The sequence below is a fragment of the Trachinotus anak genome, unplaced genomic scaffold (assembly GCF_046630095.1).
Source record: "Trachinotus anak isolate AG129_WGS33_773 ecotype Australia unplaced genomic scaffold, CSIRO_AGI_Tana_v1 ptg000018l, whole genome shotgun sequence".
Lineage (NCBI taxonomy): Eukaryota > Metazoa > Chordata > Actinopteri > Carangiformes > Carangidae > Trachinotus > Trachinotus anak.
The window spans coordinates 9,077,653-9,321,445 of NW_027273869.1; the positions used below are offsets into that span (position 1 = coordinate 9,077,653).

A 243,793-nucleotide genomic window follows, 5' to 3' on the forward strand; every position below is an offset into this window, starting at 1 on the left:
ATTGACCCATCTTCACCTCTTACCTTAGCTAATAAAGCTAAGAGACCATATGTTGCTTCCCTGGTGTACATCATTTAGACTTAATATTTTATTTCACTTCACAGAATCTCTGCAGCACATCAAACACCAATATGATGTGTGTTTGATCTGGTCATATTATTATCAGCACTGTGCTGGGGATTGTAAGAGCCCCACCCTGCAAAAACAACCTTCTTCATGAATCATTTTAAATCCTGGCACTGGAAAAAGGGAAACTATTTCATTCCTTTGGCAAATTTTCACTGTTTTATCTTGCTTTAAACATTTTTTTTTAGTCTCTGAGCTCCATATAGCTACCATACAGGCTGATGATAATCCTTCCCCTTCCCCCCCTCTGCCTCTCAGGTTAGGGAATCAGTAGGCAGCCTCACCGGGAGACACAGAGCTCCCCAGGCATAAATCACACACCCACACTACTTTCCATCCTGACTCCCCCTTCTTTATCCTTTTTTCTCCATTCCCCCTGCTTTCCCCTCACTGTCCACCCCCCTCCCCCCATCTGCTTTGCTCCTCTGGCTTTGCTTCTCTATTCCCGTTTTCATCATGTTGCCACAACAGCCTCGCTATTGCTCACTGTGCCTCTTTCTCCTACTTAACATTTTGCTATTTTTCTCTGTTTCCTTCTCCTACTTTGTTTCCACTGTTGTCTCCCCTCCTCCTCCCTTTGTCTCTCTCTCGGTCTCCCGCCTCCTCCTCCAAATTTACATCACACCGTCCTTTGTCTCAAACTGCGAGCGGAAGAGTTGCCACCTGCCGAGTGCAGCATGAGTGTTAAAATTATACTCAAATTATTATTCATTGTTAATAAGACTTAGAGGCAAAGAGGTCAAAAGGGGACACAGAGTGGAGAGAAAGGAGTGGGAAATGGATGAATAACTAGAACATGCTTTTTATTGCTGCTTTTCATCATGCTGTGTGTGTTTGTATGCCGTGTGTGCGTGCAAGTGTGTGTGGGAATACTTTCTTGTGCACGCGGAGGGCCTTAATTCCAGCCTCAACATCTAATTACTTAAATTGTGCTTACAGGTCTTATTGTACTATACACTTTCCCTTGGAGAGCTATACACTGTCTTCCTGCTTGCCTGCTGCATTAGCAGTAGAAATAAGCACATTAGGCAATTTTGTGCTCCATAATAACTACTGCACCTGAGGGATGTTTTTGAGTAAAAATGTCTGGACAGAAAGAAAAACAGCTTTCTAGCCCAACCGCACTCTGTCCTTCTTTTCCCCTCTCTATTTGTTCCCCTCTCTTCTTCTGCTCTTCTGTCCCTGATCGCTGCAACCAGGAGAGACAGAAAAGCCCTTCTTTTTGTGCCGACCACCCCTCATCCCTGATTGCCGTGTGATTTTACAATTAGTGGATACGATAGTTCACCACTCCAGGAAATCGTTGCTCTCAGCTTTTTTTTGCCAATCAACGGGTCAGACTGCTTCATGTCACCTAAAACAACAGCACTTAAAGGAATACTATGCAATTTCGGAGGCCCATCTCTATTTTATACTCACCAGACATGTAGTTGTGTAAAGATAGGCTTCATTTTGACAGTCATACAGTTTTTTCTTCAGTGGGCCCGCAAATTAGAGGTTGAACAATAGTAGATTTTTAAGGGCCAATATAATAATGATTATTTGGAGCAGGAAAAAGCTGACAGCTGATTATTCAACATCACCGCGCAAGGAACAAGAAAAATTATAGGTTAATTCAATATGAATATTGGTTGTAAATATATTAAATAGATAAAAGAGCTATAGGAATTTGCTGTGTTTTGAATTTTAACTTTTATGTATTCAATATCTATTAAAATATACATGAATGGTTGAAGTTGCACTTTAATATGGGGGGAAATGACTACAGTTCTTTTCTTAAGATTGCTGTTGGAATATAAGCAGATAAAGTGAAGTTTCCTGAAGTTAGAAACAAATGTTATCACAGAAGCTTTCTGGGTAATTAGTCCCATATTTGGGGGAAAATGCAAAAACACCATATTCTTCAGCAGACAACTCAAGTAGCACAAACAAGCTACCAAAGTCTTATTTCAAAAGTGAATTACACCTTTATCACAGAGACATCAGTTGCAGTTTGTTTTATCATACATGACCTGCTTTACTTCTGTAGTAGCCTAGCTGGATATTTTTGCAAACAGTGTTTATAATAAACAATTTTTTGAATTTAATCATTAGTAAAAGAGTATCCAGAAGTGTGATTTTATAGATTACATTGATGGAATATGTTGTATTTACACTGGCCTATGCAACGGCCAGGATTATTTCTGTTGCCTGTCCCATCATGTTGTTCATTTCTACTCTGGCTTAAGAGTTAAGATTCGTGCATATTCCTGGGGTAAGCAATATCCTACAGTGTGCAATTTCATTTCATCAATGGATAAATAAGTGGCTTGATTATTTGGAAGAGAGAACGCCAAACTGGTAAGAAACAATAAGTAACTGTTGAATAGTTTCTTTCCCTCCATCTCCTCCTATATTGTGTCGTTCACAAAGAGGTGATAGTGTTGGGTCATATAATCGAGAGATAGCTTTAGTCTGGAGAAATAAATTGAGCTGATTAAACTGGTTGGATGTGATATGAATAACACTTGTCTGCCTTGCTGTGAAATCAGCGGTTCCAATGCTTACAGTGTAAGCAGTACAGTACAGTAAAGGTTTAACCCACCTTTTCTAATCGTATCACCAGAATAATGTGTTGAAGGTTTTTTCATGGAGTGGAGGATTGCTTCTGAAATCTCTGATGTAGTCGACATAACAATTATATCACATAATCAAACATAATTAAAGTCTGTTGTGCATTTATGGCAGTGCACTTACAGCATAATTAGTACTTTCATTAGCAATATTTAAATATAGACTCAGGCTTCATTTTAAACCGCTGAAAGTGATAGTTAGTGCTGCCTAAAAATTAGGTGGCTTAAAATGTAGCTTTTTGTGTCTATTAGAAAACAGCTAGGAGAGACTGAGATTTGTCAAGAGATTTGTTAGTACTGGAGCGTAGCAAATGTGACAATGGGAAACCAGATCCAAAAAGGCTCCAGCTATTGAAACCCAAACCTTGATAGGACTGACTTTAAAAAGAAAATCTGATCTCCTCTTCCAACTGAGTACTCACAGAAGAACACCCGCAAAAACAATGCAAACAGACGCCGACACATTATTAGCTAGGATTTCTAAGGCCCCTTTGTTCTGCAAAATCAGTGCCAAAAAGCTAAGTTGAAAATGCAGAAAGAAAGGAACTAATGAAAACAGCTGATGAAAGCATCACACAGGGACTGTAGATGTATCGCTGTCAGGCAGTATCAAGTCATTTAGAAGAGAAATTCCGTCAGTGATTACCTATAAATTAGCAGTGGTTGGCACAATTCCTTATTTATTTATTTACATAAAGCAGAGTTGGTCTTAAATTGCACTGTCGTTAAGTAAGACGGATTATCCTGGTAGCCTCGGCTAAGTAAGAGCATTATGATGTGAAATAACTCATTCACACCTCCTGTAATTACTAGAAGCACAGCAAGCCATTCAAAAGACACAGAAACACCCACACTCAGAGCTGGAGATACATGTGATATGTAGAAACATGTTCAAGGACCACACATGAGCAAGGGACGTCCACTTGATTAACTTTAGTAAGGGCCCCTGTTTGGGGGCGGGGCTGTAGAAGGATGATGTGCTCCCATACGTGTGCACATCTAATGAGGCAAGACGGCAGGATAGTGAAAGTGAAAGTGTGAAGAGTGTGTGTGTGTGTGTGTGTGTGTGTTTGCAACATAATAACCCGGGGTAATGACAAGAACAAAAAAGCTTGTCTGATGGAGAGAGAGCAGCAGTGTGTGTGTGTGTGTGATTTGTGTGTTTAGAGTGCTCCATGTGTCCTTACTCATATTTGTCGCAACATAAGTGTGATATAGCTTCAGTGAATGTCTGGAACAGGCAGAAAGGGGATGTACGTGTGATATCATCAAGTGTTCAATCTTCAAAGCTACTTCAGGGGAAATTTAAGGGGAACAAGTGGTTAAATCAACCTTCAGTTTTCATTTTTTAAGTTCCGGTCTTTTAGAATAAATACATCCTCCCGAATATGAAGATGTGCGCAACAGCTAAGGACTGAAATATAGGACAAAGATGCCTCTTTCATAAAAACTGCAGTTTGTCTGTGTGTGTCTGTGTGTGAGTAGAGTAGAAAATTTGGCGTCGCCTGAATAAAATATTTCCCAGGGGCCTCTCCACTTGGCGCTTTGCTGGGGGAAAGCCTGGAGCATCTTTTCAATATCACCCCGAGAGAGAAGAAGAGCATTCATGGTGCGATTAAATGAATTGTCACCCTTCTTCGTCTTCGCCACCGATAAGGGGCTCACGAGGGGCTCTCTGAGTGCAATGCACTGTAAAGGCCGAGGTGAAAGTTTGGATGGGATGATGTGATCAGATGTGGGTGACTTGTGTGGTAATGGGTAATGGTGGTTTAGATTAATCTGGATTCCTGCCACCATGCAAGATTTCATCAAGCAAACAGTACAACTGGTACAGTAAACTGCACTATCGTGCTTGGTGCTTCCCATCTAAAATCACACAGAATAACATTTTATAATTTGTGCATAAATAATTTTCCTCCACTTCATCCTCAAATCATCATTTCCCAGCTGTGCGCATTAGATCAAAGGTGATAGATGATAGAAGAATGTCAAAAATCAAAGGGAGAAATCCAACATTTCCTAAGGGCATGTTAATTTTTTTCCCCCTGATCTTCTAACTTCTTCTTTGCTAAAACACCATAAAATCAATTTGTAGCAAAAAAAAAAGCAGTGTTGAAGAGATGCTGCACATCACTTGACCATCTCAGTCTATAGCATGCATGACATGGACCTCTACTAATAAATCAATGTTGGATTTCTTGCAGATGCCCACTCAAGATGTTTCACCCAAAAGCTCAAATGTCAATCTCATGCTGGTGCTAAAAGAAAAGTCAGGGGACCATCACAGCCATTAAGATTCATCCTATAAGAATTTGAAATGACTGTTCTCATGGTAATGCATCTAATCACTGATATTTCAGTGTCAACCCTGGTGGTCAACACTGAATAGTGGTAGATTTACAGAGAATTGTGTTAGGAAGTGTCAGTACAAACTGAAGCACATTTGAAGCTGTTACAACAAAGTTGGAAATAACATCATGTTTCAAATTACATGTAGTGTCTCCTAAATTAAATAAAGGGACCAGATGGTTTTGTCTTCAAGCTGGAAGCCTGCTCTTCCAAATCAGAGTTGAAAGTTGGATGCTGAGCCACTCCCTGTTGCGTGGTTAATTACACCATGATACAAAAGACAGAGGCCTGCTGATGACATGAGGAGGAGGAGGAGGAGGAGGAGGAGGAAGGGAGGCAGCAATAACGTTGGCTGTAAAGCTATCAAAGCTGCAGTAAATGTTGACTGAGTGTCCTTGAGATCACGGTGGAAGACAGGGGAGTGTGCGTGTGTGTGTTCATAACAGTCTCTGTGTGAGCTCATGTGCACATATATAAGCCAGCATGTGCCTACATGCACTTGAGTGCACGTGAGGATCATAATATGGACGGATGTGTGAATGCTGGTGAGAGCGTGCATGAATCCAAGTGTGAAAATGACAGGTTGAAGAGGGATAAGTCGCCAAAGATGGAAGAGGACAAGTGTGATTTAGATAATGAGGCCATACAGCTTTGCAGATGACGCACTTCTGTCTTCTGCGAATGCATACTGTCATAAGCTAAAGGATCATGCCCATATGAATGGACCGGTTATTTGTGTCCACCTCTCTTGCATTATCTTTTAATCCCTCATTGATTTAATTAATCCAAAATCAGCATGTACATTGAAAAATGTCAAAATAAAAGTGTATTTTATATATATATATATATATATATATATATATATATATATATATATAGTCAATTCGATTTACTCTGTGAATGATAACTCAAAAACTGTACCTCATTGTACAGGAAACAATAAAGTTCAAATGTGAAGAAAAACAGCAAATAATAAAATTCTTCTCTCTCTCTCTCTCTCTCTCTCTCTCTCTCTCTCTCTCTCTCTCTCTCTCTCTCTCTCTCTCTCTCTCTCTCTCTCTCTCTCTCTCACACACACACACACACACACACACACACACACACACTGCAAGCCACAAGCCTGCGGGTTGTGAATACTGTAAGCAACTAACTAATCAGGCAGTCAGCACATGTGCAAATGCAGATAAATGAGCATCAGTGTATGTGCACAACTTTCACGGCTCTCTCAGCTGATCACCACCTTGTATCTGTCCTATAGTACCCGGCAGCAGCGCCCACAGTGTGTGCGTGTGTATATGGTGACAGGAGCCTGCCACTGTTTATCCTATAATCCGCCCTCTAAGGGCGAGTGTGCTAAACACAGATTGCACTCCCCATGTAATCTACAAGGGCATTGTCGCCAGCATGCAAGCAGACACATGTGCAAGTACACAACATACATGAGCTCACACGCATCGACGCTGGGTGGCCTTCAACAGCATCTGACAGTGATAAATCTACTGTATGTTCATTTACACAAACACACATACATTTTGGGTTGAAGAGACAAAAATTAGCAAACTAAAAATAACAAAAATAAACAGAAACACCTGTCTCCTTGTAAACATGCAAATACACACACACACACACAGATACCGGGTGGCCTTCAGTACCATCTGATAATTTCATTCATCCAATCAATGCTCATCAGCCCACTGGCTGCGGGTATGTACTAGAGGCTCTTAGAGAACATGTGCTTCTGACGCTCTCTGTCTAACACACACACACACACACACACACACACACACACACACACACACACACACACACACACACAAACCAATCTCATGCACTCACTGATTACATTGCTTAGTTGCACACACTCTCACACACACACACACACACACACACACACACACACACACACACACACACACACACACACACACACCTCAAAGAACAGGGATAATGAGGGATTTATATGCAACTTCCTCTCTATGCAAAATTCTGCTTAGAGTAATACAGAGAAAAACAAAACACAAGGACACTCATGGAACCTGACTATAAGCCTTCTTTTGCCTCATTTTCAGCTCAATTTCAGCTGCTAAGAATTTACTTTTTCATTGTTCTTACTCATGTTTCTTTCAGCATTGAGAAATCTGTCACGTTTGGTTTTACATCATAATGCTCCGACTTCAAATGACTATTCTTCTGGGCACAGCAGGCTACAATGGTAGTGGATCAGTGTAAATGGAGAGGAACACAGCCATCACACTACAAAGTATGTTCTCACTGAAGTAAAACTGCAACACATGAGTGCTGCTATACGCATATGTGCCACATAGGATATCCTGTGAGATTAATGAAAGAACTTAACTCTCCCACTGCTTGTGTTATGAGCTTTCTCACACACACACACACACACACACACACACACACACACACACACACACACACACTTGTACTTCTATCTTTGTGAGGACACTCATTGACATAATGCATTCCCTAGCCCCTTACCCTAACCTTAACCATCACAACTGAGTGCTTAACCCTAACCCTGACCCTAATCTTAACCTAAAGCTAATTCTAACCTTAACTCCAAGTCTTAACCCTCAAAATGTGATTTTAAGTAAAATACTTTTTTTGGTCCTTACTATGTAGCAAGTACAAGTACGTACACACACACACACACACACACACACACACACTAAGCATTTTTGCTCATTAGAGCATCTCTATCCTCAGGTTGTGCAGCCACAGGACAAATGAGCTGAGGGTGAAGGGAAGTGTCTTTCCATCTCTCTTCATCTTTTTGGCTTCATCTTTGCTCTTTCAGAGCCTTAAAAGCTTAGTTTGTTTGTCCCACACTTCCTTTTCCCATCCATGTCTGTCTTTCACCTTTGTTTGTTTTTCTTTCTCCCTCACTGAACTTCCTTCACCATCCCTCCTTCAGTCTTGATACATTGACCCTCTGTTGTACAATGCATGTACCACTAGAACAGCCTCTTTCTTTCCTACATCCAAAGCCTTTCATCTTCATCGTTCACCTGTGGGCCTCTGTGAATGACCCAATGACACAATGACACTGGTCCTCATTAGGCGAAAGAGAATATTGAGAAAACACAAGGGGAATGCTTTTCATCTTTACTAGCTGACGACAATTAGGTCGAATTTTTTTATTTTTTACTGCACTGTGACGCTCAAAGGTTAGCAGCAGCTACCAGCAACTTTTAAGGTGGAAGGTTTTCTTACTAGTCAATACACCTTAAATGTCAATATCACAACTTTGACCATTAAATGTGTTTTTATTGGCTCTTTTTCATTGTCTTGCACTTTAGTAATGATTGGATCATCATATACTTAAAAATAGATATGAATTTCAACTGGATTACGTGAACCGTGAATTTCCTCACTAGGAGAAGCTGTTCTGGGATTTGTCCTGGTATACCTGATGGCCAGTCTGACTACGAAAGGTTTTATTGTATGTGGTTGGTGCATGCGTCAAGTAGTACACTGGCATTGAGTGAATATCAATAGGTAATAAAAATCTATCTAACTTAATGATAGCTAGTTAAATCTACCCCTCTCTTTTTATCTTTTTTCTGTCTCTCCCTCTCACCTCAGCCAGGTGTCATCCATGTTTCTCTACCATATCAGTTGTTGCAAATGAAAAGCCCTCTGCAGAGTCTTTTACCTGGGGGCTCCGCTCCTTCCCAAAAAGCCCTTCTCAGCAGGGCAGGGCTGCAGCACCACGCATCCTCCCATTTTGCAGAGGACCACAGAGCTGCGGAGCACTTGAGATGCCAAGAGGCTAATGTTGTCTATCATATCACGTTTTTGAGTTAGTATTATGTAAGTCAGTGCTTCATATTCAGACCTTGAAAGGCAGAGCTCTTACAATGCTTGTTTGTTAATGAGAGCAGCCAAACATCAGTCCTGTCCTCTTCACATATTAACTAGGGGATCCTTCATACTCAAAAGCCATTAGTGGAGATGTAGCTGCTTTTGCTGTGCTAGCATATTGCACTGCAAATTGTTGTCGTTTATTTTGACAGTTTGGGAAATTTGCAAATTTTGCCTGGCCAAGAGAGACTGAACTTAACCCCCCTCTTTGTTTTTACACCACAGTTTTATTTTTAAACAGAAGGTGTTTATTAGTGGGCTTTAGAAGTGCTAGTTGGGCTACCTGTTCCTAGCTTGCTAAGCTATGCTAATCATCTCCTGGCTGTAGCAACAGCAGTTATCTGCGTGGTACCGATCTCATCTCACTCTCAGCAGTAAACAAGCAATTTTTAAGCATCTGTTAGCAATTTTGTTTTTTAATACATCTGTGAACAATTTTAGCTTTAGTGTTAATCATTGAAAAAGAATATTGGACAAAAATATCTCCAAACGCTGTTGTTCCAAGAACTCTTCACTACAACAATACCAATAGCAACTGCTGTACACATCTTTTCTATGTGTCACAGGATATATGTTGTATTTTCCAGTGATTCTGTTATCAATCTCTTGCTCTCATGAGGGGCAAAGAATGCCTCACACATTCCTTCAGAGGACAAGGCTCCTTCTCACTCCTCAAAAGCTCTCCCAAGAATAAGGATATTTTATATGAGGTAGTGAAATGGTTCGATGAATCAACCCCAGCCCAGGCCTGTTATATCATGTTCCACAGAACATAAAACTCAATGTGTCCCTGTAATGTTCATAAAACCTGAGGCCTTCAGCAATGTATCGTGCTTGATGAGGTTCAAAAAGGTATGTAAATTACCACACTTTGTCCATCTTTTGTCTGTCTGCAAAAGTAGATGCTTTTCTGGGATGTGACAGGTCGTCCCTCCCACCTACTTGGATGGAAGATCTACAGTCAGAGCTACAGTGTGCTGATAGTCCTTCACTAAAATAAAGAGGTTTGTCATCAATTACTATGGCTTTCCCCTTACAAGCACCTGCTTTTGAACGTTACTGATAATGAGTCAAGCTTAGTGTGAGGCATGCATACAAAGTCACCGATTTGGCACGTGTAATTACCTTCTGACATCAAGCACTGCTTCACTATTCAAATTAGGCTGACACACCTGCATGGCTGCAATTGCACCTGCTTCTTTTCAAAATATATGTGTTAACCACTTATGCAACTGTATTAGGTACACTATTGAAATAAATACTTTGATAAAAACCACTCAAATAAAATGGACATGGACATTTAACACCCAATTTGAATATCTGTGCCAAAAAAATAACAAAACTAACTAACTATCAGCGCTTTGCAGTGCATCAGTCTGACTGTACAGTAGCTGCATGTCAATGTGTGTATGCATGTGTATGATTTATTTAAAGCAAATTATGTAGCATCAACCAGTGCCAAAGCCAGAATCTAAATGCAGGAAAGGGAAAGTGAACTCAGTTACAGCCCAACGTGGGAGGTTATACAAGAACCTTATCGCACTTCCATTTCTATTATCCGGTAGAGAATGCAAGGCAAGCTGGCAGCAGCTCCCACTCTTGTTTATTTGCCTTTATAGATTTTTTTTCTCTCTCTCTCTCTCTTTTTTTCCCTAATGGAACCCTGCACTGTGCCACCTGCCAAATTGTGGTGGTGGAGAGAGAGAAGAGCAAAATAAATACAGTCTGTGAGTGTGTGTGTGTGTTCAGGTGTGTTGGGGTTTGTGGGAAACCGAAAGACAGTGTGTGTGTGTATGTGTGAATGAGGGAGAATGTTGTGGACTTTCACAGCCTGTTATTTGTTTGCTGCTGTCAAATGAGCTCACTGTACAAAAAAAAAAAAAAAAAAAAAAAAAAGGGGAGCAATCAGCAGGCTGTGGCATCGGAGGCCGTCTGGCAAATCAAAACAGAAAACAGAGTCTTATTGAATTGTCTTGTCGTGTTGTGTTGCCCGGGCCCAGTGTTTTAAAAAGCGACCCGGTGTGGCTGAAACAAGGCCAAATGGGCCATCACAATCAATTAAGTGTTTCTGGGTCTGTCTGCTTGTTTGCTAAGCCAAATGGGGACTACAATCCTCCATGGTCAATACAGGGGAAAAAGGATGATATTTGCAGAGGGAAGGAAAGGGAATAGAAATGAAGAGAGATGTGCAGATCACTGTTTTAGAAAGCTGAGAAGCTCAATGTCCGACATGCAGAAAATCACAAGCCTTCAAAACAAATCTCTTCAGTTTGCCACTCCATATAGCTCTCATGGTCTACAATTATAATGAGTGCTTCTATGGCCATCACCTTTCAAAAGTGACTCACATCCTGATGACCACTGCAAACTGAAATGCCACTTCACCGAAGTAGGGTAAATAGAGGCTAGAAGTTTTTTTTATTTATTCTTTCTAACATCAGCAGCTTCTGAATAAAAACCATCATTGTGATGGCGAGTCTGACTTTCTTTTTAAATGCATCATTTATTCATCAGTTTACAAAATAGTGTGACAAGCAGCTCTGTTTCCGTGCCATATTTTTATTGCAAAGGCTTTGAAAGGGATTTGTATATTGATGATATATTCACTTACCCACATGAGCATTGTTAAGCCATAAATTATCTTAGTGATGGTGAGTTTTCTTTCAAGCCTGTGACAAAATCTTCTTTCATTGGATGAATTTTTAGTGTTTTTAAACTATAATGAATTGCACAATCAAATTACATTGTGGTTCCTCATTTTACTTATTGTCACTTTATATGGGCATGCGAAGTGAGCAGTCTATTCAGAAGCACTTACATGAGAAAATGGTGATTGTGTCGACTGCTGAATACTCGTTGAATTTATCCTCATTCAGTGCAAAGTGGCGAAATAATACAGGCTGCACCTGAGAGGAAAGAGTCGTGAATACATTGTCATTTGCCATGTCTGTGTGTGTTTGTGAGTGAAAGAGAAAGTAAATGACATGCTTGGGATGGTGAATTGCAGCGTGCTCCGTTTGTTCTATACATTTCTCTGCAAATACATTGTAAATTGAAATACAACACTACAATTTACACTATTAGTCAGGTTCCTGCACATGAACTGTCTATCTATATGGAAACAGGAAACAGAAGGACTACCTACTCATCAGTAACTGATAAACTACAATCCTGTTGTCATTTTTCATCTTGGGTGACTTGGTGTGTATATTTCATGTCTTGTGGATTGTTGTGCGATTATGTTTTGTTGCTTTTCTGAACTTCACTTTTGCACACTTTAACTGTTTAACTTAAATAAATACTTTACTGTTTTTATGTTTCTTTCTTAATATTGCAGAAATAAATGCTTTTGTGTTTGGACTGACTGACGTGTTTGGCAACAGAAATGCTATTTAGACAATGAGATTTGGCTGGACCAGCACAAAGGGGAAATAAAACACAGTAAACATGCTGTCACTACAGACCCGTGCACTCAGCTTCAAACTGGAGACACTTCTGGTTGTTATGGATGACTGGACATTTGCTGTTATGAGCAGGTGTTCAATAACAAACAACGGTATTTTTTTACAGATTAAATAAGATTTAACATATTAATTAATGATGGTGGTAGGTGCATTTTTTTTTTTTTTTACTTAAGACAGTACAAGGAACTGTGACAGACAAGTGACTAATATTCGTGTTCTCATCAATGTTGTCATCAAGAAAGACAATCAGCAATTGGCTACTTAAGTTTTGAATTATTACTCAAAGCATGATCGCATTTGCTTTGCATCCCAAATGAGACATTTAGATTAAAAAAAACAAACAAAAAACTAAAATTCCCTTAAACTTCCACAGTTGTTGATAGATGAAGAATAAAAAAAGAAGAGTGAAGGGGAGATGCATCTCCTTTACCAGCCAGACAGATCATATCAGATTGTTTGCTTGCTTTGGGCCCTCAGGTGCCATCAGATAGCATTTGATAAGAGTGTGACAAGCTAAGGCAGCAGAGGTCAGGACATGAGGGCAACAACAGCCTCAGTCATTGTGCTGGGGAGGTTGTTGGGGGTCAGGTCAAAGATGAAGTGATCAACTCAAGGCAAAAGATGTAGCCGCTTTAGGAGATTTAATGCCTCTGAAGCAAATGTTTTTCTTTTTGGCAAGTCTCTCAACCCATTCAGTTGTACAGATGTGCAGGAAATGGAAAATTCAGCATGCATTTGAAAGACAGGTTTTGTAATGCAACATGACAGTGTTTAGCATTTGAGAATCGTGGACACCATTTACATACTCACACAGGATTTATGTAGGATTGTGCCCCTACAGCGACATTGGAGGTCAAGTCCTTATAACTCAAGGCTGCTTTTGATTTGGCTTCAATTGCCCCTTTCACATAATCTTGATGTCACACATTGCAAGGTCAAGGGAGTTGCACTTTCAAGCCAATCCGAACAGAGCCTGTGTCTCTGCCAAGCCGATTCTAGCAAACCCCATTACGCACACATTGTCATGCGTCGCTGCTCAGCTCGAATGAGTTACAAAGGAAACAGGGAGAGGAAACATTAGCGGCAGTTGGATGGACTGGATGCATAAAAATATTAGAGAGTGATTTATGGCCTGTGTTGATAGCCAGTTCCAAGCAAACAGCGCTGTGTAAGCAAACGCCCTTCTGGTATCTCTATCCACCATTCTGCTACAATGGGTGACAGAAAAGACTGAAGTCATAATCTTTCATCCTCAATCATACAGAAAGTGTACCTGTGAGACACTGCCACTCATACACCTACTTCCATTGCAAACTTCAATCCCACTCCTAGTCATGCCCATATCATTATCCCCAAAGTGGCCAAACAACTAAACAAACCTAGATTAGATTAGACCTAAGGACACCCACAAGAGTAAGATAAGAAAGACAAATAATATTGGACTCTCTAAATGATGCAGTGTCTTGGGGCTGTAAAAACCCCATTTAAGTGGGGTTTATTGTAATGTTTTCTGCTAACTGTTACAAGGATAGAAAATTACTGACAGTCAATGGAGTACAAGCAGGTGTTTAAAGGACAATTTCATGTATGTTCAATGTTTCTATCCATATTAATTAGTTTAATTGCGTGTTTGCGTCACTGAGGACTAATTTGCATCAAAGACAAAAGGTTTCCAACTTGCAGCTGACTACTAAACAATTAGATAGGTAACTGTTTTGCATTTCTATGGTTGCAGAGGTCCAACCACAAATGGCCAACCTGAGATTTGAGTGCTGCACATGAATCTGCACTCAGTGCATAAATTAAATATTTTGAGAAGCGACATTAACTGGACTACTGCAGCACTTTGGTGGCAACAGGTGCCATTTTTCAAGTCAGCATATTCATGACCTGATGCCCCAAACTGAAGACAGCACAACAAAGTCAAAATTCTAACTATCATGCTTTAAAAGATGTGGGCCTTTAGGAGAAAGAGAAGATCTAATGAAAGATGCTATAGAGTTGCATTATGAGACTATTTATATATAATATTTATAGAATACTTATCAATTCATTTTTAATTAATTTCTTGGGAGTCCCCTGACTTAACACTATAACCCCTTTAGTGAGTTGCACAAAATTAGTAAAATTAGCAAATTAGCAAAAAAGAATGATTGTTTTCATTATATCAATCTCCATGTCCATGCAATGAAAAATCAACTGTTACAGAGGTATACCAGGCTAGTTTACACAGTGAGTACAGGTGCCCTACTTCAGCACCATCCTACAGTAGGTAGCTGTTGGCCATTGACACAAAAGGTTTTGCACAGTCTGATGCTGGCACACCAAAGTGCCTAAAGCGCTTCATGTTGCACCTTAGGGGTAAAAGCCAGAGGCTGGAGGTGCTCTGTTGATGACATCAGCTCACTGTAGAGGGGATGGATGGTTTTGTGTAGGACAGATTTCAGTTTAGTCTGCGCCCTATGCCCTGCTACTGCCTTCAGGCTGTAGCAGCCAGCCTTTTTTTTCAAACTAGTTTGTTTATTCTGTTTGCCTCCTGAATCTCAGTACTGCCTCACTTGCAGTACTGTGAAGAACAACACACTCGCCGCCACTGATTCAGTAGTGGCATAGGAGGTTTTTTTTTAGACCAGTCAAGGTCTTTGCAGGCATGTTTGAATGGGTACTTGTGAGACTGCACCATGTACAGCACTTCACCTCAATGCTTAGAGGTGTCTGTAGCTTCTTCTTTCTGAAGTCAGCCACTAGTTTCTTCACCTTGCTGACACCAAGATACAGACAGAAGCAACAAAAGAGACAATGCACCAAGTGCTATGAGAAAGCGAAAAGACAAAGTCCACCACCATACCACCAAACCCAACACTGTCTGGTCCTCCTTACTGCAGTAGTAACTTCACTGGAATAACACTTTGTATAGTTTAAACATTTGTCAGATGCATTCATGACACACTGCACATTAACTGCAAAGTTATGTTACCATCTATCTACAGGGACCATAAACTGTATGTTGCTTATCACACCTTGTCATCACCTCTGCGTTACTAAGGCAACATTCTGTAGTAATCCCTTACATGCAGTGCTGTATGCTTTGACCCTATCTCCTGGCAGATCCAGCAATGTAATTGTCCATCCCCAAAAGCCCAGGATGAATCTTGGAGAGGATTTGCTGCAGGATCACCAGCCACTCAAAACAACTGTCATTCATTTTACTCTGCAGCCTTGGGCCCCGGATATCTTTGTACAAGCTCACACACACGCCTACATCATGCGCCTGAACCTATGGTACATACAAACATGCTTGCATACACACACGTGGTTACTCATTGGCGGATATCTAGTCAAGAATAGAACTTGGATGTTCCAGGGAAGCAACGAGTTTAGAGGAGACATTTCAAGCTCAGTCTCACCACAAGGTCACAGCCTGCAGGCAGCAGCAGTAGCAGCAATAACGGCTCTCCATCTCCCAGCCCCATTTAACTGACTGATGCTTTTTGACATGTCGGAGCAATCGAGCCAGTTAGCCTCTGGGAGGCTTCAATTAGGACCAGGACTTAATGCAGCAGAGAACTTTGCAAAGCCCTGATACGAGGTTACAGCCAGACTCAAATCAATAAGGAGAACATGGTTAAAGGCAGCTGTACTGCGCCCCACACTCACTGAACCGCACAAGAACTCTGAGATGGGTGAAAGCAGATTGGGTGAGGGATGATGGAGCAGTTTTCTGTTGGTACCAGATGTGTATCTTAGTGAGGCTGAACAGTCCCCAGGTTGTCGTCTGAGAAAGAAGTTAAACCCTCCAAGGCAATTAGATAATTCTGAGAGAAGTGGTGGTGGGAGAAACAGGTGAGTGCTGCTTGTGTCAAACACGTGTTTGAATCTTAAAAACACACAAATTGGAAATTGTTTCAGCTGCACCTGTTGCCTGTATGGTGCACTACACAAACACACACATTTTGTTCCAGTATGATAATGAAATAAAGGAGTAGAGCTGTGAGTGACGCAGCCACCGCACTATTTCACAGCCCTTCCGACAGGTCCATTTCCTTGCAGCAGGCATGTGATTCAGCTGAGGCTTCGATATAACTGCCACTGCCACCTCGCATCAGCCTACGAACCTGATTTATGGATAAGATGTGTTCAGTTATTGGCTCCCTCAGGGAGCAAGCCTATTTGGTTTTGTCAGGGGCAATTAAACAGTCCACGATGGGCAGTGATGGAAAGTAAGTAAGCACATTTACTCAAGTACTATACTTCAGTGAAGTACAAGTACATCAAAAGTGTACTTGAATATTTGCATTTTATGCAACTTTATACTTCAACCCCACTTCAGAGGCAAATATTATCCTTTCTTCTCCAGCTTTAGTTACTACATACTTTTAAGATAAAGATTTACACAACTGATAATACTACAAGCTTTTAAATTCCACACAAGGTTTCCAACCTTTTTGGCTTCTGACATTTTACAAAAAGCAGTTTGTAGTTAGGGTCACATTTCCGAGGTCTTTGAGATAACAGCCGATGAAATATCTCGACAAAAATCAACGCTTAAAGAAAAAGTGCAAAAACTGAAAACAGATTTGTGGATCCAAACTTTGTTTTCCTCTCTAATTAATCATCTCAAGACCCCTCAGATTTATCTGGTCTCACTGTACACAACACTGTATATAACATAGTTCAAACTAGCTCCACCTAAGCAGCCACTACAGTAACATGCTACCGACACACTGATGCCTCAGTATTAATCAGTATATATAATAATATATCAGTCAGCACGACCAAACCAGTACTTTTAGTCTTTATATTTTGCTGATAATACTTATGTACTTTTACTTAAGTAGGACATTTACTTTACATTGCTGTATTGATACTTTATACACCACTGATGATGAGTCTAGTTTAACAAAAATTATTTATAGAAATTAATCAATAATTTTTGTATTTTGTGTATTGCACTTATTCCATGTACCGCATCAGCTTTGAGTTAATAGCAAATATCAAACGGTAAGTTTTGTTAGACTTCTTCTCAAATCCTGAGTACAAGTTACATCGCTAAAAACTCTTTTTTCCTGTTTTCATCAAAGAGGTTGAGTGGTACTCTGTGCCAGCAAGAGTCAGTTTGATGGAGCAGTAGAAAAACAACTTTGAGGCAGGCAGACCTTGAGGTTGGCTGTATATCATTTTCCCCCCACAGTGCGAGTGCATCATTGTCTGGGCTGTAGCAGTCAGAAATGACAACAGAGGGTGACACTGAAAGGTCCCAGAGTTCAGCTGCCTGAAAATGTCACTGGGCTGGCTCTGACAGAATGCCACACACAGAGAGGGGAGGAGATATGACAAAACAACAACCTTAAAGTGCTGCAGATCTCTCACACACATTTACACGCTTATGGAAACGTGTATTTTCTCTTCTTACTATATCTATCACACGCACAGTCTCCCTTTTGGTGTCCATTAAACAAAGGCATGCAGACAGGAGGATGCTAAAACATTTCACGGATACTTGAAAACAAAACAAAAAAAAAAAAAAAAAAGGAGCAATTTTAAGTCGTTACCTTGGGTTTTGGAAAATTCTGATGAGAATTTTCAAAATATTCTGTAATTATTATATTACAGAAAAATTGTCAAGAAATTAACTGACAAATCATTAGTTGCAGGGCTAGCACCATTTACTGTTTACTGATGTCGTGTTATGTTGCCAAATTTCTAGTGAAGTTATACATTCAGTACATTTACATTCCCAGTGGAAGGACAGAAAGCATGTTATGTAATCAATAACAGCCTTAATGATTACTGTTTACTCTTCTCCCTGAGGTGAATAAAGTTACTGCTAATGAGAACATCTCCTAGTATTGTGGCTCCACATTAAAATAATTCAACCATTCATTGTGAAGCACCCACAGGAAATACATGTGTAGCATGAAACACCAAATATTTTTGGTGATTCGATTCATGCATTAAAACATCAGTTTGTTTGGCTGCACTACAAACAGGTACACCAATTGCTCTTCTGTTGTATTTCTGACAAAGTGGCTGGTCAACGGGTGTTTGATGTATTAAACCACACTTGCTATTACCATGGTAACCATGCGCCTCACTAACTCAACCAGGATTGAAAAGTAAAGGATTATAACATTAATTTAACTGACATAACAGTCAACTATCGAAGCATCCAACACGCTGTAGACACTGAGGGAATTTTTGGAACTAAAGTCAGGATGCCAAATATGTACTGACGTAGTGAGGATGTGACAGTCCCTCTCTTAGGAGACAGCATGTTTCTCTGAGTGTGTGAGCTAAAGTGCACACACAGTACTGTGTGTACTGGAAGTGTGTAAGGTGTGGATTCATCACGGCTTTCAATCCTCTGATATGTGACTGAGGGGAGGAGAGGGTAAAGCAGAAATGTCTCTCCTCATTAGACCCAACTCCCCCTCTCCTCTGCCACTGACAGAGAGACTCAGATCCTACCTCCACCAGTCGGCTCTCTTGGTATGGCATCAGCCCATCCGCATGAGTAACTGCAGCTCTTCCCTCCAGTCAAAATCAGTGCATCCTCTTGAGCCGATTGGCTACGCACGTCAGCATCACCTTGTGTGAACAGGGAAGATAAAGAAGAATGGTTCACCATCTGAAATCTGGCCAAGTCCTACAGCTTTGCTGTCACTACACTCATGTAAAGTAGATTTCCTGTGAGTGTCAACTTATTGTTTCAGCTACAAATCTTTCGATGCTGTCAAACTTGTACAGGTGTATCTTATCCTTCATGCTTTTTTCACAGTCATATTGGTACATTGAAGTATGGAAACCTGCACAAAATCTTCCAATGAGGTACTGGACATTTCAGACCTTGCAAGCCCTTAAAGGAAAATCACACTTTTTTACAACTTTGGACTTATTTTCATAAGTTTGACCATTATTACTTGAGTTTCTGGCCTATCATACTTCTTTTTTAGCAATGTCACATGATCTCAGCAATTACCTTACAATGTTATTATGGTCAATAGAAATTATGGAACCTAGACCCATATAATAAGAAATCATAATTGTATATTTTCCTAATATATTCAACAACATAACAACATATTCTGAAACTAAGATTTAGCTGTAATTTGTGCAATTTATTATATTAGGCATTTTTCAACAAGGGGGTTTAGAGACAATAAGGACCATCAGAGAGAATACATTTTTCTTTCAATAGAGTGAGATTTCTGGTTACATAATAAGGCAGAAGAGTACAAGGGAGCTCAATATGTGAATTAAACAACCACTAGTTTCGAGCACTGTTTCAACAGCCTGTCTGCAAAAGATGACTCAAACTTGTCGGAAGGACAGGAAGCATGTCAAGGAAATAACTAAAACTAATGCACATTGCACATTGGGGGGAAAAAACATTTAAACAAGCCAGGATGCAGAATGCAAGGACCTTGAAACTGAAGTAGGAATTCAACTATTATTAACTTACCCCCTGTAATCTGTCAGAAGGTTGTCTGTGAAAAAAGACTGTTATTTTGCCATTTGTATTTACACAGACATCAGGTCCGCTTTATGTTTTCCATCTACTAGACCCCCAATCCCTCCCAACCCTGTCTCACACTGTTGGTGGGTAGAAGGTATATGTCACAAAATGTCCAAATATGTCACATAAGAAAAAATTTAAAAAACTCAGCAGATGCTGCCAGCTGTATGTGTGTAATTACACAAGTGCAAATACACAAACACATTCAAACACACACACACACACACACACACACACACACACACACACAAAGACACAGACCTAAGGTTTCCCTGGAAACAAAAGGCCAGGAAAGGACTTGTATTGAGCAACCATTTGACCATTTGACAATGTACTGAATTGTGCTGCTCTTGGAGGAACTGATCCTTTTATCCAAAACAATGTCATTTAACTGAAAGACATCTGTGAAAGGATAACAACGGACAATTCCAAAAAAATCCTCTAAGATACTTAAAATACTGAGTTCACTCCTAACAGCTTGGGAGGTTTCTTTTATGGATTACTGAGTGTATGATAAGGACGCTTCCACAGATGTTATCATGGCACTGCATTTCTAAGCAGATGACTTTTACAGCATGTGCAGGGTTTTCAGGTATTCATTTCCATAAAGGCACATTATGGTGAAAGTGTTGAAAAATCATTTGCACCTAAAAGCACTGCAGTGTTAATTGGGAGAGCTGTTGCCATCCTGCACTCATAACTCTGCAGTTAGAAGAAATATGTGCCAATACAATTACCTTTCAGAAACTGTACCTGATCATGTGATAGCTGCTAAATTATTTGCTACAAGGCAGAGCATGTGTCAAAGTGAGTGAGTGTGTGATTGTGAGTGAGTGTGAGGTTACAAGGAATGAAAATTTGCATAGCTTGGATCTAGCAGGTAATTTAAGACTATCAATTGGCTAATTGGTTTTAAATGAAGCCCCCTCTCTCTCTCTCTCTAGCATGCATGTCCAATTAGTGGAGCGTTACCTTCAGGATGGCATCTCTTCCTGTCAGCATTTTCTAAATGTGACAGCCAAGCAGAAGTCATGAGCTGTCAATTCGATCAGAAACTCTCCGTCAGTCTGTCTTACTCTTGCAGTTAGGCAAGAGATATGGCCTCTCAGGGGATCCTATACCTTATGGTGGTTGGTAGCTTTAGTGAGGTGGAGAGGAAGAAGAGAAAGTAGTACAGAAGTTGTAAGTTCAGACCTAGTCAGTATGAGCATGTAAAGATGGCTTTACCCCAGAGATCTGCATCCTTTTCAAAGGAGAAAAATACATGAGAAACAAATAGCCATATAAATCAGAATCAGAAAATGTTATGGACGTCATTGCGATCTCGTGTAAACACTGCTCAGGCATAATGCATTCAAGATTGCCAGAGTGCCTTCTTGAAGCTCATAAGTGATGCTCTTTTACGAGACTACCCTCCACAAAAAAAATGGGACATTCTCCCACCTCTTAAACAGCAGGTATTCACAGCATCAAACACACCAGCTGCATGTGAGCTTTAACCTGTTTAACCTGCTTTCATCAAAGGGCAGACATAAACAATGAGCAAAGGGAAAATTTGATTTTTTTCTCCTCCATAAAAATGTGAATGCGTTATTTCTTTTGAAGATATTTTAATGTTGATGTCAGTAAAATTAAAAACAAAAATGCCAGTATATCCTGTGAGAGAATTATGGCTTTTTCACAACCTTTTGACTGGTGAGCATGAAAATCAAAGCATACAGCCTTGATAAAGCTTATCACACCTGTAGACATGAGGCACGCTAAGAGGTTGGACTGATAGTGTCAACATATAAGGATGTTGGAAAAGTAAGCTTACATACTGTATCTAAAGATTGTGAAGGGGGGGGAACATGTATTTTTTCAGTGGAAAAACCAGCAAGGAGGGGCTTTTGACAGCGTACAAATGTAGTGCGGGGAGCTGCAGTCGCTCCAATAAGTGTGCCTCTCTGTGGGATGAATGTCTTGATCAGTGAGAGGGGAGGAACAGGAGGCTGGGACAACAGCTTGTACAGCCGGTATAATCAGGCCCAGCTTTGGCAGAGAGTGGCAGTGCTTTATTACTTGTCTAAGTAAATGTATAATTGAGCCAGTCGCTTCATCCACTGGTGCGCTAGACTGTACGCTGAACACTGGTGAGACACAGACAAATTTATTTGGACTACATTCTCAACAACTGCCAGTGAGCTGAGTGACGTGCTTCAGGAAGGCTCAGGATACCGGCATTCTGACAACCTTAAGACATGCTGGAGTTTTTGTGGCAAGTGTAAAGCAGTTCCAGTCAGATTTAAATCATATATCCAAAAATCCTGGAAATGGTGAATAATATTGTGCTTGGCTTGCCCAGGGATGCTATTAAATAAAAACACTGAGATCAAATGTTCTCTGCACTTTTAATCAGATGTCATTCCACTTGAGTCCACTTGATCTCTCATGTAAAAAGCCATGTGTTGCAATTATTTCTGATTCAGTTTGTTTTGTTAAAACATAGCCTGGAGGTTGTGAGCAATGTCAGCACCTTGATGCTCATCCAAATAATCTATGTGGAAGTAAAATATCAAAATCATTAAACTAAACCTTTGAGCTGCAAGTTGACATAAAACAAGATAACTAAAACTCATTACTATAAAACAGTATGGTGGCTGCGGCTTATACAAAACTGACAGTGTCAACGCTTTCCAACCAATACATGAAAAAAAAAACGTACAACAAAAGACCTTACTCTCAACGGAGCCACAGTCTTCATCATAAACACAGAGCACCTCAACATTATGGAAAGAGGAACAGAAGGGGTTTAATTTCCACAGCGCTTTCTGCATCATTAACAGTGGCTTTGATTAATGGTTTACAGCCACCCAAAGCCCCACCTGTGAGAATCGCAATAAAGATCTTTTGTCGGGCCGCATCCCCCTTTGATTCTCACACACAAAGAAAAAGCAAGGAAGTGAAGGCGCAGGGGGTTCATTTTCACTTGCACCTGTACTAAAGTCACCACTGGTGTAAATATTGTGACTTTATAATCAGCAATTTTGGCGCCAGTGCAGAAGGGGCACACAGTAGGCAGGTTCAGTAGGGAAAATAGCCTCGCATCAGTTCTCCTGCTTCTGCCGACCCCTTCACTGTTTGCAACGCACCCATGTAATCCATCAAGGAGACATTAATTATGTACTAGGCTCTTCCAGGACAAAGACTCTAATGAAGGGCCTGTCAACACAGGCCTTTCCCGAAAACAGTGCAGTCATGGAGGTGGGAGGGATGCTTGTGCCGAGCCCCCCACTTGGATCTTATCTTGAAGAGTAAAGTGAAAACAGTTCACCTGCATTTTCAGCACCTGCTTTGTGATAATGCTTGCTCAGTGCAAACCTGGAAATGCAAACTCTAATAGGTACACATGGGCCACTGGGGGTTTAGCTACCTTGGTAGCAATGCTACCTGACTTGATTCATGGTCTTAAGGTGGCTGAGGAGGCCATTTTTTAGTTTTTGTGAAAGATTTATCATAATTTGTTACAATTAGAATTTCTTTTTCAATATTTGACATAACATAGTTATTCTGTCAGCATTTCAATTGACATGAAAGCTGTAATTGCAGTTGCTAGGAGCAGTTAAAGGTTTTCACATTGTTGATTTAAGAGTTATTTATGTAAAGTGACTTACAAGTACTTGTAAAGCTGCTGCAAACTCATTCAAGCTATCTGCCATTCTTTGTGATTGTAGCTAGGGAGCTAGCAAACTATATAGGAAGACGACAGGCTTAACAAGCTGTTCTCATCAACAGTTTTTTCAACTGGATTCAGAAGCAAAATTAGAAAAGCAACATCACACTGAGAGGTGGTTAAACATGGCTTGTCAAATGGTGCAATTTTGTTACATCAACAGTTTGTGTGGCACTGAGGAGTACCAGCTTTGCACTTTAACAGCACTTAAATGACATCTTCAACTACCGAATTCACCTCAAGACTAGACAGTTGTTGTTTACTTTAATACCCCTCCTTTAAATGACACTGCATTCACTTTACTCTGTGCTGCCTGCAGAAAAAGTACAAAAATTCCCCCAAGTGCACATGGATTCATCTCAAACATATCACAAACAAATTCTCCATATCCTAGCATGCAACCATTACACAAATAATGTTAAATTTCATGAAAAATGTATTTGGTAGGCCTAAGCATTTTTTTTTAGACATATGCATTATTGAGAAGACTTATACAACTTTCATGTCTGTACAGTAAATATGAAGCTAGAGCCTGCGGGCAATTAACTTAGCAGGAAGACTGGAAGCAAAAGGGAAACCAGCTAGCTAGCCTGGCTCTCAAAGTTCAAAAATATGCCATCTCTAAGCATCTCTAACTCTCTCTCATGATAATGTTATGTCTCCTCCTTTAATCTGTGCACAAACAGGAATGTTAAAATGAGTGGTTTTATGGGGTGACAGGCTGTGTGCCATAACTATAACTTCGACTAATCTAAGTTTCATGGTTCCAGCTCGTTTCCTAATGTGCAAACATGAGAGTAGCATCCATCTTCTCTTCTAACTCTCACCAAGACGGTGGAGTTAACTTGTTAAATTGTTGCATACATTACCCCTAACACAACATGCTCTGTTATTTTGCTGTAATTTGAGGTAGAGCGTTGTTTCACCAGTGAAGCTGCTTCCATGTCTATAGTAGTATCCATAGTCATGTGCCCCAGACTGACATGACAAGTCAGCCAGACAAAACACCTCCCTGCCAACCAGCCAGACTGAGACAGAAGTGTGTAGGCGGCGTGATGGATTTGAAAACGACTGTTTCAGCTGGACATCTCGCAGCAGTCCCAGCCTTCGCTGAGCTCTGAGCCTCAGAGGCACAGAGAGATGGCTCCAAGGTGTGAAACTCAAGCCATAACAGAGCCGAGTGGGCTTTTGTTTCATGGCTAATTACCGCTGACTCCTGGCTCTCATCCCCCCCCCACCACTTTGTCTTCCCTCCATCACCCCTCTGCCTGCACTGTCTTGCTGTTCACCAGTGAAAAAAGGTATTACAAATGACAGAAGAAGGTTACCCAATTTATCTTCGAGCAAAACCTTTTAGAGCTACCTCACCTTGTGTCCCTGCAGAGTGCAGATTGGCAAAGTAAAAAATAAAACACACACACACTCAGTTTGAAGAGGGCACTTTGAAGCTTTGGTGGTTTTGACCTTCTTATGCAGTTTGATTTGAGGAAGTCCTTTTGGCATTGTGACTAATCGGCAGTTGGATGACAAAAAAATCTTGGTGCTTCCTCTGGATGTACTGTTCAAATATCCTTGAGCATGTAACTTAACCCAAGCTAATCCATTAATGGCTTTCAGAAATTACTGGCTATAAAGTCACAGATGTGACTGTATACATGTTAAATTTTCAAGAGTGAGGACAACGCATGTTTTTCACACCAATGATGAGGCGACTATAGATAAAAGACTTTATTCCTCCTTGGTTTCACTGCCAGACACAAAAAACATGCAAATAGAACAGCAGCAAATCAGTTGCACACATGTTTAAGATTTGAGACAAATGAGATGAGGATCATTAAAATAAAGGCTGCAAGTCACTAAAAGGCAGATGTCCTGAAAATAACAGTTTGACATTTAAGTAAATATGCTTATTTACTGTGAGTCAGGTGAGTCTGTACATTTAATAGAAGTAAAAAATGAGAAGGCAATTAGCTTAGCTTAGCATAAAGACTGAAGGCAGGGGGAAACAGCTAGCTTGGTTCTTTCCAAAGTTTAGAATACACCTAACACCTCTAAACACCACTGAAAAGCCCACTGTAGCTAATTAGTTTATTCTGTATACAATCAGCAATGTAAATAGAAAAAAAATTACAAGTTCAAGTTTTACTTAATACTTAATATTTAATACGTCACAGTCTGTTAATTAGCAAGCTTTAGAAGTACTAGTAAGCTTATACTGTTTTTAACTTCAGGCAGAGCCAAACTATCTCTCCTTGCAATAATTATAATAAATTAATCTAATCTACTCTTTTCTCTAGCTCTGTGGTTAATGCACAGGCATGAGAGTGGTGTCAATCTTCTCATCTTACTCTCGGCAAGAAGCGAATAATGGTATTTCCCAAAAATGTAGAACTATTTAATTAATACTTTGCACATGTATGAGTATAAGGCAGGGTGCTGCTATAAAATCAGCTTTTACATTCAGTTTTTTCCAGTATGAAATAAGTGATAATAGATAGCTTGGAGTTAGGGGGGAAAAAGAGGCAACGGAAAAAAGAGAAAAGAAGATGAGGGTGAAATGCAAGGAGAGTGTGACTGACGTGCCTTGGCTAAATAAATGAGAAGCAGGATGTCCACAGCTGTTAACGACTAAACCCTGATTAAACAGTTATTAATCAGCTGAGGCCAAAAGAGTCACTCCAAAATTCATCAGGTTTTATCTGCGCTGCAAAGGCCAAAGACATACAACCACTAACACAGTTAAATTAGAAAAAGGAAGGCCAAGAGGTAATGGCGTTACATTATTTTAACATGTATGTCCAAGATCTTGACGGTGTAGTTTCACCTGTTCGTATTATAAAAAGAAACATTTTACTACACAAGGATGTTACATAAAGGAGGGATATCAGATGCGGCATTTTAAGGCTGATTCTCTGCTGTCATCACCTCCTCCATCATCCATGCACCTGTCCTGCTTCATGTCTGCCACCTCAAAGTCCTGATTATAGAAATGCCAAACTATTCAGTAACGCAATTTATCATGACACTCTCCGTGTTGTCTGTGGCGACAGTGCCTCCTTTGTCACTGCACCGGGGTAAGCTGTCAGTTTGAAACCCACCTCCTGCTTTGACCTTTGTGATATTCATCCCATTAATTCTTCCCCACTATTCCCTTTGAAGGTGCACAAACAGCTGTCAATAACCTCTGTGGTGCGCACAATGACATAAACGCAGTGAAAGATTTACAGCAACAACTCCACTTCAGCTGAAAATGCTGATTGACTGATATGGCGAATAACAGAGCCTGGAAACTGCTGTAAAAAGCATGAAAAACTGTGACATGTGGTAATAAACAGTTTCCACTCAGTGTTGGTGGTTTTACAATGGTTTCAGTCATGTGTGAAAGATCTTTGAAATATGACCGGACCAATATGGATCTGTCCATAAAAAACATATTGAGTGCAATTAATTAATGTAGATGATGGGTGAATGTAGGGTTTAGGGTCCCTTGAGACATGGCATTTCATTAATTTTTTTTCCTGCTCTCCGACATAATTGTCAACTCTAAATCTATGATCGGCTTGTGCAAGTGCAAAACCCATAGTGGCGCTTGACATTTATGGAGGTACACCTCCTGTGGTATGGTAAAGAAGGGGATGAGGAGGGGGGGGGGAATCTAATTTTGACCTGCTGAAGAAAGCTGGCAAAGATTAGCCTGAGTGCATGAAATGTACAGAAAATTACAGGTTGGAGTGTATGAGCATATGAAACTGAAGGAGCATTTAATTAGAGGCTTTGCTATTGATTAAGCTGGGCAGAGGTGGGTTTTTCATGAGCTGCTTGGGCTTTTGTGGAGCTATTTATTTTCTAGCCATCAGCAGGCAGAGAGGATCCATCCTGCAGAAAAATTAAGCTGTTGGATGAAGAAATTTAAGGTAAGACAGGAAACGGCGAGGACGGGGAAGTGATATGGAATGGAGACAGACAGATATAGATTTTTTTTTTAAATTGATGGAGCAGGGAAGTCAGCTGTAATTTAAATTGACAGCCTGGTGAAGAGTTAAAGACTTGCAGTCTGAAGCTGGAGAATTAACTTCATATACAAACACAGAGACAGTATGAAGCCGGGGGAGGAAGGAGCAGAACAACAACCTGAAAACAAAGGAGGGTGCAAGAGATCAGCCAAGCAGACTGTAAGACTGCGTGGAGTGTGTTTGTGGTGAGTGGGGGATATGATCATCTTGGCAGAGCAGTCTCAACAGCTGTAGTGTCTGTGAGCAGAGGCAGCAGCATCAGCAGCGGCTGCAACATCTGTCTCTGCTGCTGTGCCCTTTAGTCAGCTGCAGATTTGAAAACCCTCCACCATAAGAGTCCCTCTGATAAGCAGAAATCTGATCTGTATTCAAAAACAAACACTGCCATTTAAATTACAATAATGTAGTGGGATGGACTGGGGCTCCAGTGCTGTTTAGATCATGAAAATATCCTTTAAATGAATTCTGATGTACTGTATTTTACTCAGTTTTTCAGAAAATGTATGATATGTGAATGAAGGTTTAAATTGATCATTGGAACTGTGTTGCATTAAGATGCTAAATGGACATGAATCAAGAGGGTATGCAATCAAGTAATCAAACTAAGCATGTAGCTACAATTTCATTGTTGTTGGTTTGTCTGCTAAAATCATTAGCAAGCAAAAAAGGCAAAATAAGGGGACTAGAGGATAAACAGAAGACTAAAGGATTAAATTTAGAATCATGGAATTCAGTCATCATTGCCATGACTCATGTGTGACATATTTATGCAGCCAAAGTTTGCATTAGTACAGAAAAAACGCAAGTAGTATAAACCTGCACACAGATGGCTCCCACACAAAGAGGAACTCAGTGTGAGGAAGATAACTACTTTCAAAATGAAAAACAGGAGTTTGCAGGCATAAGCTGAAGACGAAAGAAAAGTTTAGTGTTTAGCATGCTATAGATTCTGTGTGGGCTTGCGATTACGCACAGACTCTAGTTTTGGCAGCAAAATTACGGCATATTCCTAAAGTGGAAATAACATAACACAACATTAGTACACACATGCTGCCAGACTGATATATAACACTACAAATTACTGTCACATTATGAATGCTGCTCTTGACAAGGTTGCAGATGCTTGTCAGCCTCCTGGGCTACTAAATAAGCACCACATTCAACTAAACACAACTTCAGAGGAAAACAATTGTTCTCACATATTATTCTAATAATATGAATATTGTGTTATTTTAAGTGGTAACAGTTATTTTAGCAAAAATAATACATATAGAGAAGTCATTCTGTTAGATGCTTGCTCACTGCTACTACTTGGCCCTCACCTGTTTTGCATAGATATGAGGAGTTTAAAATGCCAGTGTGAAATGAAGCCACCTGATGAACTCATTCCAGGTTAGCAACGAGTCCATTAAGTTTATTAGGCAGTGAGCATCGGCCACTGCTCGAGGTTAGGCATGTGATGCACATCAGCTCGTATCTGGCAGAGAGCCAATCACATAAGGTTCACATAGATATTTGGATATGCATGTGTAGCATATACACAGACCTGTGGACACAGACAAATGAGTGTGTAAGCTTGTTTGCAGACACAAATAATCACACTTGTGCATAAGTTTTCTATAAATATACAAATTTTAAATACCCTCAATCCATCATATTAAACCTGCGAACTAGCACATCTGGCAAAATGGTACTTTCACATTCATGGATGATCACTGCTAAAAACTGTTTCCTTGAGATAAAGAACATGATACATACTAATAAATGAACATTATTTATTATTTAAGGCATCTGGAACTTGTACAGCATCATTAAACGGATTAACTTTCTTTGATTATCATACAGTTCAGTCATGCCCCATGTGTTAGTTCCTGTTTAAATCACACAAACGTGGACAGTGCATATAAACCACCCACTGGCAAAATATCGCAATTTAGTTCTTCCTGCTGTCCCTCCGTGGCTCAATTTATTTAAGTCCCTGTCTTTATCGTCTCCATGAGCAGGGGTGGAAATGGGTCAGGACTCACCCCCAAAAGAGTTCCAGCAGTTACATTTGAGCAGGAACAGAGCCCAGTTAAGGTACTAGCTCAGTAAAGGGATTTGAGCCTCTGGGGCAGCGCTAACTCACAGGTTAGGATTACTGCCATTGTTGGGGCTTTTGGTTCTGCCAATCTTAATGGGAGGATGGGAGCAAGTGCTGCCTGGGAGGCTCAGCCCATGTCAGCAAGTCTCCTTTTATGGAGTTTCATCTTTCCTTAATACCTTTGGTAGCAAAGCTGGATTACCCTGCTTGGCAGCTAAAGGAAATGCAAGTTGATGATTGTACCAACTAAAAATTTGTTGGTGCTCCCTTTGCCTCCCTTGAAATCTAACATCATAGCTAGTCCAGAAGCTAATGACAACTGCCAATGTTAGCTAAATTATTTCTAATGCCAAAACTTCACACTCACAAATGTGTTGGTTATCCCAAAATATGCATGTGTGTTGTTTTCTTTTTTCATTTTTGGAAGGAGAACCATTCAACAAGCACATTTGCTACAGAACAGTAGGGTGCAACTACGGAGTCAAATATCAACAGGCCAAAAATGTGCATGCATTTCTTTGTAATCGCAGGGGTTCCTCAGCTTTCACATTCACAGATCTCTGCTTAGAGTTGTGGCATATGAAATCAACCAAGTCTAAGAGGTCTGTGAGGCTGTACTCAGGCACAGTGGTGCTTTGAGCTAAATGCAATGTTGCCAGACTAGGCAGACATAAGGATCAGTGCCAAGACCCACAAAAATGTCAGAAAAGTAGTCTAATAAGTTCATTTAGAAAAGAGGTTTCTTCTAGGTAATGTTACCTTAAGCTTTTACAAGACTCCTATAAAACAGCTATGATTCCAGTTATAATATCCTGTTGAGAGCAGGGTGGATTTTTTGGAATAGAGCCAAACTTTTTGTTAGAAATTGTTTTGGGCAGGTTGTGATAATGTGGGTTACATTTTGTACCATTGGGGTGGTAACCAAACCTACCAGAACCTCTATCTCCCCAGTCAAAAAACAAATAGCTCAACTGGGCAAAAAGCCAGACAACCTGACAACAGCTGGATTCTAACATCAGCATACACACTCACACAGAGACAATAAATACATGTTGATGGTAATACAAGGAGGTTTCAGCAGGTTTACCACCAGTTTTTCACCATCCAAGTTTAGCATATTAACACAAACTACTGAAAATTTTGATGGACTGACAGAGCAAAACTAAAATCGCTACAGCTGCTAACTTGGCCAACAACAATGCAGTTTTGTAGCACTCAGGTGTGTAGAGAGTTTTCATTTTGATTTAGAGGTGATCAAGCAGTAGCCCAAAGTATAAACCAGAAATCCTACACCTATAATAAACCTGCTCCAAAGACATACGGTATATACAAAAATAATATGATCTGTATACAGTTTAATCACTTGCAGAGTACTACAAGCATATTTTGCAAGGACACATAAACTTAAGAGTTTTGCCCCATCTGTGAAAACTGTGACTGGACTGAGAAAGACAGACATTCATGACATAATTGCTCTTATAACAGAATCCAGCTAGAATTTCCTTCTGTGCTGGCACAGTGTGGAGACTGTGCCCTGCCAAAACATCCTCTTTTATCTTCAAATATGTCCAATTATACAGTAAAAGCAAGACACCTTCAAAAGTGCCATTACCTTGTGACTTCAACCACCTCCATAAATTGCCTGAGTAACTCCAGCTGGAGCTGGGTCCACCATGTGATTTGGATCACAACATCAGTGTTGCAGGGCATCATGCAGGTGACTAAAAGCAACTTCAACTTTGTTTCTGGAGACTCATTTACAGTCTCACAGTCCTGAGCTCAATACCATAACAGACAGCTGTGCTACAGACAGAACCAAATCAAAAGTGTGGTGATGACATGGATGAAGGGTCGTATTTCTTGGAGAGTGAGTGTAACATTTTTCAAAACTTGCTCCATGGTTTCACACAGAAGACTTCCAGTCAGACACTGACACACACACACACAGACACACAATCACTGGATTGATGTGCATGATGGAGTGCTGGAGGTAGTGAGTAAACATCACTGCCATGAAGCCTCAAAAGACATCAAGACAGAATTTGATACAGTCTGGACATTGAAGGCGATACTCTGAGACAGTGAAAGCTTCTGTGACAAAGTGAGAGTACAGTGTGTGGCTGGTGGTGTAGCATCCACTAGCAAGATGCAGTGGAAAGAAAAACGACAAGACAAGCAGAGACAAACTGAGGTTGGAAAGTAAGAAATGCTTGGCTGGTTTACGACTGTTCGCCACTCCGAGGGATGGCCGTGGCGTTTGATCTCACAAGGAACTTCACAAGGCAAAGATAACTCCACAACATATCTCAGTAGGGCTCTTCACTCTCCTACAACTACCATGCATCTGTCTCTCCTTGATACAAACAGGGGAGAGGGAGATGAAGGTGGGGAGAGGATGAACAAACGGTAAAGTATGATTTATGAACACTTCTGCTGCCCATGTTTTCTCTCTCCTTGCTTCCCTGTTGGGGGGTAAACAATGCTGATTCCTCAGAGGGATGTGTGTATAGTCCCTCTTTCACTCTGTCTATCTCTGTGATGTACACAAACACAGAGAGAGAGTAGATCCCTCCTCTGTCTATACCTTACCCCTCCCCTTCTCTCTTGTCTTTAAGCCCACAGATCTAATTGTGCTGACTTCTTAAAAGGCCTTCAGGGTGTCACTTGGACAGAGTGGATGGGCCTAATTGCATTTAGCAAAGTGGAGGCAGATCTGTACAAGCGTAAATGGATTGAATGTTTTTTTCTCACTTTATTCAATCGTTCCTGTAATGCACCTCTGTCACTTTGCAAAGCTCTGTCACTTTGTGTGCTTTCAACATTTTCCTCTATTTAGTCTGGTTTAACATGTATCATATTGACTAGTAAATGCTGACACTTAAACAATCCTTGCAGGCCATTATGGGAGCACAGCAAAGTCTCTGAACTCTGCAAATTAGCAGTTAGCAATAGCATTTTCACATTTTCAATCTAATGAGTTGGACCTTCATTCATTTCACAGCAAGAGGTAAATCATTATGTCTCCCTAATGCCTTTACTTCCACAACCACCGTGTGGGATAGTATGCAGAGCAGCAGATTCCCACTCACACGAATCTTGTTTAGTGCTTTTCATCACAGAAATCAATACATTTAATGGTCATAAACTGTATTTGATGATCATGTAATTTCATCTCTATAGCTACTCAAACCTAATCAACTCTCAAACTGAAGCTCTTTGTTCTAATAGTTCAATATCAAATGTATGGCTTGTGGCAGTGGTCCCGGGTGGGCCAGTCCATCAGCTATTTACAATGTATTGAGGGGTTATGTGTTCAATATGCACTTTGCATTTCCATACTACACTCTCCCTGACATGGCAAAAGCTGCTCCATCTGCCTCTCGTGTCTATTCCCTCCAGTTGATCTGATTAGGCTGTAGTGGAAGGGTGTATCACAAAGCTACTATCTGTATCTGTTACAAAAATATATATGTGTATTAGTATCTAATCGGATTTATACCAGAAGTAGTTACCGTAGATATAGAGAACCAAAGTGAAACCGGAGCCTCCGGGCTCTGTACCATAAGTAGCAAAACCTCATTTGTTCCTGTTGTAATGACTACAAACCCAGCCTTGGAACAGAGCCTCTGTCAACTGTGTGTCATGTGGCTCGCTTTGTAGCTTTAGTGAAGGATGGCAGTTTTTTAGAAAATAATTTAATTCTGTGTAATTTGGTATTTCTGTTTTAGTGGCCTTTGCTGTACACAATCTCCCATAAGCCCTAGACCACTGCACATTAAACATCAGTGCAGCACAAAAAGAGGTGAGTACATGAGAGAGTTAGGTTTCTGTGGGTAGCTCACATATGTCTGTAATAAGAGCAGGACAGAAGATTAAAGGCTGTAGAAGGTTTTTAGAAAGATTAAAATTGAAACATGTTTCCTTTTGAAGGATACATTCAGAGATTGTATTGATTTACAGAAGTTAGCATCTGTTCATATCCAAATAATGTATTTGTATCGCATCCATAGAACATACTCACCTCTCCTGTCATTCCTCTCCTGCCCACCCACAGCTCCACAGTGAGAGCATTTCACTTGCATTTGTGATTAGAAATAGATGTGTGTGAACTGTAAAATATATTTGGGAGCACAGTGTGTGAAGAAAAAGTATTAGAAAATTCAGCAGCCTCTGAGGTTGATAAAATAACAATAGTAATGATGAGGGGGACCTTCAGTCTTTGCTTGGTATGGTATCAACAACATGATGGCTGTCATAATTATATCATTATTAATTAAATACCGAGTGTACTTCATGTGTTCAAATAAATGAAATCATTTTAGTTAATAATATCTCCTCCTATCCCTTTACTGAGGAAGAACAGATTATTTGATACATTTTCATTGTGCCCCTATAGTTCTTTATACACTCCTACATTTTTCATCTTAGGAGCACAAGTGCTCTTTATGAAAAAAGTGAGGATAGAGCCCTGCCACTTATAGTCACTATTGAGTTTTCCACCTCAGCTCATCACCTACACACCCATCTGCTTCTCATGAGCAATTACCCTCTGTATATATACAGGACAGATGTTTCGATGACCATCTGCCACCCTTCGCTCTCTGGATTCATTTCCTGGTCTGGCTGCTTTGTCATTTACAACTACAATCATTCATTTTTGACCTACAAAGAGCTCAACTGTTTTGCCTCTTGAGACTGCTTTTGGGTACCAGCTCTGTGATTCAGTGTCCTCGTCCTGTCTACCTCCCTCTATCTTCCCTCCTGCGTGACCTTTCAATAGTGAGCCTTGGCAGTCTCCATCTTGGGGGGTGCCATGCCTCCTTGTGAGGGTGATAATGACTGTTATCATGAATGTGAGGAGGCAGCAGCAGACGGTGGGCATATATTATGGAGCAAAGCGAATAAGGGGAGGGACAGGAGATGAGAGGAACAGCATGCCTTAACAGCACAAATGCAGGTACACAGAGAAGGAATGCTGGCTAAATATAACTGTCAGCATGGGGTGTTTTAAAAGCTTCCTAGTGCCTAGTCCTGCTTTACCAGTTATTGACAGACAGCGCTTCATACAATGACTCACAGGATTTGACAGTATCTGTTCCAATATCTACGATTTAATGGAACAGTGGATGGAACAAGGGGACTCTGTGCTTTTAAAGTGTGTTGAGTGCATCAAAAAAGAATTTTCACTCAAGTATTAGTGGTGGTAGTAGTAGTGTGTCAGTAGGAACAAGATGAAATCCAGAAGAAAATCCTTTCATGCAATATGTGATGATGGTCTGAACAAAGCTTTAAATGAAGCTGTAAGACTGGTACAGAAACTCTCAGCAAACAGTCTGTTATTCTGCTCAATGCATTCCCTGTGAACTGTCTGAATCTCTCCTGTCTTGAATATCAAACCCATTCGTTGCTCTTAGATCATTAGAGTTCACCTGCGAGCTCATGTGACTGACAGCCTCGTCAGTATAATTATAACAAAGAATTACTGCTCACTCAACCTTGAATCAATACCCTTCCCTCTTGAAACACATTCATCTCTGTAAAAAGCAATTAAACACTGACAAATCAAAGACTACATTCTATGATACACCCTGCCCGCGAAGCCTACAGTGAGAGGTCAAACATTGAGCGACATGAAAGATTAAATGTATCAATAATACATTCAGGCAGAATGATTCAGTGGGGGCACCTAAATGAGGCGTCACTGCCTTGTCACATTTGGGAACAGGTGTGCCACCGCAGAAGCTCCTGTTCTGCTGCATAAGGCGTGTATATTTGGCATGTCAAATGAGCAGGTGTTGTGTATAATTCATCTTTGTTCCATATTTCATGTACAGGAGCAGGAGAGTGGGTTTTGGAGTCTGCTGGGGGGGCTTTCTGAAAAAAGGCTGCCAGCCTTCTGGCTCAGTGTGGTAAACCTCTTCAGGAGGTCTCTCAGTGGGATCCAGTCTCTAGACGTTGTGTGTGTGTGTTTCTATGTATGAGCTATGTGAATACAGTATGTACATGTACAGGCTTTTGGGTATTTCTGTGTAATGTCAACTAACAATGGCCCAACGGTCAGGTGTTAACTAGGACATTTTCTCTCCAACTGGAGTCTGCTCCTGAATAAAAGACACACTTCTCTATTAATTAACTCTCAAATGCATTTTTCATCCGATCTCCGAGGAGCTGCAAAAGCCAAAAAAGATGAACATGAAGAAGAATACTGGATTATTCCACAGAGGCAAGGTAACGTACGTGAACCCACTGCAAAACCCAGTTTTCAATTCATTTTACCGTCAAGTCATGATAAACCTGTACTGTCAAAAAAGTAGTTGTGTAATGACAACAATACTGTTTTAAATTTTGCACAAGTGAGACAAGAGCCTCACTTTATTTGAATTATAGTGGATTCTGTTACAACTTAGTCAGTAAAAAGTGATTCAACTGCACCACTTGAGGGAAAACGTACCGAATCCCCTCTTCACAAGATGGGCAATATCTCCTTTAACAGTGATACAAAAGATCTGTTGATCTGTAACTCAGATGCCTTAAAGGAATTCTGGACCATAATTGTCTCAACTCAGACTGTAATTCATGTACTGTACAGCTCATGTCAGGTTTTCTCCCAGCTGTCAATGGCTTTTGAAGAGAGGGGTCTGGCTTTGCGACAGACAGAATTCAGCGATGAAACACTGGTTCAAATGCATTTTTCATTGGTGTCAGCAGACTGCTGAAGCAGGATTTTGATGTTAACTATAGTGTGGTGGTATGGAAAAGGACGTTAGAAGACATTAAAATTGATTTGTTAAAATTAAGTTATTTTTTTCAAAATTCTTTGAAGATTTGTTGAGCATTGCTTCCCTCTTTTTAGCAAAAACTTGGTTCACACAACCTCTGTAGATAGAATCTGAATTGGAAAAAGGCATTTAAGTCAGGTAACCTTGGTCACACATGACGACAGTGACCCATGATCTCTCAGCACGAGATTTTTGCAATGAGATTATATTGAGAGACAATTAGTTGGGAGTGGAAAGGCTCAGGGTTAATACATAATGGGTCAGTAGCTGTAGTAATTGGTCAAAATACTTAAAATTCACATGTCTGGCATATGCGTGAATTTCCTGGTGTTGCAGAAGTTGATAATGGTGGCACAATGGAGCAAATTCATTATTAATTGAAAACCTGACAGGGGTAATTGGCATAGAAATGGAATTGCACTGGTTGAGTTCTGATTGCCATTATTACCCCAATTACATTGTCCAAAAACTGTACTTGTATTGTTAACAGATGGAGGAAGTTGCACAAGGGCACCTCAGTGGTGGTTTTCAAGAGAAGGAAGAACAAATTTTGGTCTATAAAACTTTCTGCCGGCCCAAATTTACAGAGTTTAGAATGATTATGACTTATTTGCTTTGTCAACTCTGTTCTTACAGAAACCTTCAAATCTGTTTTGAGAGGATATACTGTAGAATCCCTTACTATGCCACTTGTATGCCTTTATATTGTGCAGATCCCCCAGTGTGATTTAAATCGGATCCGACAGTTACACAAACAACAATTAAAAGCTTGGTTAAGTTTGTTCTTCCTGATTACCAGTGAAGTTGTATCCTGCATACACAGCAGCGCCTCCATAAGAAATGTCTGTTGATATGCATTTGTGATGATCAAGGCTTCATTCAAAAACCGCCTCTGTCCCTCCCACAAAACAATACACTCTCATCCAAGGCCCATATGAATAAGGCCAGTCACTTTGCAAAGACAGATGGTGATATTCTAGTCAGTCAGGGACTGGGAGAGCCGTGTGTTTGTAACTCTCTGTTGCTCACTCATAACAATATATAGTCAAATGAGGTGATACATTTTGATTGGTAGACATAAAGAACATCAAAGGCCTGCCAGGAATGTAGCACATCATCTGTACAGGAAGACAAACGTGAGCCCTCCACCAGTCACAGTCATCCTTCATGTTTCTGGGCGAGATAGGCACTGTGATTGCTTTGCAAGATGGTGGCAATGAAGACAAATGGAAAACCACAACATGCTATGGTTAGCACAGAGCAGCACACTGACTGGATCAGGCATAAGTCAGTATAAATGTCAAAGAAGATGGACGGCTTCTGAGCAAGATATTTTCATATGGCTGCTGATAAAAATATACACACAAGTTGCAATTAGTTGCAAGTTGTTTGGGGTCATGAAATCTGACTGTTAAATAAAATGATGATCCAAATGAACTTCAAACAACACACAAATACACCAATACTTTATGCCAGACTACAAAGGTTTTTTTCAGGTTCTTTTTTTTTAAAGAAATCTAGTTTAGCTTAATTGCCATCATTACAAAAGTTATAAGAGAAGATCAATGCCACTCTCTTGAATTGTGCGTTAAGTACATAGTTAGAGTCATCCAGCCAGGAGGCAATTAGCTTAGCTTAGCATCAATTACTTGAAGGAGGGGCAAACAGCTATCCTGGCCCTCTCCATAGGTAGTTCCACAGGATACTACTTGTCATCTAGGGAGCTTTGGGGGTACTGGTAGCAGACCTTTTTTAACTTTACAGAGAGCCAAGCTACCTGTTTCCCCCAGTTCCAGTCATTATGCTAAACTAGGCTAGTGAGTAAGAATACCAAAACTCTTTCTTTAACTTCAAATACAACAATTATTTGAGCAAGATCTATATAAAATATTAACAAAACAATTTAAGCTAAATGTCATCAGCTGGTCATGATGCATGTCTGAAAGTCATGTGACATGGTACTTGCACTTTAATTGGTTGCTGTCTTAACATAGTTTCCACAACCTCCCCATTCAGATGAGGTCACATGTCTGGTTTTCACAAGAAATCCTGTAGTCTGTGTGTGTTCACTTGTCTTGGAACAAGACGCTGAACTCCTACTTGCTTACTCATTATAAGCAAGGCGAGATAAAAATGTCAGCTTAATGTCTAAAATGTAAATATGTGGTGGGAGGGAAAATGGTGCAATAATCCAATAAAGGCGGTATCAATGGTTGTCATAACAACCTACATGCTACCTTTAATGTTGATGCCAAAATGCACAGCATTTATAAGATCCAATTTTAGCTAATATTTAGTATGCAGTGTTTTGTTATTTGAGTGCGTGATATTTTGCACTGATTTGTTTTAAACAAGATGAAGTCTACTCTGTGGTTGATGATGTTGCCTGTAAACTGTTCATTAGCTCAGCCAGTGACCCTGGGCCTTGTTTGTCTATGACTCATCCATTTTAAATCATGAACAGTACACAAGCCTTTTCCTATGCCTCGTCACAGTAAGAAGGTTTAAAAAAAGAAGACTTGCGAATCCTAATAAATGATTCTTTGCCAAGCCTTACAGTCTTCCTCAAATATTGCCCTGAATGTGCATCGTTCTCCTGTTATGTGGAAATATTGCTGACATATCATTGGAAGGCTTGGAATGCCATATCAAACAAACAATGCCATCCAATTTCTCGAAATGGTACACTGATCACTTTGTGCGTGGTCAGAATCGAATTTTTCTGAAATGTGATATTTGAACTGATTACATCTCAGTGAAGGCAGAGTGAAGGAAAGAGAGCCATTCATAAATCATTCCTTGACATTGCTGCTTCATTACCCCGAACTCACTTTCTCCCAGCCTCTCTGTCTCTCATCAAAACTCCATAATCCCTGTCAAAGATGTTTGGATTGTAGGTTAAAAGTGATTCACAAACAGGGCGAGAGAGAATGAGAGAGGATGGAGGGAAAGAGGGAGGGATGGAGAGGTCTATAATCTCCTATGCATGGAGCCCTGTTCCACACACTCTTATGATAATTACCTCTTGCTAGCTGGCTCCATACCTTTTTAAAAAAGGTGCAGGGAGGGTGCAAATGGAACCAGCTTGTAATTATAAAGCTCCAAGTACAGAGAATTGTGCCCTCTGTGAGCACATAGGAGAGATGATCATTGGATTTTTGAGGCTGCCACCGAGCCCCTGATTTCACCTGAAATGTCAGCTTGATGGATTTAAGTCAAGGTCAAATTTGAAAGCTCTGATTAAAAACAGAGTGGTGTTATGGATCAAATGTTGGGAGAGCAAAAGCAAACCAGAGAGTGCAGCAGAGGAGAGCATAGCACTGTTTCCAAGCAGTGCAGCCTCAGACCATGTAAAATAGCTTTTGGTCAGCAGTAAACTCAGTCAAGCACAGGGGTTTGGCTCAAGTGGGTGGAGGGCAGGAACATATATCACCCGAAGCTGATCAACCCTCAGTGCACCACGAAAACAAAATGAAGCTAAGTAGAAAAGTACTAGTTATTATAGACATTTTAAAATGGAGAAACAGCCACATATATCTGATGCAAACACTCTCAGAAGTAGGTATCCACAATCTGCTGGCTACCTTATTCCCTGCCACTTTGACTGCAAAAGTAGTTGGAATGTAAAAAGTAGACATCTCTGTAGGACTGCAGATGTTTGATTACCACTGACTCACCTATCTTATCATTCAGGGATGGATAAACCCACTAGGGGGCCCCAGGATAAAAATAAGCTGTGGGCACCAGTTGTATTCTACCACACACACATTCGCCCAAAGAAACTGGAGCCTGGAAACCATGCTGTATCTTTATATGCTGAAATCCCCCCCTGATCTTGATACATGTACAAGAGTCATCTTAGGATCCTTACCAGTTCTGTGTTTCGCTGAGTGATTGTCACACAGAAAATCCCAGGACAGTTGCCCACTAGGCAATCCAGGTAATTATTGAAAACTGTGTAAACTAGTCATATTAAATTGTCATATACCACTTACAATTATCTGAAAACTGTCATTTAGACAGCTGTATAACTGTAATAGGATAATTATGCACCTGTTGCATGTAGGAGTAGAAATCAGTCATTTACTAATAATTTACACAATACTGAGTTGATGTAATGCAATGTAACTTATTCATAGTTGAACAAAGCTGATCCTGTAATCCTGTAAAATCACTACATTGGAAGATCTGCAGTGTCCCAAATCACCAGTCCATTGTAGGGGTTTTGCCAGAAGTAATGAAAAATCTCACAACAGTGGAATGACTTTTTAAGGCCATGGTAAGCCCCAGGGCCAAACATGTATCACCACTCGTGCTCTTAAAAGTTACACTTTCACACTGTATAGGGTTAGTTTGTAATACTTAATTAAGATTGTAGTGCTCCTATTGCAATGACAGGTAATATGTGGTTAGCTTAAAAGTTAGACGTAGGCAGAAGGAAATAAGATGTTGGAGCAGGGAGCTGTATTTCATAAAACCAGTGCCATCAGATCTGGGAAGGTACATACATGGTACAAGAGGCAGTTTAACTGAGAAGCTGAGGGAAGTTTGAGAAAAATAATTAAAAGGAAAAGGAAGGAACCAAACCCAGAATGTGGGTTTTGTGAAAGCAATCCTATTATAGTGACATTTCAAACCAGTGTGCTTATCCAGCACTGGCTTTGCCAGCTATAAGTGATTCATCTCCTGGAGATAACAGCAAACAAATGCTGCCTGGAGAAATGTCTGATGGTAGCTGTCCGTGGTGCTGAATTTACCCTTGGCTGCTTTCTCTCTCTCTTCCTCACCTCCCTCTGTTGCTCTGTCTGTCTGTCTGTGTCCATCTGCCCTGGGTTTGTGTGTAAGTATACGTTGCCACTGTCACTCAAGACTGTCAAAGCAAGGCTGCCGCAACAACCTCTGCCTCACAGTGACTATAATGTCTCAGTCAGGTGAAATATAGGCAATCTGTGTGTGCACAGTGTCAGTTGTTGCAGTCAATATGTCCCTTTTACTGTTTCAATATAAGCCCTAAAAGTCGCCTAGCAGAAGACATACAACAACATAGCCATGACCCATTCAGATAGGTGTCAACTCCATTCACACAAACATCAGCCCCTCCAATCACACACATACATCAAATCGACTATCTTCATAGGAATGCACCGTGGCGGCCGATGTGATTGGGAGTGTGGGAAGCTGGAGACTTTGCTGTTGTGGTGGTAAAGCCACCAACTGATTGACAGCCCAACAGTGTAGCAATCTGGGAGATATATTGTTTCCAGAAAGACTTCCACCCCCTCCAACAGTGAATATTTCCTCTTGCTCCACCCAAACCACATCTAAGAAATGAACACCACTAGCAGCATCAAAACAGAAGAACATATTTACAATCATATTTCAATAAAATGTATGGGCACACATACAGCTGTATGGACACAATCAATATTTGAACATTTGAAAGAATATAAAAAATGTTTCTTCTAGTCATGGCACTGTAAAATGAAATGTCAAAGCTCCCACAACATCTGAAAGTTGAATTGATGGAATCCTGGCCTTTAAAAATCTCCACCACACACTATAATGTGTTTTTTCTCCATGATTGCATATTGTGAATTTTTTTTTTTTTTTTTTTTTGAATAATTGAATTTTACTTACTCTGCAAGTACACATGCGCTGTTGATTTTATCCACACTAATTCATTAAAGGCTTTACCCTTTTATCTTCCATGGTTCTTAGGCAAAAGAGGTCCTTTGTTATTTCCCAGGAAATAATCCTTTGTATTCATGGCATGGATGAACAATCATAGCTAATGAAGTATTACTTCATAAGAAAAAAAAAAGAGAGGGATGATTTTAATTTAGAATGTGTCAACAGTTTTGGGGAGACATGTCAAATGCTGCAGCAGCTCTGAAATTAACAGTGAGCTTGCTTCTTTTGGAGAGCTTTTCTGTAATAGAAAAACTTGTCACTTTACTATGTAAGACTTCTGCTCTATGTTCTGGTGCATTTCACACCTCATGGAAAACATGGATCTCTCTTTGAATGTGGTGTCTATTTTAATCTATTACTGTTTCTATTAGTAATTCAATTTCATATTGCTCTAATAAGGACATTTTATGCCTTTATATAATATTCATTTCACACATTTAAGAGAGGCCCAAGGCTCACGACTATTTCACTGATTCTTGCAGTGGGTTTCACAGTTTAAAATTCTAATTCTCGTTTTCAGTGGGATAATTTAATCCTAAATGCCCCTCTGGTATATCGACATCAATTAAAGATGGCTGAAAGGGCAGTGCTCTGTGTGTTGGGTTATATTTAAGTTATGCAGATTTGACCCTAAAACTGGCACAGAGGATTGTTTAGTCAAATGCATGGTTCCAGTAATACTGTTTAAGGGGATCACACATTACATTAGACACATAACATTTTGTTTATAATTTCACTGATTCTATAACATGGATGAAACATTGGGCGAGAAAGTACTTCTCTTTCATCAGTGTTTAAGTGTGCCATTGACAAATGTTAGATGTATTTCACTTAAAGCCAACTTTAAAACCAGAATGTTTTATGATAAACACACATGAAGTCATAACTACATTATTTTACTTGAATTACTTTTTTATCATTCTAATAATCATATTCAAAAGTGGCATTTCATTTAGTGACAGCTATGTAGTTTTCCTCTTAAGGTAATAATGACCGACATTTGGTAAATCACATCTGATAATCACAGATCTAAATTGATCCTGTCAACTTTAGCTGCTGAGCTAATGCCACCTTGTCTAATGTTATAGTTTCACAGACTGACAGGACAAGCCACTGCTCAGTTCTGAGTGTCTGAGATCCTGATGAGGATAATTAAAATGTTAATGCAATGTACTTGAGGCATATGGGATTCAAACCATTGTTTAGGCAACTATCTGCTAGCTCTAACCACTGATCAGTACTCAACTGCCATTGGGTCAAAATGACCAGCCCAGGCAGCTAACACCAGATGGATTATGGACTGAAAGACTCAACACTCAAAAAACTCTGGTTAAGCTAACCTCCAAAATAAATGCTGATACAGCCTGAAAAAGTTAAAAACAAGAAGCCTGCTAACATCTTTGATTCTGCTCTTGATTTTATGAGGGGCAATTTGGCACAGGAAAGTTGGGATGTGACAACATTTTTTAAAGGGGTCATTATTTCAGTTGGTGTGCTCTGATTCAAAACCTGCACCCGGCAGGATTACAGTTTTATCTACCCATTCTCTTCACAGTATTCAGTAATATTACTTCTGTTTAACATTCTCTTAAGGTTACCCTCTCAGAATAATAATTCAACATACTTAAATTGAGCCTTTAGTATTGTGTTGAAACAGTCTCATTCTAGAGATCTCTCACAAACAATAAGCTGCCACTCTTTCGCTGCCAGTCTCCCTCTCCCCTCTCAGTCTTGCATATGCCTCTCATATTCTCTTTCATGAATATCCTTTGCAATAAATTGAAAAAGGCCATTTACTGAGAATGCTTTTCCTCCCCAAGTCCCTTTAGGTAACATGAGAAATCAGCAAGAAGAATGAGCTCAATTCAATTATCTTCCTCTGTACTCAGGGGTGCCAAAGAGCCTTTAACAAATTGAAGATGGCTGAAGTTGATTCAGGTAAATGGACTGAATCTCACTCAAGTATTTAGAGGGGGAAAATAAAAGAAGGAAGACCATATCTCGCCGTTGAGAAACTGATGATATAATTTACCACTGTGAAAGGGATAACGCTTCAGAAGCCACAACAGCTTTGTGCCAACAAACGTCGTCATCAGGGAAGCAGGAGCGAGCCCAGCACAGAATTTGTTCCACTCACAAGGCTTTACCTTCTTTATTCACAATGAAAGATGACAGCTTTGACGTTGGGCCTCATCTTCTTCCTGTACACTACCTCTGACTTTAATGTAGAACCAATGCCTCTGTCACGGTGAATCACAAACATTTTGTAAAGGTCGGCTTTCCTGCTCAAAACTGTTGCATCTAAATCTGAAACAAAGGAACCAGTAGTTTTTCATACAGGACCCAGAAGAGATATCTCCCCCCACTAGATGAGCAGTCTCATTTAGTATGTGCCTGGCACTCTGTTTACTCTAGTCGGCGTAATGACCTCATTAAAACGTGTTGGGCTGTGAGCTGCAATAGATTTTGTAGGTGACAATATATCTTTTTGTGTTATATGCCAAATGTAAATCTTTTTTTTGGCTCAAAAGATGCATTAATGTATAGATCAATGTGTGTACTCTACTATATATGTATATATTAAAGGAACAAAGGAATGGCTAGATAAATACATCAAATTAATGTTTGATGTGTGCAGAGATAACTAAAAAGAACAGAGAGGCAGTAGAGCAGCTAACACACTCTCATGTCAGATCCAGTTTGTTGCTGGTGCCCTGTTCCTGTGGGGAGCAATTTGCTTGTTTTCCTCCAGGCTCCAGCAGCAGTGGCAATGCCGACACCTCCTCCAGCCCCCAAAATGAAGAGGCTTCTACTGGGGAAATCACCTCTCAGTTTGGCCTCTCCACTCCTAGATCCCTCATCTCCTGCGCTGTAACCTCTGAAAGCACCCACCGTGCGGCCATTACCCAGGCGCTGGGGCTTTAAGCAGGGGAAGATGGATCTAGAGGCTGTCCCCAGCCAAAGCTCCACACATCCCTTCTCTGTATTCCACACCATTAGTTGTCTAGCTGCCTGCCTAGCATTCCTAGTAACTGCCTAGTGTTCCTGCCTCTTCTTTCTCCCTCACTCCTTTTTTTTCCTCCTCTTTTGTTTTGTTAGCTACTACAGTACATGGCTGTAAAAAGATATAAATATCTGGAGGCGTGAGCCACATCCAATAAAGCAAACTGATGTGAAGGGCAGTGACAGGCGATCACACCATTTGAGGAGTGTGACGGCAATTTATTCGCTCAGTTAAGGTTGGTAAGGCCTTAAAGCAGTCCACTGGAACCAGAAGACAAATGGACATAGATCTTGAACCATTGTTCAGGGAGTAAATGCTACAATGGTTCCTTATTAACTGTGGTATTTAAACACTTGGCCCCATCGACCAGTTCAGTTTCATATTTTGATACAACAATCAGAGGAATGTATGTCCAAGACTGAATTAGAAAAGTCATTCAGGATGTCATTTTTGTTTACTTACACACTGATAGTCAGTGCTAAATGAATTCCCAGCTGTCTCATACAAGATGACTTCTGTCACTCGCTCAAGTCACTTAGCTGCTAACGCTGTCATATCTATTCCTTGCGCATAAATAAACTGTTAATTGTATGAAGCCTCCAAAACAAAGTGTTGATGCTTTGCTTTGATCTGCCATGTGGGGCTTAGTTTGGAGGACCCAGCAGGTGGCCTGAAACAAAGCTGAAAGGGAATCGCTGCCCTTCGTCACTATCACACATTCAAACCTCTCTGTCTCTTATCTCCTGGCCCCCACAAAACAGCTGCTCTGTGTGTGCTCAAGGTGCGACACATCAAAACACACATTTGAAAGGTGCACCTCTGTTGTTTTCTGGCATCTATAAAAACTTAAATGACTTCACATTTCATGCTGTTATTGTGCTTTTCACATATTTCTAAAACAGTAGAAACCAAAAAGCTGCAAGTTGGGGATAGCAAGAGTTGTGCTCGTTGAATGTCAAGATACCAATTATTATGTCTTTACAGCAGATTGATTTATTCATTTGTTTGGAGATGGATCAGTTTTGTCATTGTGGAATACTTCATACCGAGCCAATAGGTGACTGAGTGACAAGTGCTTCATAGGCACATATCTCAATGCATATTGGCCTCTTTCCCATCTCACATGTCATTGCTGGACATTGTTGAATCATGAATGAGTGGAGCACCGCGAATGTTCATAATTGCCATAGTCCAGGATTATTCAACAACCCACACAGAGAGTCGATCAATAAAACTATAGACTATAAATTAACAGGCAAAGAGATCTGCTGTTGATTGTACAGATTTCTATTGATTTTACACAGTGATAGAATATCTATGTAATATACACATTTTCTCATAAGCTGCTGTTTATCAGTTATCATAAATGTGCAGCTATTGATCTGTCCCTGATGGTTAAGGTGTTGGTAAAAAAGCAGAATATATAAATGTAAATGTGCTGTCCAGACCCACAGCAATGTGTAAATTGAAGTGCACAAGCCTAAAACAAAGAGCTGGAACTGACTAAATTGCCAAGTGTTCCACACAAAACTCAAAAAAGGAGGAATTGATAAAATTATTGTATTTCCTCCAAACAAAAATTGCATCTAAAAAAGTATCTTGCTTTCATTCAGCACAAGATATTTGATATATGAGAGGGGAAAACAAGCAAATGAAAACAAAGAAACATTAATCAAAACTAGCTATAAAGCTGAAGTAGAGAATGTCAAAAGTTTGTCTTTGGAGAAATCTAAATGCAAAACACCACAAGAGAAAATCTGACAGCAGCTTATAAAAGAGTCTGACCGCCATCTTGTAGGAAAATTAAATAACAAGACAAAGAGGCTGCAGTACAGTGCTTTAAACTATATACTAACAGCAGGATGCTAACATACTCACAGTGACAGTGCAGTTTAGTATGTCAGCATTCCAACATTTGATGATGGGAATGTCCCTGCTTTAAATGAAAGTAAAAAACCAAAGGTTAGCCTTCATAAGGATTCAACCTCTGGGTCAATGTAATGGCAATAAATCCAGGGGTTCCAGAGAGATTTCTATTAAAAACCAAAGTTGGTAGAATTCATCCTCTGGGGACCATGACTGTACAAAATTTGATCTTAATCAATCTGGGATTTGTTTAAATTTGTTCAGTTGGAAATGAAATGGTGGATTCCCAACCAACTGACAGCCTGATTAAGCCACTAGCATGGCTAAAAACCAATAGCATGAGAGCTGTGACCTCTTGTAGGTCAGGTTCTTGGCAAACCTAAACTACTTTCACAAGCTGATGTATTACTGAACATGCAGACACATCGAGGAGGCTCAAAGCTGCAGACAAAAACACTAATGAAGGAAGTCAAGTGGAAAATGTAAGCACAATAGTACTAATTGACCTGACAGACACCTCCAGTGTGTCTCACTGGAGAAAACTGGTGGCATGGCCCTCTGCCTAGCTGTAGTGTTTGTGGCACTCCTCTTTTCCATTTGGCTGCGAGTGCCTCAAGTCCCCCGCCTTTTTCTCTCTTTTCATTCCCTCTCTTTGTTTTGTGCCCTCACTCCACATATTTCTTCTCCCTGTGTGTCCTTTTCTTGTCTATTCATCTGTCATTCAGTGCAGCCCCACTTTCTTTTTTAAACACTTCTCAGCTATGCACACAGACACACACACACACACACACACACACATATATGCTCATACATCGTTCCATTTCAGAGGTTACCACTCAGATGCAATCCCAGTAGTGCTGTCCCCAAAAAGCCTCCTCCATCAGCGTAACATAGTGCATCTAAGTGCTGGAGCGGATATCACAGCGTGTTGGTTGACCCTCTAAAGTGACAAAAAGCACAGCAGCAGCAGCAGCACATAAAAACAACATCAGCACTATGGGCCACATTGGAGCAACTCCTTCCGCACTCCGCAGCAAATCCCAGAGCAAAAAGCACTGAAAAACCGTAACAGAGGAGCTCTGGAAGATATCATAATTGAATGGGATTTATGTGGTAAGTTTACCACATCATACCTTCATCTGCCCCCTCCATTTTTACATTGCATATTGTAAGATTCCTCCTCACAACACCATACAAGTAGCACTGTGGGATTGTGTACTTCTGCATTTGCATCAGACACCTCTCGGGGCACAGGGGCAATGAGTTAGCAGTAATTGAGTTTGATTTAATGCAGTAATGTATCCAACACAGCTGTCGTGCTAAACAAGCTTGTGCATAAAAGTACCATCTATTTACCTCTGGCGTGAATGCGTTATCGCAAATGCACTACCTCATGCTCTCAATTAAAAGCTCAAGAGTGCAGGAGTCATTTGTTTCATTTAATTCTATATCATTAGCTTCTAGTATATTCATTAAAGACATATAACCTGGTGTAGCTATTTAATAAATGCGGGAGAAAACATGCTGTGTGATTCTGTAGAACATACTGTACCGGAACAAAAATCAGAATCAGAATCAGAATCAGAATCAGAATCAGAATCAGTTTTATTGCCAAGTATGTTTTCACATACAAGGAATTTTTTCTGGTGATTGGTGCAATTGATCAGCAACAGTGGGGCTCTCTAGCCTTGTTGATGAGGCTAATAGCAGATGGGAAGAAGCTATTTTTGTGGCGAGAGGTTTTGGTCCTGAAGGACCGCAGCCTCCTGCCAGAGGGGAGTGTCTCAAAGAGTTTGTGTCCAGGGTGGGAGGAGTCAGCTACAATCTTCCCTGCACGCCTCAGAGTCCTTGAGGCGTACAGGTCCTGGAGGGACGGAAGATTGCAGCCAATCACCTTCTCAGCAGAGTGGATGATACGCTGCAGTCTGTTATTGTCCCTCTCCGTGGCAGCAGCGTACCAGATGGTGATGGAGGAGGTGAGGATGGACTCAATGATGGAGGTGTAGAAGTTCACCATCATAGTCCTTGGCAGGTTGAACTTCTTCAATTGCCTCAGGAAATACATCCTCTGCTGAGCTTTTTTGATGAGGGAGCTGATGTTTAGCTCCCATTTGAGATCCTGTGTGATGGTGGTTCCCAAGAAGCGAAAATGCTCCACGGTAGCCACGGGGGAGTCACACAGGGAGATGGGGGTGGGTGGGGCTGGGCTCTTCCTGAAGTCCACTATCATTTCCACTGTCTTCAGAGCGTTTAGCTCTAGGTTGTTCTGCCTGCACCAGGTCACCAGACGCTCAGTCTCCCACCTGTAGGCAGACTCATCGCCATCAGAGATGAGTCCAATGAGAGTGGTGTCGTCTGCAAACTTCAGGAGCTTGACAGACTGATGGCTGGAGGTGCAGGTGTTGGTGCACAGGGAGAAGAGCAGAGGAGAAAGAACGCAGCCTTGCGGGGATCCAGTGCTGATGGTCTGGGAGTCAGACACGTGCTTTCCTAGCTTCACGTGCTGCCTCCTGTCAGACAGGAAGTCGGTGATCCACCTGCAGGTGGAGTCAGGCACGCTCAGCTGGGAGAGCTTGTCCTGCAGCAGAGCCGGGATGATGGTGTTGAAGGCAGAGCTGAAGTCCACAAACAGGATCCTGGCATAGGTCCCTGAGGAGTCCAGGTGCTGGAGGATGAAGTGGAGAGCCATGTTGACGGCGTCGTCTACAGACCTGTTGGCTCTGTAGGCGAACTGCAGGGGGTCCAGGAGTGGGTCAGTGATGGATTTGAGATGGGACAGGACAAGGCGCTCAAATGATTTCATGACCACAGAGGTCAGGGCAATGGGTCTGTAGTCATTTAGTCCTGTGGGCCTTGGTTTTTTGGGGACAGGGATGATGGTGGAGGATTTTAAGCAGGCTGGCACGTGGCAGGTCTCCAGTGAGGTGTTGAAGATGTCCGTGAACACTGGAGACAGCTGATCAGCACAGTGCTTCAGGGATGATGGAGAGACAGAGTCAGGACCGGCTGCTTTGCGGGGGTTCTGCTTCTTAAAATTCATGTGAATGTGGATTTGCTATACAATAGCTTGAAGTGTGCTTGATGATAACAATAACAACAAAACACTAAGAGTCTTAATACCACACAGATCACCAGGGAAGACAGTAAATAAAACACTTCTAATATTTTATTAAGATTCTCAAAATGTACTCATCTTCTGTTTTGTTCAAGTCTGTTGTAAGTTTCACAAGGAAACACAAACTCTTCTGGGAATGACACCAACTTCTCTTTTTCCTAAATGTAGGCCACCCCTAAATTAATTGATTAATTCATCACTGACAAGAAAATTCAAATTTTTATGAAAGGAGCATGCTGTAGGTATTTGATTACAGCAGATATGGGGCAACTTGTCAACTAGAATAACATCATCCTTGGCCGTCCAAGAAGTCAAAACCCATCTGCGTCTCTCCCCTGCGAGCTGCCATGTTAAAGAAAACATGTCTCCAACAGAGCACGCTGTCATGTCAAGACAGATGCTAGCATCAGACGGAGAAATGGAGCAGTGTGAGTACACACCCACACAAGTTTGTGGAAGCAAACACTTTACTGCTTTACAGAGCACAGGCACATAAAAAAAGCATGTTATGCCATGACTTGATGTATAGAAGGTCTGCTTGGTAACACATCATACTATATCGACCTGACCTTAACATGACAGGACGCTGCACTGGTATGATTGTATGCAACACTCAGCACACAAATGGTAAAAGCCGCCAGCATGCATATTACCACGCACACACATAAATGCACAAAAAGGCACAAAACACTATGTATTTATCCATCTACTCCCTGTTGGGCAGCTAAATACCTGCTCAACCTTGTAAATCAATTCATGAACAGAATTTCATTTTCATATTTCACATTTCGATCTTTCAGGTGCCCCAAACCACAAACAGCTCCCATCTAACTCACAAAACAGGTGCATAAATCACAGCATGACCTTTTTGTGGTGGAACAAGCAGAGGACATGCAGTAGCATTTAGTTGTCCCACGGCGTAACTTCTCACTGTGTGTGCGTATGTGCACAGCTCGTGTGTGTTTACTGGACCACACACTAGAGGGGATTTCAACTCTCTGCATTAAGTTTCATGGAAGCAATGAAGCATGACTGCATACAGTCAAACTGCATACATTTTTATGTTGACGCTGCAAGTCTTTGTTTTCCACTCCACGGTTCACTAGCTTTCCAAAGAATCCAGACCTGCTCATAGTCAGGTGGATGGAGGTAAAGTTTTTGCTGGGATGATAGTACACAAGTAGTGTGCAATAGTTTGGCTACAATTTGGCCTTTAAATCAAGACTACGCACATTTAAAAGAAGAAATAACACACTTTTCCTCTTCCAAATGGAATGTTGAATTCATTAGGAATAAAACATAATAAAAATTGAGGTTGCAATAAACCCTAAAAGCTAATTTTGACAACACACTGAAATTCTGCTTGTTAGCAGTGATTGTTTCACTTTAACCAAGGTCTGCAGGGCAATTAATGTCATCCAGCCCTGACAATTACTAACCCCACTTTCATCACTAAATTCAAACAAGTGTTAAGGTCCATGAGGGAACACAGGACCACCTTGTAGTTTGTGACTCTCCACAACTTTGGCTCCATATTTTTTTGTTCATACACAAGCCCTGCAAAAATATCAAATGAAATCTTACATTTGAAACATTTTCAAAATTTGTTATTGATAACCTTGAGACAACAATGAAGGCCCTATGAATGTATTTACCTAATAAGCCTCTAACTATGAGTGATGAGGACCTACATGATCACACAATCTGCAGAAGTTAGAGAAAGTTAGAGTATGATTATTTCAAATTAGATTTTTGTGCGTGTGTGTTTTGGTCTCTTGGCAGGTGGGACTTAGTTGGAGCAAGGTGATGCCATGATGATGTATTTCCATGCACCAATCAGAATTTAGAGTAGTGCAAAGCTATTTTCAAGTAAATCTGATCAAAGAGTGTTTAACTTTAAATATGTCTCTTGGCACACTAACTTTGATTGTTGCTTCATGCTACAGATAAATACTTAAGATTGTGATAAACCAAACTTTCACACACTTTGCTTGTATGATTTTCTGCCTGTTTTGATCAAATTTTACTGAATCTTTTTATGCGAGTTGACTGCCTACAATGAGAACACTTAACATGTCTAATGGCATTAGTGCAAGTATGCACATTTGCTTGTGTTCTAACACAATAACTTCCCCTCTGTCATCTTGACCATATATGTCATGTGGACAGTTATTTATAATGGTTTCAGTACAGTCATTTATAATGAGTCATTTTCATTTTGATTCACAGCTATCTTCATTATCTGTCCAATCACTTGATCAAAGCTTTTGAGAACTCAAGATTTTATGACGATGAAACATAATCGGGCTGACATAAGAGGAGACTGCTGCTCATCCACAACAAAGCAATGGAAATAACTAATTCTCCCCTGCTGATTATGTAAATACCACTAGATCCAAATCTCAAAACATCATTAATCATGTCCGTATGGTTTGACTCTTATTTCAATTTCCCTGTGAAGGGCTCATTTGAGAAGCAAAGCTAATCAATTGCGTCTCATTATCATGGCATAGATCTATGTCTGTGACACTGGACACTCACAGATATTGACATAAGACTGATTCTTGAACAATTCAGTGCAAATTTGAGTTCACCCATCAATGGCATTGGTAATTAAGGTTTTAATAAGCAACAGCTAATTATTGATGTAAAACTAACCTCATCAGTTCGTGCCAAATACTAACACACTCATAGTGACAATGCTTATAGGCTGGAGTTTAGCAGGTATCATTTACCATGTTCAATGTCAAAGTTTGCTGAGGTTGACAGGAATGGTATTGGTTTTGAAGGTGTTTTTATGAACAAAAGAATGAGTTCAAGTGAAGTCCTGGAGCTTCAAAAAGCTAGACTGCCACATTAGCGCGCACACACACACACACACACACACACACACACACACACACTTGTACTTCCATCTTTGTGAGGACACTCATTGACATAATGCATTACCTAGCCCCTTACCCTAACCTTAACCATCAAAACTGAGTGCCCAACCCTAACCCTAACCCTAACCTTAACCTAAACCTAATTCTAGCCATAACTCTAAAACCAAGTCTTAACCCTCAAAATGTGATTTGAAGGTGTCTCAAAAAGTGTGGACCGGCCAAAATGTCCTCACTTTCCCAAAATGTCCTCACTCTGTTAGTAAAATACTTATTTTGGTCCTTACGATGTAGCAAGTACAATTGTACACACACACACACACACACACACACATTGATGTTACCCACTATTATTCGTAATTAAAGAAACCCATTTTTCCTGGTATTGTCACCATCTCTGAGCAGTCAGCCTATAATACATACAGTATGCGCAGTACATAAATCATCACAGTAACAGCTAAAACTGGCTGTTTAAATTAGTCAAGGAAATAAACAGCACGTTTCACCAATGCTAATGAGACTTTCACCTCTCGCTTGTGCTGGTATTTTAATTATAAATTGTTGTGCAGCATGCTTTTAATGACTTGGTTTTAATAGAAAGCACAAATTAATTGTGTACATCTTGCTGCCATGCCACATTGAAATAGTCCTGGGAACTGGAATAATGAAGAATCAATGGAGCAACATATTGGATGTAGATGTTCATCAATATGGTTGTAACCAAAGAGCGGGCTTGCTGCTTGTGGATTCTTGTCTTGGCCACGGAGTTGGGGACCAGGATTTTCTTCATTTAATGTGTGTACAGTATGTGTGTACACAACCTCTTGGAAGTGTGCGCATGTGAGCCCTTCTGAAATTAATCACATCTTTAAGCAGAAGTTTCTCACTCTCTCTGATGCATAATAAATGACACAATTTTTATGAAGTTGGTGACCCATGGACCCATGATAGAAAAAAAGCTGTTCAAACAACTACCCTGCAACATATTGTTATTGAAAAGTGTACTGTAGCTTCAAAGTCATGAAGAGAGCCAGCGTCTAGACACTGGCTAAGTGAGATGGAAATTATTTGCATTTTCTGTCACTCGTCCCGGCAGGAGACACATTTGGGGCTTGTCTGCCAGACATGTCTACTCTGCTCCTGGACTCCAATTGCTTTCTGTCCACTATCTCTTGTGAGGGACAGTGATCCCATATTTGAATTAACATGCACTTTGGATTGCCTTCTATGAAAATAACATGAGAGGCGAAGATGGGGAGACAGACTAATTTAAAAGCAGGCTGGAAAAAAGCAATTGGTGACACTGATGGAGGAAGCAGGAGTTGGAGTGGAGGGTGGGGAAAAGAAGAAAGGAGAAGGGGGTCCTTTGAAAAACATGCGGCTGGTGGGAGGAGATACATCTTTGTAGTGTGTATCCATATTTGAATCATGCAAAAACAGGAAAGGCTCCTGTGCTTATCAAGGTGAGCCACCCCCCTGCTCTATATTTTCCTCCCTTCCAACAGACTGTGACAGATCATGTTAGGAGGCGTCTGCTGAGTCTCATTCCACACCGCAACCTGTGCAGCGATTGGATTTTGTGCCATTTAGAGTCAGGAAGTGGTCAGACAGCAAGACGGTAGGGAAGCCTAACAGTGTAGTTGTTGCTATTTAGATACGTGATGTGACAGGCATAAAGGAAAGAAGTGTTTTTACGTGTGAATCAAGGTGGTATTGCTCAGGCCTTTGCACTTAACTCATGGGCACATTATCATGCTCTTGCTGGTGACAAGGTGTGTGTTGCCCCTAGCTACAGCTGCAGGGGCATGTTGCATGATGGGAGCTGGCTGACAAGCAGTGGGTAACCAAGCATCAGGAGTAATACTGCAGCAGCCAGTCATATCAACTCGCCGGCAAAAGCCAAGGTCCAATCGGATTCCTCTGAGCAGGAGGGGGGCAGATTTACTTGTACAGCATCCTTCCCTACTGAAACCTGTCGGTGAAGTTCTTAGTAGAGCACAGATCTAAACGGTCGTGCTGAATGTGGGAAAACTGTCAGTTATGCTGAGGAGCAAATTTCACTCCTATGACGAGCTTTCTTTGAATTGCTTTGGACATGCTGCTCTGGTGATAAGATGCTAGATGACATCCTCTTGACAAAATGACGTGCTTTTTTGGTGCCACCACGAAATAGGTGACATCACACAAATCACACAGTGTGAAAATGCCTCACTTGAGGTATGAGTGTGACGCACTATCCGTTCATTATTAACAGACTAAAAGTGAACACTGATTTTAGCTGTTGTTATGTGTTTCTACATTAGAGTAAGCGCTGTATCAAGCGAAGTAAATCAAAGGCAAAAGGTTAAAGTCAGCAACTGTATTATTTTGACAAGTAGTTGTCCCAAAATAAAGGTTGTGTTTTGCATGTTTGCTGATGTGCTCGTAATCCTGTTTCATGCTCTCATGGAGAAGAGTTGCACCATCATCCCCAGGCATGACAATCCCACCTACAGTAGTATCTCAGCAACCTCCGCAACACCAGTATGACTGATGTGTTTACGCATTCTCTTATCATATTTACCCCTCAGTATCCTCAGTGCAGACTACTCAACATTTACAAGGAATGATTCACAAACCATCAAGAACAATGGTGCATTATTTGAAACTGTGGGGGTAGCTCTACTGCTGCTGCAACATTTTTCTTCATATAGCAGCATATTGACTATAAACTTCTATCCAGAAAGTGAAGAAATAACAATAATCTAGTTTGAGGAATGTGTGGCACAGTTTCAGATAGTCTCCCACTGTGGGGCTAAATGCTCAAGAGGAGGGAGATGGGGAGAATTCAATCACACCTACATACTCTCATCACGGTAAAATCGAGAAATAAATGGCAGCCTGGTAGTCATCCCTTACCTCATGATAAGTGTGACTTTCAGTGCCACTTGATAGCCCAAAAATGTACAGCAGAGAGGTCAGCCTTCAGAAAGAGACAGAATGATTTAGGAGATATCAGTGACAGTCGAGGTGACGTGCTCTCCATCCTGCTCTGCTACTGTATGCTGCTGCTCAGAAAGAAAGAGAGGACGACAAAAAGAAGAGGAGATGGAGGTAGGATGAGATAAAGAATTGGGGTGGGGGAAAAAAGCTGTCTATTGATACTGCTGCAAATTTTCCTCTGGCCAGCTCTGACAGAAATGGATGATTTTTATTAAGAGCCTTGGCTTTGTATCTTCCATCTCATATATCTCTCCTAACAGAGGAAGGCCATCTTTGTACCATCATAGAAAAGGGAGTGTCGCACTGCTCTTTGAGCAGGGGTTGTCTGTGGTTTTGAATGGGGGGGCTTCTTTTGAAGCCTTTTTGTTCAGTTTTAAAGAAAAGAAAAACTGTTGCAATTAAGCTTTCTTAGGTGTTTTGGGTCGAGCTAGTGGAATAATTTCTCAAGTGAAACTTGAATTATTCATTCTGTTTTAATGAAATAAAAACTATAATGGTACTCCAGCTATTGTGCATATTTTTAAATTTTTCCAAAAGAGGTTAAAAATGGCATGAAAGCTTCAAGCTGTGGCATGGGCAACGTCTGACTGACATTTGAGGGCTAGCATCGCTGTCAGCTTGGTGCCCTGACTGCAGTATTTCAAACTGTATAACCCTCTGAAATATATTAGATGTACATGTACATCCTCATTTTATCAACAAGCCAATATAGCATTCATTGTCAACTGTAACCCTTTAAGATATCTGTCCCTACCTCACAATGCAATCATTCAGAGTGGGATGTCAAGGCAAAGAGTCCAATCGCCACTTCGTTTCCATTGGGCAACAGCATTGAAAGGTGCTTGACCCCCTTTCCTTACCCGTTTGTCCAATTATCCAATTATAATTATTTTCCTGTAATTGTTATGCTGATGATATTCAGTTCTGTCATTCCTCCCACAACCCTTCTGTCATGTTGGGGATATCAAATAAATGAATGTACGTTGTACAACATTCAGGAGGACCCATCTTTTTTTTCTTTTTTTTTTTAACTCCACTCAGAGCTAGGCTAATTAGCATGCTAAAGTGTAGCTTAGCACATTTTTTAGCCAAGGAATATGATATATATTCCTTTTTTCTTGAATATGTTTTGATTTCAGCTCTTTTTTCTCATTAATAAATTCCATGAAAAATACCAAAAACAGTAATGTGTTAATCAGTGGTAATCGGCCCAAAACCCATCAGTTTCTCGTAAGATCTTTAAAAAGGTCAGAAGTATGTGTTATACTTCTCAAAAAAGGCACAGTAATTTCCAATACCAGTTGGTCACCTTAGATTTTAGCAAAAGTTACTGAAGGAGTAGTAAACACAGCAATTGTAGCAGACTGTCAACTGTTGAATGTGCTAGTGAGTATTTTTGTGCAACGTTCTGGCTTATTTCTGTGTTTTCTTTTACAAACTTTGGAAAATAATGAACATTTATGGCAATCAAATGCCTTTGTTTCACCTTCTTTTCATCCTCCAATCAAAGCATTAGGATGCGGAAGTACTGTATTGCCAACCCCCCCCACCCACCACCCCCCACCCCACCAACCCACCCAAGCAGCACAACTTGCACGCACTCCACCATTCTCTTTCTTCCACCCAGGAATCTTGGCCTTAAATTGTTGTACTCACAGCCTGCAACCTCTGACCCCACCCCCACATCTCCTCCCTCCCTGGGGAGTCTCTTGGCACAGCTTCTCTTTGTGCTACATGCTCCTTCGCATCCCAATGACAGGCCCCATAAACCACTGTTGAACAAGATAGCCCACCACTCTGCTCACTGGAAGGCCTGTGGGATTGCCATCATAGAACGAACAAGGGGACAAGACGGGTCTTGTGTTGATCAATAATGTACTCTCGCCGCCATCACTCTGTCACCTTCATTTCTGAGAAAACAACAAAATAAATAACAGAGCCTGGATTTGTTGCTTCCAATGATGGATAATGGGTGATAACGTTGCCTTGGCAACTATTCTGCAGTGTACACACACACCATATGGGTCTCCAGCACTAGCTATTCTTACTCTAAGCCTGAATGTCTATTCCTTTATTGGCAGACTGTCACTTTAAACATCCTCCTATAGCTCAAACTGACAACAGAGTAAATAAAATGCTTTATTTCTCCCCCACAACCTTTTTAGGTTTGTGCACATTGACAAAGGACATTCCTTGTGGTGCCACTGTCAACATAAGAGATCATTTGCAAACAGAAAAAAACATTTAATATCTAAGGCTTTGACTGAATAAATGTAAGTACTTTTCCTACATTCAGGCTGATTTGTGCAGCTGTTCTCTGCATGAATCAGTCTGTTGCTCTGTCCACCATCTGCTAAACAGGTGACACCTGCACACACACAGATAAACATTTCATGTGCTTTTAGAGGACAGACACATCATCTATATTTTAAAAGTCTAAATGCAGGGGATTTTTTCTTAGGTTACAGCATTATCCATGTTCACAATAGAGACACAATATACTTCACTGTAGTGAAAAATACCCTGAGAAAGGTCATCTAAAAAGCACACATCTAAAAATAATTTCCGAGTTATAGCCCAGTCACCTATGCTGTCCTGGCTTTATCTGCCTCTTAGAAGTGTAAACAACTGCTACCAACAACGTGAATACAAAGACAGCACATCCAAAAGACATAATGTCAAACAGCCGTACATCGAGAGCAAATCAAAACGGACGAGCCAAAGCAGAACATTTAGCCTCCTGTGGCTCAGCCTGCCTCAGAGAAATCAGTCACAGCCAACTACAGTAATGCTTGAGGGACTGCCTGCTGTCAGCCTGAGATGAGCACTCAGAGAGTTTCTTCCACAGGTTCCATGTGTTCTGACTCGCTGTACCCAAAATGAGCTTTTAGCTGCCTGCCTGTCAGACAGAAAAGAGTAGACCAGAACAACCTGTTTAGAGCTGACAAAGAATGGGTCCACTGAGCAGGAGAGAGTGCTGGAATAGAAATCTAGACAGTAATGACCTTGATGCAGACGAATCCTTTAAAAGGTAATGCAAAAAAATATTGTGGGATTTTTAGCTATTACTTTGCATGAAAAAAAACTCCTTTAAAATCTTTTGGGTTATTTAACATGAGATATATAATAATTTCCTGTGCAAAGTGGTGTATTTTAAGTACCTTTGAAAAGGCTCTGTGGGACCATTACAGCAATTATTCATGAGCATTTTCTGATTTGCCACTTCTATGGTTAAGATTCGATTAAGCTTAGGCAACTAAAACAACTTGGTTAGGGTTGGAAAAAATTGTGGAAGTCTTGTTAAACAAGACTAAGAGCCATGCTAGCTTGAAGCCAAATGCTAATGACTCACAAACAAGTACAAAATAATAATACTGATGTTTAGCATGTATAATGTTAACTATCATAGTGTGTTAAAATGCTAACATTTGCTTATTACCACTAAACTCTCAGTCAGTTTGGAGGGTATTTGGTCATTAAGCAAAGTACTGGACAAATTAAAATTTTGCCAGATGGTGGTGCTAGATGGAAAGTGAAGGTTGTTTCATGTTTTGTGACAGTAATTGAGACATTTCTTTGAAAACAGCAAATGTCAATCTCATGGTGGCGCTAGAGGAAAAGCCATGTCACTTGTCAGGAAAACAGCGCCTTCATTTTTTTAATATATATAGTTGCAAATAACAAATCTGAAGAATGTGAAGTCTTTTATTATTACACCAAGAGACATCTGTGTTCTGAAGATGCATTTGTTGTTTCTCCACAACATCTGGCCTGTCAGAGTAGGTGCAATGCAACGTTATCATGGTGAAGATAAGCTTGTATAGCGCTGTCCCAACTTCCATACCAACAAGAAGAGAAAACCCATGAAAACACAGTTGTAGGTATTATTGATAGTACAACATATTTTCAGTCCCTTAAGCCACAAACTTAGTTTATTTTGACTGCAAATATTGCTATTAATATTTGCACCTGACATATACAACATTGTAATAGCCACTTGTGAAACACCATTGTACTGACAACCATAGGCCTGATACAATTGTATAGTTTAGCACTGCACACAAATACAAATGTGGACCTGGGTTTTATGTGATTGCTGACATCCTGATATTTGCTTGTGACCAGCAGAGATGAATATGATTTCATATTCTTTAGGTGGTGTGTAGTATCCATCATCATACTCTGGATTTGTGCGTCAAAATGGTACTATTTAGAGTGCGCGCGCGCGCGCGTGCGTGCGTGCGTGCGTGCGTGTGTGCGTGCATGTGTGTGTGTGTGTGTGTGTGTGTGTGTGTGGAAAAGAAATATATCTCCCAAGAATTGTTATTTCAGTTAAAGTATTTACAAATGAAATTAGTCAACACCATTAGGTAAAACCATTAAGATGTTGTACATTCCCAAAGTCAAACCTAAGCCACTCCAACAGGACTTCTGCAGTAAACAGAAAAGCTCCTCAGAATAACTAAGAAAGATTCAACTGTGTTGAACACCATTCCACAAAGCATGCACATGCTGTGGAACAAGTTATTCTCAGAGTGACTCAAAAGTATTTAATTATTGAATAGCCCTCTTATATACCGTTCAAACAGCTGCACTGAATTCATATAAGCTTAAGACAATGTCTTCTCCAACAGTTCTATTATTTTAATCAGGACCTCTTCAAATTAATTAGCAAAGATTAAAAACAATGAATGCAGAAGCAGGGACTGGACCCCTGTTGTTTTTAATAAAAGCAAAGTTGTACAGAATTCATTCTAATGAAGGGAAAGGGACAAACGTCTGTTCCCTTTGTGATATGCATGAAAATAGCTTGCATACTTCTAACAAATGTCTGGCATATAATTAAAGACAAAAAATGTACACCCCTTTTTTGCCCCCTTTTATGACAGTTGAAACAGTTTACAGAAGTGTTGGTAATGAGCTCTAAGTGGCCAATGGGGCCATTTGGAGTTGAAGGAAAAAAAGAAAAAAGAAAAAAAAAAAAAAGGCACAAACTTGGACAGTCATCGCTGCCAGGTAAAAGCCTCTAGGACCAATTACTGAGCCGGTCACCTCACAGCAAGATACATGCACACAAAGGAAGGAGGAGTATGAGCACACCCTGCTAGTAGCTTAAGGGGCCTTTAGTTTCTTTGCGCTGCTGTGTGGCCAAAGCACCAGAAACAGTTTCTGCAGGCAATAATGTGCTGCACTTAGATCTGGTTTGAACAGGCTTTATGAAGCAAAATGGCCACCCAAAATATCTTCAAAACCCTCAACAACAGTAGGTTAGATGATAAGAAGGCTTTGGGTTTCAGTGCAGAGAGAATATGTATGCTCCCTGATTGGGCTGTGGCTGTAGAGTTCACATTTTTCGGATTGCCTTTAATTTCTCCCTGCCATACACTTCATAGAGTGTTTTGCTAACAACTCCCTCTTAATGGCGCATTCCTTCTGAGGCTTGTATGACACCCCCAACACCCCCCACCCCCCTTCCTTCTGCTCAAGGACAGTGGGGAATAAGATAAAGCGGGGCACAAAAAAGGACTGAAACAATAGTGATAGTGTGAAAACCAAATGGTAGACACAGGCTCAGAGGAAGAAATGAAAAATGTAGAGAGTTAATAGAGGTTGAGAGGAGGGATTAGGAAAGAACAGAGGAGAACAAATGAATTCCACACTGTCCATTATACCAGCTGCTATGTGGTGTAGTGCCACAAGCCAAATGCCCTATTTATTCCAGGCATAATTACACAGCAATGAGGCCCTGCTGATGCCCAATGCAAGGTTAAGTCGATAGGTGACCTAGATTTAAAGCAGCCGTGTCCTGTAATGGCATCTACAGTCAAAGAGCCTTGCCTGGATTCCAATAACCCATCTCATCTGTCATAATAAAAATTTAGCTTGCAATTTGTGCTGCCCACTCTGTCCCTCACTCCCTGCACCCCCATCTCTCTCTCTCACTTTATCCCCTATGCACCTGTATGGACGGACACACACACACACAGAGAGAGTGGTTCGGTGGTAATACTTTATGTCACTGGGCTCTTATCGATTCCGGAACAGTATCTCCCGATTTAATTACCCATGCTGAATATAAAATACCACACCAACCAATCATTATGCCCTAAGCAACATGAGCCAGTGAGGCTTGAGGTATCCTGCCTAACAATCCTGTTAAAGCATAAAGCTTTTAGTGCTTTTGACCACACTCCAGAACGACTGAATCCTTGACCCCTCTGTCTTTTTTCTAACCATTCCTCCTTTTTCCGTGTCCACCCTCCTCTTCCAATACCCATCTCTCTCTCTCTCTGGCCAAGTTTTTTTCCCCCCTCTGTTCAAATGTGACTGTGAGGCTCAACAACACTTTTGATATAAAAATCGCTTTTGGACATCCTACAGGGGCACTCCACCGATTCTACCCATAAACATGAGTTGACTCATCATGAGGAGTACAACCTCAACCTTGAGTTATTCAAGGGCCTAAACCTCAGGATTTCTCTGTATCTGTTGCATCAGTTTTGAACATTCCTTTTTCATTGTCCCCCAGCCTAATCAAAGTGCAATGCAAGATCACCAGAATGGCCCTTTAAACTTGCTATTGAAGACCAGTGAGGACTTCAAGTGACACACCTTCACAGGTCTACACAATATAAACTTGAAAGGAGGCTGTTCCAGTAGTGACAAGGGTTGCCAATGTAAAAACAATCATAGTAACTTTATCCAGTTTATCCGCTGTTGTGCAGCTGTACGTTTGTTCGCATGTTTTGATTCTAGAATATTACATTAAGTTATGAAGTCGAAAGGCTGCCAAAGTGAACATGTTGATCTCATGCATTCTTCCCTGCCTTTGCTTTCTGTTGTGACTGGATGGATCAAAAACAAAAAAAAAAACTTTAAAGACCAGAAACATGTCTGGTGGTGATTATGTAAGAAATGGAGCTCCAAGTCTTATGCAACTGTCTACTCTCTGACCTACAGTAATTGGTGCAGAAAAGTTGAGGAAATCATTTTGCAAGCAAATATCAAACATTACCTGAATTGCAAGAAATAGCCAATTGCCTTCTTGCCTTCTTGTATATTTTCCTTACACTGCGACTTCATCCCTGAGGTGATGGCTGTGCAATCTGTAAGCATGTTTGAGATGAAATATAAAGGAAATTGACATTTGTGCTGGTGATGTTCATTTGTGTAGTGAGTTGACCTGTCTGTCTCAATTTGAATATATTGTGAAGGCTGTCTCTCTGTTGGGCCAGAGAAAGGGGATATAAACAATGTGCATTGAAATTACTTTGTCATTCTGCATCAGTTTGAAACTGTCACACTGTAATATGAAATTATCTGCCATCTGGGTCTTTGGGTTGTGACATTGTAATTGAAAGGCAGAATTGATCCCCCCCCCCCCCCCCAAAACTAGTGTTTGTGTCACCATCACTCACTGATCATTGAAATACACACATTAGATCTCTACAGGGGTTCAGAGTCATTTTGGAGATTTTCCAGCTGACTTACTTCATATAAAACAATTATATTCCCTGAGATGTTACATACATTGTGTTATTGAAATGCTCAAACAACTGTAACAAATGGCGTTAAGAACAATCACTCACTTTTACTTTAAATCCTGTTTTTGTTCAGGCTGCTATGATATTTGTCAGATGCCAGTGATCCAGGAAACATACTGTATCCCACTTTGTAATAACACTCTATATTTTAATTTGACTTATCTTTTTGGGACTTCATGGCCATTGTGCAGGCAACAAAGAGATGTGTGACAAGGTTAAAGCTGTTGTAATCAATATTTTTATTTCAACAGTGGATCGTATTATTATTGTAATGTGAAAGAGATGAATTCATAGTGATAAACAAACAGATTTTGTAATTCCCTCCAGTTCAACACTCATTGTTTTCATTATCTGGCCCACTGTTGTGGTTCAGTCTAACTGCTCTCATTAGCACTGTTTCCAGGAGTAGGCAGGTATTTTCAGGAAAAAAAGAAAGTTCTAATAAACCCACTGTACACTACTTGCCCAGCACCAAATGGCACACAGACAAAGTAAGCCACTAGCTGCTGCATGCTCCATTGTGCTCGCCTTAAGAGGAGTTAGTGGAGACCAGACCACAGCTAAAAGGAGAGGACACAACTCCAAACGAATGCTAATACTGGATGGGCAAATTGGCAACTGTTTGCTAGCAAGTTCCCCATATCAACGTAAAACGTGATCTCATTGTTATATTTAGACTACAACTTGTTTCCACTGCTCCTATGTCAACAGGAAAACGCTCAAGAGTTATTGTTTGACCTTTAACCATTTGCAGCATGGTTAGCATCCCTGTGGTCTTGTAATGTGTGTAGTGACTGTTTTAAGTGCTGAGCACAGAACCCATGTGTTTCATTGGGCTTGCTGGTATTGTAGTATTCCAACAGGTACCTGTTCTGCTCTCATTCAGGAGCACTTAGCCCCAGTAGCCCATTTATTGTTATTTGACATCTGACAGCCATGTTCATCTCAGTCAGGCTTAGATGCAAAGTCATCACTGGCTAATGGTGCAAACACTGCAAATGGCAAGAAAGCCCATTATGGTCCTCTGTGAAATGTGGACAGTCTTCACAGACTAAGCTGAGCTGTGTTTACGAAACCAATCACATCCATCTCTCCTAAAACTCTGTAACGATTGCACCGGTGAGAGAGAAAATGAGAAGTGCAGCCATTAAAACAAAAGATGTCTGAGATTTTGTCCAATTAACATTTAACCTGGATACGATCAACTGGAGGTGGAGAATGAGGGAGGAGGAATGCGAAGTGGATTCCCCTCATTCTGGATTCCTGCCTTCAGAGGCTGGTATTAATCAAGCATGTCAACTTGATTGTGATTCAACTGAGAAATTGTTGATGCCCAACACAGCTTGTATCATTGAGTACATGTGTAAGTCCCGACTTTTTCCCACAACAGCAGGTATGTTTTGCCTGTAGTTTAAGCAGATGTGGAAGTTACAGCTGCACTGACTGCTAGATATAACCGAGACTTAAGAATTGATGTCAACAACACAAAGACACAACAACCTGACAATCAAAAGTGAAGAGTAATTTCTCTCTCTCTCTCTCTCTCTCTCTCTCTCTCTCTCTCTCTCTCTCTCTCTCTCTCTCTCTCTCTCTCTCTCTCTCTCTCTCTCTCTCTCTCTCTCTCTCTCTCTCTCTCTCTCTCTCTCTCTCTCTCTCTCTCTCTCTCTCTCTCTCTCTCTCTCTCTCTCTCTCTCTCTCTCTCTCTCTCTCTCTCTCTCTCTCTCTCTCTCTCTCTCTCTCTCTCTCTCTGCAGTAAGCCAGCTCTCACAGTACTCATGCGGTGCAGGAGAAATCTTTGTTTGTGCCCATTATAAAAGTTCAGGCCCTTACTAAAGGAGTCAGGGAAACAAGGCTTCTCAGGCTTGACAGCAAATCTTTACTAAAAGCATAGAATAGGAAACTTTGTCCTGCACAAATGCCAACATTATGCCACATGCATGAGTAATGGAGGTAGGTTGCAGGGCCTATGTCACTCTACGGTTTAATCAAATAAATATTAAAATTGGTTGCCAAAGTAACAGAATGCCTAATTGCAACATGCTGAATGATGAATAGGGCAGTGTGTTCTCTAAAAATGCAGGTTAATTGGTCGGTCAGACCACAGTGTTGACTTGCTCATAGGTTTCTGCTGGTTAATGACAGCCTAAATTGAAATCTTAAAATCCTTGAACTATAATGATTTACAGACTATATTTATACAATTGTCATTATCGTATGATTCTTTTTTTCCAAATCTAAAACAAATACTCCTGCAGTCAGTTCTTGACAAAGGAAGCCACTTCACCCTGCTCATCCTTCTCTGCCTATTCAGCAAGTGAGGAGGGGGGATGACAATAAATCAAATTCCCCTTCCTGCTGTAGTGGTCCACAGGTCCAGGAGGACAGTGTCCACTTCCTTACATTAATCTTTTAATGGACTCTCCTCCCTTCTCTCTGGCAGCTGCACTTCCCCCGACAGGTCAGCAACGATTGCCGGGGTCATTAGTCCTCTGATAGGCTGAACGATAAGATCAGCAACAATGGGGACAAGGTGTGGGAGAGACAGCGCTGAGCTAGCTACACAGCTCTGAGTTCAAGAGGAGACTCGTCTTTGCAAGGTCGTTCTAACACAGAGAGAGAGAGAGAGAGAGAGAGAGAGAGAGAGAGAGAGAGAGAGAGAGAGAGAGAGAGAGAGAGAGAGAGAGAGAGAGAGAGAGAGAGAGAGAGAGAGAGAGAGAGAGAGAGAGAGAGAGAGAGAGAAATCTGGAGTCAATTTAGCACGGAGGAGTGGTGTTTGAAGTTCTGTTGCAGTGCTGGTACTTGAATAGATGATCTGCGAAAACTGTATCACTGTAATAGCAGCAGCAGTAGTTGCGATATTATGTCTTCAGTAACACATGCATTAAATTAGCGCGTTCTTGTGCTTCATCTTCAGTGAGAGCCTTGTTTCAGTGTACTGACTTTTGCTCTCTAAAAATGTTAAAGTTTTGAAAATTAATGATTTGATTTGAAGCCTTTTGTGCGTGGCAGTATTCTTAATTTTTGGAACAACTTCTCAAATATCTTTTGTACAGTGCTGTCCTGCAGATCAAGGTTGACTTTGAATTGAATGACTGAGTGCTCTAGTTAAGATCACAGTGGATAAGGCTGCAAAAAGCCAGATTTTCTCTTAATAAGCCTAGGGGAGAGTATTTCATAAAACTAAAGGACAAGATAAGGAGGATGTTTGTTCTCCAGGAAAAGCTTTTGACTTTTTCACAGCCGGCTGCATCCCAGTTGAAATTAACTACAGACAAAAACAGTTCAATCCATATTATCTGAGGGGAACAAATGGGCCTGGGTGGATGGGATGATGGTGGGAAAATGTATTTCTTAATCTACACTGAGGTGTAAGGGTAACTGGGTAAATGTGGCCCACTACTCACAACAAGTCCCTTGAGAGATTATACCAATTGCCATTTCAGAAATGAATTCAGTGACCTACAGTAATGTGAAATCCATTTGCACTCTGTTTGCCACCAGACTATTGTGTGTGTGCGTGCATGTATGTGTGATGCATTTCTAGCCATCTTCACAAAAGCAGCTGAAAAATAAGTAAAATTATTAATTATTAATTACTTTAAGGACTTTCTTTAAGTTGAGTAAAAGATTAAAATATTTTTTTCCAAAACTGCATATGGGCTTCTTGCCAAATACAAATACACAATCTCTAGTTTAAAAGACAAATAACACAATATAACCAGATGCAATTATTGTATTCCCCTCACTACACAGCTTTATTTAGCTTCAGTTTACTTTGCTTGCCTCCAACTCCTGACTGTATCTAACCAGTAATTGTGACAATAAGATTGGGAAAGAAGCATCACGCAACCACCACAACTTTTTACACAGCATAACATTTATGAAGATAGATTATCAGAGGAATCCTACATGTCTTTTGCTAAGTAATTATATTCTAGCCACTAATGAAATTAGGCTATGTTTGCGTAACAACAACCCCACAAACATGCACATACAAAAAAAACGAAACGCGAGTCAAATTAAGTAAGCAGCGTGGGCTTTTGAACCCTCACTTAGCGCAACAGCCTTCTCTCATATTATTATTTTAGAAGACACAAAAACACTTGGACTGATTAGTTCTGGGAATAAATGATCTCTAATTAGGCTAAGTGCTTCAGAGGGAATATTTTAGAAGAAGAGGAGCACTGAATGGCTACACACAAAAACAGGAGCTAAAACATAGACGTATGTTCTGTTTCTTCTGATAGTGAGAGGGAGAGATAAACAAAGATGGGGACAGGCTGGGTGGGTGATGTGGTTTGTGTAGTACTCAAATTAGTAGTATCACTTCCTTTTGTATTTCAATTAATAAACCATGTACTGATACACTATAAAAAAATGTTGGTCTGAGATCACTGAGAGGACAATGTTTGAAAATGTGAGAATCGTAAATAGCGTAATCTGACATCCAGCTCATGTTTACTAGATTATAAAAATGTATAAGAGGCATATGATATTTCTCTAGGAAACCAGCTTTCTCTTGCCAGAGTATTAACATATATTCAGTTCACTGCAGGTTTTACATTGTCTGTTGAGTTGGTGAAAAGCCTGTAGTGCACTGGAAGTGATGTGTTGTAGACACTGTTGTAGATGTATAGCTTGTAGCTATTGATGGCACAGTAGAAACTGCATGAAACATGCTTTTTAGTCTCTCTTGGTTTTGTGTCCACACATTTGCTACTGTATGGTTGAGCTGCTCTCAACAGCTCCACGTAAGCAGCCATTTCCAGCAAACAACCCCTGATAAACCCGATGTATATGGCCTGCCCATGAACAAATGGCAGACAAAGTTAGCAATTACCTAACAAGATTAAGTCAACAGCGATGCAAGCAGCTCCGTGAGGCTATACTTAGGCTTTGCACAAAATGCTACACATGCTTGCAGCGGGTATACCATGCTCATTATGTTAGTTTAGCATGTTAGCATGGTAATATTTACTGTTAGTACAAATTACAATTGATGTGATTGATTAAGCTTTCATTTGAATGTCAACAAAACTGATATTTAACACTGATAACAAAAAGCTATTAGAGTTCTATCTGCTTAAAGCCAAAGATCAATACAAAATAAAAGTAATTATTTTACATTTTGCTTGCTATTTGATGAGAAACATTTATCCAAGACCAAAATTTAATTTTTTGTAAGGCACTCTCTTTGTAATTTATGCTGATTAAAGATATGCACTTGCACAACTGTTTTGTTTACTGGGGCTTTAAAACAAGGAAAGTCTATACCATTACACAGTCAATATTCATCTTCTAAATATATATATTCTTAACAAAACCTGCTTGAATCATCACTAATCTAAATGCCTTTACTGATGGACCTTGTACAAAAGCTGAAAATTGTGTTCTTACATAGACAAACAACTGTTGACGCAAGGAAGATGGGAACAGTAGGTTTTTAATTTGTGCTTTTTGTTTAAGTTGGAGTTATGTTACTAACTAAGCTGCATTACTGTGAAGGTTGAGAGTATTACTGACTAAATGTTGAATAAAAATGCAGACTTTAATGTCTTTCCAAAGCTTTCACATTGAGGGAAAAGATTGCTTTTCTCAAAGACAAACCTCTGAGAAACCATTCTGATAGAAAAGAAGGTAAAAAATGAATAAATCATATGTAAAGCTAGCTATATGGGTCTGAAATACAAATAAGACAACTTTTTAGTCTTAATTAAATCCTTATGAAAATAATTTGAACCCAGACTGACTGATCTGAACAAAAAACCTTGGTATTGCTTGATTTCAGTTTCTTAGTCAAGGATACTGCAGAGTGAGGGTTTGCCATCACAATCCCAAGCCTTTCAGTATAAGCACTGCCCCTCTTGATACAGCATCCTGCAATAAAGTGTCATGCATTGGCTAACCTTGCTTCAATGCTTTAAGAGAAAATAAATGATCTCCAGTGTTTTTGTCCTCATGAAAAACCGGAAATTCTATTAAAATCTTAGTCTAAAAGGAATCTTGTTAAATATCCTGCAGTATGTGATTGGATCATAAAAGAGTTTGAAACATGGAAACAAATGCACAGTTGCATTCCACAATGCTGAAAACACCACAAAGCTTTTCCTGCTGGGCTTCCTGCTATAGGGCATGGTGTAAATCGCTGTCTCAGCGAGCCCAGTCTTTGCCGCCTGTGATTTCTGAGGAAGGTTCCATTACACATCAAAGCAAGTGAGGGTGGTTTATTTATCTTGTAAACACATGCACATTACTAATTACACTGCATATCACCTTAAAAGAATTCCACCTCCATCAAAGTCACGACTGTTCGATAGAGAACGATTTTTCCCCTTTTCTTCTATTCTCTCGCCAGGACGGGATTAAAAGCTGGTTATCGTTCAATTCCTTTAATGTCGCCTCTCTCCCTGCTGCCGTTTCAAGCTAATTAAATTTCTTCCGGGGCGATGCTGTATTGGCTGGCTGACAGGTAACATTATAAAGCGTGACCTTCCTTGCGTTGTTATTCGACAGCTCAGAAATTCTGCCGGTGGGGAGCTGTGGGATGAAGGCAGGACAGTCTCCAACTTTTCATGCAATAGTTACACTTGTCAAGACAAACTTCATTTGTTCAGCAAATTTCATATTCACATATGTACTTGTGCTCTAATTAAAATTGAGTCAACAAGTATTCCTATTTTAATGTACATTCCCTTTACATAAACCTAACATAAAACACTAATATGTATATAATATGGATAGAAAATCCCATCAGCAATGAGGTATTTCTAGACTGATGAACAATGACAGAAACCTGAGGTTGAGTCATCTTCTTGAGTAGGAGGAGAGAGGAACTGCAGCTTACACATAGCAGCCAGGTGTGTGTGTGTGTGTGTGTGTGTGTGTGTGTGAGTGAGTTTCCTGTGAGATAGCCAAAGTTTTTTTAAAGTTTGTTGTTATTATTATTATTAATAATAATTGTTTTGGATAACAATTACCCAGTGTATTCCACTGTGTCGAAGAGCACTTGAAACCAAAGAATTAAACCTTAAATGTTATGAACATTACCTTCACTGTTGTCTGTGGGTTTGCACAGGGATCCTTCTTTCCCCTGCCTAGTCTTTGAGTGTTTTCTGTTATTCTTGCTTGTGTGTGTGTGTGTGTGTGTGTGTGTGTGTGTGTGTGTGTGTGTGTGTGTGTGTGTGTGTGTGTGTGTGTGTGTGTGTACACAATATGTGAGTACAAGCAAGCACTATGTTCAATTGTCCGTTCACTGAGCTCAGCAGGGTGTGAGGGGCCTCTGGCCAGACAGTCCAACACTCTGACTGGCTGTCAGGCTTCATTTCAGATTCCCAAATTATGTCTTCTTGAGATGCTGTGGCCACAGTGGACCAGCATTTTAACAAGCACATGAACAGTTTATTATTTGAATATAAAATATTTGAAGGGAAGACCACTATAAACAAGATGTTGATACGAAATTAAGCTGTTATAGAATATCATCTAAATTATGAGCTAGATTCCTTTTAAGAAATCTATGAAATCTAGATCTTTATGTATACATGAAACAGTATCATTTTTCCTCCATAAAACTTGGTGGAGAAATTGCCTGTGTATTTTGTTTCAATTACTGACTGAACTGAAAACTTAGGCAAGATCTCTCACCAACACTCAGCTGTCCTCACGTCTTGTTCAGTGAAGGTATGCATGCTGTGCCAGCTGTATGAACAGTATGCACGGTCATGGTAGATCTGAACATGACCTTGAGGAGACAAAATCACAACTGAACAACACCCATTATACATTACACAAAAATCTGGAGCTATTCAGGACATTCACCAACATTCAACATTTGTATCGACCTGAGTAAAGAAAAGAAATCTAGAGTAAGAAATGAATGGAGGGTGATTTTGCCTCTCTACACTCTCCATGTTTCAGTGCATTTCATTTGGCCTATTTATCTTTCATGGGATGGACAATTGTGAAGGGTTATCTACTTAGAATGTGTGGCTGGTTCAAGGTACCCTGTACGGCATGGGACTCCCTGATTGTCAGAGGGCATTTCACGCACTGCTGATGACCTACTTTATTAGAAAAAACTGTTGGTTGTACGTTGATGGGGGCATGATGGGGAGTGAGAGACTGAGAAATTCAATGCAGCACAGACAGCATCCACTTTAAGGTATTTACCACATTGTTTTTACGCGGCTTTTTTTGACAAATCATATCAGACCAGTAGCAAATGTTTGGAAGCTCAATAACGTTCTGTACCCTGAGGCTTGTGGACTTCTGATGTACAGTATAAAAAGTCCAAACTTGTCTCCTACAGATTACATTTTGTAATGCACATAGTCTGCATAGTCTAAAAAAGGACTCTAATCACCTTCACCTCTTCCCTCTGAAATCTAAACTAAGTGATGATCAGAACGATATCCCTGATGTTTATAATAGCAGCAATAATCTTAGGATAACTTTGATTGTGCTAAAACCTAGACCATATTTGGTGGCATCAAACCTCATAAATCATGTTTTGGGAAAACTTTCAAATGTCTATCTTCCATATGCTGCAGTAGGAAGAGGACCCTTGGTTGCTGCACCTTTAACCCAAAACTAACAGATTCATCCTCTTCAGCCTACATGGCCACCTCTTCTCCTGGACTAAACTGAAGAATTGGACCTGGAGTTGTGAAAAAGAAAAGACTTCAAATTCTCAAGCCTGCACTGTGTCAGCTCCTTTATGTGGCCAAACAAAGCAGGCTGTCCCACTCTGAACTACCAACAACAGCAGAGACCCATTGTCTCTCTTTCTCCTGTGTGAGTCTGACCTCAGTTCTGTTTTTTGTGCAAGTCTTTCCATATCCCAAGAATACAAGAGCAACTTTGAACAAAGATTGTATGTACATGCTACATCTGTGGTGTAGCATGAATGCAACAATTTATATATGACTAATTCACAACAGCAAATGTGTTTCGAAGGAATTGCAACCAGATTACGTTTTCAATTTACTCAATAAGGAAGTGTAGTTAATTTTTGTTAAGTAAAAACAAGGTCAATACTGAACATATTAGTAAAATTTTGAGAGACAACATACTGTATATTTGTTTTCTGCAAAAATCTTGCTGAACAATATTCACATATAGTGACTATAGCATTATTAATATTTTTTATGGTTATGTGTTGGTTATGGTTAAAAAAATCTTTCCCTAACCTTAATAAAAATGCATCTGTTGCCTAAACCTAACCACAGACAGGACTGTAGATATGAACTTTGGCGTCTGGTGTGACAATTGTGTGTTTTGTAAGCCCGCTATCCACATCAATCCCCTCCTGGCATTCAAAAACCGTTGTCTGCGGTGAACATAATCCAGCCAGTAATTACAACAGGAAACAGATCAGTAGCATATGAACGTAAATTCTAGGAGACATGGTGGAAGACCATTGGCAATCAGCATTTCAAAGTGTGAGTTTTCACTGCAACAAGATAACTACAGAGGTCAAACATTTTTGCACAATTTGCAAAGTAAAAAAGTATTTAATCTATTAAGAGGAAAACTGCAAATACTTTCCACACTGATGTGCAGGGCATCATCCATAACATCTGATAGCAGCAGCAGCATTTTATTTAGAATAAATACCACATATCTCAAAAGGAAAATGTGGCTTGGTATTTGCCACAGTTTGATTGCTTGATTGATCTGTGGGAAATGTAATGTACCGAAAATGTCAGCAGAATTTAAAAGCTGTAAGAACTAACTGGATCATTAATTTGGTATGTTGCCTTTTTGAAAAAAAGATTTGGATATGCTTTGGAGGTACAGATGTCCTACTGGCCAAAATGAAAGGGGATCTGTGTGTGCTGCCCTCAATAACATCAGAGTAGAGGAGCTCCTGCTGAAGGTTTTGAACTCACACAAGCCATCAGGCTCCAACAAAGCAATCACGTCACTTTAAAGAGGTTTGCGTACCTGATAACTGTGTGATGGTTGGAGGCAGAAATGTAAGAACAGTCAGTGAGAAGGAGAGAAATATGCACAATGATGCAAAGATAGAAAGACAGAGGCTAACAAACATTTTAACATAACTTTGCCAGGATTGTTTTCCCACTAACCATTTGTGCCTGTGAACACATTAGAAACAGAATGTTTCAAGAGCTTTTCAGCCAACCTCTCTGGGCTGGCAGAGAGAAATGTAGCTGGAAATATGAAATTGTCTTCATGCTAAATTGCACATGGTTTCTCAAACCTCACAAGCCATACTGCCTTTAAGAATGACATTCTCAGGGCTTAACCAGGCATATTTTTAATGATTTCTCAGCTGTTATGAGTGCAGATTCAACATTTCAGGGCAGTAATATGAGGTAAGATGATACCTTCTCTTTTAAAAAGATTAACAGACCAAAATTAAAACAAACCATGATTTCCAAAGAATAGGAGGCGATTTAAACCCTTGGGTGATGATGATGATGGCTTTTAGTGACCTTCGTCTCATCTCCGTGCCTCATTAAAATAGGAAATGTTCCAAATATTTTTGTACACTTCGGGAATATGAGTGGTGTTGAAGGTGCTCCTGTCCTACAACAGCCAATAAAGCACTCAACCGATTCATGGGGTTGTTCTGCCTGACCCAAAATACAAAACATGGAATAAATGACCTTGACAGTGACCTTTTTGAGCTACTGATTTTTAGATGTAGCTGTAACATTTCAGTGCTACACACCACTGACTGGTGCTATGTTATTGGCAGCTGACAAAGATTCCCTAGCCAACTTGATTTTATCAAAAAAAAAAAAGGAAATACAGTGACCTTGACCAGCAGCAGAACACACTTCTCCTGATAAAGAAAATTAGCAACCCGAGGCCTAATATTTTTGTGTATGTGGTGGACCTTAAAGCTGCACTAATCATCATTTATTTTTTCTATTAACAGTGGAAGAAACTGCTCCATGTGATGGGAAAGAGGTTGCTTCAAGTGGCAAAGCCAAAGAGAGTTATCACCATCTCTGCAGTTTCCCTCAGAAATACAGAGCTTTAAGCATCTTTCATCTCATTGTTTTGGTTTTATGACCCATAGCTTTATCGTTCTGGTTTTTCACTCTCAGAGTTCTCATCAACCCTATTTTCAGGAGCAGCTGTTTTCATGGAAAAAAAAACTGTGATAACCTGAGGGTGCACTATGCCCAGCACTACAAGATAGATCGATAAAGTTAGCAACTTGCTGGTGATCATAGTGGTCATAGCATTTAGCAGCTAAATGCTAGAGATGGAAACACAGCTAAAAAGGAAGCATTAGACGTACATTCACTGTGAAGATAGAAACATGAAATAAAATCCAGTTTTGCTCCTGGATGTGTAAATAGGAAACTGCGGGCAAGTCTTTGCTAATATGTTTGCCATATTAACTTCATAGGGTGATAACATAGCAAAACTGTCTTAACACCTTGTTGCCAGAAAACACTTCATTTTCTCTTCCTGTGAAACATCCTGTGGTTGATACAAGAAATTATCAAATCAAATATTAGAGATTTTGTTGATCGTCTGTTGATCGCTTCAGGGGTGTGAGTTTTGATATCATTTGGCCAAAACTCATTACATTTCCAGAAAAGCATGGTTGAGGTCTATCAGTTCTTTTCTTCCTCTGATCCTGCTCCTAAACCCTGGTAAAGGAGGTGTGGGTGGTGATATAGCTTAAAATAGTTGTGGCTCTCATTGTCACAGCAAACCCTTCATGAAATTATACCCCACTTGAAAATCAAATGCATCACAGAAGCTCAAGATGCTTGGTTACTGCCAATTCCCTGTGACTTTAATTCAAATAGCAATGTGAATTACACTGCACATGGGCCATACTTACAACTGCTGTTAAACAGAAGCAGCATTTAGCTGTATGTGGTAGACTAAACTATGAATAATCTTTCATGTAGTGAGGTAACTATGAGTGGAGACATTTTTAAATCATATTTGTCATAGTCCTGCTTTTTTGAAGCATAATATGACTACTTGGCTAAATATCAGCATGGGTGGGAAGAACATATTGTAATACTGTGCACTCACAGCTCACCCACTCTAGAGATTTCTGCATTTGAAGGAGAAGCATGCCGAGGCTGTGTTTTTGTTGTTGTTTTTGATCTTGCCCACTGTGGCGCCTGGTACCCCCAACAGACTTGGCTTTCACTTGTAGCCCTCTGTAAACTTCTAAACTTGGCATGATGTTTTCTAATTAAACAGATAGGTAACACTGGCTTGAAAACGGATGCTAAAAGGAGTCCTCAGCACAGGACTGCCCCACCCCCCCAATGCTTGCTGCAGTCTGTCCTCTGAAAGTTGCATGAGGAAGCAATAACAGCTAAATAAACAATATTTGGAATCATAAAAAAAGAAGGAAGAGATGGAATTTTTAAGTGTATTTGTGTGTGTGTGTGTGTGTGACAGAGAGATATAGCTTATACTACACCCCCTAACCCTCGAGATATGGCTCCCATGTGTGCTGCTCCCTTGAAATCAGAACCCGAGTTAGATTTCAATGCTATTGACAACATATTCAGCAGGACATGCTTTGCTGTACATACATGCACAAATAATACCACAGGCATTTGAAAAAGCAGTGCTTTTCTTTGACCATCATATTCAGAGGCACTTCAACTGACCTCACAGACACACACGAAAACTCACGGCACCTCACAATTTTGCACATAATGCTGTGCTCTAAAACCCACAGAAAATCATCACCTTAGGGGTCTTACTATTTATAGTTGACTCTCTAACCCTTCACTAACCCCCACCTCCCACCATTCCTACAATACATAGCTCAGTGTTTTGCCTGCTGCTCTGCTCTCTCCCCCTCTATCTGGACGATGGAAACATATTTTTGGCAGTGAGCTCCTGAAACACAATTCCTCCCCTGTCGATACCCTGCTGCCACCCTCACACCTCGATCCATCTGTCTCTCTCCTTCTCCCACTCCCTCTCCCTGCCTGCATCTTTTACCCATCTCCCCAGGCTCCCTCTCGTGTCCTGTCCAACACCCGTCCTCCTGGCTGACTGATCTGTGGCCAAGACTCCCTGCCTTCTGCAGAGTACAGCCACTAACACCACTATCACCAACTTACCCTTTCGGTCCATCTTAATTCTGGGCAATTTCCTTAACTCTCTGCGGGGTAGGTCTCTAAATCTCTAATATTTGTAGTGTGAATCGCTTTCACCTCACACCCCCCTCCTTGCCTCTCCTCCTTACCCATATCACTGCATTGCCATCCCTTCTTTCCATGTGTGTCCTTTCTCAGTTTATTTTCTCACCATATCATTCTGTCAGGTGGGGACAGAGCCGTCAAATCTCTTACAAGGATGCGGTTTTCTTCAGGTATTCATATGGAAGTCTGAACGCACTCACTCATAAACACAGTCACACATGCTATACACTCTTGGGCGACACCTCACAACACGCACCCAAAAGCTATTGACTGGTGACAATGGCAATAATCACCTACACTAATCCATTTAGAGCCTTTGTCATTGATGCTAGCATGGACGGGGGATTGAGTGGGATTGCGCTGGCTCTCCTCAATGTGATGAATTCTCGGCGGACAAGGCGAAATGTGTCAAAGTCAGCCTTAGGAACGTTGTTAAACAAAGCTAATCTGGCTACGGATTGATCTGAAGCAAGGCAACACCAACTGAGAAGTAAACACAAATACCCTCTAAAAACACTAATGTGACCTGACCTTCTACTACTAAACCAGCTTGATGTCAAGTCTGACCTTCAAGATTAAAAAAAAACCAAAAAACATCTGAACATCTAATTTAGTCTAATTATTGATTCTAATGGTCTGAAATACTGAAGCATGCCAATACTCTAGTTTGGGGAGTGGAAATGTTTCCGGAAAACTTTGCTGTTTCACCCTGCACTTGCACATGGTTGGTGCTTTGTTCAATTTGTTAAATTTTGAAAAGACTTGGCAATCAATAGTCTGAGTTAGATGAGCGGATGGTTCTCATGTCTGTCTGTTCATTAAGGAGCTGGATCCAGCAGGTGGTTGCACAAAGACAAGAAACTGGGAGGCAGCTATCCTGGTTTTGTATACAGAGGCAGCAAAGGCCTCACCAACACATTATATTTTGTTGATTAATGCACATTGAATTCCTGGAGTCTTGTCATCACTGTGAAGTTGTGATGTTCTTGGCCAAGAAACATTCCCACATAGAACCTCCTGTACAATAAACAGTACAATTTTACACTTTTGTTTTTGGACAATATTATACAATATTATTATTAATATAACATTAGTCAGCTTTATCAGCTTTAGAGTCGCTCAAAGTGAACTTTGAACAGAACAAAGCTATTCATTACTCCATTTCCAGTCTTTATGCTAAGCTAAGCAGCTGCTGGGTCCAGCTACTAAATAGACAGATGTGAGAGTGGTATTGATTTTCTCTTCCAACTGTCTCTTCAAATGTGAAATTACTCCTTTAGTATTAAGATTCCTTTGTGGAGATGCTATTTCTGTAATTTCTCATTACTTTTTACAAACTGGATGACAAAAATCACTTTAATTAAGAACTTGAATAATAATCAAGATCATTAGATTATTAGAGCCAGTTTTCAAAGTTATGAGTCATTAATTACCAAACAAATCTTCTCTTATTTGCTAATACCTACCTAACGTGTTCCTACAGTGACCGACATGCTCACACATGTAAACCAACTGCCATGCAGCTAGTTTGGTTAGCTAGCTAGTTACCCCTTCCCTATGCACTTCTTTCTATGTTTATTGTCTGTCAAACTCAGAGACAAACATTTTTAAAAACAATTTCTGTCAAATTGAAATTCATTTAGAGTATGGTTTTGAAAGTTAACAAGACCCATAGTCAAAACAGTCACAATACTGAGAAGATGACCCACACTGAAAAATACTGAAAATCACTTAAATGTATTAATTAAATGTGACTGAATATATTTCCCCATCTTAATACCTTATGTATTAAGGGTGTAGATGTTGCATTAATGTTAATGTATTATGCATACAACACAGTGGCACTAGGCTTCACTGAGACTATTATAATATTGGTCTACTATTTCTAATTCAAATGTTAATCTGGCATTTTTCCCTCTAACCCATCACTTCTCAGTGTTATCTCTGTGAATTTGATCAATAGGTTGCCACAGGCTTTTTATCCATCAACAAACAACTATGCAAATAAAAATCAATGGTCCAACAACAGAAAATCACTAGCTTGCCAATTAAAAGCCTATCACGGCCCACAGGCGCTTTCGGAAAGGTGCCATGGACTGCAATGAAGGGTGACAAGTCTCACAGTGCTGGCGAATGATAGCTTTTATATTTCCTGTCAAGCACACATGACCTGTTTTGTTGTGTTTAACCCCTGATTATAACATCATAATGATTTCAAGAAATAGAACAGCAAGCTTCAAGGATTCAGAGCATAAAGACATGTCATGATTGTCCTGGAGGTAGAATGTGAAGCAGTTCTCTGTGCAGACAGGCTGTCCTTAGTTGCTTTTAGGAAGCCCTTATCTGTCAGCACGATCATTATCCTCATAATCCAAACACACTTAGTCATCGACCTTCTTATTCAATTGGTTTACTGTTTGAACAAATTATACAGCTCATACCCTTTCAAGAGGTTTTGAGCCCTCAAATAATCATGCAGTTACAGTCGTGCAGACAAGCACTGGACAGCAAATACACACACGCGTGCATCCGGTTGAGAGCATGTGTTTGATTCAACCTGTTACCCTAGCAACCACATGAAAAATGGCCACCAAGGCTTGTCATTTACAAAGCTCTGTGAAAGGTATTATGACTGAGCGGCTGCAGTGAAAAACAGTTGCTCAGATCTGCAGAATCCAACAGACAAAATAAAACTCTGATCATTAAATCTGAGTTCATATTAAGTCTGTACACATTACATGTCAAGTTACATCTCAAAAACAGAGAATATCTTTCTTTGGAAAATGTTAAAATTAATCTATAATATATAGGCCAACTGATTCCAGTGGCAGTAACTCATAAGCAAAATTAGAACAAAATGTGATCGACTAAATGTGATACACTGTGAGACAATTTGCTTTTCTGTATATCACTGAACTCTACTTGCAAAGGTATTGTGACATGCTTTCGGCTGTAGATTACAGCAACAAAAATGCAAAAACAGCACCAAACAGAGACTAAAATAGCAGTGCTTCCCACCAGCTTGAGCCCCACATCAGGCTGGAGATTTGAGATGGGCCAACAGCAGAGTCTCCACCTCCCTCTTGCATTAATCACTGTAAAGATCATTTCATACAGGAGACTGCAGGTCGAGGCTGGGGAATGGGGGAGGTTGAAGGTGAGGGCTATGGAGCCAAGATGATGGAAGTTTGGGGGGATGATGCTAAGAGGAAAGAGAGAAGGAGGTAGGTGTGGGCTTTGCCACTGAAGTATCTGTTGACGTGATAGGTAATGAGGTTTGGGGGCAAGATGGTTTAAAGGGTTGAGGCCCATGCTGCTGTGGGCCTATGGGTCCTTGAACTATTTTTAATAAGAAACAGGAACAGGTCAGGGGCATGCACAGGCAAACAGGGACTGAGCTATAGATTTTTCACTGTGTTCTCTTTCCACTCAATGAAACATTCACCCTGTGACCTTCACACTGTATTGTAAATGTAATGTAAAACATATCAGCAACTCTGCATTACTTTGCTGGAAGTAAGCAATTAACTAATTTTAATAACAAAAAAAAAAAGTAGAAAGCAAATGTATCTGGTATTTGAAAAAAAAGGGACCACCATTTGAAAGAAAGAGAAAACCAGCCTGGCATTAGTAAACTGAACTGAATAGGAAAAACATGTGGTGAGTTAACTTTTGTGTGTCTGCACCATCAGTTACACTAATAAATGTTCTGATTGAAATAATAAGTATTTGATATATTACAGCAACCAATGCAGAACAAGGGAGACACTACAGGGAAAAATGATAAGCAAAGGCAAAGCAACTGTCAGTGGTAATGATTGCAGCCTGAAGGTATATATGCTTATGGTTTATAAACACGTTCCAAAAAAGATGTGTTTAGGAAAACAAGTCCTCAATTTCAGCCATTCCATTATGACCATTAAAAAGCAATAACTAGATTATAAATTAATTTTACTGAGCTCTTTCTTTTCATGTGTGTCTAAAGATAAGTAAGGAAACAGGCAGCAAAGACAAGCAGTAAAAAGTAAATGTGTCCAGCAAGTCTTAAAAGTGAATATGAGTTCTAGTTACTACAAAAGCTCCACAGTAGATCTGTTGGCTTGGCCTCTGGGCAAAACACACACACACACACACACACACACACACACCATGAGCCAGGTCATATTTCATAGCTTTAATGAATAGCTGTGGCCACATCTGACAATCCCCCCAGTGCAGAGAGAGAATAATAAGCTCTGCATAATAACTGTCCCTCATCAGCGTTCACTCATCATAACACTGTACAGCATACTCGCTCCCTTCTTTCCTCCTCATCTCCCCCTTCACACATATGTGAAGGAGGGGTTAGTAAAGCAGAGCGAAGCGAGCAACGAGGCTCCCATGGGAGCTGGCTACGCGATAGAGCCATTATGGGGAAATAGGCTCGCGCATTTCTGGGGCCAAAAGGGGGCATGCTTAAGTAAAGAATCCCCACTATTCAATTTCACGGCAGAGATGCAACCACAGAGCTCTGTGAAGTCTTTGACAGTGTTTCATGCACACAAAAACACACACACTCCTGCATGCATTCATATAGTACATTGAAGCCAACAATAGGATTGCCTGCACAAGCAGGGAAATTCATATGCACATTCATATAGATACTAATCCGAGCAGGACAGAACCAAGCTGAAATACTTGCCTGGCTGTTTTACAGCCAGTAGCCACCTTTATTCAGTGGCAAATTCAGTAGCATCAGGTATTCTACTGCCGCTGCACATTTCCCTGCTGTTTAAAGAGTGAATGGATCTGTTGGGTAAAGGCATTTTCATTATTCAATGCTGTTGCAGATTCAGAAAATGCTCCTGTGAGAATATTATAATGGCACTGCTGCCCCATTCTTGCTCTCAAACTGCATCGCTCTGAAGACCTATTGCCTACATAGAGGGTTTGTTGTATTTCAAAATGAGTATTAAGATTGAATAATTTATACAAATGCCTCAACAGCTCCTTACAACAGCCCAAACCCATATACAACTCCGTTCAACATGGTCTCGCTTTCTCGTTTTACTGTTCCACACATTGGCTGCAATCTCTACTCCAAATTAATGCTACTTTACAGTTCACTATGTTAAATTGGAACCACATATAATCACACATTTACTCTGACATGATGGGCAATAATAAAGTCGTGATCTGTTTGGAGTAATGAGGTGCACTGAGAGTAGCCACAGTTCGCTGAGTTGATTACTAAATAACCTGGTGATATGCAGGCGACATTCTAGATGAAAACGTGGTGTGTATTTACTGTTACTGCACCCAAATACAGCCAATATACTGTACATACGGTTCTGACCATATGGATACAATAGTAGTATATACTATGGGTGTCCCAGACCATATATGGGCCAAATCAAGTCCTTTTAAAGACTATTTACAACTGGATTCATTTTAGATCCCTTGGGAGTCCTAATCCATTGCTTGATGCCTGATTTGTCTATCCTACCTGTAACAGTTTCACAATACAATTCTCCCTTCACAGATTTAAAAACCACAAGAAATAACAGAAACTTGTAATGCTTTATTCTGTTGTGTGAACACAAACCTATTGAGCTGTAAAAAAACAAAACATGACCCATTTTACTCAGTTAAAGCAGTGTATTATCATAACAGCAGCATTAACATTCATTTGGAGTCATGTTTCTGGCTCCCTGCAAATGCAAGTTCAATATTCACTCTCTTCTTAGTGCCGTTTTGGTCTTCAGTCACAAATGGCTTTTTAGTTGAAGCTTAATGCTAACTTCAATATGTTTACTAGGTAGTTGCTGACTTTGTCATTTGTTCCTGGGTAGGTCAGGTACAGTTGTACAGTTATGTAATGTGCTGTTTATACAGTATATATACAGTATGTAGTGTGCCGTATAGGCAAAATACTATGATGATGACTGTGTGAGGGTATATTCTTCCAAGAGAGATGGAATGGAAGAAAGACAAGATGCAGGTCCGTTTTTCCATGTCAGAAGAAAGGAGGACTATTTTTAGCGTTCCCTCTTGTTCTATGAACCCACAGGGAGTTTAGCAGTTCTTCCTTGATCCAGGCGGGATGGTGGGTTTAAAGGGATTCCTGTCCTTTTCCATAGAAGCCTAACTTCAACTTGAGGGGAAGGTCATCATCACACTCCATGTGTTCTCTAAATACTGGTCTCAAAGATGTGCAATGCCACCTCAAGCTCTGTGTCTTTCAATATGTTTCTCTTTGTCTAGCTCTAGTCTCTTTTTATGGCATTCTACTTCTTTCCAGCACAATTGCATTGAGTCACCTTTTTTGGCAGGTAAATTGTACAGCATTTCCAAATCCCAAAATTTGCCCTTATTGATAAGGACCATAGTCTCCAGATATACTGGAAGAACAAGGGTGGATGCAATTTGGCATCAATAGAATTAAAGGCTTCTGTACAAGTATTACAATACCAAAATACTACTTCGGGGCCAAAAAAGCCCATCCACTGAACCTTAATATGCCATCTTTCAACACTATTCTGTATTCACAAAAGGATTGAGTTCACTTTCTCAACTCCCTTCAGTAGTTCTCTATTCCCATTTCTCTCGTCCCTCGTCTCTCTCTCCATCTCTCTCAGTTCTCCCTAAGCTCCAGGGTGTATTGTTTCTCTGAGACTGGAATCATACTGGAGATTTAGAACTTGCTGGATTAGAGGAGGCAGTGTTGTCCCTGGTGGCTATTCCCTTTTGTAGAGCAGGCCCAAAAATAAAGGTCCAAAACCGCCAGAGGATAAAGGAAACAATCCATCATACAAGTTGAAAACCCCACTTGCGGTCAGTTAAAATGATAGTGTACTGTCTATGTGCACTGTGTGTTGGTGTTCGAATGTGTGAGCATGCAGCCATGGTCTCACCCAACACAAAATAAGTCTTGGCAGTCTTTATGCAATACTATATGTATCTCAAAGGATTTACTGTAACACAGTCCTGGATCCTATGAGAATGGGAGCGAAATTCTGTCTTATGAATCAATAAGATCCACACTACTGGGATTATGCTGACAAAAACTGTTTTTTCCTTGCTATGATCTCCATTCAGCTCAGTTTTTTTTTCTCTCTCAAATAGTAAAACCAGGGCAACACAATTCATAAAACTTACAATAATGTCCCTATTTTCATGAGTGCTGCCAAATTTACATTTAGTACACATTTCTCAGGTTTAGATACTGTACATGTAAAAGCATCAACCATGTCACCAAATTCTAGATGGCAATAGTTTATCATATTTCAGGGTCATTGGCAAATGTTTAGACAGAAAAGGGACATTATGTTTTTCCTCCTTTTCAAAAATGGTATTCATTAATAAAAAGCAGCTCATAAAAAGGCTTTATCAAGACAGTTTTTCAGTAATAAAATGTCAAGGTCACAGACTCACCTTGCAGAGATCTATGCCTGTACATCACAATACAGAAAAGTTATTCTGCGAAGAATTTAAGTGTATGCAAGTTGATATTTGTCTCCGTCTTTGTTCAGCAGTAGCCATATTGGAACATGAGACACATGGGATGTAAATAGAGTGTAAAGTAAGATACTCACTATTCCATCTGCCATATACATAATGTTTTAACATAACATAAAAAAAATAAAACAGACAGACAGATAGATAGTATGGTATTATGGTAGTATGGTATATACAAATTTGAAACAATGAAACAATTTATTATATCCATCTTTACTTTATAATTATTGCTGAGGAATTTATGCTGAATACTCAAGTGCCTTTCAACTTCACCCTGTTATAACTATTTGGACAGTTACACACATCACAGCCAAAGGCTGCTTAGAGTAACCAGAGTCATCTCCTGTCTCCTGCAACTAAGCAGCTTTTCTGTGGCAGTCAGGGATTAAGCACCTTGCTTAAGGCTACTTCAACATATGATTTCTATGGTTATTACTCAGTGAGCAGAGAGCATTACTCATTTACTTTTCTGACTGGTCTGAGGATTCAAACTGGCAACCCTCCAGTATCCTGCCAGTTTCTCTAGGCTGTTAATGTTTAGTGCTATACACACACAGACAAGAGGGTTGAAGTTTTTAGTGTGAAAACATTTTCAGCCACACTGGCAGCATGGCTCTAAGGCTGTGTGTCTGTTGGTTTATCTGCCACTTTGCTCCAGACTGAAATGTCTCAACAACTATTGGATGGACTGCTAAAACATTATTGGTAGAGGCATTAACAGCACCCACAGGATGAATCCTAATGGCTTTGGTGATCCCCGGCTTTTCCTCTACCACCACAAGCAGGTTGACATTTGGGCTTCTGAGCAAAATGTCTTAACAGCTGCTGGATGGATTACCACCTAACTGAGTGTCAACATTCATGGTCTTTTCATCTTGCACCATCAGTAGGTGAAAATTTGTCCAATATTTAGGTTTAGGCTTAGTGGCCCACTTGGACTCAGTTTCCTAATCTAAATATTCGATTTGTCAAACAAAAACATATTTTTCACAGATCAAAATGGTCTTATATTAAGATTGTACATTTCTGTTACAATGCAGTAACTCCATCTTGGGCTAAAATCTCTTCAAGACTCCTTTTCCCAAAACCATACACAACCAAGCACTCTCAGATATCAGCACACACAGAGGTGTAGACAAATATGCAAATAAACATAGGTGAAACCAACTTAAGGTGGCAGACAGCACACCACAGGAAATGAAAGCACTGTACACAGGGGACAGTGTTATTCAAAGCATGAATTTAAAGAGAACAAAGTTGCTCCCCTGAAGATTCATGCAACTCTTCAGGCATCACCACACCCATGCTTCCTGCTGACGCACACCCCCAGCACATGAAGTAAAACTAATAGAACGCTGCTGAAAATTTGGTTTGTAGCAGCATGGGAATGAGTAATGCATGTTGAAGGCTGTCTTTGGAAGCCCTTGGAAGGATGGATGTGCTGCAGCTTGAGGTCTGGTGATCTGTCTTCCATTGTCGAGACTTATAAATACCTAAGACCTGACAGGGTGGACAGCTCCTGGATACAGACAATGCTTATATACGACAAAGCATGCATGTGCACGCAACACAAAAAAGAACACACCTGTGCTCACACATGCACAAACACACACACACACACACCCACAAAAGAAGTGTAAATACAAACAAGAAACACCTCCACACAAAGCCAGAGAGACGCTCTGCTCAGAGGCTATTTTTATTTTAAGATCACATGCTTTGAGCCAATTTTTCAGAGGAGATAGGGTTCAGTCATTGCAAATTGACTGATCAATCTTCATAACTGCCCTTGGTACAAAAACAGATGTTTTCCCTTCTCTCCACAGGGTAGCTGTTAAAAGAAGTCCATCCTTATTCTCCACCAATTTCCTGTTTCTTTGTTTCATTTCTTTCGTATGTTTAAAGTTAAGTAGCACCAGCGTCTCTTCTAACAGTTTTTTCTAATGGTGCTAATGTGAAATCATCAGTTGACCTAAACTAATGATGTGGCACAAATTAAGAGTAATTATTACACTTTTTTGCTCCCAATATGTCAAAGCAGTGGCCTAGTTGTCTCATCAGTGTCATTGCCAATGTCAGCGTGATGGAGGCTGTCCTTAAGTGTTTAAGTGTGTGAGCGTGAGGGGGTTGGAGAGGGAGAAAGAGTGCTAAAATAGGCTTTCAAACATTTTTCAGATCAGTCACTGGCCAAACTAGTCATGCCCGAACATTTAGCGTACTGTCAGGCTGCAGCCATGCAGGGACTCTGATCCACATTATTGGCAGCAACAACATACTGTGGGTTGACTGGTTGAGTGGTTGGATGAATACATTTGAAAGGAGGAGAAAATTTGTATTACATTTCTTTTAGACCAAAATAACGCTTGATCTTCAGCAATTTAACAAATACAGGCACAGAGACAGATGACAAACTTAAAAACTGACACTAGGAGAAGTTCGAAGCAGCACAGATGGACACACACACACACACACACACTTGAGATAGCCTTCTTCTGTTTTGTTTCATATGTCTCCACAGGTGAGTGTGTGCTGTGCTGCTGCTTCCTATTAGTCATATTCTTACCAGAAGCTGTTTAAATTTAAGTTATCATGCCAACACTGCACACACAGTTGTGTGCACACTTCTGCCCCACACCCATACTAAAAGAAAGTTTCGAAAGGTCAAGGTAGCAAATATTTCCCTCAATATCAAATCATTCTTTTTACCTGAGATCCATACAAAGAGCTTATGTGTCACATTTACCAGCACACATACCCTCAGCGTTGTGCTCAAATTAACTTAACTAGCAGACAAGACAGCCGGGGATCAAGGTACCAACCCTATAGTTAGTAACAGACCCTTTTCGAGCTTGAATTCTTAAAAGCACACCATGAGCTGTTTGAAATGGAAAAGAAGGTCCCCTTTTTCTTTCTAGCAAGCCTGTGCCCACTGTCCCAAATCAAGGAAGCGCTTCCAAAGTCTCCTGCAAATGTGTTGTGTCTTGTCTGCAACAACCTGCCAGAGGTCTACATTTTACAGCAACTATACAGTGGCCTTGAGGGAGGCAGACGTTGGCAGTTTGAGTGCCATTAGAGGATGCGTGGGTGGCAGTAGGTGGGGTGCCATTAAGGCAGCCTACTGAGCTGTGCAGTGAGTAGATGGCCTGGGGCCCTTGTGTCAAACCTGTTTAAAAACGGTTTGGCTTATTCACCCTGTCCCCTCCACCATTTGCCCCGGCTGCTTATAGCCAAGTGATCTTTCTCCTCCCACTCCACATTTCTCCGTATCACACTGTCCCCTGCAGTTTATTTTCAATTCCAGCCCAGTAGGTGTTCTTTCCATCCATTATCATTTTCTCTGGCTCCTTTTTTCCCCTCTGTCACCAGCTACTATGAATGCCCTCTTTTCTGTTGAGAAAGAATTAAATACTCTTTGTTATCCAAAGCTTTTTGTTTGAAAAACTGAATTACTTATGTATCCAAAGTCCAGAGTTTATATAGGTGTTATACAAGTGTCTTTTCCAGGGCCAGTTCTAGTCTAAGCTTAAAGCAGGATTGGAGAATATCTTGGAGACAAAACTACTAAAACAAACAATGACACACACACACAGACACACACAGACACACACACCAGCAGATTTATATTTGTATGCACTTCCATCCACCAGCAAAAACTGTGTTAGGATGTTGGTACTGTCAGCTACAATATTACAAAATTCAAGTCAAATTGATACTATGTCATAACACATAATGACTATAATTTTGTATATCAAAAGATGTTTGTTGGTTTTGTTTGGAGTGTGTGGTCTCTGGCTTCCAGGTTTTTAATTCTCTGGGCCTCATGTTTTAGAAGAACTACTCTTAATTATCTGATCACACCTTCATATCATTCTCCAGCTCTATTCAGCCATAGTTCTGTGCAGTCAACAATTTGCTATCTGCATTTCAGTCAGCATTTCTCTCATCTATCACATTTTTTAATTTCATTTGCTGGCACAGCAATTGTATATACATACAAATCTTTGTATTTATCTAAGGCATTCACACACATTGTTTACAGTCATTACTTATCCATCTGATTCCTTAGCTTTTTAACAGTGGGTAGCCTTTTTGTAACTCACTGCTTTCTAACTCTCAAAGACAGCAGTGCATCATATCCGCACTTTAATTAAACTTGGCTTCGAAATTGTTTACTGCCTCTCCAGCCATGTGTTCTCGTTACCACTTAAATACTCTCCATTTTTAGTACGAGGCCTTGGTTCCTCCCAAAATATCAAATGCTGACTCTTAAATGAATGCACATTTTTCACTTATACTAATTCTATGGCATGGAGAAACACAGTACATATGCAATCCTGGATCTTATAGCTCTTGCATGGGTCCAAACAGTAGTCTAATCTCAACCTCAAAAAAGGTTGAATATAAGAAACTTATCACAACACTATTTCACTACAAAGTAGCTGTAACCTATGTATGCATGAACAGTTCTGAAGTCACTTGTGGATTACTTTTACATGTCCATAAACAATTACAAATGCTTTATAGCATACTAAGATTTGTTCATGTGTGCAAATACGTTAGAGTATTGGAGTGTTAGAGTAATATTCACTATGTTAATATTAGTAATAACTGACAAATTTGTAGAGGTATACCTCTTCAATATCCATAATCCACACACTCCAGGCATGTTATTTATGTGTTGACAGCCATGTCAAATCTCAGATGAACCTTGAGATGTGAACCTGTAATATCCTACACCAATCACGGAAATAGCATACAAACAGATCAAGATTCTTGGCATCAAGGTCCTGCATCTAAATCAGTTGAGGTACACCCACACACACACTATTGTTTCAGGGGTGAGACAAAATCTGCAATCTGCGCACACAGACCCTCTCGTACTAAATATTTCATTGACAATAAACATTGGCATGATTGATGTGAAGCTGAGTCAGTCAGGGAGGAAGGGCGAAAGAGGAGGAAAAAAGAGAAAGACAGAGTAAGATAAAGAGGGAAGGAGATAGGATGAGGAGTAAAAAAAGGCATACATACTGTAGACACATAGCAACAGAACAGATCTGGATTCTGCTCATGATGTTGCTACAATAATCAAGGTGTAGAGGTCAATGAATGCTTGAAGTGAGAACACTTCTAATTTTACACATTAGGGCCCAGCCCTGTTTGTAATGAGGACCTGTGACTCAATACTGGCAATGTTAAGGTGGGGGCAGACATTAGAGTACTGGAAGTGAAGGCCAAGCTCTCACTTCTCCATTGGGCAATTAAATTAGTGCAATCAGAAGATCAAGAATTACAGAAAATGACTCCAGTTACTACACAATTCCTCTAAATATACTGAGAAGCATGGCTTTGCAAGCCTTCTTAGGGCCCCATTCCTCAATGATCTTCTTATTATTTTCCCTTCTCTTGCTGTGAACAGGCCAAGAGATGTCATTTCCTCAGAGATAAAATGGCTCAGAGATCTGGGCTTTATTCCTCTCCTGTTGTCATGGTCATTCTCAAACCAAACTGAAATCCCTTTTCGCTCAAAAGAACAGCAAGACTCATGAATAAAAGGAACAGGAGTAACAAGTGACGAACTGTGTTTATAGACAATGGTTTTCAGAAGTGTTCCTGACCCCATGCAGTGACTTCCACTATAGAATCTTACTGTTTTTAATGCAGTGCCGCCTGAGGACCTGAAGCCTCTTTATATACCCAATCATCTTACTGACCAGTTGCAAATTAACCTAAATAGTTGTGAGATATTCAACCAGGGTTTTTTTTTTTTTTTTTTAAAGCATTACACAACTTTTCTAGTCTTTTGTTGCCCCTGCCCCAACTTTTTGAAATGTCTTGCTGGTATCAAATTGAAATTGAGCATATATTTTTCATAAAACAATAAAATTTCAGCATTTCAACGCAATATGTTTTCTTTGTTCTACTTCCAATCAAATATGGGTTTACATGATTTGCACATCATTGCATTCTGCTTTTATTTACATGTTATACAGTGTCCCAACTTTTTTGGAAACAGAGTTGTATGACTCAGGCTCATCCTCTTAAGGCTGAGTACATTTGAAGTTTAAATGAATTCTTAAGGGGTTAGCACTTTTGCTCTCTGGGGAAGAAACAAAAACTGGTACAAACACCTCTCAAGAAAGATTAATGTTTATTATGTGTCAGAGAGGACGACACTGACTGGTAAGGGAGTGGCTGGAGTGTGTACAATTGACCGATCACTAAACCCCGCAGTTACTGTTGAGACTTCAAGCTTTCCGTTCTCACATTTTTGTGGTTTAAAATGATAATTTGTCAGATTTATTACTCATAATTTTTAGTAATTTTTGAAACAATTGTTCTTTGAATTCATACATAGGTTAAGAAAAAGAGGAGATCTCTCATTTTTAGGCAGCAACCATGAATTTTGTCAAGTGAGATTAAGAGTTTATCAACTATAGCTAGCTAGTGTAAACTAATGCTAAAACTCAGTGAGTTGGTTGAAACATCTGTCTCCAACTGATTGACTGGACAATGAGGGAGAATGATTTTGGCAAATGTAACATGACGTAAATTGGTTTCAAGTTTTTCAGGTGAGGACTTCTCCAAACCAAATAAAAAGCCCAACCAGAATTTTGTTACTCTGATATACTTCGATTTATTAGCACTTGGCCCCCACAGGGCGGTTTTTCCAGTCCTGAACTGGGATTATTAGTTTTCTTGTAACTTATTTCCAAAGGCAAGGGGCATGTAATTAGCAAACCACATTTCATGGAATAACACCAGGTTATAACTGTAGATAGCAAGCAAGTTATCCAGACATACTAATGCTTGTATGTTACATTAAAGCAGATAGACACCGTTTAATCCCTTTCTTACACTGGTGTTCTTGTGTTTTAAGACAGAAGTCCTTTTGTGAAAGTGGTTCACAAAATATACATTAACTATTCACAAGTGACAGTCTCTCCAAAGCTTTATTACCCAGCAATGATGTTTTATTCAGTATCTCCATCCATGTCCCATTCAGGGCTAGCTAGCTGTGAGTAGCTCAAACATCCATTTATCCTTTTATTGAGCTAGCACAGCATAAGAACTTACAAATACATGTGCTCATTCAGAATATCAGCTGTATCACTGGTCCCTAATGACCCACCCTGTATGGAATACAGCTCAGAACAGTGGGACTTAAACTTTGTTAAAACTAAGAGATTAAATGAGCAGAGAACATGACTGGATAATACATATTTGAGAAGCCATGTCATTAATATTTTATTTTCTGCTTCAGCACAAATAAATAGATAAAATGGAAGGGAAGTTAATACAAAATTAGTTATTCATGAACTCATTTTGTTCAGTCAAATCACACCACTCTTTAAAAGGGGGACCCTCAACCCTCTTTTTATTAAACCTTGTATGTTTTAGATTTCTCTATTATTCTTCATGGATGAGCATTAAACAAACTATTTATGGCACAGCAAGTAGCTTCAGTCAATGCACACTGCTCTTTAGATGTGTAGTGCACAAATAAACGAGAGAGGAGCAAAGTAATGTTTGAACACAAGTCCTAATAGCTGATCTTGTGTACTATCATCTGTCTCAATCTGTGGTAACGACAAGACTAGTATAAGGGCAATGTAACTGAATGTGAAAGGGCATTGGGTATCCCCCAATACTGACACACAGGGATGAAAGAGGACAACCCCTGCTGAGTACAGTGTGTTGTAGTGTTAAGACTTCTTTTAACGGGTGCTTGTCTGAGTGTACGCCAGCACATGCAGACAGTCTTCATGCATGTTCGTCCATAGGTATGTGTGTGCGTTTCCATGTGCAGTGAACACACCTGACAGATGAGAAAGGGGGCTCGGGACCACCGGGGACCAATTTTCCCAGTCTGTTCCAACGGCCTGTTCATTACTGTGAGCAGGAGGGAACAATACTCCACAGCCCGCCAACTTCATTTGCTGCCATTTTCTCTCATTCTCCCTCTCTCTCCTCCTGAAACAACAGTGCACCATCCTGACTTCCCAGAGTGCACCACTGCACGCCTGTGAAGCAGAGATTGGTTGCAGTGGGCTCTCCAAGGTTTCAAAGCTGTCGCCGCTGCCTAGAATGTTTTCTCTCTCCATCTATTTTTCATCTGTCATGTTTCTGAGAGTGAAAATAAACCCGACATCTTGGTTTTAGAATTCTTCTTGGTATTGCATGTGGGCTCCAAGAGCTTGAAGTTGGCACTGGAGGGGAGAGAGGGAGTGAGACAAAAGACAAGAGCACAGATACAACCTGCATTTTAAGGATGCTAATACACTAAGAAAGCAGCAAATAGAACTTGAATGAATTGTCTGTCTTTAAGTTTGTTTGCCCAGTTCTCTATTGCTCACGCATAAATATCTGCATATACAATAAAATCAATATTTCTTTTAAAAAGATGACACTAAATAAATAACAAATCCTGAAAATGTCTGTGGTTGGAAGTGGGACACCATGCAGTGAAGCAGAAGATGCAATTTGTATTTCGGTAGAGAAACATAACTAAAATTAGATGGCTGATGTACAATAATGATACTATATCATGCCAACGCATGCAGCATATGATGGATCCATGCGGAAAATGAGATCTCATTCCACATTTCTTGCAACAGTTATTCTTAGCGTGCAAGAATACAGACAAATAGAACCATCAGATGGAAATTGATCCTTTGCACGAATCAGTTTTACAGGCATCTCACAGATGGGTGTGCTCACAGCAGCATGCCGAATAAATCAGGTTTGTAATGGTCCCCACTGCAGGCATGACAAAAAGTCTAAGAGAGGCACTGAGCCCCACATGAGCTCATGAAGTAACCGGTGACAGGGTGTTTTTCTGAGTCAGATGCCGCCTCTTGAAAATGCAGAATATTCAGTAAGTAAGGCATTTCTCTGTGGACCCAAATGTTTCCTTGAACTATTTGCTTTCAAGAGTGAATATCAATGATGAGTGGGAATTAGAATCTGCACTAGAAACAAACATGTTTGAAATTGAAATGCTGAATAAGACATTCACTCACACAGACTGTGGAATGAATATGTTTCTCTTGTCTCAAAAATTGTGCGTCTGCTTTTGTGACACAGATCAAACCCCCGGAGCTCTGACTGCCAGTACTCATTGCAAATTGTGTTGTGCATCATTTTAAGAAAATGTTTAACCTTCCATTAAACAGGCTGCAAACTGATGTATAAATTATCTAATAGCCTAAGATAGAGTTCATGCAAGTATGTATTTCAAATTTAAAAAATGCTCATAAACATTATGTGAAGCAAATGTTAAAACTTCAGAGCGTCTCTCTTATGCTTCAGTGTTACATAGTTTCAGTGTCTACAATGACATGTGCTCAGATACATGTTAACTGCCACGCTGTATTCGTTCTTTGTCTTCACTGGCAGACATCTTAAATCAGCTTCTGAGCTGACTGGGTACCTGCAGTTGGGTCTAGACTTATTGTTACCTTTCTGCCAAATTACTGTTATTGTGTTGAATGGCAGATATGGGGAGCTAATCCACATCAGGCGAATTAGTATGCCCCTGAAGCACTCAGTGCACTTCATCAGGAGGAGAGGTGATGTAATAGGGGATAAATGTTGCAGTTTCCCTCTGACCCGGGGCTCAACATCCCCGCACAGCGACACACTGCCCCCTCTGGGCAGTGTTATGGCAATGGAGATTATATATTTTCAACAATTAAAGCTGTGTTTTTTAAAGTGATATATTTAGATCTGTATTGCTGTGGGAACTTCAAAGATCCACAATACTGCTATGAACAGAACATGATGAGTGTCTTAAGCAAGGAGAGTGCCGACGTTCAAGGAACATCAGCACACCTCACATCACATAATCAACCTAAATTATACACCGCACCAATGATGTTGAAGTTGGATTTGAAACCTCAGACCTGCAAACTCAAGTGAGATTAAAAAAAAAAAAAAAAAGAAAAAAAAAAGTGATAGTTCATGACCAGGAAAGAAAAGTGCAGTAATGATTAGACGATTAATCAACTGTCAATCAACAGATTGAACAAACAAAACAAAATTAGAAGTCATCACTCTTGGAGTTGTAGAGAGCATTTTTAAGCATCATCTTACATTTTACAGACTCAGGTATTAAGCAAAAAAAAAAAAAAAAAAAAAAATCATCAACAGATTAATATACAAGGAAAGTACTTGCTAGTTGGAGCTATAATCACTTTTTCTGTCTGCCGGCCTGCCTACCGAGATTTTAACCACTCACTGTCACTTCTTAGCTGCGGTGAGTTTCTGGCTCAGGTGGTACAGCAGGGTGGTGGTTCGATCCCTGACTGCTTGAATCCAGGGTTGCATTAGGGAGGGCATCCGGTGTAAAAACATATGCCAAATCAATTATGTGAATGGTCATGCTGTGTCTGAGCCAAACAAAGCAAAAGTTAGCCCACTTTCGACAACATAACATTTCAAGTAGCAGCAACTGAAGTTAAAAGAGCACGCTCCAGTTTGAATTATTAATCCAGTATTTGAACAACCTGGTGTCTGCCCTCTCCAACCCCCTCCCAGAGAAATGGGGTGCCACATTCCTCATCAGAAATGACAAATTTCACCCAAAAGATGACGTGCTTGCAGCCCTAAATACTGAGACACATGAATTATCTGGGAGGAAGACCTTATGAAAGCTGTTTTCATACTGGTAAAGGTCCTCAGCATTCAGTCCTTTCATGAGTTCATCCATCATTTTGATTTATTGCTTTTAAATGTTGTTGTTGTAAAGCCACTTGAGACTGGAGCCGGGTTAAGTGCCAAACAAATATTGTTTTGACTGTATCACTGATCTCATTATGCGAGATTAGCATGCATTACTCTTGCAAGGGATTCATTTCCCCATTGTTACACAGCCTCTTTTGACCAAGCCCATGGTCAACAGTAGTATTCAGGTATTTAGCATTATTCTGTGATACCACCTACTTTTGCATGTTATGTCTGGCAAATTAAAAAAACCTCTGTTTGCTTTGCTTTCTGACTATCAAAGATCCAATGTCATTCTATTGCAGCTGACTCTCACAAGGTCATGGATACTTCTTCAAACAGTGAAAAAGAACAGTAATGCTGCAAAAGGGAGGATCAGTGAGAAAGGTTACTGGGGCAATGTCTTTCTTGAATTACTTCTGGACCTTTGCCACAGCCTTTCTAACAAGGCAAGTATGGAGAACAGAACGGAAAGTCAAAAGGTTATTAAGAGCGGATGTGCTTGTTAAAGACAGTGAAATTTATTCATAAAGTACTCTTAAGACACAAGGTTTTTCACCAAGTGCATCAGAAAGAACACAGGTCATGAATAAAGATGAAAAGAGTACAGAAAACAAGAAACAACAAGCATTTCACTAATGTTGTGCTATGGGCCAAAGCTTGTGAATGTGTGTATGTGTTGATCCAGTTTCTTAGCCTAACCTAATGTTAATATGTTTCTTAACTCGGTAGCTTATTAAAGAGATGGAACAATTATGCCCTGGAAACTTATACTAAAAGTGATTTTATATAAAGGAGAATTGAGGGTCGAACTCATTCTAAGATCTTTAAATGCTTGAAAGAAACTGAGCACGCATCAGGCTGTTAAGAACCATTTGAGGATTTTATAGCCCAATAATACAGCATTTGCTCACATCCATTATTTTACATTGGGGACATAAGCATGTGAACTGCAAATGAGCAAAAACAGATAAGGGTTGTCATTATAATAAGAAAGACTGACTACAATGCATCTTTATGGCTTCATGGCAACAAGATGTATGCACCCCAAAAAGTGGTGATATTGCTGATCCCAGGACTGAGTCCTGAGGGTCCTGTTGGAGGGAAAAGACTCATGGTTGGCAGAAGTTTTTTTTTTTTTGTTTGTTTGTTTTTTTTTTGTTTTTTTTTACAAATGGTTGATAATACTGTGACTACAAATGAAGAGTGTTTTACAAATCAAGGCCAACCTTATGAACCAGACAATCTTTGACTCATGTTGACTCATGCTCCATGTGCATGTTAATGATAATTGCTAAAATGTAAGTACATGTAAATGTAAATGTCTCATACTAAATTTGGAGGAAGATGATTCTAGCCTAATAATGTCCATCAGTTCAGGAGTCAGAGTCTGAAAATGTAGTGGTAGGTAATTGAGCTGGTGGTTTTAGCAAGCTTGTAGTGAAGCAAGTCTGCAAGATGGTGCAAAAATAGTGAAAGTCCAATTTTTCAAGCAGCAAAACATCACTTGCCCTGTCCACTGATGCATGAGATGAGTAGGACAGTTTGACTGAGAGCACTGAAGGTAATTCAAGACTTGCTTGTTTGCTTGCTGGCATCATAGTATGTGTCAGAACAGGTATTGGGTGTTAAGAAATGTGTCCTACTTGAGCATGTCCTGAGTTGACCTCATCTATAAATATGGGAGCTGTGAAAGCAGAGGACTGTGAGGATATTTTCTGGTTGGAACAGGAAGAAAAATGTCCTTTGGATAAATACTACTGGGAATAGATCAGACCTATTGGATACAGTCATTTGAACTAGGAAGAAAGGAAAACCACTAGCTCCATGTTGTCTGAATAATGAGAAGGCTGCATTAGATACCTGGGCTGACCCCAAAACAATCGCTTTGATCTAATATTCAAACTTATGTAAAATTTTGATCTTATACTCCACGAAAGAAAGTTATGTAAGTGCAAGTATTTTGATGTTTTGGAATATATTGGTACACATTTTCAGCTGTTGTACAAATGTAAATTGCAAAAGTAAATTCCAGCTAAATTTTTGTGATGATTGAAACTGTATAGCGCTTACACCCAATGCCCCTGTGAGCCCGAATACCGATAACATGAAAATTAATTGAATTAATGGATGAGTGAAACTGTGTGATTGCAATCTAATCACATACTGTATGCATCCATGCATGTGGGTCTTATACCTACTAAATGTAGATGAATTTACCACACCCTGGCTGATTAGCATATTTAATACCATGTTTCATTTGCAGGGCTGTTTTCCTGCAAACTACAGATGAGTTTGCCTGCCTGCATACTGTCTGTCCATCCTTATATTTCTCGGTTCAGCTCACTCTGCACTCATCCCCAACTAAACTAGCCCTGGCTCTCTGTATGTGGGCCTAAGGGGCCTGTTTGTGGACGTGTGTGTGAGTGCGCATGTGTGATTTGTGCATTTGCCCTACCTGGCACAGTGCATACGATCCCTAAGGACCCTTGCATGTGTGCACAAGTATGTGTGTGTGCACGCTTGTATCATGCCAGCTGTCTCCTCACATCCATCCATTCTCTAATGACAGGACTTCACAGTGATGGGCTCCTCCCAAACAGAAACACATTTCAAACAATGTGTCTTGGGACTGGAGCTAAATCACCCAGTGGAACTTGCACATCAGGGTGTGCAGATCAACCAGCTGAGCAAGCCATCTTATTTGAAACAGGCCAGTACTGGATGGACAACCAGTTTCTGAGATCAAATGAGTGCTACTCCTCTGAAGTAGACAGCAGAAAGCCTGAAGCTGATTCTAACAGACAACAATCTGATTTTCTGCCATTGTTCTACTCTTACAATAAAGGCAAGGCAAACTACTCATCCAAATTTCTCCAATTTAATGTATGGTAATTTTGTATCCTTTAGCTTTACTAGGAGTTTTCATTCCTATGTCATCGGTACTGTACTGTTGTGGTCCAGCCAAAACAGATGCCTCAGAATTTGCTTGAGAATCAAGTTGTCTTCAGTGACAAAGTAATGCAGTCATAGTTGTCTGTACATTCATGGGTACACTGCAAACAGGAAGTGGTAACAGCTAAATTGGTTATACTGTTAATGCTGCTAAATAGCCAAAAAACAAACACATGTAGGCCGAAAATGGGACTCAAGAGAAAATACCTGTTGCAAACATTATGTTTGTTCCCAAACAGGCCTGTATTGGTGTGAGAATGTTTCTATCCATCAGATTAACAAAAAATTTAGACTAATGTTTTCCCACATTAAAAAAGTTACATTTCACAATGTGCTGGAAAAAGTTCAGTCACACACAGCTCTTCCAGAGGAAAAAAAAAAAAACAAAAAAAAACAAAAAAAAAAAACACACAAAACACAAAAACAAATACAACCTTCAGGATTTAAATTATAGGAGGACAAGCGAGTTCGCTGAAAACCAGTCGGTCTTTTTGGCTGCACTTATTACTGGGGAGAGGGTAAAAATTTACCCAAACATGTGCTCTGGACTGGATTAAAATCACTGACCAGGACCAAAAATATTACAAATCACCTCACCTCCCCCACAGAAATAAATCCCCTCCCGATAGGGTTCATGCTGATTTTAAACCAAATAAACTACTATAATGTGTAGAGCAAAGCCATTATTTTCAATGGAGAGTGCAACTGTGTTCCCTTCATACGCTGGCCCCGGCACACAGCCAGAGGCATTCTGGCACTGGCTTTTCGGAAACCAGGTGAAAGGACAACTTTGCCATGTGGTCCAGATGATCTTATCCTTGGACCTGTGTGTGAAAAATGTAACTAGTGCCACCAACAGACCTGTGCACAATGTGAAGACCAAACATACATGTTCTCTGCAAGAGTGTCTTGGCGAACCAGGTGCATATTGGTGAACTGCCCCGCCCAATCCCCCGCTGCTACTCATGCGGCTGTGTTGGTGAGAAAGTGCTATTTCACACAAGTATACAACTGCTCACACATGCACACATAAGTGTGAACGTGTGACTTCCCAGACCATTTAGATTATTCCTGTAAAGGAAGTGTTGACAGAGAGCTACCAGTCTGGGATAGGCAGTGAGTTAATTAACAGCCACATTTTCAGCTCCCAAAGGGAAACATCACCTATAAAGGAGAAGACTGGGTGTGTGAATTCAACTTAACACATACAAAGCTGGAGAAATCTCACTAATAATGAATATGCATCAAAGTACCATGCAGTGCAAATAACACTGAGCATGGGTTCTGTTTAACTCTACCAAATCCCTGTATGCATTACTTCTCTTTGCGCTCAAAATAAATTACAGAGTCATGTCATTTATAAAGCTGTTTGTGCTTTTTAAAGTTGATTCTAGTGTATCTGTATCATCGGACTTTGACACAAGCAAATTAATGAATTAATTTCCTAGAGGTGACCCGGGTAGGTTTAAGTTATTACAGTGAAAGTAACAAGCTCCACAACAAACAGCTGCGTTGACAGCATATTTGCTCAGAGCCACAAGCTATAATTGGTCACCCATCACTAGAAACCAATTCAGAGTCCATGTGGATTTGTTTCTATGTACAAATAAACCCCAGGGTTATATTAACAGGCATGTATGTCCTCATGAATTAAGAATTTGAATATTTTCAAACTTGAGATGTAGCGATAAACATAGGTGAAGGTGTGACTTTCATTTCTGCAGTTGATTTCCCTCCGTGTCCTCTAATTAGAACAAACAAGCCATTTTTCTGATGGGGTCAGTGTGTTGTGGCTCTATCCTGATGTCTGAGCCCAGAAAACATATTTCCAGACCTCTATTATGAAGAACCTATTCCATTTAATTGTGTTGCTCCTCTGGGCATCAAATTACTTTAATGATGTATAATTATGAATGTTCTGACACTGCCAGATTCTCCATTTGAATGCGAAAGAATAGTTAATGAGCTGCGGTTCAAAGGATAACTATCAATCCATTAGTCATTAGCTGCTGCTCATTTTAAAACGATGATAAAAAGGTCTAGCAAAGGAAAACAAAGGTCAGTTTAAAGACTAGAACACTACAAAAAAACAAAAACAAAAAACCCCCTCCCTATTAAGTCATCTCTGTAACAGTTTCCTGTTAGCATATTAACTAACAGTTGATATGGCTAACAGTCCCATCAGTGGTGTTAGCAAAAAGTTGCCTGTTTAAACATCCACCAGACTCAAGGTGTTTGAGGCCATGACGAATGAATAAATCCAGTTTAACAGTCTTCTGATCTGGGCAGGTTGTGTGCAAGGGGCTTAGCAGTGTTTTTTGATGAGTGGTAAGACTGGATCAAAACTAATGCTGCAGGTTGTAAAATCAAAACACTGAACTAAAAGATACTAAAACTCTGTATAGCTCAGGTTAACTGCAGGTGTTGGTGATAATTTTCTGTTTGTCACAACAAGTTACACCTTTTATATTACACACAACCATTTAAAACATCCTTAATACAAAAATGATTTGCATTGTTTCTTGACAAAAGACACTCTAAGGTTACTTTACTGATGGCCATGCTGATTCTCCCATCAAGCCCAAAAACACAAATATTACAACACATCCTTTCACTTCATAATAAGAGACAGGATTTTCAGACAGCTTCACATATTTGTCTGTCTAGGGGGGCTGATAAATGAAACCATGGGATTCTGACTTTGAGCAAGTCAGTTATCTACAAACAAATCAAAAAAAGCAAGAAGGTATTGTATGCAATTTTCAGAAACATTACAACATGTACACTCTTATACAGATAGTAATTTGGCCAAACTACGAACTGCAATGTTTTTGAAATGTTTTCTAAAAAAAGGGCTGTAGTTTTTTTTTTTGTTTTTTTTTTTTTTAATCTAGAGCAAAACTTTGTCTTTGTTGTTCAAAGATGCAGGCACCAATTTCTACAAAATTCATGTTGATGGAGACTCTATTTGAAACAGGTTGAAATAATCCTACACTGGGAGCTTTTAGTAAGGCATTTAGTACTCAATTACAGACAAAATCAATTTGATAAGACTGTTCAGTGAATACAACACAGAATAGAATAGAGTGACTCATGTACTGGAATATTGTTTCAGTCCCTTTGCCAAAAGGGAGAGGCTTATGAATGGGAAGAATTACAGTGCACTACATTCAAAGCAATCAGGCCCTTTTTATGCAGACACCATGCTAAATGATCAAGTTTCATTCTTTAAAGATTTCTGCTTTTCTGCCCAGATAATGAGGCTGGGGCAACACACTGTAAAAATCCACCTTAACATCAAGATCTACAAAACCAGCGTGGTAATTTATTTCCAATTTCTCTGATTTTTTCATTCATTTAAATCAAATAGAACAGAAAAAAAAAACATTTATCACACATCAGTAGTGTTTAAGTGATGCACACTGTAACTGCAGTTTTAAGAAATTACTCAGAGCCTAGTGAAATCTGACATACTGTGAAATCAACATCATTGACGATAACTGCTCACAGCATGACCCGGACACAAAGACAAATCCCATATGATATTACCTCTAGATTGGAGTTCACCAGTCTTTAAAAAAAGGGAGATGAGCCAGGCTGTGAAGAAAAGAGGTAAAATATTCATTTCTGCACCCCACGTGGGGTGTGGTATGATATGGCTTTCATTTCTCCACAGCAATAAAATCAGAGTGGAAATGGCAACAAGCATCCAAAGGCCTGCTGGTAGCAGCGTGCCTCGCAGACAAAGGCGCCACTGGTGCCCTGCAAACGGCATGCTGCTTTCTGCGGCTCTATGATGCCGCCGCTGAATAACAGGCATAATAAATCAACTGCTGGAAGAGAGTTGGAGAGAGAAAGGGTTGGTGGGGGTGAGGGGAGACATGAATGGGAGGTGCAAGCTTCTGGAATAAGATGGAAGCAGGAGTGAGAAGAAGAGGTGTAGAAATCCAGAGATTTTGAAAAAGGGGAAAGAAGATTGACAAAAGCACACTTCTTGGACAACTCACTATTGCCTTGATAATGTGAAAATGTGCATAGATCCCATGGGAAGCTGTCTTTAATGTCATCACTATGTAATATAAATCAACCTTGCTCTATTTGAGTGAGCATGGACAGAATGAATAGCTATATTTAGGAGGGAGGTTCTCTCCCATGATTAAACATGTAGCTCAACAATTAACATTTTAAAGGTTAGCATCTCTGCAGGGGAACATGTCCGTATGTTGTCCGTAGCACAGCACATATGGTACTGTACAGTCTCTATTCTACTCTGCTTTGAGATGCCAGCGTTGTTTACTGCATATCTTAAGAGTTTGACACAGTTAGCATGGAACACAAGCTTAAGGTTCAGGGATAATCCCTCAGAGAGAGAGGGAGAGAGGAAAAAGTAAGATTATGAGAAAATGATGAAAAACCGAGTAACATGCTGCAGGAAGGCAGCGTTTCGACTATGTTTCAACATAGGTAAGGAGCAAAAAAGCAGACTTCAATCAAGAGATAACTAGAGTGGGGCCAATAATGAAAGAACAGCTTCTTCAGTGTCTGATCCAACTCTGATTGCATGCAATTGCCCTCAAAACTAAGAAAATAATACAGCTATGCCAAAAAGGCAGTGAAATAGAGGCCCATGCAAATTCTCTGTCTGACTAGATCCAACACAATTAGCCTCTGTTGTTTGCTGTCATAGTACCACAACCCCAGAGAAACACTGGTGGGCTGAACAGAAGCTGATGTGCCATCTCATATCTCATGTGAGAGAATGAGACCTTAGGTAGGAACTGTCTTTTGTTCTCTTCTAGGCAGAGAGCTGAGTATTCCCACCTGATGCCACCTCTTCTCTGCTGTACATATTGCAGAACCTGCTCAGATGGTTGCAGAGGCCACAGTTCCCTCTGTGATTTCTCTATGATTCACACTCAAGTCTGTATTCATACATGCACATACACAAAAAAAGAGAACTATTAAAACATATCACACCACAGCAATTAGAATAACTACTAATTGAATAGGCAAATCATTAAGAGAGATAGATTACATGGTTTTTTTTTTAAACTTACAAGACTTGCCACTTGCACTAGAGTTTAGTTGATGTGTATGAAATATAAATAGAGACTTGGCTACGAAATAGCACAAGTACCGTAAAGCGGCCCCTCCTCCACGCTGTATGGCTGCCAATACTGACAGTTCACACACACACACACACACACACACACACACACACACACACACACACACACACACACACACACACACACACACACACACACACACACACACACACACACACACACACACACACACACACACACACACACACACCATTATGAGAATGCTTCAATCACATCATACTGTACCACATCCCAGTCAACCCAGCCCATGGGATCACGTTGTTTCACTATAGGATCAGCAGCACACGAGATGGTGGGCAGGACATTTTCTTTTATTGCCCTGCCAAGAGATGTCATTGTACTATCAGTATCAATTGGACCTCTGCTGTTGTCACTCATTGCAGTTTATTGTAGCATGACTGCCGACGCTGGAGTGCATTACCCTCATCCCTTGCTGTTGAAAACATCAAGACCAAACCAGCACATGAAAGAACAGCCAGCACGTATATTTCATTATTTCCTGGAGCATAAAGCGTATATGCTCCAGGAGAGGAACATAGATGGCTCTTACCACAATCACAAAGGACATACAATCTCCGTCTTTGTCACATAGGTGCATAGAAGAAAATACCATGTGTGCAGTTAAATACTTTGGTATGTCTGACTAATGGATATTTTATTTGACTGTGGCTACAAGATTAATTCTATGCACATGTGCTGTATGAAAATGTATATGTAGAATGTATTGAGGTACACAGGGACAGTTACCGTCGTCTACTCTTGACATTGAAAAAACTGGCTTTTCATATTGGAATAATCTACAAGGTAAACTTAATTTGGAATCAAATACTTCACTAGAAATGCAATTGTTTCAAATAGGCAAGGTTATTATTTATGTTTTAAGGTCCTAGTTATAGATTATATGCTGGTTTTCCCCATGTTAACTGTTTTGTGCCATTTTGGCCAGGCCTCTCTGTTGAAACAGATAGTGTTTCTTCATCTATTAAAAAAAAAAAAAAAAAAAAAAAAAAAAGTCTACTGGCCTTGCTAGGAGCTCTGAGTCTATACTAGTTTTATGCTAAATGCCATGCTCACAATGACAATGCTAACATGTGGATGCTTAGCAGGTATATTGTTTACCACTTTCATCATCTTAGTGTTGTGTGTTAGCATGCTAACATCTAGCAATAAACAGGCAGTGCAGCTGAGTCTGATACCAATTACAATTTGGCAGTATTTGGTCATAAATCAAACCATTAGACAAATTGAAATTCATCTAGCGCCACCATCAGGTGGATCGAAAGAGTAATTAAAATTCTGAGGGAAACATCAATGTGTGTACTAAATTTCATGGCAATCCATTCAATTGTTTGAGATATTTCAGGTCTGGAATAAAGTGGTGGAGAGCCATGCGGCATCACAGATAAAAACAAACATGATTTGTTTGTATGCTTTCCAGTGACATTTCTTCTGCTTCTCCAGTCTAATGAGGACACACTACTTAATCTGCATTTGCTCACATGATAGGACTCCATGGCAGAATAGGAAGGAGAGCTTGTGGGGAGGTGGAAAAGAAAATCAAAGGATCAGATCAGTACTGCGCTAATCTCGTTGCCATTTAGACCAAAATTGATTTCCATAGGAAGGACCCCCGGCCTCATGGCCTCCTCAGCCCAGTGTCATCGTTCAGAGCCCATGGCCTGATTCAATAGGATGTAAAGGCCAGGCTGGTGTTTATAAGGGAGGTAATTAGCTTAGTGTCTCGCCATGCTAAGTAGCAGCACCTCTAAATCAATCCAGTCACTGTGACCCACTCTACCGGGTCACCTGCCTCTGTTACTGACTGAGCAGAGGAAGTGTTAGTAGGTTGTTTTTTAATTTCTGTGATTAAATTGTTGCACAGAAGCAGTATGTTTGTTGGACTGGTGAGTTTATAGAGAATCTTTTTTTGTCAAAAAAGGACATGCAGAAGCTGCTGACCCAAGTGGCCACTTTATACGACTATACTGAAAGTGTGAGAGTATGAGCAAATGGATGGATAGTAAGCAAATACTACAGTAGACACACACGGGAAGAGGAAAAAAAAGACAATCATGAGCCTTTCTGTCATACACTGAAGCCATGGCAACAGTGTTAATGGTTGAAATGACAATTATTTTATGTCTATGGGTTGTTCTGAACTTTCTGTTTGGCTTCAAGTGTGAGTGGATGCGAGCAGAACAGAGACTCACAGAAATCTCTGCCAGTCTAAAGTAAATAAATAGGATCATTAAATCCACAACTACATGGTCCAATCCATTGAAAACTATCAAAAGCCATTTCTAGTGTCAAGGACCAACAACAATCTGACATGCACACCCTTTATGCACTCAGGTTAACCTCGATACACCAAAATATGAGTGATGTGCAAGCACATAGGCAGATAGAATGACACAGATTGATAAATGGGCCCAAAAAGCTGTGAATCTAAGCGGGTAAACAGACAGTAGGAAACCACAAGAGAAAAAAGAAAAATCTAGGCGCTAAGAGCTGAAAGGTCCTCTAATCTTACCGGACAGCTTGCTGTACTGTAAATATGTCGCACTTGGTGGGAAACGGTGTAAAAGGCAGCTAGCAGCTGGTGCTTAGCAGGGTCCTGCTGGCCCAAGCCCACAGCCACCCCGGCTCACTGATGAAGACAGATGGATTGGGCCACAGCCCCGACGCAGGAAACACACCCCCGAGCCGGCAGATTAGAGCCAAGCTTCCGATGGAGCCCTGATAGCCCGCTGAGGGAGAGAGAGCAGACTGGGCAGAGAGCTAATGCTCGCTACACAGGCGCCTCTTCACATGAACTTTTGAACCAAGAGATGATATGAAATGAGGTCGACTGAATGTCAATGATTCAGTGAAATGGTGCACAGAGGAAATGCAAGAAATCTCAAGATCATCATCAAAAGATCATGAAACTTACAACCAGGTAAATAAATAGAAATTATTCAACTAATTCTAAGTGCAAAACAACCATTAGTGCTTTAATGGCTCATCAATGACAAGGTTACTTACAAGAGCACATTAACACCCTCGTGGTATGTTAACCTCTAGGTAGCACAGTACAGAACTACTAATGTTCAGTGTGGTTCTCCTCATAACACACAAACTGAACAGACTACTTGGTTAAATGGTCAGGTACATTACATTTTTTCATCAAGTTCTGCTTTGTTAAAGAATGCATCTTCTGCTGATTAATACAGGAGAGTTGTACTCTACACAGCTCATTTTCATTCATTATTTTTGTAGAAAAGAATGGAACTCATTAAACAAGGCACTTAAAAAGCTGTAAATCAGCCACTTAGAAAAGTAAAAACTTCTCTCCTATACTTTCTAAGATGCATGAACCAGTGTTTTCTTTGGGATTACTGTGAAGGAGCTGGATGTTTAGAGAAATGCAATTTGTTTTGTTCACTGCTGGGTGTCAATGCTGACCTCAAATATCATCTTACTGACATAACTTAATGTTAATCTGTGTTAAGGTTCATGATATGGGTATCTTATATTGCTGCAACTCTGACAACCCACACAGCTCATTATTTTAAAATAAACACTGCTACCACTGCTGAGCACGTTGCACAGTATGAACCTTGCAATGCATGCCAATAATGTGTTAGCATTATTGACAGACCTTGAAAATATCAAACAGCAATGGAAAATCCTAAAATGTTTAGCTGACATAATATAATTTATTATGTTCTTCAAAACAACACTTCTGGAAAAAAAAAAAAAAAGACAATAATTTATAAATACACATCCACATTACATATACATAGAGGCAACATGAGCGGTCAGCGATAGACCACTAACCATAAGGCCAGTGAACCATGAGACAGCTATTCTGAGTGGGATGAGATGAATGGAAGAAAGAAATGTATTAAGGCTAAGGAACAAAGGAACTGGACATTAAGCCTCAGTATGCACAAACATGTCATTTAAAGCACCTCCACCAGAAACATGGCACAATTTGTTCATGACTTGAAGTGAATGATAGGGCCTGAGCTCGTGTAAGCTACAGTAGTCCTGGAAGGATAGTCTATTGATTGGTAAAGCCCTGCTAGCTGTGTTACAGTTGGCTCAGGCACACCTCCGATTGACTTGGTGTGATGAGAGCATAATTAAGACTGTAGCACATTAACAGATGGCCTCAGTATCACACTGAGAGTGAGTAAGAGAGAAGATGCCTGGTGAGCATGTTATAGCATACTGGACTGCCCTATCAAAGTATGAAAAGATGCTAGTTCAAGTTGCTCGACAAGGGTAGTGATATAATATTTATATTTTACTATCTGAGAAGGACATCAAAAGGTAGAGCCAGCATGTACTGTTCTGAAAACTAACACGCACTCTGACAACATTGTATAGCATCCCATCATTAAAGATCTTAGCATGCATGTCACAGAACTGATTTTAAAATTTAATCATTGGTTTATTTAGCACTCAATAGTTAAAAAGGACCAAGGTATATTTGATTGGCTGCAAACTATTTGGACAGTTCAAGTCATTTGGGGCAGGTCTGCTTACTGTCTTTAGAGTTGACAAGATGGAGTAGCAGCGTTCAATTTCTATGCATGACAAAGTTGGAAAAAACATCCATAAACATTTTGCCCAGCTCTATTTAAATCGAGAATTATAACATTTCGGTTTGCCATTGCATAAATACAATTTTCTTGTTACACATAATTTTATTGCTTTTAAATCAAATGTCTTTATATTGCCTTGTATTTCTCTGATACATTTCCTTGCCTTATTTTACATAAAGCACTTTGAATTTCCTTGTTGTTAAAAGGGTTCTACACAAGTAAATTTGCCATGCCTTGTACTCTAAAACATAATGTAACAGGAGACCTATAGTCAGCTAATTGACAATAGTGTCAGTTAGATTGCAGTGTTTATTTGTTATTAAATTTGCAGTTTGATAATATTAGCCAACATCATTGACCATGAAGTAAGACTGTAATAGCTGGACCTCTGGCAAAATGTAAGAGCAAAGGCTGAGTAGATGTTAAGTCATCTAAACTGGTTAAAAAAAAAAAAAAAAAAAAATCTCACTTAAACCAATTTGCTCAAAGCTCTTGAGCAATCTGTACTGGAAGAAATCTCAGAATGCATTGAAAGCGAACTTGAAGATGACACGCCAGAGAAAGTTTACCAAGACCACACCAAGGCCCTGCAAGATGGTGTAGCTAAGATTAGCAAAGACCTCCAAGAGTAAGATAGAGATGAAACAAAATAGACTTCTCATACAAGATATTAAGCACAAACTCCACAAATAATTACAAGAGCAAAGCCTGAGTATAACCAAAGCCCAAGGCTGCATAGATGGGGCTAGCAAAGTGCTACTGAAGATGCTTAATCAGACACAACACATAACATAAAATACCCAATGTCGCTGTGAGGTTGCAGAAAAAAAAAAAATATATATAAACACATTTTTGGTCTAGCTGCAGATTCAGAAGGAAGCTCTATTATCACCTACTTAGACCAACTATTCTATGTTGCTGAGACTGGTGGTGTTAATTTGAAGTGATAAAGATTTAAGTGTAAACAGACTAATGGCTAAACCCCTGAGTGCACCAAATTAAGCAAAAGTTGTGTTGCTTATGAATTTAACTATTAATTTCTAAGGAACATTGAAATTTCCTCTTAGGTTATCACACATCAAGTCAGGAGCTAGCTACATCTCATACGTATGGTGGAATCACATCTCCTACCCAGCTACATTTAACCTCATCATGCAAACATTTACAGCAATGAAAACAAAAAATGGCTGAGGATCAAAATGCATCAAATTTCCTGGAACTTTATTGAGCAAGTGACTTACACGGCAGGCATGCTTACTTCTAGCCCTCATTCTGCTTGCCTTGTTTAGTTTTGTCCCATCCAAATAGGATAAAAAGTTAATAGGAGAGGAACCTCAGGGAACAGATGAGAAAACAGTAGTCACAATTCAAGCCACATACAATTTGATGACATGACCAGAAAAATCAATAGGAATTCATTGTGAGAAACCCCCTCAGAGCTCCGCTGCCAGAACAAAAGAACAATTCAGTGCTGTCTAGCTGAAGCGGTAATAGCCCAGTAAAGTCATTCTCCTGCAAGAATCAAACCATGCATGCTCAAGCAGTGCATTATCCTTCCCACGGCTTACCCCCCGCCGCCAGGCCCCTTCATCACATACCCGGGCACTACATTCTGACAGTGTTGTCTTTTGAAATACCAGTAACAATTTGAGGGCAGCAGAAAACAAGCAGCAAAATGAAAAGGTTGCAGGTTTTTTTCTCATTGGGTTTTTTTTTTTTTCTTCTTTTTTTTTTGATGTTTTTTTGGCAGTTAGCTACTTTTGTTGAACTCTACAGGGAAGTCATAATAACTTATGTACATTTTGTTACTAATAATGTTTCAATTAGTTAAAATTTAGATTTTTTACTTAAAATAAGCTATTTTTATGAAGTGATATTTCTATGTTTAGCAATATTGAATTCTTCTTCCACTATTGGTACACAGCGTTACATTATCAGTATTTCTATTTATTAAACTGTCCTTCATTTATGATAACAGGTAGCTATGGGTGAGGTCTGATTAAATGCATCAGCCAAAGAAACCACAGGAAGTGAGTTTGCATGATGTAAATATTAACATTCAAAGTAGCCAGGGATATTAAAAAAAAAAAAAAACACTGGATACATGATTCCTCTGTTAGCTAGCATAGAAAATATTTTGCCATCGAACAAGAATGGGAACCAGCAGGCAGGTAAGCAACCACATCTTCACTCTTCCAGATGTCTATTTCTTTTTAAACTTCTGGTCTACAATATCACATGAGATTGTCCCAATGTTATTGTTTTTCACTCCACATTTTTCACACTCCTCTAAGCTTATTAAAATAGTACTATTACTCTGCTCGAGTCCAAAGTAGTCTGGTTTATACTGACATAGGCTTGCTTCTCACTGCCCTCACCACGCTATCTTCCCTGAGCTGGTGTTTAACTCAATAGACTCTTATGGGGACAACACTTCAAAATCTCACCTGACCTTATGTTTATTCATGTGTGTAGGAGAAACAAGAAAGGCCTCTTCACAGCTGAACCAGCCAGGCAGAACTAAGGCGATCACCCAAGAGAGGGGAAATGGAGAGAGCCTAACATTTAATTTAATATACACCCCACAGAGAATGAGGGCAGGTGACAGTGAGAGGTTAGATAAGGGCAAAACAGTACCTTTTAACATGGCTGGCCTGATTCAAGTCTTGATGCAGCCCTCTGGTCCTGCTGTGCAGCAGACTGAACCACAAGGACTGCAGTGGAAGCAAGCATCGAGACTTCTTGGTGGCCATGAAAGCTCAGTAAACAGGGTCACCATTTGTTGACCTTCAGAGGATGACTCACTGGAAAGGATAGAGTTATACGATAAGAGTACTGATGTTTCTGTGGCTCAAGTGCAGGAAAAAAAGAGTCCCAAAAGGGATGAAGGATGGCTGTAGTATGCAGAGAGCAGCAAATTTTTTTTGAACATTTCAGTGAAATGTTTTCATACGTTGTATAAATTACCTCTAGCTTTCAGGTAGAGGTAAAAAGAACAGCGTAAGTAGTAGTTTAAGGTTATAATTTTTCCGTAATGTCTGGTAAATCATGCATGCATGCATGCATATGCGTGTGTGTATATATATATATATATATATATATATATATTTTTTTTTTTTTTTTTTTTTTATCCACTTGATCTGCCACTTCATTAAAGTTATCTGAAGATCTTTTTACTGAGTAAAAAGATTAAATTTTTTTTTTTCCCTTTCAAATAGCTGGAGATGGGAAAACGCTACATTATGCATGTATGAACTACCATTTTAAATAAAGTACACCGTGTTTCAAGAGTGTTTAATTGCACAGCATGAGTTTATAATATCTGTGTGATTGAGTAGGATAATTTAATCATTTCTTGTTTGGTAAAAACATCATGTCTTCTTTGCTTTGCTTTCAGGTTGACCACAGGTGATTTTTGTGTCTCTTTTTGGATCTACAAAAGTATTTTTAAAAGATTTTACAAGTTCCAACCTGTACTGTAAAGTGCAATCTTTTAAATTGGGCTAAAAGACACAAATTTGGAACTGTAGGCTTAACCAGTGCATACAAGGTATAATAAGTATGATCTAGAGTGGGACATCCTCAGCCACTGACTCTTGGTATGAGACATAAATCTCTTGCTTTAACACCAAAGTTCCCCTAAGGATTGTGCTATGGCTGTATTATAACGGGCAAAGGTATTCAGGGGACTCAGTACTAGCTTTTTTTAAATCTCACTTTTCAAGTTTGGAAGGACTTGAGCTCATTTTCTTTCTCGTTTTAACCGTACTGAATATTCCACTGTTGCACATGTATGAACATCATACCAATATATATTCAGAGAGCTACATTTTGATGTGTAAAAATTATTTAAATATAGATAAAAAAGACTGTGTGTCTAAAACGACAGAGGTCAAATTAAAACATGGTGACAGGACTGCATTTGAAAATAATGTATTCTCTTCTGAGCTCTACAGAATCCTTTTATCAAGTGTTTCTGCTTTCGTTCATGATTTCTGTGGAGAACTACAATGCAATGTTGACAAGGACTATTGCTGACAGCTTTGTTGTACTATTGTTATTGGTGTTGTGTATCCTCTTACACATATCCGGTTATTCATAATATATGGTGTGATTGTACAGTTGAAGGTTCTGTAGCAAGGAAGTTTGAAAGTCATCAAATCTGGTAGTTGTTAGTTGCTGGTTATGCATACCCTGATGCTTCACAAAACATTTTAGAGGTTTGTTTTTTTTTGGTGCCACAGGTCTGAATGTATGTTGAGTGAATGTTTTTTGACCTATAAGCTTTTGTATTGCTGTTAAAATTGTTAATTTTAAAAGCTTTAATTTCACAAGTATTCTTTTTAGTCTTGTTTTGAAGTGCATCAATTATTGACTTGTGTCTTTTGTTATTATGCTACCAAACTGGTTCTGGTCGAATCTAATTGAATTATTTATTTACCACCACAAAGTACCTTCTATCTGGAACCATTTACTTCAGAGTCAAAGTACATTTGCCACACAGTGTGATAACAAATGTTTAAAACAGTCATGTCCTTTTTCTCCATACTTTTACCACAAAGGTTGAACCCTGCGCTACACATTCCAGCAGTGGTTTTTGAAAAACAAAGCCAAGACCGAGAGGAATATATACAGAATGCCTCTTCTATGAATACACACTCTTGCACTCACATACACACAAACTTCCCTGATCTCTTTTTGTCTTGTGCTCCTCTTCAGCATTCAAAGCATTTGAAACTAGCAGTCAACTCCCTATTAAGCTGAGGCAACAGTCCTCCTCTGAGGACAGCACAAGTCAAAAAATTAAACTTCACTCATCCTGCCATTAAAAACAACCTGGAGTATCTGACGCTGTCAGGTGAAAATCCACCCATAAGCTGCTGAACACAACAGAGCAGCTATAGGAGTGAGCAGAAAGATAAAACATACCATCTATTCTTGAGAGTTTCTCTTTGAAACTTTCTTCAGTGTGCCTCTGAGATGGAGGTTCTTTGCTCCCTGCAGAGCTGCTCCAGCTTCTCCTCTCCCTGGAGAGATTTGCAGAGCGAGACAAACACCTTGGGTTTCTCTCCGGCTGTGTGTTCTCCAAAATTCACCCCAGGCAACTTTAAATTAATACCTAGCACTGCCTTTCCCCTGATAATTATGTATCATCACCCATGAATGCTACAAACGGAGGATGTTTAGTGCTTGTATAATAGGGCTAAACTATTCTGCAAAAACCTTGTGCTAGATATAATGAATGCTGCATCTTTTAGAAATGTGCTGAGCGACTTCACAATTACAGAGAGCTCTGCAGGTTCTTAATATTTACATGTTATTACAACTCTGTGCCTTCCAGCTATGGTTGCTTTTGTTGTAAGGAAGCTATCTGTGCCCTGTGTCACTGGCTGCGATCAGCAGAAATTTGTTGCCTGCTTAACTCTCTCCTGTCCTTTAACCAAGTCAGGCTTTTTTCGCTGCCAGTACAAGCAGAACGCAGCTCTTCTCTCCATAATGGGCAGATTGACAAGCCCGTGGAGGTTTGTAACCGACAACAATTCTCCCAGGCTTGCTGAATGGTGGAGGCATGTCTTTCCCGTCGCTGGAGTATGCACCCTCTGTTGCAAGGAGACCCTGCAATGAGCTGGGAATTCATTGCTGACATGATAATTGCTGTCAAATTACAGCCAACCACCAACAATTATGATGAGTACTGACAGGTGAAGTGTGCTCTTCCCAAACACAACACTGCACAAAACAGTATGTCTATAAGTGAGAGAGTGAGGGAACACACACAATTTACACACACCCAGGCAATTTACAATTGTTCAAGGTCCCTTGGTCAAACAACACAGTTCCACTAACAACACACAACTGTGCTGGTGATTATGAAGCCAGGGCTGTCTGCAGTACATTTGTGGTGGTGGGTTATTAAATGCTTTGTGATGAACAGAGAACTTGCCACTTTGTGTGAATGTGTCATTTGCCATCACACACACACACACACACACACCAGTAACTCACTGACAACCTCTAAACCACAACATTAACACTTTGCATGGCAGTGGATGGCCAACCTTGTAATTTATGGAGAAGAGCAGATTAACAATTGAGCTCATTATCTCTTTAAGTAGACCAGAACTTCTTGTCAGTGTGAATTCCACCATTCAGAAGTAGTAAACCCATATTTGATAATTCAGTGCTACTGATGATCCTGCTTTGGTTTTGCAATTAGCCAGCAAATGTAAGTTCTTGCATGCGTTCGGTATATGCAGCAAGAGATTTGTCTTTTTGACTAGTAGAGTTCCTTACTGCATGTTCCTGTGTGTCAAAGGCAGAGTAGCATGATAGTGTAAAGTGATTTTTGGAGGTACACCGGTCATGAGCTTAATATTAAGGCCAGCATAATAATTAAACTCTTTCCCCTGTTTATATACCTTTATACTCCAGCCATGAGCTCTTCTGACACTTGTCCTACAGCAAGATTAAAAGCCTACATACATGCCGACAGCTGTGAGGTTGGCGGTGTTTCAAACTGGATGGTTGTGTCAGCTTGGTAACAGGCAAAGTGTTTATCATGTCTCATCTGCTCAGAATACTGTTTTCACATTTTAACACTGCAGTATACCGGGCACTGGTTTTACAGGTATTTTATCATGAACAGACGACCAAATTTTTGTATGATATTCTTTTGGACATAATAATTTCATTATTCCTGTTCGTGTTGGAAACATTAAAATAACCAGTTAGCTACTTTCCTAAAAAAAAAAAAAAAACACAGATCTTGCCTTTTAAAATCTACCAAAATTAAAGCGAAACACAACCACTTTTCCATGAATTACAGAGAAAATAATGAATCTTACCTGATCAGCAAATCAAGCCGTTTTTTAAAGTTGGTCGAAAAGAAATCCAAAGAATAAGTCCAAGAGCTATGCATTTTCCCAGGATACTCACAACAGTAGGCCACGAAATTCAAACATTTTAAGAACAACATTCTTCTTCTTCTTCTTCTTCTTCTTCTAAATCCAGCGTGTGAATATGAATATGCGTTAACAGTCATCCCTTCGACCCTTGTGCCTTTTTCACGGAGGACATTTTTGACATGTCACAGTAAGGAACGCACAGGTGTAAATAATATTAATCAAGGCTTAATTACGCTCAGGTGCCGTGGCTTTTGGCCTTATTATCCACACCTGTGCTTTCCAATGACCGGTCAAAATGTCTGCTGTGACAAATGATTACCTTGCCATGATAAAGATGGAAATTCCTGGTTTGAAAGTGTACCTTTTAATTTCACGTTTTATAAAACATAAATCAAGCTTGAGCTGCTTTTGGCCAAATTAAGAGCTGGTTTTATTTTACTTCACAAGAAATAAAATTTATCTTTGTACTTAATCTATTTATTTATTTTTATTTTTAAATTAGAAATCATTAATCATCACTCCTTTAAAAAAAAAAACAACAAAAAAAAAAACCATCTTTTTTCAAGGAACCGAATGCACCCTTTGGGTTTTCTCAAATCTCCAGTGTTTTATCTACCCCCCCTCCTTGTTTTCACTCTCACTGTACTGTTGTGATTGCCTACACACAACAAATTGCAGATTAAGCCACAGCTGTATCCACCTGATTCAGTTTACATATACAGCGACATCATCCAGCTGGCTTCCCACCCATAAACACTGAGAAGCGTTTTTTTTTTTTTTTTTTTGGCAAAACATCACTAATGGTCAGTCAACCTGAGTCTTTGCTGAAGTAGGCAGGCTTTTTGTCTGTGTCAAACTTCAGTACCCCATAAAAGAAGACAGACTCGCATCACAAATCTCAGTGGTCTGAAGGTAGAAATCTGTCTGTCAATCCATTTGTATTACATAGGGCAGTTTATTGAACTTGTAAATGTGTTAGGTGTCATTATGCATGATCTTAGTTTTTCTACACTCACAAAACCATAAAAGTTTGAACATTTATAATAATAATTTGCTGCTTCAACATTACATTCAAAGCTGTAAATTGTTATAGCTACATTTTGTTAAAAACACAATATTTACATTAATTGTAATACACAAATTTTATATTTGGCATACTTACATTAATCTCATCATATAATTTACAGGTTTCTCAAGTACTGATTAATGTGAATATTTAATCTCAAAAATTCACAACAAATCAAAAAGTAAATTAACCATACAAAAATGAAACATACAAACAATACTAAAGCTACCCCCCCAAAAAATTTATTTTAGATTGGTGAATATCTTACGCCAAAATTTCCTCTGTGTGAAATCTGCCTGCCACAGAACACTTACTTTACTGCAACAATGCAATGTCATTGAACTGAGCAACTATTCATAGTGTAGTCTACTCATGTCCACTTTTTAAAATCCAACCGAAAGTAAATCTCAACTGTACACATATTTGACAATGATTCGTTTGTAAATATTTCTCCAATAGAGCGTCAGTCTCTGTGTTTTTTTTCAGGTCACTGCTGACAGTTTAACTCTGCTCCAATTGCTGCTCTGTCAAATAGACACTTCATAGTAACAGTACTGGTCATAATACCGATGGTAAAATCTTATTTGTGCTTCTCTAGAGTTAAATATGATCAGTAGATAATTGGCTAATTAGGACGTGTGGGTAAAATAATTTTAAAAACCCTTTCTTAAAAATGTCTCTTTACTTACTAACTTCTTGACTCCAGGTCCCAGTTAAAAAAAAAAAAGAGTTTCTTTACAGCACATTGTACATTTTCCTTTGGCACAATACTTGGTAACCCCCCACCCCCCCTACCCCAAAGATCTGTTGTCATTTACATCATGCAGGAGGATTAGGGTGTGTTCACATAAATGGCAATGACCAATGGCGAAATCCAGCTTCTAAGCATGCAATTGCACTTACGTTTACCCATGTCTTTCTTCCAGGATCATGATTTTGTTGTCAATGGGGACAATTCTTGACTAGTGTGAAAAGTGAGAAGCTGATTTTAAAATTCTGGAGAGAAAAGCGCAGCAGAATAGTTTGCTATGGTGGTAATTTACCACCAGAAATCTCTTTAGTCTTCTGATTTATGAATCAATGTGAAATTAAAATAAGCCTTAAAATTGCTGTCATTAATGTGCTGAAGCTACCAAACCTTTAATATATTACTGCGTAAAATTGACTAAATGTTCCTGGCAAAGCTGGCAAAAAATACAGATATAGCAGGAGTTTTTAATTCAATCAAATACATTTTTGTTAGCATAAGTTCAACTTCTGACTTTTTTGTACCATTGATTGTGTGGATATGACTATGGGAACACACCCTTGTCTACTACACTTCACTGAAATGCATACTCGAGGCCTCTAGCACCTTTTTAGCCATACAGTATACAAATGTACTCAGTTAAAAAAAAAAAAAAAGAAACAAAAAAAAAAAAACGTGCAAGACTCACGGATAAAAGACTCTGTTTCCAATACTTAAGGCAAAAACAATTCTCATATATACCAATATACATATATTTGAGATTATTACATCTATCAAAACTGTGTTTTTCTAGAGTGTTCTGGTAAACATATGTTGCGACTGACCGTGGCGACCTACTGTACGTACTAGAGCTAAAAGTGCGGAATGACCGAGTCAAAGTCAATGCAATGCCCTCTAGTAAATACAAAAAGAAACTTTCTTTATCTGACAGTTTCTTCAGTTTTTGACTGCCTGTTAATCTATAGGCCTGTGTCTTTTATTGGAGAGTAGGTCAGGAATGCCAAACTGAAGATCACAAAAAACAAGTGAGTGCCCAGTAGAAAAGTGCAAATTACGCCAGTGTGTTTCTTCCACCTCCTTCCACAAGCCCCGGACCTGAACCCTTAATCAGCACCTATAGCTGGGACACCTTCCTGGGCAGAGGCCTCGGTCTTGGGACCCGAGGGTCTGAGGTTCCGTCCAGCTTCATGCTGCCTGTACGGAGCTGGTGAGGCTTGGGTGGCAGGGCCGGGGGGTCCGTCTGTGGGGGGATGGAGAGACTATGGGGCAGCGGCACAGGCCTGCGGGGGTTGTTCCTCTCGTACACGCTGTAGGGAGGCGGGGTCTTGTTCTCTCTGCGGATCGGCTCGTCTGAGCTGCTGGAGACAGAGTTTGGCAAGGTGGTGGGTGGAGGCAGTGGGTGGGGCGGGTGGTCACCTGCAGGCAGCTCGGTGCCTGAAGCCTCCGATACACTGCAGCGACTGAGGGAGGAGATGCCACTGCTGTAGCTGCCAGAGAGGACAGGAGAGTTGGAGACCAGGCTGGCAGACTGGCACTCAGTGGGTGAAGGGGTGAAAGGTGGCACTGTGGTCTAGGGGGACAGAGAGAATGACAGGAAATCATATACTTCTTTTCTCATGTCTTTTTTAAAGGGACAGTTCTAAAAAACTAAACTAAATTTATATTTCATAAGAGAAAAAGTAGTGAAAAGTATGAAACATGCTTTTATGTAATATATTTTTTTCCAAGCCTTTTCATACTGTGTCCCTTCAGATTCATCTTGGAACCCCTGTGGGGGTCTTGACCTCCAGGTTGAGAACCACTCACATCAAGCATCCTGCAGATAAATTTGTATTTCTATATTTTTAAAGAAACAATCACAAAATATATACTTTTGTGCTTAAGATTTTGTGAGCCATTTTTGGTAGTAAGCATGTAACCATATTGTATGCATCCTCTAATCAGTCTCCAACATGTGTGCTGACACAGCCAAAAGGCAACAATAAAAACTTGGTGTCAATGTGAATGCCACCAAAAAAAAGAAAAAAAAAGGGAAAGTCAGTGAGCAGATTGAGAGGGCCAGGTTTTTCCACTCCATCAACTGGCCCTGTGCACTGAGATGAAAAAACACAATATGCTGCACTTCTCCCTTCAAAAATCCGATCGCTCATCAAAATGTTTTTCTAAGCAATTACACCATGCTGCCATTAGAGCTGCTAAAACTTAATTGGATCTAGTGGAGTATACAATTGATCAGTAAGGTTGTGTTGTTCATGGTACAGGGGGCATGCACAAAGAGGTATTCATTTGACATGCACAACTGGACAAACCTTTTCACATTTGGGCAAGCATGATAAAAATCTGTATATTTAATACAGTGCTGACAAGTAGTTTCTTATTTTTCTGTTTCTTAACTTATCCAGTTTTCTAATCATTTCAGACTCTGGAGATGAATAAGTCCGGCCCTGTCAGGCTGGAACCACGAGTTTTCTGCAGGTTCACGACTGTCCTGGGGTTTGTGGTTTGGTAATGGGCCCCTCACTGCACTGACTGATGAGTGTGTTTGGCGTGTGTGCGCTCATGTGCCAGATAATGGGGCCTGCTGGAGGTCCACGGAGGACCCGTGTCTGGCTGTGCCGTGATGGGCAGCTTGGTGCTTCGCTCCAGGCCCCCTCACACACAAATGTGGCGGCAGGCACACACCCAACCACACACACAAACCTGATTGACAGAGCACGCTGAGTGCCAAGCTGTCACTCACACTTTGGTTTCCAGAGTTGCGCTCACTCTCTCTCTCTTTTCCACCTCACACACAAACACACACATACACACACACGCACACACACAAACACAAACAACCATATTCTTGGTAGTTGTCACACACATGTAAGAAGAGATCACACCTGCAACAAAGCTGGGAGCTTAGCACTGTTGCTTGTGACAAGCCCACAAAGAAGATAAGAGTTAGCAGGAGACAAGCTTTGGTTCACCAGAGTTTCAAAACAACTCTTTACCCTCATTAGGAGCTCACCTAGTGCTTCGCTAACCTTTCTTGGACCTCTTATGCATCTGCTGACTGGTATTAACAACTAAAAGGCTCATTAGCAATAATTACAGCTTGAATACAAAGCAAGAGTAATCAGTTATGTTTAGATAAACATAAGACACACTTGAGGTCAGAGATATTAAAAACATGTTTTCACGTGTGTCAGTTGAGAGATGCTGAGGGGAACACTGAGTAAAGCACACAAAGCACTTATCACAATAACAGTAAAGGGAAAAAAACATAACAAATACGGTTCATGCTTTGAAATTTAAATTCAATGACAAATACGTGTCACGAAGTTGAATAAATCCATCTGGTTTTGCATATTTTTGTCGAGCAGGCCAGACGACATCCTCTCCGAGTGTGAATTTAAACACAGAGGACGACAGTTGGTGTCTACCAGGTGTACAGTTAGCTAATACGATGAATGCCCTCCAGCTATCCCACTTAGGGTCCACTTTGGGACAGTCGTGTTATAAAAACCACAAAATCAGCAGCACTGGGGCAGTTAGCAGCTTCAATGAACAGTAATGCAAAGCTCCCTAGCCTTCCGGTTGACAGAGAATAGGATAAAGACCCTGGAGCCGGCCGGTAAGACGTAAGCGGTGCAGGATAAAGGCCCTGAGGCTGTCACTAAGCAAGGTCAGGCTGTCTCAGGGAAAGAAAGAGAGACTAAAAAAAGCCCAAAACTGAGAAGAGATGGACAGAGGAAGTGAGTGACAGAAACATAACCAACCTTTTGCGGCGATCTGGACGTGGGGACAGGGGACTGTGACCTCATGTTCTTAGCCGAGGAGCCTGCTGACAGTCAGAGGAGAGAGAGAGAGAGAGGGAGGGAGAGAGTGAGAGAGAAGAAAGAGGGCAAATTCAAATTAGAGGAGCATTTTTCTCTATTTGCCAGGATGACACAGCATGAGTCATGCAAACATACACACATGGAGATGAGAGGGCCAGTCGCTTAAAGCATCAATGAATCAAATATGCGCTGATGTTCTGCAGGTCCTTTAGGCTGCCTTAAGCTGTTTCTACATCCAACAGCTGTTAGTGCTCTATGCAATGAGGGCAGGAAAAATGGGGAGAAAAAATTCTCTCCATCTGCTTATAATGCTGCTGGGCAGTGGGATACATCAGAAAGCAGTAGGGAATAAGTTGAGTCTGTTGCATCTGTAAATAAGTAAATAACTAAAACACAGTTTGAGTTGATGGTGGAGAAAACTGTTGTTGAGATGTAATGGCATGCTTTTCTCAGGGGGACTGAAAAGAAAAAAAAACGACAAATCCAGGAATTGACTGGAATTTCAATTGGGATTGATTTCAGCCTTCACAAAGTCCATAGAGATTTTCAGACTTGTTCTCAGCTGAGCTATAACATCTCATACCAGAAAATCTCAGCTTTTCAACTGGTTAGTTCAGAAAAATGACGGCGTCATCATGTATGTGAGCAGAAGCAAGGAAGCAGCAGCTGAGAGCCTCAGATGGGGAAATGCCACAAGGAGGTTGAGAAAGCACCAGGTGTCAAAAGTCAGAGAGGGAAATTAGTACCATTCTTCGCTGGAGGATTCACTGTGATAGGCCAGTTTACCTGAGTATGGTGGCCTAGGAGGTACAGGAGGGCATAGCAATTTGCCAACAGAGTCAGAGAAGGATGGAGCGCCCTCTTTGACACTGTCTAGGCTCCAGCTACTGGGTGTGGGTCTCACTTTACAGTACACAGAAACATCACAAGTCACATAACAGGATATGGGATTACACAAGACAACATGGAGAACACAGTGAATGCATTTGAAATGGATGATATGATAAGTGAAAACATATTAACTTGATTGGCTGTTTGGCCACAATTAAATCTGCTAGAACACACCCAAGCAGTCCTGATGAAGTTGTTTTGCAGCATTAAACTCTCAATAGATAATACGAAGATTTTGGCAGTGGTATTTTAAGCATTGTGAGGTTTGTCTCAATCTTTGATGTTTGATCATGTGTCACAGCTGTATTGTTGTCTTCATTTTCAGAGAGATTGGGTGATGGGTCTAATCTACCACTTCATTAAGGCTGAGAGAGCTTTGTTGTCCTAGTTGCCCTAGTTGTAGTTAAAAACAAAAAGCGTAAGGTTATAGATCAGTCAGATGAGTCATGCTTGGGAAAAAAAACTACCCTGACTATCAGTTTGAAACAGGAAATGAAGAGCAGTCCCCCATGTTAAAGTCTGATATTCTGTTGACCCATCCGTCCACCTCAACCTCCTCCGTATGTGGACTTAACACCGTCACGTGACGTCCTCCTTTGCTCCCATCATAATTACTATGGCCTCTAAAGGGCTTTATCACTTGAATGTAAACATATACTGTTGAGGGGCACTTGCTCAGAATGACAGATGCCGTCATTCCTGTTGCAAAGACAGTCTCATTGATGCAGTGCATAAATTTGTTGATTCTTTTTCCTTCCATGAAAGGACTAACTGTCAGAGACATGACGAATGCAAGACTTTGCTCATTAGTGCAACAGGTCAAGCAACTGTGGCGCAGTGAAGGATAGTTTTTACCAATTAGGAGAAGACAGTGTGACCCCGCTGATGTATGCAGGATGTTTAACAAGCTTCGTTCACATTTGCATTCATCCATTTTTTTTCCCACATTACTCTTGTTATTATTTGTTGGTGAAAATTGCTTTTGTTTTTAAAGGTTATTTTGCATTTAGCTTTTGTGTCATTTTTCTAGATATAATACAAACTGAAAACAGAAAAATAATGGTCTTCTTCTGTGCAATGCCACACGTGCACATCTGGTGTGAAAGCAGGGAAATAAAATTTCATTTAAAACACGCTACTTTCTTACACTTTATGTCTGGGAGCTACATCAAGTGCAGACATTTCTGTAAAAATAAAATGCAATCAGACGCCGTAATTACAGTCACAGTCAGGGAGACTGGCCAGGTAACAGTTCATCAAGTTGAGGTAGACTGATGCCTCTGAACTCAACTGACTGCAAAAGGCTCTTTTATATTGCTCCGTGGCAGAGTAGAGTCTAGAGTGCATCATATTGTAATGACAGTCTATATTTGGTATCTAGTTAAACTTTAAGGTTCAAGGCTGAAGATGCGATAAACAACACTTGTATGCAATCACAGGTTTTGTGTAAATTCTTGCACCTTTTGTCATTGTCGTTTGCATAGAGGTGTGATGTCACCATATTGTGGCAGCTCATCTATCGCTCATCTCATCGCATCATTTACAGATCACACTTGAATCACATGGAAAGGTGTGTGTTTCTGTGAGTCACAGGGAAGCTATCACATCCACACACTTCACTCTTCATTTTAAGGTGTCTCTTCCTCATACCTCCTTAATTAGTTTTTTTTTTTTTTGGCTGAGAGCAAAAGAAAATGACAAAAAATGAGAAAAAATGACAACCTGGGTGGTTAACTCAGAGATATGAATGTCACACATGTGCATTAGCATTGCAGGGATAGCACCTGCCGTTTTATTACTCTTTTAAGCTGAGGCAAGATGAAATGCTGTAATATAGACCGTGAAAATGTAACATGTGTCTATGTGTTTGTGTGTGTTTGTGTGCATTCTGACAGACTCCCTGAAGCAGCTGTGTGAAGACAGATGCCTCCAGTCAGTTTGTGGTCAAACTCTCACACACACTCCAAGTCTGGAGAGATGACATCACACTGGATAGTGGTGTAAGCATCAGTGAGGGGAGTTACAATGGATTATGAATACATGACAATAAAGGAAAACAATAAAAAATAATATTAAAATTCTACTTTAGAATAAATTTAATTAAAAAAGTGTCTACACATGTTGGCACCGTTATTCTGCTGGAGGGGCTTCCACAGTGTTTCTGATGCTGGTGTATGGGAGACAGTGCATGGAAGTAAAACATGTACAATGTGTGAAACGCAGTGTTTTACCTTTGTCTGGTGCTGAGAGGTTGGGGTCACTCCTTGGTAAAGTGGTATCACCTATCTGATGAGGAGCAGCTCTCTGCACAGATAAGAATAAGCCCAAATTACTGTCAGATACATGCAGCATGAAACAGTGCATTTGTGATATAAAACATAAGTAAATGCCAGCTTTAAGCATAGAGGAATAGATGAATATTGGATGGTAGAAAACAAATATCAGGTGATTTTTTTTCCCCCCTAACAAATTCAATAAAATAGGCAGAGGGAGATTCAGACAGCAACAGTCAGTCAGGCAGAGAGAATACGTAATGACCTTCGTATCGAGCAGCCGTGTGATATTTGTAGGAGTGGGTGAGCACTTCTGCCTCTACCCTCAAAAATATATAAATAAGATGAATTTTTTACCTAGTTTCTCTAATTGCACTACAAATGATACAAGCAATCAATGTTTGCAATAATCAATATTCCATTAGCAGCTAACTGCCGGTCCCACTTTTGTCAGGTTGGAATAATTGTTAGGCCTCCCAACATCAATTCATCTGTAGACTTGAGACGACTTAACAGAACACAAACAGGTGAACCGTGCCAGCAGCGCTGACTGGAAGAGATGAACAGCCTTGAAAAGAAAACACATTATTTTTTCTGTTACTGTAGTTCTGTCACTGAGGATGGAGTGTGTGATTACATACTAGCTCTCAGCCACTGAAGGAACTGAACTTATTGGCTCTTGTTATTGTGGTAACATTAGCTTGCTGTACTGGAATGTGTTTTCTTAAAAAAATAAAAAAAAATAAATAAATAAAGCATCACAAACATAAAACATCACTAACATCACCCACTCTTGAAAAACTGCAATTCTCAGCTACAAAAAGACCTCATGGCATGTGTCCCCAGGCATTTGTTCTCTCCGAGACAGAAGTCACACATAAAGATATATTGTACAATACAAAGGTGACCTTGTTTTTGCCCCAGTATCTACCTTATAGGCAGCCGCAGTTTTGAATAAACGTGTCTCCAGGGTTTTAAGTGTTAAAAAATACACTTCTCATTTTGTCTTATTCCAAATCTTACAATCCCACACTTGGATGACACATGGATCTAACAACCAAAGCTATCTGTACGAGCTGCAAATGAGAGAAAAATTTGTGTTCTTCTTCCAATACCCTCCTTAAAACCGTACAACCAGGGCAGATATGTCCATCTGAATGTGAATCTGAATAAAGTTTCAAAGTGCAAGTGTTTTTCCACAACCTCTGTTCTCCATTCCCAAGTGTTCTTTTAATGATATCCTCAGTGTTGTAACACTTTAGTGTTGGTTGCTAGATTCATCCAACACAAACTCATAATAAAAAAAACTTAAAACTACAGATTATATTTTCAGTCGTCTCAACACTGTAATCCTTAGCTTTCGCCAAACATTAGCATTGCACATAATAAGCTTGGTGACTGGATGTCTCTTGCCAAAGTGCAATATTGATGTTTCAGCCTTGATCAAAATGGACATGAAACTGACGTTGTCAGACTTTCCTCGCTGCCTCAGTGGTCAAAAGCTCAATTTTCAGTTTCTAGTTTTTTACCTTTTCTTTGCATGCAAATATCCTTTCGTTTCATTCTAAAAAATGTTGTTTACATGCAGAGGGCTGCACTTCCTGTGGCTTGACAATAAAAATCCAAAAATCCATTCACCATTAGCAATAAAAAAGTACAGCTGAATCCATGTTATAAAATGATATAGATTTGTAAAATATGCATTTTTTCCAGTACTGTGCATTTACTGTACACAGATTGTACTGCCCAGCCATAAGTGTGCATGTGTGTGTGAGTGTGTGTTACCTGTGCAGGGTCCAGGGGGTTGGGAAAGATGGCACTGACTGGTCTCTCTCTCGGAGACAAACAGGCGTTTTCTCTGGAATGTTTGTGTTTCTCTGCCATTTGGGGTGAACCTGGTACGAGATGTCACAGCGTTAACACACACGGGCACACAAACCCACACAAGAGCATGTGCAAACACATAAGGGACCAAATAACAGCAAGGTGTTAGACTATTACCCACAAATACTGGCCACAAATCAGGAAAGACCAATCTCTCTTTCTCCCCCTAAGCCTCCACACCAAATCTTTCAGTCTCACTCGCTCCACAACATGATAAATGGCCTTCCCCTTCCCATACCCACCCACCCACACACACACACACACACACACACACACACACACACACTCCTCACTCCCTTACCTCCTCTGTTAGACTGGACAATCACAACTGGCAGAGACACTTGTTAAACCCGGACATAGAAACACATATAACACGGCGACGGTGATGAACGCAAAAGCGCACACACACGCAAACACTCGCTCACACCATTTTCACTTCCCCTCATCTGGCTTTGGCGACTGTATGGATCTCGATCCATTAGCAAATGTGATAGCACTTGGAAGGCTATCATATGAGTATGAGATACCCATCGCTGGCTCCCATTCAGATAAGACCACACTGGCAATAATTCTCCACAGGCTTTATGGGTAGACAGAGGCCACTTTTATAAGGGTGACGCCCGCTGCCAGCAGCTTGCCAAAGGGGAGTGTATACACTTCCATAAACGTCTTCATATTTTCTTACTTTTTATGATGTGGATCAGGCAGAAACGCGTTTGCACATTTGAACACCGCGAGATAAGAGGGCAGACGGAGAATAGATATTCACACTCTGCCGGAGAGGAGGGCTTGGATGGCCGAGTCCCAGCCAGGACAGGAGATTGTATTTAGGTCCAAGAGGGATACTCCACACAGCTGCAATCATCTCTTACTCTCTCTTGCTCTGTCTTGCATTTTCACTGGGTCCATGTTTCTTTCAACAGCATTTGTCTCCATGTCTCAGCCCATTTCATTTTTCATCTCGGCTCATTTCGTATTCTCTCTATTTTGCAGTCTCTAAGTTTCCATTCAAGCCTCCCTTCTCATTGTTCTCTCTCTCTCTCTCTCTTTTTTTTTTCTTTGCCCCCCATCTCCCTCTGCTCTGTGTACCTCTAGCTGTAGTCTAACCTCGCTAACCCCGCCAGCCAGGATGCTGCGGTTGTTTGAGAGAACATCATGTCAGTGAAAGGTCAAAGTTTCAGTCCTTGTGCTCAGTGTGTCCAGCTGAACCTCTGCCTGCGTCCTCTGTGTGAGTCACTCTGTACTGAAATACCAGTTACAGCTTATAGTGCATAACATTGCAAAATGAGCCGTTCTGCAGGCAGTCTCACCTCTGGCACTGGAGGGGGCTGAGCTGGTGACATTGGGCGAGGCAGAATGGTTGGAGCTGAGGCTTGAGGTAGACGGACTGGGCTGTAGGTGGTGACAGACAACAAAAACAACTGCATTAACATCATCAGGAGAATATCATAAAAATTCATTTACGTGAACAGAATACAACATGAATTAACTTAGTTTATAATCCATTATTGTTAAGGAACCAAGCCACTGTGTGTCTTCTCCAGCTCATGGAACTGGCTCAGGTGTCATCATGAGACTAAAAATCACGAGATATGGTTGAAAGCTTTGATAAGCTAGTAATTTTACTCTGTAGCTTATATTATTCTGTTTCACATTCTGTTCTAAAAAGGTCAACAATGATCCACCATGCTCAAATATTTGAAATAAATTTGATGGCACACTCTTCTTGTTTGTGAAAAAGAGACAATCCCAGTGAAATTTGGTGACACTACCAAAGTGAGAAATTTACATACAGATGCAGATGCCTGTCTTTGAGCGGCTTAGGTAAGTTTGAGGTGTTTCCTCCTGTGGCACCGTTTGAATACTGGCTTTTGATTGTCTATGAAATACTAAATATCTCCATACACCAGTGACGTTTTTTTTTTTCTCCACATAAATCGCCACGGACTTGTTGCTGTACCTGCACTTGCTGCTGTCATTCCACGTGTTGTTATTGTGCACTGCGCCTGCCTTCCTCTTCTCTCCAAGCTTGGTGTCAAGTTGACTAGGACACTTGTAGTGTTATTATATTGCTCTCGTCAGTCCTGTTAGAATCACATCTCTCATACCTATGACATGAACTGTACCTTCTGTACTTATAGGAAAACTAATACTGTCACTGCCATTGACTTGGTCTCGAAGTATCGCTTCTTGTGACATCCCTTCTCCAAACCAACTACCGAATCAGCATATAGCTACAAACCAACTAACCCATCAGAATATGGCTACAAACCAACTAACCAATTAGAACATGACTAAGGGATTCTCTTCAGGCATTACTGAGATATCACATTCTCGAGGTCACTGTGACCTCAACCTTTAACCGCCAAAATCTAATCAGTTGATCCTTGGGTTGAGGTGAATGTTTGTCCAAAATTCGAAGAAATTCCCTCACGGCGTTCCTGTGCTATCAAGCTCACAAGAATGGGACAGACGGACTGACGGATGGACGACCTGAAAACTCCAGCCCTGGCAGTCACCGGCACGGAGGCATAAAGAGCTATGCTGATCAAATACAGCACTGTAATAGCTTCAGTCAGATTCCTTTTCCTTCTCACATTTTCCTCCTCCCTGTTATTCCAGGCCTGCCAGGTGTGGCCGACAGCCTGCCAGGAGTTGTCAGCAGCTTTCGGAATTGGCCAAATCTAGTTTAGATTACTGCCCAACTCCAGCCGACTCCCTGGGCACACCACACAAAGCATTGCATCCTTATTTGATATAATCATGACAATTTGCTTGGCCAGACAAAGCTCCAAACAAGCACTGAGGGAGACAGAGAGAAAGGGTCAGAGGAGAAGAGAAATGAGGGTAGACCGGAGAGAGGGTGGATTAAAAAGTATTACAAGTGAAATCTGTAGGGAGCACGAGGGCAACTGCTGGAAAGTGGACTCAATCTGCTACCTTAAGAGCCTTTGTGTGAGTGTGTGGGAAGGCATAAGAGGCTGCATGGATGCGTGTATGAGAGAGGGAGAGAGAGAGAGAGAGAGAGAGAGAGAGAGATTACCTGCATGTTGAAGACTTCATCCGAGCTCTCCGATTGTCCTGTGATGTTGCTGACTTCGTTGGAGGCTTGGGATGACAGAGAGGATGAGGAGTAGCGGTTCACCGCAGGGTAGCTGAGAGGACTGAGAGTGAGAGACGCGCAGAAACAGATGGTTATGATGGCTTTTGGTAAATGGAGATAGGTTATGTTATTATGTTTCATTAGCTCTGAGAGGTTTCACTCACCGCAAATTCAGCGTGAGCCGCAGAAAAGCCGACAGAAAGTCAGGCAGGGGGGGAAAAAGACAAACAGGGAGACAAATGGGGAGAAAAATGTCAGATTAAAAGAAGATAATGGATGCAGCAATCTCAGCATTTCATCAAGTATTTGTCAGCCTGAAGGTAAGTGCAAAAGAAAAAAAAGGTTAGAGAACAAACAGAAATGGGGCTTTTAAAGGAAGGTTGAAGCAGGAGTCCAAAAAATAAATGTAACCTGGTTTGGTGTTGCCAGCTAAAAGAAACCAAAACTCAATAAGCAAAACACAAAATGTCACTGGGAGACTGAGTTGAAGTGTGTGTCTGTATCTTTCTGTGTGGCTGTGCCCCCTGGGATCAGACTGTGGAGGCAGAATGTCGCAGGTAGACAGAGTGGCAGGGTCACTGAACACATCAACACACACATACACATACTCCAACACACACACACACACGCACACAGTCTGCCTGCTGGTCCGGCAGCAGCTAGCCAACAGAAATATCCCTGTGGGTGCCAGCCATCCGCCCCCACCTATTGTATGCCCAGATGGAGCCACACCAGTAAAGAACGAAGGAAGAAGAGAGCAAAGGCACAGAGCGTGGTGTTCGAGGTCAGAAGAGGGAACACAGAAAAAGTAAAAGAAAGAAAAAAAAAAACAGCTATGGTGAAGACTGATGTCGGCAGTGAAGGGCAGCATATCAAGAGAAAGCAAAGGAAGGTGAGACACCGTAACGGAGGAATTATAATCCTGAGGCTGAAGTGAAACCTTGTTTTTCCATCTCTAATATATAGACAAAAGTAACTGACATTTTCAAAAGCAAGATGTTTTCTGTCCTTGATTATTCAATCAAAAATGAAAGAAAGGAAAGACATCACATATCCATACAACATGAAATACTCAAGAAAATAGGCAACAAAATTAGACAAAAACAACTGTCACCTCCGCCTGACAATCCCTCTGCCTCCATCTGGGCTAATGATGTTGGGCACAGAGTTCCTGCATGGTCGTGGGCTTCCGTTGGTGAAGTGCACTGGGCTTGCGCGTACATAAGCCGAAAACTCCTGAGGTTTTCAATTGGAGAAGAGGAAAAGCACACGATTAAAAGCTTCTTCGTGCCAGCGTGAGGTATGTAAATAAAGTACACAGAAGTTTTTTGTTTAATGAGGGGAGGACTAACGGCATCATTCACTCAGAGGTCTACACACAGCGGTTGGTGTCTGCTGTAACATACGAGTGTGCACATCCAGTTAATGATTTGAAGAAAATGATGTTGCACAAGTGGTTTTGTTTTAATCTTCCTGTTACGTATCTTATTGTCATCAGAATCAGAATCAGTTTTATTGCCAAGTATGTTTTCACATACGAGGAATTTTTTCTGGTGATTGGTGCAATTGAGGATCAGGGGGATCAGCAACAGTGGGGTCAACAGTGGTCATTAACTGAAATAACTGAATTCCTCTTTGATTTGCAAATTTGCAGCCCCTGAAATACATTCAAGATGTACTGAAGTGTCACCGTGTAGTGTCCTCTGGCCTACCTGTATGCCGAGGCTGGATTTCATCAGATGAAACTGATCCACTAACTTCTTATGGAGAGGTCTCATGTCCTGGGGAACAAACTTTTCATGGACAGCGAGGCCGTACTCCAGAATATGTGCCTATGAGACAAAAGCTGGTTAATGTCTATGATTGTTACAAATAAGCCAATCTGAGAACAACCCTGGAAATAAAATGAAAGATCAGAATGAAGGACATTTTATTCCTCCCTCCTTATCTGTGAAAATTGCCATCTAATGGGTCATAAAAGAGTGAACCCACCTAACCTGGATTTTACCGATAATACTAAACTAAATTACGTTATATATAGTATTGTAAATTGAAAAAACAACTCAAGCTCCCCTTGCTCTCTTGTTCTGGAGCTTTCTAGAACAAGTGAGTAAGTGGACCTTGAGCTGAGAGTGTTTTGTCACATGTGGTTTTCAAGGTCAAGAATGAACAGTCTCAAATGTTATCAATATATTGTTACCATGTTGGAAGATAAACTTGTTGTTGAACACTTTATAAGTATATACTCCACCTAAAAGTACCCTGCTGCATTAATCTCTTATTACAAACCTGTTCAAACATGAGTTCCCTCAGTCGCCCGATCTTCTCGCCGTCCTCAGGATGATTCATAATGTAGTCCTTCACGAAAAAGGCCTGCATTGAGACAAAACGCAGAACATCTGTTATGCACACACCGGGAGTTGAAACAGTGGAGCTCTCAGCACTGCAGTGTTACCTGAATCCCCGCTGGGCTGACACAGTGAATTAGTGTACACACGTTTTATTTTTTTATGTTTTTATTTTTTCTTTTGAAAAAAAAAAAAAAAAATCACGAACAAACTGAGCAAATAAGCAAACAGAATAAACTAACTCCAGCTGAAATGGGGTGTAAGACTCCTGTCTGTGTTTTTGTGTTGTGATATTAATATCAAGTTCAGGGACCAGAGTAAGGCTACACAACCACTAAAAATAGAAAAACACTGTGCCAAGTGGATGTTAGTGGAATCAAATGCCTGATTATACTTTGATTTTTAGGAGCCAACTCGGTCTCAGATTTTAAAAGCTTTTTTTCATGTTCATTCGTGTCACTGCTTCCCATTACAGATCAGGTCTCTTCAGAAACATCACACTTCTTGATTATGGGTAAGGGACGGTGCTTTCTATTCACTGTGCCAGACATTTCCTTCAAAAAAGGCGACTCAAAGGAGAAACAGATAAGATGAAAAACGCCTTGGTCTGCTTTGAATGATGAGAACTGTTTTTGTTGCATCCATACATTCAAGTCCAGGTCCTTGCTGTTTACAATGCCATAAACACATGTGAAACGTCTACAGATTATAATAAATCCTTGTCAATCTGCATCAGAGTACACAAAGAGGAGAGACGACGGACCGATGAAAGACCCTGCTCACAATCTGCTTCCAAATCTGCCACAGAAGGAAACACAAAAGCACTACTCCGCAAAGAAAAAAAGGGACTGAAAGGTAAAGAGGGAGTTCACAAAAAAGATGAGAACAGTTCCTCTGCAAAAGACACAGCTGTCTATCTCCAAAGAGACAGGCCTTGATGATGCTTAAAGAGCTGCACACATGTGAGCAGAGAAACGCACATGTAGATCCTTATGAATGAATGCATGCCCCTATGGCTTGTGGACTCCCGGCTCAATAAAAGGAGGAATATTATTATTCCAGACAAACATCCTCAGATGGCAATCTTCATTAAAATGGCATACATTAGCGAGCAAATGATATCACGTTCCTCTCTTATTAAATCATGCAACACATGAAAAATATTTAAATTACATTATTACATTTTTTTTATTGTTGCTGTACTATAAAGTATATATGCAATATTGTGAAGTGCTAAAGAGAAGTGCTGCGTTTCAGCAGGAAATTTCATCCACGGAGCTCCAGAAAAGGCAGCGAGAATAATCAATAATCTTCTATGAATGATGGAAATTTCTCGTCGGGCTGCGGGGAGTGAGACCTCGCCATGGAGTGGCTCAGTTAATCATTAGAAAAGTCCAATTAGAGATGCAATGCTGAGGGGAGGGGAAATAAATCAGACAACATTCCCCCTCAAGGGTATCAACTCAAACTCAAGCAATAAATCTAAATATTAAGAACGACAATTTCGCCTTCATTTGTAGCCGAGCCAAACAGCCACAGCTGTCAATCGGCATTACGTGGAGAAATTAATAGATTTACAGGAGCGTTCCACGGGGCCCCGCATGTGCTACTCCGCAAAGAAAAATGAGTGCTAATATGAGTGGCAACGTGTTTGCTCCAGAAATAGCTCCGTCTATGTCCACCTCATGCTAAATAATTGAAAAATGTGTCACTTTCTATTGTGCATGACATGAAAATACAATTTAAAAAGGGTTGAATGAAGGTGGTGATCAATTTCTACCCAGAGAAACACCATTTATACACTTATATGCATAGAAATATATACATAATGATGCCAACGGGGTATAAGTAAAGAGCTGGTCCATAATGACACTGGAAGCTGAAAATGATTCTATACGCTACCTTTTGTTAACAAAATAATGGCAGTAGGGGTGGAAAGCACTTCAGCGACCCTTGCCTTTCTGGCTCTATCAAGCATCCTACAGGCCTTAATAGGCTACTTCTACACAGAGGCACGCTCTTCTGCACAAGCCCAATAAACACTCACCAACACACACACACACACACACACATATACAGTATATGCCCACACACATACATGCACAAACATGAACATTCACCATCACATACACACTCCCAGTGGAAAGGGGTGGTTGCTACGCGACACAGAGCTAGCTGCTGAGTCCACTCAGTTTGTTGAGGGTAAAAACCGTTTCATTAAGGAGATTTTTTCTTTTGTTGTTGTCTCTTTCTTCATTTGTGCTCTCCCTGGTGAAGAAATTGCACTGCACTGTTTTTCTGCAATTGTCTCACGTCAGGAGGCTTTTGATGGAGCGGTGAATGTAAGTGTGTGTCAATGAGATTGACCATATTTCAGTGTTTCCCTACCAGTCTTTGTGTTACCACTTTGGTGTGTAATAAAGCAGCTGCATAAACATTCCCATCTCATTCATTCAGCCATTATTAGCCATCTATCTCCTTATATTCCCTCCTCCCAGTCCTCCATCTGCCATTTTTTGACCTGACCCCTCTTTCTCCCCACATCCATCCATCTATCCATGCATCCGTTGGCCAAGCCTCCAATCCATCCACCCATTCCTCCATTACCATCCATCTAATCTTTCTGCTTCCACACCCTCCTCTGCACCCTGCTCTCCACTCATCTATCCTTTTAGTCAAACCTTCACCTAGCCATTCATGCGTCCATCCATCTGTTCATCTGCTCCTCCCTCCACAAAACACTCTCTGTCCATACATCTCCAATAAAACCCACCTTCACGCATCATTAGGCAATCCATATGTCATCGCTGCCTCGGTCTCTAAAACCCTCCAACCTTATCCTCCACCTATCCATCCATACCTCTTGGTAGCGGGCCAGCCCCCCGTTGACAGCGGCGTCGATGACCCCGTTGAGGCACATGGTGAGGGGGTTGATGTTCTGCATCTGCCGGCTCTGACACTGGGTGATCAATGTGCGTAATTGTAGGTTCTTGTTCTCGATCACCTCGATGGCATTCTCCAATGGGCTTACCTCCACCTGCGAAGGGAGAGGTGGTAGCAAAAAAAATAAGAGTTTTACACTTCCTCTGTTGCACTAAAAGGAGCTGAAAGGAAGAAGAAAATAACCCCTGATGAATTAATCAGGTAACCTTAGGTTTGGCATTGAGACTACACTTTATAAAAGAAAGCCTGCTTTAGGATTGTGGCATTAGCAAGAAATGGGCATTTATCAGGGCTGTACTAAAAACAAAAGACGCTGTTGAGGTGCATTATGTGGAGTGTCGGATCCAACATTTATAAATAAATAAATAAAAAGGATATATTGGCTGTGATGCTTCGAACATTCTCTTTTTAATCTCTTGCATGTTTCTAAACTTTGTGGAGGCGCAATGCTAAATTGCTGGATAAACCCTTTAACAACTTTAATTTAGTGCATCGACTCTGAAAGCTTTTTTTACCAAAAATGTTTCAATTAATTTTTCTGAGAAATTGTGCTTGTGCAACCAAATTGCCCATTTGTGTGTGAAAGTCCTTAAAACAGTACACACTAGCAAAAAACTGTCTGTCTGCATTTCTGGCAAAACCACAATTACATCACCTTAATTTTTTAATCAATTACCTTATTTTTTCAAATGGTGGATATGTAATTCCAGAATAAATATGTGTAACAATTTGAAACCTGCATTAACAAATATTTGGCCACTTGGGAACAGTGGAAAAACAAGCTGTAAACACAACACTGACATGCGAATCATCTTTGAAGTTGATATAGTGGACTTGTTAGTTAACAGTGGCTTTCTTTTCTACACATCCAGCAGATACTGGAAACATTAACATTCATTTAAAGTGTGGTTTCTGCCACCTGCTGAATATAAGTCCACAGTTCACTTTCCTTTTAACTCTTGGCTTCTACCTGCTTCATTGGGAAAACAATGCTGATGAGTGCAGACAGGCTGAATCAAAACACTAAAACCGCGAGCCGTGAAATCAAAACAGTGAGGTGACAGATGCTAAAATTCTCTACAGAGTTGATGGGAAATGTGTAGTCGGGTGATAATTAATCTGTGGTTTCACATACATGTAGCAATTTGAGCCTTTGTTCATATAAAAAAATAATGACTATAGCAGCTTTAAATATCAGGCATGCACTGATAATTAACATGTGGTTACTTTTGCATGCATTGATGGACACACAAAAAAAAATCTTCCTTTCATTCTTCATTTCTTCTTCTCACTTTTTCTCCCTCTGTCTCACACAAAGCTTAATCCTCTTGCTAATAAAGCTTTTTCCAGTTCTGTATTTTATATGCTGTTGCACTGCACAACCGTGATAGAATAACACTGGGTTCACAAACCACAATTTCACACCATGCTCGGCAGCTATGTGCTAAGGAATATGCGCTTAGACCAACAGGAACAGACACTGCTATGTGCTATGTTTCGCATATGGTGGACAAAACAGCATTAAAATCCTCCCACTCCTTTGAGATCTGAATGAGAAGATCCACGACCAAAAGCTTTTGAGGGGATTTACATGTAACACAGTGTGGAAATTGACTCATATCAAATATAATAGTGATTCCAGGCTAAAAACAGACAGGGACAAAGTATTGGAAAAATGTCCTTACCAAAAAAATGGTTGGTTATCAAAGCAAAGCAATTTGACTTTAAGCACCCAAGCTATCCAATATAGGAAATGAAATGTGTCCAATCGCCCCAAACTCATGACCTGAGTCATTATTGTCATTCAATGTAATGACCTGGATCAATACTTGGGTATTGGCTGGCAACACTCTGAATTGCAACCTGCAAAATAAAATCGTATTACAGTGTCCCTTGTGTGAGATGGCTGTGTGCTGCAGTTGTGTCTTCATGGTTATTCCATCAAAAGTGGTCTCACTCACCAGCTCTCTCTTCTCCACCTCAAACCAGCGGGAGATGCCTGGAAGACTCTGAACCAGAGTCAGGGTTGTTCTCTCCACCCACAGGCTCTGCAGAAACACACGATACACTCATGAGTATTAGCTGATTGCTTCACACGCTTAAAAAAAAAAAAAAAATCCATAGCTACTTATTCCTGATGCGCGCACGCACTCTATCTCTGGCGGACAGCACACAATTTAATTACCGTTCCACAGTTTGCGGAAAACATGTCGAGTGCACCTACTGCCAAACACCCACTTTTAGGTGTAGGTCAGATGTCATGTCTTATATCTCGTATCATCATTCATGCTCCACCACTTACCCTGTCAGCCAACATGCTTGTCAATATGCCAACATCCCACAAGGTCATTCTGAAAGCACGTAAACTATAGAAATTCCAGCATTGACTGCAGGCAATTAACATAAGAGATTCACAGCACGGCGGAGCACCTGCAGTACCGTTCACTGTGTGGGAAACGCATCAAGAAACACGAGGACTGGAAAGGAGTTAAATGATAATTGTAGAGTGTACTTTTAATAGCGCCTTCTGATCTCTTGCTGATTCCTTCCTGACCGGGCTAAAACATTCAGTCAACAGCACTCAGTTAAAAGCTGAAGTCATAGATAAAGAAAAAATGCGAAACATTTTAATCAGATTATTTTCTTGATAAATTGACAAATTCTGGCAATGTCAGAAAATGGTGAAAACGTCCATTACAATTTCCCTAAGCCCAGTGTGACGTCTTCAAGTTGCTTGTTTTTTCCAACCAACAGTCAAAGCATCAAAGATGTTTGGTTTGTTATCACGGAGGCTAAATAAAAGCAGCATGTCCTTAAAACTGAGAAGTTGGAACAGGGAAGTATTTGGCATTTCCCACTTTCCAGCTTCTCATATGTGAGGATCTGCTGTTCTGTTTACGATTCTCTAAACTGAATGTCTTGAGGATTTTAACTGTTGGTTAGAGAAAACAAGCTGTTTAAGATTTGCAACCTTGGGTTCTAGTTCTGGACAGATCCATTGATTTATCTAGCAAACAGTCTGACAAAAAAAAATCTTCCCCTAAAGATCCACTTTCTTTGTTTGTTTTTTTTTTTTTTTTAGCTTTTTCTTGAGAATTTTTTTTGTCATGTTTCTCAATTATTCAGAAGGTCAAGAAAAAAAAATCTTCCACTCAACATGAAAACACCCAACAGTTTAATTGATAATGACACTGAAGTCCATTTTCATCATAGATTAGCTGCCGATTATTTTTTCGATTGATTGATTGATTAGTTGTTGCATCTATTAAATGTGAGAAAATTGAGATGTCTGCTTGAAAAAGGAAAAACTTTAATGATGAACTGATTATGAAAATAGTTTTTTTTCTGTTGATTGACTAAACAGTTTGAGCTTTAATTAACTGTGGGTTGCAGTCTTGCATCTTGATCTCAGTCACAACTAAACGCTACACTACATCCTTTTGTTTTATTCTAGATGAAGCTAATATGGTGCAAAAGGTGAAATCTCATTATACAGTTGTGTTGTTTGATCACTATAAGGACATTTGTTTTCCAAAGAACAAAGCTGATACAGTAGAGCTTCATTTAAGTTTGGAGGCAGTGTCTTGCTCAAGGACACTCCAGCAGAGCAGATGAGTGCTGACACGTTGTATCGATCCATTGTCCTCAGGTTGAAGAAGGGTCTTTTGTCTCACTACACAACCCTGCTGCCCTTTATTGATTCTGGGCTTTTTTAAGGCCAAGAAATCCACCTGAACACCTCTTATATTACAGTTTCAGAGCAGGAAGTTGAAAGGAAAAACTGACATAAAATACAAGTCTTGACCTTTCTGCAAACCATTTTGGTCTGCAGAATGAAACGGAATTATTTTGGAATTTTGGAAACAGCTTTCTTTTAAAGTCTTCATTATGACAGATCGCAGCATATCCGGGCGGCTGCACACCCTTGTCACCACGCAAACGTTTATCATGCACATTATTCCCACCTAAGGGCCAGAGATACTCAGCCCTGATGGAAATGTAATATGATGATTAAAGTTGGCCAAATGGCCTTAATAGAACTGAGATGAAATGATCGCGTGTGTATATCTGTGTATTAATACCGAATATTTATGAGCCTAACAGCAGGGTCTCCGCCGTGCATGTGTGTGCGTATTATGCGTTTACGGTGTGTGCAGCCGTGTGAGTCTGCATGTGTGTGGCTGTGAAGACTTCATTTGTGCAGAGCTGTATGCAGCGCAGACTGGTGCCAGAGTTTCTGAGCATAATTAGTGATACAGGAGTCATGATGAATAAAACATTTGCTAAACATAGACTAATACCTGGGTGCAGGTTCAAACTATCACTACCTACACAGGCTTAAAATCAATGAACAAGCCAGGGAAGGAAGTAAATGAAGCTGTTTCACATTGGGTTGCAGTGACAAAATACTAATGATCATAAATGTATAATTTAAATTTGTGAAATATTTCATAGCACGACATTTTGCAGCTACCCCATAAGCAGTCATTGGCCACAAGCTCATTTTTCTAAAGGCTTAGTTTCATATCTCAACAAAATCTGTGACTTTTATGAGGTGAAAAAAGGGACGAAATGATACAGATGACAAGAAATGTCTACGTGACACTGGCGTCTTCTTTGTACGTGTGCTTCATGTGTCAGTGACTGTCTTTATTCATCTGCCTTTCTAGTGAATTTTCTTTTTTTTTCCACCCGTACCTTGAACTCATTTTCCTTGTCTTTGGTGCCCTTGTGAAAAGGCCGGTCATATCTGAACCTCCAGATGTGATTGAACTTGTAGAAGCTTTTGATGTTGTCAGGCACTCCGTCTCTCTGCAGCACATCTTGACTCTCCGGGATTGGTGTTACGGCATAGATCTGCAGGTCTGGAGGCACCGGAAGTTAAGGAAAGAGTGAGAGAGAGTGACAAGGGGAAGCACTACAGACAAAAGCAGACAACAATTCCTCAGTGACCTGAAAGAACATGGGAACTCGCAGATACAATTACACAGATGACAAGGACACACTCACACAGGCAGGGGTTTGCAAGATGGTTAAGTGTGTGTCTGTGTGTGCACTTTGAGGTATGAAATCTAGTATGTTTTGTATTTCATCTACATCCACATAGAAACAATGCAATGCCAAGGACACACTCTAAATACCTGAAGAGTTTAAAAGAAAAACAACAGGCAGCGCACAAGACTTGTCAGCGTCAGCAGTGGAGGAGGACAGAGGAGCAGGAATCATTGTTTTCCTGCAATGCTCAGCCTTACCTTCATCAGGAGCAACCCCAGCACTAACTAGGAACTTAACCAGGGAAATACGAGTCGGGACAGCTAACATACATATGTTCATATGCATGAGTGTTTGCGACAAGGATATACAGATGGGTGAACAATGTAAGAAAGAGAAGGATATGCAGATGGATGAACAAAGACAAGGATATACACCTGGGTGAGTGATCTGTAGCATTATGTGAGAATAACACAGCAGTGCGTTAATATATTCAGACAACCAATGAAGCACATAGAGCAAGTATATCACATGCAGACCTAAGAGTACTATGAAAAGGACAGACAGAACAACTTAAATATGTCCCTCTGTCCTCCGTCTTTTAGCGCTGTTCTCTTCAGTCTCTGTCATTATGTCACTGAGTGTCTTTCCCTCTCTCCTCCTCTATGTAGGCCAACAGTTGTCCCATACATTAGTGTGAATAATTAAAAAGGCTCACATATTGTATGGATGAATGTGAACGCCGCACAGAAAAGAAGAGTAAAGCTTTCCATGTGAGATGCTTACATGAATCACTGACTTGATTTATGTATGAGAAGAGTCTAAGAGTCTTGGTTTTAGAAATAAACCAAAAGAAAAAAAATGCAAAGTGTGTGAAAGCTATTTCCCTTATTTACTCTTTTAAATTCAGCGCATTTATGTCAAATCTCACATTGTGATTTTCATAATAATGATAGTCAAAAAAAAAAAACAAACTAGAATGACTACATCAATGCCGTAACTCTCTAAAATTTTGTTTCATAAGGTAGTTAATCTTGTGGTTTCACAAAAAAGAGCATATTCTGGATTGATATTCACATAAATTACAGCATGTTGTAATCAAAATGTATATACAGTGAAATATTATTGTATAACATACAAGGCTGCAGCGCTATATTTGAGTATTGTTTGCAGCGATCCACCAGTTAGTGGTCAGGGTGGCCAGTATGTAGCCTGACAGTCGAAATCCAGGTATAATTGTCCTCCAAACACTCACTGCTGCTTGCAAAGCTTATTTCAGCATAAATAAAGGAGGCAACCCACAAGTCAACATTCAGCCCTGGCATTTAAGTGTAAGTATGACAATAAAGTGTTTGTGTTTTTTTTTTTTGTATGAGACTCTGTACACTGTACACTGCCTAATATGTTTGTGTGCATTCTTGTAAATGGGCCTTTGCTAATGACAAGAAAGAGATTGTGAGAGGAAGATTGAGGCACATTGTGTGTGCCTCATTACAGACAACTGTGTGTATGCAAACACAAAGCATGCTGCATGTTTAATATGTATGTTTACTGTGCTATTTGTATGCATTTCCACACATTTGACTTCATTGTGGATGCATGCGTCCACACATTTGGACATGAATTTTGCATTTGCTGCTTTCTATAGGATACACTGTGCGTCTGCCTGGTATATGGTCTGGTCCGGCTGGTTGACGTGCTGCATGGCGATGGCGTGGGGGAACTCGTTGAGCATCCGCTGCTGGAAAGCTTCCAGCCTCTCGTAGTCATGGCCGCGGCACACAAACTCCTTATTCTGCAGAGGGGAGGAGCAGAGGACAGTGTGGGGCTAGCTTGACATCTAGTGGTCGCATCCTGTAACTGCAACCTCATCTGCAAACTCTGCCGAGCCTGTTACATCATTAAATGGCATTGAATAGGAGTTGCTGAATGTCACCTCACACTGGAGGAGTCTTATATAAGAGAAGTTAATTCTTCCTGCAGGTTCATTTCTTTTATGGAGAGGGTGGACATATTACTCCGTTCCACTTGCTCTTCATGTCACAGAGGGAATATGGAGATTTCTTTACCCGTAAGAAGAAAGGGAACTTTTTTCCATAGAAACCGACTCTGAAGAATTCAGGCTCTAGTCTTTGTTGGTCCATGATCTTGTCATAGAGAGAGGCCTCCATCATCTAGCAAGGTAGACAATGGCAGTATTATATAAAAACATTATATAACAAAAAAGCTGCAGATTAACATGCAGGTGCATAGCATGAATAAAATGTCTTGGAGTGTCTCTGTGGCTTCTTTGTCGTGTTGCGGATGTGGAAAACTCACCCTCATCTTGCTCAAGTTCCTGTAGTCGTAGTAAGACTCGTACTGGTCAGCCAGCTCCCTGCACAGGATGATGCCATTCTCCCAACACTGAAGACATGAAAACACACAAACACTTATTCATCCTCATGCCCACAGTGTTATACAACTGAGAACAGCAGAAAAGAACAACTTGACTGGGTATATCTAAGATTATTTTATTATTAGATTCCCTTGCTCTGCAGTGGCTGTGCTAAAACCAATTGATCTCCACTGGATGGCACTGGTGAGTCAACAATATAAGGAGTCAAATATACCCTCTTCATGCAGGTACATGCAGCACCTAGCCATCATGCTAATTAAATGAAAAGCTTTCCTTTCCTGCCGCCTTGTAATGGGTGTGCGGCAGCACCGGCAGATGGCACAGCTCATAAATGTGAAGGAAAATTGGACGATGAGTAACGAGGGAGCTGTTGTAATGATTCCATAGAGCTATGTTATTTCATCAGGGATGCTGATGCTTATTTTTTGGGGTGGGGGTGGGTGTAATTCTGGAGGGTTTCCTTAATGCCACTATTCCCTGAGAGTGTAGAACAATAGCAAAGGTAGTAATGATAGAGACATAAAATTGAAAGAGAGGAGTAGTGGGAGGAACAAAGAAAAATTATTTCCCAAGCAACAGAAACAAAGCGAAGCCTGGGAACTCACATGCTGCTGCATCCTGATTCACCTGAGCTCTGTTTAAGCCTCACTGCTCTCTCTTTGCTAAAACCAGCACCACCTCTGCATGTCATGCTTCACCTGCCAGTCCTGCCGCCATCATCTCCCACAATATTTCTGAGGAGGAATGGTGTAGGATATTGTGGGAAGATATGGATCCTGCTTTAATTACAGCCGCCAGCGTTTCATCTGATTAAATCGAGGAGGTGTTGACGCCTCGGGCCGCCGTCGCAGTTCACGACAGGTAGAAATGAAATGTCTGACCGCAAGTGACGTATTTTTATTGCTATATACAGCTTACAGCTTCAATCTCCTCTTTAGAGGAGATTTCATTTCATGTGAATGACATCACATCGCCACTAAACAAGTGGGAAACTCCAGTATCTTGCTGCAGCTGAACTGAGTATTAGTTCTGGAAGATTTGCTCATGCTGAAATCCAAGTATTTATGGATAATGTGTGTTTGTTCTAAATGAACCATTAATAATATGACTGCGCTTCTTTTTCAAAGCTACGAATTAGTGATAAATCTATATTTTAACATTTTAGAATATGCATAAGTGGCTGACAAAGAGAAATCTCAATGAGACTGTAGCCTCAAAGTGGCGTGGTACATTCCGTGGTATCGACAAGCCACTTGTCAAGCTGCTATTGGAGAGATATGAACAGTGTTTCATTTGAGCTGCTAAATAAGTTGCTATCACTAAAAAGAGTTTGTTAATTGTCTTTTCCCATAGAAAATGGGTCTGCATGCAAGTAGGCCGGCAGTGTACAGAGATGTGTTGCAGCTCACCTTCCCCCTGTCGAAGTTTTGGACGATAGTAAGATGCAGATACTCCTTTCTTTGCCACTCGCTCTGCATGGGGTAGTTGAGGAACTCTCTGAGCGGCCTGTCGGACCACTCCAACAACTCATCATACAGCAACAGGGTGTACGACGCCTCTGTGACACACACAAACACACACAGACCAACAGTAAGGACATCATCGGAATGCAGCATAAGATAAGTTTTTAAGAAACCAAGAAGGATTCAGTGTCTCTTCTGAGTCATCTTTGAAACTATGACTCATGCGAGCCATATGGGATCAGAACAGTCACACTCACACATACTGTGTGTTTGGTTCACGCACCTGTGTAGTTTTGTGCTTTCAAGTGCAGGTCGTACAGTTTGTGAATGTAGCGGATGTACATCTCCTCTTTGTTCAACTCTGTTTTGTAGAAGTTCTGACATGAGCAGTGGGTGGTGCGAGGATGATTCAGGACAAAGAGAGAGAGAGAGAGAGAGAGAATTACGGAAATTATACAGAGTTTATTCATGCAAATGAGGACAAAAAGTGACAGGTTGTTCTATGTTGGAGGGGCAACAGTGTATTTCAGCTGCTGATTAGCAGCGACTTCTGATCCGTCTGCCTACACACTCTCGGCCGCTCTTACAGATGGCTGCAGTTACATAAGGAAAACCTCGTAGGCAAAAGGACTGACAATAATGACAACAGCACAAATAAAACAAAAACAGACTTGTCTGAGTTTTGTCACGTATATGAGGGAAGGATTTGAAAGCATGGGTGTTTATTTTAATCAGGGAGAATAATCATACCATCCTACAAAATACACAACTATAAAAAAAGCAATAAAAAAATTGAACATAACATAATGCAAATATTACAGCAATACCTAATAATTTTATTTGAGAGTATTGTCATATCTGTCTGTTAGATATGAAGCAACAAGAGAGGGCTAGTTTAGCTAAGCATAAACACTGTAAGCAGAAAGAAACAGTGAGACTGGCTGTGTCCAAAGGTCAAAGAAAGAAAAAAAAAATCAGCCAACCAGTACCTCTAAATGTTTTATTAGACCTTAAATGTCTTACCCAGGAACAGTGACAGGAAACCAGAGGAAACTCCAGGTTTTTACACTTCAGGTTTTGTACTAATTAAACAAATGTGATGTAACTTTTCATTAGTGAGCTTTAGAGGAGACGGTGGGCAGATTTTCTTTTACCCTTTTTTAAACCTGTTTCCACACTTTAAGCTAAGCTATGAGAATGGTGTCAATCTTCTCATCAAGAAGCTTTGACCCATGGTTTCACTGATTTTTTTGAACACTTCTGACTGGCCATTAAGATACATTAAGTCAGGAACCCTGTTAAAGATCTGGTTTTAGAAAAGAGAAGACACAGGGAGTAACTGCTACTCACCAGTAAACTGACAGTACATCCAATCTTTTTACCATCCACTTCTCCCAGTTTCATACAATCCCTTAAATAGAAAAATAAGGTATAAGGCTCGTGACATGATTAAAAGGGAGAAGGCATGTATGAATGTGTGTTTCTCAGAGTATGTGCACACACTCACCTATAGTCTAGCAGTCTCTCCATTAAGCGAGTGACAGTTGCGATCAGAGAGATCCCACTCTCCCTCCAGGTCTCCCTCTCAATCTTCTTCAGCAGGCTGAGGGACAAATGAGGAGAGACAGAACAAGACAGAGAGATGTAAAGACCAAAACAGACAGGATGTAAAAGGGAGTCAATGGGGGAGGAAAGGTGATTTGAGGAGAAAAAGAAAGAAGAAATTACTAAGAAAGAAAAGGAAGCGAAGCAAAGAGGAAATCAATCCCAGTCACACCAGTGTCACCTATGCTTGCTGGCCTGCCTGTGAAATTTAACAAAATAAAATACCCAAAGTGGCTAAAAAATTCACAATAGCTGATGTACTATTTGTTTTGCCACTGAAAATATTTTTAGAACTGATTGCTTATCTCAGCAAGGCTTTGAAAGAAGACAAACAAGTCACAGCCAAGATGCTGCAGTAGATTTTTGGCTGAAGGTTACGTCCCCCCTGTTCCCCCTCACACAGACGACATTTAGAGAACAAAGAGGAGAGCATCTTACCTAGGGTACGGACCAAACAGAGGAATTCTACTCCAGGCGGGAAGCATAGGCGGAATAAATTAATATTAATATGATTAATATCAGCCCACACTCACACAGGTTAGTTTAGGGGTTAGTGGAGTTAGTAGGAGGAAAATAAATTAAGAAACTAAATTACAGCAATAAATTAATTAAGCAAGAAAAGATAAAAGTAGGCTCATAAAAATAAGCATAAAACTAACTTATGTTTACATAGGCTGAATTAGATATTGGAAACTTAACAATAATGAATCCTAATGTATAATTACTTAAAGGTGCAGAGTATAGATTAGGTATAGACACATAGTTTTAATAATAGGCAGTTACTACATTAATTTCTTTAATATCTCACATATAAAAATGGTGGCAAAGAGAATGAATGACTATGAAAGACAAAAGGGACAATTACAGTCAATGCATATTGATAAATACTATTCACATCTATGTGATACTAGGGGAGACATACAGTACGTGTATGAATCAGAAACATGACTTCATTTAATGAGATAATGTTTTTAGACACTAAGTTTGGTTTTCCAAGTCCAAATATAGTAGTTCATAGTGACAGAGGACATAAAAATATGAACAGGCACAGAATCACAGAAGAAGCAGGGACACCAACACACACACACACACACACATACACACACGCTGGCGTTAGCACATACACTAAACATGCACGAGCACAAACCTGGAAAGACAAGGACAGAGTGGACCAGGGCTGGCCATGGAGGAGGTGTGAGTGAAGATGAAGGTGACTCACTTACCTCTGATTATTATTACTCTACATCAGCACTTTCAAATAACAACCTACGCAGGGCCTGCCCCTTAATACTAATAAAAGGTATGCCAATTTAAAGGATTCATTCAATTTAAAAAAAAACACTTTCTTCATAAGCAGCATGTTCTGTAATCAATCTAACATATTTAACAGTTTTTTTTTTTGTTTGTTTTTAAATTCTGAGCCGTAATGCTGCCGTCTGTGCTCTTTGGTTCTCAGGGTTAAAAAAAACATTTTTAAAAGCAGAATACTTGGACACATCCACGTGCAGATAAAACAGCCATTTCCAGAGGCAAACGACCTGAGAGATGCAGCCCACGCAGGCATTTACCTGACGAGGTCTTGCGTGGGTCGTATCATTTGGATCATTAGACTCCATAAACAGCTAGTTTGTCTGTCAGTAGAAGTGTCCTGGTATCCTGAGCTGCCCTCTGCCCAAGCAAATTAGTTTAGGCCTCTGTTGTAATTTTACTGTTGAACTGGTTGATCTCTTAAGTGGCTCCCTGGGTCCAATTACATAACATTCTGCCATGTGACCCCATCCCCTTTTCCTGAAAGATATAAGTAAATATGCCCCCATACGCCCCTCATCTCCACGTCTTCTGCTTCTACTGCTGGTCCTTTCTCTAACTCACATGCTGTTGAAGAGCTCCCTGTACGTCTCGTCTCCTTTGCCCTCAGACATCAGGCTGTCCAGCTTGTCAATCAACTTGGCCTCCACCTGACAGAAAAAAAAAGCATTTACATCTCAAAGAGGCTGCCAGTTCAAACAACACTGATAAAATGACTGGGAGGAACAGCAGCGTTGGATGCTTTAGAGCTTAAAACTGAGCAGTGTGCAAAGTCAAATCACATCATCTCAAAGTCAGCCGTTTGTTACAAGATTTTGTTGGAAGAAAAACCTCAGACATGTTTTTTTAGTTTTATGATTTAATCCTGCCTCGAAGAAAGATGTAAAAATGTTTTTGTTCCTTTTTGCCCACGACTAACATCTGGTGATTAAATAACAGTTTCAGGCAAAGTGAATCTACTTCTACCAGCTGTTCACCTGTTTGAAATTGCCACTGCGTCTCTGCTCCCAGTCCATCATGTCATGGAAGATGGGGATCATGACATTCCTCAGATCAGGCTGTGGAACCAGTGTCACCTCCAAGAACGGACCAATCATCGCTGGGATGAAGTTCAACTTGTGTTCCCCTGAAAGTGAGACAGAGGTCAAGGGGTTTGGCTCTCACTTTATCCCTGAACAAAGCCTATTGTTTAAGTCTGAGGCAATTCGGCCAGCTCTGAAAACAGTCTTCCTTTCTTCAGAAACTTCAACCACAATAAAAGCTGCTCTGGTAATTTAGTTTAAGTGTGTTTCACTCTAACGCAGTATATTCACAAACTAAATAATCACAGTGCATATATTTTAATTCATTACTGTGAGTGCAGAGACTTTGCCATTCATATTGACATCAAATAAAACCAAAACAAACATTAAATGACCTCCAAATGCATTTCAAATTGTGCAAAAACACACTTGAATAAACATAAATACACCAGAAATTACTATAACAATTGTATAAATCCATCACAAATGCAGAACGGAACAAAAGCATCCACAAAAAGCAGAATGACGCATTGAGCTGGTTGCCATGGTGACAAATAATTTTTGGTATTAAAAAAATGGCTGAGAGTTCGTTTTTGTTTTTTCTTTTGTTTTTTTGTTTTTTTTACCTCCCCTCAGCTCAAGGAGGAACAAATATGGAAATATTTTCCAGCTTGTTGTTACAGGCCTGTGAGAGATACCTGCTGCTGGACTGGAAGATAGACAAGTGCCTTTACAGCACTTTGTTAGCATCACCACTATAATAATCAGTTAGATATCACTACAGAGGTAAATCTAGGAGTAAAACAGTCCACGTGAACCATGTGCGTTGAGGTGACCAGAATTTTATCATCTTACCTAAATTCTGCCACATGCTGAAGATCTCACAGCCCATCATCACCCTCATGTCTCCATACCTGCACAATCAAGTACCATGGTTAGAAATGTGTTGCTCCAGAGAAGCTGTGCAGCATGTGAAGTAGTCATTACACTGTGTGTGTGTGTGTTTGTGTGTGTGTGTGTGTGTGTGTGTGTGTTTGCACTCACTTTTCCAGTATCTTCTTCCTCTTGGAGGGAGAGAAGGACTCCAGTTGAAGACAGGGTTGGTTGATAAATATTACAGACAGATAGAAATACGAGTCCCACACCTGAAAATTGCAGCAAAAATAGCAATTTGTCAATCTTTAACTTATATTTTCAGAAATGCAGGCAGAAATCCAGATAATTTGCCACTGGTATCCATGGATACAGGATATTTGAGTTGTCAGTGTGTTGTGGTACATACTGAACAACAACATTTATCGCATATTATTTATTTTTCATCCCTTTATCGTGTGCATATTGCAACTACAAATAGGAAATGTTTATCTGTAGCATCAGAGAAGGAAGAACAGACTAAATTTAATTAATTCATCTCTTTTTTTTTATTGATGTTTCTTTCTTCTGTAATTTTTGGCTATATCTGTTTTTCTTCTTTGGTGTTCAGCTAATTTCATTGTCTGCCCGAAGCTTTTGACTAATGGTATTATCTCTGTTTTATGTCTGAGTCTCTGTGAAGTGTGACGTGCAAAAATAAATTCAAATATATATATATATATATATACTCAGAGAGTTTTGAAGCACCGTGGCATTGCTCAGATCTCCACACAGACAGACGTTTCCCCTACCTTGTAGTCAAACTTGTCATTGAGGAAGTTTTTCCTCAGAGCATCAGAAAGGTAGAGGACGGTTGTGATGATGACACTAAAAGAGGGAGAGAAAGAAAAGCGAGCAGGAGGTGGAGAGGGTTATTGTGTCACCTTGGCAGAAAATGCATCACCATGAACGACTCACGCGTTATTCAAACAGGTCTTTTGAAGAGTAATGGGGCAGAGGTGAATTTGCAATGACATGTCATATTAACATACAAACACAAGGGAAAACCAGTAACACAAAAAGGAGCAGAGTGGCACTCTCTCTCTGAGTTGTTCAACTCCAGTTTTCTGAATTTAAAGGACATAAGACATAAATCTGTGTTATCATCCACAGACTCTGATGCTTTTCCGCTTGAAATACAAAGGTCTTTACAACTGAGTGGATACAAGTGTTTTCATTGACCTTTATGTATCATTTTATCTATGTGCAGCACTAAATCAAAATTCCCCTTTGCATATCTGTGTCCTGGTGGTCTAAAAAGCAAATCATGCAACAGCCCTTGTGTATTCTAACTGAGAACCTTTGTTGCCCTGACTGTTTCCACGTTTTCTACCCTTTTTTTTTTAACTTTTTTGTTGCTTTGTATCTTCTCTCATCTGTGTCTGTGTGTGCTTCGTCACGTGTTTGGTCTTACTTGTTCGTGACCAACCGCATGACAGTCCAGTCCTTAGGAAACATTTCTGGTCGGATTAGGATCCTGAAGACTGTGAAGATCTGGAGCAGGAAGTCCTGGAACAAACACGGCAGACATACAAACGCAAAATTTTAAGTTTGTGCAGTAGTTAAAATCACAGGCTTTATCGCGGTCTCTGTCCATGGTGCTGAAATATTCAACTTTGTCAGAAGTACTTCTTGGAATTCAGACTCTTGTTCATTGAAAGGTGTTGTGTTGCAAACCTGTAACATATGTGTGCAACATTCTGCAAAAAATTTTGTACATTCTCTAAACACTACATTTCCAATGTGGGAATATTTAAGAGGAAATGTGCATACAGTTTACATTTATTATTCAAATACTCTCCACTGACACTGGACTCAGTCATCTCTCTTGTATGAACACACTGCACAATATCTCTGTCTCTGTCTGTGGTGCTGAACAAAGACATCCAGTGTCTCTTGAGCTAAATCTGTTCTAATTCTAATTTAACAACACACAAATGTGTGTCATGTGACTAAACCACAATGTTATCATATTCACATCGTTTAAGAGTCAAAGAATGAGGCTATAAAGAGCTAAACAGAACATTACAAGGAGTAACTCTGATTCTATGAGCACTTTACAAGCCCAGTATCAATCAGCCCAGGCACTTCCTTTGGGTACTTGTGATAAAAGTACTAAAATTAAGCCATGAAAATTGTCCTTCTTGAATAAGTGCTCTCAAGCTAACAAGCGCACATCACCTTTCTGCTGTTTCTGACTTTCAGTGAATTGATATTTCTCACTGGAAGGAACTTGTGACCTCATTAACTTTCTGTCTCTTCTTCTGTGCTGCCGGCTCTCTGCTCTTCTTTAGCCACCGCTGTACTGTGCACATTTCTAGAAATGTGCACAGTACAGCGCACATTTACGCTTACCAGTGCACATTTCTAGAAATGTGCACTGGTAAGCATACAGACACATAAATCTACACATACAGCACACAAACATATGTGTATGTGTGTGTACATACACTTGGATCTGTCTAATGCTCTGAGTGAGTCACTTTGAAAGTGGAGAGTTTTTGAAAACAGTTTAGACAGTGGATTAGAAAGAAGCTGGGATTGGCTCCAGCCCCCCTCCCACGACCCTATAAGGATAAGTGGTATGGATAATAGATGGATGGATGGACAAGAAAGAGAGACAGAGAAAAAGAGAGCAAACTCAAAGAGTGAAGTAGGGGGAGAAGCAAGTATAAATATATACTTGCATATACAAAAGACAATATGGCAATTCTTTCCTCACTCATTACTCAATCAATGTTTAAATGGCAACACATATACTTTCTATGTATAGGCACGTAATGTAAACACTAAAGACTTGGCTCTGACCAAGTAATGACAAGATGTAGAACAATGTGGACAGAAAGGTAAGATAAGTATCTGAAAAAGACAGATGGTGTCAGTCAAGTTTACCTCCGATCTTGAATTGTAATTGGCTAGCAGATGTTTTAATGAAGTCCAACAGATTAGTACCGCTCTGCTTTATCTACCCAGCAATGGATGCCTACTTCAACCTAACCAGTGTTTGAGATCCCACTGAGATAAAATTTGCTTTTAACATACCACTGCATCAATGATCGGCTTTAGACTCTGTTTAACGAGTGACACTGAGCTCACATTATTAGCATTCTCCATCTATCCGTATCGATTCTTTTACTTCAGATTCACACACAGACTCAGGGCACAGAGTGAGAGAAGCGTCGTCACAGACAGACAGATGTGGAGAGAGATAGAAAGACGGATGCGGTGGTCTTACCCTCAGGTCGTCTTTGCTGCTGAACGCCTGGAGCAGCTGCTGGTAGTGTCTGTCGCTCATCTGTCGCAGGAGTGCCAACAAACACGCCACGAACTCTCCCTGGTAGAACAACACACACACACAAACAAAAAGGAAAGTAAGGATGTAAGTTCATCATCATTAATGCTGTAGTTCAAAATGATCCTCAGAGGTGCCATCACCTCCACTGTTAAAACAGTTGTCCTGAACTTAGAAATACTGCAGCTAAGACACAAACAGACCTTGTAATCATGTTAAGTTACTTATGGGTCAATGTACTGTTATGTTTCAAAATTTTGAAGTAGAAAGCAGTTCAATTGTAATAAAATGTAGTGAGGTTATGATATCATGGTGTAGTATCAACTGTAGGGGAATCAGAATAGTCTTTTTTTTCCTTTCATGTGGATTAGAGGAAGTCTGGAAAAGACGAATGTGGTGCTTTTGCAAAGGACAGTCCTGTGTATCAGTTACTACAGGAAATAGAAAAGAAAGCCTTTGTTTTATCAAATCAACAGAATGCGATTTATTTGCCTCTATTGGCAGTCAGTAAGAATTGCAGGAAGATTTGCGGGACTCTATTATAAGTGGAGCAACCCTACACCCCTCCTTCAGTCTCCATCATCCCACAGTGATGATGATGATGATCTCATCATTATCCACCTCACCATTCCCCTTCCAAATAAATAAATCTTAATTATTGCCATTAATGTTAATAATGTTGGTGGAATTATAGTGGTCACAGCAGCAACCCAATTTCAGAATCTATAATTACTCTTGCACATTTTGTTAAGTCCCAAAACAATTTACAGTAGTAAGCATGCACACACCCACTCACATCCACACACAGACTGACATATACACTGCTGTACGTGGTAAAACACACATACAGTGACATCCTGGAACTGTAGTCTCATGGCAGTGCCAGCAGACTGGGGCCGGTTGCTAATTTCGAGGATGGTCCTCAGGAGAACTCCCAGCAGGCTCTCCACAATCAGCTCCACCTCCTCCGACACTACAGGCTCCTACACAACGGAGAAAACACACACTCGTGAATGAAATTCACATGTATAGAAGAAAGGAAATATTTAGCCAAAATGTGAAACTGAAATGTCAGGGGCATCCTTGAAATTCAAACAACTTCATTTCTTTCCTGAATGCTTCCTTAAAGTTATCTTGATTAATTAGCATTGCACTTGTGTTTTTCTGGCAGCACTACCTTGAACCATGTTTGACAGCGGACGTCATTCCGCCTCTGAACTCTGCTCCACTCACCCTTCAGTCTTACTTTCACTGCAGTTTAATGAGCGTTGAAGTAGTAATTGTGGGGACTAATAAGAAGCTTCAAGGCTAAGTGGAACATTTTGGATCTACAATGTTCACATAGAAAGAAGGGCATGGAAAAGAATAAAAGAAAGTAAAATACAAAGGGGAAAGAGACAGTTGAAGATTAAAAGCAACTAAAATAGAGTGGAGGGTGAAAAGGTGTGTAGGTGTGTTTGTGTGTGTATCTCACTCTAGTCTCTACCCGTGACAAGACAGGCAGGTCTTGGACAGAGCGATAATGAGAAAGAGCTTCAGACTGGCACATTGGCTGCCACTGCTGTCACTTCCCTTTAGATGTGGTGCCACTCTGTGTGAGAGTGTGTGTGTGTGTGTGTGTGTCCTGCTGGACACCTTTACCACTAGCTGGCCCTCTGGCAGAGAATAGTGCAAGCCATGCAACCCGGGCTGCTACACACGCGCAGATGCACATGCATGCACGCACACACACGTACACACACACACACACACACACACACACATCAGACAAACACATACACGCAGTTCGAAGTGACTGCCGCTCCGACAATGCCCATTACTAAATTGATGTGTCTCATTACTGGAATGCAAGGCTGCCAATGTCCCTGTTACCAAGACTAATTGACCATATACACACAAAAAACAATCTGCTGTTGCAAAGTATTGGCAAGGAAATTGCTATAAGACTAATTCTTCTGGCCGTGACTCCCTTTAAAGTTATTTTCTAGTTGTTATGATGGCAAATCTCTTGTGAAACCTTGTAAAACAGCAGAGAGAATTCACTGCAGCAGCACAGGACACTGTCAAGTGGTCATGTCATTTGTGATAAACTGAGAGAAGTTAGCCAAGTTATTTTTTAAGGTTGTAAATTAGTTTTGTGCAGCAGTTTGCTAATTTGTTGAAGCTGAATTTGTACAGCTAAAGCTTTAAGGCATAGATCAACAGTTTGGGAAATACACAAATACACATCCTTTTCTTTCTGAGAGTCAGATGAGTGGACTAACACCAATCTCATTTCTGTACACTACAGATATACAAGTTAATTAGTGAGCTTTATGAATGTGCTGGTAGGAGGATTTGGGATTTTGTTAGTATTGACAGTGTTTCCCATTTTTGTCCAAAGATAAGATAACTGGCTCCCAGCAGTAGATTCTTCTTTATCTTCTCATCCAACTCTTGGCAAGAAAGTGTGTGAAATATGTGCATTTCCCCAAAATGTCAAACCAGTCTTTAGAGGCTGAGGGAGGCTGGTATAGTGGCAGCCAGTTATGGCTGTAATACTCACTGCTGTGCCAGTCTCCTCCTTCTTGATGAGGGACAGCATGCTGGTGAGGATGCGGGCGCACATGACCAGGTCCCTCTGCTCCTGCATGTGGGCCTGGAGGACACGGAGCACCACCGGCAACAGGATGCACCTTGATTCTGCAACACACACACACACACACACACACACACACACACACACACACACACACACACACACACACACAGTGTCAGGCATCAAGGACATTCTGATGCATAAAGAAAAAAATAAAAAATTGCATTTGCATTCATTTTCTGTGGTGCCACGAGTTCTTGTTTTGCTTGTTGCTTGTTGTTTCTTACATATAATTAAATGTAACTAAATGTAATTCTTTAAAATTAATGTGATTTGCATGAGGGATATTTATCTTGTTACATGTAGCCTTTGGGAGCAGGCTGGAAATAAAACAGACACACTAATTTGCTTCAGTGCACAGTCTTTATTAAGCACAATTTAATGACATGGACTTAGGTGCACTGTAGGGTAACAATTAGCCAAGGTGTGTTCTCCAATGAGTGTACTGCAGGAGCGCACAACCGTACAGTGTAATGTGGGTAAACAGCCTGTTTGTATAGGCTACAGGACTAACACACAGAGTATCACTGTTCCTTGTCTGTATTTTGTGGATGAATCTAGTTGTTCAAATCTGTTTGTCTCCCTCTTTGCTGTTTATTTTTCCTCTGTGTTCATAATCTCTATGCAAGCCTTTTTGTATCGCTGTTATTTTCTCACAATTTTTTTCTATGTTGGGCTTTCAGTGTGTTTACAAGCCTCAATTATGTGTGCATATCAAAGTGTGCATAAGCTGTGCATCTGTTTGTGTCCACACGTCTTTACCTGGGTTAATGTAAAGTTGGCTTTCCACAGTTTTGGCGATGCACTGCAGCTTGACAGCCTCCAGGGGACAGTCAGCGTGGACAGTGGTGGGCAGGCTGCCCAGCGTCTCCCTGACGAAGCCGGCCACCTCCCGCACCGTGAAGATCTTTAACAGTTCGCCGTAAACTGCTGGAAAAGTCCGCAGGAACATCGCCTAGGCAGAGAGGGGCAATGTTTGAACATATGGATGCTACATCAAACAGGCGCTGTGGACCTGTCATTGTCCAAACATCTTTTTTCTCAAAAGACCGGAACTACTTTGTTGTTACTTAACAGGCAGAAAATTGGGCTGAACAGAGCATTTCAGGATATAGGAAGGTTTTATATGGTGCGTGTTGAATAATTTCAGTACATTTTCTACTATATACTACTATACTGTATATTATAAGGAAGGCCCACTCTCATGATGTTGTGGAGGTCCTGGACAAAGCTCGGCAATACCTCAGTATCTTCAAGGTTTTGGAAAAAAGTGTTTGTTACAGAAGATTGTGTTAAGTTGTATAAGAATTGGCAAACATAACAATCTACGCTCCTCATACTAATAAATATACATTATGATTTGACGTTGTTGTTGACCTGATGTTATTGGGAAAATAAAAGTACTTTTTCACTATTGTGCAGTGAATCAGTGGCCTGGACTGGATTTGCTTGGAGCCCATGGCAGTCAGGGATTATGTGGATTAAACTAAAGGACTGCTCCAGTGGGACTGCTGTCTGTGGCTGTTTGCAGCTCTCTGTCTGATGCTCTTTCTTCCTGTCAAGTTCTGTTAGATTCTCGCTGAACCACTGAAAAATGAATTTTATGACAGCCTCATTTTACATTTTCTTTTTAACCTACATTCATTTTTCCAGGATAGAAGCTGATTTTGACAAAAGTTTGGTTTAAATGGAGCAACGAGGAGTTTTATAGTACTGCTATTTTTTAAAGGCCCCTCGGTGGATTGTTGCTTGAAAAGAGCTTCACAAATGATTGCATTGCAAGTTATAATACACCCTCTGAGAAGCACTACATCCGGAAGCTACAGTGAGTCGCTATTGGAAAGTGATGCAACGGGCTGGGGCTAGCTGGTTAGCATGCTAACTTCAATTGAAGAAAAGAGGTGATAGAGACAAGAGTTAACATTGGTGTTGCTTTCCACAACTGGAGACAGCTCTCGGTTAGTAAAGGAATGAAGTTTGACTCCAGACTCTTCTGGGACTGCTAAGTAAACAGTTAAAGCTAAAGCTGGCTATGTAGTAAAACTTACAAATAGCTCCCGTTAGTATGTTCTAGTTATGTGACTTAAAAACCATCTAGAGCTCCCTTAATCAAAAATTAAAATATATTTTAAAAGAAAATAACGGAGAAAAGTAAACTCTCTAACTGATCTGATGCGTGGCATATTCAGAACAGGAAAACAGAAAAATTTCAGAAATCCTGTGTTAATTGTTCATGGGGACCATTTGTTCCCCAAGTGAAATGCCATCTGTGCAGAAATTCAATTCATAAATTAGACAATATTCAGGGAGCAGTCTGGCAACACACGGCAACACATCGCTCTGTTTATTGAATGCTCTACACATCAGATGTCAGGTCATGCTGTGATGTAAACTGCGACATATCTGACATCATATATATATATTATACTATAGGTGCCAAATTGTGCGTATATGGCTTTGCTGTTTATGTGTATTTATTTGTGTGTTAGCCAGCGTATGTGCCCACATGTCACAGATTTACTGGGATTAGCATTAGCCTGACCTGCATCCTCCCACAGCTATTGTTGTGTCGAAAATACAGATTAGTTGAGATCAGAAGCCAGCGGAGGGATGACGCAGACATTTACAGACCACATGGAGAGGCCACAACTGAAGGAGCTAATGCTACACTAATAATCTCATTCTCAAAGCTTCAAAATGAGGTGAAATTATTACAAAGTCACTGAAAAGTGACTGGAGGGCTTTAAACAAGACTGCAGGTTTTAATAGCTCAACTCTGCCAGTGTCTTGACGACATTGTTATAATTGTTCAAATGAGGTGTGAAAAGAAAACCTGATGGAGTAATAAACCTGGTGAGAACAATTATTCCTTAATGCTACAACAAAACATACGCTCAGGGTTCACATGGGGAAGGTGAACACCAAGGAAATAAAGGGAAGAAATTAATGTCAAGCTTAGGTGATTTAACACACACACACACACACACACACACACACACACACACACACACACACACACACACACACACACACCTGACTTGACTTGTGAGTGCACTCCAGGACTGAGTCTTTTAAAAGAGCACATGGTTCTCATGACCAATGAGAATAAAGAAAAGCCAAACAAGGAAAGTGATGAGGAAGAGGAGGAGGACATGGACAAATAGACAAACAGGCAAAATAGAAAGATGGAAATGAAGAAGATCATAAGATACAGCACAACACAAACAGACTCTCAGAGTCACACACAGGCACTGTAGAGGCAAAAACACAGGAGTGGTTTAAAAAAAAAAAAAAAAAAGGCAACACACACAACCACACAAGCAGCTGTTCCTGGTGTGTAATTAGGATTATCTTTGGCGTCTTCAGCTTGTTTGTTTAGGTCTAGTTTGAAATCAGCAAAGGCGGCTGCCCTGCTGTGCACACCTCCCACCGGAAAAAGAAAAGCTGCCACAGATATTCCTATTCCGACTCCAGACCCTCTGGCAGCATGAAATTCAATTACAGCCAATTTCTCACCTATCACGACTGCATTAACAGGAGTCCTCCAGAATGAAAACATAATGTGGTGCACATGTGCCAACAGGCACAGACATGCAGAGATGCACACTTGATGATTATAAAAGCACAGCGGGATTATGACATGTTCATGCTTCTGAACACAAGTACAGACACACATACACGCACCTGTGTTTGTGCGACGGGACTGGTGCCTTTGTTTTCCTGCGAGAGGAAGAAGCGGATGGACATGAAGAGCTCATGGATGCAGACTCTGAACTCCTCCTCGTTCTGGCCTCCTGTGGCCAACGAGAAGAGGCGTCGAGACTGGATAATGTACTTGAAGATGTACTCGCTGGCCTGGAGGACAGAGGGAACAATGATTTATCATTTGCTGGGGAATGAAAAAGCCAAGTCAGACTTTGCTTCAAGGGAACATAGTCAGAGACCAATGTAATATTAAACTTTGCCCTGATGTATTCAACCCAAAGTTTTATGACTCAATTCAACTGACAGCAAAAAGCAGTGCACACAATGTTCCAGCAACACTGATGATCAAATAATTGTTTCAGTAATGTATTATTTTATTAATGTATTTAATTAATGCCAAATATTTGCTTGCCTCTCAAATGTGAGATTGTATTTATATCTTGTATAAAGATTCACATTTTGGTACAAAACAGAACTTGTCAAAAGAAGGTGCTCTAATAAGCCTAATAAAATACACTCTATGCATTCTTCTCCTGCAAAGACATGTGCTGTGTATCGCTTATTTATTATTTACAGCACAACATTTACTTCTGCTGCAGAATGTGTTCTGTGAATGATAAATGGGAAACTGCAACACAGAGGCCGCACTGTGCCTCTCTGATGGCGTATCTGCATGAGTCATTAGAATAATGCGATATGGATCCTCAACACCAGAGGCAGTGCATTTCTGCTGATTAAAATTGCATGCAGCGTAATAGACAGAGGAGGGGAATAATGAATGGTGGCATGACACATTCACTGCTGATTAGCAGGGACGGCTGAGAGAGGCAGCAAGTTTGTTTGTTTGCATTTCTGGATGCATCTGTGTTGATGGTGTAGTGGTGTATGTGTGCATTGCGTGATTGTGTGTCTATAGAGACAGCCGCATGTGGGAGTGTGCAATATGAAAATATTGCTTCGTCTGCCTTTGTGTGTGTGTGGTACCAAATGCCTCACCTTGAGCACCTGCTGTATGTGATCCTGATGCTCTGCGTCAACAATGCGGTCCACGTACCACTTCAGCACTTTGATCAGGTCCCTAGAGGGGACACGCATACGCACACACACACACACACACACACACATAGAATCATCATTCTCCCGCTGGATTTGGCAAATAAAGATGAGGCAATGCAGCATTTTAAAATGAAACACTTCACATCACACACTGTCTAAATCCATTTCTCATTTGTCAGAGTTTCATAAATACAGCTGATTTACATGTTGGGAGTAATGCTCTTAGGATGACCAGCAAATCCAATAAAAATCCCTTGCTGCATTTTTTAAATAGGTGAACTTTGGGAGGGACCTGTTCAAATCTAGTCAGATATTTCAAGAGAAGTATCCTTCTCATTAGACGGTGAGCTGGTGTCAAAGGAAGGGTTTTTTCATTCTAATCACGACTAGGTGACATCGTGATTCTCTAATAATAACTTGAGATAGTTACAATTAAGGTGTGACACTTCTAATGAAACAATATCACAGGTAAAAGAATTGAGAGCAGATGGATGTGGCAGCAGCATCCTGACTGTGCACAAGTACTGAAGAGAAAAAAAAAAAAAAGCAGACAGCACCAGCTCGATATCTTAGCAGGTACAGAGAGTGTGAAGAAGACAGCCGGTGAGAACAGCAGGTTGTGAAAATGTGTGTGTGTGTGTGTGAGTGCATATGAGTGTGGTAGATGGGAGGAGACAGGAGGAGGAAGGAGGAGGTAGAAAAAGCCAGCACAATTTCACAATTCCCTTTTCATCAGCCAGGGGGCACCATAACCATTTTATTCACACTTCCATTGTGACTAAAATCAAAGCTGCCTCTCAGCACTGACGCAGGTTGGCCTCTATCGCTGCCTCCGATGTGATACTTCATTACAATACAATAAAGGCTGCAGTGTTGTGCACTCAAGGTGCTGCTGTAGCCTTAAACAGTGGCCTCATTTGCAGAAGCAAAGGCTGAAATCACCATCGCCACACACCTGTAGGACAAAGCTCCGGCAAAGTGGCTCTCAATGTAGGTGTCCATGACCGGTTTGAAGTGCTGGAATTTGCTGTCCTGGAGCAGGTTGATGATATGGACCTAGAAATAAACAGAGAAGATCACAGTTTGTGCAACCTATTTCAACCCCTTTAAAAACACTTTTCCCCTTATGCAGCTTATCACTACATCATTCCCTCAGATGAACACATTTCCTCAACATATTTGGTTCTTTACCAACTTCAGGATCTCCACTACCGATTCAAATAAAGTCCTGTGTATTGACACAATGTTAAGCTACACAGGCTCAACTAACCTGAGCCAGTGTTAGATTCAAGTGCTATACATATTATCTGTTTTATAATCTGTGTTTTTGTTCTGTTTTTATACTGTTTTATAGCTTTTACTTCTATTTCTATTACTTCTGCTTCTTTTATTTCTGCCATTATCCTTGAATGACCTCTGTGTATGAAAATGTGCTACACAAATAAATTTGCCTTGCCAAAAGACAGGTAATAAAATAAATAATAGTTATAGTTTACAGATTATTGTACATTATTATATGAATCTCAACCTTGGAATTAAAAGAGAAAATCTATCGTGAGTAGGTAAAATGTTGTGAAATTGCACTCAACCAGTTTACTTTATTTTATGAGCGATGAAAAAATATCAAATATAAAAGATGAGAGGAAAAATATGTAGGATTAAGAAAAGAGAATGAGTATTGATATTTCAAAATACAGATATATAAAAATATAACCATAATGACAACCAAGGTAAAAAAGTGGTTGCACATTTTACTCCAAGTTTCCCTTGAGTGCAGGTTGTTGCACTGAAATTGCCCGAACCACAGAAGATAAGTCCACTTGTCAGACCTGTTGGATTGATCTCAAAACCACAAAAAGGAAACTTGATGAGTGCACTGGCTCGCTGGACCTTTTCATCATTGATAACGCCACGCTGAGCGGAGACAGTGTGCTCATGTGTCAGTGTGAGACTGATGGAGAGAGCGAGAGAGACACACAGCGGCAGAGAGAGAGAGAGAGAGAGGGAGGGAGGGAGATCGATTCCTGGCCTCGCTCTATCAGCGCAGTGCAGCATGACCGGGGTGAGATTGGTCCAGCGAGCTCTGAAGCGTTACATCACTAGATCTTTCACCAACAGTTAGTTTGTGTTTGTGTTTTCTGCGTTTGAGATTGTGCTTGACACACGAGAAAAACAGGAAACACAAAACACAAAGAGATGCATGGATATGACCAGACCATTAGGAGAAACTACTCACCAGTGAATCAAACACCTTCAGCCCATATCTCTGAGAGCTTTCATCCAGAATACCAAAAAGAGTGTCCAGGGTGTCCTGCAGAAACTGGTGAAGGACAAAAAGAGGGTTTGTCCAAATTGGCACAGAGCTGAAGCTTCAAATTAACTTCAGTTCTCAGTTTTTGAACATCCTCAGCCTCTCAACATGAAATCAAAAACGTGTGGACTGAAATCAAATCAGAAACAATCAATACTACGAATGCCAGGGATAGCAGGAGCAATCCAGGGCTGAGAATCTGACTGTGGGCCTACTTTGACAATCTCCGAGCCATCGATCTCCTTCAGCTTAGAGAGGCTGTCGTTGATCCTCTCGGGGTGGGCTCTCCACTTCAACAGGTCCAGCATATCACCTGGAGACGGACAAAGAGAGGGAGACACAGAGGGATAAACGAAGAAGAAGACACAAAAAGCAGAAGTGTCAAACAGAAGAGGTAAAGACACATCTCTTGTTTGTTTGTAAAGAAAAGCAGATTATGAAAGCGGTGTGCACCTCCAATCACAAAGCATCGCCACACCCTTCAATTATAGCCCAAAAAACTCCAAACAAGTGATGACATTTTCAAGTGCAGCGGGATAAAGGAGCTAAAAAGTCATTTTCCTGAGCCAGAGTCCCCAGACATACGCATGAATAAAACATAAGCCTCAAGAAGAAAGTCTTTTAGCTGTCTCCTCAGATTCTGTTCAACCTGAAGCGTGTCTTTTTGCAACTTTCTGTGTGAATTTGTGTGCATCACTGCGTTTGTACCAATCTGTCAAATGAATTTTTTTTTCTTTTTTACAAAAACTTCAATACTTCTATAAACAATTCTCCAGAAAAAAAACGATCTGATGTATTCAGAAAATTAACTGCCTGTTGAAAATAAATAGTGCCTGTAGCTTTCCTGGTTATATATTCTACCAGCTACTTAATGAGGTAAAAAACAATTCATCACTCACAGACATACTGTTGTCTGGCAAAAATAGTGACAGAGTCTGGCGAAGTTTGGGACACATCAGTGACTCAGTGGAGAAAAATAAATGAATCCTCTAATGTTTGCTATATTTCACAGTCTCAGCCCGGTCAGGTGCGAGCAAGAACTGATGAAGCCTCTTGGATGAGAGGTGAAACGTCTTCCTAGACAAATAACCAAGTCCAGTTGCTTTCGATTTAAAATTCCTTTGAGATACTATGACCTGGACAAATGAGAATATTCACAGGCTTATATTTCACTTTACATTTTGACGATTTTTTTTTTTTTTTAACAATGGATGAGGCCAGTTAGAAAAAAAGACTACAAGGACACATTTGTAAGCACATTTCTGAAAACACAAGGATTTGTTAGTTCATAGGGAGCTCTGCAAACTGGAGGCTATTTCTGCCTCCAAGCTTATTCACAGGTTTATTCACACACTAAGATGGCTTGGATGGAAATACCACTTTCTCACTTGCACAGAACCTGTCTCTTCCTCCCTGTGTTTTTTCCTTAAACATATGGCGTTCTACCACTTTGTTTGCCTTTTGTGATATGTCTTTGGCAGAAATACTTCTCTACTCGCTGAATTGAGCAGATGTAGAGAACTAGATAGTCCTATAAAAGCACTCCGCTGCTAACTCCAGTTAAGAATGTGACAAACGGGCACAAACGGCCAAACACCTCACCAGGCGAGAGGCCAAAACATCAATCCCTGAGTCTAGTTTACCGTTCTGTGTGAGCTTGGTGGAGCAGAGGAAGCTGGTGATCCAGAAAGACTCCTTGGTGCCTTTCAGCGTCTGGTTGTTGGATGGGAGGCTGGGCTTGGAGAACGGCAGCTTCAGGTAGCGCGAACAGTCTGCCAAGCTGGTGTTCTCCTCACACTGGAATGAAAGGAGTGGAAGAAATGCTAAAATTAAAATGTTTTAATGCCAATTTGTCAACATTACACTGGATTAAATGTGGGTGATTTCCACAAATGTGATAGGTTTATATATTATATCACAGGCTTAGGGTTGTAGGCTGTATATCAGTCATGATTGAAACATGTACAGCTGTAAATCACAACACAACAGGATTAAAACCTCAGGTTTAAATGTTCAGCCTGTTGGGATGACAACACTGCACAAGTTAATGATGAGATGTTGTTATTTTGGGGATTTAATGTGCAGCCTTAATGCACAGCTGAGGCCGTTTGAGCTCCAAAGCTACCACACAGTTTGGACTGATTCTTCTGTGTCTATTTTGGGTCTGAGGAGAAACTAGGCCATGCCAGTTTCATTGAGCTTTTCAGCAACTTCCATCTGGCATTAGAATGGGCCTTTTTCCACTCTTAACGGTGGGAACACACCAGGATACCAGAGCTGTCCTCTAAAACTGGCAAGCCCAGGTTAGTGGGGTTGTGTAAGACTAAACCTGGTGGCAACACAAGAGAAAAGAACACAATGAAAAGAGGAGGCTTTGTTTTTAAGAGAGCTGAAAGAAACTGTAGTTAACAGCAGGATAAATAATCAGACTTTTGGTAAGCGTTCTGCCTCGCTGCCAATAAAATGTATGAAGGCGCTCCATGCTTTTCCGACCTCCACAAAGCCTCAGGTTTATGCACACACCCTTTGCCTACAGCTGAGGAAAAGCATGTAGTCTGCAATTATTCTCAATTACACCCAAGACAGTCTTGCAGAAGCTTCTAACTAAGGATGCAGGCCATTTTATTTGCTTTAGACTTTTGATGTGTCAAACCCAGAATGTGTGAAAAGATGACAGTGAGTCTCTGAGGGTCTATAAAATGCAGAAAATGGACATAAAGGTCAGGCTAAATACAGAGATAGAGTCTGCACAGCGGGTTTGCAACAACATCCGTCAGCTCTGCCTCAAAGGAAATGTGCATACATCCAGTTGAGTTACAACTGTTTCTTACACCAGCACAAGCACAGACACATACATTAACACTGACGAGCAGTTAAACTCAACCTCGCAGCTTGACAATGTTACGTAAGTGGACATTAGTCATTGGCCCGCCGGGCTGTAATGGAGTGATGCGAGCTGGCACCAAACAATGTGACAACAGAATGACTGCATTTTTCCAATTAGAGCATATTATTCACATAATAATATACAATGTGACACAAAAGAGTGAGTGGGTTCACTTATGAGAATCTGCAAGCTGCAATTAACCAATTTGGATGATCATGAACTGGATGATCATAGAGATCTGTTCTCTCTGATCAGGGAAATCTTTTGTTTTCAATTTGCACTTTGGCTGTTAATATCATGTTAAATATGTAATAAAGGAGGTTAAGTGGCCAATAGCTTGAATTCTAATAAAAAGCAGTTTACACCCATGTTATTAACATCTAGACCCCTTTTTTTTGCATGAGTAAAAATGCACAAGCTGATGGGCTCAGTTGCCCTAAGCAGTCCCCCGTTTGACCATTTGCTGCATGTCACTCCCCTACTCCCTCCCTGCGTTTCCTCTCTGTCCCCACTGATAAAGGCATAAAGTGGACAAAAAGAAAAGGCATCAAAACAGTGACATTATCTCATCCTACTGAGTCACTCTCAGATGGATTTACATATGCAGATGACTGTTTCTGCAGTGCACTGTCAAAGCATTGTACGTGCTTGTCCTGTAAAAGACACAGTCAATTCCATTCCATGTCGCTCAGTCAAAGTCCTGGTAGTGAGGGAATGCGGGTCTTACCTTATGGATAATGAGCTCGTGGGTGCCATCTGGCAGAGTCCTGCCATCCTCCTGCATCAGAGGAACAAAGGAGTAGCCAAACAGTTTCTTCTCTCCCTTGTCTTTAGCTGTCAAACAACAACACATGGACATGGCACTGAGTCCAAAATACACAAACACAGGCTGCAAGAAAACACAAAAGCTAATTTTATGACGCCAGTTCTGCTTTTCTCATCACGCAGTTCGCACACAATGCATTTTGATGAGAAACACTGAATACAAAACTCTGCAGTATACCTTTAACTTCTGACCATACACAGAGTCTGAAGTCTACTGCACCTGTAGCCGCACCATTCAATTATCAGGGTGTAGTGAGTTCCCCCTGAGTTGTACGTGTTTGCAACCTCAACCACAAAAACAAGCAAAAACCAGCTAAAACTTGTCGACCTTGTTAAAGTTACTCTTGGAGAGTCTGATTAACTCTGCAGCTATGTTTTTAAGAAGCTTTCTGAAAGCTCTGGGCATAATTTGCATTATGAACACATGTAATCTGATTTCTCTGCTGTTTTAGTGCTAATGTGCACACAGCGGGACGTAAGGAGCGTGGTGCTAGGAAGGTTTCTATTTCCTTTCATTGCAGCACCACTGATTAATTTAGCCAGCATCTACCAACTTTCTGTTTGTGTGTGTCTGCGTGTGTGTGTGTGTTGATTCTCCCGGGAGAAGCACAAGTTTGTAGTGAATTAAACTTAAAAATTGGTACTCCACCACTGCCATTTTATTTCTGTCTTGCTTTGCTGTGATTAAGCTTTTATACCAAGGAAGTTATTGCTCACAAAACTGTACACTTCTGCTTTTTGTCGCGTCTGGTTCCCTTCGGGCAGGTTTTCCTAATCTATAAGCCTTCACACACTTGGGCACTGGGAGATTAGGAAAGATTAAGTGGTACTGTGTGAAACGCAGGTTCAGCTGAGCTTGGCAGACCAGGTAAGGATTGATGTATGTTATATTTTGAAACCACTCGAGCAAATACACTATGCTATTATATTGTACAATGTAATAGTTTGGGGGCTTGTTAGGAATTAACGGTTTTAAATTGTAAACGTGCAAAGAAAGTTAAGTTGGCAAACTACTGCAAATGATTTCAACTGTTTAAAATATCACAGAACATATCAACCAACAATGAGCTACAATAAAACAAAGTATTGCACTGCTGACACTGACAAGTCCCTTTAGCATCATTTAGAAACAACACTGGACTCCCCACAAACAAATTAACAATTACCGCTGCTATATAATAACCACAACAACATGACCGCATTTAAAAGCATATTAATAAAAATGGGCTCTCTGTGTTGCCTTAATTGAAATGAGAATGTCTGCAGATCATATTTCAACAGGCAGGTCGTCCCTGAGATTGGGAGCCCTAATAGTACATGTAATATGGTCTCCTCAGTTTGATTTCACCACAGGCCTAATTTGGACTCTTTAATAGGCAGACCTTGAATGGCAATGCTAGCACTTCCAGAGGTAATAAGGCTACTATATCTACTGCACACCAGCCTCCCAGCCTCCCAGCCTCCCAGCCTCCCAGCTTGGCATAATAATATCAGCTTGTTATGAGAGAGGAGATTTGGCCTTCTCCCCGTAGCCCAGAAAGAGAGTGAGAGAGTGAGAGCAATATTTTGGTCATAATTAAAGCTTTGTCTCATTAGGAGGTGAGAAGTTGGACAAACAGTCTCATTATGAAAATACTAAAAGTGCACTTTTTATGCTGGTACGTTGTCTGTTTGAGGGGAGCAGCAGCCTTGGGGCCTGAGCCTGGATGGTTGGCAGGATGATGCAGGCAGAAAAGCGAATGCTTATTGTGCTGTTCTCTCTCCACAACAACACCTCTTTACCCTCTACTCCCCTGGATAATCGAGTGAAAAGAAAAAAAAGCACCTCTGGCGTCCACACCCTGGGCAGCTAATGTGTGAAACTGTGTGAAAGCCTGGAAAAATGTGTTCACTTAACCTTTCCTAGATAAATAAAGGTTGTCCACAACCCCGGTCCTACTTACTGGAGCAGTGTCGGAACTCGAACCGGACGTGCGACCCACGGAACATGTCGACCGGGATGGGAAGCTTGATCTGCTCCGCCCAGCGGGGGCTGTTGTTGTGGTACAGCACCAAGGAGTGGTACTCATCCCCACCTGGCTCACCGGAGCCGGCAGTCACGTGACTCTGAAAGACAGGAAGAAGAGAGTGAGCAGAGTCAGAGGAGGCGAATGATGCAGAGAAAGAACAGGAAGTGAAGAGAGGAAATGAGAGGCCAGGCTCAAGGATGAGGTAATGAAGGACATAATGAATTAATGCATAAATGTATCAGTGTAATACATAAATATAAATGTACTGAAAGTCGTACACACCATCAATAAAGTGAGAATGACATGGTTAACATGTGTGTTTATGTGTGTTAGAGGGTTGCGTGCCATGTGGCGGCAGAGGCAGTGGCAGCAGGGTTATATTTGAGTCTATTTTCTGTCAGAGGCCGAGGCAGCGCAGGAAACCACAGAGGCAGACTGTCACAGTGCTGCACCAGAAATGGGCAACACAGTGGAAAGACACTTAGCTCTCATCTGGGTCAGCGATATTTAAATGAAGAGCTTTGCTCCAAAATAAGACACCCACTATTAAAAAAAAAACGGAGTTAACTAAGGACTTAAATGAGGTGTTTACTATCCTTAAACACAGTGTTTAGCCCTTAAAAATTATATATTTTCCCAATGACAGTTATGGATCTTGCAAAATGGAGACATAGCAACTGCGACACAGTTGCTAAATAAAGGGGGGAAAAAAGTGTTTTTACCTTTAGGATCTGTCCATCAATGTCCAGCACATAGACTGTGATCTCTACATTCCTGGCAACACTCTTCCCACCTTTCTCAAACTCTCCTTTCTCTAGTGTGATGTAAAGGTCATTCCTCATCTCACCTGCAGGAACAGGAAGGTGAAAGAGGCAACAAGGCATTGATTATGCATACAAGCGACAATTAATAATGATCTCTCAGCAGCTTGACGACAATTTTTAGTGTAATGCTTCATGACAGGGGTGAACAGCATTAGCGGTATTCAAAGGTATATCTAATGCTGATATGAAATCTAAGCCTGAGGTATAACCTCTGACCAACACAGAATATAAGATCTAAAGTCTGCTGTAAGAAGATTGTGTATCCAGAGACATCATCGTTTTTATTCCACACATTTTTCTTCCTTATTCAAACCTGTAGTCTACATTTAAGACTCAGGTGTGTTATCAATGATTCCTGAAAACCGGGGTGAAACAAGTGACATCACTTAAGGTAATTTATCAGATTACCCTCAGCTCCCTCTACAGACACAAAAAGCTTCCTCTTAACACACAGTGACACCTTTAACCTTTAACAAAACACAGGTACATAGCTATCATTACTGGTTGCCCTTATTTCTACATGCAGATCTACGCCAGGTGTGTATCTGGCCCATATACAGTATACACTGCATAATAAAATAACAGAAACATAAAGTACACAATGAAGAAGAACATGTGCTTGAGACAAAGGGTGTCAGAGTTCATCCTGTAGCCGCAAAGTTTCAAGTTCAGTTCCTCAACTAGTCAAAATAACTATCAATCACAGTCGTGGATAAAACACAGACCCTTGCTTTCACATTTTATAAAAACCTGGTTAAGTCAAACGTGTAAACAATGAACTCAATGTCTGGGATTCATTGAAACAAATCCACAACACAGTTATTGATGTGAACTCACAAAACATCGAGGATAAATAATCCCCAGAAGTAATATTCTAAATGTATTTGTTATAATTGCAGCTGAATGTCCAATGTCTGAGCCAGACACACATTTATTTGTAGGGGAAGTCGAAATGGTGCAAAGTGATATGGGTTAAGAAAAAGGATGGGTCTGTTTCCTCTGCAGCCAAGCTGGGGTCAGACACATTGTGAAATAAGTTCCCTATGTAACCTCTGTGTGTGTGCGTGTGTGTGTGTGTGTGTGTGTGTGCACTCATCATATCTCTATCTCTAGGGTCAGCATTGATTTTCTGCTCTTAACAATAGTAACCATGGCAACATGAGGCATTCTATACACACACCCATACTGTACACTCGGAGCTCACACACAAAGACTGCAGGAAGGTGGACACACAGGGGAGCAGTTTTCTAATGTACAATGGGAAAAGGGGAAATGGGGAAGGTAGACGTAGAGCAGCTGCACGGAGAGAAGAGCGTGTTTGCATTTGAAAAAGAAAATGAGGGGAAAGATACAGCGAGATACAAATTCAGAAAATGGAAAAAAAAGAAAAAGAAGAGGAGACTGTTTCCTTCGCCCAAGGGCAGACTTACACAGGCAGACAGGGTGAGAGCACTCAGCATTAAGGGTTTGTAGTCAGACAAAGACAAAGAAAGAGACAGTGAACATAAATCTGTGTTAGTGAGGCGCTGGGGGACCCACAGTCTGTGGTTCCTCTTTATCTGTGTGACCAGACAGCACACCTCACTTATTTAAAAGAACAGCTCTTCTGTGGGCAAAAACAGTCCCCTGACGTCCAGCTCTCACAAAAGAATGAACAGACAAAGAGTCTGAAAGCCAATTCAGACACTTTCCCTTTTACATGTTTTCACCCTGTATATGTAAATACAAACATGTACATTTTTAGCCCCGTGTTTCATCTTACATCCAAGCGGTTGTACATTGGTTACCAAGGCAACAAGACCCCATCCAGCTAAGCCTGAGGGTCACTGCAGGGGTCTGTGTCATTTAGAGGAGCAGCTACCTGAATGATGCCAATTTACCTGAAACAGCCTGAATATTTCATATTTCTGAGGGAACCCTTAGGTGAATTCAAACATCACTGTACTCACGTAATAAGTGTTTCCAAGGCAACCAGGATAGGACATTATGTAGGTCAATGTATACAACACTAGAAAACACACTATTCATTATTAGAATTATAAGTTTAAAGCCTCAAAAGATGTCAGCTAAAATATTACTTTATAACTACATACTATATAAATAAATTCATTTTATGTAGAAAACAAGTGTAAACAAATAGGATATATTTTATTGGTTAGACATTTTGGCTCCAATGACTAGACTGAAACATCACCACTCAAGATGAACTTTTTTCCCAGGAAGTTAAATGAAGGAAGGAAGTAAAATGAATAGAAGTCCCCTCCTCATAGGGTCTTCTATTCTTTTTACCCAGCCAGGAGTCATAAAAGTAACTCTGTCTGGTTTGATCTGGTTTTCAAAATGTCCAAAAAATTCAATGAAGTCTTAAAGAAATTAATTCTTCTTAAATTAGGCCCTTGTACCAGAGGCGGTGGTGTGCAGGGGTAACATGCTGATCCCTCATCAGACCTGAAGAGAAGCTGTATGTTCAGCAACAAGAAAGACAGCTGACACCCAGTAGAAGTTATGAGTGCTGATGGAGTTTTTGTACACACTGCAGGCAGGTAATAGAGGTGTGGTGTCTGTGGTGTCCTACCTGGCATGATGACATCAGAGAAGCCCAGTTTCCTAGTGATGGACACCCCCCGGGTGAAGAGGACCATGTACTCCCGTCTCAGCTGTTCTATGTCCCCATGGAGGAGCTGCAGAGCCACTGCCAGGCCTGAAATCAAATAATGTAAAAATGCAAAGGCTGAAGTATCATATACATCACAACAACATGACCTTTGATTTTCCATCCCTTATCCCACACCAAAGCTGCCCAATAAAAACATGAAATAAGGTATATAAATAAGTATATAAATAAGCTGAAAATGAGGTATATTCCCAACTCTATAAACAGTCATGTACTGCTGAACTCAAAAAAAGTATTGACAATGGCATAATTCAAGCTTTATTAAAGCCATATGGCTCTATTTGTTATATCCACCAACAGCGACACTTGTGTATGGAAAGCGAGCCGACACCCCCGCACACATAAACAAAAAATGCAAACAGCCTGTGAGTCATTCCCAGCTCCTTTTTTATTAGGAGGAAATCCTACTTGAAGGCTGTCGTCTCAAATCAATAACCTTATGCAGTAATGCAATAACTCCAAATGCCAGCACAACTAAATTAAAGCACAGCTTGTATTCAGAGCTCACAATGCATCTGTGTGATGTGCATGTGTGTGTGTGTGTGTGTGTGTGTGTGTGTGTGTGTGTGTGTGTGTGTGTGTCCATTCTCATGACAAGGAAAGGCAGATACATAAAGAGCAGCATGGGAACGTATGAAATACAAGACCATGATGTTTTTAGGAAAGTCGGGAGGAAGTGGTGAAATGTTTCAATAGCTGTGAGAGGTTTCAGCCGCTGAGAAGCAACAAAGACATGTGACCTGTTGGCACGATGCCAAAATACAGTGCACTACTAAGGCAGAGAGCAGCTGGAAGCAGTGAAGCTTTCAGGCTGGCTACCACACTGTGTATCAGATAGAAAGATTGTAATGCCTTCATTTTGCCGAGGTTGCTTCACTTAGGGTTGTCGAATAACAAATTAAATTACCAAGATGTCAGGTTGCTGCAAATTTCAGAAGATTTTTCATAAATTATTTCTGTGGCATGATAATTTTCTCTGGTAAAGTAAATGTCACAAAGTCAGATTCTGGTCCTAATTTAATTTTGATCCAATATGTAGACACCATGTTTTGGCTTTGTAGAGCAGTACACAGCTTGTGCTCTACACATAGACACAGAGGGCATGAGGGGTGACTCAGACACTACAGACCATTCCTCTGATCTAAATAATTCAAAAAGACAACACACGGACCATCAACAGTTGTGGCACAAAGGTCTGGTGGGGATTGAAAACCGGGTCCCATTAAGTACAGGGGAGATGTTTTTTTTCTACCCGGGCATTATCTTCCAGCCCCTTAATGTGGATCAAGCCTGTGGCATTTATACACACATACACAAACACACACACAGCCCGGCTCTAAAAGCTACTGCAGGGCTACAATTAGGCAAACCAGTTTCATTACTATTCTGCCTGGAAGATGGAGCTGACGCTGACAAAAACACTCCCAACCTTTGCTGCCCTCAGCCCACCCGGCCTGCCTCTTCACAAACTCAAAAAAAAAAAAAAAAAAAAAACGGGAGGGAGGAAAATAAAATCTCAAAAACAAAACAGCGGACTTGTCACAGCCTCTTCTGTCGCTGCCTACGCCTGCATGTGGAGGCGGGAGCTGAATTATCTACCTGACCTGACTCATACATAGCCAGATTCTTATGAAATCCCTTTTATGGATTGCAGAGCTACATGTAAACAAAATCACCATCTCCTCTCATCAACTCTCTCTCTCATCTTTAAAATTTGATTACCCAGAACACATACAGGTAAAGACAAATGAGATCATCATTAGGCTACATGTGAACAAAACAACTGTCTCTCCACACAGTCTCCCTCTCTGCCTCTTTCTTACCCAAACAACGCAGCGTTCTTTATATTTTAAGGGCAGTGCATTCATCTCTCCCTCGCTAATTGGCTGCTAATAAGAGACTTCTGGCACACTGCCCGGTCTGTTTAAAAGGAGAGCCACACAGCAAGACTACTGGAGACACACACACACACTCATGCAAACATGAAGCACAGGAATGGCATAGTGAACACACACAGTATATAAGCATGTACACATATACGCATATTACGTTATCCCGCTCCACTGCACACTTGTTTTAATTGCCCTCCTGACACTAAATGTAATGAATTGAGGTCTTTAAATTATGCATGGTGTTCTATAACTCCTGCACGGACACTTTCAGAGACACACTGAAGAGGAGACGCTGACCTGTTTGCTAATGATGAAATATTCTCCCCAGTTTGCACATTTTGGCGTGGAGGCCGGACAAGTGACTCAAGTGTTATCTATTTTTTTAATGTTTCTCTGCAGCAGAATAACTGCCCCTGAGGACGAATTGAGTTTTCAGATGAACATGTAGCTGGTAGAAATGCGCTACAAGCGATGATGTGGCTGTTTTGAAAGTAGAGGAGGCAAGGAACGATTAAGACACCAGGGATTTAAGAACAATAAAGAAAAAGCAAACCGTGAGTTTGCATTGGTGATGTTTCCTGGAGTATTTTTGGGTTGACCTCTAATATGTTGCTCAATAGGCATCTTCAAAAATGTGGTCACAAAATCAGGAAGTTAGAACTTGTCACAATCCTATTTGTGTAAGAGCAGGTGTGTGTGTGTATATGTGTGTGTGTGACATGTAATTAAAGAAATAGAGGAATTTTAAAAGAGCCAATAAGAGCATAATCCTTGAAAAGTATCAAAGCTAATAAAATTATAATTAATACATCTGGTCCAGACAGATGAATGGTGATCATAATACATAAATGAAAGCTACTATCCAGCACTCATTATCTTAAAAATTGAAATGATTACCTCTGCTTGGTCATTAAAGTATTTTTCTTCGATTTCATAAGATCAATGTCAAATTCAGTGAAGTGGTGGAAATGTAATTTTGTGACAAAGGACCCGCAGCTCTCCTCTAATGCACTTTGAAAGAGAAAGCACTGAGGCATACAGGCGTTCAGCTGGACCAATGTCTTTAGCTGACAGCCAGTCAATAGCTAACATCCAAGTGTTTGTGATAAACTGCACACTGCAGCCAAAGATGGGAGGAAACTCTTTAAAATAATTCACTTACATGTGTTTATGATGTGTGTCCCAGTGTGTGCGTGTACGTGTGTGTTTGCATTGGGTGAGTGTGCATGATGCTGTCAAATAAAAGCCTGAAGCAAACGCGTACATGATGGATACATTTAGCAAAGATACTGTGAACTAAGGAAACATGCTGTCACTTGTCAGTGATGTTGTTTTTACCAAAACAGTGTGATTAATTGTTTTTGATTAAAAAAAAAAAAAAAATCCTAATGTTATCCAGCAGGCACCCAAACACTGTGCAGCTTTTCCTGGAGAACCACATATCTGCAGTGTCATGAGCATAAAGTCTTGGAAGTTAAACAGCAACACATTATCTGTGTGTGTTATCTGTTATTAAATCTGATAACACGTGTGTACTTGTGTGTTATCAATGACAACACAGCAAGTCAACAGCAGCAGAACAGTCAAGTAAGTTGCTTAATATTCCTATTTTAGAGTCATTCCTCTGCTGTATGTTTGATCAGAAATTCATTTAGACTTTTGCTGCTTATCAGCCCAGCAATGCAAAGCACTTAACACCTCCGCCCATTCAACAGCAGCTCTGCCATTTAAGATTTTAGCCAGATGCTGCAGTTTTGTTATGAGCCAACGTGGTGCAGAAGACGCTGCTCGGGTACCGTAGACTGTGCTAAATGGCTTTTTGTCTTTCAGTTTAATTACCGCATCCCTTCACGGTTATGCAAGATTATTCATGATAATTTAACATACTGGAGTTGTATGACTTCTCCTCAAGTAATTATTGGCCTTCTGAGGGAAGGTGGAAAGAGGAGCTGACTCAGTAGATCAGTCTCACAGATTCTTGACATTCTTATAATCTCTCTAGTTTGCAGGCTGATAGTCTTCAAATCAATTACCAACCTTTTCTGTGTGTTGTTCTAAGAACACACGGGGGAGATGTAAGAAGACAATGAACTGTTACCACACAAAATGAAAATTTTCATTATGAGGACAAGAACCTGCAGCAGGTTTGCAGCAACACTTCAAACATATTTATGTAAATCGGCCATGAGGCAAACTTCTCTTGGTGATTGCTTACTGTTGGTTGTGCATTTGCCCCCTTCATGCAAACAGCTGCAAACTAGCCAGCCCTGTTTAATTTATGATGTCAGTATGGCTTTTCGCTTCACACTCTGTGCCCCATTCGAGCTGCCTTCCCTGCCGATTAGAGTTTGAAGTCATAATCAGAAGTTCTTCTGTGACTATTATTTTGTGTACAACAGCTGTGATGGTGAAAAACATTGTGCAATCCACAGGAATGATGTACAAACCTCTCTGCAGAACAAACCTCTTCATATGCCATATGACATTTCTTTGACGTTCGAAGAACTGAATGTTCTGATTCTCCACCAACCTGTTGCTATGGGAAACTGTTGATGCTGTTGTTCCGTATGGTGCGATTGCAGCTATTTATAAAAAAATCATCTGAATGCATTTGCAACAGCAGGCTTCCTGCAGATGCAACCATGTGAAGACTGATCTGCTCCCCTGAAGAGGAGAAGAGGAACTTCACACCAACATAAACAACACTCAGACTGACCGGAAACTGACTCAGATTGGAAACTCGCATGGTAAAGAGACGGATGATGTAAGTCAGCTGGTGAGTTTGTCATCACAGCATAATTTGGTTCATGGTTTTGTCAGACAAACGAATCTGATTTCCACCAAACTGTGAAGTAACAGCTTTGAGAGTTGTTCCCTGATTTTAAAAATATGACAAAAAGTGAACCGGTTTATCCAACTTGCAGCATCACTAAATCGCCAAGTACGATGTGCAGGTGTGAGGGAGCAAAATGGATAAAACAGGTGTGGTTCTTACCAGTGTTGGAGCCGGACAAGTTGTATCTGGAATTGGCCTTTTTGATGATGTTCTCGTGGATCTGGTGCCACTCACTCTCAGTGTTACACCTGAGATGAAAATATGAGAGAAAACAATGGAGAAACTTTATAGATTTCCCGCTCAAAGGGGCCCTCCAACAATTTAGTGTTGCATTTCAGTGACTTTTGGGGGGACTCACAGGAGACAGATTTCCAGAAGAACGGTTAAAATTGATGCAGCAGAGGCAAAGTTATGCTGAATTTGGGCCATATATAAGGGTCATCACGGAAAACACTGGGTCCATTTCCCACAATTCAACAAGGAGCATCAAGGTCCCCAGTTTTTAACACAGGCTTTCCGCTTTCAAGTTGTGGTTCCAGACACAAAAACTGAGATAACAGGAAGTGTGTTTTCTCAGAGGACATAATACAATATAATCATTTTCAGAAACTCTGCTCCTCATGACAAGTTAAGGTATTCTGCTATTCTGCTGCACTCCAACCAACTAGTTGCTTGTAATGTTTAAAATGTATGATGTGTATGACTCATTCGTGTTGCTTCGACTCTGACTAGAAACAAAACCTGTTATTTAGAGTTTTAAAAAGGGCACGTCAGGGGAAAAATAATTCTTACCTGCAACAAAGTCTTGTTTGACACCAATTCTGAAAACATCCGGCTGAGAATTTTTATGCTAAACCACCTGAAATCTCCCACTGAAACCTCTCACTGGTGGTACTACACATATAGAGAAAGTGGTTTTATTTTCTTCTGAGCTGAGTGTATTTGGCCACTCCGTCTGATCCAGATATAATTTAGGTCAAACTAATGTGTCAACAGTAGCTTTTTCTGTCCCTAAGGGCAGCTTGTAGACTAGGTTGGACCACAGAATACTTTCACTGAAAAAAAAAAAAAAAAAAAAAATCCTCTAAAGTACAACAGAAAAATGTGCCCTGTCTACCTTTTTGTTTGTGAAATTCTTCTAGCGATACTTCTGTTATTTAGTTTCACTACCAGCTAATAGGAAGGAGCTTTATAAAAGGGAAATCCAGCAAGGTTTTTGAGGACTGATACATAGTCTGTTTAACAGGATTATGTATTTGTAGGTATTTTGAATAGAAATATGACTTGTACCACATTTAAAGCCCAGTGACTCATTTAGGGAAATATACTTATTTGCTTTATTGATGCAAGTGAGATGAGAACATCTATAACTTTCAGATGTGTCCAAATATGAAGCTAAGACAGGAGATGATTAGCTTAGCTTAGCATGAAGACCCCCTGTAAAAGCACTGCTTGTAGTTTTTAGACAGACCGGACAAAAGGGACATAGCATTTTAATCATTAACTTCAGAGCTGCTGGTATGCAGAGTGTTTAACCCTTTTTCAAAAGAGAAATCAAAATGTATTCCTTTACGTCCATCATGGTCGGAAGAAAGGACTTAGGAGTGAAGTGCTGGTTTTTTTGCAGCGACTTACGCATAAACCTTGAGCAGGTGGTCGTCCTTAGAGTCAGCAGTGAGGAGATCAGCGATGCTGACGACAGCGCAGCCAAACGGCCGCCTGTACTGTACACTACACAGGTTCTTCTTCTCCCCTGCTCCCATCCTCCCTGTGCACACACACAGACACACACAAAGCGAAATCCACAGTCAGAACAGTAGTGTTATGAAAGCCCGAGAGATTTAAAAAGCATGAAGTGCTCAGTAGAATAAAGAGGCAGCGTCGTAACTCCTACCTATTCTTATGATGTGTACAACGATGTAGACATCTTTTCGCAAATCACTGCTTCCCAAATCCTGACAAACAAGACAGGAAAACATACTTTAGCATCAGATTCAACCAGTGTAAACAAGCTACAGAGCACTGACTTAACTTTTAGTTCTCAGCATAATGGAACATGAGTTAGGTCAGCTTTACATAGGTTGAAATTGTTCTCAATCAATCTCTGTAAACATAAAGTCATGTTCACTACTCACCACAAACAGCGTGCATTGTCTTTCTGTCTTCTCTGGCGACTTGGGCAACCCGCTCTTATTCAGCCTGACAAAGAACCTTTCACTGTACAAGAGGAGAGACAGAGAGAGGCAACACTCAATGAGACGAATGGGGCCAGGAGCGATGGCTGGGTGTCATCGTAAACAACTGCATCCAAGCCACTGCTAACAGGAACAGAATAAAGATTAGAAACAATGTCAGAAATGTCAAGCACTGAACAGTGGGCACTGGAGAAATGGCTTCAAAGTTCAAACTTCAGGCTATAGCTGTTTGAAATCTTGAAACAGAACATGAGGCAGGAGAAAGACGGGCAGACAGGGAACAGGGACTGAGGGATAGAGGGAGAGAAAAAGATATACAAAGCTTGAATTACTGAACCAAATCCCTAACAAGTAGACGGCAAGTACATCCACACATGGCTCCTCCACGGCCCAATAAAATATTCAGTGTTGTTGCATATTGTGGATTCTCTCTGACACTTTTCAGCCCAGATACTGGACTGTCAGCAAAAATAGTGATGAGTTACAGCAAAAAAATGCACAATTTCACTCTTGTACGTGCCAAGCAAGTTGTCATAAATCTTCTGGCTGTGACAGGGCCAGACTGAGACCATTGTTAGCAAAGTGAATACAAAGAGAAACTGAGAAAATTAACCCGTTAACTGCTGGTAAATGTCAAAAGGTGCTGTTCTACATGTGTAATCTAGACGATACAATATACAGGAATAGCAATTGCACGCGGAACTGCTTGGTTGTTAGACTAAGACTAATCAGTTGATTTGTCTAATATTATTTAGCATAACTGCCGTGCTAATGCTCATGCATGAAATAAGGTATAAAAGTCATGCTAACCACTCTGGGAGTTACTTTTCAGCAAGCGTGTTCGAGATAGAAACTTGAAAACAGACAAAGCGTATGACAGACAGACAGACAGGAAGACAGGAAGACAGACAGGAAGACAGGAAGACAGACAGGAAGACAGGAAGACAGGAGGAGAAAACATAAAGGCTGACGCAGGAGCTACATCCCTCTGTCGACAAAACTATTAGTCAACAGCCATGCTAGCAGCTGTGTGAGGCTGCTGTTCGACAGCGTTGCTTTGACAGTGCCATCACGCTGATGGTTATCAGGTGTAATATTTACCATCCTCAGCATTTTAGTGTTGGCATACCAGCTTTTTCTAACTGGCACAAAACACAAAGTAGAGCTGAGGATGTCATTAGTTTGGCCTGATGATAGAGCCTGATGAAAAGCCAGGGGATCACTAAAAGTCTATAGGATTCATCCTCTTGGGAACATGAAAATTTAATGGCAATCCTTCCAATAGTTGTTGAGGAAATTCAGTCTGGACTTAAATGGTGGAACGACTGACCTCCCCAGAGCTATGATGCTAGCAGGCATAAGACACTGAGACAACTGGAGACATAGCTGGTTTCCTGTCTAAGCAACACTGAATCATACTTTGGACATTCTGAACATAATCTATAGTGCAACTTTAAAATACAAAATTCAAGAGTTTGACATTGCAGAATAACCTGCCTCGAAATAACAACTCTGGCCTCTAATGCTCCACACCCTCCCCTTCGCACAGGCGGGAAATGAAGTGCATGTCGGGCAAAAACAGAAAGGACTGACACAGATCGCCTTTTCATTCTCTTTGTACCCCGTCCTTTCCCTGTGTCTCGCACACACACACACACTCAAAGAGAGGCAGCGGAGGCATCCTGCTGGGCCTGTCTCATCCTGGCTGGCGAGCTGTGGGCTAATCCAGTTAGGTGACTTTCACAGTCCACCGATAAGCAGAGAGAAAACCTTGTAATGCACCAGCGCCTGACAATGAGCCAAGTCGCTGGCACGGCTAACAGCACGAGCTACAGTAGGCCCACTCACACAAGAACAGAATTTACCCCAGCAGATCCTATGTAACTTGACTTCATGCTGCATGTAGCTACAATGGATTAGGATGTTTTATAATAGCCTGAGCTATTAAGAGCTCTTATTACAAGCCTAAAAGTTGTCATGTCTCTTCTGTGGTGTAAATAGGAGGCTGCTTCTCGCACTGTAATTCAGTGTTTTGTGTATGTAGGGCAGTGGGTGCTTATGTTTGAATTAATTAGGCTCCTGATTATTAATTATCCAAATGCTTATGATTTTTCATACATGTATTCCTTCAGAAAAGTTTTCCTTTTATCGACTGTATTGGAGCGAACTAGTTGAGAGCCGGTTTGATTTAAATGTGGTTGTTCCTCATTAGCTGCTCTCCGTAACTTTCCAGGCCATTTATCCGGCCATATGGAGACGGATTCCTATGCATTAGACATGAGACCTTCTCACACATTCCCGAACCCTAATTAGTGCTCTATTGTTGAAACCTCAACTACCAATTAACAGCCACTCCTGCAAACACAGACACACATACACAGTCCCTCTCCTTCTCTCACACACCCTCCCCTGCCACCGACTCTTCTCCCTCACAGCTGCAGCGTGTTGATCACCCAAGCTAAGAGGACCAGAGTCCCCCAGCGGGACCTTATCTCCCTCTATCACTGCTTGCATTAACATAACATGAATGGCCGGCTTCCCTCCTCTTTGGGCCCCCATAGCGCTTGCTTTCCCTTTCCTGATATCGATGATTGCATGAGGAGCCATGCGCTCGCCTGATGTGGGGGGAGGGGATGGCGAGCGACTGGCATGTAAAATACTGGATAAATTAACTGCCACTGCTTCCTCCCACCCCCACCCACAAAAACCTTAATCTACCCCTAGAGGCCATGTGGTAAGGCGAGAAAATGACTTCAGAAAAAAGTAGCCAAAAAAGCTTAAGCTTGACAGAAAGACACAGACACACAAAGACTAGACACAACAGAGAGATAAAAAAAAAAAAACAGACAGAAAAATAGACAGCTCTCCACAGTCAAACATGCAGTCCAGCCATCCATGAGTGACCTTGGGCGATGTGAGCAGAGGTCAAACTTGGAGGAGGGAGGTGTAAGTGTGTAAAAAGTTGTCATAAATGTGTGTGTTTTGTCTGTAACGGCCACAAAACCTACGCAACAGAAAGAGAAACAAGATCATGTGTGAGCATGGAACAGTATGCCGCTGTGTGTGTGTGTGTGTGTGTGTGTGTGTCCTGCTGAAGAGCCATTCAAGGAGTCTGAACTGAACACAAAGAAGCTGCCATGGTGCACAAGGGCTGCTGGTGTTGGCATGGTACTGAGACAACGGGCCGGACCCCCATCTGGTCTCTGACACACACTCACACACACAAACCATCGGCGCAGAGGGAAGCTTCAAAATGGCTCCCTGCCAGGCAGCTTGTGTCAATGTGTGTGTGTCTATCTCTGTTTATGCATGTGACCAGACAGTGAGAGACAAGGTTGGCGAGCTGCCATTGTGAGATTTTTCCTCAAAGACAACTGATGCGATTTCAACACACACACACACACACACACACACACACACACACACACACACACACACAAAAGGCACAATGGTTAAGGCCTTTGACTGGCTTTATCTCCTAGAACTGACAGAAAAATTATAATTTGCTGATTTAGGAAACAAGATAAACTGTTATGAGAAAAATCAAGCTTTGAATCTGTTCATTATTATAACACCCGCTGTATTCAGCATTGTGTTTGCAGCGTATACTGAATGTCTGAAGCTGCTGTTGTGTGACAGATGTTTTAGCTGAACAACTAAAGCTGAGGTCATTATGTTTGATAGAATGTACTGTAAATCCACTTCAAATGCATGACAGGATCTAATTACTCTTACCTCGCTAAGGTACTCAATCTTTCTAGGTAGCAAGAAGATCGAGAGAGCAAACCGGACAGCGAGAGAGAGAGAGAGATAGATAATGACAGTGACGGAGAGAGAGAGTGCCTCAAGTGGATCTTAATATGATACCACTGGACAATAACTACCCACTTCAAGACAAAGTGCAGACTCGAAATTTTACCTTTTCACCATTTTGGATGTGTGAGTTAAAAGGAGACAGGAGAGCTTAATTAAATATACTTTGCTGATCAAAAGTGCTTCTGATCCACTGATACAGTGTGTGTGTCTGTGCGTGTGTGTGCTTGTGTGTACACATGCAGATCTATTTGTACAGAAACTCATCTCTCTCTAAGATGAATCACATGATGAAAACCAAACAATAATTGCACACTTCTTATAAAAATAGAGCTTTTTTTCCCAGTGTGCTATTATTCACACAGCACTGGAGGAAACCACAGACATTCTCCGAGGAAACTCAGGTCCGCCACGTTTGCACGCCAGTTAGATTTTCTGCCACTAATGCTGATGAATAATGAAGTGGATTTCAATAGAAGTAGAAGTGGAGCTACAGCATGCTGCACAAAATAATAAAACATCGAGTCTCATCAGTGTCACCCTTGTTCCTCTGATGTGACCCTGCGGGGCGGAGAGAGGCGTCAAACACAAGCATGACTTATCAAAAGAAGTTTCAGTGTTGCCGTGCTCATTTTTCAGCCCACTCATTTGCCTTTGCCTGACGAATCCACTTGTTTGTGACATGAAGTGGAATTTGCTTTGAACTATAAAACTGTGGAGTTTAAATACAGTCTTTTATTTGGTCGCTGCACGATCAGTAGACTGTGGTGTGCGTGCGTGCACACATGTGACGTGAGCAGATTCCAGGGTGATGGGCTCTTTCATGTGGATAGCATGGATACTCTTGTTATGAGAAAATAGCATGGCCTTGCCCACTTTTATGTGTCCAAATGCACTTTAACAACCTGCTTCATTTAATAAATCTTCATGGATATAATTAGAGCTGACTTTGTGAGATGAGAAGGGGAGCTATTAGAGACGTCCCCTCTCCTATGCCTGATTACTATTGTTGCATTTCTGTAGACTGTGCACCCAAATAACACAAGCAATCACAACAACTATGCAACCTCATGAACATACAAACAAATTGTGATAAAATACTTTGATACCAGTTTGAATACTGGCACTTATTTAAAAAAAAAAAAAAAACATACGCTATCAAACCACAAAGATCACACTTTCTGGGGCTTTCACAGTCATTTTCATATTCAGCCTTGACATAGAAAACTATAGTGAAAGGTGTCAGTTTTGTGTAATATTGCTGGTATGATGTAAATCTGACTTCAATAGGTTTTTTCTCTGTCTATTTTTGCTGCAAGATGCACGCGTCACACATGAAATATAGGCAAGACACCGAACTTCTAGATCACGCAACGCAGCCACAAGGCAGGTAGGGTGTTTGCTCTAATCTGTTAATATGGGGCCCAAAATGAAAAATCCAGTGTGCCAGAGCCTTTCCACCTCACCACAGAAATGAAAACATATCACCAAGGTAAAATTATGGAGCTTTTTTCCATTAGTAGCACACAAAACTGATATGTTTTCCATCAAAGTCTCTACCTGAGTGGCCGGTTCTCTCGTCCATCATAAATGTGGAAGAAGACTTCAAGCTCCTCTCCCAGATTGGCGCTCATCAGGCTCTTCACATGGACAAACAAGTGGTGGGTGCTAGCAGCTGCAGGGGTCTCCTTCTTACGATGCCGATGTTCCATCTATAGAGAGGAGAGGGAATGAGAGGAAACTATCAGCACTAATCTATTGGTATGCTGGGCCGGGTTACTCTGAAACTATACAGAAATTCAAATAATTAAAATGAGTGATTAAAATACACATACTGTGTTGTTGTGTAGTGGATTTGGAAAGGTTAAAAAACAGTGAAATCCATAAGCTCTAAATCCTGAAAGATCCTTAAATGCAGGATCAGAGCTTATCAAATACAGTTAATGCAAGGGGAAAACAACATGTGCTTACATCTCTTTTAATATATTCAAGAGATTCTGCATTTAGTGTTGAGTTTACCAGTCAAAGATAAATAATATCCCATCTCACTGCTGGGAGGAGATCTGCATCACATTTGCATATATATTTGAAGACAGTGGAAAAAAAACAAAAAAAAACAGGGTAAGATATAGATTTTGTTGATATGGATCAAGTCAATATAGTGTGTAATATCACAGACTGTCTGAAGCACCAGAGGTTAAGATGTGAGAGCTTGTGCTGCATTGTCTGACTGTTTCTTTGTTGCAATCTTAGTGGCAAAGAAACAAATGGGACTCATGACGCTCATATTGCTGTGCATACAGATGTAGACATAAACAAACACTTGCACTATGCATAAGTACATGCAGATTTATTTCTGCACTTCACAATAAGAGGGCTTTCGCAGAAATTGATTACAGCCCATTTACCTGGAAAAACACATTTAACATCTTACATCAACTCAAGAGATTGAAAAGCAACACATTTATATTTCTCCTTATTTATTTATCTCAAGCTCTATTCATTTATTTATTTATTTATGTAAGTAGGCTAATTATTTTCTTGAAGCCCAGATAATGGTGTTGTGATTTGCAACCCTTTCAACTGGTTTCTTAATCTCTAGGAAATAGGAACAGAAGATGTAATGCATCTTAAAATCAACCAATCAGATTGCAGCTTTCAATCGACCAATCAGAACACTTCTTTAAATCGACCAATCAGATCGTAGCTTTCAATCAACCAATCAGATCGTAGCTTTCAATTGACCAATCAGAACACTTCTTTAAATCGTCCAACCAGATCGTAGCTTTCAATCGACCAACCGGATCGTAGCTTTCAATCGACCAACCAGATCGCAGCTTTCAATCGACCAACCAGATCGCAGCTTTCAATCGACCAATCAGATGGCAGCTTTCAATCAACCAATCAGAATGCAACTTATAAGGGACCAATCAGATCGCGTCTTATAAGCGACCAATCAGAACGCTTCTTTAAATTGACCAATCAAATCGCAGCTTTAAACCGACCAATCAGAACACTTCTTTCAATCGACCAATCAGAGCGCTTCTTATAATCGGGGAAACAGAACAGTCAAACAATGCAGCACAATGTCACATCTCAGTGTGTGACAGTGTCTGATTTTACAGGCGCTATTAAAACAATCTCTATCAAAAAGATCAATAAAGCCTCACACAGCACGGTGCAGTGTTGTAAATACCACCCAGATCAACTCACACATTACAGCTCTGTTTATGAGAGGTTCATCCTAATCTGCTGTCAACATCCAAAAATACAAGGACAGACATACACACACACACACACACACACACACATACAGAGCACCAGATGGCCAGTAATGCCACTGCCAAATGTTGCTCCACATTCACTTCTGTAGTAGGACGTAAAGAGATGGCAAGGGAGGAGAGAGGAGAAGGAGGAGACTAAAGAAGATGCAAGGGCAGAGCACAGCACCACCACAGGAAAGCATCAGTGAGTATCAAGAGCCAAACATAGAGGGGCAGACTGCCACAGTACCAATCACCTGCTACAGTATACTGATACAACAGATCATATATATATTAAAACAAAACAGGATTCTTCTTTCTAGTGAAAGTTTAGTTGCCTGCGCGAGTTTCATTTTGTTAAGGCGGTGCTGCAGAAGCAACCATGCTGAAACCCTCTTCCCATTTTGGGAAATATGCTTATAGTCATTATTGCGTTGAGAAGAGAAGCTCAATACCACTCTCATGTCCGTATGACAAATATGCAGCTGGAGCTAGCAGCCCAATTAGCTCAGCTTAGCATTAAGATTGGAATCAGGAAGGAAGAGCTAGTTTGGCTCTGACCAAAGTTAACAAAACCACCAACCAGCACTTCTTAAGCTCAAGCTGTAAACCATAATGCTCTGGACCATTTCTTGGCCAGGACCAATACCTTTATGGATTCTCTAGTGGTTGCCTGGTCAGTCTGTCTCCCCCTTTTTCCAGGCTTTATGCTAAGATAAGCTAATGGCAGCATCAACCATCATTTCCCAAAAATGTCTATCTATTCCTTCAAGAAACATCTGATTTTTGGCAGTTAGCTGCAAAGCCCTCACCTGTGTGGCATCTTTACAGTGTAGCATTCTGAACAACGACGTAGCAGCAGCAGCTTTTCTGAAAAATTTGAAATCATTTTCTTAATTTTTGGGTTGGTTTCTTTCCATATATTTAAAACTTGCAAGACTGTGGGAAGAACCTGAGTCATTGCAATCTATTGCTAACCTTGATGGGTTCAATAAACAACCTGGGAGCCGTGGCTCAGAAAACAACTTGGAGGGAAATGAAGTCCCAGAGGAAGTTGTGCTGCTGAGGTTGAGGACTGATTTTGGCTTGAGCTCATACTACTGGTTCTGAATGGGACTATTGGGTGTAGAAAATGAGAGTGATTGGGGGGAAAAAAAGAATGAAAACAGTTGATTGTTCCTTGCATTACAAATATGCTGTAGCAGCTGACTATTGATGGTGGCACTGACGGTGCCATGTACATGTTGCCAAGACCGCATTACAATATTGCTTTGACAAAAAAATACAAGTGACAAAATTTTAACCATACAGTAACTCAGAGAAGATTAAGTCTCTGAAAGTTGATTTCCATGTTGTTGTGAAATGTGAGATAAACAGGGACTACTTAGAGGGTAAGAAATTAATCTAAAATATATGATGTGCTTTGGCAAACAGTTGACTGTACTGTAAATACAAACGTATAAAAACACCAACATGGTCCTCTAAGACATAAACGTGGTTGAACATTATACCACAAATCATTTTACAATTGCAGGACCTGTCAAAATGATGTTTATGCTTTGTTGTGTCGTGACTGGGATCCCAGAAGAAAACACTGGAGAATGATCTAACAAGAAGGCACTCGCACTGTTTTTTTACCAGATCAGTTTTTCTCTGCACAACAGGGCTGAGCTGGTTTTGATGCAGAATGACTAGGTTCTGAAAGGCCTAATTTATGCTGTGGGATTTTATTACGAGGTTATTTTCAGTGTGTCATTTCAGCAGCCCAGCGGGAGCAGTGTGTGGTTATACGACAGCTTCAGCATGACTAGACACAACGGACAGACATGACAGCCTTGGAATAAGGCTGGCAGCCCTGCTGGCATCACATAATGCTGCGGGTAACACGGAGAGGCCAAGAGAGAGAGATAGCTGAACAGAGGGAGCATAACCATGTGTGTGCTTGCCCAACCGTCTTATTATTGTTCGCTCAGTAATCTTTTCCTAAACAGCACGAAGCAGCACCAAGTGGGGGGACTCTTGAACTACAGGGAGCTTCAAAAGGAGAGAGAGGACAAACTGAGGCCAAAGAGAAACCTCTACATCCCTCCACCAGGGCTTACTTTTATCACTCACTTCTACATCACTATTTAAGCTTCTTTTCTTCCCTCTTATAAGCTGGTGGGATGGGGACCTGTGCGGGAAGTCAGGAGATGCACGTGCAGGCTTATAAGCGTTTGTGTATCTCCTTAGTGATAACTGAAGCCACAGAGGAAATTTTACTTCCGCACGTCCAGGCCCAGGCCTGAGCTATCTATCACTGCTGTCTGATCTGCCACCGTGAAGGAATCCATCGCTCTGGGATCTAAACTCTGGTCTGCTCTGCTCACACTCACGACTGAGCTCCCCCTCCAAGGAAATAACTGGAAGTCTAAAGCCGACTTGCCTTTAAACTGAAGGCAGCTTTACCAACTGATCAGACTTAGCATGGGACTACTCACTTTTAAGCTACTTCAAAGGGCGTCTGTTTTCACGGGCCACGACAAATGAGTCAAATAAAAATGTGTATCACTCTGACCAAGCTGTTCAACTGACCAACTGTGAAGCCACCAAAACTGAAATATTTCTAATCAAATACCTGGCCAAGCCAACCATTTCGTTCAAAAACATCAAACATCAAAACATTTTTTTTCCCCCTTACCACAGGATCTGGGAATATATTATGATATCCATACCTTATATTATAGTCAGTCAGTTTTTCAAAGCTAACATCATTGACATATTATCACCTGTTTAAGTTGCTATAGCAAACAAACAGTTGCCTATTTATACACCCAGCCGACACAAAACAACCTCATCAATAGCTAGTTGCTAACTTTGTCTGTCAAAGGGTGCTGGTTAGGAGGTGTTGGTCAGGTAGCCGGCAGCGGGTTTACAATATCAAAACCATTTTGCTGAAAAGAGCTGGCTGCTATGGCTGGAAATTAGGTTGATGAGAGCAGTGAGTGAACCAAAGTAGTAAGTTGTGGCCATAGAACCAAAACACTGAGCTAAAAGATGCTAAAAATGCTATGTGGCATTTAGGGGAACTGCAGACTGGTGAAAATTCACTGTGCCGTTGTCACTACAAGTCATCCCTTTCACAGTACACATACAGTAATTTGAGCAACACTTAATATAAAATATTCATTACTGCAGATTTCAATAGTACCACAAATTCTCAATAAATAATATTAAATGAGCACACATTTTGGCACATTTCAAATAGTACATTTTTTTGGCATCAAACTCATCACATATAGCCTGGATGAAACCTCTCTTAGGTAATGCACCGACTGTCTTTCCTTCATCCCTCTCAGTATGCTCTTTATTTCTCACTGGGCAGATATCACATAATTCCTTGACATAATGCAGCAGTCAGGCTACATTTTCCCACAGTACCACCCCACTGCCATTTCAGCACACACAGAAACACGCACAAAGGCATACGTACACACACACACACACACACACACACACACACACACACACACACACACACACCAGGTAATCCCTCTCTCAAGTTAATTAAGCCACACCACAGCGGCACAGTGCAAGATGGAAACAAAGAAGCTCCTCTCATAAACAAAGATCTCACTGAAAAATACTTTTGTAATCCGGGCTCCATGTGATGCTGTCTTGTGTCTTGGTGTGAACAAGTGTGCGCGTGTTTTTGTATGTGGACAGCAGCAGCGAATGCCTGTCCCTTTATCTTGTCACCAGTATAGGGGAATTGCAGTCATTTGCTCATTTTGTACACAATTTAACAGAGGTGCATTAAGCTTTCATCCTGCTATGCCTGCTTTTGTTTTGACTAACAAAAAAAGAAACAGATGGATTAAGAGCTTCAATTACCCCTGCGAATGGAAAGCCGTCACAGCGTGTGTGCTTGTGTATGTCTGTGTGTGTGTGTGTGTGTGTGTGTGTGTGTGTGTGTGCGCGATACAATTCTCCCCGCACTGTATCAGGGCAGAGAAGTGGTTGCCACGGTAACAGCGGTTGGGGCTTGGAGAAAGCGGGAAGGACAAGCAGAGAGGAAAAGGAAGGAGAGGATGAGCGAGAGATGAAAAAAGAAGAAATTCAGACATTCAACGAACCATTTTGCTACATGCAAGGAAAAGACGCTGATGCTAGCACTGAAACTGACTGAAACTGAGGCTGCTGTTTACCAGTAGTAGCTCAATGCTCAATAACATCAAACGACCAAATATTGCAATGTTTGCTATTGAATTGTTTTAAATAATAAAATAAATTATAAAATAAGATTTTTTTTTCAATGTTTTGATCTCAACTTTCAAGCTAACATGGACGAGAAGAAAAATAAAGTTGCTATTCATGCTGCGAGCGATTCTGTTCAGAGTTTTGATTTCTTTAAGCCTGTGAAGTGCTCAGAAAAATGGAGGCTTGTGTGCCATGTGAGGCAATCCAAACCTCCAGAATAGCTTTAGTGAGACTGTTTTGCTAAGTGCTGTTTCCAAGGTCAAGAATGAACTTTCACTCACAGCTTTTAAGCAACATGGATGAAAAGTCCTAGAGGTGCTCTGATAAAATATTAAAAGGAACATCTGTGATTGCATGACACCGGAGACACCAAGATTTTCATATGTTTCCGAAACTGGAGCTGTTCAGTTACAGTAATCCCGACTTTCCACAGTTTAAGCCTGTGCGCTTGAGTTTAGGGTTTGATGTGGTCTGCCAGTTCACAGCACTATCTCTGCCACCTGCTAGGTTTGAGGAAGAGGTTTCAAAGACTGCTGTCTGTGATCGAGAGCTTCTCATATAACCCTTGAGGTTAGCAGGGGAAGAAAAGGTACTAAAGAGAACACGCTGGTAAAACATCCTTCAACTGTCTGATGCGATCAACTGAAGACAATGTTTTACAAGCAGTTTGCTTGAAGCAAGTAGCAGCTATAAGTCAGTGCCTGACAATTTCAGCACATATTTCAACAAAATGGTAACACGCTGGATTTTCACTCATAGACACTATCCTATATTTAAAAAGCTGGAGAGTGGCAGGAGCCCATCCCCACTCATTTCTCCCAATGACAATAATTCCCCAAGATTAGTTAAGAGTTCTGGTACAAGTGTTGCTAACAGTGGACAGCTGTTCTTAAAAGTAATCTTTAGAAGGCTAAAGATCATGTTGTTGAGAAAACGTTCAACATTAAATTGAAAACCAACAATATTATTAAATCAAAACAATTCACTTTTGGATCCTGGCTCAACTTCAGATGAATTCAGTATCTGCGACGCCGTGTTTTGCACACAAATTCAACAATGACGGGGCAACGTGATTCACCTCAGACTGGCATCTTCTCCACAGTAATGCCTGCTGAGACTCATGGGTACTGTAGTATTTGGGGCCATCTGCCATTCTACAATGACTGGGAGAGTCCCATGTTTCTATGTTTAGTAACATGAAGGCTATGGTCCCCAACTTTGCAACTTTACTTCTCCTATATGCTTTAGAAATATTCTGGTTTGAAATGAGTAGTCATCACCTTGTGAAAACATAATCAATTCTACATATGAATGGCAGAAGTAAATCAGTAGTGCTTGTCATTTTTGCTGAATGATAAACAAACTGAGTGAAAGAAGGCAAATCACACAGTGGTCCAGAGCACCAATCAATTCTAAAGCCATAAACCAAGTCTGTCCATCTTACACTGAAAGATATCCCCACATATATGAGGACGCTTCAGCAGGGCAAATGTTTTCTGAAATGGAGAGTTGAAACTGTCTCCTGTAAAGAGCAGGGGACCATCACGTGAAGAATTGTAAGACCACTCACCAGTCTGTAAAGCTCTGTGACGCTGATTTCGTCTGGGTCCACCATGCTGAACTCGCGCCTGGGAACCAGGTCCAAGCCAAGTTGTCTGTAGCACGAAGACACATATACACACAGTAAAGAAGTGAACTGTATCAGACACATATTACTATGAGCTGAGCAAAGGGAACAAGTGAACAAACTCATAGTATATAAACCCACATACGCACAAACCAGTGCTGTCAGATTAGCAGTGTAAGTCTAAATAAACTTGACAGATCACTCTCCTCTCTGGGCACCAGATGAAAAAAAAAATCCTCTCCCTTTAGCCCCCTGTTATGCACGCTGTCCTTTTTATCCATCTTCCTCCTGCTGCTCCCCTCTAACTCTTCCTCTCTCCATCTGTTAACCTCTCTGTTCCTCAATGGTCTCCACAAAACAGCTCTTCCTCTCACTTTCTCCTTTTTTCCTCCTCTCTTTCTTCTTCTCTTTCTTAACCTCCTCTAGACCGGTTCTCTCAGTGGACCAGAACGGCACGACAGAGTGTGTCTCCTTGTCAGCGATAAGAGAGACAGGCCTGGTCAACCATACAACAGCCCACGAAGAGGGACTGTCCCAACCTTCTCCTCAATAAGGACAAAGTTGTGTGTGTGTGTGTGTGAGTCTTTGAGGAGGGCCCACAGCAGGGAAATGAAGGAGAGTGAAGGGTAAGGGAATGAGAATGACAGAACTTTTTTTTTTTTTTTTTCACCCCCATGGCATGGAGAGGGAAGAGAGAAAAAAGAAAGAGGAAGGATGGAGAGAGTGCTGTCTGTAAGAGAGGGAAAGAGACTCCATTGAGTGAGGAGTGGGCCTGCGGGGAGGGTAGGTGACAACAAAAGACAGAGGAGCAAGGAGAGAAGAAAGAGTAAGAGAGAGAGAGAGAGAGAGAGAGATTCTGACAAAGAAGGAAAAATGAGTTAGAGAGCTGGAGGAAGCTAAGACAGCAGAATAAACAAGTAACTGAATCACATATTCAGTTTCTTTTAGTAAAATATTCTATTCTTATGTGAAGAAACAGGAGATGTGGCTCTTTCATTTTCAAATGCAGTTTGATTTGCTTTGTGTCATCATCCCATTGGCAGATATGATTGTGGTGATTTTGCAGGTTTTACTGTCGCTCATAACTACAGATTGCATATGCTTCATATTATTAATAACCAAGTTATGTTTTTTTAATTGATTCCTCATCTTCCTGGCAGGTGCAGCTAAAAAGAAAAACTTTCAGTGACTTAAAACTCTCTGCAGGTAATCCCTCACAGTCAGCATGAGGTTTGATTTATTTTATTCATTTATTTTGTGGAAGATATACCGTCTTAATGTGGTTATGCAGATGTGAGCAGGGACTGGAAAGGATTCATTGATGGTGCATTCAGAGAAACTCAGATATCCAAGATGTTAGAGTCAGCTCTGGAGAAGCATTGCATGAACAGAGATATGCCGCCAGAAAATCACAGACATGTACATATCACTGTGAAAACTGAAAATTAGGAGAATTAGATTGATGATGAACACAGGAATGATGGCTTTGTAATTGTAAAACATGACAAATAACAACGCAGGGTTCCTTTGTAATTTGCTGTGGTACCATGGTGCACTTCATAGATGCAAGAGGCAGGAAGAGGTGGAAATGGAGACAAAGTTGCAATGCTGCTAAATGTTTTGTAGTTGTGTATTCCTTCCTTTAGTACATAATCACTTTGGGGGGAAAAGGAAAATTGTGTTTTGTTCACTCAGTAGAAATTGCCTTCTCCTCTCTGTCCTTCTCATTTGTGCGCACACAATCTCTCTCTTGCTCTCTCTCCCTTTTCATCCCAGTTGGAAAAAACAACTACATTTGCAACCTTTGTTGTAAACGTCAATGATGATGATGTTAATGGCGGCCAGTGCTTACTTGCTGTGTGTGTGTGTGAATGAAGCTGCACGTGAGTTGTATTTGACCAGCCACCAACATGCACCACTGCAAACTCTGTCTCACTAGCTCTTGTGCCATCTGAAAGTACCACCCCACAGAGCAGGGACTTAACTGTGTGTGCCCAGCAACTATAGCAGAGGAGCATAACTTTTGTTCCTCCAGTCAAAACACTTCTGAGTTCCTCAAAAGGTTCTTGGTTCCCTGGGAAAGTTTGTGTGGCAGAAACTGTCTACAATAAGCAAACATGGGAACGTGAATTTTGCAGCACTTTGTATTAAAAAGCTTGTCTATTCTGCAACCAACTCGCAAGTCTCTGATGTCAGACTTTCAATGCATCCACCAAAAAGAAAGACTTCAAAGTTGTTCTGGTTCTCAACTGCACTACCATGCAATAGAAGTGTATCTTTTATAAAAAAAAAATAAGCTGACAGAATATTCCCTGTGATGGATTGCCAGTTTCAAGCAAGTTTCCAGTCACTTGGTGTATGATTTTCATACAGTACTGTGAAATGTATGGTTTCCAGTGGTTGAGAAAAGGGTAAAAAAAATCTATCTTTTAAAACTTTAAGTGGAAACTCTTTTTAATCATAAATTATTGATGAGTTGAAAAGACAAACAAAACCATCAGTCGGGTCCTTTGAAATGAAACAATAAAACTAAACTAAAGCCATATCTGGACTTTTTGAAAAGAGGGGCCCTCTCTCTCTACTCACTCGTTGCCCCAGTCCAATCTCGCTGTGATGTGCTGCTTGACATCCCTCATGCGGTCATGGGTGAGGTGGCCCACCAGCACCTGCCTCCTCAGGTCCAAGATTTCATTCATCACGTGCCAAAGCCGGTGGAACAAATCGCCCTCATTCTTCTGTGGAGGGAGAAAACGGAAAGGAAAAAGAGAGTCAGCCAAACACGGTGAATGAAAAGGAAATTGACAAGAGGGAGAGACAGGATGAAGATAAGAAGTGAGAAAAAAGGACATTAGAATACACAGTTGCATTGAGCCACGCTTAAGATAAGTGAAAACAAAGTGACAGAAGACACATTAGAGAGGCAAATCGACTTTGAGAGGAGGAGGGCGACCCAGAGAGAGGAGCAGACACAGACTGAGAAATGGATTTGTGCAAATTAGCTTCAGTGTCCTGCTGATTTTTTGCCACAAATTTATGCACTTTGATCTGCTACTACTCATCAGCTCGATTCAATGAGCGCCACAGATAACTTAACAGGCCACAAACACAATCAATCCAACGAATGAATGTGTATGAAAAGTCTTTGGTAGTTTGCAGCCTCTGAATTACCCACGGCCAAATAAATTCCCTTCATGAGAAACCTAAAAAGGCCGCGTCGCTTAGGCTGCAGTGATATTTAAATCAATGTGTGTGTGCGTGTGTGTGTGTGCGTTTCAGCACTCTTACCACATAGAGTTGTTTCCACATGGCACCCCAGTCTCGCAACGTCGATGTCATCTCTGTGATGACAGAGTCCTCGACAGGGATGACCGTTTCAAATTGCCTGCAAACATACACACGTGCATAAGAGATAGAGTTCAAACCTGTTACACAACCTGCACCTACTGTACATACATGCACGAGAGGAAAAAGAGATGACTTACCCTTTATTCTTGACGTGGGCATTTTTCAAGTGGATGTAGCTTGAAGGGAAGATCCCCTTTGGACAGAAGGTAAACAGGTAAATGATAAACACAAATGCTCCTTGAGTCATTCACTTTCAGTGGCATTAGCGTTCAGCTGTTAGCGTGTGGAAGTGATACACATAATCACTACAGTGTGAAGTGCGCTTGTGGGTTAAAAGAACAAGAGAGGAGCAGACAAGGAGATAAAAGCAAGTAGCAATGGGATTTAGGAGACAAAAAAAGATGAAAGTGTGTTTGTGTGTGTGTGCTTGTGTGTGTGTGTGTGGGTGTGTGTGTGTTAGAAGTTAATAAACTGAAAGTTGCTCCTGTCTGACTTGGGGAGATCAAAGCAGAACTTCTGCTTAAGTATCTGTGGATAAATGCAACAGACACACACGCAAACACACACACACACTTTGAACACACACCTAACACAACCCCCAGCTACGTTTGCATTATCACGTTATGTTCTGCACACTGGCTTTTAAAAGCCACCCCTACGACTGTCAATCACACTTTCAGCTCATGTCACTCGACTCCCATCTGTCGTGCAGTGTGTTTCGTGCATGAGAAATGCAGCTGAATTTCCAGAAATGATTCCGTTTGGTTGTATTTGGTCGGTTCTGAGCAAAGATGGGCTTTTTTATTATCAAACTGTAATCAGACTAAACCTTATTGGTGTCGATGTTGTTGATGTTGTTGATGTTGTTGGTGTTTGCTTTGAGTTGTAACTTGTGGCTTTTGTTATACAAAATTGAATATATCAAACTGCCGTCAATCAGAGAATAAGCATACATTTCACTACTCTATACTTATTGTGGAGCCATGTGTGTTAATCAGATCTGTTATTAGAAACAGAGCAGATAATCTGTGTGACAGGATCTTAAAAGCAGAAGTTGTTTTGTGGTCCAGCTCTTGGCAGCAACTGGAAGTTTTCAGTGTCTTCTCTGATCCGTATAATTTTACCTTTGTTTCTTTACTAGTGCGACAAAGAAATTTGTTCCATGTGAGGTTTCTTCCTTTTTTCCTGTTCCAGCTGTTTTCAGGGGGATTTAATTTCATTTTTCATCTGACTCGAGTGTCTAACAACAGAAGGAATTATTCTGTAAAGCCCTTTGGGGCCAATATGTGATTTCTGATGATGGCTATATAAGGGCGTGTGGCCATGTGACATTTTTTTACCATGCACCAGCGTTTTTCAATTGTTCACAATGAGGACGGAGCGTACGCAGAAAAGCCAGAGCTATCCAGAGCTTTACGATATGTGGGATAGAATCTATCACAGCAGAGACAGAAAAGCCCAGTTGTGGGAGCAGATCGTTTGGACACTGAATGGCGGTGGTGATGTGTTGTTTTTTGACAAAGCGCTGGGGCGAGGTGCTCCTCAGCACTTCTGCTGGGAAAAAAAACACTATATGGACACATGACCTGAACTGACTCGACTATTTGTTGATGATACAGCTAAATGGAATTCAGCCGTCTTTCATTTTATTATTTACACCTGTGCTTCTCACTCTGTGACATGTCGGTGAAAAGTTGTTTCCATTAGAGGCCCTGCACACCCACACAGGAGTTTTAACTTAATGTGGCTGATTCGACCTCTGCTCAGGTCGGAGTGAGTTGGTGCCACGCTGGGAATTATACGATGTCAACCTCCACAGACGCCTGCTAATAAGACTGAACCTACAATTAGACCTTTTGATTTGTCAGAGTTACCAACAACATTAACAACGATCAATGGATGCAGCACAACTGGCAGGAGAGTGAGAGAACTGTCAGTACACCCCCACACAGTGCTACAAGAGCTCCCGTCAGGCAGAATAATGCTAAATGGATGGACCGTAAGTGTGTGAGGGGTTTAGCACCAGCGTAGCTGATGAAGAGACAGCGGCTAACCACATGCAGCTGAAGTTACCAACACGCTGAGCACTGTTACAAGACAAAAGTATTTAGTTTAACCAACTGACAGAAAGAAATATTTACAGCTGATGAAATCTGTCACTGACACATGAAATCCAAGCTGGATGAGCTGCCAGTTGTGGCTAACAATGATGGGCCTGAGGGAAACGTTCAGTATGAAATCCCTGCTCTGTAAGTTGACACAGCATTTAATGATATTAATAATAAAAAAGCAATACATGCCCACACACACACACACACACACACACACACACAAAGCTTGTTTGCTCACCTTGACATTAGGATTCTTCAAGATGAATCCTCGGTACCAGCCTGCGGAGACAGAGCATCACTTTTATTTCCAGTATTCACTATGAATATCACTCCTTTATATCTTTACACCTGGCCTGGACTGCTGAACAGACAAGGTAGAGAAATATGGAAAACAACATATTCAATAACAGGAGGACAGGGAAGGAGATGCAAAGTGTGTGTTTTGACAGTGACTTAATGAAGATGGTCCAGTCCTTCTGGCAGCTGCAGCTACAAAGGAGTTCATAACTAGCCCACCTGACATTTACGTCTCCAACTCGACGTCATGTGAAAAAGGGACGTAGACATTAATGGATGGCTATCTACGTATCTCACCATCAACTGACTAACTGTCCACCGCCGGAAAAAAAAAAGAAGCCAACTTCTCAGATATTTTTTTAGCTGAACTCAACAGCACAGTGTTATACAACAACTTGTTTGTTTCACAACTTATGTGTGCAGTGACCACAGGCTAATGCACAGCAGACTGAAGGGGTAGAAACCTGTGACTCACAAAGCCACTGAAAGCTCTGTTAACCTCCCTGTTACTTGTCCTCACAGGTGTGAATAAAAAAAAAGCAGATACAGAGAAAAAAGGTGAAAAAAAAAACTTGTGGTTTGCATACGCTCTCACTATTCTCACACCATTACACACTCCAATCTGAGCTCAAGCCAAATTAGAACGTGCTTGATGCTTCTGCAAATCCCAGCGCTGATAGAAACAATCTAATACATTTACATCAGAGGCTCTGAGCTGATGCTCTTTTCCAAACTGGCAGTATAAGCTCATTGCACTGTTGCAGTCATTGTTAAGTCCCTCCAGATAAGAGCATTTGCAAAATAGCTCAAATGTAAATGTATTAGATTATTCTAATCACTGTTGGGTTTTGCCAGAGCATCTGTGACTTAGGTAGCATTTTTCTCCCTGACTTATCTCAGACATGCATGGCCAGAATAGCATTTTGCAATTTGTCTGGGGCTGCACCGTGGAACATATGCTCAGTATTTCCTAGATGAGTCATTCCTTCAGTGGCAGAGGTCAAATGCTGTGGCAGCTCTTTGCAAGCTTTTGTGTCAGTCGAGGAGGGAACACATCTGTAATAGTTTGGCAGGCTGTGATAACTGATCAATGTTTTCAATCAGTTATTCCCAACCTGCGGTGTGTATACGCCAGGGGATACTTGTGCAGTTGCAGGGCTGCGGGGATCTATCAGACACAACAGTTTGTATACTGTACCCTCAGCCTAATGTGTTCACTCCTTGTTTAAGACAGGGGCCACATGTCAGCAAAGACACATTCACTCTGAAAGCTCCTGTGTTTTGAATTGTCAACAGTATCAACATGAGGCAAAGCCATTAGTCTGTCTCCTCTGCTGTCAGCAGCCCATCTCTCAGCCTCCTCGCTGCTGGCAGGATTTTGATTTTTGTTCCTCCCTTCTGGGCCAAGCATTCCGCTGGCTGTGCTATTGTCTACTTCCTCTGGGTCTTTTACTGCAATATCACATCCCTCTGGCTGGCTGGCTGCACGACTGGCTGCTCGACTGCCTGCCTGGCTGGCCGACTCTCTCGGTGTGTATGAGTGAGCGCTTCTGTCTCCCAACAGGAAGTAAGACAGTGTTTATCAAGAGCTCCAGAGGAGGAAGGTGTGTGTGTGTGTGTGTGTTTGTGTATGGCTGCTTAAGGTGCGCACAAGAGTGAGGCTTTGTTGTGGTCGGATGATTTGACGCTATTCTGGAAATTAAAAAAAGGTCAAAGACTAAATTCTGAAATGTTATATTAGACACTTCATGTGTTATGATTGCCACCGTTACCTTCTCTAAAAAACTTTACATCATCTGATTTATCAGCTGTCTTTCTTATTTTCCGTTTACACTTGGAGATAGGAGGAAAAAAAAAAACATATTAACGTACGCAGGGAGAGACAGACAGTGAAAGAGAGAGAGAGAGAGAGTAAGAGAAAGCAAGTAGAGGAGAAAAACAGACTCAGCGTGGGCAGGAAGGCAGGAAGAGCAGCCAGCCCGTGGTCCAGGAAACGGCAGCAAACATGAATTTCCACAGGCATTCATCACAGGCATGATGCTGCTCATTTCGTGTGTACACTCCACCATGACATCCCTCAATAGGTTGTGTGAGAAGTGTGGTGTTACCACAGTGGAAGTGCACCAGATGGGCACAACAACCACCTGAGTGTCCCTGCATGTGTTTGTTTCCACAGCAGGTGTCTATTTCTTCTATTTCTGCTCATGGTTGCCTGCATAAATCTGTCTTTTTTTTTTTAAGTGTGTCACCGCATGTGTTCAAAAGCAGTTGCTTTCATTACTTGTGCTGCCACTTCAGTTTCTTTGACACACAGACAGCAGCTGCCTGTAGGGTAATATACACATACTAAGTGTGTACGTGCGCACAAGTATACCTTCACATTTCTCCAGGATCTGCACCGTGTCTCCAATTTCCAGTGGGAGGCCATGCTGGACGGTCCCTCGGAAACTGGCCAGCACTGCAACAAAAACAGGCATAAAACACCCACATGAGTTTTTTTTTTATTTTTTTTTTTATGTTTGATCTTGGTTATGCGCAGTTAGAAAAAGGTCCTGAGACATGAGCAGAGTGATACCAAACAATACGCTTCTGGAAAATCAAGATAAAAAAAAAAAAAAAAACAACTTAGAGAGAGGAGGTGCAATCGATAACCTGTGTCGGTGAAATAAAATCAAAGCTTATGAAATATCCCTGCATTTCTGCACAAACTCAAAATAGCAAAGCACAAATCAAACTTGTATAAGTACATTCTGAGTAATATACAGAATATATGAACCCCATTTTAAGACAAAACCTTTCAAACCATAGAGAGAAAAGACTGAAAATAGAACATTCAGAGTCACAGCAATTTCAAACGATGCAACACCACCCGTTCAATCCTGAACACACAGGGGTCATAAATCACTCTGGGTGATGCAGAGCCTGCATTTGAGTCATCCTGAGCTGTTTACTGTAGACAGTCACTCAGTGCTGAGAGACTCGCCGGCAGACCACCTCAGAGGTACACAGAGATGGTAAAACAACATCTCTGTCACTTTCTCTAATCTTCCAATGACCTCGTACTGAAACCATGCTTAACCATGCACTAAAGGAACTGCAGGATACAGAGACATACATAAGACACAAACATCAAGTTTTTTTCATGTTCTCTGTTTCTCAGATCACTATTAAAACAGATGGAGATCATCAGACATGAAGCTCAGCTTACTAGTTATCAGGAGCACTACTCAGTCTGTGAAAACAGTGGGAGGCAGCTTTCTAAAGTCTGAAAAAATAACCTCTGGTGATGCCATCAGGTTTATGTCACATTGGGCTTTAAGACTGCAATTTTTGTAACAGGAAGCCTGCATATTTGAAGCTTGGCCCGCACCGGAGAGTAAAAGACTATCTGTGACTCTGCAACACCATTCTTTTCACAGTCTGTCTATTGTGAGTCCCAAAATATACCTAACAGCTGGAAATCCCCTTTAAGGGAATGAAAGAAGAGGCAGAAAAAGAGATCCTGCATTTCACAGATGGCGGTGTGCAGTAAGTGGCAGAAAGAAGAACGCAAGAACAAAGAGTTCAGAAACACTAGAATGCAACAAGATACAGTTTTGAGAAGAAATTCATATATTGGGCTGAGATTTAAGATTTTATAGGTTTTGAATCAATGTTGAAGAAAAGCCTGAAAGTGAGAATAAGTGAGGGAGAAGGGACAGTGATGCTGAGCAGTACTCTGCACTGTGAGAACAGTCATCAGCAGAGTGTCAGTTGACAGCTCTTCAACCAGCTCTTTAAAACAGAGCTACGTCCCGCTGACTCACACACACACACACACACACACACAGGATGAATTAACCTACACGCTTAAACCTGCATGTGTACACAGATATGTCAACCACTGCGCACATACATACAAATCCAGCCTGCAAACGCTGACAGGTGACACACACACACACACACACACACACACACACTGTAGAAATGTCTACACAAGCTCCTACAGACAGAAAATTCACACAGGCAGTCCATTCAAACGGCAATGTATGCGAGCACACATGGATACGCACAGACATCGCATTCACACATGGACACACACGTGCGGAGGAGGGAAAAGAAAAAAAAAAAAGACAGCTTCACTTGGATTTGCAGTGGAAACGTCTAACAAGAGCCGCTGTCATGCAGAACTGAGTGAGATCCCGGCTCAGCTGAAGTGTGTAGAGAGGCTTTCTGCCTGCATGGATCACGCCCAGTGTACCTGAATGCACTGTCCCAACACCACTGGGAGAAGTTCCCCCCTGCCGGAGAGGGATTATATTTAATCCAGAACAATTTAAGGACATGCACCCAGAGACCATGAGTCTCAAATACTGTGGACACTAAGATATTGTGTCATGGACTCATGGACACACAAAGATGTTCTGGAACTTTCTTCTGGATTCTGGTGCAAATTCACATTTTGCTTTCACTTCCGTCTGCAGAAGCGTTTAATCAATGTTCCTTGAAAGTAAAAAAACAACTCTTGGATGCGTTGGGATGTCTTGGATGTGTTTAACCCAAAGTCTTTGGGTTGAAAATTATTTAAACGGCTGTTCCATATAAAAAATTTTTTAAAAAAGATTATTTGTTGATAAAAATTGGCAAAAACTGAAAAAGGGTGAACTTTACTAATAGACGAAGTTGCTCTCCAAGAGAAATATCTGCTGAAAATCAGAGGCTGACTGCCAGAGGTGTTTATTTATCAGTTTTAGGTTTTATTTTTTTTTCTGGCAGACTAGCCCACTATCCTTGAGAGGATTCAGCTGAATTACCCATCCACCCACACTCTCATGTTGACACTGAGATCGAGTCTGCTGATGCAATCAAACAGCAGCTAGACCCTATGTGCCGTCTGTAGCTCATGTGCATGTGTGTGTTAGTGTGTGTCCTCCTGAGTTTCACGTTGCGTTGAAGCTTCGCCAGCTCCTTGTTATCCCTCAAGCTGCAGAAACACCATCTTTACAAGGGATTTGTCACAAGTGCACATCTGACTTTGTAATTCATTCAAAAGACCAACCGCTTGCACGCACGCACGCAGAGGAACCCGAAACTTGCCTACTTTCTGTGATTCATTCAAAGCCCGATCACTGACGCACACACATGCACGTACAGAGGCAATCACAGCAAACACACTTGCACTCACAAAGTGTGCCCAATGCATGAATTATCCAAGTGACTTTCCCAGCTGCAGTGAACTAAATTATTCAGTTTCAAGTCGCCTTTTTTTTTTTTTTTTTAAACTGTGAAATGAAAGCTTCCCGCCTGTCGATCCACAAGCCAGCTGCTGTCTGTCCGTCTGTCTGTCTCTAACTGCCTGTCATCCGTCTGGGTCTGACTGTCTGCTGTCAACTGCCTGGACGGGCTAACCGCCCAATGATGCACTGTGGAGACAGGAAAGGTGTTCACTCTCCAGGGAATTGATTTGTTGTTGTTGTGTCCCATTTGCTCCGATTGCAGGATGTGTCCTATTGCTCCAGAAAAAGAGAACAGCGAGTACAAACGGGGAGAAAGATGCCATTCATGGCTGTTTGACCACACAGCTGCCACAGAGTACAAACACAGGCATAGCAGGGGTAAAATCCCATGAACGGACCGATGCACACACACGCCACACACACGAGCATGACACGTCTAAGTGGATGCCACTGGTGCATGAATATCCTATTGCGTAAACTGAACAAAAGCAGACCTGCTGATGCTCAGATATGACACTTACACACACACACACACACACACACACACACACACACACACACTGACACGCTGTCTGCCTATTGAACCAGTTTCCAGATGGCCTGCACTGACCAGCATTTCAGCCACCAAAAGGCAAAACTCAGATCCTTTCTGTCACACACACAGACACACACAAACACACACACACAGCCTGATTCTATGTGACACCACTGGGTCATGGTGAGGACGCTGTTGTTCTGCACCAGACTGTCATCCCCGAACTAGACATTACACAGATATGGCAGCCTGGATAAGCACTCATGTACACACAAATAAACAGAGGCACACTGATGAAGAGGGAGACGGGGAGAAACAATTCACACCGTCAATGTTCTCGAGAGAAAACGAGAGAGATGAAGGAAATCGAGACCGACAAAAGCAGCGAGCATCAGAGCTGGTGGTTTGACACTGATGCAGCGTGTCACTGGGTGTCCACGGGGCTAACGTGGCAGCGAACATCTCCATCGCAACACTTGAGACACTTTGGGATTATCAGATTGTGTGGAGGGTGCTTTGCTTAAGGACAAAGACCAACAGACGGCATTATATTAACTGAAAATGTTGATGTTTAATCCTCCTTTTATCCAGTCCTCACTCTAACTTTACAGACAAGCTCATTAAAAACCATTTTACAATCAGAAAATCTAAACATTCTCCCGCCATTTATGACACGCATCTTTTATTGCTATATCTTGCAAATTAATTGGGGTTTTTTTTACCTGTAAATAGTGTATGCACACACACACACACACACAGAAACACTCACACACACACACGCAAGTGAATTAATCTGGTCCAAATAGGCTCCTGTTGCATTCCTGTGAGTCTCAGGTCTGTGGGTCAATAACTGTAATACCTGAGCGGCTCCCAGTTAACTGTCTATCAGCTGTAATGACACGGTTCATCTTCCTTGTCACAGGAGAGAAATGCAGAGGGGAGAGAAGTGCCTGAAAAAATGACATGTATTATTACCAGTCTTTTGACCATAGCTGCTTGTAAACAGCATTGAGGAGCAGGTCTAGTTATTTTGGATCTATTGCAGTCAGGGTCTGACTGCAATAGATCCTTTTCAGATCAGGTGTCTTTTCTGGGAAGAAGACATCATGTTGGACATATGAAGACAGGAGTTTTTCAGTGACAGGTTACCTCACATAAAAATGATCTCAATGAGTTTCACACTGAGGAACACAGTTTAAATTTTAAATAGAAATAAATAAAAAGGAGGGCACTGGTTTTGGATCAGTACCCAGTATCAGCAGATAAGTTGGTGCTTCCCTAATTGTCAGCTTTTAGAGATTTAGTTAGAGACGTAAGAGGTCATCTGAAGATGCCACCTTGCATTTTTGGGAAGTTGCAATGGGAATGTTTATAGGCTTACAGACAAATAACTATTTGAGAATTAATTATTAAAAAAGTCATCATAGTGTCATCAATAATTAAAAAATAATCATTAGCTGCAGCCCTAACCCAGACATCCAACCAAACAAAGTCGCACTGAAAGCAAATTATCTAATCATTATCCGACAGCAACTGTGTCCAATCAGAGGTTGTATTTCGATCTCTTTAATGCACTTTCACCTCACTTTCCTCCATTAGGACTAGATCCGTGTTTGTTAGTTTGCAACCGCATTCTGCTGAGTAAGTCGCGATCCCTAGAAAGCCTGCTGGCTTGGATTAGGCTTACATGTGTTTTAGGCTGCCACTTGGAGTCAAGGCCTGTCAAACCGCGTTACATTTGGTTTGCTCGTTGCTCTGTCTAAGCTCCTTAGAAGAACAAACACTGCCACAGGCTCTGAGTAAGAAGAGCACCAGTGCTCCTCCTTCAAAAAAAATATAAAAAATAAAAAAATAAAAAAGCCATGTTTGAATGAGGCAGGTATACCGCCAACGATCAAAGCTCGATGTTATGTTGCTGCTAGAGTAAGATTTACAGAGACGTCACCATTAAAGTGAAAAATGAAAAATGCACTAAATCACACAGCGAATTTCACTCAAAGCACTTAATGTGCTTTTTAACCTCATTAGCCTGACCCTTTCTTCTCTCCAAATGATCTGACAGTGATTCACACGCATAATCCACTCCCACATGTTAATTATACAGCATTTATATCATTAATATGCTAATTTGACAACGCAGCCACTGATGGCACTCCACTGGCCTCCATTGCTGCCAAATGTAAGGATCATGAATATTTCATTTGTGTGTGGGAATATATGTGCGAGCATTATGAAACAGTCACACACACACACACACAAACAAACACACACTTGTAAGGGCTGATTAATGGGTTGATTCTGAAAAAGAAGAACGATATCTGAAGGGGAAGCAGCACCTGTTTTCATCCCGTTTCTCACCCATTTGAAAGGTGAACACTTTCAAAAGCACATAACCCACAGAAGCTCCTCACTTCCTCATGCTTTCCTCATGCATTCAGCGTTTTTTGTTTTTTTTTTAATTCCACTGGCCAGAAGCACAACACAGTCAGAACTGCTTCTGCCAAACCAAAAGTGCCTTGTATTCCAGCTATGTGACTAAAACATTCCTACTTCGACCAAAACTAGCTCAGCTATGTTTTTGTCTTAGCCAGCTTCATGCACACTGTGTTCCTAATCAAAGGCTTCAGGCTTGTATTACTATGTGGTGAATTGAAAAGGGTCCACGTCATGCTAAAATACTGTACGTGTCCCACCACCTCAAGGATTCAAGGCAGTGAGAGGGCGAATGTGGTTAACAACACACAAGGACTTAGTCAGGGATCTTTGTGCAGTCAGAAAAGCCAAACCACAAAGATGTGTTTATGCATATATGAAGCACACTTACAGGCACATAAACTCATGAGTGTGACAGAGCAGGAGAGCGATCTGACAGCTTAAGCGTAGCATAAGACAGATTAAGTCAGTGTGTGTGTGTGTGTATGTGTGCGCCCATGTGAATCTGCAGAGAGGTGATTCCTCTGGCTGAGCTTGGAATGCCAGGAGGTGGCTTCACGCATTTAAAAGCAGGGGAATCAACGCGGGGTCGACAGCGGGAGAGGAGGGCAGGCGGATGTCTGGAAGTAGCAGTGCTGAGGAGGGCCTTGAGCGGGACACAACTTGGCACTCGCGCACACAGAAACAGACAAAAACACACACATGTGCAGACGAAGAGGTCTGATAGGCAGCGCAGACAAAAGCCAGGCCGGCAGAATCACCCAGGAGGAACGGCTTTCATTTCGCCTCCTCCATTGCCGGGCCGCCAGGTTCCTTCCGCTGCCTTTGTGTGTGTGTGGAGATAGCAAAAGAACCACCATCGCAAAAACCGCTCACTAGCAACAATAACCATTCGCTCAAAACCACGCAGCTGAGCTTTCAAAACAGACTTGTGTGAGGAATGTTATTACTTTTTTTTTTTTTTTTTGTGCCGCATGACAAAAAGTGCAGCTTGGGGCTCAATAACATTTCAGCGCCGCCTCAGAGTCAGAGACTAAATGTAAAATCTTATACCTACAGTATCTGACTTGTGAAAGAACTCAAAAATAAATACAAACTGTGCAGGTGAGCTGCGCAGCCACTTATTAAAAAGAGAATGTGTCTATAAATCGCTGAGAGCTCCTGCTGTTTCCCCCTCCACATTCCCTCTAACATGATGATCAGTGAAGAGGCTGCTGCAAACGCATCCACACACCGATACACACCGAGCTTGTCAGTTTCAAGAGGAAAAGCACAGTGTTTCTTCTGATTAGCTTTTCATTTGCATGATCTCCAGCTAAGGTAACATTAGCTTTTGCCCCAGTCATAAAGTGCAGGGTGAAACACAAGCAACATCTCAGTCTGTCCTACTGGCCTGAACAGAAAGATTCATATATGACTCAGATTAAACAGAAATATAGGTCAGTGCGCTAAAGCCTCACCTCATTCCCAGGCATTAATCTGAGTGTGTGTGTGTGTGTGTGGTTTCAAAGCTAGCTAAGTGCATGCATTAGATAGCCCTCTGATGCCAAAGTAGAGATGAGATGATTATTATAATCCTCTTGGGAGGTTTTATCTCACCTGCATAAATTTGTCTTTTTCCCCCCCCCTTCCTCTGTAGTAATTACCAATGGATTATGACATCACTACTCCTGTTTCCATGTCTAAATATTTAAGCAGTGAATATTTTAAAGTGGTTTCTCAAGGAACTGAAAAAGACTTTGGTCGTTCGGATCCTCTTTAATCCCGTCTCACTTTCCTGTAGTTCATGTGTTTTGTACCTTGGGATAGCGAATCACAGCCAGTGAGGTGCATGAAAGCGTGAGGGACATTTCCTGTGACTGGGCTGAAAGGCGTTATTGCCAACAAACAAACCAGCCTGGATTTCACTGGGAAGTGATCTGATGCCAGCTCTCCCTGGAGAACACAGGGGTCGCTGCTGAGCTGCCACCAGACTTCAGCTCCGGTGTTTTTATGTCTGTGAACAGACACCCCAGAGGGCTCCAAATAAGTCAAGCATGATAGAAAAAAAAAAAAAAAAAAAATCACCAGTTATGTTGCCTTCATTGATTTTTTTTGCGCAGCATGCTGTAAACACAACACTGGCTGATATGTTATTGAGGGGATACGGCTAATGTGTTAGCAAACACTTGCTTATTTACACATCCAGCAGGTATGTAGCAGCATTAGCATTCACTCGGCGTCATGTTTCTGGCCACAGGGTGAAGGTGAGCACAGTATTTACTTCTCCTTTTAGCTCTTTATTGTTCTCCACGAGCCCATGAGTTAGATATCAGGCTATTTTGTTGTTGCTAACCGCTAACTTTGCCAAAGAAAGATGCTAGGTCAGAGGGGAAACTGCAGACTCAGGCTTGTCGCTACAAACAACGCCTTTCACGTACACACAATAATTTAATCCATTCTTACTATTAGAATATGAATCAATGCAGCTTTAAAGAATAATGCCAGTTTTATTACAACATGGGTCCTAGTCTATCAGTTAAGTTAAGAAGACGCAGATAAATTAAAATACTTCATCTGGGGGTGAAACTGAAAGTGATCACACCCACAAGATGTCCGTAAGACTGGAAAACTGCGGGGGAGCACATCAGGCCAAAGCTGAACCAGGCAATTGGTCTGCAAACTGTGAGGGGTGTTGATAACTGACAGTCTGGTTGTAAGTGCACACCTTGCCTTTGTTTTCTCTGTCTGACTATCCTGGCCACTTCGAAGTCTGACGCTGATCATCTGTCTGCTCATTTTCCTCGCCTCCTTGTTTTCTTTTCAAGCATGTTACAGCGTTCACAAATCTCAGCGGTGGCTCCGGAGGTAGACCGAGCCGTCCACTCAGAGGGTCTGCGGTTCGACCCCCGCCTCTTCCACTCCACGTGTCGAAGCGCCCTTGAGCAAGATACCGAGCCCCAAATCACCTCCGATGTGGCATCCGTGTATGCATGTGTATGACAGAGATGCCCTGTGTAGAAAGCAAGTGCTGTGTGAAGGGGGTGAATGTGACTGTGAATGTGTGGCGTAAAGCACTTTGAGTGGTCAATAAGACTGGAAAAGCACTATAGAAACGCAGTCCGTTTATTTATTTAACTTGGTGGGAAACAGAGTGGTGACTAAAAACTTAACCAGAATGATCCTCATCTCGTGGTTACTCGACTTCTCAGATAAACCACGACACCAGACTGACAAAATCATCCATTCTCTCGCTCTCATCATCTCAACACTCCAGATGCAAACGCCGGGAGCTGCAGCGTGAGAGAGAGTTGATTTTCAGCAGCAGCTGAAACTCACACCGACACTGGTGCCTACCCATCCTCCCACCCTGCAGAGAGGAGAGTGGAGGAAGAAAGGCGAAAAATATACAGAGTGAGAGGAGGGAAGGGAAGGGTGTGGGTGAGGCCGGTGATAAAGCAGTAAAAGATTTAGGGAGAATAAGTGGTACCGTAGAGAAGAATGGAGGGAGAATCAGAGGCAGAGCGGTAGAGAAGCGGAGAGTAGGCTGCTGCTCACACTAACAGATGGAAGAGAGACAGAGGAAGACTGAGAGGAGAAACATCTGCTTTTTTTTTTTTCCTCCAGGTATAACGGTTAAAAGATGAAACCTACTGCACCAATCTGTCTCTCTTTCATTCTGACTCAACTTAAACTTCCCCACTTCCTTTCTGTTCTACATCTACCATCCCTCAACGGCGCTTTCTCAGGGAAGGGGAGGTGTGACTGACCTCCATCTACACTTCAAGCTCTCTTGAATCAAATTATCAAATTACAACAAACTATACACGTATACACACACACACACACACACACACACACACAAAGCTGTCAGGAAATCAAAAGGGCGAACATGTGACCTGAGCAGAACACACGCAAACCTGAGGGTGTGTGACCTTTGTGACTGCATGCAAACACACATACACACATGCAGTCCATTATCAATCCACAGAGATTTGTGGTGCATTTGGCAGGCTGTGTGTTTAGTTGTCAGCAGCACTATTAAACAGTGTCTGACATCACACCTCATTGACATGACATCAGCAATAGAGCCTTACCCATCACTGTTAAAAAAAAAAACTACACGAGCTCAGTTTCACTGCTGCAGGCTATAGCAACCCAAACAGCAGTCAGGTCCGCACTGAGGATGATGAAAAAGTGATGAAACAACATCCACCAAAAGCAGCATCTGTGGTTTTATCTTGGCCAAAAATTAAATCTTGAAGGTGTGGCATTTGAAAAAAAGAAAGGAATAAAAGGAAAAACGCTGACCCGCCGTGAAACTAAATCAATTGGATTTTATAAGCAGAGCAGGTACATCTGCTCTGATGGCTTAGTTTAGATTTTTATTGGTCTTATGTGTCTGTCAAGAGGCTTAAGAGACTGCAGTGGAGCCTACAGCCACAGCCTCAAGCCTGTACGTGCACAAACAATGGTGGGATATGTACAGACTGTGGAGCAAGAGGAGGGAGTTTGGGAAAAGACAGACAGACAAACAGAGAGACAGAGAGGGAAGGTGAAGGACAGATAAAGACACCAAACAGTGAGAGTGATAAAAATAAAAAAATAAAAAAGCAGCAGAGAGAGACACAATAGAAAAGAAGAGACAGAGGGAGATATGTAGCTGTCGGCTCTGTCTATCTCACTTCACTTTGTTTGCCCCTGTACTGTATGTCAGCTCGAGGGGAAGAGAGATCCTCCCTGTCAGCTCTCAAAACGGGTACAAGCCGACAGCAGGGCCAGTGGAACGAGGTGTGGACGAGAGCAATGAGCTAAACACACACACACAACAGTTGCATCAGTCACGGAGAGGAAAAAGGAGAAGAGACGGCTGCATGATCAAATATCTGATGAGGAAATATCTGATAGTGATTGGATATGAAGCAAAAACATTGTTAGGAATAAAATATTTAAAGGTGAAAACCGTTACGTTTTAAAATTAATGGAGCATTACTGGGTGTGGTTGGACAGGCTTCCTGTGCACCGGTCTGTTAGACAGTGCATTTACCATCATCACACACTTGAAACTTCCACTCTAGATGTTCTGTGAGTTCAACCTTGTTGTAAATGTTACTGAATGCAGCTTTAAGTGTACAATTGAACGTGCCTCTGCCTCACCTTACCGCAGGTACAGACATTACGTACACATTTCCCACTTGCTTTCATCTTTTTAACAGCTCCAAGACTTTTCCTGCGATGACAGCCTCGGGGACACGATGTGCAGTTTAAATCAAACTTGTGCACCAAGCTTAGCCATAAAGAGGGCACTTGTTGCTTGATAAAAGGCATGACTTCAGTAAAGCTCTGGCACAGAGTGACATAAAAGCAGGGGAACAGGGGACCAGATCGAAAAATAGCAAAGCACCCACAGAACGCAGTTATATTTGAGAGGAAGATGAAGAATATAAGGACAAGTGGATTTGATTTTTAGATTTTATTTTTTATTTTTTAAATCACATCTGGATTCATATTTTCATGTTCATTAAAAGTGCATTGTGTATTTTTTTTTTATGTTTTTGTGCTTCCATTTAATCCCGGTTGGTTGTTAAGAGCAGGTGAACTGTAACTTCCAGGCTCTCTTGAATGAATAAACTGGACCTTAAATCTTGGAGTGGGTTTTTTTTTTTTTTTCAAGCCTGAGGACAATGCAGGGTCTGTGCAGCCCAGCGTTTGAAGGATGGCTCTCATTTGTACACTCAGCGTGTGTTAGTGTGTTAATGTGCTGGTATCATACCATTCGCCTCTGTCGCATCATACTGGACAGCTGGCGCTTATCACCTCATTAAAAATATTTCCCCTACCCTACGCTGATGAAAAGCATATTGTTCTGCACACATACAGCATCTCAGCGCGCACACATGCACGAGACTGCACAGATAGCTCCGTGGAGTCGCGCACACACACAAACTCACCCACGTGCATACTGTTAGCGTGGCGAGCAGGGGGCAGTCCTCCGTCTCAGAATCTGCACTGAGCCACAGACGGCCATATGGAGGCTTTTTTTCTTACTTAAACCCGCTGGTTTGCTCCACGACAGTAGCCTGGGTACAAGTTACGCTTTTTATTACATGCAGATGCAGTCTGTTTTGAACACTGATTTGTTGTTAAGGCAACAAGGCCACCACAACATCACCGCCACCGCACTCAATTTTAGCCTGCGAGCCGTGACACATAAGCCCACAGACGACGAGCAACAACAGCTCGATAGCGCACACAAACACCTCCTCTGAGCTAAAATTAAAACTATTGTTCAGCATTCCTCACTGCAGAAGGAGATCTGTCCATGTTTCCAGGCACTAAAGGGGGGCAGATGAACACATACATGTACTTAAGGGGTAATTCTATCATGCATGTGTGGCAATAAAAGGGCAGTAATGCTCTGTATCTCTCCAGGGTTTAAAGCTATGGTATAATGGGCAGTGAGGAAATGAAAAGAATGTGCACTTCGCTGTTTCACTTCTGCGAAAAACCACAGCCTGGCCTCTTGGTGTAAACACATACACCTCCATACCTCGGTATCTATGTGGCTTCTTAATGCACCTACAATATGTATTTGTACATATGTGTCTGCGTGTTAAAGGGCACTTTTGTGCGCGTGCATTCGTGCCAACAGTATCTAAAAAAGAGACTGTGTTAACAACATCCCTATGGGCAGGAAAGCTTCTGCCTCATCTGATTAGCAACCCTCTGCTATAGGGACACACACACACACACACACACACACACACACACACACATATATATAGAAAGCAGGGAAGGATGGCGTAAAGAGTTAGACTGAGAGTGGGGAAGAGTCGGGTCGATCAGCAGAGGTCGATGGACAGATGAGGGTGAAGGGATGGAAGAGAAAGAAGAGGGTAAATTAAGGTGAAATGAGGTCAAATGTAACTTTAGAAGATGGAAGAAAACAGTCAAATTTTAAAAAAAAAGAGAAAATAAGTTGGGTAAAGATTCAAAAACAGGAGATCCAGGGTAGGAAGCATAACCCTGTAGATAAATATAAATGTCAGCAGTGGGCCACGGGGTTAATATTGATTTAAACTGCTGAAGCCATTTTCATCTCATTACCACGCTGATCATAAGTCTTCCATTAGAGATGAGCCTGACCATACATGTCCCTTTGAAGCACGATATCGGTGAGTCGCGGACAAATGACCCCATGCTGCTAACGCTAAATGCTAAGCCTTCCAGAGGACGCAGTAACTAGAGTGCAAAGAAAAAGAGACAAGGACAGAGAAGAAGAGCCTAGTTTGTTGACAACAAGATAAAACACAAAACAGGGGAATTAAAGCCAGCATCACAAACAAATGAGACGGAGAAGATCCCACTGGACTAGTATTCCAAATGCTGTGTAGTCATTATTCTATACTGTACGTTCACTTCACATCCTGGCCTAGTAGCCTTCATTCAGCTCTCCTCCTGAGGAGATACAACAAAGAGCTCAGTGACAAGTGGAGACAAAGAGACTGTATAAGAGAAGTGAGAGCATTTAGCATCAGTGAGTGATTCGTGTCAGTGGGGAGTGTATGGAAAGCACGGGAGTGAATGAAAGGACCGCAGTGTGGGTCGTCTGAGCTGAGCTGAATCGGCCGCACGGTGCAGGCTGGGATGTTCGACGTGAGCTCAGATGAACTGCGTGGGGTCGAGTCACGGAACTGACTGACACATGCACAGTCACACGAGGTGAGCATGTATGAATGCAGTGTGCTCACTGACGAGCACACCCACACACACACGCACCCACACACACACACGCCCACACACACGCACGCAAACACGGTGATAGCCTCAGACCGCAGCCAGGGTAATTGAAGATACTTCACAGGAAGTGACAGCATGGAGTGAATCTCAAGCACACACACACACACACATACACATAGTGGGTCCACTCAAGGACACACAGATGGCAGGTGCAACACAAATACAAGCCACTGGAGCATACCTTATTAACAGCTAAAGCAGCCAGCCAGCAAGCCACTGCTTCACAATGGAAACCAATCTACAGTTGTGAATATGTCCACTTCCCTCAATATGGGGAGAAGAGCAGCAGCAGCTACGCTAACAACTCAAAAGGGGAACAGCTTTACAATCATACCATGATATCAGTGAGAATTATCTGTAAAAGCCCATTTCAGCCCCATCTTAGCAGCATCAGCATTATTGGGAATTTGTTTTCCAATTATTTGCACAGAAGATATGAAGATGCACATTACAATGTCAGAGTTGTGATTCTATTTTCCACAGAGCCTCAAAGGGAGTTTAAAATACTAAGAGAGGTAACAGAAGACCAGGCAGAATTCATGAATATGCAATAGAGTCCTCGTTAAATGGCTGTATAACAGTGTAAAGAGACCAACAACTGTAAGTCTTGAAAACAAGTTGTCAGGACATCAAGCACACCTATGAACTTGTATCAACACCACACAACACAAAGCACAGTTCAAAACACAATTCTGACTTCTTGAGAGGGAAATGTGAGGGACAACAGAGAAGTCAGTCACTGCAATCAGGACTCATAAACACTAGTAAGTTCCTCAATGACATGTACTCTGGTGTTTCTGACTGTGATTCTGAAAAGTTTTATTGCTAAAAGCTGAGAAGTGTTGCTTTTCAATCTGCAGAGCTGTTACCAATACAGTTTAGCATCCTGAGGGCCTTCAAACAAAGAGGCTTTCAACAGCGGCATTTCCAAGCACACTGTGTACCACTGGGTATCAGGCAAGTCTCAGCCACAGCAACACTCTGTAAGCTCTGCCTCAAGTCCCTCCAAGTGCCACCGAGTGGAGAGAGCAGAGGAGGCCATTTAATGTGGAGACCACAGGGGAGCTGAACAAACAATGACAAGATAGCGTCAGCGGTGAGTGGGGGGGAGGGGGCGAACCAAGAAACACGACAAGTATGGGATCTGTCATCTAGCCCAAGCCTCAGAATAAAAATAAAATGTTTTCATGTGATATGCATTCCGCTTTCCATGAGCCACAAGATGTGGAGAATGAATGAGTGTGTGTGTGTGTGTGTGTGTGTCCATATCTATATTGGCACTGATTCTCATTCTTTCCTATTAAAAAGAGGCTCACACACTGAAAACTGAGTGCTGGATTGCATGGCTTGTTGGCATGCCAGTCCCACTGACATCTGCTAAAACTTAGACAGATCAATAATGGATGTCACACAAACACACACACACACACACTCATACAGAAGTATGGCCATGTAATGAGCCAGATCAGTGAAGGAAGTTTTGACCTACAGTAGGTGCTTCACAAAACACTTATTTATTGGAAGCTACAGCAAACTGTTAAACGAGTGGACATCATTCTCTTATGTATAAACTGTGTGTATGAAAGTACATTAGGAAACTCATTTGTGTTACATTGTCTAATGGGTTTCTGCAGGAAATAGATTTCCTTCCTTCTGCGCGCTGAAGTCTCGCTCGTGTGGCGCTCGCTGTCAGGAAATGTAGGCCTCACAAATAAAATCTGAAAGGTGACACATTCTCCAAACCTGCATTAAGTTCATCCGGAGTCGACATGAATGAGAGCAAAGTTGCTCATGTAAACAAGGGCGGCGGTCTGCTTGCAACTGATTCCAGATCAGAGATCTTTAGACTGAACCGCTCTGTTCTGCTCTGCACCACGCTCCACTGTGTGTTTTTAAATGTATGGCCAGCTTGTGTGTGTGTATGTGTGTGTGTGTGTGTGTGTGTGTGTGTGTGTGTGTGTGTGTGTCTGTGCACGTGGTCAAGCATTCCAGCAGGGCTGAGGGGTTCAGCTGTCCTCGGGGCTATTTTCCTGTGCGCTGCATGCCATTGGTGGATCAGGGAGGATTATTCCTGGGGTTGAAGAACTTTGGGCTTGAAGAGATGGAGAAAAAAAAAAAGAAAAAGAAAAGGGGAGAGAACCACCATGGTTTGGAACATTTTTTTCAGGAATCAATCTCGGGCAAAAGCGACTGTGGAGCGGAGCTGTGTTTGTCAAAGCAAACCACGTAGGAAATCACACAGCCAAGAGCTACACTGAGTGAGAGACACAGAGGGAGAGAGGGAGAGAGAGAGAGTAGCCGCTCCAGCCATCTCACACTATAAAAATAATTAACCGATACTCAAGTGTCACAGCAGAAAATCCCTGGTGCCTGCGTTGAATTTTGCTTTAGCTTGAGGAGTTGCTTCACACTTTGCCTTAATCTTGTCCATTACTGCAACTACATCAGTGTGAACAAAAGAGGCTGCTCTCCAATTTGTTTTATAATGGCTGTCGTTCTGTCAGGGACCCCAAATGGATGGGATTCCCAATTCCCCTACACATCCTCCAGATTAAATTGGGAGGAGAAGAAGCTGTGGTCATGTACTTCAGCTTGGTGCACGGCTAATTCAGGCTAGGCCGATGGCGATGCAGCAGGAAGACAGAGGCGGGCTGACGTCCACACAGAGAGCGAGGGTGTCAGCTAATTTGCCCGTGCCCAGGTCCACACAGACAAAATCAATGGAGTGGAGTAAGAAAGTTGGTGGGGGTGAGGAAAAAAAAAAAATACACGTCCCAGTTTCCTGATTTAGGTCAACGGCAGTCGTTTGCACCCGCTAAAGCTGTCTGTAATTAAATAAAACTAGTTAAAAAGTATGCAGGAGCTGTGAACTTGAAGGGGGAAGAGGAATGAGAGAAGGGGGGAGGGACGAGGCTGGAGTGATTAATTTCATCTTTGTTTTTCTCCTCCCACAGTTGCGAGCGAACACCATTATACAAAGTAGAAAGGTAGCCTCATTTGCGTGCCCGTTCAACGCCTGGTGCTCCCTGGGGGGGGGGGGGGGGGGGGGGGGGGGGTATAAAGATTCTAATGAGCTACAGAGAGAGTTCCTGAAACACAAACGGGCAGATACAGACACACTGGGACGGTGCTCTGCCAGCCTTGGCAGCTCAACTCAGAGGAGGAACTCCATGAGGACCGTCAATTGACAGCCCATCAAACATCGCACCCTGCGTGCGTCTGATTCTCTCCACCTCACTATATCTCCCGCTCCATCTCACCCATATCCACCTCTTGTTTCCTTTTCATATCTCTCTCTCTTCAGAGTCCCCTTTCTTCCTTTAGTGTGGAACTCAGTAAAGCTTGGCATATGATGAGGAACAGTGTAAACATTATTAGTGATGCACCAGTGTATCAGCAAGCTATCGCTATCAGCCCTTATCAGCTTTAATGGCCCACTTATCCAGAGCTTTGGCTCTCTGTGCTATAACACCACACTTTTAGGTGCTGCATTAACATAATAACATAACATAACAAGATATTCTAAGCACTTAAGTTACATAAATCCCCTTCATGGTTTTATGTTGTGCAAGAATTGTGACTCATCATCACAATATCTGTAAGTGTATTTTTCTGATATATATGTCACAATATTCTAAGTGTAAGTAGGGCTGAAATAATTAATCAATAAGTTAATTAAAACAAAATGACAACTTATGTCAAACATTCCTCGGAACTCCCCAATTGTGAAGATTTACTGCTTCTCTCTGTTTTATATAATTATCTTTGGACTTTGGACATAAAAAAAGATGTGCTAAGACACCACCTTCGGATTTTCAGAGATTTTATTCATATTTCACTGTATTTGTTTATTTATTTATTTTGACACTTAGAGACCAAACAATTAATCAAGAAAATAAGCAGTAGATTAGTAAATAATGACCAATAATCATTGGTCACAGCCCTAAATGTAAAGAAAAATACATAGAAATATTGTAACTAATGCAATGAGCTAGACAAAACTCACAGAAGTAAAACAAAAACCTCAATACCTCATTTTGTTCGTTTTGGTTGGAATCAACGCCGTGCATGAGAAGAAGTCAAAGCACACTGCTTTATTGAAGTGCAAAAGTGCCAAAGCCTTTATTATCATGGCTACATGATTAAAAACAAGACCAATACATATGAGCTGCACACAGGTCTTCCACAGGGTCAAACACAATTCCCTTTCTTGTGTAATTTTCAGGCATTAGGAGCAGCTGCTTTGTGTTACACCGCTGTCTGACCCTAGTAGCACCTTTTCCCTTATTCTGTATTCAGTGGAATCAATTACAACAACTGAATTTCTAAAACAATGACATGACGGGATCATATCATCATGACAAAACTGCGCTAGAAGTCGACATGTAATAATACTGAGCTCAGCCATACCTCCAAACCCAACATACAGGTGACAGTAACGCCTGACAGATATCACCTATACCCACCTGTACCTCCCCCAAAGAGCTTGGAGGAAGGACTTATAAGCAGCCTAACAGGATGTAATCACACTGAGGCTCAAACCTTTTTTCCAGCTATACTCAGCTGAGGTTATGTTACGAATGACAACTGGCAGCCTAGAATCACACCAACAAATATAACAATTTTAAACGTAGGTATATTTCCTGCCTAGGATGTGTAAATCAATAAAATAAAACTAACTTCATCTTTTCTTAAAAAAACAAAACACTTAATTGTCTTACCTGAAAAGTCTATTTTAGGAATATCTTCTCATATAAAGAATGAATTATAAAATAAGAGACCAACCTCGTACTCATACTGTCTTAGAATATCTTTACATATGCTTTCATTTTTGTATACATTTGTATCCATTCCCACAACTATATACCAAACAAAGGCAGTCGCAGCCAGCCACTCAGTCTGTATTCCTAGGTGGTGTTCAGAGTAAGGTTAGTGGTGCACTGGGATAGCTGTGTAAAGAGGATTATGGCTGCGGTCCAGATGAGGGTCTGGGGGGAGCTTACGGGTGACGCATCACCACTGATGATGCCTGGAAACATTCCCCCAACAAATCAATGGCCTGGTTCCAAACCCATTCAATCGCTACCATTACCGCACTAACCTCTGAACTCAATACAAGCCGGAGGAGAGGCGGCTGCTGAATGTTACGAAATGTTGAACTTGGCGTATCCTTGTACCTGTGGATATTGCAATGTAGGAAGTAGTAGATCTGAGTTGAATTCTGAATGAACTTTGAGTCATAACTGTGTGTAGTCCAGGTTACTGTCCACAGATCAAAAGCCTCTTCAAAGAGAAACAGCTGCACTATTGCTCGGAACCACAGGCCAAGAAAATCCTTCCTTTTCTGCTTCAGATAACCACAGACAGAGAGCAGCATCAGCAGCCACGCTGAAACATATGTCATATACGTGTGCAGTGCAGCATGTTCCATTTGTGCATCAGTATTTTTAGCATCCACATACTCATTATGTCAGCACGGCACAGCAGAAGGCCCGGGCTGCTCTGAGTGAAGTGAAAGACAGACAGGAAGGAAGACAATGCACGGTTCTGCCTCCACTCGGACAGCTGCTCAGGCATGCGAGCCGCTCACATGTATCCTGGCTGTGAAGAATGTGTTTTGCTCCTCGCCGCTCCAATTAAGTTTATTTTGGAGGGTGACGGAAAAAGAATATGCCTTGTTTCACTGCTGTAGCTGCGCACCGGCGAGCTTCCCGAGGTGCTGTGTAAACAAAGTCACGAGGATGGGATTCATGTTTCAAAGACAAGAGACATAAATCGCCGATGTTAAGCTATCCTTCTCACCACTCTTTCAAGGTGCAACTAATGCAAGAACATGAAAGCATCTTTCTTCAAAAAGCTCAAAGCGCTCAAAGACTGAAAGATGATACTGGGCTTTGTGGGGACCATCAAGGTCAAAAAGAAACCACTGACAGGTCATTAGGCTGTAGATAAATAGGTAGAGGGATACGTGATCCAAAAAGAGATTTCCATTATTGATCCATTAAGAGCAGAGATTACTCTGTGGGAAAATACTTCCTGTTGGACTGTGACGCTATTTCTAAAAATCTGATGCCCTTAGGAATGAAACAGAAACCACCACAATCTCAGTGCGCTCACTTGACCAACAAACCTATTTGGAGTCAGAAGGATCTCTTCCAATGAGAACCAGTCAATGTGGGCATTTTCTCACTGGCATCAAGCCTCCGTTCTATTTACATGCCAGCATCTGTATATTTTATCTGAGGCCAGCCCTCAACCCAAACTGCTTGTTAGCAAGAATAGCTGGGGGCCTCGCAAGGTATGAGAACTACCCACCGAGGAGGAAGCCACCATATGATCACCGTTTGTGCTCACGTTGTGTGCATAGCTAGCATGCATACAAGCGATAAATAATCTCTGCTGTCATCTCCTTTTGCTGCCCTGTACCGACTGCCCGAGGTGTCCATTCCCCGTCCTCGCCCAGACCAAGTGCTTTTGCTCCCCTCACAAAGGCTCCCACAGTGGGGGTTTTCCTCCGCATTTCCTCTCTCGCCCCCACACAAAGGGGATCCATTTCAACCGCTTTTAGCAGCGCCACTTTCCGCTTTTAGTTCTTCAGCCTCCCTCCCCTGAGGGTACGACTGGTGGAAGGAGGAAAAAATAAAGACACCAGGTGGATGCTTGGAGAGAGGTTAGGCTTCTGGCAAATGGGAGCACTCAAGTCAATCCCACTGTGGCTGGATTTCGTCTTTTTTGGTAGCGCCAGCAGGCAGGAAGGAAACTGATCTGAGGGGCTGATGACCCTGATGCCTGGTTTGCTGCCATGTTGCTTCATGATATCTGAGAGCCAGTTCAACATCACTACAAGTTTGGCATTATGGAACATAGGCTTGTTCACTTTCCCGCCAAGAATTCGAAGATTGATACCACGAGCTAAAGCCAGAAAACGATTAGCGTAGCCTAGCATAAAGACTGGAAGCAGAGAGAAACAGCTAGCCTGGGTCAGGCTAGAGGCGGATTGAGTCAACGATGAACGAGCCAGGCAGGCCATTTCTCCTTGTTTACGGTCTTTATGCTAAGCTAAGCTAACCATCTGCTTGTTCCTGCGGTATATTTAGCATAAAAGACATCAGAATCAATATTCTCATCTAACACCTGGCAAGAAAGTGAATAATCCTGTTTCCGAAAATGTTGAGCTTTTCCTTTGAAAAGATGATAAAATGCCTGCTGCATTTCTTAACGCTTCTTTTATTTTCAGTGACAGGAGAAGAAAAATCCGGCCCACAGAATCACCAGAAGGAATCCTCCATGCAACTTCTGGAAAAAGAAGCACAAACAAAGCAAATCAACCCTGCAATGTACTGCGATGCCAACCTTTGGTGTTGCTGGAGGAATGCTGAAAAGTCCCCATTCAATCAACGATGAGAGGCAGGAAGCGGGAAGACACTTGGTCTTCTCCCCTTAGAGAAACAAAACTTCAAATGCTCCAGTGGCTCAGATGTTTTGGGTGGGTGGGGGGGGGGGCTTTTTCATTCAAGACAAGTATTTAACTAAGAAATCAGTTTTTGCCTCTGCGTGGTTTGAAAGCTTCCCTCTTAACTGGATAAACAATCCAAATAGGAGCAGTCCCCACAGAGGGGTTGGGTTGAAAAGAGAAGACGCAAGAAGTGAACTGGGTCGCAGTTGGAGGTTTAGTCAACCTGATGAATTAAACAGATTCTGTGAGGCAATAACACTTTACAACATCCACACAATTAATGAGAGAATTCATAAGAATCGTTCAGCAGGGGAGAACCAGTCATTCTCGAAGTAATCATATTTAGAGCTTTGTCACCCAGATTGGAGTTAATCTCGTTTCAAAGTTGTAACTCCTCTGTTCATCTTGGCCCATAAATTGAAATGAAGAAACACCATTGAGAGTAAATGAAGAACACCATGCCTCCTATAACTACTACTACTACAGAATAAAGCTATTTCACTCAGCTGAGCAGTCTTGCATGCCAAAAATCAATTGCAATTGGCCTGAACACTTCAGTCTTTTCAAATTGACCGAAAAAAAGGGAGCCGTGACGAAAGTGAGCAAGTGAGCGGCGGTGGGGTGCAATGAAAAGCCCTTTTGAAAGTCAACCTGACATTAAACTGGCTTTTCTGTGCGCGGGCAGCGAGAGGAAGTGAGGGGAGCTGACAGAGGAGAGGTGAGGAGGACGGGCAGCGAGCCAGCGCCTCGAATGCAGCAGGTTGACATGCAGGGGAGAGCCAGGCCATCATCTCGATGGCACAGCGAGAGCAGGAAACAGATTGCTCGCGCATGCACGCACGAGCCACAAAGGGGACAAAGTGCAAATGTAAAATCCCCCGCCAGACACACACAGACGATGAGCAGGTAATAAGACAGCTAACAGCAGCCAAGGTTGGAGAGGCTGCTGCCGAGAAATCAGCCAGGCAGCAGCTGATCCTCCCAGTGTGATCTTTACAGAGACAGAGAGAGTGATGGAGACAGGAAAACAGTTCAATCTCACACGAGACTGAGAGGGATCTAAACCGATCAATGCCTCTGCCACAGCTCTTGAGCCCACAGTCAATATACACCACTAGTATGACATACCTGTGGTGTGTGTGTGTGCAATTTTAATGATCATTTCTAAACTGATCATCACTAAAACCCTGCTCACAGTTCACACCATCACTTTTTAGAAAGACAGAGGTGATCAACAGCAGAGCACCAATGAAAAGGATGCTCTTACTTTGTCCACAACGCCTCCTTAATCTAACAGAACATGTTTAGCAAGCACAGCATGTGATGAGGAGCAGAGAAAGTAGCACAACAGAAAGATGTATAAAACTGTAGCTACAGCTCTACTCCAAAGCCCCTATAGTGCTTCATCATCTTCAGACTCGCAGTCCACTGAGGCTGCTGCACGCACACACCCAGACACACAACATACCAACACACACATAAGCATACAAGCACATGTATGCAACACATACAGAAAAGCATGTCCACAAATACACATGTATCCTTGAATGCACAAACCTCAACACACAAGAGGGAAACACACATATCTGTGGATAACTGGGACAGGTGAGTATGGATTCAGAGGAGGGGAGGGGGGAAAAAAGAGAAAGAGACACATGTGGAAGAGAGATAAAGGTCGAACAGACTGCAACACAGATAGCAGGAAGTGGGCTACAGAAAGAGAGGAGTGGAGAGGGGGTGGGGGGGGTGGGGGTGGGGGCAGACAGAAAAGGAATGAGTGAGTGATATATGAGAAAAAAGAGGCAGAAAGTGAGATAAGGGTCATCACAGTGTGACCTGCTGTCTCTGGAAACAGTTCACTCTGCAGGAATGAGGGGGAGAGCGGAGGGGGAGAGAGAAAAAGACACAAATAGAGGAAGCGAAAACCAATTCAGTATTACAGAAATACAAAAGAATTTTCATTTAACCAAGGCACTACAAAACAAAAGTGGTAAGAGAGAGAGAGAGAGAGAGAGCAGATGAGGCCAGAGAGGTGTGGACAGCACTGTGTGAACGCCCGGTCAAGGTCAAGCAATGGCGTCCACCAGCTTTCTGGCTGAAGACCTTTCACCCTCTTCCTCTGTCTATGCCTCTCTGGCTGACATTAATCCTGTCGTTGTGTCTGTTGATGAACTCCTGACAGTGCCCTCAGTGACCTGAACTGGACAGTTACGCCTTTAAGAGGAACAGAGCTGAGCTGTATCTCTGGAAGCATAATTGTTTTAAAAGTATCTTGGTACTTAGGCTGAATTTAGGCCATGTCCACAAATGCATCTTTAGTCTTCTGTTGTGGCCGTCCACCCACACTGAGGAAGTGATTTATCCTGCTAACATCTGATGTTTTAGAAAACATTTACACAGCATGAAAAGATGTTTTAATGTTGTCACGTGGATGGAGCTTTAGATCTTAAATGCATATGTAGGTTGACATACCTTTTTAGAACAAGCCAAGCCTCTCGATCACAGCAACATTAGATGTTGTCACTTGCAGCGGCTTTGCTAAGCCACAGGCATTTCAGTATTTTTGATACTCTAAACCAGTGGTTCTCAAAACCTTCACTTCAAGAACTCTAAACTGACACAAATTAGACTACAGAACTCCATTTCTAAGATTTTTGCTTTTAAATGTTTCATTCCAGAAAGTGTTTGAAACCCATGACCAAAACAGTCAAACATCGCACTTATAGATGGAATTACAGTAAAAATGACTTCTTCCCACCCCTCTGAAGGACCCCTAAACTACACACACATTTCAGCTGGTACTCTCAAGTAGAGACCAACCGATCAATTGGCCAGTCGCAGATATCAGCGCATATGTTGAGCTGATAATAAGAATTCACTGTTCAGAAACATCTGATAAGACAATGATACAATTACATACAGTAGTTTGTCCAATAGAAAGCACTGACAAGTTTGATTTTCAACTGTCTTTTAAGTCTTTCAAGAGCAAACGTCCAGCTACACTGGAAATGAACTGAGGTTTGATGCCCAGCCCTGGTCACAAACATGGAAAAGCTTTACAAACATGTAACAATGACAGCACCAACATGTGTGATCAGGCACTGTATGCTGATACAAATAATTGGCATGAAACTGAGCAGAATACGGTGAAGTAATAAGTCCAACCACTGATTAGACACTAACAGTAACAAATCAGTTGAGTTCAGGAACAGATTTCATATTTTGTCTGTGGTTTAGTTATTTCTGAGTGGACACAGCATCCAAATGCATCCACATTAGTATGGACTTGTCATAACTGGTGTCATTGTAACACCACAGAGGAAGAGAAGTGCCCCAGCCCAGATTTGGACTGACGGGGGTCAACAGTCCCACAGAGAAATAGATTACACTGCAGAGCAAAACAAAGAACTGGACCAAAGAAATCTGTATGAGTCTCTGCTGGTTACACATCCCCCACTGTGACTGTGTGAATGTGAGTGTTAGAAGCCGATTCTATATTCAAGAATTAACACTGTAATTTAAGACGAACACATTCACGACCATTAGCTCCTCACTTTCTTAAATTATTCATATGTCCTTTAAGATAGACGTGACACTTTATTAGCCATCAATAATCCATTAATGATATAAGATTTGACCCGAACACACCATAACGATTCCTTTTTATTAGCATGTTAATAATGAATCAAGCACATTGGTTTTAGTAACTTGAGGGTGACCAGAGGTTGCTATTACTAAAGTGAGGTTTATGGGAAATTGGAAGCCTTGGGGTCATGATGATGCACTGGGTCACCCACACAAATGCTTGATCAAAATCAATGTACACTTCCTTTATGGTCAATACATGCGAGTCTGGATCACAGCCACGGGACACAGATAACTGATGCTGGCCCAGCCCAGGCGATCATTTTTCTGCCGTAAATGAGAAACAAAAAAAAAAACTAAAACTAAATAAAAACAAGTGTCTCTTGACGCATAAGCAGCTCTTCTCAGCCGCCAATCACTGTGATTGTCACGGGCAGATGCCCTTCATTTATGAAAATGGCATGTCAGTCATTTTTCCCCCCGGCCAACACAGATGACAAAAACACACACATACACACTCTGCACTCGCCTCCACGACTGGAGCGCTACTGATCAGTTAAGCTGCTGAATTCCTAATAGGACATATCCTATTAACCTCTCTCACGAAGGGATCGCATGTTGATATCGAGGAAGGGGAACCACAGCTATAAAGTACCACATCAGGCCTGCTGCAAAGGCACAGAGTACTTTTGTTAACTGTGAAGCCAGCTAACAGGGAAAGGGTTTTTTTTCTCAGTTTTTTTAAAAACAAAGAAGATCCCACTAACCAAGAACCAGAAAGATCATTTTGTTTTCCAGGTTATTTTTGTGTGTAGGCCTATGCATCATGACATTTAAAGACATTCGGTGACGATACCTTGGACTTGAGGATGCACACCAAGTGATTAATCAAGCAGTTAACTGCCAGATTAATCAACAATGAAAATAATTGTTGGTTTCAGCCCTAAAAACAGTTGCACAAATGAGCCAATGCGGCATATTCAATCAGCAGACAGACAAGCGTACGGCACCAATAATTCCTGTCAACCATATATGAAATACAGGCCATTGCAGCAGCCATATGCAAACTAGAAATCACTCAGCCATCTCAGAGTAGACGCATCATCTTCCTACAGCAAGCATGAAAGACTGTCTGCCTCAACGTCATAAACGTGGACAGACAATTACAGCGCATTGGTTTGTTTGTGTCACCAGCTCCAGTGGGATTCACAAGGGCATCCCCAGTGTGTGTGTGTGTGTGTGTGTGTGTGTGTGTGTGTGTCGAAGAAAAGCTCAAAGGAGGTGAAGAGATAAGGGGTAAAATATTTTCATTTCAACAAAACATAACTGAGGTCACACAGCCGTATCCCTCTCCTGTGTCTAGTGTTGTTGAGTCTAAACAAACAGACAATGTTTGTGCGGTTCCCAGTGTTTTCTTTCATAATTGAGGGCTGCATAATAAATAGAGCATGATTTAATTGAATAACACAAACGAACCGGCAGTGGCGTTCCTCCAACTCTGTCCTCACGTCTCGGGCCATGTTTGTGCTACAATGGCTATTATTGTCAGGGTGAATCAGCGGTGAATCAAATGATCACCGAGCCCGTCATATGTCACATGTCCACGTAGATTTATTTAACCCTTACATGATGCACACGCCAGGGAACAACTTGTGTATAGTGGTGGGCTGGGTGATTAACTCCGCTGTTTTCATTTTTTTTTTTTTTTTTTTTTCCCTGCATCTGTTCAACTCACAAGGGATCCTCCTACAGTCTCCCTGCACGCTGAATGTCTGCACTGGAGTCGTATGTGTGCAAATTTGTGTGCACATGCAGAGGAGAAGGGCTGCTATCTCTGCAGATGGAGACGAGGCGGCGGGCGAGGAAGCAATTACAAGCTGGTAGGCTTCACCTCGCCACGCCCCCACCCCCCACCCTTTCCCATACATCGCCCTGGGGCTTGCCGTATTAGGGAATCATGAATATAATGGTGGAATGGGCCTCTGGGCCCCCTCCAAAACAACCTGCTAATCCCCTATGGAGTGTGGGGCGAGGGAGGGGGTTGAATTTGGGGGTAACAGGGCAGGGTGGACACCCTGACAATGAGTCCACCCCTGACACGTGCCAGCAACCCCCCCACTCCCCTTCCACCCCCCATCAACCACAGCAACATCCCCTCAGGAGAGGAACCAGCAATGTCAGCCATGGGAGAGCGGTAAAAGCCCCAGGCCCGACATCGGCCCTCCACCGCAGCCAGGCCTTGAGCGGGAACATTCAGTCAGGCCGCGGCTCCACTCTGCCGTCTGTCTGGATGGTTGCTTTTCCCACTGCGCTCCAACCTTTGGTGGAGAATACAACTTGCACGCAGAAAGCACGCCGATTCCAAAGCAGGTCGTTAAAACGGTTTAATTATGTGTCTAAATTATGATGAGCAATGACATGCTTGATTGGCTGTATCAAAGGGTCTTAATGAGGAGAAAGGCCTCACTCTGTCTGTCTACGGCATTAACTTGACGTCTACTCTCTTCAAACATGACACAATGCAGCCTCGAGTATTTTCCATAGTCAGTGGCTTGTTTGTCTTCAGTGACATTCATGACAGATGACCAATCATCCACTTACGGAGAGACAGTCCTGTTTCCATCCGTCATCCGAGATTCAGCTATCTCAGTTCATCTAACTTCGTGCCTCCTCTTATCCTTTCTAACCTCATCTTATCAGTTTTACCGGAAACCTAGCCCATCTTTGTGTTGAGAAACATGACTTTCATATAACAGATTCTCCCTCTTGGCACAATCTAATGTCTCCATAACCCAAGCCCAGCAAGTCCATTTAGGAATCAGATATTAACATCATCTCATCAATCTTCCAACCTTCTTGCTTCAGGTTAAAAACCAGTAATCACTCCTCTGGTGGGCTAATGGGCGCCTTAACATCAGCTCACCGAGAGTCCATTCATATTTCATCAATGGCTGTGGCCCCCGTCCTCCCTGGGCCTCGCTTTGCGAGTAAGGCGAATCGACATCAAACGCTGCAACCTTCCAATTGCACAGCGAGACATTCTGATCTCATCTCGATTTGGCCCCAGATCAAATATTCCTACAAGGATCCGAGGAATCCCAGGCCCTTTTCGTTAGCCTGCCCGCCCCATCAAAAGGGGATAAAATGTTGGCTGAAAAGCACCTGGAGGAGATCTCGTTTAAAATGGCTGAGGTAGGGACTCACTTCTACTAATATTTAGATATCATGGCATTTCTACAGGATATTCATGGAGGAGCCAAATGGTCTGCATGGAAAAGTCAAAACACATGTGGATCAGTGATGTTAATTCTGCTAAGGTGTGATTTAACTCGATACGTCTCAGGTAGTGTCTTGCTATAAGTTGTTGAGACTTGTGGAAGGGCAACAGCTTTTCCTCCTGACATGAATAATTTAGTACGAGTTTCCAGCTGGGGATTGATGGTTGTTACTGGTGTGAGGTTATTTTGTCACATGGGTAAACATTTGGTTATCCTGCAAAACAAGTGAGAAATCTGGAGACAAGCCAATGGAATATTTTGCTTTGTCACATGTAATAACAAAAAAAATGTAAAGTCCTTAATTCACAAAATTATCTGACCAACACGAAATGATTTAAGTGGGACTTTCTGCTGAGAGTCAGGGCATCAGAGTACGTTGTCATGAGTACTTGATAGACGGTCAAAAAGCTTTGCACATCTTTCTGACGTCACAGCTGGAGCAAGGCCTCATCCGACAATTTGTGCAACTTTCTCACTTCACGTGAGGAGGTGAGAAACTAAGCATGGTTTGAACTTCTCTCTTTGGTTTCGTTACGCTGCTACCTCTGACACTCTTAGCGATTACAACCAAGACAGGATGTGCACTTTTACCCTCATATTTAGACGATTGGATCACTTCTGACTTCCAATGTGATCAGGATTTTGTCCAAGCTTCTTCTCTTTTAGTAGCATAATCCAGCCCTTATGATGCCCCCTGAAGCACTCAATAGTCTGTAAAGTCTGCATTGATCCACTTAAACAGAATGAATGACATCCTCTGCAGACACTGATAGAGAATGTGCTGAACCAACAAAACCACAAATCAAAGGCACATCAACTTGTCTTAACTCTGTTATTACTAAAAACTAACCTGTGCCTCCTAACAGCTTCTCAACATATCAACACGTGTGTGTGTGTGTGTGTGTGGTTGTGGATCATGTAAACTGAATTTCACAATAGGAAAACACCCTAGTTCCTTCCTCAAGAAGGACCAGGCCACAAAGAAGTGCACCGCTGCCAAAACATGTCTTAAAAAATAAATCAGAGCCAATTAAAAGAGTCTTATTGCAGTTATTGAGGGGAAAACGGATAAAGAGCCTTAATCCAATTAACAGGGCCCCCTCTAGCCGTTTGGGGACAATGGCAAGTATTTAGCCTTCAAAATAAATGTCCTCCTTTTATCCAGCCAAGTGAACTTTGACAGGCGGAGATGGGTTTAAGTAGCTAAAGAGAATAAATCTATCCTCCCCTTATCAAAAATATAGAAGCTATGGGCTCCAGGGTACTCTGCCCTGGTCAGGATTAAGTGTAATATAATCTATCTGTACAGTATCTGAGATCGGGTCTTTAGCACATACATAGACGAGACAGGGAAACATGTCTATACAAGGGGAAAATGTAGCAGAGCAGTCAAGTGACCAGACTGCAGTGTGACAGGGAAAGGCCAAAGGCTAGTTTCCGGTTCACTGTGCTTCGCTGATTTCAGGTCATGGTGGCAAGGTGGCACCTAGTGCAGTTTTGGACAAGAGGCAGCATTTACACAAGCCTTGGGGCGCTATTATGCAACCACATATGATACATGCAAGAAAGCAAGCACAGAAAGGGGGGGGGGGGGGGATTTAGCACTTATCAAATCACAGTTTTATTAGTTTTAACTGATTTTTTTACAGGCCCGCTTTTTTTTTTTCCCTGGCATCCTTGCAAGAATTACAAAATGATTACTGGCTCGTTTTCACCAAGGCTGTGGGATCATGTAGGGACCAGAGCATCACACACAGAGCAGACCAACATCTCTAGGGAATATTATTATGAGACATTTAAGCCGCCTCTCAGCGGCCGCATCTCAATGAGTCTCTTTTTTAGCGAGTAAAGACAGGCAAAGAAGAAATTCCTGCCACACCAACAGGACAAAGTCTGTGTGGGATTTTTCTCCCCCCCCCCCCAATCATTTGGCTTTGGTTGCGTTTGTTGTCGCTTGTTTGTCTCACTTCACTGTTTGATCCAGAGCCACCGACAGATTGGAAACAATGCGCTGTAGGAAACACACATTCCCAGGACCCCACAAGGTTTAGAGCAATCTCAGTCTTATTTACACAACAGAATTCATTAAGATACACCCGTTGCTTTTCTTCCAGATTTGCCTTTCTTTCGAAGAATTAGCAGAGGTTGGGGAAAATGTACAGACATCCAGCGACTGGCTGTGGTAAGCAGCTGATTTTTTTTTTTTTTCTCCCCCATTCAAACGGACACAGTGTATCAAGAGCAAATACACAGCACTTCTGAGTCAAAATAGCTCAATAGTTTTTTACCCTGTCAATGCAAAGGGGGAAATAGGGCAAAGCACCAGTGGATAGAGGGGGAAAAAAAAAAAAAAATCAAAATGTGGCTGTTCATTTGGCCAACCATGGGGGGTCAGAGCGACAACCTTATGCTTTGCAATGTGGCAGTCAGATGAAATCCAAGCTCTCATCACGGGCTGTTAGAAAGAAAGCCGATGCCGCCTTGCACAAAAACAATCACTCAGTAAAGCACTTCGCACGGGTGGAAATCATCCTGCGCGGGGGCCAGCTCACCTCCACAGACCCATCCACGCATCAACACATGCCCTACGGCTGACTGCGAGTGAGCGCAGAGGACGGCACTTTGAAAAACATAAAGGCAATAAACTTACCGACGCCGTATTTTTCATGTTCAGTAGGTATCCACATGTTTACGGTCGGCACATTTAAGTGAGCGGTCGGAATAGCAGCGAAATGCAGGGCTCTGGTGCTGGGTAACGCATTCTATTGGTGCGCTTTCCTCCGGTCTGTGGTAGGAGTCATTGTTTAGGTTACAGGGAGAAAGCGCCGCTGCCGCTGCTGCCGCTGCTACTCGTAGTGGTACGGAGGCATGCTGCTTCAAGTGCCGTCGGAAATATGACAACTAGTACATCAGCGCACTGAAAGCCCTGTGAAATTGTTGTTTTTTTTTTTTGTGATTTCCAAGTTGCATGACATTAGGGGGTGGAGAGCGTCAAAAATGATGAAACTACATGATATTTAAAATTATGTTTTTGAATAGGTTTTTGTATTTTTATTCTTCATTTAACCTTTCACCCTCAGCTGATTCGGCAGAGAAGCACTTGAAAGGTGATCTGTCAAAGTGTTTGATGATGGGAACAATTGTTTAAGCTACGTGTGATACTTTTCCTCGTTATCATTTTTTTTATCATTAGCTGTTTTATAGACTGCATTAGCATTCTGTGAGTGTACCCCTGATAGTCTGCCAGTGGTCTACCATTCCCACTATAAACACACCTGAATAATAATAATAATAATAATAATAATAATAATAATAATAATAATAATAATAATAATTGTACAGGCCAAGAAATAACAGAAATAACTTTCCCATCCTCTTCTGATGAATTTCTGCTAGACTAGTGCATTTTATCACTGTCTACCTGTTTAATATTGAATCAAATCGATAGACATGCAGCCTAGCTTATTAGGGAAACACAACAAGTAATTGTTTCATTTTTTTTCAAATGCTTGCTGAGAGGTCCAGTCTGCTTGAATTTTTATCTCACACAGCGACATGACTGTCCGACTGCCAGCTGAGATTTACATATGCGAAAGAGAGATTCCCGAGGAGTACTTGAATGCGACGGCACCGCCAGCGCAGTGAGAAACGAAAGCAACGCATTCTGGGACTTGTAGTAGCACCCAGTGACGTCAATGAAGGCCCCGTTAGCATCTTCGCATTTGAAGGCACATGAGGGTGTTGTTCTGTTTTTGGCCTTGCTGCTGAGAAAGTATTTTGCATGAGACTATGACAAGTGATATTCATGTAATTTCCACAACACTGATGAGCAGTAGGCTGAGAGCTATTAGTTGATTTTTGAAAGACAGAGAAAAAAAGAACCTGATGAATGCACTGGTTTACAGGGGAGCTCTGACTGTCTCTCGAGCCACAAAAGCCCCCATTACAAAGACTTTCCATTGATATGCACGTTACAGTCCCCTAATATCGGGGTATCGGTGTAGAACATGACCTTGTAACAGTGGAGAGTCCTCTCTTGGACACACAGGCGATCTACTGGGACAACTGGTGCATGAAAAATACATGAGACTGTGTGAGGACGAAGCAGAAAACTGGAGGGAGTTCCACAGCCAAAATGAAAGAGTGCAACACACAGCTCTCGATGTGTGTGTGTGTGTGTGCAGGAGAGAGTGAGTGTGTACATGGCTGTGCAGTATGTGGGTTGAGTGCATGTACACTCAGTCACACATTTTTTATGAGCAGGCTGTCCTCACCATTGCGTACATCCATATTATTCATACATTTTCCCTTTTCTTTCATTCTGGATTAACTCTCATTATCTGCCTGGGTGTAGCCGGTGTTGTGTTTGGGTACAAAGGAGTTTGGTAAAAACCCATCCTAATGCATGCTCATTTCCCATGCTGCAAATGGTGCATTAAAATGCTTTGAAGTGTCAAATGTGCCTCTCCTTTCTCTCTGTCTCATCATCGCTAGTTCACATGTCCACTTACCCATCCACCTTTGTAGTTTATATGGTGCATTATAAATGGGTGTGCCATGAAAAAGCAAGCAACCCGAGGGAGGCACGCTGCTGGCTTTGTAGGTTAAAGTGCATACCATGTGCTCAGGGCATCATGGTTCCCTTCCCCTTTTCTCTGCCCTGTTTCTCTTACTGTACACAAGCAAACAGTATGCAGAGTAAAAGCCATGTAATAATACATCTGATTAAAAAGCGGACTAGAGCGTAAAGCTGGATTAATTTTACAGTGTGTTTCCACATTACACATCCTTTGATTTTTCTGATTGGAGGGGTGGGGGGTTGGATATAGGGTGTGGTGGGGTGTGGTGGCGTGGGGGGGGGGGGGGGGGGGGGGGGGGGGGGTTGTTGGAATGTGAATATATGAATAAATCATAAGAAAAGAAAAGTAAGACAGAAACCCCATGGATTCATCCCTGAGAGGACAGCGGAGTGGAGCCAGTGCGCTCTTTTAGAAAGTGGAAACTAAACCGTGTTCTACATCAGAGAATCAATGCGCAAACTTTTGTAGATTTGTAGAACATCAAAATTCTTTATATATTAATGCAGAAATAAAAGGAAAGGGCTCCTTGTGCTTAATGTGTAATTTTTCTTCTGAGTACATTTTGTGTTCTGCTTCATCGGAACAATTCTCCACTGCATTTACGGAATGCAATAAAAGTAAAAACAAACACAAGTTGCCATTGTGCTAATTCTACATATATTTACCAACACATTTACTGTCCTTTTGGTGTCTGTGAACCCATGTGCCACTGTGAGCCCACAGACTGACAAAGAATGATGAAGTGGCAGCTAAGGGGCTGAAGGATAAAAGGGTGCCATATCTGTTCACTGACCACACTGTGAAGGGATTATCATGGTGGATTGAAGACAGGTCAAGTCACCCAGGATTCTGCTCAGGTGCTCTTTGTCCTTCCCTTCGTCTCCTCTTTCCTTTCCCCTTTCCCTGTGTCCATTCCCAGTGTCCTCACATTTCTCCACGCTTCATCAGGGAGACCCATATGTTTCCTGCCGGGTTTCGTAAGGGATGCGATTGAGGATGATGGAGGGAAGACGGAGTCGGCCATTGCCACAGACAGTCCCACTACCCCAGATGGGCTCTGTAGATTGCTCAGCATTTCTGCCACTCAACCACCAGTCTCTTTTCATCTCTGGCCCATGGGCACAAATAAACACAACATCTGTGACACATAAGTCAAAATGGTCAGAGTGAAGAGAAGAGAGGAGAGGGAAAGAGGTCTGTACTTCACTTTAGCCTCAGCCTGGACTCCACTGCTTTTGGAACATAAACAAGTTGCATCCAACAAAAGAGATTAACAATGACATGGTCACTGATGCGTTTTAAAGCCACAGTAGAGCCTTCACGTCTCATTTTGGGACAACCCTGGTTTCTGTTTCGTGTCCTCTCTTTCTTTCTTTCCTTACGGAGCCCCTTTGGCTAACAAAAACGACTACATGACTGCAACTGGTTTACTGTAAAAAAAAAACAAAAAAAAAAGAGACTGCACAAGGCTGATTTAGTTTGCTGGTCAGTTGGAGCAAATATGACAGCGGCTTATCTCAAGAGAACACTGCCTATCGCCTCTTCTCAGCACTTCTCAGCTTTGATTTAATTCACACCAGGAAGTGTAGGTCAGATGGGGGAAAAACATATGCCTCCCTTAGCTCACGCGCAGCATGCAATATCCTCACCCCCAGTAGAAAGAGGCTGCTAAATATAGCCAAGAAAATAGGCTGTGCCTAACAAGAAAAACACCCGTCTTTGTATATTGTTCTATATGAAGACTGAATTTTACCACCCAATACCCCTGATAAAGTTTCTTCATACAGGAGTGCAGGTCTTAATTACTTTGCTTTTCCTAGACAGCACATTTAAGGGAGCTTAGAAAGGGATTAGTCATTTGCTCTTTCTATATATTGCACATAATGCCTTCTTGGGACATAATCTGCCCATAAAAGCCCATTCATATCCAGTAAAAAACATATGAAGACTAGTCAGAATGGGGTTGAAGACGAAAAGTGCTAAGTGTCTACTGCAGCTTTGAGCAGAACGCTAACATCAGTATTCTAACACACTCTCTGTGGCAATGCTCACTGCTCACTGTTACCTCAGTTCAGCGCATGAGGAAGCTAACTTTAGCTAATCAATGCTAGAAACAAAGTAAATCACAAATGTGATTTAAGCTTATGGAGGCAGAAAAGTCATCGGGTTCAGCAAAGTCAGTAGGATTCATCCTCTGGGGTCCATGAATATCTGGACCAAAGTTCGTGGCAGTTCATGCCATAGCTGGTGACATATTTCAGTCTGGATCAAAGCGGTGGACCGACAAACCGACATTACCATCCGTTGAGCTACACATTCACTGTTGCTAAAAGTCCTTCAAAAACAGTAAAAAGTTATTAATTGCCAGATATCTGAGCCTTACTCTTGATAGTCTCCATCTGAACAACATGAGCGATGAAGCAGCATACACAGATCATAGCAACTCTGGATGAGAGCAGCGTATCAGCTCAACTTTTCCTCCTCCTCTCCGCTGGGCCTTCACTTCAAACCTTGTTTTGGCTGGATGTAAAAATAGACCTCCTCCGTCTCCCTCCACAGCATCAGCACGGAATGCACCACGGATGATTTTTCATAGGTTTGATATGCAAAGCCGCACTCAGAAGTGATAAAAAATGATTCGCCGTACAGGGATGGATCCTGTCACCTGCAAGTGTTCACCGTGGGAATCAAAAGACTGAAAAGTACAGTGTTTCCCCTCATGTTATCTCTTATCTACTTTAACCGCCTCTCTGATACACCCAAAACGTTTACTATCAAAAAGCTCATGAGTCACTGCAGACGAGCAGGATCCATTTTTTTTTTTTTTCTCTTCGGCTAATGCTTGTGTTCGGCTGCTTTTCCCCTTTGAAACGAAATCTTTGCTCCCTCAGTCACAAAGTGTTTCGGTCCTCAACATATTCCCAAAGCACAAAGATCTTTGATGCCGAAGGGATCTGAATGCTGATCCTGTTTCAAGATATCAACAAATGCAGTTGAAAGGAACAGCTCAGTCCTCTTAACCAAACCTCATCTGTTATCTGCTTTGGTCTATGAAGTGGTCTTTTTCAACCACTTTCCCTTTAGGAAGCTTCTCAATAGACAAGTACTTCAACTGCCCACAAAATGTATCATGTGGTCATTTGCCAACGTGACAACAATCAGGACATTTCATTTAAAAGCTTGTGCCACGATATGATTTCGAGTGGTCCTCTAGTCCATGAGGACCTCAGGTACTTAACTCTAAGTGTCTGTCCTGACAACTACATGCTGTACAATCCCACTGTGTATTGTTAGTTACTTTAATTCTGAGCAGAGGATCTCAGAGAATAAAATTATTTTTTGAAAGATCCTGTACTTAAAAAACAGAGGTTGCAAATCAGAAAATGGTCATATTAGTAGGTTGGTTTGGGAAGACTGACAAACAGTGTTGTCCCACAGACAGTGGCACTATTGGATGTCAAAGACAAACAATTGCCTTTTGTTTAGAAAATCATCTTTTCACTTTTAAGTAGCTGTTCTGGAGCTTTTGATCACATAACACGATCTTCAAAATCAGATCATGTTTTTTTAGTACTTCAACAGCTTCTCACCATGTCTTAAAATCTGATTTGAAGTTCAGATTTGATTTGGAAAAACGTCATTTGAAAAAGTAATCACCACAAGGTCCATTTAACAGCTATCTGGAGCTTTTAATCATATCATATGATCTTCATCAGCAGGTGGAGTTTGCCTGTTGTCATTTATAAAAAACACGAACATGGTGCATCTTTGTTATGCTCTTCTGTAGATACAGTGTAGATGTATAACAGGTGCTGCGATGACTTTGACTGTCAAGACAGTGAGACGCTACATTGGACACATGGGAAAAACTTCTCCTGATACATATTACTGAGACGAGTTGTAACCATAAAAGCTAGAGTACTTCATTTCTTCAGGTAACAGTTTTTGGTTCATGGTAACAGCAGGCCACAGACTGGGCATTTATGAGTGTGTTTTTATGACTAACATGCTCTGCTGGGCCCCCACATCCCCCATGCTGTTGCACATTGTGGGTGCAATATTACAGTATCCAGCCACCTGGACCCCGACTCCCACCAGCAAAAACATAATTGTGCCTGCGAGTGTATGCACACACACACACACACACACACACACACACACACACACACACACACACATATATGCTGGACAGATGGCTGTCATAAATGGCTGTATCTGTTAGCAAGTTGAAAGCAATCCTTGGCAATGTGTCCCCTCCCTACACCTACCCACTGACCCACATACATGTTTCATCTCATCAGCTGACAGCACACGCACACACACACACACACACACACACACACACACACACACACACACACAAAACACATCAAACATTATGTCCCAATAGTAGTAACTTAACCTAAACCTAACCTAAAAATAAAATAAATAAGAATAAATATAACGATAAGCATAAATTAGTGTATGGTTGTTCTAAATGGTGTACACAGGGATGTAGTAGCGGTATCTAAAGAGTTTTGACTTTGTGTTTGTGTTCTCTATGTTTATGTGCTACGACATGAGCAGCAATTGTTAGCGTGCCTGGCTATCAAACTGTTGTTCTACACTCTTTAGATAAAAACATTACATTTCTTACAACTGTACATTTTTGTAATACCAGGACTTATGTTAACTTTTTGCCTGGTACACACAGACTTAGACTCTTGGTCTTAATTTATCTAAAAACCTTTTTAAAGAGTTCCCATTGGAAAATTGTGAATTTCAATTGAAAAAAAATTGAAGAGTTACCACCACACCGCTATTGCTATAACGCACGAATGGAAAGTTTGAGCTTGAGGCATAGCAACAGTCACAGCAAACAGTAAGTTAAACCAGTGATTGCACACTCCTGGATAATAAAAAAATTAACATTTGTTGTTTCATCAGATATCACTTGACTTTCCCATGAAAAATCATCTCGTGTACAGGAACTGACATTTCATATGCTAAAAGTGGATTATTAGGAATACAGAAGTTGAAAAGGATAGTTAGCGCAAGAGTCACGGAGTCAATGAGAAAACAGTAGCACCTATACAGGACCAAAACTACATTGACAGAAAATAAACCATATGAATAGAAGAGTAATTAAGAAGAATGAAACTCTACTTCAGCTCAGTTGATTTGATCCATTTATTTTGACAGTATTCAAGAGACATCATCAGATTAAATAACACTGTTAAGAGTGCATGTTTAGCAGTGCGCAGACATGCAATCTTTTGTTTCTACGCTTACTCATCTCTCTGAGTCATATCTGTAAAACCACAGACCAGCAATAGCCTGACAAGCTGTAAGTGTTGTTTGCTCTTTTCTGGTCAGTGTTTAGCTGTGCTATCAGCCTGTTGGTCTGTGGGTGTTGGTGTGAGGAGCAGTCTGTGCTGCACTGACTGTAACCGCTTCACCTACGTACTCTAATCTCCATGAAGAGGTGGTGTATAAAATTTACTTGCGGGTGAGCTGATAATTTCTGCTTTTCTGATGCGTTAGGCCCTCGGCGCATAAATATGTCATGAAGGGTGTGATTACCATTGCTGCATGCTTACATGGACTAATAAGATAAAAAAAAACAAAAACATGCTGACACATAGAACTGTTGCCTATGACACCTCTGACAACATGGGCTGGAATAACATACTGTAACTGCTAATGCTTAGATATGGTTGACCGTGAGCAGTTAGTTTAACTCTGGAAAATACATGGCTGCAGGAAGTGTGACCTGCTACCCAGAAAAACATTAATTTCCATATCTCTCTGCTTATATTATAGAGATTACCATGTCATGTGTGATCACAGCGAATATGCACAGTATGTGGTGTATAAAAAGATGCACGCTTGTGTACATGTTTGCATGACATTAATGAGTTCTTCCAAGTCACACATGAAAATTATGTGCGACTGGCAATCAGGGTTCCTATGTATTTGCCAGAAAGCTAAATTAATTTTTTCATTTCACTTTTTTATTGTGACAAACTTACAAATCTTACATTACCGTTCTTGATTTTATTTCACTGAAATTTGGTGGGGAGATAACCCCAGGTCAACGTACCAGTTAATTTAATTTTGGCAGTGATAAAAAGCTGGGATTTCCGACATTATGTGATTATCTTCCTCATTATTGTAATGGTGAGCTCATACCACTGTGGGAAGGTCTGATAGTCTCCTCTCAATCAGCTACCAAAGAAATAAAATAAAATCCTGAAGAGAAATGATAAACAAATCTAAACTGTTATAAAGGAGACATTTTTGCTGAGAGTTGAGAATCAGTTTTACCTTTATTTACACCACAGCTTCAAACTGTTGAAGACTCTAAACAAATCAAGGCCATCATGAAGTGCTATTGTTTTGTGTGTATAAGGGTGTGTGTGAGAATGGTTGAGTAATATAGAGTGGCGTTGGCTTGTCAGCAAAACCAGAAACAGGAAAGACTAATCTGGAAAGATAAGTCAACAAAATTACAAATCACAGCAGGATATGAAACAGCCTAGATTTACTGCACTGGGAATCTCTATGAGCCATCCTGTCTCACATGTTGTATACATATGGTCATTACGGCCCTTTGTGCTGCACATAAACTAACATGGTGTTAATAGAAATCCTGAATTAAAATATTTCACACGTCTCTTTTTTTTCTTTTCTTTGCTTTCTTTTTTTTTTTTTTTTAAATCAAATGCTGCCGAGCAAAAACAACCACAATCATGAGATAGAGTTTAGCATTACTCTTTATCTTACTGAACTACTTTACAGGCAGATGTTACATGTTAACCACAGGAAATAATCAATGCTAATTTAAGTAAGAGTGTAAATTCAGCACTATGTCAGTTCCTGTTAAAGGCTGCAGCGTCAGAGTCAAGTGAACACTTTTTATTGGTTTCAAACACTCAGCCCAGAACCTTATCGGTTCACTCAGTGAGCAAACAACACTGCAATCGACACTTGTCAATACCAAATAATTGTCACTGAAAAATCAACATTCATTAACGCTGGAATATTTGCTGCGTGCGTGCGTGTGTGTTCCTGCACAACATTTTGAGCATCAAATGTTCCTGACACATTGTTGTTACAAGTTGGGGAAAGGGGTTAGAGAATGAATGTGACGCAGTGGGAAAAGCATGGCAAATGAATATTATGTGTGTGTTTCTGTGGGTGTATGCGCTTTCACTGCATTAAGGCACAGATGAAAGCTGGTGGAGGGAAGGTCTGTGCCTCCTGGCTCTGTGGGAGACACACCAGGCTTTACCACGATAACCCCCTGACAGTGAGGTGAGCTGGTCTGTGAATTGCTCTGCAGACGGCAGTGCAATACAGAGATATCCACATGGATGCAAGAGCAACACACAGGGGCTGTTTTAAGCAAACAGAAAACATAAAAAACTGACACGACAGGGGTAAGCAGAGCAAGATGAAAAAAGAGAACTGTGTGAAAAATTATGAAACTGACAGAAACAAGGACAGACTTGCAGTGAGAGGCGGAGAGAGACAGACAGCCATGGACAGATTTGCAGCAACAGAGAGACAGAAAAACAAACACAGATCCATTCTGCCTCCCACATCAAAAAGCCTTCTCTTCCAAATGTCAGGGCAGCTGGATATCAGGCCTGCCTATGCTCACCGTGTCAGGCTCATCTGCCCTCCTGGTTTGATTGGCTGCCTTTAAACCGTGACTGTCTTCTGCAAGCAGATCATGCACCGCCGTCTTTTATTGTTCGTATCTGAGATGCAGCTGAAGGCGAGATGGCCATTTCTCATTGGAGGAATTGATGTATTAGGGGCTGAGCGAGCGATAGAAAGATGGACAGACCTGGAGATACGTACAGTTGGAAAGAAACAGCGGCTGTGTTCCCATGATTATGATTTACCACCCTAGACAATGTATGTTTAACCCAGATGGACCAATCATATCTCTGTTCTCGCCATTGCACATTCTTCTAAGGGGGATAGTAAACAGACCATTCAATATGCGTAACCACAATGCTGTTAGATGAGCAGGGCTTCAGTTTATCTCTGTGCTTGGGTATTGCTTTTCACCTCCTTGAGTGAAACTGAAACCCCTCTACACTTCAATAAAATGATACTGCTTCAACTGTGCAAATGTGGATAGCAGTTCGCCCTTTAATCCATGGGATAAAAAGCAACAAACTGTCATTGCCTTTATAAGACCTCCTTATTTCCCTCAAACACATTTGCTTCTCTTTGTCTATGTCTCTCTATCCCCCTCCCTCATCTCTGGCCTGTCAGGAAGAGCTGAATCCCAGCGGATATTCTTTTCTCCTCCAACTGTCACAAACGATGACATAACCTTTAAAAGCCCTATGGCTTGCTTTCTTACATCAGTCTGCTCTATTTCCGAACAGCAGTCTGCCATGATTGCAGCAATTTTTCACTGAATGCTCAGCCCTCTCTATTATTAACCGAACATGGCGTGTAGCACTCTAAAATGAAGACCAAATCAATAAAATCAGTACAGCGCATTGCAACGTCTAAAAATGGTAGAATACACCTCAATATGGGTCTGGTATTAAACTATCAACAGTGAGAAAGCAACTTGAGTCACACACATCGGTTTTTATCTGACTACACATTCTGCAGCTTGAAATCTTTCTCCACTGTCATATATTAAACGATGTGTTAGAGGAAGAGTTCAGTAGTTTGGGAAATATGCTTTTTTTGCTTTCTCGCCAAGAGTTTGGTCTCATGTTTGTTTAGTATAAGGCTACAGCCATTAGCCAGTTAGCTTAGCTTAGCATAAGCAAGAAACAGAGACTGTTTAATTATTACATTATATCTGGTTTACCTACAGAGGAAAAGGGTAAAATCTCAACGACAAAATGTGAACCTACGCTGATTGATACAGCAGCCTGTCGGCAGTAGATTATAGGGAAGTAAATTCCTTGTCAATATTGTCGGCCATCTTGGCATTTTCATGACCATTTACGCTGATACATCCAAACTTTCAGGTTTATTTCACAGATTTATTGGTTTGTGGGCTCTTGTCACTTGGTTGAAATTGATTTCCGTTTCCCTATTTCTTCTACGTTGTCTTTACATTGTGATACACTTCATTCTAGTGGGAAGTATAAAACTATGAAAGAACCACATGAAAATGTTTCCTAACAACAGCTGTGTGTGTTCCCTTTTGTTTGGCCTCAAGAAACAGCTCCAGGTTTATGTGTAAAAGTGTGAAGTTGTAGATTAATGGGAGAACATGTGCTGGACTATGTCTTGGCTACGAGCAGCAGCTCTTAAGGGGCTTCTGTTTATGTAAAGGTTAAGCAAATGATATTGTTTATTAGCGAGTGCTGTGCGACGGATTTTGTTTCCTTCCAACAGAGCCGGGCTAGCTGTTTTCCCTGTTTCCAGCTGCTGGCAGTAGCTTCATATTTTCCATATAGATATGGGATTTGTATTGATAATTTCATCTAGCTCTGTGTAAGAAAACTAACAAGCTTATTTCCCCAAAACATCTACCCTTTTTTAAAATACACATACAGTATACGCTGCATACTACAAAGCCATGCATTCTATCTATTTTTAGTCCTGCGGCTTGTAGCAGTGTGTTAGCGCGACTAGGAACATGCTATGCAAAGTTGTATTTACCTGAGGTCAGTAGTCACAAACTGGCAGCGCTTTGAGGCATCTCATTGGGTTATTCACCTTCATGCTGGAGCTGTATAATGTGACTGCATATGAAGGCGGCACACATGGAGGCATCTGACATAAAGACCCGTATTCCCTGTGCCCTCTAGCCTCAGGCCTAGTCACGGTGCTTTTGAAGATACGCATACATGCCTGTTAGCAGCTCACATACATACACGAAAGCACACACCAAAATATGATCTATGTATCTTTGATCTGTGTGCAGGCTGCATACATTACCAGAGTGGATTTGTAGTAAAAGCACCTTGGAGGAAGAGAAAGCTGGAAAATTATGAATTCTCTGGCAATTCTCTAGAGGGAGTTTGGGCTTTATTATACATGAGGCAGGTTGGGGGGGTTGATTGGATTCATGGCTGTCATTTTTCTATGAAAGGTGTATTTTTACAGTGAAATATAAAATATCAAAATAATGCCAAAATAAAATTAAGCATGTTTTGTATGTGTACAGATAAAATGATAAATGATGGTTATGGCTTAAAAAAACATCCAGATGTTCCAGTCGTGTGTCTGAACCACTTTCACCAGTTTAGTATAAGACAGCTGATCAGAGAGACTGGTACAGAACAGTGTCAAAAAAACAGATCTTGTCTCTTTGTATTGCCTAATCAGGGGCAGACAAGGGTCCACACACAAGCAAACACATGTAGGGTAAAACACATGCACATAAAAACAAACACCCAGTGGCCTCAGCGGGACGCAATAACACTCCAATGAACACTTGGCTAGTGCTGAAATCAGAATCAATAAGTGAAGAAGAGAAAACAGACACATAGGGGGAGACAGATAGTGTGAGCGCAAGACAGAGAGGCAACAGGAGAGACTTAAGCATGATGTAGATAAAGGCAGAAACAGACACACACATGCAGACACAGACACAGGTAAGAAAAAAAAAACAAAACATGATGTACACATAACTGAGGTGTTTTTGCAGGGTAGCCATGCTGACTCTGTGCCAGGACTGTTTTATGGAGCTTCCTTTAGCTAATAGCAACCAGGCTGCCAACAAAGTATCCAGGTGGGAAAAGACAATGCTTCCTCAGCCAGCTGTTAACCCCCCCCCCCCCACCACCAACAAAAATAAGAGCTGCTGTTATCCCGCCTGAACACATTATGCGTAAGAGCCTGCAGACCAAACAAGACAGGAACAAGAGCTGTCTGCTTTATGGAGGATTTTTTCCTGGAACCACATCAATAATAATATAATGTGTAAAAAGCACTTTAAAAAACATACAATAAACAACTCTTTACATGTAATTTATCTGCTTGTGAAAAGTCATTTTAGTCCATAAATGCAATTGAACTAACATTTTGATACGAACTCAGGCCTTAATGGATGGGGCAGAAGACAATCTCAGCAGCATATGGACAGCCAGAGCTAGGCTCATGCTCATTAATCAGGAAGTTTAAGAAGGCAAGTGAAAATATAATTACTTTCATAAGAAACAGTTTCAAAGGTCAAGTCAAATTGGAAAAAGAAAAAAGATAACAAGGTTTCTTCAAGACAAAGAGATAGTGTAGCTCGAAAGTGTGCCTGAATCTAGAAAAATATGTGAATGTATATTAATGTAATGTGTTAAGTCACACTTTGCAGATATTAACAAGCTGACACAAACACTAAAGAAACACAGATATGTGTGCTGGTTGAGAGGCCTAAGTGTGTGTGTTGTGTGTGTACCTGAGGGCAGCAGTATCGGGGATAGTTGTGGGAGTATGGGGCCCATGGCCCTGCTTCTGCCCACGGCCTTACTGATCACACACACACACACACACACACACACACACACACACACACACAGAGAGACAGAACAGAGTGAGGGAGGGAGAGACAAGTGAATTCAGCACTGTAAAAACTACAGAATTTAGGATGTAGGATAATCATATATAATCATAGGTTATACATATAGATATTTCCACTGGATGTGTTTTGTGTTTTGTGTAGTTAACACTGGTGAATAATCTGCTAGGTTCTGCCATTTCCTCATTTGCAGCTCCTGCTGCAGCCCTCTAAGACATGATACGATGCTACATGACTAAACATGACTTCATCTGACTAGAGACAAGTTACAAAGTAATTCATTACATTAAAGTTAACCTTCAATATGTAATTTAACATGATATACTCTTATACTTCAGGGTTGTCTCATTCTCTGCTCTCTTTTCTTTCTTTCTGTCTCTCTGAATTACTGAGTGCCCACTGGCCTAGCAGGCATGCAGCTCCAGTGAGCACACAGTGGTAATAATTCACAGTCAATCTGTGCACTGGACCGCCACACAGACTCATTTAAATACTGCCCACAGCCATTACTGTATTTCTCTGTCTCTATCATTATCCATATTTCTCTCCTGCGTTGCTCACTTGACCTTCCAATGCTTCCTGCCATGATTGTTTTAGTCTGTTTGGTTTTGTTTTTTCTTTTTTGTTCCATCACTCATATCTGTATTCACTCCCTCACTCCTTCACCTCTCAATAATTATTTCATCATAGCTTTCATTTCTCCTACTATACCCTCATACTCTTAACATTTATCTGTTCACCCAATCCTCAGAGCTCAGGGGTGAGTTGCCAGGCTGCCAGGAAGCTCTGATTCACTTTTCTTTGTTTGTGGCCCTTGGCAATAATGTTAGAGCTCAGACAGAGAGAGCAGCAAGGGCCGTGTCAGTGTGGGAAATTACTATGCCATCAGGATGCCTGGGTGCACGTACTGACTGAATACTGAATGAAAGTGTGCAGAATTACATGTATAATACATCTACAGTCTAGTATCTTTTGTGTGTTTTGCACTCCTCCTGTGCACTGTATAGGATCCTGCTGCACAATACAATACTGAGATATTGTGCGCAGCTCCCATCCATCAGTTTCTGTGTATGTTCTGTACTGGGTGAATGAAGCAAATCAAACATTCATGATGCTTCATGCACATACTATACTGTGGCAACTGAAATAATAAGGGAATGCCGTCTTGTATTAAACAGGACAAAATGATAACCTAATATATCAGTTTACCTCTAACCTGGCCCACTGATTGTAGTGGATTAAAGCTGCCACCTGAGGGACAAGTTGTGAATACAACTGCAGCAAATGGCAAATGTGATGGCAAACAATGTATATATGCACATCGAGCAGTCATGAAGTAACATTTGCACTGGCTCCTGATTAATGAAACTCCAATAATGACTCTCTTTTAGCTGTGTTTGGCCTTCACCATCTCCTTCAGAAAACATCTTGCAAATATGATTTAGTTTTATGACCTTGCAGGGATAACACAAAACTCTTACATGTGTTCGGTTGGTTTTTTTTTTCTGCAAAAGAGAAAACACTACCAAAGGACAACATAGACCCTGAGTGAAATGTATATTATTATAGCTGTTTGTATCATTCACTCCCTGATTCCAAAAAATATACTATTTGGTTTCCTGGAAAGAGCAATGTGGATCTCAGTGCACCACAGGAGACCATTTGCAGCGGTTAAGGAGAGAGTGAATGAGTGAGAGAATTGGAGCATAGTGAGGGATGCAACCTGGGTGTCACAATCATCTCTAGCTGCTGCCCATCTCTCCCCATTTCTCTCTATTTTTCTGTGATTCTCTGCTCTCTCAATGCTTACCCCCCCCCCCCCCCTTTCCTCTTTTCTTCTCTCTCTGCCCCAGTGTTATAATCCTCCACACAGCTGCAGGGAAATCTAGCTCAGAGTACCCATGGGCTGTGTTTATCCCAGGCTTCAGGCTCTCCAGGCAGACAGGCGAGAGAGAGAAGAATCCCCCCACCAAGCCTCACTACAGGTTCACCGGAGGTTCTCATGGCTTCCCTGCATGCCACCCTGCAGTGCACAGTTGGTGCTGACCTACAGAAAAGAAAACACCATCATGGACGGGGGATAGTTTGGTTATATAGGATTGTTAATCTATAAAAGCAGTTATGAAGTTTTTATATAAATCTGTAAGACTTTCTTGAATGAATGTGAGATGCTGATGTTGTTTTCCCCAGTGGCAGGTTTGTTAGAGAGAGCTAATATTGTCTGAATGAATGGTACATGTA

General features: G+C 41.1%; 1 protein-coding gene and 1 long non-coding RNA gene across 5 annotated transcripts; both read right to left on the reverse strand.

Moving 5' to 3' along the window:
* Window positions 1–96,181: 96,181 nt before the first annotated feature.
* LOC139634959 (uncharacterized) lies at window positions 96,182–114,197 on the reverse strand. Its single transcript, XR_011694107.1, has 2 exons — window positions 111,402–114,197; window positions 96,182–109,404 (listed from the first exon to the last, which is right to left on the reverse strand). It is a non-coding gene; the product is annotated as an uncharacterized lncRNA (long non-coding RNA).
* Window positions 114,198–115,524: 1,327 nt separating this feature from the next.
* On the reverse strand, window positions 115,525–228,466 carry dock4b (dedicator of cytokinesis 4b). 4 transcript variants are annotated; one of them, XM_071501779.1, is made up of 52 exons: window positions 228,138–228,466; window positions 197,580–197,663; window positions 195,147–195,187; window positions 192,935–192,990; window positions 192,738–192,834; window positions 192,039–192,187; window positions 189,396–189,480; window positions 181,884–182,035; window positions 176,451–176,532; window positions 176,210–176,270; window positions 175,951–176,083; window positions 174,475–174,563; window positions 169,489–169,614; window positions 166,812–166,936; window positions 166,024–166,186; window positions 163,983–164,089; window positions 162,012–162,165; window positions 160,584–160,681; window positions 160,294–160,377; window positions 159,013–159,113; window positions 157,998–158,079; window positions 156,981–157,151; window positions 154,059–154,251; window positions 153,204–153,340; window positions 151,507–151,641; window positions 150,602–150,700; window positions 148,781–148,875; window positions 148,119–148,194; window positions 147,499–147,599; window positions 147,310–147,368; window positions 146,410–146,558; window positions 145,997–146,082; window positions 144,027–144,122; window positions 143,870–143,930; window positions 142,803–142,896; window positions 142,466–142,614; window positions 140,978–141,064; window positions 140,728–140,832; window positions 140,312–140,453; window positions 138,365–138,531; window positions 135,628–135,714; window positions 133,584–133,760; window positions 130,665–130,748; window positions 130,088–130,207; window positions 129,490–129,611; window positions 128,316–128,427; window positions 126,583–126,664; window positions 125,174–125,283; window positions 123,347–123,419; window positions 121,011–121,127; window positions 120,165–120,229; window positions 115,525–117,973 (listed from the first exon to the last, which is right to left on the reverse strand). In XM_071501779.1, exons 1-52 carry the CDS (start codon window positions 228,172–228,174, stop codon window positions 117,518–117,520), a joined length of 5,913 nt encoding a protein of 1,970 aa, XP_071357880.1. In that variant the 5' UTR covers window positions 228,175–228,466; the 3' UTR covers window positions 115,525–117,517. The 4 variants fall into 4 exon arrangements, with proteins under 4 accessions (XP_071357880.1, XP_071357881.1, XP_071357883.1 ...); XM_071501780.1 differs by having other exon boundaries at window positions 120,165–120,226; window positions 228,138–228,465; XM_071501782.1 differs by lacking the exon at window positions 121,011–121,127 and having other exon boundaries at window positions 120,165–120,226; window positions 228,138–228,465.
* Window positions 228,467–243,793: the final 15,327 nt, after the last annotated feature.

Coding starts and splice junctions, on each gene's coding strand:
- dock4b (XM_071501779.1), bottom strand. CDS start 228,174: ATGTGGATACCTACTGAACATGAAAAATACGGCGTCG. Junction 162,166..163,982: donor ACGAGCTCATTATCCATAAG/GTAAGACCCGCA, acceptor CTTTCATTCCAG/TGTGAGGAGAACACCAGCTT. Junction 135,715..138,364: donor ACAAGGAAAATGAGTTCAAG/GTACGGGTGGAA, acceptor GTGTTTCTGCAG/AGCCTGTGGGTGGAGAGAAC.